Consider the following 254,735-nt stretch of genomic DNA (forward strand, 5'->3'; position numbering starts at 1 on the left):
CTGGAACTAACTGACCTCAGCTGAGAGCTCCCACCACACCTTTTAACCCTCTAACACACACACGCACACACACACACACACACACACACACACACACAAACAAAAATACAGATGATGCATGGTCAATTGAACACATAAAGAGAGATTGCCAAAGTAGATGCCAATCATCATGCACTTACAGTATTTGGCACATTTGTAGGTGACACATAGGTTGCAAAGAGCACACACACACACACACACACACACACACACACACACACACACACACACACACACACACACACATAAGGGCGTAGGTTGCATTTCAACATTACGAGGAACACATATGAAACAGAAGGTTTAAGGGTCATTTTCCAAAAAAAATTGATCATCAAACATATTTAATTTCCTTCTTTCTGGTGAATTTTCATGCTTTAATTTGTGCATCTTCTGCATCAATTAATGTGGTAATTGTAATTATATTTTCAAAATAAAATAACTCTGCTTCCCCTGCGTCCCCGTCGAAACCTACGTCTATGTACAAACATAACACAACAAAAGCACAACACTGTCATACAATTTAAAATGATTAAATATTTATTGTGATAGATTGATTATCTCAAGCTAATTTTACATTTCTAGATATTGATTTTTCTCCTGTGGTTTTTGCCAAAGTGCCCGGAAGGTATGAATATCAGCTTAAAAAAATAAATGCAACATTTAAATACGTGAGATTTGCAGAGAATGGGCTAAAAAAAAAATGCATGTTTTTATAAATGATAAAACAACAAATGATCTGATAACATGTTAAAACAGTGATAATTTATCAGATATATGATGAAATTTAGGTCAGCCCCCTTTTCTTCTCTTCCGTGACATAAGATGACCTGAACCTCCTCACTGAGCCCCAGACTGCGCTGTATGCCAGCCGCCTTGGCTCACACTTGGCCACCATGATCTGGCTTTTGAGTCCACGCCACATGTTCGTTCAACTCATTCATTCCCAGCCAACTGACCCCAGGCGACGTGGCTCAATCCCTTCAACCCCCGGTCGTCTGACTCACAAACAGAAAACGCTGCGGGGCAACAAAGGTTAAAGCTAGGATAGCGAGTGTGAAAAGACACACATACACACTGCAATAATTCAGATATTTATTATGTATTGAGATGAACAGAGTAAAACATAAAGACAGCTGACAAAATAAACATGTCCCCTATGTAGCTATAAGACGGTAGTCATTGTGCGGTGTAATATGGGAGTCAGTGTTTACCGCTGTGACCCTGGTCATCCTAGTTGCACATTATGTTACCTTGGTGACCGGGTTTAATCTCTCCGCAGAGAGCTGGATCCAAGGCTGACCCCTAACCCCGATGAAAGAAAGGTCACCGGGGTCACACACTCCTCTTGTCCATTTTCCACAAGACCATTTTTCCTCTGAAAGGGTGTTAAAAAAAAACAATTTTCATGGGTGACAGAAAACTGATGTGAATACGTTAAATTGTAACAACGCTGTCCTGATATGATTACTGCAAACCACACTAAAGGAAAACAACACTCTTGTTTGTACTGTTTGAATATTGACGTGGGTGTGACAGAGTGCACCTGCCGTCTCTTTAGACCTTTTTCATGAAGACCTATAAGCCAAGACAAACCAATATAGGCCAATATAACCAGTGAAGGACATTTATAGCACACAATCAAACCAGAAGCACATGTTGTACAGCGCTGCCACAGCTCACATCCAGTTGGTTTTTAAAACCACATCAATATTTACACCCTCTCTAAAAAATCGCCTCATTTTGAATCCAACCTCTGCTGAAAAAAATGTCTGTTGGACTAAAAAAAGGCAAAATTGTCAGATGCAAAAGTGTATTGAAAGCTTAAATGTTTTCTTTTTCCCATCGTTATTGTATAATTTCCTCGTCTGTGAATATGGGCCATACGTGCTCTCTGAGGAGTAACATAAATCTGGAAATAGTCGAGCGCTTTATTATCAGTTGCTCGGATAGTTAGTGGAAAATAGAACTGGAAACTCCATCGTACTAAATTTAAAACAACTTTGGTAAGATTTGATTGTAAATGTCAAGGTTCTTCCATTTCATTTTGCACTTCATTTTATACCTGTGATTTTTAGATTGAATTATATATTAATCTCTGTGAGAGGTCAGAATATAAAAAGATATTGCATTATATTCTCCTGAAAGGGTGCACACATTCCACTGTACAGATCTCACCAGAAATAAGATTTTTAAAGCAATTTTTTCAAATAAAAAAACCCATCCTTCCTGGGGTTGAATGCCGTTTCTTTCAATTTCCTTTTATATTTATTTTTACTGAATTTGTGATTTTAATCATCTGTTCAAAAGGCAAAGAGACAATAAAACAAGAGCTATAACAGGCGATGAATCCTTCAGGCTGACAACTGAGTGACCAGAAAAGTCTAGAAGTCGTCTTTCAGAGAATTAAAGGCAGCTGAAGTGCTACATCTGCACAAGATCAGAGATGCTGCACGGTACATCTTGGAGATTTATCTGTGGATCATTTTAAGAAAAAGAATACGGTTTAACAATTGTTTCCCTAAGAGTATTCAAATGCATTAAAAATAATTTTTTAACACAAAAGAGTGTTGAATTTTCATGTAAAACTGCTAATATCTGAGCATTTGCATTTTTTATGCAAGATGATTAAAACTAATGAAGCACTGAATTACATTTATGTCACAAAATGGCAAAAAACTAATTTAAAACGTCTTTTACTTTCATGCTTTTTTAGAATTTTGGGCAATTCCTGTACAATCTACAAAGAAATATGTATGAATGTATGTATTGATTCCTTTTGCACTCATATAAATCTTGAAACATGAACAGTAAAATGTGTTTCCTGAAACCAAATGAAATATAAAGTTAGAGCAGGTGCACATTAATAATTCATTTATTTTGATAACAAGATATTTATTTAAATAGTTATGCAGAATTTGTCCAAATTGTTGGGAATTAAGCAATAAAAAACATTATATCTTATTTTTATATACTTTCACATCCCATGTACAAGATGCAAGTATGATTATACTTGTATACTTATAAAATACAATATAAATACACATTCTTACCCAGCAGCTGCAATTTTGGGCAGCATTCATAGACTGAAACAATATGATTATTAACATAAATGGTTTCTGTAGAAGTCAAATAAGAGCAGCAGAACTTATTAAAGGCTTTATACTGAGATGGGATCAAAAAGTCGTCTCAGCGTGGGTAAATACATCATTATCAAAAATACTACTTTGTCTCAGTGTTTTAAAATAATACTACATTTTATCTCCGGCGGCATGTGTGTGCCGGTGGTAACAATGTGAAAGCAGCATGTGAGGTGACCTTCAACAAGTCTATTTTCTATCATTTTCAGTAATAAGGAAGGCATTCTTGAAAACATTACAACAGAATCAGTGAATGGGTGATTCAAGTGATTTAGCTTTGAGATTAAAATATAAATTTTCTAAATTATTTCTACAAGCCGCTCAAGCCTCTGCTCTCTGGTTAGTGTGGACACTGCTCCCTCTACTGGAAACAAGGCAGTGTTATTTTGGAGGGAACTGTTGCTCGCTGTCTCAACATTGAAACTACAGAGTTTAATGTGAGGAGAAGTGACTGTCGAAGGTAATTCATTTTAAATATTATTTATAACATATGGAATAATTTTTTGCCTCTCCAGAATGCTGATGTGCAATTTTCAGCTCGACAGAATATATTAGAGGGGAACTGGAAAATGTATATATCTGACAATAAATTCAGACAAATTTTGGCCATGAAATCAAATTCTTAAATTAAACATTTAATGAAATATGGATAAAAAGAATATTAAATGTCCATCTGATTAGCAAAACCTTGCTCTCTGAATATAAAAAAAAAATCCAGCACAGTACAGGTATGTTTTTAAGTCTTTTTTGGTATTCCTCCTCATAATCTGCAGAGGCGAGTTAGCTTTTCATGGGCTGACGAACCTGAGATTGAGCCTAAAATCACCATTCTCAGGTTGGACAGTCCTAGAAAGAACCACTCAGGAGTTAAAGCAGAACTGTTCAGGCTGCCCCATGAGCCATCGGCACACAGTCTCCAAACTGAGCACAACTCCTTTGACAAAAACAGAAACACTTGACAAAAAAAGTTAGTTAAAGTTAGAAAATGTCAATTTGAAGAGAATTCGCATCCAGATTTGTTTAAACAGCTATAAATGTACATCTGCTTGGTGACACTTTGGTGGGTGTTTCTGTTTTCTGCATAATAAAAAGTTTTCAGATGCACAAAACTCCACTTTGAATTTGAACTATTCATTCGCACCTTCTTTTCCTCACATCTAGATTATTCCAGTTCCCAAGTCTCATGCCTCAGTCAAGCTGCTCTTAATCCTTTACAGTTGGGTCAAAATGCAGCAGCTAGGCTTTAATCAGAACTAGTCATCGGTCACATATTACATCCGTTCTTGCGTCCTTCCACTGGCTTCCTGTAAAATTCAGAATAAACTACAAACTCTACAAACTCTCTTCGATGCTTATCCTACTTCTCGATCATTCAAATCCTAAAATCTCTGCCTATTATCCATCCCTTGCTCCAACTGCAAAACAAAAGTTGATTGTGTATTTGCTGTTTTAGTCCCAACACTCTGAAAGCATCCTCCCCAGTCTATCACATTTGCTGAATCTTTGGACAGTTTTAAGCAGCCTCTAAAAACCCGCCTTTATAAACAAGCCTTATTATAGATCTTCATCCCTGTATAATGTTATTTGTTTTGTCTTTCTATCATTGTACTGTTTTTTATATTGCAAAATATGTTTACTCAATTTATTCATTTATTAATATTTTTTATGTGTGTGAAGCACTTTGTAACTGTGTGTTTCAAAACGTGCTATAAAAATATAAAAATAAATCTTTACTTACTTTATGGAGGAGAACAAGTATAATAATAGAAGAGAAATAGTATGATGTGATAATACTAGTAAACACATGACACTGTAAAAATAAACAATTATTTTAACCTTAAAAAGTTAGTTTCCAGTTAGCCTTAAAATCTGAACTTGACTGAGTTTGAGAAGACAGGTTGAATCATCAGAAAATTACTTTAACTTCTCCTCTCAAAATCAGTCAACTTTGAATTTTAAGGCAGCCTGGACACTTACTTTTTAAAGTTAAGACAAATCATTTATTTTTACAGTGTACTATTCATTGAACACTGTAGGTTTTTATTCATTTTTTTTTACTGCCCTAAATGTTACAAAAGCATCTGCTCAAACAAGCTGTATTGTTTTTATGACCAAAAGGTACTATTTCGTTGTCGCTAATATGTTGCGGACTGGTAAATAGGATTGTGGCACCAAAAAAAAAAAAAAAGACATACAAAAATGAAATCATTAATCCAGTGAAAATTAAACAGAGAAAATATGTCGAAAAATAATTATTAAATAATTTTAGTGATTTTTGCTCATTTTAGTTTGATAATTTTACTTCTTCCTGTAAATATATATATATATATATATATATATATATATATATATATATATATATATATATATATATATATATATATATATATATATATATATATGTCTTAATGTTTATTGGAAGACACAAATGCTGTTCTCACTGCAAAACATGTCTAATTTCAGTGAGATGCATCTGCTACACATATCCATTTGTCACAATTAAAAGCATTTAAACAACAAATTTGGCTCATATGTGTGCAAATGTTCCCACTCAGTAAACTCAATGTTCAATATTAGAAATTTAACACCACAACTGGCTCTGTATTGTTAGCTAACCTGCACTGAAACCACTCAGAGAGCAATTAAACACTCCAGCAAAGCCTAATGCACAAACTGCATCTCATACTAAAAACATCTAAATCACCCCGGCCTGACTTATGAGGATAGTCCAGTCTCTTAGAAATGTTGCTCTCGTGATAAAGTATGCAGATGGATAACACAGAAAGGGAGTGAAAGGAGAAAGAGGGAGAGACAGTACTCTACCCTCTTCAATCCAAACCTTCAATTCAGAAATATTTCACCGTCTGAATTATTCATCCTCAACTATCTGCATTAAGCCATGGTGCTGTGCTGTGTTGGCCCTACTTGCACCATCACTTCAACATTTACAATCCAGACACACTCACTGCCAGATAGCGCATTAACCAAACAAATAACAGCCATAAATACATAGTCACTGTCCATGTTTCCTCCCTTTCATCTCACAACAATCATTACAATAATGGAGGATTGTGGCAAGTTTGTGAAGTCTCTCTAAGAGCTTTCAGAGTCTCCTCTGCATACTTCTTACCCACATGGCAGACCCTCTGACTCCTCAGGCACAGGCAGACAGGGAAACAATCTTCATCATCGCAGAGTCGAGACCAAAAGAAGGCACACAGGAAGAGAGCACAGCAACCTGGAGCCAAAGCTGGTGACATGAGGATGAGGAAGAAATACAGGTCGCTGAGTTAGAAAAGGCCACTCCTGCTGTCTTCACTACGCTGTGAAGTCATCGTGCTCTGTACTACCAATGGGGATGCAACTCACACACACACACACACACACTCACACAGACACACCACCTTCCTGTTTGTCAGTGCTGGTGGTAAACTTTCCACTGACATCTCCGTTCAAATGTGAACTTTTCATTTCATTTTGGTATTAAAAGTAAAAGACATCTGAATTTAATTAAAATACACTATTTAGGCATGTGGAGAAGAAATAATACAAAACATTTTGACCTTACAAATGCATATCAGGCAAAGGATCATGCACATTGACTCATTATAGCCTTTAAATGTTACTTTTTTAAATGTACAGCAGCAAACTAGAGCAGTGTAAGAATAAAAAAGCCACCGCTGAGCCTCCTGATATTCTTAGCTCGTGCACGTCTTTTCACTGTCCTTCTCACACCCCCTCCCACCAAGAAAAGATGCCTCTTGTGGGTCAATATCTGCCTAATAGGCTGCTGGTTTGTAATTGTCCATCAGCCTCATCAAATGTGTGTCAATCATACTTTACCATGGCTGGCGTCTTGACAGCTGTCAGAGCGATAATTATTATGGAAAGTGATGGAAGATATCAGTTCCTTTCCATGAGAAGAGGACAACCACAACATCCTTCCTGTACCACATTCAAAGTGCAGGTAATGTCTTTCTGCCGTGAAATGTTTGATAACGGAAAAATAAAAATTGCTGGTCATGGTGATTAAGTTTACGTTATGTGCATTTGACCTCAGTTTGAGCTGGATAACATCATTCAATTTGACATAAATAAAATAGCACACTGCAGGCCATTTGAAAGCAGTACTGCACTTTTATTAAACATATATAAAAAACATGCAGCAGCAGTGGTAAGCACAAAACAGCACGCAGTCAAACGCTGAGGCTGCAAACAAAATCGATGCATTTTCAGTACAGAGTGACTCACTAACAGTTGTATTCAGCAGTAAGCGAATACAGCACAGTAGCAGGGGACTAAATGGAAAGTAATACAATGGATAGTAACAGTACTTGTAGCTAATACAAGTTGCATTTTCAACATGTCTCATTTCATGTTTTTCCCCTTCATGTTGTACATTTCTATCATTCTGAAATGTAACATGCAGTTAAAATAAATAAAACCTTACAAATGTTCCATCAAAATCTTTGATGACAATTAATTGTGTCCTATTAATGAAGCTACATAATGATATCAAAATGAGCTTATTATGCAGCACTTCTCTGCTTTTGATTTCCGACTGCATCAAATGAACATATGGATGAATATTGTGGAGTGCGACCCAACGTCTGGCAAACTGTTAACTTTTCTCTAAAAAGAACAAGGCAAAGTGAAAAAGGCACCAACTTTACCAGACACATCTCATTCATTTCAATACCAAGTACACAGATCAGGCACTAGCAGGGCTTTGTGAACGCCGCACTTTCTGACATGATCTCAATTCATGTGTATGCCCGACTCAAGAGCCCTTTATTTTTAAGAATGTCATCTATTGCATGAGAAACAAAGGCATAAATCAGGAGTGTGAATGTGTGAGACTGAAATAAACATTTAATCTGTGTTTGTTAAATGCAGATGACCCATTTTCATAGCAGCAAAAAGATGTATGACTTGCCTGCTGACTGGTCAGGTCTATCCATAGAACTAAAAATGTAAATGAAGGACATGCTGCATAAATATACGCCACAAGTGCATACTTTTAGCTGTATAATGAAAAACGGTTTTCAACACCCGTTTCAACTGGTTAGGTCAGCATCCAGAGAAAGGAAAAAAGGTGAACCAGAGAGCTAAAAAAAAAAAAAAGACAGATACGCCCACACATTTTCCAATTGAATGGTCCTTCAGAGAGTGCTTGTGGCGATGGAGGTTGAGCAACATGAGTTCATATTCCGATTTTACTTTTGTGAAAGTTGTGAGAAAGGTATGTGGTAAAAAAAATTTTTTTGTTCGATTGTTTTATGGCATGTGCAAATTTCACATTCAGTTGTGTCGTCCACAGTACACGGCTTAAGGCGACAGATATCTTTTCAAATCAATATGCCTGCAAATTTCAGACTTTAAACACTAAAATAAAAATATTTAGATTTAAGAACATACTGTACATATAAAATTATTTTAACCTTCATAACACTTTCCACAACAGCATTTACACAAGATAAAATAATATACTTCAAAATTCCATAAGATGAATGTACATTTGCAAAGTTGTCGCTTTGTTCTTTGTTCCTTTTTTAGCTGATCTCGCAGGGTACCTTTGGCCCTTGAAGGACCCACGTTAAGGCCCAACAGAGTGTTTGTCCTCATATTGTCCTTCGAGGAGGCAGAGCCCTGATTCACCCAATAACTTAGGGCACTGCCAATAATTTCATTAGTAACTGGGTTCATCCATCTCTTCATCGCTCCAGTCAGGAGGTGCATCTGTTCCAAAGTATCGATCTCCAAAGTTTCCTACAAGGACAACGAACATTGTCAGTTAAATCTGAAAAAGGTCGACATGTGTAGATCAAGCACGTCATGTGGGAAAAAAGGTAAATATAGTAGGTAGAAGGTAGATTTATTGTTATTATTTTTTTTAAAAATTCTTTTCAACATTAGATTACATCTTTATTTTGAACATGCAAAACAAAATTAGAAAATGAAAATAACAATATATGTAAGAAAACAACATGTAAGAAAGGAGTGGGAGGAAGTGAATGCAATCCTACCCCGCCATTACTCACCTATGCCAGGTATGATGTGGAAAAGATCGTTGACCTTCTTGTCAACGGCTGTGGTGATAATTTTAACCTGTGGGAACGCATAGGCCACTGAATGGACTCCCATTTCAGCCATCAGCAAAGACACCAGCAGGATCTTGTCCTCCTGAACGTCATGGTCCTGATAGTGAAAGCACATGCATGAATCCAGGCTACATAAAAAATGTGATTCAACGCAGGTGACGTGGATTTGTTAACAATCACTCACCAGTAGGACTCGAACAGCCATCATGGCAGCAGCTCCGGTGGAAACAGTACAGTCCATAAGAATAACATGATCTTCACTGATGTCTTTGGGAAGACGCAGGTAATGAAGCTGAAAATGTTTAGAGACAGGATGTGGGTTAACACCAACCTGACATGACGAGTGCCATGATTAGCAACCTGAAAATGTAAGAGGAGGGGAGGGGCAGGGCAGTGCAGGAACTCTATACAGACTACAAGTTTTGGATTTCTATTCAGTTGAAGTTTAAGATGGCATTTTTGTGCTTTACTGATAGGACAGATAGTCAGACAGGAAAGGTGGGAGTGAGAGGGAGATGACATGCAGCAAAGGGCCATGGACTGGAATCGAACCGAGGTCTTCAGCCTAAATGGGGCGCACACTCTACCAGGTGAGCTAGAAGTTGCCCTGCTATTCAGTAAAATTTAAAAGAAAAAATGATGAAATAATTTTTTGATTTTGACCAATATACAAAGTTTAAAAAAATCTATCTATCTATCTATCTAAACACCACAAAAGTACAGCAATAGGCTTAAAAAGATTTCTCACCTAAATAAACAATGCCAACAGTAATGAGAAAAAACTGAAAAGAAAAAAAAAGTTAAAATAAAATGTTTTTTTATGAAACAGACATCAATCTATCTATCTATCTATCTATCTATCTATCAAAATGTATTTCAGGGCAAAGGGAAATCTGTTCTACACAATTTCTATAAACCATAAGCCACAATCTGAAATCTGTACCTCTGGTTCTCCTGTGTCCTGGTTGGTCTGGATGAGGATCTTGCCTATGCGTACGTCTTTGCAGACGGCCCTCAAAGCCGGCTCCATGGTCTCCCCAGCTCGCAGGATGGACACGCCTGTGATCTAAAGAAAAAACAAAAGAAGAAAAAAAATTAAACAGAGGTTAATTGCATCGGTTTAGGTGGAGACAAAACTCCTCTGAATGGTCTTTAAACAAAATATAAAATAAAGACGGCAGGAAGTAAATGGAGTTCACTCACCCTCTTCCCGTGGAAAGTCCTGCCTTCATAATCCTCTCCCTGGGGTGTCTGGACTACGTGGACCTGAGATAATATGAAAAATCATAACAGTGTGAGTACACTGCTGATCATAGTGCTACAGTGTATTATAGAAGTCAATAATTTCATTTTTCAGATTTCAGTCACGTAGTAGTTTGTGTAATGCAAACCTGTATCTTATGGTTAAGGTATGGAAACTTTCCATTGTGATGACTCGATAAGTTTCCGTACTCACGCTGCAGCTCGCCATGTGAATGTCTGTCTGATTCTCTTCTTCAACAAATACAAGCACTTATTCTTTTGTCATTCATCTTTATCTTTTTATAAACTTTTCCCATTTCAGGCCACATATTGCTCTGTATCTGACTCTGATACTGTCAGCTTCTGTCTATCCATTGATTATTTCATGCTTTCTTTCTCCTACATGTATCTCCACCTACACCTCGGTATCCAATGGTTCAGAGTCAATGTCCTATTTAATACAAAGGATTACAGAACCTCCATGCAGTGCTATGAATTAATTAACAGTGCATCTCAGTGTTTGGCACCTGCGAGGGGAGGAAGGAGAGTGCTCGCTCAATCAACAGTCGCATCAACCTCTTGGAGTAGAAGATGAACTCATCGCGGCTGGTTTCCTTGTTTCTAAATGTGGTGATTAGGAAAAGAAGACACAGGATGTATAATGATGCCAGCCGCTGTTCACTGCACCCTTTCTTTCTTCGTGGAAACAACTGTAGTTGTTAATCTGGGTCGTTTAGCTCGTACCTGATGATGGTGTGCATGCCCCTGACCTGGGGTGTGCTCTCCAGAACACTGAGGGTCTGGGGGAGGGGTTGGGCCTGGTGTGCAGAAGCCAGGGCTGCCCTGTAACCACGGCAACATATAGTAGAGTGGGGGTGGTGCGGGGTGAGAGGAACGGAAAGAGGGGAAGATGGACAGACACATGAATTCAAGTGCAATTAACACTTCTGTGTATGCATGTGAACAGTATGTGCAGGTTTACACACAAGCGTGCACACACTGTCTGCACACTGAGAAACAAACACACACGTGTAAGTACATGCAAAAGATATATGTTTCATAATTTTTCAGTAGTAGTTAGAGCAAAGTTGAAAATGGTAGTGTGCAACTGCTGTAATAGGATTGCTTGGGAAAAAACAGCAAAGCACGCAGTGCCAGTGTTGAGTTATTTCAGTGGAAAATTACAGCAGCGCAGAGACCATGATGACGGAAAATATGTTACAACTGATCAGATAAAAATTAACCTTATATAGAGAGATTTTAAATTTGACTGAAATATAAATACATGCATAATGGTAGGGCGGGGCAATATCAAATATCATATTTTTTACAAAATACATTATCAACATTGTCATGATTTGTAGGGTTGACTATTGTTTTTTTCACAAAGTATTTACAAAGTGAGATTTCTGATAAATAATAATCAATAATGTGAATATTAGTTGCAGCAATATACCGGTTTTAAGGTATACTGTGATATGAAAGTCGACAATTTTCATACATTTGCTTTTCTACGGAATTGAAAAGAAAGGCAACTAAATGGAAAATCTCACCTTTATTTGTGTTATTTTTAAAAGGGAGACATACTTCCATTAAAAAATGGGTCTAAAAAAGTCTCAATTATAGTGATAAAGCATTTGTTCAACCAAAACTAACCCTTCTGTTTTTATTTTTTTAAAAGGATCTTTGACTGATAATAATTATAAGTGTGTAAGACTATGATATTGTAAAACCGTAATAATTTCTCAGATGGTTATCATACCATGAAAATCTCATACCATTGCAGCCCCAGTGGATATTAGGGATAAATGAATAAACTAATATTTGTATCTATTCAACCAACCGTATTGGCTGTAACCATATCTGTACTAGTAGCAGGGTATAAACTGAATATTATGATATCCAAAAAAACTATATTAAGATATCCAAAATATAAGAAGATATCTAGACTCGAATCACAATATCAATATAATATTGATAAATTGCCCAGCACTACATGATGGATATTTTCCATGATAGGTCTCTGCTACTTGTAATCATTCTCTTGGACTCCATGTTTAAACATTAGGTTTGAATATCTAGGTGGCCTAGGTCTACCCTGAGCTCTAAAGGAACAGACACACTCTTAACAAATCCTCAGTGACGCAGTCATGTTGACACTACAGTATCCACGACGTCACTGAGCTAAACATTAGCCAGATGCAAAGAAAAGAAAAATCATAGCAAATCTGCTCACATATCCCAGCGAAGTTTCCTCTATAGGGAGAGTTTTTTTCGACGAAACACAACAATCACAACAGAGGGGACACAGAAAGACAAACAGATAAGAGGAGGGGAAAAAAATGAGACACAACATCAGGTGGATGAAGAGATGAAGGGATTATCACACACGGTGAAAAGTGTGACAGCGGAGATTCGTAAATGTCAAATGTCTCCGAAGTGTGCTTACCACCAAAGTAGTCTGCCATTTTACATTGAACAATATTTCCTAGTTATCAATAGTGTCATGATTAGAGGAAAAAATGATGTAACAGGTCTTGCTTTCGAAAGTCTTTGCAGAGACTAGGGTAAAAGAGTTTTCTGGATCAGATTTTTGATACCGATACATGTGCATCCATTGTGTGTATGCGTGGGAGGTGCACAAGCTATCGTGCGGCTGTCACTCTTTCACCGTGTAGAACAGTAGAGGTAGGTATTTCAGCTCACAGGCCCCAGCACATCCTGTGTCTAAAGACAGGCACCAAGCTCACTTCCTCTCTCTCTCTGTCTCAGTTACTGTGGCCGACATTCAATGGAAAAACTCAGCGCTTTGTAGTAGGGTATTGGAAACTTTCTCTGTGGCTGAGGTATGTGATAGTCAACAATAGCTGTAGCAAGAGCTTCCTCTCTCTCACTTTCTGCTAAAGTCACTCTCTCTGCCGCTGAAAGGAGGGGTCAGTGACTTGACTCATTGGTGTATTTTTAGACACAGAAGGCAGGAAGAGTGTAAGTTGTCATTTCTCTAAAAAGGTAGAGAGAAGGAAAACCAACATCTTTACATTAAATGCTGGCTGCACCACACCACATCCAAACTTTTGATCTTAGTTTGACTAAATGTTTTTGACAGCAGCTTTCATGCAGTTTTTAAATCTTTCCCATGTTGGTGTCTTCACAACATTTTGGCACAGTCTCATACAATTATGACTGATCACTAATTAGCCATATTTGCTCTACAGATACAACAGTGCCGCCTGGTGATGTGCCACGGCAGCCAGCAGATCAGTGGAAGGTAGAGGTTGGTTTTGCTGGCCTCTTTTCTTCTCTCTCCCAGTAAGAAGCTGGAGCAGTCGGGGAATTGGACAGATGGTGAGGAGAGAATGATATACAGGATAAAGGCCACTCTACCTGACGCTGAGCTCGCGCTGTGAGCCATGGAGGGATTTGGGGTGGGGGGATGTGGGGGGAGAGAGGGTGAGAAAGCAGTCCATCAGTGGCGCGTGTGTTAATGTGTGTGTATGGTGGGGAGGAAACAAAAGCAAACTGCACTGTAACACAAAGTGCTCCCCACGAGCAAAAAATGTGCCTTTGGTGAAAATTAGTGCATGTTGCACAACAAATCCAAAATTCAAAACAAGGCACTCTGGTTCAGCTTATTGTGGAGATGAAGCAGAATAAACTATGAAAATAGTCAAGTCAAGTCAGTTTTATTTATATAGCCCATTATCACAAAACATGGTTTGCCTCAGAGGGCTTTACAGTGTACGACATCCCTCTGCCCTTAGACCCTCACATCACCCAAGGAAAAACTCCCCAAAATAGGATTTCTATAAGGGCAGTGCAATTAATGACACTTCTTAATGTATCAGGACTTAATTATCCCACAGTAATAGATATTATGTGACATTGTCAATTTGATTTAAAACTTACACTTATAAATCTAAAGAATTGTTTTAAAGAAATGGTGTGATATGAGTGAATATCAACCAGGAATTAATACCTTTAAAACAATGCTTTCTATCAAAATAAGTGATCACACTAGAGCTTCAAATGTCTGGAGACTCTTAATTAATCTGAATAATTTCCCTGTTGATTTTTGCAAGTCCCTCATTACAGCAGGTTCACGTAACTCCATCCTGAATGCATATTAAAAGGGCTTAATTCACATTTATTCAGTTGGATCTGTGTGACAGAAATTCTAGAAAGACCAGATTTTACATGTAATAAATTACGAAAGTTAAAAAATCTTTCTTTGTGTTCGTCTTACTCTACTCTAACTTCAGATTCAGAATCTTATTGGATGACGACTATCAAGAATGTATCGTGTGCCTTATTACAGGACAGACAGAAAGTGTCAAAACTTAGAGGGAAACTTCGCCCATTTGAAAAATGTATACATGTCCTTTCTATGATCTAATACAGTCCGAAAATATTCGTAGACATGGACAACTCTCTCCCAAATCCAAAACCTATAGTACTAAAACTTTTCATTTTTGATGCTCTATAGTGCAAAGTCTGGAATTGCTCCACTGGCAATGAATTGAGAAAGATGTTATAGATGACACTGAAAGCCAAATCACACCGGTGCCAAACGGCGCGCTTCGAATCAGCTGTGCCTATTATTTTCTAAGTAAAACACCACACCAGCGGTGGCTAGATGCGCGCCGGTGCTCATGGACAAACCGCCACACAACACTTCAAGTCACTGTCCTATTCACGCCTTGCTGCTCTGAAACTCTTTGTATTTTCTCTACTTGCTCCCTGCTTGTACACACAGGCTCCCTTAGCAGCTCTCCTCTGCTCCTGTGGCAGCTGTACTCCTCACCATGAATGTATAAAGAGAACTCTGTTGCTGTCACTTGTGTGTGTTGAAGAATGGCTTAAAAGAGGCTAGCTGCTTAGGTTGAGAAATACCCCCAGCTTTATGACCTACATGCCATCGTTATAAAGACAATAACAAAAAGGATATACCCTGACGAGCCACAGCTCTCCAGGTGAGAAATCTGGTTTAATTAGTGGGTGTCAACATATTAAGCTAATTCAAAGATGGAAGAAGTAGAGATCTTTTGATAAAAATAGTATTAACTGTGTGTGGTCTTCTGTTGATGCGCTGCAGCACGACGCTTCCTTGTTGTAAGGGCAGCACTTGAAATACATCACTTGAACACCACAATACTAAGGTGCCAGTGTGTTTTCAACTTGAGAGCAGCCAAGCGAATATTTTGAGTATATGGGTACATTTTCTGTTTCAGAACTTAGAACAGTACAATACAATAAAGCTCATTTGGGTATAAAAGAGAAAGCAAACACTCTGTAGACCCACAAAATAACGCTCCAATTCAGACTATATACTCGTTGATATCAGAAGTTTAAGCTACTTATATGGCTAGCAGCTTTGAGAGAGAGTAGCTCATGTTCACAAATATTGTATGAACTTTCCTATGCCATGGAAATAACATACTGGAATTCTTAATGTAGGTGGTATTTCCCTTATTTGTTATTTTGCATCTAATAAGTAAAAAAGAAAAAAAAAAGCTGAAATTACATGTATTCTGGTCTAAATTGCAATGCTTTTTTCTTGAAACAAATATCTGCTCACACAGAACTTAAAATCATTAAAATGAATTATTAAAATAAAATAATATTTATTTCTATCCAAATTTTCTGTTCAAGAACACTTAACAAGCCCAAAACAATCATGCACATCCTCCCCAAAAATCTGTTCACGGAATTTTTCATCCACTAGAGGGAGTGATGGAGCTGGTGATTACTGACAGCAACTACACCCTCTCTGGGTGCAGATCGTCGTCAGGGTTTCTACTGCCTAGGACAGGCATGTCAAACCGGTCCACAGGGGGGCCGGTGTGGCTGCAGGTTTTGTTTCCAACCAAGTAGCAGCACACCAGACTTGACTCATTTAATCAACTGATCTCCGTCTTCAGACAGTTGATTGGTCAAACTGTGTGCTCTTGGTTGGTTGGCACAAAAACCTGCAGCCACACCGGCCCCCCTGTGGACCAGTTTGACATGCCTGGCCTAGGACAAGTGGGATTTAAGACTTAATACTTTTTAAATGCCACATGGAATGAAATTTAAGACTAATTTTTTAGTTGCCAATATTGAACAAAAAAAAAGGCATGATCTGTATTTAAGATCCGGATAATTTTATTTTATATTTAAAACAAAATACTGAAAAATAAAACATTTTTTGCTTATGTTCATGCAAGAGACATTTGTTTTTTTTAAAACAAGTTATTCATTATTTTGAGCTTTTGCAAGGCATTGTGAGAAAAAAAAATCCATAAAAATCTTACTTCTCATGCCCAAGCATTTTTAAGACTTCTGAAAGATTAATTTAAGGCATTTAGAAGCCAATTAAGGTGTTATATTTAACTGAATTTATTTAATGACTTTAAGAATTTCTTAAGGATCTGCAGGAATCCTGATCTAGGCAGTATACTTCTATAACCTGGCACTACACATTGTCTTGTTAATCAGTTTCTGTTCATAGTACACAGGTCTGTGAGTGTAACATTTCTTACCTCCTCCAGCTGACTGTGAACGTGCTGCACGATCAAGTCGATGGCCACCATATTTCCACCACCTAATTGGACAGGAAACAAAGCGGCATGCTAACTTTGTAGGAATTATAAGAAAACAGTGACTATCTCATTTAACAGCAGTAAAATGCGAGACAATTTGACTGAATTCCAAACATTATGTACTTGCTCTGTTCAGTGAGTTTATTCATTAATAGTAGCAGTGCTGTCATATCAAACTGGTCTATATATTCACATAAATATGCATGGATGGAGTACTATGTCACACCTCGTGGCACCACAATATCAGCCAAGCGCATGGTGGGTTCGATGTACTGCTCAAACGCTGGCTTTACGAATTTGTTGTACTGTTTGATGACACCCTCGATGTCTCGGCCTCGCTCTGTAATGTCCCTCCTCAACCGACGCACCAGACGGATGTCAGAGTCTGTGTCCACAAAAATCTTCATGTCCAACAACTGTCATGAAAACATGAAACGGAAAGTTTAGCTGAACATAAAGCTTTGTATCACACAAAGATGACATGTAAAATATTACATGCTAAATATACCTCCTTAATTCTATTTTTAGCTTCTTCATGACATTTAAGGTCAAACTCTGTGGGTGTACCTTTTCTAACAGCTGTGCAATGATACGTTAATTATTATCAGTTTGTTTTGATAGTTTAAGTGTCCTGTCTTTTTTGTGACAACCAGTGTGAAATGCTCAGAACAAAATGTCTCTTGGAATGAGTTTGATATGGATGAATGCAATAATTAACCCAGACAAGGGCAATTTAGCTGTTGAAACACTGTTTTCTTTTAAATAAATTATTACATTGGAGCTGCAAGTGTGCGGTGACTCTTAATTAATCTTTGTAATTTATTCTGTTTATTTTTGACAGCCACCACCCCATTACAACAGGTATGTATTTAACCTACTTCTGTCCTGTAAGTAAGATTAAGGGACTAACATGTTTTTAATTATATAAACTGCAGCTATATTCACATTCATAAGTACAGTATGTCATTTAACAGATGGACCTGTAGATGAAAGATCAGTTTTTTTCAGCTCATAATTATTAAAAATACTGTTTTTCTCCAATGCTTAAAATCACCTCTGATATCAATAAACCCTTGAAGCACCTGAAAAGATTAACATTGTTAAATTAGTATGTGTATTAAAAACCTGTCAGTCAATCGGGAAGTAATGGGTAAGGATGAATCTGTTAAATAAATGGCATTTTCCAGCTAAAAAATAAACTTGTCAGTGCTCTCTGGGGGACAAAGTACATCCCTTCAAACATATATTTGGCATTTTTGAGCAGCAATTTCTTTTCACTATCAGCCGACACATATATGCAGACACATATATATATAGATAAGGCTGCACAATATGAAAAAGTATTATTATTCTAATGAATATTTTCACTGACGTGCATTGCGATTTTAGTAGGACTAGTATTTTTTGCACTTTTTTTAATTTAAAAAAATACAAAATAACTGATATGAATTTTGCTGGGGTTTCTACTTAACAAACATGTTCTCTTACATGTGGAATATGATTTGTAGGCTGGGCATCTTTGTAGCACCGAAACGCTTCTTTTATTATGGTATGTCTGACACATTTTAACTTAATCAAAAAATTGTACCTCCTGCGATTTGGATATTGTACTCGGCCATATTGTATTTAAAAATATTTTGATTAATTGAGCACCCCTAGATACAGATATATGGCAATGGCAATTTTATTTATTTAGTACATTTCATTACATGTAAACTCAAATTGCTTTATCATGAAAGACGACATATAATATATACATATGTGTGTATATATATGTGTGTGTGTGTGTGTGTGTGTGTGTGTGTATATATATATATGAGAGGCATAAACATATATGGAAAATATATATATCTGTGATATCAGTGTTTTGTTTACATTTTAATCATGGTTTGCAAATTTAATTGATGAGCTTGTTTTTACATAGACAACACTACTTTGTGTAAGCAAGAAAATTAGCAAAAAGTTCCTTCCCTTATTATGTCCAAAAAAATATGTTAGACCACATGCACAGATAAAAATTAAATCTAACAAAATATGTTCCAGCAACCAGCTTGAAGAAGTTAGACGACAATAACCTTGCCTTACCTGCAAAAGCTTTTTATCTGCAAAGGCCATGATTCCCTCAAAAATGATAACACTGGCACCATATACGGTTTTCTGTGGTGGACACACATGCATGTATGATTAGAATACAATGAACATACACAGTACATGGAAAAATAGACAGTATATTGCAAAACTCATCATGATTGATCATAATTTGGCAGGTGCCCCTGGTGAGAGATGGCCAAACTGTAGTTAATAGACATGAAAGTACGAAAAGAAGGCATCAAAATAATGGCTTGTCAGTGACCATCTGGAGTAGCAGATTTGCAATGTGACTCTGAACCTCTGGCGAGGGAGATTAAAACCCTCTTAGGTAATCGAGAAACTAAGATTATATGCAGTAACTCTGGCATGCTTACTCACTGACTCACAAAGTGCATTGCAGCATTTGTGTATTCATCCTTACCCACTCCTTCTGTCTCCCATGGGTCGTAAAGTCATACACAGGAATTTTCACACTCTTGCCCTGTTTGAGTTTTCGCAGGGTGTGGGTCAGCAAATCGAAGTCAAAGGCATCAGGGTGGTCAAAGTTATAGTCGTTACTGGCAGCCAGAGTCTGCTCCTCTGGGGACAGGACCTGGGAATGCAACAATGCTGGAATTACTTCACAGCAAAACTTGACACATCAATGATGAAACAGGCTTCTTGAGCAAAATAATTCCTCTGTCTCTCAGTTTCTGGCTGTTGCTAAGACATACACACTTTTCTTTGCAATTCAAGAAAAAAACAAAAACAATTTTACACAAATTGATTCTAAAAAAACAAGAACACATGCTCAAATAATGGTTTCCCACATCATTTACATAAGCTTGTGCAAAAACATTTAGACACAGAATACTGTTCAAGAGCAGTTGAAGTTAGGGGACCTAAATTTAGGAGAACATCATGCGCCACTGTGACGTCTGTACCAGGTGGTGTGTGTGTGTGTGTGTGTGTGTGTGTGTGTGTGTGTGTGTGTGTGTGTGTGTGTGTGTGTGTGTGCGCGTGTGCGTGTGCGTGTGAGCGCCCTTAGGGTGGCAGAGCATTAAAACCCCAGACCTGCTATTTGGCAGTTTGAGAACAGCAACACCCTCTCTTCAAGTGAACTGATTACACACTTAATATGATAAACTGGTGTTACAGGCTCTCTGGGGGCTGCGAGCAAACATGATGAAGCCACAACAGAAGAAGAGGGGATAAATATGTGAGAAGACATATATTCAAGACAAAATGTTTTGGATGCCGAGAGTGAATTGCAGTGTGTGTGTGTGTGTGTGTGTGTGTGTGTGCAGACTTGCCCTTGCTGAGGGCTATGGTACCACTGGCCACTAGTAAATCCCTCCTACTCTGCACAGCCTGAACCGCTGCTGTCAGACTGTGACAGGATTACATAACGGGAGAGTGGGTGGAGGTATAGAGGGGCAAGAATGATGGCTCTTGCTTGATTGCCCTTCACCACTCTTTTCCTCTTCCCAATTTGCTCACCACTGTGCTTCACTTTTGACTCATCCACCTTCTAATATTTTATCCTTTCTGTCTCCTTTCTTTCCTCTTATCTTCATTTCCCCTCTGGGATCCAAAGGCAATCCTATTCTCTCTTTCTCTCTGCCTCCAGCACTCAGTCTCACTCCTTCCTTTCCTTTAGGCCACTAGGGGGTTTAGCAGCCATACAAAACAGAGACGGAGAAATTTTGGACTTATCTGACGTCTAGATATTAATCTCTTAAATCCGAAAGCATTTGGATTAATGAGAAGACATAAACAAACATAAAAACATTCAGGTGAGCTTAATTCTTCAGGTCAAGTGTGTAAGATTTAGGGGGATACATCATCAGAAATATAATATAATATAATAAGCATGTTTTCTTTGTCTACATAGAGAGCAAGACATCATCTACAGAGTCTGCCATGTTGCACCACCATATTTCTACAGTAGCCCAAAACAGACAAACCGAACACTGACTTTAGATAAGGCAATTTGCATTTCTGCGACATCTGCTGTAGTTTGCAGCCCTTCCTCGATGAGCAGTGTTGGAAAAACAGATTTTTTAAAACAGGAAACTGCTTTATTCAATGTATTAAAATGTTTTAATCACTGGGTCTGCTGTTTTGGAGATAATGCGTATAATTCAACCCCTAAACGTCTGGATCCTAAGTGTATTTGCCGGCTTTAATAACCTGGGCTGGTTGTTATGGAGAGGAAGAGGCCGCTGCGATAACCGCACTGATAATTCTGCTTGTGGTAAGAACTTCCTGAAAAATGAGCACTAAAGGAATTCTAACTGGGAGAAGTTTCAGATGGTTGCAATCTGTGTCCTTACCACTATAAGTCACTGCTCCTTTAAGTGAAAGGCATCCAGTATTTCAACCTCCTATTACAACAGCACTCATAAACAGGTGCCTGACTGCATGCAAATGGACACATGGAGACACACACACACACACACACACACACACACACACACACACACACACACACACACACACACACACACACACACACACACACACACACACACACACACACACAACCACACACACACACACAATCAATACATACCACACATACTGCACTCGCACATGCACACCTTGTAAAAAGAGTCCATTGAGAGCAGGACAACCCATGGAACATCCAGAGCTTCGATGATTTTCCTGGCTACTGTTGTCTTTCCTGAAGCGCTGCCGCCACACAATCCTGTGACAGAATAATGACATAGATATGTTAATGTTTGCAAACACGATCAACTGAAATAATGTAATTTTAAAATTCCTTTTCTTGGAGGGAACGCACTGTGCTTGCGCTGGCTTGACAGGCCACACTATTATGTGCATGCTGATGCTGCTTTAGGCTAGTGGCATACTGCCATGTAAAAAAGGCAGGCAGAAACAGATACCAGGGCATTCTTTAAGGCAAATATCCCCAACAACAGTTTTGAGGTAATTCCTACTCTCTTGCACAAAACACAGCCCTTTGTAGAATTCATCTCAACATCAAATCAGAGCCACCTTTAACTCACTCAAAATGTCAATAATGACACTGAATGAGCTTGCCAATACACATTAGAGGTAAACATGGTGATTGCTTATTTCTGCAAAAGACACTTATTTTCTGCTTTTACAGGGTATAAATTTTGTTTCCAACACAGAAACATTTCTGTGTCCAAAAGACCTAAAAGCTTAAAAATCAGGCCCAAAAAACGTTTGATGATTATCAGTTATTTTAAACATGCACCCCTTTGTTTACGTCCACCATCACACAGGTGCTGTAAAGGGAGAGCATGATTTGCGGCAGATATTCAGGTTCTATTTTAATGCTGCCACTCCTATAAGTAGAAATATTTTTTTCCATGTTCATCTTAAGCTGCTACACCACTACTATAATGCTATCATAAGGAGAATAGTGGCCGATTTTTACTTGTTGTGACTGGTAATGTTGAAGTTAAGATATGAGAATACTTTGACATGGAACTGTGATTGTATTACTCATTCATAGTACTCTGTACTTTAATTACAATGCAACACTAAGTTGATTTCAGAGCAATTTCTGAAGACATATTTTAGTTTGTTATTTTGTTGAAAGAACATATGCTACACCAAGTGGTGTTTGTTTACTTGTTATTTTTTATTAAAAATGCTTCCCGAAGTGATACGGTTATAAGAGCAATATAGAAATACTTTAAGTTTATTTACTTTGTTATTTTGTAAAGATAAAATGAAAAAAACCCTTAAGGAACTTTTGGGATGCAGACATTTTTTTCTTGTTTTGCATTGCAGTGCTACTAAACTGTCAAACATACACACTGGATTGATTTTAATAACGTTAAAGTACTTGAAGTGTGCACTGTGCAGTTGTATTATCCAGGTAAATACAAGTATCTGATTGAGACCCAGTATCGGCAAATACATAATACTTGGATCAAGGCGAAGAAAAACCTGATCAGAACAACCCTCGTTTTAATGTACTCTGATGTAAAAATTGCATAACAATTTATGGGAGAATGTACTCTAAATGAAACAAAGATATAAAAGGGAAGAAGACATCAGTGTTGTTATGATGTGGTGTGTCCTACCAATGACGAAGGCTTCTTTGGACTGTGTTCCATGTTCGTTGTACCAGGGTGGACGGCCAGCGGTGTAGATGGTTCGTTTGGAGGTGCGTAGGAGCGGAGGCTCAGACTTACATTGGCTGGTAGTCCTTTTCCTGGGTGAAAGGCCTGTGCTTACCGAGGGGAGAAGCCGGTCCAGCGATCCCTCGCCACTTCCACTGTAAAGCAACAAACACACAACAAAGCATGCCATTTTTTTTTTTTTTTTTGCATTTTGTTGGTAAAGATTTTATAGAACTGGAGCTAAGCTAATTCACCATAATTATATCAATTACATCTTATATTTATGCTATATAGTGCTATGTAATAAAATGGCTTTTATGGTGAATGGTGAAAGCTGGTGTTAAACAGGCAGTCATGGCCACAACAGGATAGCCTTCACAACACAAATGTAATCTACAGGATCATCTTTGGTTAAGAAAAGATCTTTCCTGTGTCTCTGCAGTGACCACAAATACACTAACAGACAGACAGTTTAGAGGCATAGCAATGCAGATGGACTTCAAATAGTGGGTGACCCAGTTAACTGACGATAAACAAGACAGTGCTAGTGCTGTGTTGCCTTATGTTTTGGTTTAATGTTTAATTTTTTGCATCTTCAAACGTTGAGCTTTGTCCAATCTTGCACAGTATAACTGCTGCAGATACCAAAGTACACTATATGTCAACTCAGTAGGAAAATGTTGACTCATGTCGACATGTCTACAGTCTTCCAAACTGTTGTGCGCTCAGCTGAATCATGTGTACATGCTTTGCAGTGAGGGTGTTGTCTATAATGATAAGATAAAAAGGTCCTCATAAATAAATGGCAAATGTTCATTCAAAACAGATACGAGATGCTTATGTGAGCCAGGTACAGGGGGAATTTGCATGGACTATTCAAACTGAACATGTTGCTCAAAAACTTCCTCTGTGCAACACAATACTACCGATGACCAAATTTCCACTGGAGAAATGTATGTAATATCTAATGTCTTGTATTGCAACGCCAAAATTGCATCTACAGTCTTTTGTAAGAGTATATGGCTTGCTATTGCTGCACTCAGAGAACAAGAGTTTACTTTTTCGACATAACGAGGAAAATGAATAAGAATGAGCATTAACATTCAGTTAATGGTTGTGACTGATTGAGATTCTGAGCAGAGACAAACTAAACAAAGAAGTGGTCTAACTCATTGCTGAGTAATCTGTCTAGAACTCAACTTCCCCTGGAAAACCTGCCTTACCTCTCCTGCAAGTTTTATTCTGACGAAGGCTGATGAATTTGTGGAGCATTATTTGTCAATCAATCTATCGATTAACCCTTTGAAACCTGAGCAAATTGGTTTGATTTCTTTCAAAAACATTGGGAAAAGGCAAGAAAAGGCAATGAGCAGCTAGGTTTTCAGGTAACTTTCTAGTCACCTTTTACTAATTTCTCACAATCTTTTGGACATTTCTTACCTGGTTGGTCTTTGCCTTTTTTCCCTGTGTTTTTTCAAAGAATTAAAGCATTTCACTGAGGTTTAAATAGGATGTGAAAGGTGTCTGAATGCAGCACAACATTTTGATCAAGGTTTCAAAGGATTAAGCAAATCACTTTAAATTCTCTGATGTCATAAAATACTAGATAGCACAAGAAATATCACCATGAAGCATTATCAACACAACTGCTGCCTTAGTCATTTTACAAACACTAGTTTCCAAGTGAAATAAGTCTAACAAGGTAAAAGTTGCTAGCAACACTTACTGCATTATTCGAGACATCCACACTTCCCCCAGTGAGGATTGTAAAAAGCCAGATGCCATAGCAGGTGTAAAAGAGCAGGCCTAGATGTACCTCTGTATTTCTCCGTTTGTCAGTCAATTCTCTGCTTTTACATCTCTATATAGAGCACACGCCTCCCCAGGTGGAGGGTCAGGAGGTCAGATGTGCAGCAAACAAGAGAGAGCAAAGATTTTTCGTGTCACAACAGGGTCATCTGAGCATGGAAGGAGCCAGAAAGTGGGGAATGACTAAGAGAACATTCGGCCAGGAGGCACTCCACCTGGGTTATCAGTTAAAGCCAAACCAGGGTGCCATAAAAGATTAGCCTAGTTGGATGTGCTGAATCATACCCTCATGCAGTGGCTACAGTCACAGTGCTCATAAAACATTGCGAAAACTCATCTCTGATGACTTTGTGAAAAGAATGGTTGCTAAGAGGTCTCAGTGTAAGGTACAAGAGACCAGGTTGTGATAAGAGCAGACATGGTAACCATCTAAGCCCCAACTTTCAGCAGTGGTCAATTCTCACATGACACATGATTTCTTTTGCCCAACCTTAAAAAAACACCCACGACTCTTTACAAAACCAACTAAAGGCAGCACAAATGCACAAAGGCATTAATTAACAAAACCAAACCCTGAACCTCTTGAGCAGGACTAAAACATCTGAGTTCATTTTGTGTTGAATCATACATTTCTGTAACAAAACTGCATAAAACTTATATGAGCGTATACCATCACAACATCCCACCAAAACTTGGAGTTACAGCACAAAAGCAACTACTACAGTCACTCACGCTAAATTTATGCTACTATGTGACAGATGCAAACTTTCTTAAAGCATGTCAACAAAAACCTGAGCTCTTTTTCAAAGAGAGCAAGTTGTCGATCTTGTCTATCCACTTCTTGAAGAGAGAAGCTCAAGAGACTTAAACCTCTCACAGGAGGGGGGTGTCAGCAAAAACACCCAATTGTACACCTGAGGATCCCATAATTAAGAGGAAAAGAAAAGTACATAAATACATAAAATGCACTTACCTGCCATCAGATCTTAGAGTCCAACAGCCAGATATTCTAGCTCCTGAGAAAGATGGTAGGGAGTTCATAACTGAAGAAAAATATAAGTGAAGCTCCCACTGTGCAATTGCACAAGTTTGTTTTAAACTTGTATTACTTCCAACAGGTATACTCAGTATATACACATACTATCATAAAGCACTAACAGCACTGTCCTCTGGTACAGTAGATCCAGAGAGAGGGGTAGAGGGTTGGCAATATACATAGGAATCAGATTAGACGGGAAACGAAACTTTAAACATCTGTTTAGCTTTCTGTTTCTTCCATTCAGTGGAGCAGTCGAGGAGAGAGAGAGAAGGCACTGCAGCTTGGTAGAGGGAGCACACTAAGTGTGAAACTACAGCACAGCTTTTCCCTCCTCTTTCACTCGCTCACCACTCCTCCCCTCAGTCGTCCAGCCAACAAATGTAAGAGGATAACCTACCCTACAGATTATGTTCATTAGGTGGTATTAATAGCATCAGGTTAGAGCCAGACCTTCCCACTCCTGGCATACGCACACACGTAACACACACACACACACATGCCAAGCTTGGGTCATCTGTTTTTGACAGTCAGTGGCTGGAGGTGACAGAGGAACCAGAAGAGAGCGACAGAGACACTGATAAACAAACTGGGTAAAAAAGAAAAACTGGAGAAAAATAACTCCTCCCCTTCCCTTCAGGCTGTTTTGGGGAGGTGAAGAGAGAGGAAACTGGAGACAGGAGAGAGAGAGAAGAGGAAAAAAAGAGGAGGCAATGTGTTTTTACCCCTGAAGGGACTTGCCATGTCTCTATGAGCCTTACACCAGAGTCTGGAGACATCAGCACGACAGCAAACACACACATATATATACACACACACACACACACACACACACACACACACACACATACACACAGCGATGTCCCCTCCCTAACTTCACTTCCAGTGAAGGGTGGGGAATAAACAGCATGATGAAACCCAACACTACCGCTACAGCTGACAGGGAACACACACATACAACACATAAACACACACATGCACGCACTCGCACTCCTCCCGGGCCACAAGCACAGACAAACAAATCATTATTCTCAGCAATCAGAGGAGACAGACTAATGTTTCCCAGTGCAGCAAAAAACAAACCCAAGAACTGAGCAGGCCACTGCCCAAGAACCACAGACACTACTAGAGTAGATTTAAACCAACATTTAAAGCGTTTTCAAATATTTGGAATATGAACTTGACAAGTCCTCAATTTGGTTTACTTCCTCGTTAAAACCACAAGGGAGAGACACGCGGGAATTCAGTGTTTTTCTTGAATCTTCACTGTAGTTTTGGGACTGTCGCTGTTGCTTTAAACTGCAGTCAGAAGACAGCTGCAAAGCAAGAAAGCACCATCGAAACAAGAAGCCTGAACTGGTTGCTATGCCAAACATTCAGCTGTCACTCCATGGCTATAGAGACACTCAGAAGGGTCAGAGGCCCAAGCTAAAGTGAAAATGACTGATATTGTAAGTACTGTACAGTATGATGAATGTTTGACTATTTATTAAAAGCAGCATATAATGCTGAACATTTAACAGCGGCTATAAAGGAACAAGATATTTTAAAATTATCCAAATTCCAAATGCTTATTCTCATCTATATAACAAACTAGGACAGAGTTATGTAAGTATATATATATATATATATATATATATATATATAATATATATACACACACACATAAATACACACAAAGGGTTCAAAATATTTGAAACACTTACCATAACCGTGCAGCTAAATAAAATCTATGCAAAGCTCTTACGGTTTAACTTCTGTTATGACTGCATAATGGAGGTGCTGATTCACCTGGTAATTATTTAAGGATGTAGTTTGTGGTGTTTTTGAGTGCTGGATTACATCATAGTCACCCACTTAAAGGCAGAGATGTTCCAATACTGCTTTTTTCTTCCCAGTGTTGATCCAGATACCTGAACTTGCATACTGGCCTATACCATGTACCAATCTGATACCAAAGAAGAAACAAAGAAAGAAGTGCTGTATGCTAACCCTGTACAAATGTAAACTGGCTGCACAGCACAACTTGGTGTGTAAGCTACTGTTTTAGAGTGCCTCTTGTCAGCACCCAGATCTCCTTTTTGTGTTATGCGGTAGATTTTCGCTGGCTGTATGACTGGTGTTCGAACTATAGTAGTATACTATAGTTTGGTTCACATGAGGACACAAAGAGTACAGAAGAGAGCTGCTCCTCCCTCTTCTGCAAGTTGTGCTCACAAATTTCAGCCAAATTCACACCATTAAAATATGCTTTTAAACTTGTGTGTTTACTCACAGCCCCACTGTAAATATCAACAAGTTTTTGCAATGTTAAATGATGCTGAAGTTGAACAATTCATTCAGATCCAATTCTGTGGCTGGTTCAGTTGAGTTTTATTTAATGGGTTGTGGAGACAACTCTGAAGACTGACTTTCAGAACAAGGTTTTTATACTTTTAAATCAAAGGCTAGACTAAAACAATGGGTTGTGGAGTGGGCTAATCAGGAGGTGTGAGTGGCAACAAAGGTGAAGGGTATTTAACAATACAAACTAATACAATTCAAGTCAGTCATGGTGCCCTAATCCCTGCAACACCTGAAAGGCTGTCCTCCTGAATGAGCAGCTAAAACAATAACACACATGGATCTAGCAATCAATGTTAAACAGTTCATAAATTAATCAGAAGAACAGGAAAGAAAAAAATAATAGGGTACCACATTTTCCTCTGAAATGCGAATATAACTTTGATGCCTGTGATTGAGACCGGTTTAGTGAGCCTGCCAAAACATGAAGAAACTCAGTGAACAGACCAATGCAGCAACACCCTCTTGTGGCTCAATAGGGTACCAGACTGAAGGCTGGTTTTACTGGAGGTGGTTCCAGAGAGCTGACTAACTGGGTCATTATCACAGTATGACATCATTGCTATTCAGTTAGTGTTAGTGAGAGTGTTAGTCACCAAAATCAAATGTTATTTTTTTCTGTGGCCTTGTATTTCCCATAAGAGGAGGGCGTTAGTTTGTCGGTAGTGAGCACTTTACTCATGCTGCCGTGCCAGCAGAAAAGACCATGCCATGCTTGTGCCCTCTGCCCAAATAAAGCTTTCACTGAATGTTTCATTGAGGTTATTAATTTCTCTCCGGCTACAACTGTTACACGTTAACATATTTAAGGTGAGTGTTTTTAAGTATCCCTTTGTTTTCCTGATTTAAGAGGGTAACAATGAAGTTATGTCAGGAGGACACCTCGTGTAAAATATGAAAACTGATATAACCAAGCGAAAGACTGGGACAAAGGGACGGTCTTCGGGTACTCTGGGTTAATATGACATCTGAAATAAACTAACAATTACGCTGTAACTTCCTGTCTGCCATTACAGCGACATGATACTTTTATATAAGCTAACGTTATAATAACTGTGACCATGGAGGCACACAGTGTGACAAGTCGTATTTCCGTAAAGATGCTAACCAGCTGTCAGTGAATTTTGTTTAAGAAAAGCAGGCCAAACAATAATTTCATTATGTCTATGGTTTCCGAAAAACACCCCGAATTTTAACTGTTTTACCTGTTCGACAAAGACGAAGTTTTCTCTTCGTTCTCCATCATTGAAAGCCTATCGTCCCTGCTAACGGAGGACATTGCTACTGTTGACAATCAGGTGTTGAGTGCAGCGTTGATCATAGTTAGCGCTGAGGCATCATGGGGCTTGTAGGCGTATGGTCGTTCGCCATCGCAGGGTAACGACAACATTGTCGCGCCGTATGGACTCCAAGCCCCAGAATGCGTCTGTTCTGTTTTCTCGATCTCCAGCCAGCAGCATGTACTGTGTAATCACACAGGGCCTTTCCCCAAAACTGGAAACGGCCAACGGCTGCCAACCATGGGTGAGGTTCAACAAGCCACGTGTGAGATCTTATATGTGAATACTGACTTGTACCATTTATGACATACACAGACTTGTGTATATTTAAGTGTTCGTGTGAGATGCAGTTGAAGGCTATAATATAATCTTAATTTTAAAAATATTTCTATGAATGTATGATGTAATGCATGTTACTCTTTAAAACCTGAGCAAATTGGTTTGATTTCTTTGAGAAGAAGGCACAAAACACATGGCCCAAAAATGTGCAAGAAATTTATAAGTACAAGAAAATCAAATTAAAACAGGCCAATAAATAAATAAATAAACAAGAAAAAAACAAGTACTGTAAAATAATTAATTTTAAAATGTATTTTATTATATTTTTCTGCAACATAATTTTAAAACATAAAAATCATAATTAGAAATATGTTGTTTTTTTTTAACATTTCTCCCTATTTTTGTAAAATTATTTTCCAATAATCCCCCCTCTTTTTAAAAAATAATTACTGGGTAAATTTCTTGCCACCTTTCATAATTTCTTGCAATTTGTGGGACATTTTTGCCAAGTTGGTCATTGCCTTTTCTCCCCATACTTTATTATAGGGTTAAATTATAGGGTTTCAAAGGGTCAAATAGCTTGTGAAATGCATCTGAATGCAGGACAAGAAATGTGATGTCAATCCAGGTTTCAAGGGGTTAAAGGTCCAGTGCGTTAGATTTAGGGGGAAATATTGGCAGAAATGAAACATAAGTATGGGTTGTTCTTTGTGTAAAATCACTTGAAAATAAGAATTGTAGTGTTTTTGTTTTCTGAAAATAAGCTGTTTTTATCTATGGATGGAACAGGTCCTCATCTACGGAGATGGCCATGTTGCACCACCATGTTTCTACAGTAGCCCAGAATGGACAAACCACACACAGGCTCTTAACAGGGCCATTTGCATTTTTGCGTCTGTCATCATGGTTAGCCCCTTGGTAACGAAAGTAACTAAAATACACAGATTTTTTGTGACGCTGTTTCATTCAGTGTTTTTACCAGTTTTACTCACCAGGTCTGTTTGTTTTGGAGAGAAACAGACCTCTGCGGCTAAATCGGCTTCCTGTGAAAACCTCCAAAAACAATAAACACTGAGGGAACCAGGAGATGTTTCTACTAGTTGTAATCTGCAATCCTCACTGCTATCTGCCACTAAATCCCCCTAAATCTTACGCAGTTGATCTTCAATCAAAAGTCAGTTTCAACTAAAATAGCACAATAATAGACACCAAATAGATACTGGTGTTAAATTGCAGTTGTAGTCTAAATTGTAACAAATCCTATACTGGGATGATAAAAAGCAACATGAAATTGTCAAATACCTCACACACTCTTAACACTGGAAAAAGGCAAAATTTTAATGAATATAATTTACATTTTAGCAAAAAGCCCTTTACACGTTTGACAACTGGATATGTTGTAGCAGGAACATCACAGGTGTTGTTTAATCAATGATGGCTTGTTTCCATTTAGGTGTGGGAGTGAGCCAGCATGCACTTAACAGGATCCTGAAAGTGGCACAGAGGAGTACTGCCTTTATGAGGCACACCTGTGTTTGATGAGTCAAACTGTTCACTGTGATGTCTATTGCATCCATTGACAGCTATCAGAAGTTCAGAGTTGACACAGGTGACACAATTTTAGTCAACAAACTTTTATTAATTATTTTAGGGATACTAATGCACAGGTAATACAACAAGTTTGGGAGAAAAATTGTAACAGTTCAGACTCAAAGGAGGTGTCGATGCCTCCTATGTTAGGTTCTATACAGCTTAATTTCAGATATGGAAATCTTTAATACATCATTAGTCTCTTTTCACCCGTTACCTCTGTATCATAACCAGTTATGAGCTACAACATCATCTCTTCAAACGATCTCGACGGTTTCATCACAATGGCCCCAACAACAGAGGCGGATCCCATTTTCCTGCTTTTGAAGTAGGTAGCATACAAAACGGACCACTGTTGTCCAAATAAAAGGGTAAAATTCTCAGGCTGTCTAGGGGGATTTCTAGGGATTAACCTTGGTTTTGGAAATAACATTGCTGACAAAGGGAAGACGCTTGAGCCTGCTGTTTCCCCAGGTACAAAAGTCACACCACACACAGTCAGGGTAACTAGAAAGCTCCAACAACACTCCTATTTCAAGCCTATTTCATGGTATAGTAAGTGCACTAAATACAGAAACAAACACACATACATATGCCTTGTTGTCCCATATTTTATAGATAATAATAAAGGACTCTCTCAATGTGTTTGTCATTGTGTACTGAAAAAAAAGATCAATTTATGTGCATCATCAAAATGGATAAAATAACAGTGTATGCCGACACATAGGCCTACAATGTTCTTTGTGGTCTACAAATTTTTTCAACCTTTTTTTTTTAAGATTTCATAATATGTAAAAAGCATTTTCAAAGCAAACAAATAAAAGTCGGGGAGTGAAAAAAACCATACAATTTCGAGAAGACACATCAATATCAAAATTATCAGCAAGCCAACAAAACCAGCTAAATATGGTGTATTGCTGTACTTTCTAAAGATGTTGCAGTTAGCTCACACTGCGGGATAGATATGTGTTCTCCACATCGTAGGAAGACAGATAGTAAAGGGTGTGATAAAATATAAAATACCCACTGTTAAAAGCAGTGCCTAACTATCATATTGCAACACCAAAGCTTGTCAGGTAAACACGGTCAATGTGACGTTATTAATGAAACGAGTAACAAGCAGCTGATGAACTGATTCTGTGCCACGGCATAACACTCAACGAAAAGTGTTACCATATCTGACATCCAGTCATTACAAAGGTGCTAACTGTTTTGTACACACATACACGCGCGCGCGCACACACACACACACACACACACACACACACACACACACACACACACACACAGGTCTGGACTGCTCATATCGAAAGGGTCCGAGGACCGATCAGTGCTTGTCTAACTTATCCACTCCGTCAGTTGGATAGAAGATAAAGGTCCATCCGGCTAACAGAGACAGACACATGCATAATCACCCCCACCTGAATAAACTCCATCAGTTGATTAATAATGGAGGAATTCAGCTCAAATCTTTGCTTTACAATATAAAAGGTCACAGCGTAGGGATGACACCACCTGGGACACACACATTTCAAATTCAACGCTTCTTGAAAATGTTCCACTGACATCAGTGCTTGATTTTAATGATGACATTTGTTGGTGCAAAAATTCAGACGACTTGCCAGTAAGGAGAAAATGGCAGGATGGATTAATGGACTCACTGAGTTGTATCAGGTCCTTAAGGTAGAGTGGCAAGTAAAAGCACCCTTATTATCTTACCAGAATATCCCCACATCACAACTTTATCCAAAGCTATCAGATTGCTATATGGGTAAATACACACAAGAGAATATAAAATAGATTTACGATCTTTTTTTTTTTTTAAGCAAGCAAGTCGTTATTTTTACGGTCATAGCTTCCAAATATAAATCAAACATTTATGGATTTTTCATTTGCTCAAATTGTTAATATAACTGTGGATTCAAGTATCTACTTTGTTAAAGTGAAAATATTCTCTGATTGCACACATTTTAGATTTTTATAATAATAATGGATTTTTTTTTAAATCTGAAGCTAAACTAACATTAAGAAGTGGAGGAGCAGCCTTAAAATTCAACAAGACCAGTTATGGCTTTGTGTCATAATTATGCGGTCATGTTGCATTACAGATACTATCTATAAAGAGTTAACCATGCTGCTCATTAAAGTGAAATTTTGCTTTTTTCTAGTTTAATTTTTCATCAGAGTGAAATATTCCCGCTCCTGTGCCCGACAGCCACTAGGTTAGGTTCAATACTCCTCGAGTGCAAAAATACAAGAGGGGAGCGAGAGGGGTTAAGGGTTAAAGTGCAAGGCAATAACTTTGAGCATCCAGGAATTAATTCATATACATAATTATAAGTGAATCTTCATTTGCAATTTTTCTGTTTAATAAAAGATTATTTCCCTCAACCTCTCTATAAAAGATATTCTCTCCACAGCTCTTTGATTCAAGCTAAAGCAGGAGCCAAAATATGGCCTCCTTTAAAATGGTGTCACATCATTTGATTGTGCTGCAACGGTGCAACAAGCTTCACACAAAATTCATCGCTCTGTCCAACATTTAGCTTTGCCAGTCCTATTTTAGACAGGATGCTTCAAGTTTTTTTGTGTTCAAAATCAATTCAACAATGCCTTATAAGGTATTAAATTATAGATGGAAATCTCAAACAATCGTTTTTGGGGGTATTCTGCTTATTAATAACTTCAGTGTAAAAGAATTGTGGAATCTTTTGACACTTACTTGTGGTCATCAAAGCAGAAACCTTTCACCGTCATGTGATGCAGATAAAATAAAAATAAATGTCACTGGAGTGGTAGCCATATAGGAAAAACTGAGTGGAATATGATTAACAACTGACCAACATTTTAGCTTATATGACATTTGCTTACTTGAAACATGAAAAAAAATGTAAAACCAGGAAAAAAAAAAGTTTAAAACAACATTGCACTACAGCACACACTGCAAAAATTCTGACTGCTTATGATCCAATTGGACGTGTCAGGCTTTAAAATGACAGATGGCATCATTGCTTTGAGTATATAGATATATAGATATAGATATTGTTTATGTACACAGTACAGTATATCTGTGGAAAAAAATGTGAAAACACTAGCTATCATTAAATGACTTCACCATGCTAATAGAATATCCTTTTTAAAACCTCTCAAACACAACATGAATATTGTAGAGAGAATCACTCTGTTTGGAATACTACCTCTGTTTAGAAAATGCTATCTGTGTGGAAGTCAGGATTTTATCTTTGATTTCTACTGACGCCCCTGCTGTGAGTACAGAAACTGAAATGTGTGCCTTAAAAAGGAGACAAAAGTGGAATGGAGAAATAAAACACTACTGTTACATGAGTATTGTTTGCAACAGTAGACACATTAACTCTGGGATTTCAAAAAGTCTGTACTAAAGGTTTAACTTCTTACTGGTTGTTTTAACTTTCTTCTCAGTGCCAAGTCCTTGCAGAGTTAGAAAGGTCTTTTAGCTTCCTGGCACAACATTTACAGTAAGCATCCTCTCTGGCTCCTGGGTCGGACAAAAGCAGAGCTACTCTGACAACGACAGCCTCTTGGGTTTGCTTCGTCTGGCGGCGGAGGGGATGGGCTGTCTGATTTGGCCTGAAGTAGCACTGTCCGTTGGGTCGGGGATTCGGGTGGGGGACTGTGAAGGGGTCACGGCAGGGGTTGAGTTTTGAGTAGTGGTTGGTGCTTCAGTTTTTGTAAGAATAGGTGTAACCACAAGGGGGCGCTCTTTGGGTTTGCGGCCCCTCTTCTTACCAGTGGTGGCACCGTTCCTCACCTCAGCTTTGATCCCATTGTTCTCCGGCGCTTTACTTTTGCTACTGGAGACCACTTGACTGGCTGCTGCACGAAACCAGTTCTACGGCGATAAAACACACTGTCAGGAACATATAACTGTAAAACTTTTCTACTGTAGTTAGTGAGACAAACCATCGTGTTTGAATACAGCAATATAGAGCCCCTTGAGTCCCATAAGACGGTAACTGTTTAAGGTTTTAAAGGGAGAGTTCTTTTTATCTGTAGTGCTATTTATCAATTTAGGCTGATTTGGTGTGAGTTGCTGAGTGTTGAAGATAATGCAATGTACACAAACATTTTGACCAAGTATGAATAATGTGATCAAATGGCTCTTACAAGATGCCTGCCTTCTCTCAAATATCGATGGCACTCTGCTTGTGGTGCTAAAATCACCAAAAATTACATTTTAAAAACTCAACAGCAATCAGAAAAACAGAAATCATGACCCAGTTATTCAAGATAATCCACAGACCTTGTTGTGAGCAGTTTCACCAAACTACGTCCACCAACCATAGAAGGAAGCGTGCATCATGGAGGAGAAACTCGTGCTTCTGACAGTGCAAAATGTAAACATTAATGACGTCTTCCTCGGCTGTAACATTAGCTAGCTCAGTGGTGCAAGGTGAGCTAGCAGTAGATGCACGCTTCCTTCTGCTTGGTAATGTGGTTGGTGGGTGCAACTTTGTGGCATTGAGCTTTTATATTGTGGGAAAAAGTTGTTATTTTGTAGGAACTAAATGTAGTTATCAACCTTAGAAATGACTGTGTTAAAGACACTGTATTTGAGGGAACAAGATAAGTATAATGTACCGACAAGATCTCTATAAACTTGTTCCCACAAGTTAAGCCCTTGTTTGCAAAACATAGGCACAACACCTTGTTATCACAAGATCTATATACCAACTTTTTTTTGCTGAATGTTAACGGAAATAAAAATACTGCATATGAGAATGTACTTAAGATAAATGCTTTCTTCTCCCTGACAGCAGGCGGACAAATTAATATAGCAGTTGCTTTACACTGAGATTAACTCACCTGTGAGTGTGTCTTGCTGATGTGGTACTTCACACCGCTCTCTGAGCTAAACTCCTTTTGACAGATAAGACAAGTGTACTTTCCCAGTTCTCCACCACCCTGCAACACACACACACACACACACACACACACACACACACACACACACAGTAGTACATGTGCATGTTATTCAGTTTAAAACAGTGGCTATAGCAAAACATGCATGTTAAATCCATGTTGGAGCCATTATTTGCAACAACCCCATCTCACCTGTTACATTCCAGTCTTTAGGTATTGATCAACACCAGAAGTTCTAAATTATTACATGCATTCCTGTAGTAAATATTTTTTTCATACTTTTTAGGTTGCATTGCAATTAAGTGTTTATGCAACAATACCACATTTTTCAACAGTTTTCTTTTTTTGCATTTGGAAAGTCTGTAAAAGTTCTTTAAAATTCCTCTAAATAAACACTATTTAGAAGATACAAATGATGCAGTTCTTGTATTTCCATTTTTTATAGGCTTTCATTCCCACCAGTTTCATCTGACTTACTTGTCTTTGAATTGTTCTTTTTTGCTGTTCATACTTATTGTAGTGCTGTGTTGTATTAAGCTGTTTTCTCTGAGACAAGCAGGTTGCAGAAGCAAAGCACTTCACAAACACATATAAAGGCTGATTAAACAAAAAATAGAAGTGATGATGACAGCATAAACAATCCTGACCTGGCTATGAACTCAAGTGTGAATGTGGGTTAAAACTCTGTGGGAATTGCATGTGTCTGTGTGTATTCTTGTTTTTACTACAGTATCTACAGAGACAAATGAGGTTGGCGGTACCTGGCTGCAGTTGGCAAGGTGGGCTTTCAGTCCTGATACACTGGAATAGACAGCTTCACAGTTCTGAGACAAAAGATAGACAAACACAAAGTGAACAAACTCACTCAGTCAATATTTCTGTGAAATTAAGAGCCTAATTATTACAAACCTAGTACTCATTATTAAAGGGATAGTGTGGATATGTTCCAGAGGGGTTTTATGAGACACTATCCGTAGTTAGTTTAATACATACAACTAAAAAAAAGACTTTCCTATATCATATCATATTAGGTGTACCCTGTATGTAAAAAAGTTTCACCACTTTACCTTGTCTTCAGACAGCAACTTGTAATGGGGAACTGAAGCTGTTAACTATGCTCTCTTCAAAGCCAGACTCCACTGGGAAATAAAGTAATTTACCATACCTGAAAACAGGGACTGCTGTTTAACTGCTGCCTCAATTAGTTATTTTGTTTGTGTTATTGTGTGAGTTTGGCGTTTAAAAGGGCTAGTTTGGATTCACCAAAGTCACAAAGTGACACAAACTAACTGATTAAGCCAGCAGTTGACTGGCAGCTCCTGTGTTCAGCGAGCTAAAATTACTGTTTTTGTCAATAAAGTCTGGTGACTTTGACGGAAACATTAATGGAAGCCTTGAATACCTTCACTGTCTAAAGGGGCTGTTGGTGTCAAGGTAAAGTAGTGAAAATATTGTCAGTATAGCATACATTTATACTATTTGACTGAATTTTTAGGTGGGATGTTTTAAAAAATTTGTTAAAACACATTTTACTGTTGCTTCCATCAACAGTTGTACATTGTTTAGCTTATGTGGTGGCACTCGTGCCTGCTTCTCCAATCTAGGGGGGAATAAATGGATAAGAACCCCCACTTCAAAGAATTTAATTTTGTTTATTTCAAATATGCAAAGTTATTTTCTGTATATATTGTCATATTAAACCACTCCCTGTTCTTACTTCATTGGTGCAGCAGATGAAGCCCTTCTCCTTGACTTGGCTCTTCCAGGTCTCTAGTAGCTCTGGGCTGAAGTTTGGGAGGCCAGGACGAGTGTAGTTTAACTACACACAGAAGAGGACATTTATATCAGTTTATCAAATCAGGTAGTGTTACAATTTTAATAAAAAAGAGAGACAAGGTAGTATATTTATCCAGTTTGTTTTTTTTTACCATTTACTGGTGTTTTTGTGAAGCATATTTATGGAAAGGTTTGGTCTGATGCGTGTGCAACCCTGTTTGTGCTTCTGCATGTGCCTGTGTGCTTATACTTGTGACGACTCCTTTCAGCACACAGTACCTATATCCAGACCAAAAGGTTTGCATATGTGTAAGGTGTATAATGTCACTGTCGGGGGCAAACCTCTTATCTCCGCATTTCATTATTTTAATTTTTTTTCAGAAATTACTTCTGTTGGTCCCCCTCTTCATCTATTAGTGGGTTTTACTATTTCTCAACCAATGAAATGTATTTACAAAAGTTTGTGACTAAACCTCCATCAGATTATTTTAAAAATACAGTGTTTTTTCTAATTCCTGAAAAATAGCGATTTTAGAGATAGGAGGTTTGCGCCTGACAGCAGCAATGTGCATGTATGTATATCTACTATGCAGATCATGTGTGCTTAAAGCATCCCCTCTCTGTCCTCACCCTCTTGCTGTCGGGCACCAGGTCATCCTTGATGCGGCGCTTTGTGCCCCAGTCTTTGGCCAGCTCATCCTCTGCTATCTCCTGCAGGTGGAACACTGCCACCTGGGCTGACCGGCGCCGCACTCTGCCACTGGGGGTCCGTTCAAAGTCATCACCCTGGCTCACATTCTGCGCTGCTTTTTCCTTTACTCGCTCCCTCTCTTCCATTTCCCAGTCCCTGTCTCTAGCGTCTCTCTCCTTCTCCTTCGGCTGGCCGGATGGTGCTTTCTCCTGCCAATCTTTCTTCTCCGACTGGCTTTGCTCCTTCTTGCCTACTGATGGAGACTCCTCAGAGACCACCTGGGGAAGCAGTGGGACACTTCTTTGAGTGGAAAATGTTTTCACTTGTTACAGTAAAATCTAGTAAAAATGCTGTCAAACAGTGAGAAACAAAAAAAAAAAAGCTTGTCAGCTAAAATAATCACTTACCCGCTCTTTGCCGGTGTTGTTGTTGGTGTCAGTGATAATGTCCCTGTTGTTGTTGGTGGTGGCTGTCATGGTGGTGGTGATAGTCGGGGAGTGTTCGGTCCGCGCATGGTAGTCTCTGCCAGCCTTGGAACGGTAGGTTTTTCCACATTGCTGGCACAGAAACACAGGCCTCTCATCGTCAGAGAACTCTCTCCCACAACGTTTCTGGTGGTACTGGTAGCCCATCAGGCTGGAAAAGTGGGCTGAACAGCCCTGTACATGTGTATGTGTGTTTGCACACATTATGTTTTTATGATCGTATGAAGCCAGTGACAGAAATGAGACAGAATGAAACACATATTAAGCAGGAAACTGGGTTAAGTGGAACGACATGTAGGTTTAATGGAACAGAATTACTGCAATTGGTCAGTATTTTGTGGTGGCTGTTAAAAAAGACGGAGAAAACAGGAGGAAACCGCTCATTTTTCAGTGTGAGGACATGTCACAGCAGAGAGTCTATTTTTTGCAGCTCTTTCTCTTCCTCTCTGTGCCTTTTGCACTCTAGTGTGAGTAATGGGAAGCAGAGTGTTGATGTGGTTTTGGGCAACATGTCAAGAACAAGGCATAAAGGAAAAAAGAGGGAGAGAGGTAAAAGGAGGCAGACACAAAAAGAAGAGCCTGAGGAAAAGGGAGAAACAAAATCAAAACTGGCAGATGAGGAGAGAGGAAAATGTGACATGAAAGACAGAAAAGTTGGACAAATGGAAATGAAGGACACAAGTAAAGCAAGAGTGGCAAAGACTGAGAGAAAGGAAAAGAGAAAGGGACACAGGAAAAAAGACGGAGTGCATACCTCACTAGGACACTTGATTCGTCCCATCTGTTTGAGCACTCGGCGCAGCCTTTCCCTCTCCTCGTGCTTGTCGCCCGTCTGGCCTTCGCTCCCCGAGGGCTGAGGGGGAACAAACACAACGACACATAAGTGTGTCCCATCACAACACCTCCCCCTCCCTCCTGACATTATAAAAAATACGGTGATGAAAATGTGTTTTCCATCTCGGGTGTTCACACTGTGCCAGGATCATTAAACGGTTTCATGGTGAGGCTGTTACTCAAGGCATGTTTATGACAACTGTCAAACCCATGTTTTCACTCGAGTGTTGGCTGGTGCCAAACCCCAGCCAAGACCAGAACAACAGATGGCAGGGCTGCCAGGGAGAAGAAAGCAGAGAAGTGCAGGGGACTGGATAGTGTGGACTTACTGAGGAATCCCAGTGGAGCAAACTTCATGTGTTTTCTCATGTGTTAACACACAAGAAAAAAAAAGAGAAGACTGAGACACAACCTCAGCTTTCTGGAAAGGTAAGGAGACAACATACTGCCAGAGCACTCACTACTTCAACTAAATTTAAGTCGAGCCCGCGGGTGAGAGAACAGACACCAGCTCAGCCATTGATTTACACTGGCAGGAAAAAAAAAACATGAAACTACATCAGCATGTATTCTTAATGCCTCTATCAGAGACAGAGAGGGAGCAAAAGAGCAAGCACGGGAGAAAGAGGAGTGAGTGAAGAGGCGGCAGTATCCCAGCAGCCAACATCAAGGTCAAACTCAGTAGGTGACCCCTGTCCTTCTGTCAGCCCTCTGTGTTTTCCCACACAGCACTGGGGCTGTGCAACGTGACCGCACTGACAACACACTGGACTCTGGGTTAGCGCAAACGCCAAATCACATCAAACTTCATAGCGTTGCTTATACAAGACTCAAGTGCAAACTGCTTCACATAGAAATAGAGAAATCCATAACAGATTTAGCACAAATAGTCATTCAACCAGCAACATTAAAAGTGATACAACTAATAACAAAAGTAGCATGAAAAAGAAGTAAAGTCAGTCTGTAAAATGTATTTTACAGTTCCTGGAATATAAACACACTTCTATACCAATTTAAAGTTACGGTACCAACAGAAAATACAATATGTCACCGTATTTACAGGAACAACACCTCTGTATATATAATATGTCCTCAGGTGACCAAACCAATCAGCACTTGCTGTGTACTGTAGCCACAAAGGAAACCTAGTATAAATCTGTACACCAAGAAAAACTCCTTTGTCCTTGTTTTGTTGAATACATCTGAATGGAATCATCAACATATCAGTGTATGGAAATATCAATTTATTGATACATATTGACCCTGAATAATTGAAATGGTTTCATTACTGATTTTCCGCAGTATCAATACAAGCTGTACTGCTTTGGAAACTACTTTCTAGCTCGGCCTTCCTTCCACCAGTGATATGACACACACACCAATGCAGTGCCCCCCCAGCTCCACCTCTTATATCACTCACTCACAGTGCTATCTTCTGCTCTCATTGCACAAGTTGCACATAGGCTTTTGTAGGAGAGCTTTGTTTTGTTTTTTAGTTGCACTTAATTGTATTTTGAATGTGTGAAAGTCTCAGGGGCCATTTACACTGCAACGGCTCTTGCATGAAACTTTAAACTTTTGTTATGGTTTGGCTTTTATTTCACACGACAGCAGCGTTTTGCGGGCCTGAAACCAGAACTTTTGAAACCGGTGTCCAGAGTGTAATCTTTTGAAAATGCTAAACCTTCTGTCGCTGCGCAAAGCAACAACGCTTGGATCCTGTGAGAACGGTGACATCACAGCCACGCTTTGTGCATGCACGTAGTGTTTTTCTGTGGTGTGTAACTACAAAATGACACCGCCAACTACTGGCCTGGCATGCATACTACAGTGTTTGTTGTTTTTGTGGATCTGTGTAAATGAGGATCACTCTCACAATGTTACCATAATAATGCAGCTTTTTGTTAAATGCAAAGAAAAGACTTTTCTCTTTTTTAGTATGGCCATACACAACTAAATATGGTCTGAGACTTTTGTCATGTGCAATACTGCAAGCAAAATATTGTTTTCTTTAGAGTTGGTAAGTTTTAGTTATTGTTCGTCTAGACTGCAGTCATGCTGCTGTTCTAGAAAAGACAAAACATCATTGTCATGTTATAGCCTTGTAAGATGTATCTTTTAATAAAACGTTAAAATGTAAACCATCAATCTCAGTTGTTCCCTGTGGTATTGTAAATGGTACCAAATATTGATATTTTAGGTATTAGGTAGGTATTGTAACAACTTAAAAAATTACAGTATTGTGTCAACACTACAAAATACAGAAGAATACATATAAAATGTCAAAAACATGAGCCAGAACGCACAGCAATAATTAAACAACAATTAATTGCATGTTTCATACTGTTAACTAGGTATAATTCTGTCTTCTGATTTTTGTTTTGTTTGACTTAAACGTGGTAGTATATGAGTTTCTCGTTACAATATGCTACTTAATAAAATGAATGCATGATAAGGTTAAGTGTCAGTGTGTTCAGCCTTTTTTTGTTGTTGATTTTCCATTTGTCTTTTTTTAATGCCTTGATGTAATTTATTCTTTACTATGTGCATTCCTCTTTGAAAATTGTTCACAAGGACTAAAATAAATTGCCATGAAACAAAACGAAACAAATCTAAACTAAACTAAACTAAACGTACAGACATCACACTAGAAAAGCAATGGGCCTTTTGTAAAACAAAGTAAAAATGTCTATCTTAATGCAAAGAGGGCCGAGGGTATGTCTTGAGATTCTGTGATTCTGATTCCATCTGCTGGTCTTTGATTTTTGAATTTACTGCTGATGAAAGTTGTCTTGTAGATAGAAAGAAAAAAAAGAGTATGACACAACTCAAACCTGCAAATGATGAAAGCCTTCTTTAATCAGCAGCTACTCAAGTCTAGAGTACAATCACAGACAGCACAGCCTGTCACAAAAGTTTTAATTATCTAATCTGAAAAATGTTGCAGGGAAGTTTAGTAGTTTGCAGAGGACGAGTATCTTACACACACACACACACACACACACACACACACACACACACACACAATGTTTCTCTTTTGCTCTGCTGGTCTGGAAAGCTGCCAATAAGGTCAAAGCACAACAGGTCCAGACTGAAGACAAATGGCGGTATCAAACAGTTTAACTTGGCTGCCGCAGATGGCACAGTCATCTATCATCACTATTAAACTGACAAAAATACACACCCACAGCCCTTTACACACACACACACACACATATACATGCATGTGCGCATATATCATATACGAACGGAAAATGTGCTCAAAGAAAAACATGCTACAAAGTTTGTTGCACATACGTTCATTAATCTTTCATGATACTTTTTGAAACAGGCAGTGTTGAATTATTCAGCAAACTTCATAGCGGTACCATTGCTCTAATGCAGGAGTGTCATGATAATATCTTAATGAAGCTCTCTGCTGTCAGAGTTAAGACAGCTGCAGAAAGAAATGTGAGCACTTCAAGGACAGGAATACCAATCACCATCACCAGTTCAAATGTATGATCATTTACAAACCCTGAGATCAGATTTTAAGAGAGTGATAGCAGTTGACAATAAATGTGCAACAGATAAAGTGTAATACAGCTAATTTGAAATGTTTTTTGACTGCAGATGTATCCATACATGTGTACATATGTACATGCAGGACACCCCTCACCAGCCACAGTGAAAGCTGACACTAGAAGCAGCGTACGGTGGATTTCCATACATAGAGTCCCAAATGCGTGTCACAACCAACCTGAATGGGTGTAGTGCTTTGGTGTGGTGTCTAATAACTAACTACCATGTTCAGTGGGTCAGTGTGACAGAGGTGAAACATTAGCTCTCCGAGTCCCCAAAGCATTCTCATTTGTACTACTGAGTGATGTACAAGGGCGCAAAGATCAGTTCAAAAGAGAGTCAGAGAAACATCTCAATGAGATTATCCCTGACTTTATTTGGTATGAGAAACCACCACGTATCTGTAAGTAATCTTTACAAAGACCCAATCACTGGGGGTATTTCTTAACACCATTTCCAGTTATACTTTTGGGCATGTAACTGAGAGCTTTGGCATAACGGCTTCAAACCTATACCAATGTTGGTCTGGATGCAGGTGGAGGGAGATTCCTGCCAACAAACATCCATCCCAGCCTTGTTGTACTCAGCTATGTCTATCATACCACACCACCCCCATAGTCCGTCAGTCTTTATGTATACAGGCTCAAGTGTGGAAACATTTTTGCTAGCAGACTGGTTTGCTCTGTGGCCTGACTGCAGCAAATCATCATCATTTCCCTACTCACTTTATAATGACTCCTTCTTTGTTTTGTGTCAGAAGGTCTCATTTAAGGTTCTGTACATAGCCACTGATTTTTGCTTCACATGATCAGCTGATATAATCGGGATAGATTTTTAGATATTCACAGATTTGGGATTAGGCCTGTAACCACAGGAGATACATTTCCATAAATCCCTAGGGTTTTCCAACACATTAATTTGTCTGTGGTGGCCCACCATGACAACATCTGCCACCACATTTGATTTTGTACTTTTGGAGCTGTATTGTTCATTAGGAGCACTGTTCCTATATATATATATATATATATATATATATATATATATATATATATATGTATGTATATATATATATATATACCATTCACTTATGCATTACACCTGAGAGTGAAACGTAATCCGTTCATTCTGCTGGGTCTAAAAGGTCTAAAAGCTCATCCAGCGATGTGATCTGATCAGCTCTGAGTGTATCGACAGATCAATTTTGCACCCCTAAACTCAAACACCACAAACTGCTGCTAAGGAAAAAAAAGAACTCATGACGAGTTCCACCTGCGCTGTGTTCTCAGTGCTGCAAAAACCTATGAATTTTAAGAGGGGACACAGAATGATCCCCACCCTTTTTCTGTCATAGACGAAAGAATTCACCTGTAACACTATAGCTCTTACATTCTTGTTTTGCCCGGGGTTTGTGAGTTACTGGTCCTCCATTTATGAAGCCCTATCCAAAATACTTGAAAAGACCACAGATCAAAATCCGCTGACAGTCATTTTGGGTATTCAGTGTATTGACAGTTTTGGACAACATAATTTAAAAGCAAGCTTTAGAAACTGCATTATCATACATGTGCATGTGTGAATATACCTTGGTACTGTGTTCAGCCATGGTGTGGTAGTTGAGGCCGGCCTTGGACCTGAACTGCTTGTGGCACTGCTGGCACTTCAGGGCATCCTGGAGCTACAAGGGTTAAAGGCCAAAGAGTGGATCAAATAACACTTCTGTGAACTGATACTAACAAGTTACCCACTATTGCTGGCTATAGTCTTTATTGGCTCTGTCAATACAGCAACATTTCATCTGTAACCTAATAGAGTTTGTTATTACTTCGCAGTTTTGGTCACAACAAAGGACAAAGGCCACATCAAGCAACTTTGGGAACCAGAAAAGCCAATTTAACACAAAGTGTTCCTTTTTGTAGATTACTCTCCTCGCCTTGGTATTGATTTGGAGACAGAGGTGTTTTGATGGTGAGTGACCCAGCGGTAATGTGGTGATTCTGTCATTGCTTTACGGCAGACTGTCACTTTAATAGAGTCACACGCACCACTGGGCCAAGGAGCCATTAAAATGGCTGTACGAAGACGTCTCTCTGAGGGCCTGGAGGCTCCTGCACCACTCACAGCTGGTTTGTCCTCAGGAAAGCTCAATATAATGTATCTAGATGAACTTCTTCCATGCTTCATTCTTACCTTGTTTATTACTGCTATTGACCACAATTGAGTGCAATGCAAACGAATTGCAGAAGTGCACAGTGCCCTCTCTGTTGATCCATTTTGACTGATATCAGAGCAGATGATTAAAGGATATTGCATGAAAAAACTGGTTGAGATTACTGTACTGAGATACTGCCTGATGTTATTTCTCCAGCCTTCCAATCAATATCATTACTGTAAAGGCTCCCTAGACTCTGCACAATAGGGTCCTCAGGGAGACGTATCTAATAACGTTGTAGTGAAAGTCATAATCCAATGTGGAAATTACAGCTCTGGGTTGAGAGAGCTTTATTTCATACTCAGGCAGAAAAAAAACATTTAATAATAATTGTGATACACAAGTTTTGTCAATATGGTTTTTGTTGATAAAATATATGTGTTCCACTGAGGCGTTGAGCAAATTGTCTGCTGGGGATGTCCATGCAGATTAAAACATTGTGTCTTTTGCATCGTGCAGAGTGCTGCATCGAGTTGGGTACCTGCAGGTAGCCTGTGGGTGACCTGCAAAAAAGGTGATTCATGGGTGGTATTTTGTATTATTTTAATTTCTGGGATCGGTTCTGAGTGAAAAAGAGAAGAAGCATGCTGGATCACAGATGATGGATGATTAATATATTAAAATAAAATTATAATAATCATAACTTAATGTTTTAATGTTAATGTAATGTTAATCCTCTGACGGCTGTGTCATCTCCATCTTCTGTGCCTTCTGTAAAATGAGAGCCACTTCAGCCAGGTGCATTACTAAAAGGTATGTTAACTGTGGAGATGTGCTGCTCAATATTATGAGAAAAGAAGAATACATAAATGAATCAGCTAGATTAAAACAAGCTAAAATATATGAATAAATTGTATTTACCTTTGTTAAAAAATGTAATATCTTCATGTAGAAAAATGTCCCAAAATGATCACTTTAAATGTGCTGCCTAATCACATTATACTAAGAGCGCATGGTTATTTTAGGATTTGCGGTTTCATGAGGGGCCACAGATCTTGTGTCAGTGGGTTGGGTCAGGGTGTGGAACGAAATGATCATATGCGTGGTTGGCGTGGTGTGTGCAGTATTGCACATCATGATTCTGATTCAGGAGCAGGTCTTGAAAATCAGAACCTGTGCAGGACTCTGACATAGTATCAAATGCTACACAGGATCCTGATTTAAACAACACCATAGACTTCTTCCCAACTGCACTGCTAACCCACAGCATTCAGCAGATATTACACGATAGTTTGATATTAATGTCATTAAGATCTCATTTAAATTTTCAGCAGCCAAGCTCCACCAGAAGCAGATGTGAAAGCAAGCCTGTACTGTGGAGTTATCTCAGAATAGTATTAACTTGTTTGATAAAAAAAAACCAAAAACAAACATTTTTTTCACTTGCACAGCTCTATCTGAGGTTGTGACAGCACACACACCCGCCCCACTCCTAGTCTGATGGACAGCTGTATTGCCAACTGACCTTCTGGCATATCTCCATGTGTTTCTTGAGACCATGGATTGTTTTCCTGGTGACGATGGAGCAGGTGGGACACATCACTTCACCTCGCTCATGGATTGCTCGCTGCCATTGGGTGTCAGCACCTAAGAAACACATGGAAACAGTATTACTCTCTATAGTCAGTTAGCTAATCAAATATTACTGACCCTGTGTCCTTATGGGTAACATTTCCATTTGTGTACTTAGCATTGCTGTTTCTTTGTCTTACTTGTTAGCATTTGATAATATGATGTGATAGAAAATAATCACTTACAGCTTGATTCCCAGACCTCAAACCTAAACAGAGGTTACTGATCATCTGGACGGGGTTATTTTGTAATTATTACCATGCCACGGTTTATTGTATCTGTTATTAGCAATTTCCTTAACACATGTATTAATAATTTGACAAAATAATAAATCAAACACTTTGTTAAAAGCTAAATTGTTTCAAGTTCTTTGTTTGCCATGAAGTTTCAGCCTTTGAATCAGAAACTCAGCCAGGGCATCCAGCAAATATCACGTCATCTTGATTTTTATGTTATTGTTCTTCACTTGTGAGACCTCAGAGTGTGCACATAGGCCAAGGTGGCTGGGCATCCAACCTCAATACTTCTGTTCACAGAACAAACCAAGCACCAAGTGTTGTCATGTTCAGGTACCAAAAGATGGTGCTACATGCTTAATCTAATTCACAGTCTTATTTGGTTATTAACTTAGACAAATATCAAAAGAGTGTGGTAACAATTAGTCAATTAAGACGACAGATGACAGTCTGCAAAAAAATAGACTTACAACAATTTTAATGACAAAAATTATAATTTATGTTATTTAAATGCCAAAAATTCATTTCCCAATTTTTAAATGTGAGTAGTAGCTGCTGTTCTCTGTTTCATATCATTGTAAAGACATCCTGCTGGGCTCTAGGGCATTGTGATGGGCTTTTTCCTATATTTTCTAACATTTTACACACAAAATGATTGATTGATTGAATAAACAAATAATTGAAAATGTCGGTATAAAATCACTAGCTGTAGCACTATATCACTACTTTGTAGGGTTGCACAATATGACAGGATAAACCACGCAATGGTAGAAATATGTCCACCAATGGAGATTTGGCAATACTGTTTCTACCGGTAGGGCTATTTAAGGAAGCCTGTTACTTCTAATGAACACAAGTTAACAAACTTTTAATTGATGCACCGCTAGGAATCTAAGACCGCCATAACAACAAGAACTCCCATTGTGCATGTGCTCACCTTTACACAGGGTTGTACCTTATACCGTAATAGACAGAGTAGAGGAGAAATAACACATTAACAAGGCTATGATTCTTGTGTGATCTCATGTGATCTTCTGATTCTCACGTGATCTTGCTGCCTTGCAAGGTAAATTGATTCAGGCAGAAATGGAGGAGAGTGAAGTTGTAAATACAGAAATTTGTAACACTAACTTATTGTTCTCAGGAACCTTGAAGTCGCTATGAGGTTTAGTTTTAGTGTTTTGAGTCTTTTGTTTTTTATTCAAGTGTTGCTTGTGAGGCAGTTTTGGTTGGCTTGGTTTGTTTTTTTTGTGTAGAAATTACAAATAAAAGAGTAAATTAATGAAATGTTATGATGTACGGTTGCTTTAAACCATTTCTTAATTTAGTTTACAGAACCATGACTGTATCATATATTGATAACATTAAATTAAATTGCATACACTGTGTATGAAGATTTTGGCCATATCATTCACCCCACAATTTTGTGATGTTTACTATGTATCTTTTTTAAGGCTTTAAAAAAATATCCAGTTATTCACCAGAACTAGTTGTAGCTGGATCTTTCTTAGAGGACTGACTTGAAGAAGGTCTTCTCTGAGGCTCCTCATTGAACCCACTCCCCTCCGATCTCTTCACACGGCCCGCCTTCAGCTTCTCCTCCACCTTAGTCATACCTACAACAAACACACAAACACACATAGAGAGACACACACAGTGGTGTTAGTAATTAATACTCCCATTGAACATATTCAAGGTAAAGTGAGTGATACAAGCAGACAGGAGGAGGAGGACAGCTGGAGGACAGTGCTGAACAAGAGAAATGCTAATAAGAGGAAAGTTGATACTAGATATAAAAAATAAAAAAGAGGTAGAAACTGAGAAAAGGAGGTTGTTGTGAGTTATACTGAATCAGTGACTGAAAGAGAGCAAGAGAGAGCAGTCCTGCAAACTGTGGATGGATTGTCTGATAAGTGATGATAAGTTGTTAACAGCCCTGTGTATGCTATATGAGTCACTGAACATTTTCAGAAAGAGAGAGATACTGGAAAAGCTGTGCGTATGTGATGTGTGTGAGGCAGTGATTCATTATTTCGAATATTAAAACACCTCTACGGTTACATTAGCACTGTTGAAAGACCAGCACCATTGATCAGCAGCAGCAGGGAGCATTCATAATAACTTGCGCAGCCAATCACACGCTGTTGTCAAGTTGTTTTGAACGAGCCACAACCCACAGTCTTCATACCGCTTTCCAAGCTGTGGTGCATACAGTGTGTCCTCCCATGGTTTTCATTACTAGGTGAATCATCATCATGTGGCCTGCTGTATTGTCAGTAATCAATGATGAATCAGCCTGCTCATCCTAACAATCTCTTCCGAACTTCCTTTATTCACTTATTAATATCACCCCACTGGAGATTGCCGCACAGTATTGTTTGATTGTTTTGTGCATGTATTCATCAGAAAACATCTTTTACCATCAACAACAGGGTGAAGTGAGGCTACATCCTCACTAAAACGTCTTCATTTCAAATGGCATTTTAAACTAACACGTTCTCTGTACACACAAGCCTTTTAGCACAGTTTCAGAAACCATCTCCACCCATACCAACATGCCCGAAAGAGCACCTGAATCACATGACCATTCATGTAAACAAGACATACACTTGCTAATGTAAACAGGAAGCAGATTGTCTACTCTGCAGTGGGTTGCTTGTTTACAAAAAATACTGCGGAGATGGTGAAATGTAAGACCAGAGATTTCTACGCTAGGACCAACAACCAGGTGGAACTGTTATTGAAAGTAACACAGAAGCATAACACCGTGTTTCCAAACAGCCCTGGGTATGTCTGCGAGTCAGCAGGAGGTGAATTTATTCCGATGTGATCTCCAACATGTTTGCAAACTCCACCTTTTGTGGCAGCTTTTGGATAGACAGTATGCACTGTGCCAAAGTAAGTTAGCATAAAAACAAATTAGCTGACAGATTGATTAATGTAATAGAGCTCAATTTATACATTGTGTGTGAAAAGAGAAATGCCGAAGGTGTTTTTAGCTTGCTAACATTGGTAGCATGCTAGCTATGTGCATGTGCATGTATATAGCATATGTCTTTCAACAAAATATTTCACAAATATTACACACCTGACAACCCAACTTCCTCAATTATTTGTTGCTATGTAGAATCAGTCCTGTTTGTGTCAGACAGACAGTGAAAAAACACTCAAAATGAACTTTTCTGTCATTTCTGCTGTAGCATTTCTATCCATATAGAGATGCATTTCTTTGCAATGAACTCTACGGGTGTACTCCATATACTAGAAATGCAGACACAAAGTAAAATTGTGTGGGAGCGAGGTGTAAGGGGGTCAAGGCAACAGAAAACAGAGCTGTTGCAAGGCAAATCTAGCAACACATTAGAGAGGTACTGGGAGCATTATCAGTTGCCGGAGGAAACAATGATACTGGGAAATGAGTAACATTACTCATTTGGAAAAATTGAAATCAACAAAACTACGTAGGCCTAGTTACAATGTTTTGACACACTGTGATGAAGAAGACACAATCGGGAAGTGAACTTTGGCGTCTGCTCCAGTGTTTCCAAAAGTCTGTTTCTGCCTGTCCGGCTACAACATGACTCCAGTTTTTTCAAATTAAACCAGAGTCAGCAGCATTTCAAAAGATCTCACTTCAAGGTGCTACTACAAGGGGCTACAGTGGCATGGATGATAGGTGTATATGTAGCAATAGTTGTTTGTTAAAAAAAAAACTATTAGTGTGGATTTGGCCTGAGAGAAATTTCTGTATTTACCTTTCAATCCGAATGTTCCAGATATAGAAGGCTGCTCTCCAGTGAACTTCTTGGGCGTTTTCTGCTTCCGTCCTGGCTCAAGAGAAAAACACAGGGCAAGGAATGGTCAAACAAATAAAAGCAGAAAAAGGAAATATGTTGTCTTTTACAAGATTTGCTGTAATCTTACTGTGCTTCATTCGCTCTGGGTCTTCATCAGGGAAAGAAGGTGGAAGGCTGCCTCCTTCACTTTCACTGCCCCCCGCGTCAGACGACGTGCTGTGGGACTGCTGGGACTGAGGCTGGACTGGCTGGGACTGGTGAATCAGCGGTGAAGGCTGGCTGTGACTGTGCTGTTTCCTCTCGCTCTTCTGGTAGGCCAGCTCCCCGTTCTGAGAGGGCGTGGACACCTCGTGGGTCTTTTTCACTTTGAAGAACATTGGAGAGGGGGGACTGTTCTCCATGGGCCTGAAGTCACAGACCGAGGAAGGACAGTTTTGGACAGTCAGCATTATGACGTTATTAACACCAGTATGTAGGTCAGTGTGGATGGGAATGTGAGCTCTTAAATCCAAGTCACCTTTTCTTGGTACTGGACTTGACAGGGGTCTTTTGAAGCTTCGTCTGCTCGTCCTTGGGCTCCATACTAACTCTGTCTGGGTGGTTCCACAGCTTGTGCTTCTGCAGGCGAACCTTTGTGGCAAACACTGCCTCACAGTAGGGACAGCCATGACTCAGCTTCTCGGTTACGGTGGCCTGGTACAAACACAGACATGAGGAGAGGGGATTTAGAGGGAGCTCCCTCCCTACGCAAAATGAAATGACAGTCGGGAGCTGTTATTGGAAACATTTGGATGACAAATCACAGGCTCTTGAAACAACCCAAAAGCTCATGTACAGACCAGACGGTATAACTGGGTGATGGGCAAAAGGCCACACCCATTTTTGGGGGATGGAAAACTGAAGTTATCTAAATGTCAATGCAATTTGACATGTTTGGATTATAATTTAGGCACATATGTTGTATACATCTACTTTTTGTTAAACAAACTAATATTTTATGGACATGTCTTGTAACTGTTTTGGGGCTTTGCCTGAACTCCAGTGTTGGCAATACCCAAGAGGCAGAGGCTGATTAATGAAGTCAATACAGAAGTGCCGAAAACTGCAGTTCACCAAGTGGTCACTTGAGGCTGGCTCCAAAACTGAGTAAATCCACACAGACATTCATATTATAATGCCCAAATGTGTGAACATGTTCATTTACAGCAGAAATTAACATGTTTACAGCCTAGTACAAAAAGTGTTTTTTAGCTTATGGCTTATTTCATCATTTATGACAACTGTATGGGGGGTGAACGCTTGCATAACTCACCCATTGAATTTTATTAGGGCCCAAAGTTACGCATATTTAAGGGAAGGCGACTTCAGTGACAAGCTGTTTGCAGTCGTCATTACAGTCCATGAATCAGATCCACCACTCATTTCCCCACAGCTCCAACCTCTTGTCCAAACATGGCAACTTCTAGCTCCAAACAACAGAAAATGCCGAACTCGAGGCTTCACAATGGCAGTCCACAAACCAGTGGGTGACGTCACGAAAGCTACATCCATTAGTTATACAGTCTTTACCCTTCAGTCTTCCTTGTTCAAGTGGATCAGTGACCCACACAATAGTTGGATATTGCTTATTTGGACATCTATACATATTTGATTAAATCACCAGGTATCATTAGGCTAAGTGTTGTCTGTAAATAACGAACCTGTTTATAGCCAACTGTTTTATCTAACACTATAGGCTGAGATTTAGTTGGAGACAACAGTCTGATGCCAGTATTCTCTGTGACTGTACTGCAACTGCCTCCTACTCAAGCTAACATTGGCTATACGTCATTTGGAACTGTCACCAACATTATTTGGCAATTTACCACACTGACATGAATATTTACAAATCTTATGCGCCTCAAATCTCAGTGTGAAGGTCTTGGTTAATGCTACACAGCTTTGGGGCATTTTCTTATTTCTCATAGCATAATTTCTTTCCCCCAAAAGGGGGTGCAGCCTTGGCAATGAGACAATACAAGTCTGGTCTATATACAAAAATCACTTAGTTTTTGAGGTGTGGGCATTATAAGCTATCTGGAAGTTTTAAACCCTGACTGTAATTTATCACAGCCTGCCATGATCCTTCTCTTAAAGCTTTTACTGTGATTCACTGTTAAGTCTGCTCTGAAGGTGTAAATAGCCGCATAGCAGGAAAGAACAGAGGTTAGTGACTCACCCCCTGGCAGCGTTGATAGTGGTACTTGACGCCATAGATGCTGGGAAACTCTAACCAGCAGCCTGAACACGGACACTTAACCCTGGAGCGGCGCTTAAACTCTTCCTTCCATTGTACTATCATATGGGCCTGCTCAGGGGTGAGGAAGAGAGAGTTCAATACATGCAAGGATTATCGCTATACTGTACTGTATATCGTGCATATTCATGGGGAGCTGCCTACTCTGTGCAGGAGAAAAATGGAGCCCACTTCAAACACCCACTCAGTTCAAAGAGGGATACTCACAGGGATGCTTCTCAGTTCCTGCACTTCTGCTTTAGGGCGACCTTTCCTCTTCCCCTCTGCTGGTTCATCACACACTGGACCTGGTAGAATGAGAGAGAAAACCATTTCTGAGCTAGCACAGAGGACTTCTTCATATTCATGGAAAGGAAACATTAATTAATTATATTTTTATATTACAACTTCTACATGATTTTGACATTTCACAGAGCTACACAAACTTCAGTAAAATACCCCTTTCAAGCATCCAAAATCCCTCAATGGGGGCTGCGGGGTGACGTCAGGTAATGTGGGAAATCAGGTAAAATGGGACAAATAAGGTTTTACATCTTGGGCTCTTTAAATATTAGCAGCCAGTCAACAAACATGTTCTTATGTTGTTTCAAAAAATTTGTGATTAACAATCAAAAAATTTATTTTTATTGGTTTGATATAACCAGTATGGGCCAGACAACGAGTGAAAAAAAACCTAGTCCAAGAACCTGCAAGGAAAGCCATGTGGCATGTTGATTTTTCTCATGTTGGTAATAAGAGTACTGCAGCAAAAACAGTAAGGGTATAACAACATAATGGTTGTTGGTTTCTGCTTTTTACTAAATATTTGACTTATAATCAAAATATTTTCACTAAACTCTTTAATTTTTTATGGGAAAGTTTGAGTGAGTATTTGATGCATTCAGGTAGTATGGGACAAAATAATTCTGCTAAAATGGGACATTTTTCTGAAGTAAAACTAGCATGTTTTTAGGTTACAAGGTGCCGTAAAATTACAACCCTTTCACATTCCAGACATTTTAATTATTTTTATCACTTTAAAATATTAAATATGATTCTGTGAGTCCATGTCCACCACAATACTCCAGAATTAGCCATATTTTTTACACACAAATGCAAGTCCATTGTAGAAAATATGCCACTAATGAAACAGACAACAAAAGAATGAGGACAGCATGACAGAAAAGTTTTTTTTAATAATTTAATAATTTGTTAATGAATTGCCACAAGTTATATTATGATTCAATGAATAAATCACTGGACAATTAAACAACAAACAAAAACGATTGTCCCATTTTACCTGAACATGCTATCGGATTGAGGTTGGGGTTCTCGACATGTTTGAAGGTCCAAAGTTTCTAAATCATTTTATTTAACAACATATTTTCTCCATAATAATAGAGCAGAGAACCATACAAAGTTGTAAAAGTAACACTCAAGGTAGTCTACAGAGTTTTAGGTGGCTTTCTTGGTAATATTTAAACAAAATGTGGGCACGAACACATTTGACCGAAAAAATATATACAGCTAAATGTTAGGTGTGACTGTCAGATAAACAAAGAAAGAGAGTGTGTGAATGTGTGTTTCGGAGAGAGGGCAGCGTGGGTAAAGGCCCTCTGTTGAGCCAAACAGATCAGCTATAAATCGCTAGCATCTGTGTGAACCTCTGACACAGCACACAGCAGACCGACTGCCTCAGCTCTCTCTCTGCTCCCTATTGCTTTCTCCCCCCATCTCTCATACAGCAGCTTCCCTCTTTCTCACCTCATGTCTGGCTTTCCCTTCCTCTCCCTCCACACACCCTTCCCAATCTTCCTCCGTGCAAAACTTCGGAGAGGAAAGGCGGTGCACTGGCTCATTACTGCACGCTTCTCAGCTACAATTAGACCTCTGCACTATCAGCCATGCACTCTATTTCCTCTATACAGTGCTGCTTGAGAGCAGGAGGAAAGATGGAGAGCTGAGGATGAGTGTATGCATGTGGAAGAAGAGGAGGGAGGGGGAGACAAAGGGAGGAGAGGGAAGCAGAGGATGCTGAGGGAGAGAGGAGAGAATTGCAGAGGCAGATGACTTCTTGCTCTGACCAAGCAGAATACTGAATGACAGTGCTGCAGGTAGGAGCTGAGGCTGTACTCTGCTCTTCAGAGTGATATATCTTTACATGTGCTCTCAACTCCCCCTGCATTGATCTGGTGAGACCGGAGAGCGGCAGCAGAAACAAGGCGAGCAGCAGACAGAGGTGCTGCAAGAGCCTATTCAGTCATATCAGATCTAGAAAATGTCAAAGGGAAGCTACTTGAAGTGAAGATGATAGTCCTTTGTTGTGAAGTGGAATGCAGCAGTGGTCTTGCATAGACTCCCTTTTGAATTTGTGTCACTTCCCCATGCTGAGGAACACGACATTGTGTCTGCCAACTGCTTTCTTCTCCTGCAAACTCATTGACAAGCAGCGGCAGGATGCACACATGCCTAGTACGGCTCATTTGTGGTGCATCCCAAACTGGATCAGAGCACTGTGTGTGCCTACCAGGATTATAGAAATGGTTGGAGGATTTTTCATCAAATAAATGAATTGACATCCTGCCATCGTTGCACATACAAAAACAGCTCGTGTCTGCTAAAGGATAGCCTCAGACCTAAAAAAAACATCTCTCTGTGTCAGTGTATACAAAATGTGCCTCACCTGCCATGATCTCCCTTTTTCTCGTTTCCCTCTGTTTTATTACACAGTGTCAACTTTCCCTTTTCCCCTCGTTTGTCTTCTTTTTGTTTCTCACTCAGGCAAAAACACAGGACGACGGATTATATGTAATTTTTTACTTCAGTCTCACAATAATAAGGTAGAAAGAAAATAAGGCAAGGCTGAATAAGATTGAATGAAAAGTAGCACAGCATTGCTGGCTGTGTTTGGGAATAGTTCATGACACAAGGTGCAAACACGCACAAAAAAGCGCACACAGGCACACACAAACAAGTACACAAAACCATTACCAGTGTGTGCAAGTGTGATGTGCGTGCATAGATATGAGTGTATTAATATTCTCCAGGCGACAGAGCATTTCTCTATTAGCTGTCTGGGTAGCAGCTGGGGAGGTGATGCAGTCGGCGGTGCAGCTCTTGTGTTGAGGAGGAAATTGAGCATGCATTCTAATTCCTGTCTTAGAAAATAAAGGTCTTGTAAAAGAAAGGCATAATTAATGAATTCTGCTCTTGGGAAAGATATGTTCTTGTTGCTATGGGAATAAGATCCACTTGTCTTAGTTACCACTATCAGAGGCCTCTTTCCAGCGAGCAGAACAATTAGGCCCACATACAGAGGGCTACAATGCAAATAGGCATGTACACACACAAGCCGAGGAGGTGCAGCTGCGGGTGCAAACTTAACTGTAAAAATGAAATATAAAACTTGTCTTTCCTGGGGTGGAATATGCAAAACACACAAAAAAATGTGTTCAGTATCTACTTTGCTTTGCTTGCTTTGACTACGGGTAGTGCACTATGGCGCTCAGCAATCACGACCATTGTCTTGGTATGAAACAAAGCAGGCCCATTGTGTCAAATCTAAAGCCCGGTTCTCAAGCACAGGCCACGGGGATAAAACAGCTGTTCAACTAATGTCAGAGAATGACTCGCTCCCAGCTGTCTGCAACTGTTGCTCCGAACTGGTTAACCCTGACAGAAGAGAGGAGGAGAGGATAGGAGAGGATAAGAGAGGATAGGAGAGGAGAGGAGAGGAAAGAAAGGAGAAGAGAAGAGAAGAGAAGAGAAGAGAAGAGAAGAGAAGAGAAGAGAAGAGAAGAGAAGAAAAGAGGAGTCAGGACCCAGGAGTGCTGGCAGCTGCCTAATGATCTCAAATAACCTCTGAGTTCTCCTAGCTACGCCTGCAACTGCTCCCCCTGATAGCAAGGGTGCACACATTACCCACAAACACACACACACATGGGCGCGTACACAACAGTCATTTGTTTTCCTCGACAAACACTCACACAGGAGCCTTTGTCTGTGTCTGCACAGTAGGGTTTAGACATACTGTAGTTTAGAGAAAGACAGCGCACACAAATACAAACAACACTCACCACTGACACAACACCATGGAGACACGGTATCACTACTTCCTCAATCTCAACAGACAATGGATGGAGAAACTGATACACCTGGACACAGCACAGGGTAAACACACTGACGAGAGAGTAACCGTCTCCTTAATGTGTAACCCATCCTGCTTTACAGTGAATGCAACCACAGGGCCTGACTGTCATCTTTGCTTTAAAGTTTACTTCTTCACAACTTTCCCCTCTCTCACATATCCTGTGTTTGCACTTTCACTTACACACAAACACATCTCCCACTACTTCCTATTTTCCTACATGTTATTTTTCATCCTGTACACTAATTTCCCCCCCTCCTCTCTCTCTCTCACACACACAGTACAAACACTCCCATCATATACGCACCTCTTTTTGAAGACGTCCCCATAATTCCCTCCCTGTCAGGCCCGATTCCAGACAGTGAGTAAGAAGAAGAGAGGTGGAGCAGAACCAGAACAGTCTTGCAACCCAGACACTGACTAACTGAAAGCAAACCCAGACTCTCTCAGTGAGGCTGGCTCTCACTCTCTTTGTTTTTTCCTCCCTCTCTCCCTCTCTCTTTCTCTCTCTCTCTCTCTCTCTCTGTATAACTGTGTATATATGCTAATTTCTTACATGGATACACTTGTTGACACGCATACAAACATAGTGAGACTAATTTGTTATCATATTTTGTTGTAACTTTTCTGAAAACATTGTAACACATATTTTTTTGTGCCATTACACCGGAATCAAGAGTAAATTGAAATCTTTCTGCAAATGTTTCAGAGCGCCCCCCAAATAAACACAGTTGTTTAAGGGGGTCATGAACAAAAACTATACTGTATATTTCATTGCTTTTTGAGTTACAAAATAAGACAATGGATTTCACTTGGGGCTAGACTTAACAGACAACAGATTTCCAAGGTATGACGATTCTATCCTTGATATATTTTGTAATTTAAAGTACAACTGAAATTACATTTAGTTCTGTGGTAAAAAAAAAATAAAAAATACTGTCAATGTTTGTTTTGAATATATTATTAAGAAGGAGCAACAGAGCAGAAGTCCCTCTTCCAGGACAGGCAGACATGCAATAGATGTCATGTGTACAGCATAGACTAATGTAGCAAAATTGCGCTAGTTGACGTTGTAAACAATGAAGGAATTTGGGAACACTAAATAGCTACGCTGCTGTGATCAGATGGTCTTACAGCACCACATCCATCAGCCATCATTGACTCTGAGGACAACATATGAAAATGGCCTGAAATCACATATAAGAACATTTTTAATTACTTTGTAGTGTCTCGTCATGTAGATTGTTCCCCTCTGAGGAACCAAAAGCAACATTTCTTGACTTGACTGCTAACGCAATACAATGGGCTAAACTGTCAATGGACTGACCAAACAACCGGAATTGCCGTTAATTTTTCGTTGTCGTGTATGAAATCCTGATTTTGCCATCATAGCAATAAAGGGTTTCTAAGACAAGTGTTATATGCTACTGTTACTGCTCCTAACTGTAGCTTCCCTGATAGCTTGTTGCCAAACAGCAACAACAAGCAGCTTAGCCCAGCTGGAGCCACCTCACTAACATTAGCTAAGCTTGCTTTTACACTATTGACTAGCTATGGAGCATCATCATCATCACCATCTATAGTACTGTTCAATATTTACATTTCTTGCCAACAGTGAGATTAATTACAAAAACACTGACATATGCTTTTGTAATGTTATGCTGACCGACTGGTCACACACGGCCAGCAACTTCAAAAATGTCCAAAAAGGCATTATTTGGATAAACTCATGATATGATGGCAATCTAAAATAGTTGCCTTCTTGCCTAAACAACTATTAAAACTTAATAACAGTTTCTTTAAGCTTAAAAACAGCTTTTTGTCAAGTAAAGGATGATAAAGCAAGGTAAATACACTTCACGTAATGTGGAAGCTCCCTGCTTTAGGCAAAGAATAATGTGAATTAGCCGTACTGAAGTTGTGAATTCAAAAATTCTACTTGTGGTGGCTTTGATAGATCACTTTATTCAGCCAATGATATATTCATAGTTCTGCTGATTTCAGCTTTTGTACAACTCTATGAGTTAGCTATAAACAGACTGTGCACTAACTACCAGTTATTTAGTAAGAAGATATCCCACTCCAAGCCTAAGAAGAATAAGTCTCCTATGCAAAAACATTTCTAACTGCCCTCAGCGGTCTGAACTACTGTAAAGGGAATCGCTTTGTGTAGAGTCCAGGAATCACCACACAGACCTGTGGAAGGCTCAGTTTGCTAGCACCACTAGACCACACTTACAGCGGCCAAATCAAAGAGAAGCTCAGGCTCGAAATTCCTGCTACATAATCCTGTGACTCACAGTACCTCAACAGCCTCTTCAGACCTGCATTGATTTTACAGCCTTCCACATCAGCTGCATGCTTCATATTATTGGAAATCTAATCTATCGCCTGATGCCTATTTGGCCCATGGCCAATAGCATGTTTAGTGACATCCAATCACAACAGCTTAGGATGACTGGCCACAAATGTGGCCAGTGAAGTCCTAGGGGGATGATGTCGACAGGTGAACTGACTGGACAAAACATTTGAAAAGCGTACATAGATCATGGTAGAATTTGCCATTTATGCTCCGAGGCATGTAGTGGTACACATGCAGTGCATATACAACCACCAATGAAAAAAGGCATGTTTATGCAACAGCGCATACAGTATATAAGAGCCAGACAGACAATGCCTGCTCCAGACTGTTTGCAGTGCCCTCCTTATGGACAGTGACTCACCGACTCAATCTCTCTCCTCTCCCATTTCCCTGTACTCCTTCTCATCTGCCATCCTCAAGCCTGCCAAATATAGGTGTGACAAAGATGACAAAGGACTCTCCTCAAAACGAGATGCAGCATCAGGCTGAGAAAAGCACCAGAATTCAATTTCATCCCAAAACAAACATTCTCCAATCTAAAGCTCTTTATCGATTTTATCTTTTGGTATTTCACCAATTTAGGAGATTGAAGTATCAGCAGGCAAGAGCTACAAAATATAAGAAATACGAGACGTGAGAAGAGAGAGGACAGGGAGTGGGGACAGCGGGTGGGAGTAGGGTAAGGAGGTGTTGCGGGGATGGAATGGAAGGTGGCATGGTGAGGCCGGCAACCCGAGGATTCACTGTTTCTGCTGATAAAACTGCCTAATGAGTGAGACACAAGGAAGATGAGGAGTTTGAGGGAGGATGAAAAGGAGAGGAGCGACAGTTACGTGTGGAGAATGGGACAACGAATGAGCGAGAGAAAGTGTGAGAAAGCAATAGATGAGAGGGAGAGTGAGAGATTGCTTCTGAGGCAAACATGCAGGGTCAGCAAATGGGGGTCTGAAATGAAGGTCCTGCAGTCAGAGTAGTGGACTGTCATTTGAGAACACTCATGGCTGTGCACATGCATGCATGTAAACACAAACAAAAACAGCACAAACTAGTACATTTCAAAGGACAGTCATTGTCCTCTTACCTGTTGTGCTATTCATTAATCTGGATTGTTTTGGTGTGACTTGTCGAGTAATGGAGATATCAGCCCTTGAGATGACTGCCTTCTCTCGAATATAATAGAAAACTAGATGGCACTCAGCTTGTGGTGCTCAAAGTGCCCAAAAAATACTTTTGAAAAAGTCAACAGTAAGGCCCAGTGTCCACGTAGCATTTTTCTTTGGCAGAAAACCAGTGGCAGAGCGCTAGAGAGCGCTTCATCCCAGCACTTCATAAAAAAGTGCTCCCAGTGCTTTTTAAAAATGACAAGCTGCAGCTGTCAATGACAACAATATCTTGACATTCATGTAATCCTGCTAGCTTACGCTATTACCACAGTAACAGAGGCTTGATTATACAGTTAACAACAAGCTTACAGCGGTACTATGATAATAGCATCACACTCATGAGCAACATTAAGTGTATGCCTGCCAATCTGCTCACAAATGAGTTTTTCTGTCTTTATTGTGACAATAGCCTAGCTAAAGGAGCGGTAGTGACATCATCAGCACCTTTCTGAAAAGTTCAGAAATTTTCAACAAGTAGTGCTTGGAGTGCCAGCACAAAATAGCCAGAGTGCTCTAAAAAAAGAGACTGGGTGCAGCACTTTTTCTCTAGGTGGACGCATGTGCTCTTTCCTTAATGGTAACAACTGACAAATAATACCGGTACAAGGAAAAAACAACAAAAACAACAACAAAAACACTATGTGGACACAGGACCCGGTCTATTTTCAGAAATTATGACCCAGTTACTCAAGAAAATCCACAGACCTTGTTGTGAGGAGTTTAATGTAGAAACTATTGCCAACTGTGTCACTGTGCAGAGGGAAGTCTGCATTAACTGCTAGCTCACCGAGCTCACCACTGAGCTAACTGTTGCATTTTGTGCTGTCACGAGCACAAGCCTCTCATCCATGAGTAGATGCACACCTCCTTCTGTGTGGTGATTCAGTTGATTCACAATAAGGTCTGGGAATTATCATCAGTAACTGGGTCATGATTTCTGGAAAGAGACACTGCTGTTGAATTTTATTAAAAAAAATGTTTTGGGCACTCTAAGCACCTCAAGCTGAGTGCCATCTAGTTCCATCATATTGAAGAGTAGGCAGACATCTATATGACTGATATCTCCCACACTCAGCAACTCACAACTCGCAAAACAATCTAGACTGATAAATAGCACTCCAGGTAAGAGGAAAAATATGTGTAATTTATTTTGGGGTAAACTGTTCCTTCAACATTCACACATACCCACAAGCATATAAACTTATGCAAACTTCCTCCATTCTAATAGTGACAACTCCTCCCAACTCTGGAGCTCCCACTTCCCCTTACACAGTGTGCCCAATGGAAAAAATTGTGTTCTGGGATCAGGTTGGGTACTGCACCACTCTCCGTCAAAGAAGGAAGATAGTCTCTCTCTCTCTCTCTCAAACACACACACACACACACACACACACACACACGTAGACTCCACTCATTTATACTAGCATTAATGTTTGCAGAATGGAGCCTAATTTCAGGGCTTGCCTAAAGCATTTGGCAGAGCAGCATTAGTTCTGTCCAAATACTTTCACTGTAGGTTGTTAAACAGCTTAAACCGCTGGTGGAGGAAAAAAATGACAAAACTAGCGCTCTAATAAGATGTTAATGTGAAAAAAAAATGTGAGAGCAAGAGAAGAAAAGAGGGAGACAAAAAGCGAGCAAGTCACCCTCAAGGACCACATCCTTTCCTGCAAGTTCTCTGGTGTGGCAAAGTGACAGCTCAACCGCACCACTCTGAGAAAGCACACAAACCCGATTTGCAGCCTTTGTTTCTGTGCATGAAATCATAGAGGGATTTCAGTAAAACCACTTGTACAAAAATACTCCAGCCAGACAGGATTTCTTCACTGTTACATCATGCAAAGTTTCCGACAAGGACATTTATCGATCAGCATGAGAAGTGATAATGCAACAAGGTAGAAGAGTCCAAACTTTCCATGGACATGGAATGAAAAATGAAACAAGGCCAGTGTGAAGAGGGCAGATAATGCCGTACCTGGTTATCTGAAGAGCACACTGTGTACACAATAGACATAGACTGAGCACTGAAAACCCCCACTGGGAGCCTTAGATATTGATGCCTTTGTTTCCCCAAACCGAGACTTAAAGTCCCCCTGGGATAGACAAGCTAGCGCCAGGCTCATTATGATTAGCACTGTAGCATTTCTCCTCATCATTAGCTACTGAAAGCTCAAGCCAGACACAGATGAGTAATAAGCAAGGAGGCCAGATTTGAGAAGATAGCTCATCTAGACGGAGCTGGTGTTTTGCTTGAGGAACTACAGAAAGTCCAATCAAAGTCAATGAATATCTTCTTTGCTTTAGTCTCAACAACATCTGAGTGAATCATTACACTCAGCAGCTATGGTGTGCATACAAATGCCACAGTAATCAAGTGCCTTTGTGAGATGAAAATGTAAAATTCCTCATGCATTTCTTATGCTCTGCTTTGTGTCGAAATCAATTCCTACTGTTACACTTGGTTCTTCCATGTAGCCTTGTGTTTCCCCTTAAGGTGGCTGAATGTTCTTAGAGAATCTTCAAACCTCATAATCACATAAAACTCGGGCCACTGGCAATGTTACCAACTAAGCCTCTCCAAAGGCAAGGGAAACCCCTGGTAATGTTCCAGATAAGAGCAAGTTTCCAGCCAAACAAGACGATTCTTCAGCTACAACATAGTGGAATGTAGATTTTTATCTTGTGCAATCAAATCGAGCTGGAAGCCGTCCTTAGCACAGACTTGCACTATCAAAAACACTGATATAATTACTGCACCGGTATTTTTTGAGAAGCTCCACTTTAATGAGAGTCAAAGCACATCAACCATGGAAAAAGAAAAGCGAGACAGACAAGCAGAGAGTCTTAAGTTACCAGAAAAAGTCCCATAAAAACCAGGACCATTACCTGTGAAAGCGTTATATGAACAAACACACACATGCACACGCACAATCATCGGCGGTACTCATTAGTGAACTTCAGCCAAGTGTGCTTCTCTCAGATCTAGCCATCAGTCTCAAAACGAACAGCGCACAGCCCACTACCAACTTCGCACTGATTGATTTATAAACACATCTTGTTTATTGAGTAATAAAGTGTAAAAAAATCTATAAAACATAACACTCTGAGAGGCTGCAGAGAAAAACCTGTCATTCAAATGCACTGTGTTCTGCTACAATAAATTCTTTAAGAGCAAAACCAGCACATCATCTGGCATCCTGAATACAAAAGGGAGATGGAGACTATACAGTGAGCCTGTGATATACTGCTAACTATCAAAAGATTAGGCAGATGAAGACGTAAAATTAAAGCTATTTAATAAATGGCTTCAGAAAAACAATCCGATGTTTCCTGTTTGCACAATAAGTTTTGTATTACTGTCCACAGCTAGCACACACACACATGCACGCACCCACACAGGCATGCAAATTCAGCCTACAGGGCTGAATATTAACATGGAAAGAAAACAAATTGAAGCACCTAGTCTAGTGTTCTGTGTGTCTGGGAATGAGGGGCTATTTTGTAGCAACCAAAACAACTGGGTCATATTAGAAGAGCCCCAGTTTTCCAAGTCTGCCTGACTCTATTAACAAAGTCATGATGATCTGCTGGTTATTGGATTGAAACATAATTCCCCCAGCCCAGCTTTCTCTTTCCAAAATCTTCCATCTCCATCCAGATGGCTTAGGGTTTCACTAATGTCAGTGCTTGGCAATGCTTGTTTGTTTGGTTTTCTCACTGTAAGGCAGCCTGAGGAAAAATGTTGTAGTTTCCAGGCCCTTCTGTGGTAAGAGGGGTAAAATTACATTGAGGCTGGGGAACCATTGATTCTTAGTAAAATATAACCCATTCAAAAAAGCAACAGAGACAGATATATGTGTGGTATGTTGATCAAATCCTTGAGAAACAATGCTGAAGCTCTGAACAGCTAGCCTATTATGAACTACAAAACGACTACAAAAGTCCACCCAGTTGAAAGCCGATGGAATAGAGAGACAAACTTGAAAAAACACAACCATCACATATGTGTTAGTATGTCATGTTGTATGCAAATGAGAGCTATTATTTATGCTGCTTCACAACATGGAATTCATCCTGGAGAAAACCTGGGTCACACAAACAAAAGCTTTCTCACATTTAAAACAATCTGTGAAGACCTGCTGCACAGATCTAAAGCTACACACTGTTTTGTTTAACGAAGTGTGGCGGCTCGTCACTCACTGTGTTTGTTGTTGTTTTCAGGGCCTGGCGTGGTTCTGACAGGCTCCTGGGGATGTCCATGCTTGGGAGTCCGGACCTTTGGCAGCCCTGATGAGGACAGCTTCCCAAGCCTGGGGCCACTTGGGCTCTCCATGCCTGCGATGGTGGTTGAAGGGATACAAAAACACACACAGGAGAGATTGGTAGCTAGAGGCGATGTTGGGATGCTTTCTGACTCTCATTAATCCCTTTCCATTGCTTGTCCAAACAATATTAGCAGTGTCCACTGCGATGATGCTGTCCCCGTGTTCTACAATGCACTTTCTATATGTCGGCCACCGCTGCTATTGCACTGAAGGTTATCTGAGTGGAGCCACACACATCATCTGCAGTGGTAATGAGGGGGTGACCTTCCATGTTTCATTTCAAAATCAATATTCTCACTTACACACTAACTCCATGTTCTGCCCATTAAACAAAAGGTGAGTCAACGGAGGAGAAGGAGGGTACAAAGCTAATTTCATGGCTTCTTTCTTTATTATAAAAAACAAGCAACAGATCTCTGGAACGGGTCACATGGTCAGCAGCAAAGTTATTTTGTCTAGTGCAAAGGACTCAGTGGCATCTAGCAGTGAGGCTGCGAAACTGAAACTTGAGAAGTGAGAATGCAAAAAACACTAAGAACTGAAGAACAACTATGGTTGAGTACCGAAATATGTTGCCAGTACAGTTTCCTATATGCTCTGCATGGACCTGACTGCATCACAACGTGCATTTCTGTGCCTCAATATGGTACTAGATTATGTGTATTGAGTTCCCCAGGGATGATGTTTTTCTGTAGGGCGATGCGGAAGTTAGTTTTGCCCTGGTTCCCTTGTCAAAAAGCCTATGGGGTTTTTCTATTAAGTTTTGGATAATTGCAGAAAATAATGTTTACCTGTGGTAAACAAATGTTTACATCTTTTGTTCAGCAAGATAATCTCCAAAAAGTAAAATCACTTTTAAGATTTTTGAAGCCTGAATGCAATCCCCAGAGCTAAAGTTATGCTATTAACGAAGTACACCACCGTCGCGTTGCCACCATTATGAGGCTGCACAGCTGTGTTTAGCGCGGTTCACCTTGATGATGTTCTGAGGTCTCATTTAGCCACTTGTTAGCAATCATTTTTTTAAGTCGCATAAATGCTTCAAAGTTTACAAGTGGGGTATTTGCTGACGTATTTTTTTGTTGTAGAACAAAACATGAAAGTCTCTAAAGTATGTGATAACCACAGATCTTATTTCAGGCATCTAACCAAAAACCCATTCAAAAAACCCAACGACTTCAAGACGAGGGAACCGGAGATGCTGTAATGCTAACTGATTTCCAGGCTTTAGTACTCATTCCTGGGGTTCTCTACAGCAAGCCTGAGCGTGTGTGAGATGGTGACGGTGAAGCTGCAGCAGCTGGAGCAAAGAGTGTGACGTTAAAATTAGCAGTGTAGTATGAGTACAGTTTCGGCTATTTGTCAGTGAATAAATGCTACAACTCCTCAAGGCCCAAACCATGTTCCCGTGTCTGCTGACTAAAGAAAAGAGGGTTAGCCTGGAAGTTATCTAGTGAATCATTGGTATCTGAACAGATTTACTGTAAGGATTATTTATACTCCCTTTCCATAAGAAAATAGACACGTCCATTTCAAATGTCATAAACATCACTGTCCTCGTACTTCCATTCATCCTTTATGTTGGCATAGATACAGCCAAAAGATAGCACTACAGGGCCGAGTCATAAGTTTCCCACAACAAACAAGGAGATGATGGAGGAAGTCATAATATTGTACCTTTAAACGGAAGCAGCGTTGTAGAGGGCGGAGGTCTTTGCGGCAATTATATACATGTGGACGGAGAATTATTTTCACTAATTTCATTATATATTACAATACATTATGATACATTATCAATGTGTTCCATTCGGCCATTATTTACATTTGAGGTAAGAGGTAATATATTGTTCAATTTCAAGGCCAAATATGCCTTTGCGATAAAAAAATACATTCTTCGATTCAATTTCATCTTTGACCAGTATTTTTGTGCTTCATTTTGAAAAAAAAATCATTGGTTCAAGCATCGCTAATGCACTGGAACCATTTTGAAAGGGTCTTTTTAGTCCTTGTATCACGAAAAAAAAAAAATCTCAACGATACTAAATCCAAACAACAACATGGGAACCACAAGGACCCACTCTGTATATAAACACCTCCTTCTAAGGTAACAAAAACAGAGATATTCTTAGTTTAAGGTAATTAGAAACTAATGAAAAGATATCTCTGAACATTGTATACTATTTCTGCCAATAGATGTCCCTAAAAACCACACTCTGGACCTCTAAGTGATAGCAAATCCTCATTTGTTGAATGCTTGACAGATAATAATCCATTACAAACGCCATGCCACCATCATCCATAGTAAGCCGTATATGTCAGTTTTGGGCTCCGTGTGCTGAACCCTCATTCCCTACCAGCATGGAACAGGCTAATGGATGAAGGCTGACAATCGCTAATTATGCTAAGTGGGACTGATTACGATCCAGCATGCTTTCTCTTAGCACACATTCATGTCACTCTCCTAATGAATTACAACAGCACACAAAGGGTCACTCAGTGGGGGCCACTCAGTGTCCGTTTACACGCCATGCTACTCACTGTACATTGAGAGATGATGGCTCATCTGTCACAGTGACAATATGCTCACAGTTTGTTGCAAGTTGATAACAAATTTGACTTTAAAAGGTGCTGCGAGCTCGCTGCAAAATGCAAGTTGCAGAAATATTGCACACTCCAACACTAGACACCTTCCTGTTTCTGTATGATGTGTCAGAGTGTGAAGACTTTACTTAAAATAGACAGATGGGATGGTGAGAGAGATACAAACATAGCAAGAATGACTGCTAAATTATAAATATGCTTGTAATATGTAATTGTGAGTTTCAAGAATGACTTTTTGTACACAATACATATTTGTTTCCTATGTTACAAATTAGGCATCCCTATAGGAAATAACACTTTCTGGCTGTGCTCTGGCATTTGTTCAACAGTGGGTTTTTTTTTTAAAATAACATTGCAGCTGGTGTTTTCATAAAAGACTATTTCTACAAGTAAACGACAGTCCTACATTACCATACATTTTAGCTAGACACAACAAAACCTGGTGACACCCACTCACATCTCCTCACACAATCTGCTGACAAACCAACCTGGAAATAAGTATTTTAGCACCGCACGTGGCACACTGCCATGCTGTGTCTGTGTGTCTGTGTGTGTGTGTGTCAACTACAACAAGGTTACAGAGTTGCCTATTTTTAAGAAAAAAAAAAGTGCCCCCACTTTCTGGTCGGCCACACCTACCTGAAGCGTTGGGCAGTCACCCAGCACTGGGGGCCGGGTGGCCCCGGGTCACCCACGTGAGGGAGGAGGGGGTCAGGAGACAGGCACCTAAAGTGGGCGTTTTTCCACCAATGTTTTGTTACATGGCAATCACACCTGCTGTGCGTCAAGGACCGGTCAGACTGGGGCTGGGGGGGCCTGAAAGGAAGTGGACAGTCGTCACCGTCGTCCTGTCCCCCCACTCTGCGGACGACGACGAGGTGGAAGAAAAAACAGAGCAGGGCAGGAGAAGAGAAATTACATTTTCGTCTGCACATGAAAAGAAATCCTGGATACTTTCACCTTATTCCCAGTTTCCAATTGCCTTGCCCCCCTCCTTTCCTGCATTAATATGTATAGCATACCACGAGGCACTTCTTCAACCTCTGTCTTCTCGTTAAACACTCCAGAAATATGAGAAATAGCCAGGAAAGATAGGTAGGTCCCCGACTCCTTGAGGAAAAATATTAGAATACGGGATGGTTTATATAGGCAGTGAAGCAAAATGGCGACTTTATTACGAAGGAGGAGTAAAAAAAAATCCTTGCGCTGGCTGGAGCTAAAGGGAGGCACAAAAATATATTTAGTGCAGTAATTTCGACGGCGGCGAAACACTTGGTTGGAGTAAAAGAAAACGAAGCGAAGGAAAACGAGCAGAAACGCCAAACGTCGGTCGCTTTTGGTACACTCCTCGGCTCCTTACCTCGAGATTATTTCGGTTTTTTATACGGATATTATCTCGGCGGCCGTGTACAGTATTACAGTAATGTGTGTTGGGTCATGCGCGTATCCACTCCACCTTTGACAGTTGCAACTACAGTCTTGAGACAACTTGCAAACTCTCGCGTTATTATTATCTATATCGAGCAGATTAATATTGGGGTTTTCTGTCTAATAAACTCGCTGCGATGCCGGCTCGTGCTGCTCTTCCGACGTAACGGCGCTCGTTCCTGACGAAAAAAGGGTCAGGGCTTAAATTCCTTAAATCAACCTCCGCCAAGTATTTTAATCTAGTTGCTGCTAAATGTTCCCCCCGTGTGTCCTCCAGCCTATAGCAGCTTTACCAAATCACACAGGGAAAATGATTTTAGTCCAGTCTGTGGTATGTAGGTTATTTATTGTTCCTACTGTAAGCCAGTCATTGCAAATATTCCTCAATAAAAACCACAGGAATAACAAATATGTGTGCTTAACCTACCGAGTTTAAATATGTGGGTTCATTAATTTGTCCAGCGTTATGCATATAGGCTAAGCCAGGCTTTATAATCCAAAAATTCAAGGTCAGTATTAATGCACAAAATATTAATCCTATTGGTGCTAATAGCATTTCAACACATAGGCCTACAGTCAATACAATATTGGATATTTAATTGTTCTAACTTGACTACAGGCTGTGTGCACACTCCTGGCGTTTCCCCATGTAAGTCAGCTAATAATAACTGTTAAACATACGGTGTGAAGCCACGTCTTTTTTGTGTCACAGCTCCCCTAAATGAATCATTCATGGCATCACTGCCACTTCACTAAGCTCCAGTAAAACAACAGAGAGTCTCTTTGATTGGTGACAGTCGTCATGACCTAATATTTCCTATTAGTGGAAATCATCTGAAACCATGATGATGTAATGGATGTTTAAAAAAAAAAAGAAAAAGGTTTTCATGATTGCCAGTGGAGGGCAGGAGAACCTCATTTTTGGTACCAGTTAACTGTGATGCATAAACCCACAGTATCACATGTGATTAAATAACTTACCGTTTTTGTTTTGATAAATGATTGTCATTTTTAAATCTAAGAGCTTTGTAACGTAATGACACTTAGAGACAGATAAGAGAATTAACAACTCCCTTTCTTATCTGAGTGAATATGCACTCAGATAAGGTCAGCAAGATGAGTGAACAAAGCATTAATTAATTAAATCAGGGATCTTCAATATTTTCAGGCCAAAGACCCCTCAGCTGGATGAAACATACTGTACATACTGTAAATACAATTGAGTTGCACATTGGACTGAGCCTTCAATAACATGAACATAGTCCATAAAGCCCACAGTGTCATGTATAAACATACTGTTGTGTGGTGCATACAATACTAAGATATTAAAACAATAATTATTGACAGCTTCATATTAATTTGACAAAGATTCATAACAGTTAGCCTATCCTCAGCATTGTGTACTGCAAATTATTATCTTTAGGTCTATTTTTTTTTTTTTTGCTAAAAAAAATTGTTGGATTCATGTAAGTACATTTTTAGACATATTTTGATTTTTGAAAGAAAAAAAATCACAACTTGAAGGCATCATAAGCCTCAAAGATAAGTTTCCTCAAGGTTAAATTCATGTTATTACTGACTGCTATGCAAAGGTATAGACTTTTAGGGGGAGTGTGGATGACACGTCTCCCTCGATATTTGAAACGTGCATGTGTGCCCCCCAAATAAACAAATAAAAGAAGCAGCGCACTTTGATTTTGACAAAATCAGAGGCATTTGCACCACAAATTGATACAGAACTGGCTGGCACAAATGGGTGCAGAAATATTCACCAGAATACAGGAAATCAAGTGTTTCATGCAAATATTTTTTTAAAAAAGGACTCAGAAAACCCTCCACTTTATACATGTCCAATGTGGAAACCTCTGCCCTCGCTGCTGCTATGTCTTAACAATGTCAAAGAAAAATACACCATTCCACTCCAAGTCTTACTTAACAGCAATATTAGACTTAATGCTAACAAGTAATTTGTATTGTTGCAAATGACAAAAGATTCTCAACACTTCCATTTTTTAAATTTTCCAGGAAAGTTTTGATTGCATGATTCTTCCACTAGGGGGCAGTGCTGTCATGTAATTTGTCAAGAGCAGCCATTAAGGAAACATGGAGCCCTGTAGCATTTTTGTCACTTTAAATGTGTGGGTGCTTTCCATGGCCTCATCATTAGTGTTACCTTGATCTCTTGTTGGTTGCTGGTTAATGACACCCTAAGCCCAATGGGTGGAGTGACAACTGCCATTTACCTGCACAGCATGTCCAAATGATAAAGTTAAATCTCCCTCTTGCTCTCTAATGGTCGCTGATGAATAGTTCACGCAAGGCCTTGTTTGACCCGTGATTAATCCTTTTATCGTGGCAGTGATTTATGTTCCCACTCCTCCTCTGCTGAGCGAGCAAAAGGCTACCTAATGGTTTTTAAAACTGGCCAGGTGGAGTGGTCTGTGCCCTAACAGCCTCTTGAAGAGTCCATCCACCACTCGATTGTGTTATTTATCATTTGACCTTTCCCGTGAAAGTTGAGTGAACACACACATGCACTCTTTCCCATGTACTGATTTGCTTTGTAGTGGTAGCCTGAATATTAACACTTGGGCGCTGGCCAAAAAAATTACAGTCTTCAGCTGTTTGCGCCACAGAGCGACTCCACTGTAGCAGCTGCTTGAGGGCTGCTCAAGAGTAGCTGATGAGAGAGGACAGAGTGTTTCTTATTCTATTTCAGCGCTGTCAGAGGACTGAGATCCAGCTGATCAAAGCCACGAGCAGATAATGATAAACAAGCTGGATGGAGAGCCTTAGTGCCCGGGTGTTTTAGAGAATCATGACTAAAGACAAGCTTTCAAAAAGAAAGGACACTTAATAGTAAACAGTAACCAATTAACTGCACCATCCAGCCATCTGCTCTGCGGATTTATTCTCTGTCAGGGTTGAGAAGGCCACTGTTCACTGAATCTGTTTATCATACATGTGCCTTGTTATCAACTGGTGAGATGCTTTATGCCTCTCAGTAATTGGATCCTAGTGTGTGTGTGCATGTGTGTGAGCTGGAGACAGACACTAGGTATGTGTGTCTCTTTAAGCAGTCAGCACTGTTTTGCATTTACTGAGTTGTGATTCGAGGACCCTGAATGACTGCTCAAAGCACTGTGCAAGTTTGAAACATACTCTGTGACAAATAATAAAATACAATGTTCAATCACTTTAATTAAGATTTTTATATTAATCTTCAGACGGTCTTGGAGGGTTTCTTTTGAAATGTAACAAGTTACAGGGTACTAATACACCTGTTAAAAATGTCAAAAATAATGTAACTATTTTAATTAATTCATTAAAGTCATGCTACTTATTACATTTGATTTTTTTTAAGAAATGTTGTTAACAAGTGGCAGCCACCAGGGCTAAAAAAAAATGAAGCCAATACGGAAGTGCCAAAAAATGCAGTTCCACACACAGCCACTTGAGGCCTGCTACAAAAGCGAGTCAAACCATGTAGACCTCAGTGTTAAAATGCTCAGATTAACAGCAGAAATAAACATGTTTACAGCCTGGTACAAAAACTGTTTTGGTCTCAATGGCTTATTTTTCCCTTCATGACAACTGTAATGGGATGAATTTTACAGTCACCATTTACATTTTATCAAGATTTAAAGTTACAGGCCGCTTAAAGAGTAAGGCTGTATGCGAGGTGTCACATATTTGGTCACCTTGAGCTCCAAAAAACCAAGACGGCAACAGCCAAAACGTTGAACTCAAGGCTTCAAAACAGGACTCTACAAACCACTTGATGATGCCACTGTAGCTTCGTCCATTATTTGTATATGCTCTTTGGCTTTAAACAGGGCAAAAAAGCTGAAGAATGTCAGAAAACTGGCTATGCTTAAAGAAAGTGTTCCTGCACGGTGAAAAATGCAAAGCAACAAAATGAACATGATTTCTACATAAACACTATTTCCCTCTTCTTCTTTTTTTTTTAAAGAATTATATTCAAATATAACCCTTTGTATCACCAACATTTTGACTAGAAACTATAATTTAATTACATTTTTTCTCACTAACTGATTACAGTTACATTTATTTTGTAATTTAATCATGTCACTAGTTACTCCCAAACATTGTCTTCAGATTAGCTGCACTTTCTTTTTGAAGTGCTTTTTTTCCTTTATTTCTTATTTCAGGACATTCAGCACCAGGAGCACGTCTTTATAGAGTAAGGAAATAATTGAATAAATCAATGAATTAATGGGTGAGGGAGAAATGAGGAAAGCAAGAATAGAAACAAACAGCAGGAGGAAGTTGGTAAAGAAGAAAAAACCAAAGGAAGAACAAGAAAAAGAGATATTAGAATCTACAAGAGGTGTGCAGCATGTAGGCTTTGGCCAGAAAAGGATATCTGGAGACACTTTGGGGATTTAAGGTGAGCCACTGAGGTGAATCACTTTTGTGCCACTTAAATAAAAGCAGTTGGATTTCTATGTGTGCGTGTCTCTGTGTGTGCATGTGTGTGTGTGTGTGTGTGTGTGTGTGTGTAGGTGTAAGAAAGAGACATAAAAAGTATACAGGGAAAGAATGAATTTGAGTGTGTCTGTAGGCTTAATATATTATAGTAAAATTTTATTCACAAGTGTGTCAGAAAAGTATGGAAAAAAGAAATAAATTATTGTGGTCAAGAGTGTAGGGGAGTTATACATAGGTTCTGTTATTCAAAGGGTTTTTTTGCACAAACTTCATCCCTAAGTGCCTCAGTGTTGTGACAGATACGAAACTAAGGAAGGAAGCCTGTTACATTTATTTTGGGATTGTCCAATGCTAGATTTATTTAGGTCTGACATTTTTGAATTTCCAAAGTAAACCAGCTATAATTCCCCACAGAGACTTGGCTATTTTTGAATGTTCAGAGGACACTCCATCACTTCCCTCTCATAAGGTGTACAATTAGCTTTGATGATGGGAACACTGCCAGACTAAAACGCTGATTCTCCAAGACTTGGAGGACAACACCATCTTGTTTCCAAAGATAACAGAACTTATCTCTGTCATACCTGGAGACACTTTGTGTAAACAACATGAAATGTCTGTCTATATGGGAAAGATCTAATTAACCTTTTCTCCTTACTGGCGTCCCAAGAACATTTTCACAGGGATAGCCCACAGGTGGATTATGAGGCAATGGGTCCCTGGGCACAGATACGCAAAAGGCCCCACCACCTCTCCAACATCAGTGGAAGACACACTGACAGACACTTTGTGTTGGTTTTGCTTTTCTGTTTTTTGTGTGTGTCTTTTATTAGTCATCTGGGGTCTATTAGGGGCAATTTTGTCTCTTTTTTAGTAGTTTTTTGGCCTGTTTTTGTGATCTTTTATTTTATTTGTATAGAATAAACCATTCACTGGGAACAAGCCTTCTTTAGGTTTAAAAACACCACAAAAAGGCCTTCAATTAAAATTATTTACCTCGTCTGTCTCATTTGTGAATGCGATATGTCAAGAGCAGCTAGAAGGAACTTCTTCAGATTTGGCACATAGACATAACAATGAACTGATCCAGTTTTACTGGTCATAGGTCAAAGGTCAAGGTCACTGTGAACTTTAATCCATCTAATTCTCAACAATGTGATATCTTAAGAACGCCTTGAGGGAATTTCTTCAATTGGTACAAACCTTCATTTGGACTCAATGAAGAGCTGATCAGATTTTGGTGGTCAAAGGTCAAGGTCACTGTGACCTTAAACCCGCCTCACTCTTGTGACGTGATATCTCAAGAACACCTTGACTCAACAATGAACTGTTCATCACAACTTACTCTGCTCAGTCAGATACTGAGTTGCTGACACTGATTTTGGCTGTCCATCTTGATCTTCCATGCTGCCGGGGGAAAGATGTGTGTGAAGCATCCATGTTTTCACAGACATGGATGTGAACTACAAGTTCAACTTGAGTGGTTCGCTGAGGCATACACCTGCAAGGTGGTAATTCTAGTTTATACCTTCCTTAAATTGAGCAGAGATTAATGTTAGTTTATTCTTCTTCCTGCTAGTTTCTTGCTGTAATGCCAAAAAATCAGTTTAACAAAAACTTAATGAATAATAAAAAAAAAACATTACAGTAACACAGTGTAAAAATAAAGACCAACACTTAATCTGAATTAGTTTATTCTAAAAAGACAGCTTTCATAGTGCTCCATACCACATGTCTTTATATCTGTAAAGCAGATAAATACGTTTCTGTTTTCCTTTTTCTGCATTTCAAACAGCTTATCAATCATCTGACAAAGTAAACCAAAAGTGTTCATATTTACAGTACATCAGGTAATCCAAAAATAATACAGTATGTTCTCGCCCTTTTAACAGTCAATTACCTACATTACCCAAAGACTCCTTGTCAAAGGACTGATGGAAGGATGCTGAAAGGGGAGGTTTTGTTCGTTGGAAGTTTATTTATTTATTTGTTGAATTTATTGATTTATGATACTTAAACATCTTCATCGTACGTAACTGTCTCCTGCTGTCTACGGTGACATCAAAGGTGCTCTCTCAAGTTGCGCTGGGAATCCTGCGCCTGGGTAGCTGTCATAGTATTTTGATTTCTGAGCATTTGAAATCACAGTGTCACACCAGGGACAGAGAGTGTAGAAGACAACAGAGTCTCATCCTTTTTCTGAGTGTTTGTGTGCAGGAGATGACATACAGTATACAGTAGCACACACAAAGGACAGAAGCTATGACGCTGTAACAGGCAAAATGTAGATTTCCCTCAACAGACACTCACACTCGCATCTCAAATCATTTATCCCAGACAGTGCTACTCATCTTCACCTTATATCATTTCAATTATTGCTTTATCAAGCATAGAAAGTCAGTGATTATCACATTAACTCTATGTCCACTGGATCCATTCCATTAATAAAAGACTACTGTTACAGTATACGCAGATTTACAGTGTATGTTATTCTACAACGCTCATATGTATTTCTAGTTTCTCGCTGACATACTGCAGATCTGTCGCAATACAGAACAACTGATTGTTGGAATGACATTCGGCTTAATGTGCTATTGTTGCTCCTCCAAACCTACAAAACCAAAGTCCTGAGAGGAAAATATGACCTGCGGGTGAGGAATCTGATTAGGATTGTATAAACCAAGACCAGCTCTAATTCCTTGTGGACAGGCTCGTTGTTATTCTAACAGAGTTGAAGATCAACTGGAGGTTTCCTTCATTTCAGATCCAGTGGCCAAATGGTGCATGTAAACACCACAATACAAACTATCATCCACATGGTTTCAGCATCAGTGGACTCAAGGGTATAAAACCATATCAAAGAGTTATTCATGTAATGACCTTGTTTACCAAGACAGAGGAAAAAACATGTTTCTGCGCATGTAAAGTCAAAAACAACAGTCCGATCTGAATGAGACAGGAAACCAAAAGGAGATTTGATGTGATCAAGCATATACCAGTGACAGGCCTACATCATCACTAAGGTTGTGAATCTTACATCTTATCACTATGTTACAGTGGGTACCCCTGCCTCGAGCAGGGCTTTGTTTCTGTCTCAGTGTCTGTAAACTAGATTGGCCGCGTTGAATGAGAATCCTCCAGACCGGTTGGCATGTTGTCTATAGGCTCGTCCCGTCCCCTTTCACTTGCCGATTCTCCGCTCACATATCTGAAGACAGCAGCTCTTCCACGGCTCCTAGAGATGTATTGTGACAGGGGACGAGGGAAGGGGCTGCCAAATGGATCCAGGGATGAGCTAAGAGAAGTTTCCAAAGGAGGCTGCAGAGAGAGGGGAGAGAAGAGGGGGCATAAATAATTAGGATTCACATAGATAGAGAAAGCGGAGGTCAAAGTGCAGACCACCCTGACACCATGCCCTTTTTGTAGCCTCAGTGCATGGTGTATATTTTGGGGGTGATGCAAGGGCCACGTCCCCCCCGATATGTAACACGTGCATTTGCCACCCAAATAAAAACATAACAGTAGCAGAGGAATTTTATTTTGACTAAAAACAAACATGTGTTCACCATACACTGATGAAGAAAAAGGCACAAATTGGAACAGAAAAATTCAACAGAATGCAGGAAATTAAATGTTTAATGCTTAAAATTTTCTGGCAGAGGAACCACCAACCCATCATTTCATGTGCTCCCCCCACAGATGTATTAAATGACCTGGTTACAGCATTCGCTGGGGGTCCCATTTATTTCTATTAAAGTTTCTTAGTGGCACATGAAGGCAAATGATGTGTTTCTGCAGTTTGAAATAACCTGGATGATCAGCATCATTAGGCCCACAGAGCAAGCACACCAGAAACATCCGGTTCTGCTAACTTGAATGGGAATAAAATCATTTAATCTTGCCGTTCTTTAGACTTTTGAAATGTTATTGGACCAAATTAATCAAATCCTGATAATGAAAAAAAGAGTCATTTCGTTGGGATTTTGATGCTCAAAAGAAGGCATCAACTGATTTACAGACATCTGTTTCCCAATGTTTTTCCCCAAAATGGTTTCTGTCCTGTAAGACTGCTCTTATCACCCTGATGTATGATGAAGTGTTAATTTTTCTTCTGTCTTGCTTTAAGTAGTGACTTGATGCTATAGAAAGACAATTTGACAACATGACTGAAAGCTGTGTGTGCCAATCAGTGTGCTCGTGTTCAATGGCCCTGCTTGCGATAGGTCACAGGGTGTATTGGCAGGAACTTGATACCACAGACAGATCACTGCCGGGCAGTTTCCAAATGTCACAAAAGCAAGATGGCAGCAGCTGTATCCGGGATATTTTAGTTTAGTTTTGTTCAGTGGGAGAATGTGGAGAAGCATCATCCATTGGTTTATGGTTACCCCCTAATGTTAAGACACATGTTGAAACAAAACCTACACCCTTGCCACAGGGCATGGTCAAAAATGAATTTCTCTTTGCTGGTCTGTCTCTGGTAATGCATCACAAAACTGTTGAAACTCACACTGCCTTGAAAACACATCAGTCACACTTAAGAGCCTTTTCAAAGCACAAGTATGGGGCTCATAACCTTCCTGAATCTGTATGTGACACCTTCCTCCCCCAGACTCTGTTCCTGAATAATCAAGTAACCAGTGTGGCTGGCTTCTATTCGTGTAACACACTGCACTCAATCACAGTGCAACAATCTCTATAACAAGCAATAATTTAGTATGAAACACTGGCTGACTGAACAAGTAAGAGAGAGTAATGGTAGCGCATGAAAATTGCTACAATGACGTTAGTGTAGAAAGACACTGAAACAATGACATATAAACTGTGAAAAGAAAAAATAAAGGTGTTTTATCATCAAATGCCATTACAGCACAGATGTACAGCTAAGTGTATAATACACACAAATCCTATTGTATATATTTCTACTACATCATTCTACTCTGATGTTTCCCTATAAACTGTAACACAGGCCTATAATAGCTTTATGACAAAGGGTAGAAATTCTGACATTAAGCTAATCAGTGTGTAATAAAAAGCCTTTTTTCCTCCATGTCATCATCTTTTTTTCTCTCTCTCGAAACAACAGATGCGACCAGGTGGTTTCCCTGACAACTAGCCAGTTCGTTCCATCCTGAAATGACACAGGGAGTCAGTGGGAAGGCAGACTTTCCTCTCCCAGACTGCTGGCATTTCGGCTCTAAGCCCCCCTCTCCTGATAGCCGAGGAGGACGCGCCACCTGTCTCTAGACACAGACAGATGTAACGCGGCACAGGAGTGAACCTGAACCAGGAAACGATAGAGAGAGACAGGAGGATGGAGAGGCATGGATATGACTAGAGGCTCGTGCAGACACACACAAAAAAAAAAACACTTCTCTGATGGAAGCCCTTTTAAATGAGCTCCCAATGGAGTCGTCACAGCCTAGGTGCAGCAGAGGAGGAGAGGCGGGTAGGAGAGTGGCAAGCGGGCAAAATTTGAGCTGAGGCGAAATGACATGTTCCTCCTTTTCCCCTGTCTGTCAAGCTCAGAGTTTCATTCATATTCTAATTCAGAGCTACAGTTCAGCTGGCAGGCGCCACACGGAGCTCTGAGTAAAGCTCTGCGAGGACAAGTAACATCACAGGAGCGTTTCAGAGCAACAAGGTTACTAAGACAATTTCCCACGGCAACCAAAGTGCTGCTGACAACATATCTTTTGACTTGGGTATAGGGGTGAGGGGCTGGTCATCCTGTTTCAGCTAATTAGCGCAGAGTCTGAAACACGACAGATGGTTACACACAAAGGCATCCGCCGACTTTGATGAAAATTTGATGTGTTGTGAAGGAAGGAGGGACTGACAGTTAATCATAAAGATATACCAACAACCAGAGGCTAAGCAGAATAAGGAGGGCAGATCCCTCACTGGGCTCTGATCTGAATTCTCCCTCCCAAAGCTTTCCAGATGTTACAACAACCCCTGCATGGTTCACACAACTCTGATAGATGCTATATCTCTGGGCTATGGAAGTCAGCGTCCTTACCTTTTACTGACTGACTGATACAACAGAGCCTCGTCTGCTGAAATACATGAAATACTGTAAGTGAAGTGCCTAACAAATACAAGATTCATGCACAAAGGTAGCGAGGGAACATATTTCACAACCATGAAAGAGTTATATACAAGAGGAGACATAAATATATTGTGAAATAATGCAAAGCAAACTGTAGCACTAAGGGTTGAGGCGGTGGATGGGCCTATGTACTGTATATCCACATTCAACTTTGACGCTCTTTTTAAAATTTTTAGACTTCATGTTGTTGTTTTGTTTACACTTTTGGCAACTTTCTTTCTTCAAACTTTGTGCAAGTTTGTTATTTGTTATTAAAAGTTTTATGACCTGAAACTTTGCCCTGAGTTTAAAGTGAACACAAAAATTTATATATATATATATATATATATATATATACATATATGTTTTTAGTTTCAAACACACCCCTTTTGGACTTGAAATGTGGCTGCAAAAAGTTTGTTTCTTGGAGTTACAGTTTCAATAGTGTGTTTGTTAAAATGCATCCCAGCATTGATAATATGAACATCAAAACTTTTCAAAGCTCTGCAGGTAGATATGACAGTTGCTAAGCTCATTTTTGGGTGGAAAAGAAGAGTACAGAACGAGTTTAACCTTTTTTTTTGCTGTGAATAGTGTGGGTTGGATACTTAGCACTCCATCTCAGCTATCTCGTGGTATTTTACAGCAGACACATTGTAAAATATAACTTCAAAAGTTTCTGTCAATATTGTTGTTATGCATGTATGATAAAATCTCATGAAGATTCACATCTAAATACATTACATATTTATCAAGAGCCCAAAAACTCTACTGGTGAAACTTTCTGTGCCTGCAGGGTTAAATCAAACTTGCTTTTTTATGACCTAAACTTAACTCTCTACCCACCATTTCATATGACAAACATGCACAAATGTCACATCCAACTTGTGAAAGAACTTAACTTCCTCCACTCAGAGTTTGAGCTCCTTTCAGAAAATGTTTGCTGTACTCTACTTATTCCTTCCTGTAAGTGAAACGCACAAAGCATCTCAACGTTTCAGATGCTGTGCTGTGTGCTGTTGTCCATGAAAACATGGTTCCATTCATGTGTTCAGTGGTAGTGGTGAAAGAGCAGCCATTCAGAAATACCCGTCAGACAGCACTCTCAGAAGTGTTTCCGTTAAGTGAGGAAGGAAAGAAAAGAGTTCATGTGCTCTTCTGAGCCTCAGGACACAGAGCTACTCTTAGAGAGAACAAAACAGCTAACCTTAGAAGACGTTGCAGTTAACCTTAAAGAGAAACTTGAGATTTAGTATTGCACTCCATAAAGTTCTGGGACTTGAGTGACAGATTAGAAAAAAGAATGGTCAAAGTTGGTGAAACGGAGGGCAAGAGATCCTCACTTTTAGTCTTAAAATGGGTCCAAATCCAAAAACACTGAATCCTGCAATTCCGATAATTCAACTCAATAGTATCTTTCCATCTCCACACCTGTGTTTTTTCAGGGCAGCCCATTTCCACAACTGTGATGAAGACAAAAAGATCTTGAGTCATTACAATGAGAAGCTTTCTCAAAATTATGACTTAGTACCTGAAAACAATGAGAACCTTTGTAAAATAAATAATTAATTATCTCAAAATAATGACTTACTTATCTTAAAATGATGACTTAGTATCTGAAAATAATGAGATTTTTTTTTCAAAATGATGAATTATCTTGAATACTGACTTATCTCGTATAATGACTTGAAATAATAATATAATACAAATGATGAGAAAGTTTCTAATGAAATGTTGACTTAATATTATTTCTCATTATTTTGAGATATATTATTATTTTAAGAAAGTGTCTCATTTCAATAACGTACAGATAATCTTTTTTTCCGTCACATTGGCACAATGGGCCTCCATAAGTTTGCAATACAGATGTCCTGTCAAATACTTTAAGTCTCAAGCCAAACTGTAGACGACCTTGAGGACATCATGTAAGCCACTGTGCAACTTTTTCGACAGGATGAGTGGTCCTCACCATGATGAGCAAGCTTGATTTCATGTCCTAAATTGGTGTGCCCCTTTAATACAAATTTTGTTGTTAAATCCTCATGAAATCGCTCCATGTATGCATCAAAACTTCAGTAAAACATGGAGATAATCTACAAATACACCTTTCCACATTTTCTATAGACTCCATCAGACAAAAAAATACAATCTCTCTCAGTCACAGACACTTGAAATATTTTAAATTCATACTGTCATGTTTTCCTTTGGTTATTGTGTGGAGAACAGCATTTTCAACAATAATTTGCAACAGAAGTAATGTGATTTCATGTTAAGTGTGAAATGATATTACAGTGCTTTGAGCAAGTGAGCCTGCTCCAGACAGATTAGCATGGAGCTGAGAGTACAGAGCCCCACAGCCAGGGAATCAAAGTGCTGTCAGAGCAAGCCTCCTTTCACTATCCGTGTTCCCTCATTAACCTCTTTACCCGTCTCGTTTCTGTATCTCTGTGATCTGTTGATCTCAGCTCCTGTATTTTCTCTATCTCTTAAACATCTCACCTCCAATCGCAGCTCTGTGTGCTCTTTCCCCCTTTTACAGCTCGCTGATCCTCCTTTCTTCCCCCTCTATATTGAAATCTTATCCCTAAGGTGTTTCTCTGCTCTTTTCCACCAATTGTCCTTTTAATTTTCGATCACATATTTTATTTTCAAAAAGAGTTGGAGCGACACTGAGAGAGCACTTATTCCTTGTAAAGGTTTAAGAAATGACTGAAGAGTGCATTTTACAAAGCTGCTGATGTCACTCTTGTAAAGGTTGTGGTAAATCGTGCTATCGTGGCTCAGATCAGACATGAATGTGTCTCACGTCACATTCAAGCTTATTTGTATTTTCATCCTCTTTTCAACAGTTATTGTGAGATCAATATTTAATCTTTGGTAAATCCATTGCAGATGAATCAGACTTGACAGGCGGTATGATACAAGGCTCCACTAAATCACACTAGAATTGGGAGAATCGTTCAGGAAAAATGGCTGGAAGTGTCATTTTGTGTGGAATAAAACAGCCCGCAGGTGCATCAGCTACTGTGCGACAAGTTCAGCTCTTTCTTTCTCACCTCTAGCCCTCATCCTTCCACCACCATCACGATTGCTTCTCAACACGACTGTCCTCCAAAATATGACCACATAGGTTGTCTGTACAAGCTGCTTATCTCGATATATTTACATTATTGTTATGTGGTAACCTCTAGTGGCTATTGTGATTATGAAAGGAACTAAAGAGGAAGTCAGCTGACATAGTATAAAGAGCGACAATGTCCACATATGGGGCGAGATTGGTGTGGATGGATGGGTGGGTAAAAAACAAACAGGACATTAAAACAGGAAAAAAAATAGAATAAAATTTGGTCATATGATGATTATTGCTGGCCTCCATGGCAACCCCCAGCCACGGAGAGCTTTCCCCTTTTTTAACCTCCTTAAGGACGGCTCTGGACGTGTCACATGACATAGGTCACATCACATTATTATAGAAACAAAATTATCTTTTTTTCTCAACATAATTAAGCAGTTTTATTGCCAAAACACAACAAAGTAGTTTTGATGCAATTGTGACCATTTCAGAACATTAACCATGTTTTTAAAACAGCAATGATCATAGTCAGGAGATTGCATAAATTAGTTGACTTCATCCTCTGGGGACCACGAACGATTTTTCTATTCAATCTATCCAAAAGTTGATATTTCAGAGATATTTCAGTCTGAACCAAACTAGTGGACTAGAGCCATGTTGCGTACAAGGTCATTACTGCATGAATAGTTCAGAGAAATGTGATGCCTTAATATTAGTTTTGGACAGACCTCACTCAGGTAATTTGAAAGTATAGGCTGAGATGCTGAAACATGGGTAAACTTGCTAGTTGTGTGACTTTGCTGAAGTGTCAGTTGTCACGCTGTAGATGACTTTGGGACAGGTCATTTTATGGTAAACTGTTTTTTTAATGTGCAGTCCACACTCAGACCTTTATCGCCTCTGCCCTCGTGTACCACCTCATCACCACCTCATCACACTCAGCACTAAAACAGCCCCCATTATCACCCCTCCAGCCGCTTCCCACTGCGTCCTACCATTATCACCTCTGAATACCCTCCAACCCTGTGAACCTCAGGTGTTTTATAAGACCACCAAATTAGCTTGCCCTTATAGCTTAGAGTCAGAGCCTGCTGAAGTGGCAAATTACATTTGCATTGCTCTATTAATAGAAGTGTCCAACAGCAATTTAATTATTTCTCCTTACCTGTGAATTGTGTTCTTCTCTCAATTTAATTCAGTTTTAATCGGTTCAACATGCTTGATTGACATGAATGTCATGAAAAACAATTATCACAAAGTTTCCAAGAGGAATGAGCTAAAACGATAAGACATTAAAAAATAAAACTGAGTGAGTTTGGGTGTCCTTCCACTGGTTAAAGGCACTTGCAACTGGTTTGAGTCTTTAGCCCCTTTAACAACGCCTGTTTAAGGTGGGAAAGTGTTATTCCACCTTGCCGCTCATTATAAAAGGTAAAATCATGGTACAGAAGGACAGGACGGAGTTGTCTCGCCTTTTAGCTCACAGTAACAGCACAGAATTAACATCTGTGATGAAAGGGACAGCGAGCAGGACAGAACGAGTGTGACGTTTTGACAACGTGATATGTGTGTGAGATTTAAAATGCAGCGAGCAGCAGTTAGCAGCTAACTCGAAGAAGAAGAACAGCAGCTGAAAATGTCTGCAAGTTGGGCAGACAATCAGGTTCGGGAGCTCCTTACCCTCTGAGCAGAAGACAAGATTAGCTGCCATGTAACAGGGACAGTAAATTTTTTTTTTGCTATGTTATGCCATTGTTATTGTTTAGAAAGTACTGCCAACACATAATATGTCACACTAGAGGCTGGCAAGACTCTTTTACATCTTGGATGCCGGCATGCTATCTTAATTCACACATTGGGATAACATGGTGCCGCATTTTTTGGTTCTGTGTAAAACTGCAAAAGCAACATAAAGAAAGGACTTTTCAGCAGCCTTACAGCTCAGTCTCTGTGTAAAAAAGTCTTTTGCCGCATATCATCCTTATTTCTCCCTCATTGTGTATCCTGTCACTCTCTAGTGAAACTTCAAAGCCAAGATGCTAAAAGATAATTAAAGCTGTGGAGATACTGTATGTAGTTTACTTATTGCTTAGCAGGGTTGATCTTCTGTTTCAGGTCAAATAAAGGTTGTTTGGTTTGTGGTGTCTATAACCCTCTTTGTTTTTATGGAGCTTAGTCCTGCACACTGGCTATAGCCTTCTTCTCTGACAGCTCCTTTTGTTTTTTAATTGCAGTTGGAGATCCAAGTGGTTCTGATCACTTTTCTTTGTTAATTCAAGGAACAATAACTTTTTTAAAATTTGTTTTTGCCCATCATTCAGACACATACGTTTTGCCATTTGATTTTAGTTTATAATTTTCCTGATTTCTTTTTTGAAAATGCTTTGTTCATTTTGTGTTGGGCTATTCAGACAAAAAGATTATGCTTTTAAATGTCAGCTTTCAGAGTTTGTTTATGTATCTGGCTTTTAATATATACATATATATACACACACACATATATATATATATATATATACGGTTGCACCACTATGCTCCTTATCTTTATGTCATCATCTCTTTCTGTCTCCCTCTCTCTCTCACACACACTTTTGATATTGCTGTGGGGATCTAGCGCTCTCACAAAATCTCTGGCTCAGCATGCAGTCGATGTTCAGTCTACAAAAACACTCTCAGGTCCCAAAGGTGGGTCATGGATAGATTAAAATGGGCATCAAACGCAGAGTTATTTATATCATTTCTGTCAAGCTCTTACCTCAAAGCAGACTGAAGTGGAAAAAAAACCCAATAACAGTATGAGCAGCATGAATGATCTGAAAGGGAGTCTAAGCTTGACAGATTGCAGAAACCACTTCATTTACTTGTTTGAATGTAACTGGTGATTGTGAGAGCCCTTACACCATTGGTTCATAATGATCAGTTGATGGCATAAACAGCCTCATTGCTCTGCCTGAACTAACAATACTCTATTTCAGTCAGACGCACTTATGTTGAGGGAGACTGGATCATTGAGAGGAAATGGCTGTGCAGTTATTTTTATTTCTTATATTTGCAGAAAATGTTCTGCTGACCATTGAGTTCCAGTTAAAATTTTCAGACATGTTTTTATCCTTGCTAGTACTGAGCCACTAGGAAATATTGGAAACAACTAAAGCAACAAGCATGTTGCATTTCCCCTTTAATGCTATATATTCTCTCTCATTCGAGACATGAGCTCAGCCACAATGCTGCTGCTGAATATAGGTCATGATCTTGAAGATTATGGTGCCCAAAGGAAAACCTGAGTGAAATAGCTGTAAGGTGCTCAGTGCATTTGGCTTTGAATACAAAATCACAAAACGAAATGAAAAACTATGGCACTTCTCATCAATTTAAACATTAAACATTGCTTTACTATGGTGTTATACCACTGAAGAGTTAAAAATATAAATTTGCACTTGGATTTAAAGTTAAAGTAAAAACAAGATAAGTGATTTCTTTCTTAACACATAAATGTAAAAAAAAATCTTGTTGAAAATGTGAAAAGTAACAGTAGACAGTTTTCTCCATTTCTGAGTCCATATTTTTTTGGCGGGCCTAAAAGTCTGCTCTATGATGCACTGGAGCCTTCCTTTACATAATCAATCACCACTGTATAAATACCAAAAACAATCAGTTGGGAAGTAGCAGATCCTACCTCATACCCTTTTTCCACCAAACTTAGTACGTGCACTCCGTTTGTTTAAACACAGGTTAATCCACTAAAAATAAGCTATAGACTGCTTTACCACCACCAGTAGAGCAGCCCTGAGTACACGGCTCTGCAGCGAACAATAGGCCTTTCTGAATGTTAGTGCATTGTTTTTTGTGTGTCATGTTTGACATCACGGACAGGTTCGCAAACAGGTAAACAGTAGGAAGCATACAGTCTATGGTTGAACGCAGCATGGATAGAGGTCTGTGTAAACTTTACAGTGATTACTTTTTTTATACCCCTTGCTTATTCAGTCTCTCTTTCAAACTTGGAGTAGACAAATTTGGATCGATTTTTTAGTGCTGCTTAGGTGGAGATGGATGGTAATTAGTGTCAGTGCATCATTGCATCTCGCCAGTTAAGGGGCTAAAAATGAACATATTCACTTGGGTGTTCCAAAGAATGAGCCACCGCACAGCGACAGACTCTTGATAGCAGCTTAACCGTGGTAAAGCATCCTGAACCGGAGAACAAGAGCCGAGCTCCACGGCGATAGACTCTCGCTCAGAAGCTAACATTAGCACAGAGTACACGCCCAAATCATTGAGCAGTAACTGACGCTAGGGCAGGTAGTTGATTCTGGCTTTAACGACTGAAAGCTCATTAGCAATGAATATCCTGCTTATGTTTATATGATTCTGACATTTTATAGAATTGTTTATTCACGCGTTTATTCAAGTGAACAAGTTAAGAGGGCTTGTAGAAGGTAGCAAACCACCGCTTACACACAGGGGATGAACAGACAGTAATATGTAATATTATGGTAGTTAGTCCTAGTAACCATAACATAAGTTCAGCTTCTTCAGTGGACATGCCCCAAGAATCTCAAAGCAGAGAATACTGCTCATTTTTTCCATAGTTTTGAAACATAATCTTGAAGACTTGGTGATTTATATCTGGCTGGGTGGTTAATAAATGATTTTTCTGTGGTTTGCCTCATTATATGTATTTATTTGTGCTTTACCCGGACTTAAACTGACTTCTCTTCTGTTCGATAGACACCTGTAGTATTCATCCAGGTGCCTACAGGGAGCAATGTTGAAGAACTGAAAGATTTAGGCAATCTCCAGGCAACGTTTCAAAACCATTTTTGGAGAAAGGAAATTGTATGGACATTTCACTTTGATGACTCGTAGCCACCACTGCACACAGAAAACAACCACCCACAACAAGCACAACAACAGCCAAAACAGACTTGCAAAAAGAGAGCGACGTCAACGGCTGGATCCAGGTCAGCATTGATTGACTGAGCCAGTTTATTGATGGCTGGATAATAAAAGTGTTTACCGAAGCCATCATTCAGAGGCAGGGCAGCAAATCAAGAACTCCCATCAATAAAACCTCACACAGCCACAAACAATTGCACTTCGATGTCCGACTCCACATCTGTCACAGCAGGCCTGCATGCTCTCAGACTGCCTCCTTTCAATTTAGCCAAACCCAACTGCTCTGCACTTATTTGCTGGTTTCTTTATCTTTTCCTCTCTCACAAAAAAGACCCACAATTACTCAGAGATACACAGAAACACAGTTTCTGACACACGCCATCTTGTTACTTACTTCTACTAAGGAGCTGCAGGTTGCGGACCTCTTCTCTGACCTGCAGCTGGAGGACTTGCTGGAGGACCTCCTGCCTCAGTGTCTCCTGGACAATTCCCATCCTCTCTAGCTTCTCCCCGTTCAAACGCAGCAATGCCCGTCCTGCCAGGAGAAGGGGTAGATGGATTTACTTTCTCAAATGATCTTTCCTCAAGTAATTTCATTAAGTCCATGTATATTTGTCATTTCAGTCAACCAGGTGGTGAGATCAATTCCAAAAGAGTTCATTTTTCCATGTACAATCCCTTGTGAATGTGTCAAAAGCACAAAGTTGCAGTGGGTAGACTTTTGATTGTTTCCACAAACAGGATACAGCACCACAGTTTCCTTTACAGGTGAAGATAGATTCAAGATACATTAAATGGACGGTTCAACCTCAAATGTTGGAGAGATATGAGCTATAGAGATGTCTGTCTTGTCTGGAATATAATGGAACTAAATGGCACTCGCCTTGAGGTGCTAAAAGCACCAAAAGATACATATGACAGGGACAACAGCAATGTCTCTTTCACTTTGAGCACCACAAGCCAAGTGCCAACTATTTCCTTTCCATTTGAAAGAAGGCAGACTATGGCTGGTATCGCCAACATTCAGCATCTCTTACCAAAACAATCTTGAATGATTAATAGCACTACAGGTAAGTGGAAAAATGTGTATTTTTTATTTGGGGTTGAACTGTCCCTTTAAACTCCTTGCTGTTCTAACAAAATAATTTCTAATCACCAGCCACCCCCTCTTTATCCTAATTCTGAATCTAAGGAAGAGATATGTGCAGCCCCCACTTAGTGCACTTTGACTGTATTAATATGAAAGCCTATTTATTGCATGTGCAATTATGTTGTAGATCCACCTCTAATTCGCATTGGTAAAATGTTTCCTTTTTAGTAGTACTCTTTAGTAAAGAGGCAGGCATGAGGAGGCTGGCTGGAGTTTTACTACAGAGTTGGAAGTTAACCCTGGGGACTCACACATTTAACATACCATTACCCACAGTAAACAACTTTTACAACCAAGCTGCACTCACACAAACACAAAGGCAATATGAAAAACTTAAGTATTCATGTGTGGTAATACAGGCGTGTGCGCACACACACACACACACACACACACACACACACACACACACACACACACACACACACACACACACACACACACACACAGAGGTTACTATGGGTTAGGGAGCTATGTCCTTCACCGGTGCAGACAGAGGAGGAATCCATCATACCTGCAGCAGCTCTGTACGATGCCCAAATCATAATTAGACTCATTACTCATGCAGCTCACTCTCCACATCTTTCCATTCATTCCTATTTCCTTCCCTTGGACTTCAGTGCATCCTCTGTGTCTCTGTTTTTCCCCTCTAATTCTGTACAGTATTTCTTTGCATATTTCATACACATAGTAAACTGTATTTTCTGAGTCTCTCACACACATATCTACACACAGACACAAAATGTAGATAACGGGACACAATCATTAAACCATGTTTGTTGTTTCTTTATTTATCTTGAGCAGCTAATACGCATGTCTGTAAGAGGAATGCAAGAGACATGAAGCAAGAAAAGAACAGAACAAAAGAGACAAAAACAAAGGAAAGGTAAATGAAAGGAGAAAAGAGTCGTACGCCCTTTGTCCCCTTGCAGAGCCCATTAAATATAAATATCTTTAACAGAGTCAGTAGTCATATTTCATAAAAACAGGCTGGAGGGTGGAGAACAGATTTATGTGTGTAATAGAGTGATGGACTGAGGTAGGTCTGTTGTGACCCTCAGTGGACTTAGGCCAGGGCTAAGTGCTTCTAAAACTAACTGTAAAAACTAATGTAATGTGCCCCAAGCCATACATACATAACATACCGGTGACATAGGTATGGTACTTCTTCAGTTCTTTGCCCATGTTGCCTAAAACTGATGCTAATACAACACTAAAATACACAAGAAATAAATATTTGGGATTGGTCCATTGTTTATGTGAGACAAGGGGCTGGGTCATGGTCTCAAGAACTAGTCTATACAGCGCATCGTCTGACCAAATCCGCAAATGATGACATTCATCATCTGAGCACATAACAATCATGCTCAAAAGTAGGGTAAAAAACAACCACCACCGAGAGAAGCAAGACCCAAAAAATCTTTATGTATGGGCTGAGAGTGCACATTCTACAGACTGTCTCTTCTTGCAAGGCATTCATATTGTTGTACTCGGAAAACTGACAGAAATAGTCAATAGAAAAGGATATAAGGGAGCTAAAGGAAGTTCAAACCCTGCTAACTTTATCACCACACACCTGGCTAATCACCACGTGAAGTTGATGTGAATAACAGATTGTTGGTTTCAGAGAGTTTCTGGCTGAGGAGGCCATTCTTAATGAAGGACATCTTGAATGGTCAGCCATCGCTTAATGTCAGACTGTTGGCGAGTGTCTGTCTCTCTAGTTCTTGCACTGTATCCCGCACCATAAGCCCTTGTTGGACATAGTCTGATTTTTTACACTCACATTGAATTGGTGACAGAAATGGCGAAGCCTCTCAGTGAACAAAATCAATGTGATTGGCAGTTCAGCTCAGGGCACAAGAAGAGAAATAGAAATGAGGCAAGTAAACAAAGTAAAGAGGGAGTGATGTTGAAACAAACTTGTAATATTAGGTGAGATTTATTTTAGCCATTGAGGTCTGTAACAGAAAGGGTTCGTGATTGTTTCCATTATTTGTTGCTAGCTCACTGTAAATTTTATTTGTACATTCAACATCAGTTTGTGTTGTCAGTGTGCTAATTGGCTAAACAGTGTGTTGAATCCAGACCCTAAAATGATGGCGTTTCCACTGAGTGATGTCATGTGACTTCTCTTGAGATGTTATGTGACATCTCTTCTCACAATAACATTCCAAGAAGCATGGCGATGGATTTTCAAAACATCAGCAGGTTTATGTCTATGTCTGCCACCACACTAGCCGTCATTATTTCCAATCGAAGGTGATGTAGGCATATTATGCGAGTGATATTGGAAAGGCAAGCCCCCTCTATGAGGGAGCGGCCATGTATGAGGGATTTCTAGGAGGTGATGGTCCACCATTTTTACAGAGGAATTGTAAAACTCAACTCAACTTTGGAAGAGTTATGCAACGCAATAACACCTCTTGTAGCGCCTGCTGCATCATGTCAGAGTCAGTTCAATTTTAAGTGTCATGTGATTCTTTGTTGCATATCGTGACCGATAAAAGTGTTTGCATTGCAGTTTTGTGAAAAACTCCTTTTTCGGATCGCCTGACATTCCAGATCATGCAAGCTTAAAAACTTTTTTGTGATAAATTGGAGTTTTATAGACATTGACATTTGTGCAATTTGAGGGTTAATGGAAACCCACCTAGTGTGATGTACCTTCACATTCTATATAGCTGATGGGACGTGAGATAATTGCTTATGTTTTACAAAGTAACACGAAACTCAGAGGGGCAGTGTGCCTCTTACAGCTTGTGTGCTACAGTCACATTCCTGTAGCATTCAGATGATTTGGCAGTGATGTTTCAAAATATTCAATAAATTGTAAACAGAGACTTTGACTATGTCCTTGTTTCTATGGTAACTTGTTTTAGATAGATATTATGTAGCTAGAGCATTCATTTTGAACTGTAGACAGACAGCTTCACTGGATCTACTTGGCAGGTGTTCTAAATCAGGAATTTATTTACACTCTGCACCCAATCTGAATCGAGTATTCACCTATACCACCGTATAACATTAAGTTATGGGGGGAAAGGATATTAAAAGCTGTTCCAACATCTGAAAGGCACTTCTGTTGATCTTTGCTGGCACCTTAACATTTGATATTCCACTGATGGATCTCATTTTTGCGTGTGGACTTGTAGAGAGCCTTCCCATGTTTTCATATGTATGACTCAGTTGACTCATCTGCTGACCGATGCACTCTCACAAGTCAAACTACAGCGCTGTCTATTCCAATCTTCATTTTCTTCTTTTATGTAACTAGCACTCCACAGTGCATATAACTGCATGTGCCCTCTGGAGGCGCAGTAAAATAGGATTTCAGCTCGAAAAATACATTTGATGAAAGTATTGAACGTTTAGAAAGTTCAGTATTGAATTCAAGCTCTCAAGAGTGGTACTGAAGTTGGAGTCAGATGTTGGTTATCAAGATGCACTTGTTTGTACTTGTCCAGTTTTCTCCATCTTCAGGGATTAAGGAAACTTTTTTAGTTAAGAAAGCTTTGTTAAAGTTAAGGGATTGGTACTTTGTAGGCAGCAGGCAGACTACTGAACATTATATCAGGAAGCAGCAGTAATTATGATTTTTTTTTCCTCCACATCCCAACTCTTTGAGATATGATATATAGCTCTCACTGAAGCTAGGCAAGCCAAATTAGGACAGAACTGTCAGGCAGTCCTCGCCTTACAACCAGATGGGCTGGAACAATACAGACAATAGCTACCTCCACTGTGTGCTAGTCTCCACTCCCCGGGAGACAAAACCATGACAAACCAGTTAGCTTTTGTAATGGTTTAATGGATATGTGTATGTGTGCGCATGTGTGTGTGTGTACATGTAGTTTAAAAGCAGATTATTTACTTTTCCTTCGAGTCCAGGTGTTCTCTGTTTCTTTCACAGAGTGGAACAACCCATTTTGTGTGAGCGAAACTATCCAGGGGATACAACAACAATAATTTTCTATTTATTTTGTGCACAGTTATTTTTTCCACACACTTCTATCTGCGCATACACACTCATCAACCTCTTCAACCCATCTCTCCAACAGCCCTCTGGTGTGTGCTTGCCGACAGCAGTACCAGTACGTCCTAGAAAAACCACTGCCCTTGGTGCGTGTGTGTGTGTGTGTGTGTGTGTGTGTGTGTGTGTGTGTGTGTGTGTGTGTGTGTGTGTGTGCGTGCGTGCATTTGTGTGTGTATACAAATGAGACAAAGCAGATGAATAGAGCTCAAATCAATTCCCCTCAGACAGACTTAATACAGCTCCTAATAATTGCCTGCAGATAGGGAGAGTAGTGCTGTCAAAGGGAGAAAAGAGACACAAAAACAAAAGCTGTTTCAATAGAGATCGCTTCTCTCAATTTGGCTACAAAATAAATTGCTTATTAACGACGTCTGTGGGCAAGTGGGAGGCAGTTCTGCCTTGCCTATAAGACAATAATGACACTTAAAACTGTCTGAAAAGCAATTCGAGAGGGAGGAAGGTAAAGACTTCCTTATAAAAGAACATCCTTTAGATTAAACCTTTGATAGCAGAGCAATTCAGTCCATGCTGTCCCTGAAGGCTTATACTGTAGCTTATATTTTTCAGCTTGTATATACAGGAGCAGCGAGGCAAGTGTGTAGCCCATAGCCAACTATTTTTCCACAATATTGTATGTTCTGTCTTCATCTTATCTGCCTCATCTGCAATTCACACATGATAAAAAATTGTGACCTGTGTCCATATATATTACCATGATAAGGAAAATAAAATATTACCGCAAGCTGTAAATTCATGCAGCAGCAGATGGAATGCAATCCGGTCTGCAAAACCACATCTGGAGGTGGTTTGTCTCGTTTTTTGATCAGATCTCAGTCTTTAATCTATACAATCTATTCAGCTTGCAGTCATGAGAAAGTATCTGTGCATGAGCTGAGGACAGCACGTGACAGTTCATTGACTGTCTGACACCCAAAGTCTACGAACCTGCTGACCGTCAGTATGTTTGCAATTTTGTTATCACGATGCTGGCAGAATGTTGACAAGAAAAAAATGCATTAAATAAAAACAGCTAGAGTGAACATAAGCCGCGATCAAGTGTTATTATTCTGATATCCCGTCTAGTTGCAGATCACATTATTGATACCGAGTAAAAACAGAGCCTCCGTCACTTAATCACACACACACACACACACACACACACACACACACACACACACACACACACACACACACACACACATACCATGCCACCGTTTTCACTGCCAGGCATTAAACTTTTACAATGTGTAGATATTGAGTGTAATGTGACGCATTACTTATGGTCTGCTGCAGCTGCTAGTACTGCTAAAACAAAGTCTGCAGGAGTGCTAGAAGTTCGATATTCAGATCCTTGATACTTAAATTTACACTTAAACTTATAAATGAAGAAATTCGACAGTCATTCTTTAACCAGCCTTTTTCATTCGTATCATGTTAACTTTTTTAAAGTGACAAAGTAAATGAGCTGACTTTGTCATCAGTGAGTGAAGAGGATGGTGGATGGCATGTTAGCTAGACACCTGCCAAGCTGCAGATCACTGTTCAAAAGTAACAAACAACAAAATTGGTTGTGATTTAGTGAGTCACTGATGTTTTTCCATCTGCTTTTTGGCTATCAAAATGGGTGCTTTGTAGCCAATTATCACTGAGATAGTGGCTCCCCAAGGGAATGTTTTTTTTTTTTTTTTTTACCAAGACACCATTGCTTGTCCTGCCAGGAAAGTTGCATGAAAAGCAGTTGTGGGTGTATTGCCAGCCCCGTCTCATTCTGCATTTTTTTTTTCTTTTTTACAGAGACAAAACCGCTTTTCTAGGGGGGGATTGTTGCCCCAAAACAGGGGGTTATTCTAAGCCAAAACATGGCCTTTTCCTAATCATTACCTGGTGTTTTTGTGCCTAAACCTATATCCACAAGTTAACCACAATGTTAACTAAACATTAAGTTTCGAAGTATCTGCTACATAATAATCCAACACTTTTTCGGGCGATTGGGTTACTTCAACAAAACATTCAGTCACAGGTGTGATATGAGGAACTTAATTTATCACGAGCTCCACATACATCACATCAACAGTATTAGAATTACATTGCACACACAGTCTGACAGCCTATTTCCTGCTTTTGATAACACCCAACGGAAATATCTGAATCTAATCTACCACTACCTACAATATCAGGAATAAAAACAGACAGAACAATAAAAACAGCTGTGACAAAATAAATACGGTGTGGAAAAAAATGAATCTTTACACACTTGTTTTAAATATAAAAGCAGGAAACACTGAAGGAGCTTTACAGTGATCTCCTCAGGCAGCTTGTTCCACTGTAATGGTGCCCTTACTGAGACACGGCGAGAGACACAATTACTTCTGGGTCACTGAACTAATATGATACAGACACAGAATCCATTACTTGGCTGTTGGTGAGATCCAACATCCTTCTGTGTATGAAATACTGCAGAGACTTTCTACGTAGAGCATTTATGGATGGGATTCTTTGATGCGACCATATGCATCGAAAACAAAAACACATATTCAACCAACATTTGCACAAGAAAACACAGTAGCTAATAACCCAGACTAAATGAAATCCAGCTGGACATCATCAAGTGAATACATAAGGATAATTGGATCCAAGCCTCTCTTTCTTCTTCTCTCGGTTTGAGAATACATAAATAAAAATGATCAGATCAGAGCTGCTGTAACTATGACGGTGGCAGCATTGTAAACCCTGAAGCTAGTGTGTGTGTGTTTCCGCCTGTGTGTGTGTGTGTGTGCATGCAAATGTAAGCGAGTGGTGGCTGACCCTACGGCGCAGAACAGCAATCTGTTCTCTGTGAGACGCTAAAAAAGAAACTGCTCTACCGTCTGGTCTGTCAATGTGCGCGAATAAATGTGCATTTGTGTGTTTTTGTATGCACCTGCTCATGTGTGTCTATTGGGTTTGTGTGTACTTGCATTTGCATGCATTTGTGTGGGCTTGCTAACAAATAAATGTGTGTGTGTGTGTGTGTGTGGGGAGGGGGTTGTTTGAACTCGAAAGATGATAACCCACCGTTTTTTTTCTGCAGCTTTCCCTTTCTTCTCCAAAAATAGGCTGCACTCCCTTCGTTACCTCACATGAATGCCTTTTAAATCTCCTTTCGAGAGATTTGGGTGTAAACCTGTTTCCAGTTGAAAAAGCAAAGCTGTGGAACCACGAACCTAAAAATAAAACTTGTGTGACATTTGGTAAGCCTTGTATGGCATTTGGTTTGCAATGTCTTAGTCCACAGGAGCATCACTGCTGTGCTTATTGAAAGGAGCAGAGGTTAATAGACAAGGTCTGAGGATACCACGCAAGCAAGCAACAACATCTATAAGATCACTCCAGTTCTGCTCTATTAATAGTTGATGAAAATGACAATGAGCTAATGAACTAAACTGGAAGGAGCCTATATCTGCCTGTATGTCTGCCCTTTGATTTTTTGCAAAACAGGCACATTCTCACTTCCTATTTGTCGAAAAACAATGATCAGTGGCCCTACATGTCAAAAAATGACGTGCTACATCAGAAACATTATCAATGACATCAATTTTGGATAACGTGTCATTATTTTTGTGTCTTTTCAAAATAAACTTAGTTTCTGACAAGAAATGTTCAGTAACTGCTCATTAAAGGCATATAGACTTTGTAAAAACAAATTTGCAACAGAGGTAAAAAATTTCCTTCATTTTAGGCAACAAAAGCACATGCATTGGTTGGATTGGCTTAAAATGAATACAGTTATTACAAATGTGATGTAATTTCACAAGGGATACATCTCTAGGGAAGCATTCTACAGGTTCCAGCAAACTACATTGTCATTAAAATAACTTGGCTAACCTTTGATTTTAGGCAGGATACAAACCAGTCAAAGTTTGGAATATGTTTGACCCATCTACCTCCCTTCCCCACAGTACTTGCTCGAAGCTTCAAAAACTGCCACCATCTGGTGCGTCTAATGCCGAGACTGAAAAAGCCTTTTTTGTGTCAGTGTTCAATGTTGATTGCCACTCACCAAGTGTTGGTACATGATGAGTTGGGAAAGAGGCCGCATTGCAAAAAACAAATCATCCCATTGACCTCACACTTGGTGGGTGTATTGCAAGCCCCGTCTCATTCTGAAATTGTCAAACATCTCTGCTCTATCAGTGCTTTCATGGTATGTCCACCTGGAACGAGGCTGGACGGTGTCAACTGAGAACATGGCTGGACAGAACTGGTGCTGTTGTTATTATGTGCCAGTGGACAGCCGGACAGCACCAGGCATGTCCACAAGTTACATGCACAAGTAGCATCTCTTGAGAACGCGGCCATATGGAACAGGTTGTGTGTACATGAAATGCTGAAGGACAGCATCAGGCTATAACATTGCCGGTGACGATAAGGAGCAGGAGTGCATTGTAGGGCTTTTAGGAAAGGAGGTGGATGAGTCTCCAGTGTTGGCTTCTTGTGTGGATGTGAGTTTTTTTTTTCTAAACCTACCATGTGCCTCTTTTGCCTAAACTTAACCATCCTCTACTTTGTTGCCTAATCCTTACCATCGTGATAGCTCGTGTTGTGCTCATGTTGTGTAAACAGTACGTAATGTAATGAAGGTCACTAACAAAGCAGCACCATGTGACGAGTTGGGATGAGAACATATAAGTTATTGCTAACAACTCAAAAAAGTGCACTGTGGAATGTTTGAAAATCAATGCTATTGCTCCCAGAAATAGCCTGGTTCCACATAGCTAACTGTGACCAAGCTAGAGGACGCAACTATGTCATGATGGGTGTGCTGCTCAGGACTCGAGGAGCTGCAGTACAGTGTGACATTTTTTGGTTGAGCGGTTTTCAAGAAAACTGCAAGCAGCAATACTGGAGGCAAAGCAATCAACCTGTTCAAAACAAGTCATTTTGTACATGCGCTGCGCTAATTAATACAAAAGAATCATAATCAGTCACTCATGATTTCAATAAGAAATGATGCATCTTCATGTGTTGTGTACAGTACCTGTGATAGCGTGATGGGAGAAGGCCTCAACATAGGTCAGGTAGTTGTGAGGACAGTGTTTCTTAAGCCACTTGCAGACGTCCTGCTGAGTCCACAGCACCACAGGTTTGGACAGACTGGACAGAGTAGGACTGGTGTGATACACAGTGAAGGCTTCGCCCGGACGCAACTGAAACACACAAGAAGCAAGAAACTTTATATCAACCCATGGGCTTTACTGTAGCATGTATGTGTGTGTGTGTGTGTGTGCACGCTTGTACAATATCAGCAAAACAGAGCCAGTGAGTGTGGGTGTATGTGTATGTTTGTGTTTTAATTTCCTGAGGTACAATAGGACCAAAGTTGGAACATTACTTTTTTATTGCCTTTTTTCAGATAATCACCTTGTAATTGCTCTAGCTTACTTAAATATGCAACATGCTGGATTTTCTCATTAACGTGAAATTAGCTGGGATGATGTGTTCTTATGCAGTTTGCAACAAAAGCCCTTCTGGTAGTGTAGTAAATCACACATAAAACGTGCAGAGTGCAAATGAAGTAATGGAAAGCAGCTTATTAGGGTTTATACAGTGTTATGTAGCCTGCAGTATCATCTCTCATTTATTGCAGATAAAAGCCAAAAATGTGCATGTTTACTTTAACCACTCAAAGGGATAGCACTGATCTTTTGAAGTGGGGTTGCATGAGGTACTTATTCATAGTCAGTGTATTACATACAGTGGATGGTAGTAAGCACACCCCCAGTTTGGATAAGTGAGCAGCAGTACTACCACAGAGGCTATGCAATCTGCTGCTGGGGATGCAGGCCGTTCTTACCAAAAAAATTGCCATTAAGATCAAGGCAACATGCAAGAAGCTTTCTATGACCCATACTTGCATTTATTGTCGGCGGGTCAAACAAGCACAGGACTTTCAACTAGTAAAGGAGATTTCATTTAATAACAACGTAGCACAGTGTGCTAGTATGTGTTGCATATTATGCAAGCGATGTATGTAAGGTGACATATGGCACATCTGTCACATGACATACTACATAAAGACAAACTATAATGTTTAAAAAAAAAGAAAACACCTAGTTTGGTGCCTAAACCTCACCACAAACCTTTATAGCATAATGGTGACCTTTTCGTAGAATTAAGGACATGTTTACTACTGCAACTGTTACAACGATAATATTTTGTTTGGGGGCATTTTTGTGTTATTGTAGGACTTTGTTATTGTGTGACTTTGGTGAATCCAAAGTTACTAATAGCAAAGACAAACTAACTGATAAAGACAGTGGTAGACCAGCAGCTCCTGTGTTCAGCGAGGTATCATTACTGTCTTTGTCAATGAAGTCTGTTGGCTTTGACGAGAGCAAAGTTGGAGAAACTAGAGTCGTTAAATGCTTTCCAATGGAAAAGGGCTGTCTGCTGAAAATATCCTCAACATAGTGTGCACTTTAAGGCGCACACAGTAGGATTTACTGGCATCTAGCATCTGACATAGCTGACAGGAAAATTTGAAAGGCCCCATCTAGAGCCAGTGTTTTTTTTCCTGTTCTGGGCTACTGTAGCATAACAGAGCAGTGTGACATGGTGGACCCCATGGATGAGGACCCACTCCCTGTGTAGATATAAATGGCTCATTCAAAAGTAACAAAAACACAACAATTCTCACTGTCAGGTGATACAAAAAAAAGAACACATACTTAATATATTATATTCAATTTCTGACAATATATCCCCTACAGTTGGCTATAGTTACCAGCTATTCCAAACTGGGATAGCCAACTGACATCTTGTGTAAGAAATACACTGACTTTGGATAAGTGCCTCATACAACCCCTCGTCAAAAGATCCAAACTATCCCCTGAATCTTTTGAATAGTGATAGTCTGCCCTTCACATTCCCCAATTCACATAATTAGCTCAAATATAACCCAAATTAACAGCAACATAAGGTTTAAAAGCTTGTAGGCATAGAAGGGCAATCAGGTGCAGTTCTTTTGATTAATACAAGCACTCAGTTTTACGCCTTTCAACCCTAATTTAAGGAGACAAATGTAAAGCTGCTATCACCATATTTTCTCACATATTACATTATTCTAATTCTGTACAATGTGGCCCCACAAAACTCTGCCAACAACATATCTTGATACCGTAATTACATTCCATATATTACTTCTACCAGGATGGGCTGTGTAGTGTTGTGGCTGCTGTGGTCTTATTCACAGATAATTTTTATGACAGCGGTACCATCATTATGCAGCCAATGCCGCATTAGTGTGATTCTGTCGTATATATCCGTCTTTATTCCACTCATACTCAATTTCTCTCTCTCTTCACACACCTTCCTCTGACCCCAAAACATGTCAGACTCTTCTGTGTTCAGGGAATTAATATGGACATTAATAAAGTCACAGCCAGTTCATATGGGCAGGAAACACAGCCACTCCTTGTCCCCTCAGCTCTGTCTCTCTTGTGTGACTTAGTCTCATATCTAATCCATTCATTCATGCTCTGACTGTGCCAGCTCTACAACAAAGGCTTTGGCTGATTTTCAACAGAAAAACACAGAACCGCTGCCAAACGTTCCACTCTATAACTGACTGCATTTAATGGGATTATGTATGCTGAAATGTCATACACACAAATGAAACTTGCACACACTCTTGTTGCTTAATATCCAATGTCCCTGCCACTTTCATGTTAATGACACAAAAAGCAGCTCCCAGAACACATTCATATCTCAATAAGTGATAGACACAGGTCCATAACTATTTGCATCTTTGCCTGCTGCCGTAATGAGATCTCTTCCTGTCAATTTAAGCACCAATCAGCCCTATCAAGTTCTGGCTGGTCCACCAGCTAAGACTGTTCTGCTTTGTAGGCCTTAATTGAAAACAACTCCATTTCTCCGCTCCAGTGTGTTTGCTCATTTCCTAATTACACACATACTTCTAACCCAACTCAATGGAGCGCTGAAGCCATTTTAATAACCCAAATTTACTGCTTGCCCCCCCATCATTAATTGAGATTGAGTTGAGAGAGGTGTGGAAACGCTCTCTCATGTGGATGATTGAGTGCGGACAAGAGGGGGTAAAAATTCTCCCTCATCTTTGGATTGGCCATAACGTCCGCTGCGGGCCTGCTGATTTAGTCCCTCATTTCTACAATCCTCATGTTGACATAGTTGAGTAAATATTGGAGTGAGCGGAGGCTGCGTATGCCTGGACAATCATTAAATATGATAAATTTAACAAGACAAATAGATTTTTGTTGAGATCAAGTCAAAGGCAACAAGACCTGCTGTTTGCGCTCTCAGACCAAACAGAAAGGTCGTAATCCAGTGACCTGGGGGGCTGAGAGTATTCACAGACGGATGGTGAGTAAATTTTGATGCATAGTACAGTATTTTCGAGGTGGACACAGCAAGTTCAAAATGCACAATTAAACTAAAGCCCATCTCACTTTAAAATACTGCCTTTAATATATTTTGCAAAGCTGGAGTGCGGGTCACACTCAAGTCCTTACCAAATGATTTCACACATGCTGATAAAAACCTACCTAATATTACTGTCAGGTATCTGTGGCAACTTTCCCATGTAGGAGGACAGGAAGTGGTGCATTTCATGTCAGCCAGATGGAGAGTAATTAATTATTTTTATTTTAGATTATATTTGTTTTGTTTCGTTGTCTTTTTCTGTTTGGCACTGCTTATTGTTGTGTTTTCTCAGTGCTTATTGTTTATGTAGTTTATCAAGAAATATGCAAAACATTATTAGCCATGTCTAAAGCGGGAAGCAAAAGTGTTTGACATGGAATTAAACATGATTGTGTTGCATAAGAAAAAAAAACATGCCATTGGAAATTCCTTTTTTCAACAGGAGATATATTCAGTGTGCATCATCCAGAGTTCACACAAGTCAGTATTTCACCTTAACTCACCAGACGACCGCAGTTTTACCCTAGTAACTACTACAGCAATCTCGAAACCTATCGGCTGTCGTCTGCAACAACAGGGCAAGGACTTCTCTTCCATGTGCTGCTCACTGATTATGGTTTGATTAGCAACTTCAGACAGGTACACAGACTGTATAAAGTATTGGATGTAGCTACTATGGCATCACCCTTTGGTCTGTGCACTTCTGTTTTGAAGCCTTGAGTTTGACATTTTGGTCATCGCAATCTTGGTTTTTCTGAGCCAGAAGTGACCAAATTTGGACAAAAGAGTCGAGCTGTGGAAGAGTGAGGGGTGGATCTGACTAACAGACTGTTGTGAGGCCTCGCAGACAGTCTGTTACTCAAAGCAGCCAACCTTTAATATGCGTAACTTTATGCCTTAATAAAATGTAAGTGGGTAAGTTATAATTAAAATTTTAAAAAAGAAATCACACTCAGTTATCTGCTAAAATGTGATTGGTCAATACCGCTCAGACTTCAAATGGAAACCAAAATGCTTGCGATACCAATATTTTGTACCACAGCCTACAGATTCTGAATAAGTATGCAGATATCTGTTTATAGAGATTATACTACTATATTTAATACTTCTGTTTTCTTTACAGTGCATTCTGTGTGTGCCTCGGGTGTCAAGCAAGTGCTGCCTACGTGATGCTGCCAATGTCGGTTGATCTTGAGAGCAGACTTCTCTGCTGGCTCCATAACCCATAACATTAAAGCATACAGTAAATCAACACTATTACATACAGTACCGATAACAATTCATCAGGCAGATTCATAATAATCCAGGGACCTATGAGAAAGTACTTTTTCATAAATAGTGTATATATGCTCCCAAAAAGATGACCCAACAATCTGTAATAACTTATCTTTACTACCGACTAGGCTACATGGCATTGCATCATCTCAGAGAAAATAAAATAAAGTACTTTAGATCCATGGAGGCATCATTTTGTACCCATAACAAATCAGGAAAGAAATACAAATCTGAGCGTATAAGTCGTAATGATTAATTGTTGAATATTTTATGACACATTTGTTGTCGTTTGTTTAACTGCACAGTGTATGTCATAAAAAAACTTTTAAAAACAAAAGACAGATGACAGACAGATAGGGAGGGTGAGCAAAGGCAGACAAAGAATGACAAAAAGAAAGAGCAGACAGTGCGCGGGGGAGTGGGGTACTCTTTGCGTGAGTAATGGCCTTCATCATCAAGAAGCCAGACAGAAGGGAAATGGAATGATAGCTCCCCATCATCCCTCCTTCCCTCTTCTTCCTCCCTCGCTTTTTTCTTCCGCCGCTCTTTGGCCATCCATCAGACTGTATCTCCTCTGGCCAGTTCTCTGTCGTCCCCGTTCACCCTTTACTACCTCCCCCACTCCTCCCGAGACCTACTTCTGTCCAGCGGGAGGAGCTCCCTCATTCATTACGTACAAGAGAGGAGGGGGAAGGATGGAGCTGGATGGAGGGGATGCAGAGGCAAAGTGGAGGCTGTATATGGAGTGGAAGTCTAATAAGAGGTGGAGGACAGAGAGGAAGGAGAGAGAGAGCAGGGAGGTAATAGATATTCGGTGAGATGTAGTCAGCACCAAAATGACTGGGACAGTGAGGCAAAGTCAAGAGTTTTTAGCTGTTTTAGTTTAAGTTTAAGTACCATCCAAGTTTGACGAAGTTTCAAAAGAATTACACTAAAAGAATAACTCAACATTTTTGGGGAATCTGCTTATTTACTTTTTTCTCATAGTTAGATGTGTAGATTGATACCACAATCATGACCTATCTCCACACCTCGCTTTAGTGGTGTGTGAACAACAACTTTCGAGCTTGCAACCTCAATCCCAAAAGATCTCTTAATGTTTCATGTTGTCTTTTATATTGATGGGATTTATCTATTTTATTGCCAGGGCTCACCACGAGCAAATGTTGCATCACAAGAAGTTTCTTCCGAACACCATTTTGCAGGGGCATGGTTGCTGCAACGTAGCAAGTCCCCAAAAACAGCATGGGCAAATTTAACATAGTGGCCAAAAGTGGAATTACACAGTCTTTGCCCGTCACGTGATACCATGAGGCCCAAAGGGACTTTTCCCATAGATTAACACTGTGAAAGAGACATCTATCAGTTAGTGGATACATACCGCAAAGTGACAGGATTTGATTAATTAGGGTTGATAACATTAACAGTTGCTCTAAAGGCTCCATAATGTGGCTCATCCCCATAATTTTTATACCTTGGAAATCAAGTTTTTATAACTTCAAGTTTTACTGAGAAACATTCATGGAAATGACAGGGTCCACCTCCAATGCAGAATGACGTTTTCTTTATACATCCACACATTCTGGGCTTAGCACTGCCCAAGACAACTGTGTTTTAAAGAATTCAAACATCCCAAAGTTTTTTTACCCAAGAGGGAAATTCTGATAAGTACATAAAATGACAACACCATTCATGGGAAGCAGTTCATACAAACTGTTGTATGAGGATACGCTGAAAACCACAACTTGTCATTTTTGCACTTTGGTACATATAACATGAGCTTTAAAGATGCTGGCTAGAGAAATGTTTCATTCCTTTTGGCCACAAACCTAAGCCATTTTCTGCTCTTTATGCTAAGCTACAAGCTAATTAGCTGCTGGCTGTAGCTTAACATTTAGTGTACAGTTACGAGAGTGGTATCAATCTTCTCATATAATTCTCTTATTGACCCGAAATGTTGACCTATTCCTTCAGTTTATACTGTGACTTCATCTTTATGGAAATTAATGCAAAGACGCCTAATAAATTGTAATACATTATAATGAGCTAATCTGCTATTTTTAGGTGTCTCAATATATTCAATGAAATGAGTTCTGTCTTTGTGTTATTCCCCGTCTTCCTGCTTCCTCAGATCCTTTTTCCCTTCCTAGTCCACAAACTCTGACTTTCTTCGCTGCACTTCTCTATTGATCATTCTTTTTGTATCCTCGAACAGCTTATTTGTCCTTCTCTGCTTACTTTGCTTTATCATGTCTCTTATCCCCCCTCTACTTGTTTCTCATAAATTTTATCCTCTGCCTGCCTGACACCCCCCCTTGTTTCCTCCCTCTCCCTTGTTCCCTCCCTTCGATCTTTCTTCTGCAAACTGAGCTACCTTTTGTCCATTTATGTGCCTGTATTTCTGTGTGTGTGTGTGTGTGTGTGTGTGTGTTTGTGAGTGCACGCCCTGCCTCTCAGTGTAACTGAATCAGGGATTAGCCAAAAGTCAGGGGAGCGTGGGGAATCCTTAAAATTCACTCTTTGTGACCGATAACGCCTCTCTTCCGATGACTGCCTCTGTCTCTGCACATCCACACCCTGCCTGACATTGATCAATGTTGCTACGCCAATTAGCAGTAAAAATCTGTGTGTGTGTGTGTGTGTGTGTGTGTGAGTGAATCTACGTTTTATAATCTGTACATCATGTTCTGTAGCTCACACCTGCCTCTCCCTCTCTACTCTGCCTCTTTTCTTGCTGTCACTTCATTTCTCCACAGGTTACTAAACACTCCTGCTCTATCTTCTCTGTATGCTCTGCTGTCTAACCTAACAACTCTCTCTTTCCATCTCCCCATCTACTGTGCCGATCTATCTCTTGCCCTGCTGTCGCTATAGAATCAGATCTTCCATTTGTCTCTCCAATCCCAAAGAAAGTGTCATTGATCCTGACACATGATTTTTCAAATCTCCTTCTCACCTTTCTCCCCCACTTCTCATTTCATCTCATCCTTCATTTCTCTCACTGAATCCTCCCCCTTGTCCCTGGCCGTTTCTGTTGCATCATTTAGCACCCCCGTGTCTCCCGCTGCTCAGTCTAGCCTTGTGCATATGTGTGTTTGAGTGTGACACTGTGATTCCAAAAATGTTTATGTGTGAGCTTTTCTACTCGTGCAAGAGAGTGTGTCCGAACTGTCAGCCTCCGTTAGCTTTGCACAGATCCGCCTTTGGTGGACACGCAGTTTGTAAATGTCTTCCACTCATGCGAATGTAAGCGGACTCTCAGTGGGAGGACAAAGGGCCAGACGGGATTTTCACAAAGCTCTCGATTTAGCATGAGTCAAACATGTGTCTTGGACAGAGCAACACATCACTGAGTGGCAGGACAAGGACAATACAGGCTAAAGCATTTCTGGCTCACTGATCAGCAGCTCTTGTATTTTTTTTGTATCTACTGTGTTTCTCAAAGCTCTGTTTTCCAAGGCATCATCACTACACCAACACTGCCACCAATGCTTACATAAAGTGCAAGCACTTTAGGATGACAACAAGCAAGGGTTTTATTATCTGCCACCTTTATGGTTTAAGTATGATTAAGTTTAGGCAAATGAACATACTTTTATGTTAGGATTTCAGACCGTCAGGGTTACATGAAACCAACAACAATCCAGTGCTATATGTTGCAAGGAGGCATGATTCAGACCAAGGCCAACAGGGTTGGGTATTGTTTGGGTTTTTATCAATGCCAGTGCTAAAACAATAGTTATGGTACGGTACCCGTGCCTACGTGGTGCCTGAACTGATTGTTAAAAATAAATAAAGCAAAAAAATGTTAATGACACAAAGTAATGGCTTTTTTATTGCAAAGGCAAATTTAAACCTGAAATTGTCACAGTATACCTCAGTATATAAATATGGATAAATACAAAACATTATTAACAAATTCACTTTATAAATAAACCGAACCCAAATACAATACTTTAAGACTGAATAATGTACAGGGCTAGCATCAGCAAAATAAATTTTGATTTGGGATCAGGAGAGACTCTACAATGAGAACAGCTGGTCCACCTTAACAGTTCACCTTACAGGAGCCTGGGAGGCTAACTTAGCTTGCTAACTTGGGTGCTAACCACCTTCACTTTAATCAGCAGGTGATAAGACATGGGAGCTTGACTCGGGTCTTGGAGTTGCAGCATTTTTTCACTGTCAAACAGCCTTAACTTTTCAAATACTGCACTGCTACAGTTAACCTCATACTCTCTGCTCCGACCGCTGCAGCCTCAGCACACACATGCTGGCTCGCTCGCTTTCACTTGTGCTTGCTCTCTGTCTCGTTACTCACACATCTGGCACCACAGTCTGAGTTATGATTCGGTCCGATAGGTATCTGTCGTATAGGTTTATAGTTTTAGTACCCAAACCTAAAGGCCACTGGTGTCAAAGTCAAACACTCTGAACATGAAACCACCCACATGACCTCCTTCTTCAGAGGTTTTGTGGCACAATGAAAAACATCACACCAGTTCTGCCTTTACTTCTGAGAGACGACAATCATTATTTGCATGACAAGAGATCACTTGTCAGAAAAACACAAGTTGTTGCAAGGTTTTTGAACAAACCACCCATGCTCTCGTTTCTCCAGTGAGTACAGTCTCAATGGTTCTATTGAAATCAGTGACAGCTGCTACATCAATCAAGAGAACTAAAAAAACAACACATTTCCCTCATGACTTGACTTAAAAAGACAATGTGACAAGTAATGTACTTGGGTGATGGTGATCAATTGAAAGGTCAAAAATATTCTAATAAGACTTATGATGTGAAGTTTGGGCTGGCTCTGTGAGGCTATACAGCAGTGCTTTGAGACAGTGTTAACATCAGCCTACTAACACGATCATAATCCCAATGCAAACATGCTAGTACATTTCCAAGCATTTTCAAGTGACATTATTGTTGTCGCTAAGACAACCGGATTGCTTTCCACTTTCCTCAAAGCCAAGCATCTACCAACAACAAAGGACACACTGCATTTTGTTTTCCACAGGTACTTTGGTTGTTCCACCATCCCCTGTTACCACTGCTAAGGACAGTAACTGCGAAAAAATAAATACATAAAATGACACTTTTTGGTAACTGGGGATAGCTACAGGGAAAACAAAGATTCTATCCTCTTCCTGTTTTAATTGTGTAACAACTGAAACACCTCCTTATCGATTAGGCATTTTCGGGGTGGGATGGTACTCTTTGGTGGATAGATTTACATAGTGAAAGTGAGGCTTAAAGGAAACCACTCTAAATGCCAATGGTGTCATTTCTATAGACATTACACTATGCAATCAACAATTAGCCTCATAATAAATAAGTGTGGTTTGGTGAGTGTCATTGGTATTGCAGTTTTTTTTTGTCATAAACCAATTATTGGACAGATTGAACTTTTCACCTGATGATGAAGCCACATGTAAAGTCAGGGAACCATCAAAGTTACAATTCATCCTGAGGGAAGCATGAATTTCTCAACCAAATTTAAGGCAATCCATCCAATAGCTGTTGAGACATTTCACGCAAAACCAAAAATATAAACCTGATGGTGATGCAACAGGAAAAGTCAGGGTAATATAAAAGTCAGTACAATGAATCCTCTGGGCACCATGAATGTCTGAGCAAAGAATTGTGCCAATTTATCAAATAGATGTTGAAATATTACACCGATTAAACTCTGACCGACTGGTGGCCTGAGAAAAAAAATGTCAGGGCAGAGTCAGAGTCAGAGTCAACTTCTGGTGACCAAGAGAGTCTGTAAAATGTTTCATGACCCATAGTTCTTAAGACATTTCAGAAATGACCACTAGAAGCAGACAGCAGCATTTGTGCACACATTGACAATATAAGCAATAGTCATAATAAGTATGCATGTATATGAATGAATATGATGCGAAGCACATGATGTGGAGCAACATTGAAACTAAGTTGATGCCATCTCTGTGGTCAGATAGTGGAGTTTGATATTAGTTTAATGGCATCGTTCAGCTAGAATTACCAAGACAAACAGTGTGGTGCTGATCCCTCAGATTTCAGCTCGTCAGTAAAACGTGTGAGAACCATTTCCCAACCACAAAATTAAAAATATATTTAGGCCTACATGTAGAAACAAATCTCATAACAGCCTTTACAATGGTAAGTGCCCCCTTAATAATAACAAACAAATGCCTCATCCATAATAAATAAATGTATTTATATATCGGGTAGGGGTTATATTGGGTCTCATTGAAATACACCAATAAATAAAATGACTATGTAAAACCTGCATGCATAGTTAGGAGATTGTTAGGCAAGCAAAACTCTTGCAGAAAAATGCTAAGACCTGCCCAGATGCCTAGTGTAGAGGGGGCCCTTTCATATTTCCAGCACTTAGGTTGCAGAATGCACAAAATCACCCTCAAACAGGACAGCAAAAGCATTTAAGTCTCAAACGGGCCTAAAGACCAGAGTTTCTGACAATATCTGTTATCAAGGGGAAGGATCTGAGTACTGAGTGTGCCTTTCTTCACCACTCTTAAGCCCTCAAATAAGGCATCATGGCACCCTAACTGGCCTCGAGAGGAAATGCATCAAGCTGTCTCAGCTCTTACTCCGGAGTCAGTCCTTATACTGTGCACAGCAGGTGATCTGAATAACCCTCCAATCAACTCCTGGACATTGTGACATCCAGCAAAAATGAACCGGAAAAAGGAAGATGACAGCAAGTAGCAAATTTTGAGTGCCTGGTATAATAGTAACTAATGGTGGATTTCATAAACTTGTTCAATTGGTGGCTAAAATAATGAACTCAAATGGAGACGACCACTTGTGGTGTATCTAACTTATATCCTTAAAAGGAGTTGTCAAAGTTTAAGAGGCATTATGTGCAATATTTGTGTGATTCCTCTCTGTCAGTTCACCTCTTTGTGTTGGTGTCAGCTGAGGTCAGTCACTGTGTTCTGTAATGAGGAAGGAAAAATAATCAGACTGGTCTCTGTCGTTTGCCCAGCCAGCATAGCAAATAAGTGAATAAGGGCCTCACTTCCTTTTACAGGCTTGGTTCTGATATAGGGAAAGAAGGGGCACAGCAGCTGCTCTTACTTTCTAAATTGTGTCTGTTATTCCACCTATTCCCCAGTCTCATCTAAAGGTTCACCCACAAGCTGTGTGTCAGACAGCAAAATGAGCCACTCACAAACTGCTCCCCTCACCCCATCTGGCTACCCAAACAACAGCCAATTCAAGGATGGCACAGACTGTGCGCAAAGTACACAAGAAGTCATTATTTGGAAAAATTATATTAGTGGACAGATCTGCAAACAGGTCTACCCGCAGCAATGAAACAACATGAACGACTAGGTAAATGACTGAAGTAAATGTTGATTGCACAATATAGAATAATGACATCATCAGCATTAAGACTGGTTCCCTATAAGCCTCACCATCACAATGCAATTCTGTCTGTCACTGGCTATGGTCTCCCTGGAAAATTAAGGCTCAATTTACAGCACAAAGAAAGTGTGTCAACCACTGCACAACCATAACAGCTGTTTTCCATAGTAGCTAATAAAGACGTGATTTTACATTACCTGTTTGCAAAGGTCGGCATTGCTACATTTGCACATATCCAAAATCACGTGGCTATCTAAGTCTATCATAATGGGGGGGTCTCTAAACCATCCTTGCAAACTGTTGGCAAGTTTGTTTTTGTACAACACACACACTGTAAACAGACAAGAGGCCATGTGTTAAGCCCAAATTGAGACACATATTATGAATGTGGCATCATGTCCAAAGAATGCTCCTAAGACCCACATAAAAGACACATCCCACACTTCTTAACTGGAGGGATAAGGCCTAACTATAATATGTCATTTACATGACATTTGGAATATTGTCATATTTGGAATAATAGTGGAATATTTGCGTGCATGTAAACGTAGCCAGTGTAACAGTTCTTCAGTTCTTTGCAGTAACTATTCTCAGAAATGGAAATTGCAGATGGTAAAACAACTCAAGTAACTGTGGAAGACAAAATGCAGTGTGTCCTGTGTTGTTGTTGTGACATTTTTTTGTTTACAGTACAAATTAACTTGTGTCAAGTGTTTTTACATGTAAAATGTACTAACATATAGGAAATAAACTGCATTATCCCATCTTGTTTTTTTTAACAATTATTTCAAGTAAAACAACCGATAAATTCTTAGTATTACGTTGTACATGTTTTTCATGTACTTTGAGAGTTGGTAAATCTCAACATCTACATTTATGAGTCCCTACTTGGTCAGTACTGCAAAAATGAGCTGGGAGCAATTTTGATAATGACATGCCACAAACATGGCCGATGACAGCCATGTTTGTGCATGCATGAACACCGATATATAGATTTCTGTCCTGCTGTTACTATTTCCCGACTGTCTGTTCTGCATAAACACGTGTGTGTGTGTGTGTGTGTGTGTGTGTGTGTGTGTGTGTGTGTGTGTGTGTGTGTGTTTGTAGTTTGCATAGGAGTGCATAATGTGTTATATTGGCTTTGTTAAACAGATAAGGAAGATTCCCCTGGTCCCACCTTATATACAGAAGTGTTTCACTTAACTGGTTCCCTCATTACAGCTAATGTGTGCACAACCAGTGTAATAGAGAATAATCTAATTATCATTCCTGAGAGAACTGGACGCACAGACGCCAATCCACACAACCTGCACTCACACATTCACATACACCTGCAGACCTATGAAGACAGATTCTTGAAGGTGAAGATGCATCAACGGACATTGCATGTTTTTGGTGAATGTGAGAGACACACAGAAGCATCAGAGAGAGCTGGACTGTTTTCCCAGTTGTTGAATAATGTATTAAGAGGCTTGTTGCCACAAGGAAATGATAAGCCTTACTTCTCATGGTATAGAGAAGGTTTAATTATCCAGTCGCTGTGTAATCACATGGAAACAGCTTCCCACTCGTCCTTTATTAAGCCTTTTATAGCTGTTATAGCTGAGGGGGCACTCTTTTATGAATTATTGAGCAATCTTGCAGTGCACATGTACATCTTACAGCCTCACTGTTGCAAACTTTTGTAAAGGCAGCAGGGAGACTAAACAAATGACCTCCACTGGGCTATCTGCTCTCTTTCATGTGAGGAGCCAGGAAGGAGGCCGTTGTCTCATATGCTGTTTTAGGTCAAACACAGGCAGAAAGCCTTAAAATAGATCTCTTCCCCCCGTCTTTGTTTTGCCTCTCTCTGGTGCTGCACAGATGGGATTCCATTTTGCACTAGAGCGATGTGTGGAAGTCAATGATGCCACTGTGCTTACATTATACTGCTGAGACACTGAGCCACCAAGCAGGCTTTTCTCTCCAGCCGTTCAGCACTGAAATGACTTTCGTATCCAGTGTTTATACCACACATTTCTGTTAAAGCTGTTGCTGAGCTTTTGGGGAAAAACATACATCTGTGGAATAAATTAGATTTTTCGACACATGGGACAGACAGTAAACGTGTCTATTTCTGAGTCCATTTGCTCCCTTGTACAAACGCTTTTACATCACAAGAAGTGAGGCTACTGCTCTCATACCACTCCTCCATTACATAACCAGTTTCTCTCTAGTGGTATCACCACAGGCTCAGGTGAGACCATCCGACATCAAGTACAAGATAAAACAATTAGACTTCCTAGTACCACTGAGATTTCACGGCCAGAGATGCAGCATTGATGCTGAAGCACTAATGCTTTCTCTTGTCTCTTTGATGCTAGCAGATGATCTTTGACAGTGTACGTATGGTGTTTTACCCACCCAAGTCAGGGCAGCTTCATTACATCACTCCTTCTCTCAAGACACTGCTTTGAAAATAAATAGCTTTGATGAGCAGCCAGTTAATTCACACAGGGCATTATTAAATTATTACAAAGCTCCCCTTAAGGGAAATAATGTTTTCTTAACTAAGCTACTTAAAAAGTTCAGGCTACTTTATTGAAATACTCATCTCTGTGATGTAATTCAATACAACATCATGCAAGTGAACTGTAATATTGAAGGTCCAATGTTAGTGCAATACATTGGCAGAAGTGAAATGTAATATATGTTTTCTTAAGTGAAAAATCACCTCAAAATAATGACTGTTATCTTTTCATTACCTTAGAGGACGAGACATCTGAGAATAACTCAACTCCTGATAAAAACCTCCCAAACATCTGGGCCAGAAAAAGTTGAGCAAACATTTGCAGGTGCTGGGCTACTATCTTGTCTGTGGCAAGCCGAACCGCATTGAAGAAACACTGATTTGAAAAAACCTCCTGAAAAATGAATACTAAAGTAATCCTAATTGGGTTCTCATACTTGGCACACGAGAGAAGTTTCATCTGAATGTAATCTGCAGTCCCCACCAGTGATGTTCAATCCTACACACTGCTCCTTTAGTTTTAACTTACAACTTAAAATGAGCCAGAGACAATCAGTGCATTTATAATGCCCACACAGCTACATGGCTTTGTTGTATTTTAATATGCAGAAAATATTATTTTCAATAAAAATTATTATGAATTCATTATTACATTTCACCTTTTTTGTGGAAGGTGTTTTTTTTTTTATCTTAATATATAACCTCTTATATCGTTATTACGTGTTGTTTTATACCAAAGGCCAAAGAAACTTGTTGCTGTAAAAAAATGATTAGAAATAAAAATAAAGAGGAAAAAACAGATGGTAAGATGTAAATATGAAAAAAGGAAATTTCCTTTCATTCAAACAAAATTGCAAATTGAGCTGGTATATGGGAAATTGGCTGAATTGAACCCTAGCTACCTTAAAATATGATTTGAATGAAAACTCTTCAAATCTTCCTTTTAAAATTCTAAATTGTGCCAAAAAGACACGTTTTATTTGCCTAAGCTGCTGTGACTGCCCAGTGGCTGGAAATGATTCCTTTTGAAAAATCCAAAATCAGTGACAGATTATGCGCAAAAATTTCACAGCAGAGTGCTTCACTAGTGAAACCAAGGGTGGCTCGAGCCTCACAGGCTTCCTCTCTCTTTCCAAGTTTGTTATGGTCCAACCTGCCCAATTCTGAGAGGTCCCTCATTGCTTTGACATATTCTAGCAATCTATAATATGTTTTCTTAAGAAAAAAACTCATTTGAAAATTATTCACATGCAGTGAAAACACTCTTCCACACTGCATCTGGTTCGTTTGCGTGGACATCTTCATACCTGGATGCCCTCTGTGCCGGGCTGCTGCAGGAGTTTGACTGTGCGTGTGTGTGCTGTCCTCTGGCCACGGCCGTCGTGCCAGGTCAGGTTGCTGCCTCCGGCGCGACGCGGCAGCTGGTAGCTCAGCTCCTCAGCAGACACCGTGTGCTCCAGGGAGGCACGGCAAAAACTGAAGCTGGACGCCGCTGAGAGAAGAAGAGGAGAGGAAAAACAGAAAGAGACAAGTAGAGGGAGAAGAATGAACACTGATGAGCTCTTGCTTTGTATTGTCTTTGTTCAAGGGGCTTGCATACACATGAACTGAGTGACAGGAACACCTAAAAAAACCAACAAAATAAATAATTGATAATCCTCTAAGAGCTTAACAGGCTGCATTCACTCCAGATTACATGCTTTGTGTACTGACTCTCATACAACTACAAACAGATGGCTGTTTTGGTGATGGTGGTGGGCAGCAGTGCTACTCCACTGTGATCTCCAATTTTGCTGAGTGCATATTCACAGAGGCAGCGCATGGTTTTTGGAATTGTGTCTCTCCTGCCAGATTAGTCCCGATTATTTAAATCCATCATCATGAATATTTTTTTATTCTTCCCTCTCTCTTTCTCTCTCTCTCACTGACTGTCCTTCACTGCTCTCCTCCCAGGAGTGAGTGTTAGCTGTGAGACAGCAAAGCAGACAACTTGTCAATGCAGGGTCAGAGTACAGCTCTGTGAGAGCCACAGGGCATCTTCTGCAGTTCACATCCACTTGAACAGGCTACTGTACTGTGGTCGGTCATCTGTGACAGTGGGTTCATTTTAAAGGAGACAAATACAGGCATTGCTCCCGATACCTCTAATTCATTAGTAATGTGAATGAAAGAGGATTTGACTGTGCATCAGTCAGACACAACAGAGAGAGGACAGTGAGGGGAAGCAGAAAAGGTCAAGAGACTTCATAACAGAAAGTCAAACACAGATAAAGACACTTAAGTACCCTAGTTACTGTCAGCTCTTTGCAGTAACCTTTTTAAACGTCATGTAAAGCCACCTTTTAGGGGTTAAAGGAATACTGGACCCACAAAATGACCATTTGTGTATCAGTTAAGTTGCGCGGTGTTAACTTGAATTTGAGAAGAAAACATTGTTTTACAAACTCTCACACAACTCGTGCACTATAATCCAAGTCTCATTTATCTAGTCATATGCTCTGTGGCTGTACTGCTTCCCCAGATTTCAGCGGGTCGGAAAGAAGCACGAGAACCAGTTCCCAACCACATAATGAAAAAATCTTAACTTGTAGAAAAAAATCTCAGAAGCAACTATACAAAGCAAAGAGCCTCCTTAATGATAATAAACAAATGCCTCTTTGACAAGGGTGTAGGTTTGCATATGGATGGTAGGGACATGTCCCTATATTTGAGTGGACTTGTTAACATTATCCTCTCTCTAACAGTTGTGTGCATTAAAATAAAGAAGAAATCGTATCTTCTATTGATTCAGTAAGGGGCAGTGTGTTTAATTTTTCAGTATGAGACGATCCCGTACTTTGCCTGATCAGAAATGTTTCCAGTTAGTTTCAGTATTCCACCTCTGATAAAGAGAAGCACACAATCATTTAACTTTGCCTCGTTCAGAGAGTCTCAAACAGGGTTCTGCTATCAAATGGATGCATGAGGATACTACCACTGCAGTGACAGAGGCTACAAACAGTGGAGCCTTTCCTCACAGCACAAAAATTACAGCACACAGCAACAGCTATAGTCAAAGTCCTGAATTCAGGAGGTTTTATGAGCACAATGGGCTTAAATTTAAGTCTGTTCTTTAATTGTTACATTTTGTACATCCAAATGTCTTTGTCAAGTAAATGTTACAGTCTTAGTGTTTTCCTCTTAAGTATACAGATGAGATGATATGTGGAATATGTTTTGAGTGTGCAGAGAGATTTAATTAATCTTACTTAAACACATGACCTATTCATATTATGGGGTTTATGACATAAAATGAATTATTAAATCATTGTTGTGATTAGGTGCCACTTGCAAACTTAAAGAGGTTATTCCAAAAACAACCAAAACCCATAAAGGAAAGCAATACAGAGTGCAGTACATCGATAGTATAGAGTACTTCGATATTAAACAAGTGTGTTTATACGTGGGAAAGGGGTTATTCTGAGTCTTGTGAAAAAACAAAACCACTCTATAAAGCTTGCATGTGTTAGGTGATAATTAGGCTAGCAAAACTCTTGCAGGAAAAAACTAAGGACTGTCTTGATGCGAGTGGCTGGGTGTTAAGGGGTTCTTTAATACCCCCCTTATTCCCTATTCCCCTTCCTGAGGGCTAAAGAGAGGTGAAGAAACGCACGCTCAGGGAATCTGGTCCTTTCTCAGTCCAACACAGACCTCATGTTAGCAGATACTGTCAGCCAGAAACTCTCATTTCAAGGCCCTGTTGAGACTTCTTTGCTGTCTTTTGCTTTTCTGTTTAAGGGTGATTTTGTGCATTCTGAAAGCTAAGTGGAGGGAATATTAAAGAACCCCTTAACCCCCGGTCACCTGCATCAAGACAGTTCTTAGTGTTTTCATGCAAGAGTTTTGCTTGCCTCATGATCACCAAACGCCTGCAGGCTTTTTATAGTGATTTTGTTTATTAGTTTATTTTGATGAGACCCAATAAAACCCCTACCCCATGTACAAACACATTTATTATTAAAAAATATATATGATTTTTCGTAAGGAAGCATTTGTTTATTATTGAAGACATGTTTGTTTATCATTGAAGAGGCCTTTGTTAATCACTGAAAAGGAGTTTATCATTGAAGACACATTTTTCATTTTCGAATAGACATTTGTTTATTATCAGAGAGGCAGTTGTTATTGAACAGGTATTTATTTTTTATTGAAGAGGCATTTTTTATTATTATCATTAAGGAGGAATTTTTCATTGTGAAGGCTCATGTGGGATTTTTTTCTACATCTTTTTATTTTTATTAATTATGTTATTGTGAACCTGTTCTCACACTTCTTTCCAACCAGCTGAAATCAGTACTACCACCACAGATTCTGAATTCGCCCCTACTTCCTCTGTCTATGATCCCTCTTGCCATCCCAGCCTATCTGACCTTGCCATTCACACCACTGATTCACTCATTTACACGCTCTGTAGTAAAACAGACCAGACAGGTGTTTCTTTTCCCATCTACATTTTTCGCCTTGACCCAGTCCGTACAAGTCACTTACCAGGTACATCAGTGCAAGATACACAGCAAACGCATTACCTCAGCACCCACTCTTTCTCACCGAAACAGGCCGCTCAATTCTGGTTTTAGACACATTTTCTCAAAATCCTTCACATTTCTCGTATAAATTCTAAATACTACTCTAGCCATTCCTTTCATGTCAGTGCAGCACCCAAATTGTTGTGGCGTGGTCCTTGCTAGTGAAATGAAGTTAATTTGTTAACTTAGGTTTGGGAGCAGGACCACGCCTAAACTACTCCTCTACCACACCTCTAATTGCCTGCCTGCATACTTATACCTGGTCAACCCATTCTGCTCTGTTTGTCTCGGATCTCTTGGCTCGTCCTCCCTTTCCTTTGTCTGTTTGTGCTCCTGCCTCGTCCATTCTCGTCTCCCCTCTCCTTGTCCCTACCTCGTGTCCTTCTCCCCTCGAACTCGTTGTTCATCCCAGTGCACGCCTCTCCTATGTCTTGTTCTAGGCATGTCTGGGGCTTGGAAATCAGATCGAGTGGACACACGCCTTGATGGTACCCCCACTCTGAGTCTCCCTCTCCCCGGCCATCAAGACATCCTCTCAGACCAGCCTGACAATAGACGTCCCTTTACCACCCTCACCCACCTTACCCACGCACATCCATTCATCGGCCCATACAGCCAAACCTTGGGATTACAATAAATCTTTGAACGAGATCTTGTTTTGGCGTGGTCCTTGCTAGTGAGTTGTACAGCGTATATCATTATTACACTTCAGTCAAACTAAACCTGAACCCATAAACAAGTTAAATTTGTAGCATTACAAAGCATTAACATACTTTGAATATGCCACTGTTGGTTCCAAAGTATGCCAGAGAGGAAGTCTTTATTATTACTAACAAGCTGTAAGTAAATGCAGCTTTGCAGTGTGTGTGAAGCCCTTTCCAATTTCCTACGTCAACTGGATTTCTCCCTAAAATCCCCTGAAGCGTGTGTGCGTGTAAACTCAGTCATTGAGACAGAGACGGAATTACTGATGAAAGGGCTAAAAGTGGAACAAGGCATAATAAATGTTGCATTCATTACTTTTAAATGTGCAAAAAAGTATCTTACAACAGAACAATGCCAGGGAATTCTTTGACAAAAGCCTCATTTCATCTCCTGAATAACTTCTTAATTTCTTTTCCTCCCTCCTCTTTGGGGAGCAGATTTAAAAGAAAGAGATTGGATTTATTTGAGCGCAGTATGTTGGATTATATAAGGTCTTTCTCCAATGTGTTCATCCATTTGTCCATTATGTTGCTTTCAGTTGGTGATTTTTGGCCCTATGGTAATACCCCATCTTCCAATACCTGGTGAAGATAACAGAGATATGCTGTCAAACAATGGAAGGGAAAACAAACAAAATAAGTAAAACCTGCTGTTCTTTTCATCAACAAGGGAAAACAAGCCTTCCAGGACTATCCACGTTTTAGAATTACACAGCGGACCGGTGAGAGCTGCTGCATGACAGCTGAGGCTTGTGGGAATCTTGGTTGCAGCTGGAGGGGGGGGCTTTTTCTCAACCCAGAAGTGTGTTCAAGTGAATACAGAGTTCACATAGCCATGATGGAGCAATGAAAAAGAGGGTGGAGATAAAAAAAAAACAAGACAGGCCTGTCAGGAATCACTGATGTGTAACCTTTTCTGCCTTCGTATACTGCTTTTTCTCTCTCCCGCATTCCCCTTTTCTATATGCTGCTACTTTTGTATCTTCTTAGGCAGCAGTATCTTTCTTGTTCCCCTTCTTTTCTATCTCACTCTCTCTCAGTGTTGTCTCTTTTTGGTTGTCAGGGCTTTGGGGTCGTCGGGACAAACCGAGCCCAGCCCTGATGTAATTACTGCCAGTCAGACTGAGGGGGAGGAGACAGGAGGAAGGAACGTGGGAAGCTAAGCGCCTTGGAACCCTAAAGACCTGCCAGTCTCGCAGAGAGAGACAAGAGAAAGCGCAAAAGCAAGAGCAAGGCAGACAAGAAAGAGAAAGACGGGAAAGCTGTACTGTAAATTAGCATCAGATCCATGCAAACTGACAGTAAACTGTGGCAAGGTAAAAGAGTTTAGAAAGGAGGCAGGGGGACATGTTAATAGACCACGAAACTACTTCATTTCACAAGCTGTTAAAGAAAGAGCTTTTCTATTATAAGGCAGAGACCACCCTACACTTTATGGACATCACTTTGTAGAGGAGGAAAATTACTTCCCAGTTGCACTGAAATCTCAGTCTCTGCCACATCGCCAGACCTTGCCACCTCCAGCAGTCATAAAACGAATACAGAGCGCTCGTTCTGCAAGCTTCAATGGACTCGGTCGACTTAACCTCCTGGCACAGGATACTGCTGAGAATTTAGAGTTACCCAAAAGTGATTAAATATCCATACCGTCTAATTCACGTCCCTTTTGAAATGACATTGCAACGTGTGCCAGCTGCTTTTGTGGCTGCAAAAAATGCAATAAGATACTAGATTATAGGATTCAGCTGGATCTAGTTGTATTTGAAGCTCAGTGTTTTTAAATGAATCTTTATGCTTATTATCATTCCCTTCAGCAGATGGGGTTATCTGTCACCTTTCTTTGTCTGTCTCAACATGCTTTTGATCAGCTTGGACAACCGCCAAATCTCCTCTGTCCTATTTGTCACTAACTGGTGTTGTATTATCTCACTGCCCTTGCTGTTGACTTTTATCACCTCCAGTTGTGAGAAGGGAGAAAAGACAAGGCATGATGAAGGGCGGGTGGAGGGGAGGCTGGGTGAAAAGCGAGAAAAAAGCATGATATGTGTCTTCTGAGTCAGTGGATAAAAAATAAGATATGATATAGTGTTGTTTCAGTCGCATCGCAGCACTGAGATTGCACTGGTTATAGTTATAGTCTAACAGTGATGTATCCTAAATTTTGGTATTGGTATTGATGGATGTCAGTGCTGCCGTTGATACAGTTGACCATAAAAAACTGCTCCACAGATTACACAGTTGGGTAGGACTTTCTGGCATTGTGCTAAATTGGTTTGAGTCATCTTTACAAGACAGGAACTATATTGTATCAATTGGTAATTATGAATCTGTACAAACAAAAATCATGTAGTTTCTCAAGGGTTCATTCTCAGGCCTCATCTACTCCTGCTCAGATTATGGAAATTAAAAAAATCCCCTCCTTTTGAATGCAATTTGCATTTTTCTTCAATTTTATTTTATGTATTTCAATACCCTTTTCTTTCTAGTAAAGCACTTTGAATTACCTTGTGTCTGAATGGTGCTATATACATAAACTTTCCTTGCCTTTAAAAGCTCAGGAATCTGTAACTTCAGCCTTGCATACCGAGAGAAAAAGGTGGAGGGAGAAAGAGAGAGGTGCTGGTGGTAGAGGCGCCAAAACCAAGGGCAAAGTGTCAGACAGGTGTTTATGTGTGCGTCAGTGTGTGTGCAGAGGGTAGGTAGGTCAATACGCCTCAGCCCAGTGAAGTGTAACCTCATATCACCTCCTCTTGACTGAGCAGCATATCTGCCGTGCAGAGTGGCTGCTAAATCTCAGAGGTATTCCCTTTTGAAAAGGTAATTAAGCTGTTAGGTACTGCATCCCGGAAGGTCGTTCCAAGCCAAATCCCACAGTAGATTAACATGGCATCACTGGACATTACTCATTGGACTCTAAAAGCGAGCATCTAAATTAGTCCATGTGGACTGTTTTGCTGTGTGGGCTTTTTTAGGTAGAAGTTTGATTTTTGCGTAACTTTGGCATCAACTTCATGTGCATCCTCTTGCATGGAGGATAAGGCAAGTGGTCTGGCTAATCCACCTTATTCCAGGCATCACAGAGAGGGTGCTGTGGTGTATTTCAGCAGCGTGATATTGGCATCAACTCCCTCCCTACTGAGCACCTCTTATTCAACTCAAAGATAAAATTTCTATTTGCAGTCCAAGTTTTATATGAAAGAGGAGAGAGGAAAAAAAATCCCCATCTTCCTCATTCCTCTGTAATCTGCAAGGGGGTGAAACTTCATCATGCAGTGATTTCATGCCTGTGTAACACATTAAACCTGAAGTCCTAAATATAGCATCGAACAGAGCAATGCTGCCAGCTCCCACTATGTCTCATACATCTCCCGGTGATCCAGATTTGTTGGTCCTATAGCATGTTGGGGGTAAAGCGAGAGGCTATTTACAACCCTTCCACTCCACCAGACCCGGTCTTAACCCCATGAATGAGCCATGAAATTACTCCATTTTTAAAAGTGCAGAGAAGAAGAATTCTGGTTGCAGCTTTTAAAAATAAATATATATAAAAAACAGCACTCCAGGGGCTTTTCCCATGATGCATTGCAGTCTATTACCAACTCTGACATGAGACACTGTCGCACAGGCTGGGGCTGAGGTTTACCTCTCACAAATCATCAGTGTCAGAAACATGCAGATAGGGAAATGGGAGTAAACAGCAGACGTCCACGACGCCAGCTGATTGAAGATAACGACACACCAACTTTCATCAGGTCACAAACGAGGGAAAAGCCAACCAAATCTGTGTGTATGATTGTGTGTCAGTGGATGCCGGCATGCTCATGCATACGTGAATGTGAATCATGATGCCAGCATGAGGATTCGCATATCCACACATCTGTATAATCCCTGTCTGCTTTGGTTTAGGCCAGCGGATTGGAATAAAGCTGCAGAGAGTTTGAATATGCAGCCATGTGGATGGAGGCTGAATTCTGGATTTAAACTGCGGGGCATTTATGGCTCACAATGCACAGCGTAGCCCAGAACACAGGTGGAGCTGGCATTTCTGTTATGATTCTGCTAGTCGCTGGAGAAGTCCATCTGCACCCTGAGAGCACAGACAACAACAAAGGCTGGTGTGAGAAATGCCAGGCCGACCTTGGCTTCCTCTTTTCAGGCAGCACTGCTAAGACAAAAACAAACTGGAGGGTCCAGCGCTGAGGACAGCATGACTTTTATTCTCTAACTCTCCTCTCTGGGCCCCCGCCGCACTTCCACCAAGACAGACAGAACTATTGATTATCCATCACTGTGTCAGAGAACATACAATTACAGATCACTTTAGATAAAACACACTCACACGCAGACAGGCACGCACGCAAACACAGTCCACCTAACTCCTCCACCCGAGGACACTGGCTGTCATATCCACTCCTGCTCAAAGGAACTGGCTACATGTTTCACACAAGAGGAGGAAAAGGAAGGATGACACAGAAGAGGAGATGGGATACAGGGGTCTGACGTGGTCGTGCCCTCTTAAAAGGATGAAGGAATGAAGCCGGGGGTGAATGTAGCCACAGAATAACGGAAAAATAGGCAGGGTGACACGTCACAGACGAGTTAATGGATAGAAAATAGGCTTCAGAGTGGAACATTAATATTAATTGCATCAGGAAATGAAGGAGGACAAAGAGGGAAGTGATGATTTCGATCATGCAATTGTCTGTTTTCTCCCCTTCACAGCCAAGCCCTCATATGATGACACGGGAGGACAGATTAGATCTCGCTGACAATCGATAATTCAGAGAGGAAGCAGGGAGGAGGTCGAGCAATAGGATGTGAGGTGTGATCAGGTTTAATCAAACTGGGTGACTTACAAGCTCACAGCCTGCCTTTACATGTGCACCAGTATCCTGGTTATCTTGTGTTTTCCTTTGTGGAGCAATGCAGTTACATGTTGTGGATCATGTTTTTGAGAAACCTGGAAAACAGAATGCTTTAAGCACCTTGTCCACATTGATACTAAAATTGAAAATCTGACTTTGTAGTGTGTAAACTTTAATTTTAATTAACCTATTTAATTAATCTAATTAACCTATTTTAGTTAGTCTTTTAATGTATTCTTTTATTTTGTCTTGAATGTGCTTAATTCTATTAGTATTATTTCTGTTTACTGCTCATATTCTTTTGAGTTGTATTTACTTTTATTGGTATAGGTTGTTGTTATTTTTGTCTTGTAATTGTAATTTTGTCTGGCCTTAGTTCGGCATTATTGTTTGGCTCTTATGGTTTTGTTGCCTCTGCAAGAAACCCTCTTTAGTACTGCTTTGCCTTGTTTGTCAAAGCACTTTGTAAACTCTGTTCTTAAAGGTGCTATATAAATAAAGTTATTATTATAAACTGAACATCGCCTTCCATTACAGACAGAAAAGCTCAATCCAGCAAACTGGTGAAAGCAGCAGAGTTCAGACAGCCGGAAACCACATTGTGTTCATGCTGAGCTGTTGAGGAAACTCAGTGGGAGCAGGAATGAATGGCAGACAAATCAAAGACACCTGAACTCAGATGATCAGAGACCTACTGTTATGATTGTATGTACAGGGATATGAATAACCAGATTTCTCATGTTCTATGTAAATGCATAAGATCAAAACTAGCACAAGACTCAAAACTTGAAAACAAATGTGCATGTAAATGTACACATTGTCGTTTCTTAGCAATGCATTTCAGCAAAAGAACTTAAAGAGCCCTTGCATTTTTGGCTATTTTGGCTCCATATTTGGCTTCTCTTGGCAGTGGCTCTCTGTGGTTTTGAAAAAAAATTAAATGGAAACGAATATGTTTCACTCTATCAACAATAATTTCCATTTATCATGGTTTCACACCTAAAATGATACAGTCCAAAATTGTTAACTGTAAAATTGTGACTGTTGCTTCACCTCATGTCACCTGCAAAGCAAACAATAATGCTAACAGTTACAGTTTCTGCTAAAGAGCTCAATGGCTGAAAAAAGAATCATACTTAACATCAAGCTAGTTTTAACCATCTTGACAATGTTTGTTTTCTTAAACTAATTTTCTTTTCTTGTACACTGAGCAGAACTGCCAGTCAGTGTGATTTCATTCACCAACAGGCTACGCCATCCCAGAAATTCAGCATGTTGAATCGGCCCCCAAAAATAACAAACAAACAAGAGCTGACTTAAGCCAAAGGACACAGTGTAACAACTGGGGTGACAGATGCTCACCTACACACCCATATTATCAGAAATGCCAAAAGAAAAAAAAAGCAGTGAAAAGGACCTAGTGACAACGGTGCCAGACATACCACAAAAACAAGGGCAGCAGACGCTCACCAACGACCAACTGACCTAAAAAGAGTCAGCTAGTCTTGAGTTTCCCTAGCTAGGTTAGCCATGGATTCCTCAACCAAAAAAGGAAAAGTCTCGTAGGAAAATTAAAAATTTAACAGTTCGACATTTGTTGGCTTTAAATGCCAACGCTGCAAAGTTAAATGACCAAATAATCATAAATAGCATCCTGGTGAGTAACCATCTTTTTGGTAAAACTTATTAATGAATGCTCAATACAACCTATAATGTTGATAGGCTTATTTATTCTTAATTGCCTGTGTATTTTAAAGGCTATCTTTTTTGGCCAAAACAGCTCTTCTGATAATAAATGTTGCAACCTCTGAGCTAAATGATATTATCTCTCTATCTCTGAAACCAAACCCCTTCTACATCTTCAGGAAATTTTGGTATTATAAACCACTGCATTTATATGCTGTAGCCTAATATAGCTCCATTTACTCTGACACTGTTCACATACAGAGGAGCAACACAACTCCAGTTAGCTGCATTTGCATAATGAATCCATAGTATAATCTTCATAGTGAATCTAGTAAGAAAAAAACAAGCTTAAATTGCCGAGCCCTTCAAGGGCAAACACTATCTCTGAGGATTTGCATGATGTTGTTTATGAGATATTGAATTATTATTCAACAAGCTGACCTAACTGGCGAGGTAATCAGATGATCAAACTAGTTCATACGCAGCCACTGCACTGTTATGAGTCACAGTTTATGAAGACCTTTGACAAATCCATCCAAATTAGCAAATTAGCCTGGTTAGGACTTCCAAATGAATCGTTGCATCATAGCACAAAATGGGGAAAATTACATTGAAAGGTCAAGCAGGCAGAGTACAACTTTATGCATGTTTTAACAGTTCACAAATTCACATGGCAGCAATATCCACAAGCAAAGGTTAAGCTCAATTTCGTCCCGTCTGATTGGTTGAATAATTTAATTTAATATTGCGAAAGGTCAAATTCAAGAAGTTAACTAATCGAACATCAACATGCCATAAGAAATTTTCCACCCTGACTTGCAGATTCAACAGATTACAGATGTTTCAATGCTGCAAAAGTGAGAGAATGCCAGCAGAATGTTCTTCATGTGTCACTTCAGCTGTCACATCAGAAAAACACATTATGCCTCGACACATGCTGTGATCTAAACTGTCATGAAGAACGACCTCCTCTGCATCCTCTTTGAAAGTATTCAAAATGATTGGGGATATTCAATGAACACAAGCACATAACTTCTCAGCTTAGACAAGATTGGCTTTTCAAATATTTAGCGTTTGTTTACAACTCTTCCCCTGAGTGGCAAAATGTTCTGTCTGAATGGATTAACAGATGTTTGGCTACAAAATATTAAAGCTCCGCAATACTTCAATTTCCATCTTAACAGCACCGTGGCCTCAATAAAGGCACGTGTTGAATTAAAAGCAGGAAATAAGTTATTTAGCAGGTTACTACGAAAAGCATGCATTTAATATCAACATGTAATCTTTTGATTTCAAACGCAATTTAAACTGATCAATTTGAACAAAGAACTATAAACCAGATGGTCTGCTAATGAACAAATGAATGATTCAAGCAATCAGACAAACAGGTTTTACCATTATCTTTAGCGTCTAAACTGGAATTAAAGGGATAGTTCAGATTTTTTGAGGTGGGGTTATATGGGGTACTTTTCCGTAGACAAGTATACTAAATACAGTAGATGTCAGTCAGCACACCCCGAGTTTAGGGAAACAGGCTGAATTCTGACATGGAAGCAAAGCAATGTACTGCTATGTAGGGGTCAGTAATCAGATGTGGTTAAGCCACCTAATACATTTTTACATTAGTTTAAATATATGCTTTATTAACAGTTTTTTCACTTAAGTCCACACAGTAATTTCCAGCTGGCACTCTTTAAAGCCAGACCTGATTGAGACAAACTCTGATTTAACATTCCTGAACAGAGGAATTGCTGCTCTGCTGCTGTTTGTTTTTGTCTGTTATTCGGTTACTTTGCAACAATTCTCATCTGAAGTTGTCACATATTGCCACTTTGGCAGTGGACTTCAGCATCATACTATGCTCAACATATCAACATATTATGCTCTAGGTATCCTTCTGCATCTGCTGCTGACATTCCAGGATGCTGCTACCAATGTCAGGATGTCAACAACAGAACGAGGTTATGTTTATGTTTAGGCAACTAAAGTACATGGCAACCAACGCCGGGATGTCAATGCACATGCTTAGGATTAGCAACAAAGGCATGGATAGATACCAAAAAGGGCACATTGTTAGAAGAAGAAAATGAACATCACATTGAAACAGGACGTGATAACGGACCTCCCAGGAGAAAGTCTGGAGTTTATTGAATCCATCTACCGCCCCTCCCGCCACCTTAGAGGGACCTTCATGACTCTTATATTACATAGTTACCAACAGTGTTTCAACCTGACAGCATCAAGCAGCATACTATATGGGCACGACAGGTTCTATCCAGGTTGCGTTCGCAACTGATGCTGCCCGTCTGTGCATCATATTGCTGTGGTAGGTGTCAGCTACCTGTCTGGCAATGTATCATAACACCACCAAGGGTTCTGTCTGGCTGCTTTCTTAGCTGATGCCATATCATACAGATGCAAAAGGTGGGTTTTGGCTTTATGATCTTATGCTAAAATCACTGCAAAAGCGGCAGTATTTGACAACTTCAAAATGAGAATGGACTGGACATTAGTGGTTAAAAGGTTCAGTTCAGATTCACCAAAGGCACACTAACACAAACTAACTGATGAAAGCAGCTATAGACCATCAGCTCTTGAGTTCAGTGAGCTAAAATAACTGTTTATGTCAATAGAGTCTGGTGGCTTTGATGAGAACAAAGATTGAGAACTGAATCCATTTAAGACTTCCCCATTGGAACAGGCTGTGATGGAAAGGTAACGCACTAATTATATTCTCAATATAGCATTTTTTTAAGGCTGCTAAAATATGTTTTGTTGATGGCCCCTCCAAAGCAGTACATTGCTTAGCTTTCGTGTCAGACCTCAGACTGCTTCTCAAAACTGGGGGTGTGACATCTACTAATATCAACTAATGCACTGGCTATGTACCTCATACACTTTAAAAAAATCAGAACTTCTCCTTTAAATGAATAATTCATGAAAGCACAACTCTGCATGCTAGTTCCATGAGTTCACAAATACCTTCAGTGATAGCCTGCAGGGCCGTCCGGCAGGGATCCACCACATTCTGTATGCTGAGCATAGAGAATTTGCTCCTTGTACTGTCACGTTATAACTCTTTTCATTAGATCGCTGCCATGTGCAGAGGTTAAACTTCCTAGGACTGAACTGTGTGGAGTCTGGAGCTCAAATGGACTACAGTTCATTGTGATTGTTACATGTGGTCTGTAAATCGATGTGGTGCACTCACACTGTGGCCTGATGAGGGGCTGGGATGTGGAAGGGGTTCAGCACTCAATACTTTATTGAATGTCCTTAAGCCATGACTATTGCACAAGTATCCTACTTTGTTTGCACATGTATATCAGCGCACATAGACCTCAGTGACATATTAGAGAAGAAACGCCTGAGCAATGTAGCGTGGCAAAAATAACAACCACTCGATGGCACAAAATGTACACACACAAACAACACAAAGGTTATTGAGCACCGAGGGGTTTTGAAAACAAAGAGGTGAATAAATGACCGTTGTGAGAGTTAGTTGATAATCTGCTCTACACTATCCCTGCATCCACACAAAGCGATCAGAATGAGGGGATAAAGGAAAATAAAGAGGAAAGAAAAAGAGGGGGAAATAGGCTTACAGAAGGGGTGGGGGGCTGGTGGTGAAAAAAAAGATAAAATGCTCCACAGAAGCTGAGAGGTAAACAGAGATGGAGAGAAAGGAGCACAGGGGATAGAGAAGGGAAATGTGCCAATGAATTTGAAGCTGAGATAGACAGGGAGAGAATGAAAATTGCAGACAGGGAGTTAGTTTGTAGATCCGTAAGCAGCATGAATGATTAGAAACAGCAACTCTGCAGCGGCAGCGGCGGTAGTGCTGCTGCTGGTGGTACTTCTTCTGTCAGCCAACTGAAACATAACTCAGAGCTTTGAAGTTTCTAAAAAGTTTGTTGTGCTCCCTTGTGATGCGATCCAGGAGGCTGCCTCTAATCTTTCCCGGAGGGGAGGGAAAATCAGAGTCAGAAAGAAAGAAGAAAAGGTGGGTAAGAGACACAAAGGTTGTGGCAGGGGGCCACACAGAAAGGCTTAGGCAATACGACTGAGACAGGTGAGTGGGAAATTGCAGCACCGCCACTGGCACAAAACTATCAAACAGAGACATAAAATATTTTGGCTCTTTTTCCTCCACGTCTTATTTCAACAAGCAACAGAAGTACTTCCTTTAAAAGGATGCACTTTTATCTCCTTTAAAATCAAAAGTTTGTTCTTTTATTGGCATTCTACCTGCTTTATGAGATCATCTCCTTTATTAGCATCTTAGCTGCTTATATATATATGATTATTTCTTTTACTCTGAATTTTATCTGCTTATATGAGCTTAATTCTCTTATTAACATTTTACTTATTATATGTGGAATTGTATTTTTGCACTCACGCCCCCATCTGTTCATGTTTGTGTGCAGTGCTGTGTAATATTTATGCTCCAATGATCTTAATTTTGGTATGTCATAAGGGCAGGGGGGCTACATGTTTTTTTTTTTCATAAATTTTTAAATCTAGATGCCACTTGGTCCTTAGGCTTGACAAGTGCTATATAAATGATTATTAATATTATTATTGTTATAAAAGTTCCCAGTTTTGGATTTTGAAAATGATGCAACAAAACCAAGTTTTTCTCAGCAGCAGGTTTTGTCAGTGGAAGACTCAGTGGTATGTGTGCACAATAGAATCAGATATGTTTGGCACTGGCCCTTCAGGACGTTCCTTGTTTTCAGTCTCTCAGTAAGACAAATTAGCTCACACCTGGGGGCACTCGCCCATCCTCCCTGCAGTCCCACCTGTCTCTGTGGGTCTCTGCGGCATGCTGTGCTGATTGGGGGTCTGTCTCTCTCCGCTTAATTGCCACGTTATCAGCTCCACTCCCGCACTGCCACTTCGCCCAGGCCTTTCAGTCAGATGGACATGCCAATTACCCCTCCTCCAAACACACACAAACACACACACACACACACACACTTTTTCTTCCTCACTCACACGGCTTCCTGAGGCTGCACTGTCAGGTAACGTAGCAGACGGCAGCTGGTACAAAGTGGGCAGTTTGGGATGAAACGGGGAAGAGAATCAAAGGTCTTTGTGTAGCCTTTATGCACACATGCAGGCAAATACACACATCAGTAAATAGAACGTCCCAGAAGGAGCTTCTTGTCCAGGCCGAAGGATCCCAGGGGAACCTTTCTGCTCCTTTTTCCCACTTAATCCTTTACTCTACACACACTCATACTGTCTTTTATCCATCTCTCCTCTATTTAATGTCCCCATCTCTACTTATTTCCTCGTGGTTTTATTACCTTTATTTTCCTTTAAAAGCACAGTTCAATGTTTTGGGAAACACAGTATGTTATCTTAAGACAGCAAGTGATAATTTCTGTTTCTTGTGTTAATTAGTGAGTTGCAGGGTTGTGGGCACTTTTTAATAAACCCTGGCTTGCTCTTTCCCCCGTTTCCAGACTTTGTGCAAAGTTAAGCTAAGATAACTGTCTCCTGGCTGAAGTTTCATACATCTTGTACAGACCTGAGGTATCAATCTTCTGATCTAAATCTCTGCAACAAAGCGAGCAGACCCTACTGTAGTTCTTGCAAAACGAAATGTATCTTCAACTGTCTCTGGCAGGTGTAAGATCAGTAGCAAAACAGTTGGATAAATATCTGTACACTGATTCACAGAAAATGAATTGACAGCTATTATGATATGCAATTATATTTTAAAGCAACTACAATGGACTTTAATTTTTTGTTGACATTGGTAGCCCCTGTGGACAAAAGCAGTAGTGTTTTCTGATATTTTCCAAGAGCAGTAAAGACCTTAATCTGGCTCATGTGTATGTGTTTTGGAAGTGAGTGAAAGAAAGATGCAACTTTTTTTAACACAGATGTTTGCATGATGCATAATGATGAATTAATGTATCTATTTGTAGCTATGTAAGATTAATTACTGTAATATGACCATGGTGAAACAAAGTAAACTTTGCTTACCATTTACACCCAGGTTAACGGATTTCGTTGCCTTTTAATAATAATTTTGATGAGAGAACTAAAGTAGCAGTAGGACAAAGACAGGTTAAAGACATAAACACCATACACCATACGTTAAATTCTCCTTGTAGCTGCTTAACTTTTAAATCAAAAAAGCCATCTATGATCTCATGAAAAACCAAATTGCTGAAGTAATAGTCAATATCATTAGGTGATTGAGAAACTACAACTTCCTTTACCCATTTGCTGTGGCAAATACATCACAGTGCACCATCAACGTCAGGTTTTCAAACACTATCAGCTTTCTATTGATAACATCCCTAATGTTGACTTGTAATGACGCCAGATGTTTCACAAGCGACACAGTGCAGTAGAGACTCCTCGGGCCTCCTCTTAGAGACCTACCAATTAATCAGCCTGAGTGTGTGTGCGTTCATGTCAATGCGTGTGTGCACTGGCTTGTTAACACTCGCTGACACTGCCACTTTTCATGGTGTGTGTCTGATTTCAGTGCTTCTGTTCCAACATAGCCGTGCCAAACCCGCTCTCGTTCCTGCTCTGTCTTCCACTCCGCTGAACCATTTCTTTATTATCACCCGGGCACTCAGACGTCAGACAATCGCGCACACGCACACACGCACACACGCGCGCACACACACACACACACACACACACACACGCACACACACACACACGCACACACGCACACGCACACACGCACACACACACACACACACACACTTAAACACACTTAAACACACTCCAATTATCCCTCAGACACATCATGTTAACAATGGGGCATTAATAGCACATGCGCGAACAACCCCGTTTACTCGCTTTATCTTTTTCTATGTCACCCACACACACACACACACACACACACACACACACACACACACACTCATGTCTATGTCATTACATCTCCTCATTAAGGAACTGCCTGATTGTGGTCCATTTTCACTTTAGATGAGAGAGGACAAGAGAGAAGAGCCTATTAGCTAGTCCTTACTTAGTTCACTTTCAGCCAAAGTCGGTCCAACTCATCCCAAAAATCTCTAAATACACTCTCCTCTGCTATCACCTATTACAGATCCCTCTAAACCAGTTTAAAAAGTTTAAAAATATGTCTCATCTCTTTTGAAAAGCTTGTCTTCCATCTTTTGATGACACAAAGATTCTTGCAAACTTAATACATGACTTGTGTCAGATTTTATTCCCAGCAGGAAGATCTGTCTCTGTGCCACAGTTGGTGGCCCCCAAGTGCAAATGTGAGCACTAGTGCATAACTGTATGCATGTTGTGTGTAGAAGTAGGTGTGTCGGCTTGTGTGTTTGCTCCTGCCAAGACCCGAAGCCTGCAGAGCACCAGTGACCTGATATGTAGGGCGAGACCGAAACGCTGGGATGACAGCTTAAAGCCCGCCCCCACTAACTCTGACTGACAGCGCTGTAACCCCGGCTGCCTCCTGCGACAACGCTTTGGTCTTGCTTCCACTTGAACGTCTGTCATTCCAAGCTCAATACAACTATTTCTGGGGCAAAGTTCTAAAAAAACACAGTAACAGGACTGGAGGAAAAGTCAAAATCAGGTGATGTGAAATGAGAAGAAAGATCTTGCTTTTAGGCGGATATATCGGGATGCAAACTGATGGCTTTTATTCCTTAAAGGGGCTGTCAAAAGCTGCAAAAGTCTTACGCTGCTGCGGGGTGCTCACAGAGTCAAAATACACATGCTACAGGATTTTTCTGTCTTTCAGTCCTACAGCCTTTGTGACCAACGAAGCACTTAGGCGATCACATCCCGCTGCCTCTATCTCCCACTTTTTACGGGACAAATCCCTCCTAATCTACGGATAAGGTACAACAGCCACATGTCTCAGTGGATTTCAACAAAATCAGGTCAAAAGGGTGCAGAGACTCTAAAGAGCATTATTGTACACACAGGGTGTACAGCCAGTTTTCCCACCACTTGATGTAAAGGAAGAAAAAGACCAAAGTAAAGGATTAAAACAACCACAAATCCAAAGAAAAAAATGAAAAACAATGACTTCAAGAATTCTAGCTTTAGCTGCAGGTCTGGGATTCCAAATAAAAAAATCTAATTTCTTTTGTAAAATATGATCTGTAGATGTTGTATAAGTGGCTCTGGGATCATAGCCCCAGTCTCTTTCTGAGAATGAATCATTTAATAGGAAGTCAGTCGGGGCCACATGAGGTAGTGGGTTACATTTAGGCAGAAAAGGATCTATTCTGCTCAGCCTCTAGGACATTTTCTGGGCTGTGACATTAAGAAATCACAGTCAGTTCTTATTTGTGGCTGAAAGGCAGCAAATCAGATTATTTGTACATGCAAACACAAACCTGCATGTCGGATCAGACCACTTAAATATCCTTGTAGCTTGAGCACATTATAAGTCTCCAATATACATTTGACATGGCGTGAGGCATTTCTCAAGAGTGCCATATGGCTTTTATATATCTCAGCCAGAGCCTCCTCTGGGCTCAGCCAGCTTGAGAGGGGAAAAAGGGAAACATTTTAATGAGCACGCAAAGGTTGGTGGGATTGACGTGATTGGAGAGGGGATTTTTTAAATGTTACTCCAGAGAGATACCATAGGGGAATGACAAGCGAGCACGAAGAGAAGAATACTGCAGAAAAATAAGATGATGAGATGGAGGTGAGAATGTTTTGGTCCTGTCCATATTTATGTAACAGATTTCTGGTGTCAAATATTTAACACACTTGGGAAAGTTTTTGGCATGAACCTTAACCTCTCACAGCCCTATTTGGAGTCCCACAACCTGCAGCACCGAACTTACCAATGATAAAACAGTATATTCAGGGCTTTTAAACTACTGGCTAGACCAACACGTTTTCATCCTAGTTCGTCACATGTTGCTGCTTTTTTAGTGGACTTCCGTGTCTTCATATTAATGAGTAAGGTATCATTCTGTATTCTGGGATGCCACTACCGTGATGTCAACAAATGCACATGGTTACACACAGAGGTGTGTACACATGCACATGCACATGGTTAAGAGTGGCCTGCGTGAAGTGACAGACCATCTGACAATAGCATCATTGGCTTCTCAATCAGATCCACCTCTCCCTCATCCAGAGTTCCAGCCTCTCGCCCTGATACAGTCGCTTTGGGTGCCAAAAAAAAACGGGTGGCTATGGCTGAAATGCCAAACGTGAGGCCTTTATAATGGGAGTCAACAAACCAATGTTTGATGTAATGCGAGCTGTGACTATTTATTTATTTTTTTACAGTCTATGGCCGAGATAGGGGTGGTTAAGATTAGGACAAGGGGTCATTGTCAGGGCTAGTACTAGCCAATCTGGGATGTTCTCTGCAATTAAAGTGGTAAATTTACAGGAAAAAAACTCATGAACTTACAGCTAGAAAGTCAGGTCAAGCAGTATAAAGAGAGACACAGTCCGCACAGATTGTAGGATGAGGTGTATAAGTGTGTTTAGCGCAAGACCTTCATAAAGGATCCCTGTCTGAGTCAACATTGGCTTATTATCTTTAGTTTTTAGGATGGATGAAGCTGCCGAATGTACATTGTGCACATGAACTTAAGCAGAGTAGCTGAATAGACTCGTTCATGATAACATCATTTTTGAACGCTGTTTGGATGCCCAGGAATATACAACTAGTTGTAAATAACCATAATGGTTATTAACACCCAGTTGCAAATAGCATTGTTGGCTAGGGACATTTGGGTGCAAACAGCATCTGCCTTACTTTATATTATTATTTATTTTTCTTTTCTTTCTTTTTCAGTAACCAGTGTGAAGGACTAGAAATATAGGTGGGAGGGGGTTAATGGATATGTGAAGGTCGGGTAGGAGTCAAAAGAAGTGGCTTGCTTTGTGTGTTTGTTCATGACTGTATACCTTGTATGTAGCTCATTCTGACATTTTAGACATACCATTGCTTATTGTCAATAATACTGGTGTAAAATCAATAAAAAGATTTGAGAAAGAAAGAAAGACAGATATGGAGGTGAGAACACTTGAGAAGAAACATGAAACGCAGCCAACAAATGCAGTGAAAATGTGAGGGGGGAAAAAATGTAATGAAGGGAGAATTTTGGTTCCAGAGGTTAAAGAGAGACACAGAGAGTTGAGCTGCATTTAAACAGCTCTTTCTCCCCACCGAGGCGGTGGAACTGACACGCTGACACTTGGCTGCCTATTGACATGGTAAATTGAGGGCCCATTGGAGCAGCACTGTGACAGCCAGAGAAGGCCATTGACCCCGTCAGAGTTGTATATATGTTCACAGGGCACTATTAACATCAGAGGACACAGCATGAGAGAGAAAGCAGAATATCCACAAAGAAGTATGCAACAGAAGGTGAACCGTATGGAGGTCAGACATTTTTTTTTTAAAACGTTTGAAATATAGTCTGGAGCAGCAAGAGGGGGAGCAGAGAGAAAGGGAACAGCAAAAAAGCCGATAAGAGAAGACAGAAAGCAAAATTGATTTCTATTTTTGGAAGAGGTATGACTGATGGATGGAATGAGTCTAAAACACACATACTTTTTGTATATGCATATAAACTATCTAACACACAGATCAAACCTGCTACAGATCACGCTACAAGATTGCAAGCACCGATGTAATTGCTTTTGCGGGCGGATGAACGTGAGTCGTGATCCGGAGTATGCAAGGATGTCTGCCTTGTTATGGTGTAGCTAGAGCCATTAGCCATTTGGTTTAATGGGCAATCTGCACCACAGGCTCCACTGACCCCCGGCGCTCGGTAGGAGGAGCAGGCCAACCTATTAACAAAGAGTGAAAAGCTCCGAGCTTACCCTATCGCACAAGGCCACACTTAATTAGACTGTTTGTTTAGCAGACTCTAATGGGAAGGAGAGCGAGTGGGGGGAAAGGTTGACCGCTCTCCTTGAAACGGCAGGCTGAAAGACATCTGGGCAAGGATGATGCGGAGGACACGAGGATATTAGTGGAACGTGGCCTCATCACGTTTGATGCTATCTCATTTTCTCAGGACAGATGGTAATGATGGAAAGAAACAATTGACAATATTCATAAATGCTAAATTGAGTCATTAGAAATCCATTAGCATAATTATAGCTTAAAATAAAAAGTACACAAATGCTTTATCTGAAAGGCCAAAACACATTGATTAAACTGATTAAGCAGGAAAAAAACGCAGCGAGAAGAAGACGGAGAAAGAGACAGTGATTGAGTTTGTGTGTATTGAGTCAGTAAGTAACAACAGTGTTGGACATGAGGGATACAACCCCTGTATGAAATTATACCTAATTAGTGCAATCCTTCAGAAAAATTACATTTCTCTTTTTCATCCATCCCCGTACCCTTTCAGCCCCTCTCCCTTGATCCCTCTCCCTGTGCAGAAGGCTAATTAAAGGAGAGAAATTGGATATGGGCTTGTGCGCACTCTAATTCAGGGAGAGGAAGGAAGGGAGGAGGAGGGGAGGTGAGGGTGAAGTCGGACCCGGAACAAGGGCACTGGATCGGAACGGTGAAGCCTTGTCATTTGTGGAAGTATTAAAAAGATGGTATGGTTAGGAATGAGGGCAGACTAGATGAGACAGTTGAAGTGTGACGCTTCAGAGCAGAATCCAAAAAAATTCACCACTCTGTTCCTGTTCATCCACTGCTGATTTATGCCGAAGCGGATGCTCCTCTTTTTACCACTTCATCAATCTCTGAGAGGCCTGTAGGACCAGAGTGTAAATGTTTATCTACTTAATCATCCTCTGCCCACCCCTGCACACTGGGTCAAAGGTCAAAACGGTTGGCGGATAGTCTGTGAGGACCACTTGACAAATCCATTAGATCAATAAGTCATTGGAAATGTTCTCCATCAACATCAACTCTAATAAATGTCTGAGTCTGAATGAAATTCAGTACTGAGTTTCTATTATAGCGAGCAGTCTTAAGTACCCTCATCCTGAGTTACAGTATCACACTTGGGTTCCTTTAAGGACAATTCTTTTATTTATTCATTGAAATTTTCAGTGTTATTTCCATAGTTTTGACCACAATAATAACCTCAAGTTATGTCACTTGAGTCAGAGTCGATTGGGGCGGAAGACTGCAAGTTTGAGAATGAAAGTGTGTGAGGAATGTGTTAACCAAAGAAGTGTTAACCAGAACTCTGTAATCTTGAGGCATCCTTAGCCGCAATAAGCATAATACGCCTGAATCTCTAACCTGTCAGTGGCCAGTTTGCGTTCTGGGTAATGTTGTCCCATTCCTTTGATAAGAAAATATGGAATAAAAATTCTGATATCTCTGGCTCTGCTAATTTTTGGGCAATTTAAGTTGAAACTGTCCATCACGAGCGCTACAATCGTATAGGAAAACAGACGACTTTTAAACATTTCCTCCTGGGTTTCCAAGTGGGATTATTGTTGACACCGCTGTTACAAAAACAACCGACTGCTTTCCATTTTCCTCAGAACCTCGCTACTACCACCAACACAGAATACACTATATTTTGTGTCCATAGTTACTTTAATAGTTTGACTGTTCGCCATTTCTGCTACTAAGGACAGCAATTGCTAAGAAAATACTATACTGATGCTCTTTGGTGACTGAGGATAGCTATTGTGGAAAACAAAACCACTATCCTCTTCCTGTTTTGGTTGCACAATTGTTAATGCCCTTCTGCTGTAAACTGAGCGTTAGTTTTCAGTGGCAGACAGAGTTGCACAGTGAAAGCGAGGCTAATAGGGAACTAATGCGAACGACTATTATTATTCTATAGCCATTACATTGTGCTGGCAACATTTATTTCATAATAAATGAAAGGAGAATATGTGTCTATTTCTACTTCAAGCTGTGACATAATTGTGCAGGTTTCAAAGAAAATGTCACAAAAACAAAAGTATAAAAGTATCATGGATCACAAACTGAAGACTGATTTCTCAACTTTGATCTACTGGACTTTTCTAACTTGCGCAGGCACACAATTTTTCATTGCAATGAGTGATTGCCCAGTTTTGTTTTACCTCCAGCTGAAGCACTTCTGATAATCTGGCTCCTTTGCTGGTTTTACTCCATTTTGTCTGCTCATCTAAGCATTTGTGGTTCTTATATCAGTGTTACTGTGTTCCTAGATCATAGCAATTACTATGTTAGGTAAAATGTTATAAGTACCAGTAAAAATCATGGCCAAAACTGCAAAACATGAGTTGCAATAAAAAAAAATCGCATATCCTTTAAAATGCCACTCAACTGAAGGAACAATATGAGTACTTTTCCAGTCAATCTCCATCACTCTTGTCAGGACTTTTATAGAATTTCAGACACTGAAGCAGTTTATACAAACACATCTCTCTCTGTCTCCACTTTCCCTCTGTCCACTTTGTCTTTATTCCTCTCTCTGTGGGTCTAAAATCCACAGGCTCAGGCCAGGTGCAGCTGCAGGGCTGTGGCGGATCAGAGAGTTGATGATGGATGACAGGAGGGTGTGTTTGTGTGGGTGTGTGTGTGTGTTCAAGAGGATTCTCCATGCATTATATTGAGTGACACACTCCCTGCTATGGGGAGGAAAGAGATGACGATGGACAGGGGAGAGAGGTTAACAGCTTGCATGATCTCTCACACGCACACCAAATTGCCGTATAACCCCAGTTTGCCGCTGTAACCGAGAGGGTTAACAGACTATTACCATATTACTTTACTACAGAGGCCAGAAACACATTTGGCTCCAACACCAATTGCGCCAAATGGACACTGTCTCCAGCAGGCAACGTAACGCATGCCAGGAAAACAACAAAGGGCGTATTTATCTGTGTAAAGCTAACAATCCACACCCCCGCCTCCCCCATCGTCCCACCCACTGAGGTGCTGGCTTCCCCTCGGCTTCTTCTTTGGTTCACACAAACAAACAAACACACACAGACCAAAACACACGCACATACCCACATGCACACATACAGATTGAAATCCTGTGGCATAGCTGGAGCGCCCTGCTGGAAAGGGGCGATTATTTCACAGTTGAGCAAGCACACGACTTTATGACCTGATCTGAAGAACGGGTGTTCGTGTGCTGTAGGGGCTGTGAGGAAAGTCTTAACAACAGTCTAGATGGTTGACAGTTCCTCACCTAAATACTACAAAAAATCAATGGTTGACTCTTAATATATTTTTTATACATAGGAAAACATAACAGATGTTTTTATCAATAGTAATTTTGATAAAGCAAATTACTATTTATCAATAGTAATTTGCTTTTTTGACTAGTTTGACTAGATATCAATAATTGCATCCTCATGAGTCAAAATGTTAATTCTTGGTATCAACAATTAATTACTTACTGATGGAAATGTTCACTGTAGATATAACTTATCAAAAGCAATTACAGTAATCTATACATGTATTTTTGATCATAATTTTAAGTCAACATGTAATCTAGACTAACTGCACTTCCACAACTCATGCCTCACTAGTGAAAAGCTCAGCTTTTACCATTGACATCTAATTAAAATCAATTGGAGATGAATTCATTTCAATAAGTTATAATTCCAAGCAACATATACATAATGTATTTTGCAATTCTTCAACTCATTTCTCACTCCTGGAAATGTTCATTGTAGATTTCAGTAACTTAACTACAGCTAGTGAACTTTTGCCAATAACTTCGAATCGAAATCAATTACAAACATCTATAAATTAATATTTAATTATAATTCCAAGTTGACATATCCACAATGTAATTTTGACTAGTTGTAATACTGCAGCTCATTTCTCGCTAGTGGAAATGTTAATTGTTGATATCAACATTTCAATTCTCACCAGTGGAAAAGATTAATGGTTGACATTGCATTGGTAATTAGTTCGAAGAAAACACAATACATATTTTTTAACAATATTTTTCTTTTAAAATGATGATTTATAAGACAAATAAAAAGCAAGAAATTCATTTTATTTTCTCCCCTAATGCCAGTTATGCTTTTTTTAGAAGAGACATCAGTGTTTTTCATTTTTGTGTCATTTCAGTGGCTTTTCAAAGAGGAAAATCCTATTAAATCTTCAGTATTTGGGAGACATCTTCTGTATACACATTTCTCCACATCTGTTAGCCCCCTTCCTACTCACATGTCCATTATGTAGACAGCAAACAGACACCATCGACCCTCCTACAGTGGTCTATCTACCCACATACCCAGAGAGACATGGGGGTTGAGATAAATAAATGGGCTGTTTTTGGATTCAGATCCAGCTGTGTGCTTGTCTCCATGTGAGCCTGTCAGGTTGAGCACATATGTCCAGCAGTGCATGGATGGATGGAGGCCACCCTGGCATTCTCTGCTCCGGCCCAAATTTTTGGATATCCTGCATGCTGGGCTTAGCCAGGCTTGCCTCTTGGAGTGGAAGCACACGCAAACACACACACACATACATACACTGGGTTGCCCCCATGCCTATTTTTGATGTGAATAGGGGATGGATCATGCTGCTCTCCGCCAGCTCAGAAAAAAAAACCCTGCTCCAGAGCAACGTGCACTGGACAATGCAGTGGCCCACTAGCGTCGTTTGTCTGGTTGCTTATCTCAGATATGACAATACAGCCAGATGTCCTGCACGATTCAAGCAAATGTCTGATGCATTTCATCCACTCTGAACAGCCAAAACATGCAGGGGACATAATTATATAGCGTGACTCGCTTTGCAGCAGGCAGCAAGACGAAAAATGTAATTCTCTCTGCAATTTACATGAAGATGAGACAAATAGTGTCTATTAATGCAGATCACCCTTTGTAACTGATAGAGTCACAGGCCAATAGCTGACAGCCCACCTAACAATGAAACAACAACCCTCTGACAAATGGAAATCAGTGTGAACATTAACAATCAACTCAGCTATTATGCTGTACATATACACAACCTCAGACATTCACAGTTTACAAATTGGGGTACAAAATGTCCCACAGTAAAATGTGGAGTTTGCTTTACTTGTGTCTATTTGGGGTTTTTTTGTTTTGTTTTCTTTGTTTTTTCTACAGATTTAAAGGACTGGTGAGTAGGTTTTAGGGGGATTTAGTGGCAGCTCGCAGGGAGCATTTCAGACTGCAACCAGCTGAAACTTCTCCCAGTAAAAATTCCTTCAGTGTTCATTGTTCAGGAGGTTTTCACAGGAAGCTGAATTAATTGCGGCGGTGAAAAAAACAAACAAACACATAAATAGAAAGTAGTTTCATATTAGAAATAGATGTTTCTCTGATGCTGTTTGGCATGTCAGAGATGAGCTGCCAGCACCACCTGTCCTTTGATAACTTAACATCTAGACATTAATTTTTACCATGAGCTGAATCATTGCAGAAGTCGCTTCCTCTCCAAAACAAATGGATCCCGTAGTGTAAACCAGTAAAAATGTTGATTAAAGCAGGTGAAGTTGAAAAAAAAATAAGTGTTTCTCCAAAGCACTTGTCATGAAGGGGCTGCTAACTACAGTGGCTGACATGACAACACAAATGGCTTTATCTAGAGCCAATTTTTCGGTTTCTCCATACTGGGCTACTGTAGAAACATGGTGGTACCATGGAAGTCACTGACAAAGAGGGCCCACTCCCATATGTAGACATAAACGGCTTGTTATAAGGTAACAAAAACACAATGATTCTTATTTGCAGATGTTTAAATTAAGGAAAACATACTTAATATATTATATTCCATTTCTGCCATTATAGCCCCTTAAATCCTTCACACTAGACCTTTAACTTTTATAATGATACAATCTTACCATTAGTTATTCAGTTTGTTATGAAATAGCATCACATTTTACTCAGACAAAATCCTCTCAAACAACAGTCTGTGCCCTGACATGCACAAGGACTATTAGTGAAACTGAGGGATCCCTGCTTCTGATTGTTGCCACTGGTTGCAAATCAAATGTCCTCAAACAATGCTACAGTCTTTCTGGACCAACAGTCTTTGTAGTTGAAGTAGCACAGCACACTGTCAGGGTGGCGTCAACGCCCAGGGCGCTGAGTAAATTAATGATGCTTAAGTAAACTTTGGATTAATTATAGATAGCCCAATGTGTCACCGGGCTTATATGCATATCTGACTGAGTGTCCTACCTGCAGCCATGCTAATGAAGAGCTAACCTGCCTCAGTAGACAGAGGACAGATGGAAAACACACTTGGCATTGGCACCACACTGATGCTCTCACACGCGTTATTGCCCTTGAGCAGAGAGAGCCTCTGATTAGGCTTCACTTAAGTTAGTTAGCCTGGAGCAAACACCAGCCAGCCAAGCACAGCAAAGATAAAGGGACAGGACAACAACAACAACAACAATGACACAAACAATCCTGAAATATTCAAGAGCTTTTTATGCGCAGCATATTAGTAGCTATTCAGCTTTGTCCCTGAAGATGGAGAAGTGGGTAAGATATCTCAGAGGCCTATAAACAGACATTTGTTTTAAGCTAAGGCAGCATGAATGTGACCTCAACTAGTAAAGATGTTTGATCATTTTCATGTTCTGTCAAATGGGATGTTTGACATCCAGATTGACAAGAGTACTTGATGAATCAGTTGAAAGAAGGCTGATCTGCAACTATTTTTTAATCATCTAAATTGTTTCAGTAATTTTTCTAGCAAAACTACCAAACATTTTATGTTTCCAGTTTCTCAAATGTGACAATTTTCTGCATTTCTCCCTGGAAATCTTTGAGTTTGGGACTGTCGGTCACACGAAACAAGCAATTTGAAGATGTCATCTTGGGTTTTAGACATATTGATTGCATTTTTCACCATTTTCTGACTTTTAATATACCAAACAATAAATCAATAAGTTTAAGTTGGGTAAAATGGATGATGGTTAGGATTGGAGTTTGGCTATGATTTTGTGTTACAACAACAAAAAAAATCTCTTTGGGGCTCAGGTCCTTTGTTTTCAAGCATATCAGAAGAGTGTACTTATTGTTGTACAAAAGAGCATATCTGTTTACAGCATTGTGTCTCCATTATTAGACAAACAAAAGAATGGAGAACAAAGCTGCCTCACTGTGATAATCCTGAGCTGTAATTTATCCAGGTGAGGCAGGTGCTGGCTCACAAATATAGACCATCAGGTACAAATAGACCATAATACACACTGAACTAGTTCTCTTTCCAGTACACAAAAGAATTTCTAGGCTACAGTAAATGTTAAAATACTCCAAAACATTGTATCAGTAAAAAGATAGATGCCTTTCAGCTCCAGTTTGTAAGTGTCATTCATGAGTTACAAAAAGGATTATGTCAAATTCAATTTAACTTGACTGATGGTGGAAATAGTGGAGTTACACTTTTGACAGCATCTCTTACTCTGTTAGATACAACTTGGATGATTTATTTTATTCATGATAATCGAGCAGCAGGTTATTTAAAAATCAAAGAAATTGCAGTTATGGGCTATTGTAGTCTTTAGGCTATATATCTGCAGTTACAATAACGGAGTTGATAAACCATAACTCTGTCCGTTTCAGTAAAACACCATTATTACCTTCAGAATAAGCACATGTGCCCGTGGAAAAATTCTAATGTGGTCTAATGTGTGATTTAAAAAAATCTTTAAGTATTGTAAGGTCACTGTGAACTCATTGTTGAGTCCCTGTAAGAATAGTGTGTGGCTTGCTTTGGTCAAATAAATAGTATGCGCTCTTACCGTCCACAGCCATAGTCGGTCTCAGCGTGTATCTCTCCGTGGTGTCAACAGGACTCTCCCATTCTTCTGCCAGATGGATGAAATGTTCTGAGTGTGAGGATAAAGAGCGCTTCTTGCCCTCTCTAACCTACTACGTGCACATGGAGATGCCTCTCTCTGTGGTTGTACGGAGAAAAGAAAAGAAACGTGGCTCACACTCTCCCTCTCTGTCGGTTCACGGCCATTTGTTCGTCCGGGACGCCGGGACCAGTCCGATATGAAGCGGCTCCTGAATCTGAATCTCCGCCCCCCTCTCCGTACCTGACCGCCGGGAGACAAAAGGTCATTACGCCCCGACACCACCAGCTGTTACTGGATACAGACTAGATACTGCTCTCTCTCCCTCTCTCTCTCTCTCTCTCTCTCACACACACACACACACAAACAGCCACACACTCACGCCCACATTTTATTATTATGGCAACCATAGGCTACAACAGAATATTACTCGGTCATTTTCTCAGTGGATATATTTTTAAAAAGTATAAATATTCTGATAGAATACGTTTTATAAAATGGCAAAAGCTACCAAACAATCAAAATATCACTTTAAAGTTGCTAGACCATACACTTTGCTCATGCAACAAAGAGTTAAATTTTGGTGTCAAGACTATTGGCAAAGCCCTGTCGCCAGAAAAAAAATGCTGGCATTGTGTGTTTCTGCAAATCACAGATATGTCACATTTGTATGTCTGTTATGTATCGTATCAACGTTCCTAAAGTGACTGGAGCTGACTTTGTCATCTGGAGATGAAGGTGATGGTGGATGGCATCACACCTACAGGCGAAACGCCATCCAGGTTGCAGACCACTGTTCGCTGTTTTTTTTTTTTCAGCAAGTCAACACTGCTTTTTCAGTGGCTTTTTAGCAACCAAACAAGGGAATTATTTAGAGACCTTTTACTGTGCTTTTCACCAGAAATAGTGACACAAAGGTGGTTGTTTTTTACTGAGATGCTGCATTTCCAGTGGGGATATCGCCACAAAAAGCAATTGTTTTTTGTCAAGACATTGTTGTGGTCAAGATATAAGGGAGCAATTATTGTTTTTGTTTGGGTTTTTTTTAATTACACTGCTACATGTCCAGTTGTAATAGAGTCACAAAAAGCTGTTGTTTTTTGTTGAGACATTGTTGCATTTCCAGTCGGGATACTGCCATGAAAAGCAGTTGATTTCTGTTGAGACATCACTGGGTTTTCAGTCTGGATAGTACAGCTTAGAGCAATTGTTTTTTGTGGTGACAACACTACATTTCCAGTTGGTATAGCGAAAACCAAAACTGAAAACCACCAAAACTGGGTACTTTAAGCCAAATTATATGACAAAATATAAACTTTACCATAACCAATTGGGTTTTTTTTGTTATTTAACCTTACCACAAGTAAACTACAGTGTTGTTGAAACATGAAATTTCACTGTACTTGCGACATTGTAACATACAAATGTAATGTGCCTGTGGTTTGCAGAAATGTACAATGCCCACATTTATTCTGCAAATTGGGTTGATTGGCAATAATTGCTGCAGCTATTGGGAGCTGAAACTATGGCCAAAAGGCAAAGTCAGTTTCACATGAGTATCAGTATAATTGTGTCTGCCTCTCCAGTCCACACTTGAAGTATTTGCAGTAGTGCTTAAAGTGGAATTATAGCATTTGTCAAACTAGGTGAAATCCTCATATTTTTGTCCTCTGTGACTACTGACCAATATAAAGTTTTACTCAACACCTCTGTTCTAGAGATTTGAGAAATACAGGCTGTAGTAAGAGCAAGGAACACAAGCCTCCTAGTTTTTCTGAAAAACTTCAATTTAGCAGAGATCTTATGAAATACTTCCCTTTATGTCTAAAAGTAAACACAGAAAGGAGTCACCTGGGATTCTCTCTATAAGGTCTCCATTTATTGCATAATGAAAGCAATGAAGACTGTATGGTGTGTACTACCTTGTCATTTTATTTGTGCAGGTTGCAAACTTGCAGACAAGAACCATTGCCTTGCATTCACCTGCTGCTTCTCTCTGCAAACAAACCAAATCAAAAGTAAGCCTTCGTCTCAGACTGACATAAACAAACCTGAACGCATTCATGAATACAGCAAGTAAGTCAGCCGACATGTTGACAATATGGATCAGCTATGCTATGCAGCTCTTTGTGTTTACTTTCACTCAGACTTTCAGACAGCATTTTTGTTGAAAGCTGTGAAACTTGCACTCTTTGACCCCAAAGTTTCCAGATTCTCTTATAAGGAGGCGGTGAGTAAAACGTCTTTAGGGCGTATAGTCAGAATGGACAAAGATGTGTAAATAAGATCCATATTGCCCAACAAATAACAAAAATGGGTGTTTTTCAGAGAGATGTCACAGCATTTCTAATGGCCACTGTGGCGCCAGAACTGTTATTTTTGTTTGTTTTTTTATTTGTTGTTGTTTTCTAGCAAGACGTCACAGCATTTCCAGCAGTGATTGTGGAACTGAAAGTTGGTATTTTTTCGCAAGACATCACTGCATTATCAGCAATGATTGTGTCACTAAAACCGTATTTTTTTAGTAAGACATCGATCTATTTCCAGTGGCGATTGTGACTCCAAATCTGGCTGTTTTTTAACAAAATGTTACAGCATTTCCAGTGGCAATTATGGCACCAAATCAGGGTGGGGTTTTTTGTAAGTGAGATGTCACAGCATTTCCAGCGGAAACTGTGGCACAAAACCTGGATGTTTTTAGCAACACATGAAACCATGCATTTGAAGCCAACACTTAATCTTTTCCAAAACATAACCAACTGTTTTCTGTGCCTAAACATACCCACACATTAACCACAGAGTTGCTGAAATGTCAAAAAAAAGAAAGTTCGACATATCTAGTATAATATGCAAATGTTAGGTATCTGTGGTTTCCAGAAGCACACAATGCCAATGTTATTCTGCTGATTGGGTTGGTTAAATTGAAGGAGCGCTGCTTTAAGGTTGTAAGCTTCACTGAAACAGTAGAAAAATCAAGAGCATGTGTGGGCTACCATCTATGCAAACATGTGATCTTTGCACAAACCTAGAGACAGACACAGGAAGGAGATCCACTGGATGCTTTCAGAAAAGCCTAAAAACCGCCTTCCCCCAGTACATACCGACGTCAGCCGCTATTTACACGTCAAACAGCCGAGCTTCACTTCAAAGCAGAGAATTTTTGGAGCAAGTTGTGAATGCGTCTTTGTCAATGTAATCTCACAACACACCCAGCTAATTGATTCTGCTGCCATTCAGATGCATGCAGAGTGCTCAGCGCTGGTGCTTTTTTTTGGTAGAACAGTGAAAAAATATGTCCCTGAAAGACTTCAAGACGGTTCAATCTGTGTTGGAAGATGAGGGCCCTCCCCAGAGTCCAGGCACCAAAGGCATCAAAGGGTGAACAACGAGGAACAAAGGACTAGCTGATCCATCATCAGAGCTTCACTATAGCACATGCTGACTGCGAGGAAAAGCACTACTCACTCGCCATTACATGCACAAAGGCACATACATACATATACATAAATATATGCCTAACATGGCACCTACTCTCTTTCTTAGATATACACCCATGTTCGTAGACACACACAAACACATGCAGACACACACACATTTGTACGTGCTCACTCATCCTCTCAAAGACAGAGCTTAATTTAGAAGTGTGCTACTGAGTGCCTGTAAGGACATTTTGTCCTGTAAAAACTGTGTTGTCAAAGCTTGTATCTTTAATTCATAGGATGGTCAGTGCAGGGACTAATATAATAGCAGACTGGGACCTGCAGAGATTGAGGAGTTAGACTTGCCGAGCACCGGTCCACTGGGTGACAGGTGGGAGGAAAACATAAGTTACTCTTGTGGAAAGACATGATTGTACAGTGTTGTGAGGCACCGCACAGATAAACATGAGGGAATAGGAGCTCAGGGGAATGGAAAATGGTATAGTGTTTATACTCATTCTTTACTCTGTAGTCTGGAGTTTCCGCTAAGACTTTGGTTGAAGCATCTTTTCAAGTGTCGTGTCTCCATACAACCTATACATTAAATCCAGTAACTAACAGACGATGCCATTAAACTTTTATTGTCAGTGTTATAACATCAACATATGGCCTGTTCTCCTTATGCCAAGGAGAGTTTTTCTTTTGCTGTGAAAGTGCCACACAATGCATACTGTGACACACACACACAAATACACACACCAATTAAACTAGCTTACATTTTGTAACAGTTGTAACACAAAAAACGAGCATATTTATACTGCAAACAGCCAGACTGTTGCTGATAACATGGTGAAAAAAGGAGTGTCTCAAGTCTGTGCTGGAGCTCTGTCTAGAGAGAGAGAAAGAAAGAACGCACTTCCTCAAGAGACATAGAGAAGCTATTGATGCTGGAGTGTGGCATCAGCCTTGCCAAAGCTGGTGTCATGGTGAATAGCTGTTCCTAAGTTGGCAGTTAGAAATAATGGTGCCAAATAGGACATTAAAAAATGGGAAGAAAAGAGCAGTCGAGGAGAGGCCGGACCAACCTTGGGTGCATCTAAATGCTCAGAAAGAGAAAAGATTCAAAGAGGTTGGATTTCAAGAGAACATAAGCATTCTCTTCTGTCTGCACTTAATCTGATCTGAAAGGGAAGGCTCTTTCAGGTGGAAGTGAAAGCAATCTAATGAATTCCCACAGGAAGCTATTTACTCCACTGAGATGAGTGCAGATGATAGAGAAGAATCTACTTTATAGTGTTAAGTTGTGGCCCTGAGCTGTTTTCCTAATCAGAGACCTGGGAGAGTTTTCCGTAATTCCGTGCGCATATTGTAGAGAGGTCTCCTTTGAAAAAGCCGTGTCCCCTCTCTGGATTTATTCAGCATGTGGAGCAAAAGATGACAGAACCTATTTGAGAGATATATTCCCTTTGCCACTCCCTGATCATCACCTCTTGTCTCCTGCTCTGCTCTGTGCGTGTGTGCCTTAATATATTTGTGCTTCTGTGTGTGTGTGTATGTGTGAATGTTTGGTGTGTGTGTGTGTGTGTCTGTGTGCACATATGTGCAGGGAGGGAGCGATGGGAAAGGAAGGTGATTCACATTCCACTCACTCTCTGACAGTGACCTCACTGTTATGCAAATGACCACAGTGTAACAGACAGCGTCTGAAGCTGAGCTTAGCTACAAACACAAACTCTCTCTCTGACACACACATACACAAACGTGCAATGCGTGTGGGTTCAGGGACATCTATCTGTTTATATTCCTTAAATACTGCCTGTTTCCGCTGCTGTAATGTCCTAACTGAATAAAGAAGGATGCCTCCTGATCCTTTGGCTTAATGTCATTGATTCCTTTGATACTGTGGCCACAAAACTAACTGCTCTTCATGCTATCATGAGCCCTTTTTACACAGAGATCGCACTATGTGTCAGCTATTAAGTCCCTTCTTTATGCCTTCTTTGCACATTTATACAGAACCAAACAACAGCAGTATGATGCTGTTCCGAACTGTGATTTTAGACAGCATGCCAGCATCACAGAAATTAAAGAGGCGCGATGGGCATGATATTTAACACAACAGCAACAGCCTCTAGTATGACATGGCATACATGTTGGCAGCACTTTATAAACAATGACAATGGCATAACATGGCAACAACAAGGATTTGTCTTTCCCTTTTGTATAGCGGCTGATCTGGTCCTCCACTTGAAGGGTAAGGAGCTCCCCCAACCCACTGTTTTCGCAATTTACCAACTTTTATGGCTGCTGTTCTTTCATCTCTAAGATAGCCACTAACAGCTACATGCATTGGGTCATATGCATAACATGTCATCAAAACGTCACACCCATACAGAACAGCAAAGTGGGTGATTTTGATGTTGGATCGATTGAGGGAAGGAAAGAAAAGATCTGTGTGACATGGTGATTGCACAAAGTTTAGTAGTGCTAAATCCAAAGCCACTTTTGTACAAATATATGTGAGTTGACCCGACAGAAATGGGGTCTTGTGGCCCTGTTCCTGCTGTGGGGGCTTTTTCCTTCCTTGGTTTGGGCCCTCTTATTTTTGAGGGAACAGTTGCTGCAAATCAATGCAAATTTATTCTGAGTAATTATCTTTATTCCATGATGAAATATTTCTATCTTGATGAGAGTGATCTCTGTCAGGATGATAATGCCCACATCAACAGGGCTCAGGGGGTCACCAAATGGTTTGATGAGAGTGGAAATGAGAAAAAGTGCTTTGCAGTCATCAAATCCAAATGCAATAGAGCTATGAGAGTTTTTAGACCATCACTCTCCATACCATCATCAGGAGGGAATATCTTTTGTAAAAATGCTGTTTTATTCCTCGATTAGAGTTCAAAAGACGTAAATCTATGTGACTGAAGATGCTATGGCAGCATGTCCTAACACCTTACTACGACGAATCATGTTGGTTTTACTGTAGCGTACTGGAATCAAGTTTTACTCTGCTTCTGTCAGTTTGGATGTAGTTGGAAGCTGAACTGGATGAACTCTAAAATCAAACAGATATAACTTCTTTCTGCACAGACTAAGGAAAGAGTTGTAGTCAGAGCAACCACTGGTCATACCTAACAATAAAGACACTGTAAAAACCACAGCTAATGAAAATAGCAGACCCTGCAAGTCAAAAAGAAAGGCAACAATTGCACCATCACTCATCATCCCTTCTCATCTCGAGTCTCATCTTTGAAAGTCTGTGCACCTCAGTCTGGAGGTCACTCTTTTCTCTCTCCAGAGATGGTTCCTTTTGAGCGTGATTACTTTACTATGAGTTGATTTATCTTTTTTTTTCCAGGAGTTTCACTCCATAAAGTGTCCGTGGATATTTTTTCAGCCACTTAAACTATACCTAGACCTGCTTTTTTCTTTTATAGCAATGATTTTTATTAACTGCTTTTGGTGATTATACAATAGATCACATCAACATAATAAAAACACATAATATGTAAAACTGTGTTACCCTTTTAAATGCATCATTTTGGTAGCAAAAATGTCCCAAAATACATAATTATAGGCACATCTTATGTGTACAACTTTAACCCTTTGGCCCTGAGTGAATTAGTTAGATTTCTTTCAAAAATGTGAAAAAGGGCATTTAACAACTTGGTAAGACATTTCCTGCAAATTGAAAGAAATTTTTAGATTTTTTTTTTCAATTTTTAAAAAAAAGTTAAGTTTAAGTTTTTAAGTGGAGAACTATATTTCTAATTATCAGAATTATGTATTTAAACAGGGGTCCATTTACTTTGTTTTTACCCTCCTGTGTTCCTGCCTTTCCCTCATTTACTCATCTACACACCTGCCCTGCATCAGCCTCGTTAGTCCCGCTGTGTGTTCTTCTGCCTCATCATCTTCTTCCCCTTACCTGAGCTTCTGCTCCATTTTTCTCCACCTGCACGTCATCCCTTCATCAGTCTAGTTTATACTTAATCCTGGTTTTCAGTTCAGTCTTTGTTGGATCCTTGATTTGATTGTGTGATCAGTCATAAAAGTGATCTTTCTTGTTCCTGTTGCCTGCTGTCTTCTGCATTTGGGTCAACCCGCTCTGCATCTCACGACACAGAGGACTTTTAATCTGTCAGAGACATTTAAAACATAAACTGATTCTGAGAGACACAAATTGGTGCACAAAAATCCCCCAGAATGCAGGAAATTGAGTGTTTCTTGTTTTCATGTGTGTCCTCCCTAAAGTAAACATACACCATTGAGCAACAGCACATTTAAATGATCAGCTCTCTTAGTCATTGCTCATTGTATTATCTGCCATGCAGTGTCTGTTTTTATCTTCACAAGGGAATGATTCTGTGAATGCAGAGGACGAAAAATGGGAATAAATATAAAAATGCACATTGCACCTTGGCTGAATTAAGACAATACAAAGACAGATTTTCTGGCATTAAATGGCAGACAAAGAGACAGTGCCATGTTCACTTTCATCTTTTTTATATACATAAAGGCCTTCTTGTGTTGAGTCTCCAGGGATGATTCTGATTGGGAAGAATCCAAGTTTATTCAAGCCTTAGACATCTGAGTAATGGCAGGATTGCTCTATTTTCTCTCTTTCTGTCTCTTTCACTCCACAAATCTGTGCTTTGCTGTCCATACATCTGTTTTAACATCTTAAGCAGTCTAAACAACTCAAGAGTCTCCCCTCCACTCAGAAAGGACAGGGTCAGAAAGAAACAGGGAATGCGTCTTGGTGTCTGAATAACCCAGTGAAATACCAGTCTCGCTTAAACAACAGGTCAGGAGAACAGCTTCAGTCAATAATCTCATTTATCTGCTCAGCCATCGAGGAAACAAATCAGCTCTACTTCAGATGATGTTAGCTGTCAGAATTTTAGTGTGGAAAATATGAAAACCTCTGACTAAACCAGTGTGAGTGTCATTCACTTGCCCTCCTTTCTTCCCCCACAATGAGTAAAACTGAGTGCTTACAGGGGGAACATGGCAGCAGTGGGATGCTGTGACATCAAGTGAAAAGTAAAGTACATGCTTCGGAGCTAGAGAACACATCAGGCATTTTTAATAATCACTGAATCACTGTGACTTTAAAGGGAAACTTCAGTATTTTTGAACCTGGACCATTTTTTCCCATGTTGTTGTGTCTACGTGACTAATGGAGACAACAATTTCTGAAATTGGTCCAGTACTGGGAGAGAGCTGCAGCCTCGGCAGCGAAACAGGGTGCAATGTAAGACCTATATGGGCAATTTTACACCATCAATTTACATCCATGAAAAGTGCTTGTTCTGCCACTGCCAGGCTCAGTCTATTTTAGGTGTCTGACAGTAATATGGAACAGACTGTTCTCATACTCTGTACAGAGGTTTTCCTATGAAAAGAAACACCAACATTCGTACATATCTAACGTAATCTTGAGCATAATCCACATATTTGGGAAAGGTTGTGATCACATGACCAATGCATCCTGTAAGGTGGCAGGTTGGGTTCGGTCACCAAACAGGACATTCATTAAAGAGACTAGTTTTCAAAACCTTGTGAATTTTGATGCATTTTAAGGTACGCCCCTAACCAGGATTTGTTTCCTAAACCTACCCACAGTAATTTTAGTTATCTAAATTGAACCTCGTAACTTTTCTTTGAGAACATAACTAATTCATAGGATATCATATGAACCGTTGTATGAGGACACATACAGAAAAGAAGCTTCAGAGAAATTGACATTTTTCCTTACCTTTTGCTAGTCCAACCTGTTGTTTGTGTATGAAACAAGTCTCACTCTGGAAGAAGTCTCCTTTTGAAATCTCACAGAATTTTCCACATTGTCAAAATCAGCTTAAATCTTTCAGATAACACTAAGCTATTCTTTTTTATACTCAAATACAAAAAAATATTCCCTGCACCCCCCCCCACTTACATTTCCACCTTTTTTCCTGCAACAAGTCACTTCTTGAGAGATTTTGAGACAAGACTTGGTCTTGAGCTAGACCTGGTCACAATAACAAACAAACCACTTAAAGGTAAGAAAAGTTTTCTTTTCTCTAAGGTCCTTTCTGTAATGGTGTCAGACACCTGTGTGGATAATCTGAGGCTGTCAGTGGCAAAACAAGCACTTTTAATGGATTTAAATTGACATAGGGATTACAGTGCATCCTTTTTAGTTGCTGTGGCTGCAGCGCTCTCCCTCAATGATGGACCAATTTCAAAAATTGTTGTCTCCATTAGTCACACAGACACAAAACATGGGAAAATATGGGCCAGCTTGAAAAATACCTATGTTTCCCTTCAATGCTCTATGTGCATCTGTAAGTATCTGTATCTGTATGTTATCCCTCAGACTCAAGGTGAATCTCTTACTGCTCAGGAAGAGGAGTGGAAGGGGTCCTTTATTTTGCACAGCAATTGGCTTAATGAATCATGTCCAGTACAATTGATCTACATTGCATTCACAACACTCATATGTCACGTTTGTCAATGCATTAGTATTCACCACACAAGATCAACCATCTTTTCCTCCTTTGTACAGTGTCTCAGATCTTGCCCTAGACTAATTACCGGACTGTCCTTATTCAAAGCTTTGTTGTCGCACTAAGCTCAGCGGATCAATGAAATTCCATTTGAGCATCTGTTGCCCAAAACGACTATGGTCGGCCATTCCTAAAGGAAGGCCCTAATGGCAATTTACTGTTGTCCTTTCTCAAGGACACTTCTCTTTGTTTCAGAATAATACACAGTCAGTAATAAGAGCTAAATAAACCATTAATCCCCAGGACTTTCTTCTATGTTCCAAATCAGGCTTTGTGCACGTAGACTGCTTTCAACGAAGAGACAGTAATTGAGTTTAGCATGTGTGTGTAATAGTGAAAAATGATGATGTCCATGTCCTATTTTGCAATTTTTTTCTACTTCGCCCACATTGTATTGTTGAATATAATGAGCTAAAATTAACGCACAATGTGGCTCAGGGAGTATGAATGATGTGTCTGTGTTTTTTTGTGTGAGTAGGTGTGTGTTTGTAGGTGATGCATGAAAGTATATCAATAAACCTGTCATCTCCACACATCTCCTCCTGTGCTTCTTTTCTTCTAAACTGCAGCTTTCTCTCAATCAATGGACCATAAATGGGGCACGGTGTTATATGCTGGGATGTTTCGTCTTTGATTTCTTTGTATCTTCCTAGAGACAGATTCTGCTGCATCCGTGCAGCTCCACCTACATTCTACAGCACATCTACATTTATAATCACGCTATGGACATGTGCTGTGACAGACAGGACAGATAGTCCAGTTGTCCTGCCCTCCATCTCATGTCATATGCACTGAATAAACAGATTAAATGGAGTCATGCATCCGTGCAAACTGGCCCACACATGAATGAATAAACATGCAGAAACAAGCAGATTATTCTATGCTTGCATGGAAATAGACACTATATTATACACCATACCCCAGCTATCATTTGCCTTGTTTGTAGCACATTTTAATTCACCAATTACTCATTTTCTCACACATCAGTTTATCACCATATCACAAATTAAAGTATTATTCACAAAATGAGGGATGCTATTTTGTGAATCTCTCTCATTCAAAATGCAATTTTGTCCAAATGAAGTGATTAGTCTTTGTTAAAAAAGAAATAAGCTTAGCCATTAAATAATTGTCTTTCAACTTTGTGCATACAGACAAACCACACTAATGACTTTCTCTTAGACAGTGAAATTATGTTTTTTCTTTTGCAGCAAAATAAGAATCTTCATATGGACTGTCAATCATGAGACCAATGTCTATTAAAGGTTCTGAATATGACATTCAGTCATTTATATAGCAGCAACAGCAATTTTCTATTTAAAGTTATAGTGCAGTCATAGTGTCCTGAGCAGAAACCAAGGTCATGCTCTCTCTGTGTGTGTTGTAATCTAAGCCTCTCTGTTCTTGGTTATGGTTGATGATCTCGTACGCTTGCATGTTAGTACATGTGAGTGGGAGTCTGTGTGTGTGTGTCCCACTTGCCAGCTATTTGCCATCGCTCTGCACTGTGCTGATACTAAAACAGTGGCTCCCAACAGGTCCAGCCACGCGGTCCAGACTCATTAGTTTAGGTTACACACATTTGATAGATTACCTTACTGAACACTTACAGAACACAAAAAACATATTGCAAGAAAACATAAATGGCACGTCAAAATAAAAGCTCTGCGCCAGAAAGTCACTGTTCTGTTTTTGACGAAAAAAAAACAACAAACTTGACGCATTCACGAATCACTTGCAGTCCATTCAGAATAAGCCCACAGTGGTGATTCTAGAGTCTGTTGGGGCCCAATTGGCAAAATTTCACAGGGGGGCCCTCCAACCAGCACTCATCACCATTATGTTATAAATAATCTGACAAAGCCCGGCCCCTGACTGCCGGCCTTGTGTACACCCACCTTCAGAGTACAATGCATATACACTATAATCAGTTAAAAGTGAAATACTGAACTTCCATTTACCATTATCAGCATTTGGAGGGGGCACTTTATCCTTCCTTTTTGCTGGTGTCAGAAACGTAAGTGATGATCCTGAGGAAAGATTTAAAAAAGTGATATAGTGTATGAAACTTATAATAGTAACATGTTAATAAAGTCAAATTGAAATACTTTCACATTATAAAGTTAGAATTCCTTAAACTGAGCCTTTGAATGTTCCCCTTGGGTGTAGCTTTCACTATTCATAATTTATTATTTATTTCGCTTGAGGGGGACAATGTAATTTAATATAGTTCCAGTACATGGGATTAAATGTATGTCCTGCAGCCTGTGCTATGGCTAGTTAGACTTTTCCATTAAACAGCATAGGCCTAATGAAAATATACAACTTTCAGTGTTGTAAAACCACCACAGATATGGAAAATAAAATAAAGTACACACACCCCATTGCACATAGCACAATAACATATACCAGTACACTTTAGTTAATAGGAGTAATGTTACACTTGTCCAAATTTCTTTGCATCTAAATTTTCATAGCATTCAGAGCTTCACAATTAGCTCAGTCAGACCCCACTTTCATCAGTTAGCTAACATTACAGAAAAAGATATTGTCTAAGATATTGTCTCTGTTTTCACCCTCAAAATCACTCCATTACCAGTGTCCTTTGAAACCACAGATAAAATGTTGCTCTAGAAATGAAAGAGACCACTTTTATTTCGGTAACATTGCCCTAGAAGACCAACTTGACTGGTTACCAATAACGCTAGCTTATTCACGTTCTTTCAGCCTGCTAGCTAGGCTAACAAGTCACCTCTCCGCCATAGTTGAGAGTAGACTCACAGCATTCAATTATTTACGTGTATATTTAATTGTCATTATCTGCTCCACTTACTGCGGTCTTGTTTCTCTTTTCCTCCTCCTCTTTTTTTTTCCTTTTTCTTCTTTCAGTCCCCGGCTAACTCCGATAGCGCAATGAGAATGAGTGGTGTTAGATGGGGCCCCCTCGGGGAGGATTTCTACTGTCATTGCAAACTTTGCTCGGTTTGAGCAACTGCTGTGTTTTGACGTTTGTCAGCCCTCGGAGAGCCCCCTACTGGTCTGAGGCTGCAAGCAGTTGCCTGCCTTGCCTGCTGTGAGCCCATGACCCACTTTTAGACTGCAACCCACCAGTTTGGAGAAACTACGGTGGCATAATTTGATTCACCGCAGTAGTCCCGTTTTTTCTACAGTAGAGGAGTGGGCCTCCTACCTTCTTTCAAGATAGGATGATATTCTTTGTAACATTGGTCAACATGTCACTGGATTCTCAGGAGTCTGTTTACTGATAGGCTGCAGGTGTTGGTTGAGTGTACCCAACTTTAGTTTGGCTACACTCCGCTGCAGAATCAAGCAGCCTCAGCTTGGACTGGCTCCTGCAGTATCCCCAAAGCATTGCACAGCCACTGATAGCACTGTTTGTGCTGTTAGCACTGTTAGTTGCTAGCATGGATGTATTATAAGCCACCAGCTCAGCCACCTCCATGTTGAGAGCTGTGTGCAGACAATGCCAACTCAGACCCTGAATTATAAATATGCTCTGGATGTTGTCTAACTTAACTTGCATTTATTTTGAAAATGTTGGGGTTTTTTTTAAAAAAAAAAACAAAGAAAAGAAATTTCAGTTCCAAACAGATCTAACAGACATTATAAATAAGAGTTTAGCAATGACAGCAGTACCTTTTAGTCCCGTGTCATGTTACCAAGTTGTCTATAATGCAGGTAAACTTACAAAAAAAAAGCAGCTTTCTTCTGCTGCCACTGCCACCACAATTGTGGATTTTGTGCATGTAGTGGAGTATGGTGGATTTCAACTAAATGTCTTCATACTCATTGAAACACAGTTTTTGTTACCAAAATACAAGTTGTCACACTTCTTTGTTATCTGCGGTGAAGTTGTCTTGTATCTGAGTATGTTTCTCTGATTGTGTGCAAACTTCGTCCCTCTGTAGAACTCCTATATTAGTCATTTGGGTGTGACATTGTTGTAAATGTTCATATATTAGTCACAAAGGAGATAAATGAACCCATTCTTGAGCACATTAAACAAAGGACTACATGAGTGCTTGGACCTAACTCTGAAAGATTTTGTCATTATTAATTAATTATTTATCATTAATGAGACTGACCTGGATCACTCATCCATGGGTCGGCTCGATAATCAGCACAAAGACAGTAAATCTGTGGGTTTAGTTTAGTCTTCCCTTCATTATACAAAACACATGATGTGAACTGAACTTGCACACTGTCCTGGTTTCTATGTGATTATAAAAATGATTCAACTAAAATGAAATGATCATTGAAATAATTACAGGAAAGTAAAAGACGCTGTGTGTTAGAGATGAAATCAAGGCATGAGTTGCGCTTCATGTTTAAATTGGTCCTCGGCTCTGTGAGCTATATGTCTTCTAATGTGTCTGACAGTCCATTTTCATCATAACGTTCTTCTCCCAGGAGGGAAATAATGTCTGCCCTCCAGGCAATGTAAATGAAGAAAAATGTAAAGGCCTGGGCCAAGGCTCAGACAGTGGATGGGTGACGTTAAACCTGATTTAAACTAATTGATATATGGCCTCACTTCATCTCAAGGGATGAAACCCAGAAATGTCATGTTAGGATGTAATTACCTTTATCGCAGTCTTCAGTCTGGTGTTTGAATATACGTAGACTCTCCAACATGGATATTTTTCACTTGTAATGCAAATTTATTGTAGCAATACACGCCTGTCAGAATTACTCTAAAATGTACTGTATGGCTGAATCAACTCTACAATCTAAAGATCTTCTCTAAGAAAATTGACAGGATTCAACTTCAGTATTTTATTAAGTGTTCTTTCTGAGTGTGCTTCGGTTGGGGTCCAGTAAAAAATGTTTTTACTCTGGAGTACATACTGATCCCTTGGAGCCTGGTGAAAGCCCTGACATTATGAAGAATGGGATGGTTCATTTGAATTGAGAAACATGTAACCTTCAAGGCCCAATTGTTTATTCAAACAATTGCCAGCTGTGTCATATGTGCCATGATTTGGGTCACAGTTTAGTTTATAAAACCCTGTCAAGGGAATAAATTAAATAGTTTCATAAAATGCACAGAGAGAATACTATGCTGCTTACTAAACTGAATGTAATTACTAGGCCGATTATATTTGCCTTTGAAGTTAATGTCTTAATACCCATAAGAAAAGCAATTATGAGAATATTACAGTAAAGAAAAGTGTACATATATCACTCTCAAAAAAGTAAATAAAATAAATTAAAATCTTTCCCAAATTTAGATAATTTTTCCTGGAATATATTATACAAAAATATCATGACGGGAGTTCAGGCACTACATTTCAGACACATGAAGAATCACATTAACCCTCTGAAAACTGCATCAGCATCACTTTTCTTGTGCTGCCTTTAGATGCCTTTTTTTTTTTTTTTTTTAACAAGTATTTAAACCTTTGGACTGAGCTAAAAAAAAAAGAGCAAAAAAGTCAAAGAGCATCTTGGCAAAAGATGTCCTGCAAATTGCAAATTGCAAAAAAATGGAATGGAAAAAATCCAGATAATTATTTACTATTTATTTATTTATTTACTATCATAATTATATATTTAAAATTAGACTTATATAATTATTATTAGAATGAATAGTTATTTTCGTGTACTTGTTACTAACTTCTCGTTCATCTCTGAGTCATATCTTCTAAGTTGCTCACTGAAATGCAATAGGTTTATTATTTTTCAGGGTGTGGCGCCCTCCTGTGGCTACTGCAAAAAAATTATATTAGGTTGAAACATGAAAAATATCTTAAAGAAGTAATTTCAGTAACACAGTTATGCAGGGGGACGTGGAAAATATGCAAGTTACACTATTCACATCAATTTTAAACTAAATAAATATCATAAGAGAAATAAAAACAAACTGAAACCCTCCTAGCCGGTGGGGGCGCTGTTACAAACACCGACGGAAGTTTCCAGAAGGCCCGGGTCGCTGTTTGCTGCTAACGGAAGTGCGACTGTTATTTATCCGGCAGTTAATTAGCCTCCTCTTACCTCCTCGTCGTTGGAGAAACGATGGCGAGCACTTCAGCTAAACAAGGACCTAAAATTGTCTCCAAATCCTCAGCAGGAGGCGGCGGGGCGGCGGGGGTCGGCGGTGGGCCCCCGATAATGCCTCTCGCCTCTCCGCTGATGGGGAAAAAGAAGAAGCCGTTTCTGGGGATGCCCGCTCCGCTGGGCTACGTCCCCGGTCTGGGCAGAGGGTAAGCTAACATGCCTGGCTAACTTGCTAACTGACCACAACAGTTTGGTAGCTTGCAGACTTGGTTTGGTGACTTGGTGCAGCCTGTTCGGTGAATGTTCAGCGATTATCTGGCGTTGATATGCGCATATTAGTTACTAGTAATAGAGCAAAGGTGAAAAACATCGTAACTACCCCTACTAATGCATAAATTATATCTAAGTACACAATAGTATCGTTACAGCACGAAAAGAAATGTGCACGAATTCCACCACAGGCTATATGTATTTTATTCATTCATAATCATAATTTTAAATTTTTTTGATGTACATATCAATAACATGGCTGTGCACTTACCCACTGTGCAATATTTTACCACTTGCTGCACAATAATATATAGGCTATATTTTACATATTATAACAGTAAATATACTGCACACGATATGCATATGCTAGTTATTCTATATAACTGTCAATCATGTACAGTGTCTGTATACGTGAAAGGTGTATATAGATTTTATATTATTTTAGTTTTATTTAATCTATTTTTTGTAATATATTTTCTGTCTTTTTAATGACTTTTTAAAAAACTTCTTTTCCCTTGCTTTTAACTTCTGAGCTGCTATAACGTGTGAATTTTCCCAGTGTGGGAATGAGAAGGTCTTGTCTTAGCTAGATATTATCTCGGTATTATCAAAGGTTGTATTGATTTGAAATCCTCCTCCTCTTAATGCCAGGCCAATTAAACTAATATTAATTTTCTGACCCTGCATAGCCTGCTGACAATTTACTGCAAATAGAGCTAAAATTAGGAATTCTGCTGATCATATTCAAGTGCCTGACAAAGAAGCATGATTTGACATGAATAAGTTAATGATCAGAATGCTTAAAAGCCTAGATAAGGCTGTCAAGTAACCATCATCAACTGGTTATGCAATAAAGGGGAACACTAAAAATTAATATTTCTTATATGTTATTTCCATGGCGTGGGAAAGTTCAATCAATTTTGTGAACATTAGCTTCTTTCACTCAAAGCCAGAAAACAGAGAAGTGTTAAACTCGTGATTTTTTAGAGTATAAAGTCAGGTGCTGCTTCTCAGAAAATTAACGGAGCCTGATATTGTGGATCCATTTATTATCTATGGAGCAGCTTTAGATTCTATACCCTATGCAGTTAAAGCACCCTGGTGTTTTATTTCCAAAAAGAGTTGTTCATGTTTACTAATATTTTTGGATTGTCTTAGACCACAAGAATAACATCTGTTAAAATTGAATAGAGGTGTAGTTCCCCTTTTAGTTGACCTCTGTTTATTTGTGTAACATTTGAATGAATTTCTACTCTGTAGTGCAACTGGTTTCACCACACGATCTGATATCGGTCCTGCTCGTGATGCCAATGATCCAGTGGATGACCGACATGCACCGCCAGGGAAGAGGACAGTTGGGGACCAAATGAAAAAGAACCAGGATGATGATGATGAAGATCTGAACGACACTAACTATGATGAGGTGCTTATGATTGGACTGTCTTCTGGGTGTTGTTTGATATTTATTTTTTGTGAAGCTGGTTCCATGGACTTGTTGCAATGATAACTATTGGGCTCCTTTTTTCTTACAGTTTAATGGATACGCGGGTAGCTTGTTTTCTAGTGGGCCCTATGAGAAGGATGACGAAGAAGCAGATGCTATATATGCAGCACTGGACAAAAGGATGGATGAAAGACGCAAAGAAAGAAGGTTACTAAAATTGAGTCTGTTTCCCACCTGAGTTTTAAGGAACAAGCATATCCTTCCCAAGTTTTACAGTCTATATTTGACATCCTGTGTGCTTCATACTGCATGTGAGCTCATGGAATGCTTTCTTGTTTATTTTTAGGGAACTGAGAGAAAAGGAAGAAATTGAGAAATACCGTATGGAGCGACCCAAAATCCAGCAACAATTTTCAGATTTAAAGGTAAAAAATTAAACATGATATGCCAAAACTTTGCCTTTCTCTTTCACCTGTGATCAAACTGAATTTTCCTCTACTGTCCTTTTCTTACTCCTGTCTCTTACCATTTTGTGGACTTACGATATTTTGTCACTGTTGGGTAAAAAACCATATACTCCCAAACTACAAAAAGTCACTGTAACTCTATTTTAGAGGTTGTCACAAAAAAAGTAACAAGTGTCCGTTTTTTTGTGTGGGGGGGTAGAATTCTGCAGATCAGTCTTATAGCACCTCTTGCTTTCATAGCACTCATAATTAGTGAGCTGTCTTATCATTAGCGAAAAATATCAACAAAAATACTTTTACTCTTTGTTGATTCACACCTTTCTTTCATTCCTTTTTATTCTCCATTTTCCACCGCTTCACAGAGGAAGTTGGCAGAGGTGTCAGAGGAGGAGTGGCTGAGCATCCCTGAGGTGGGAGATGCCAGGAATAAGCGCCAGAGAAATCCCCGCTATGAGAAACTCACCCCTGTTCCCGACAGCTTCTTTTCCAAACACCTGCAGACCGGAGAGAACCACACCACTGTTGACCCTCTGCAAGGGGTCAGTATCACACATGCAAACACACATACTCATAATAACATGCCTCACTTAAAATATGTGCTGTAGTATCAACTTGAACCAGCAGGAGTCAGGATATCTCATGGGAAAAATGCAAATTGCTTCAACTAAGTATTAAAGATGTTTTCACATTCTCCTGTTCTCATGTAAAATCAGTGGACATCCCTGCAAAGTTGGGTTGAATGGTATAAAAATATCATTGTAATGTTTTTTTTTTGTTTTGTTTTTTGTAAGTACTGTGATTACAAATAAATCTAAGTGCTTTTAAATGTTGTGAAGAAAGCAAAGACAAACTTTTTAATTGTAAACAGACATGAGTTACATATATTTTCACTCAAAATGATCACATGACAAATGGAAATATCTGTTGGTTGAAATGTGGTCAGTTTTTGCTATGTACCTGTACATATAGCGTTTTCAAATTTTACATTATCACAAATTCACTGGACTGTGTAGTTCAGCCCTGCAGCAAAGACAGTCTTGTTAAGACTTAGATTTTTAACAGGTATCATTTACAGTGCCGAGAAAAGGGTCATACGATCTAGCTGTATGTTTCATAAGCCTTGTCACCACTCCAGAACAAAATTCTCACAGAGGGTGTAATGCTCCTCTTCATTATCACGATTTCTTCTCTCCTCTAGCTGGGAGGTCTGAACACACCTTATCCAGGAAGCATGACCCCAGGGACAGGAGAGCTGGACATGAGGAAAATTGGTCAGGCCAGAAACACACTCATGGATATGAGGCTGAGCCAGGTAACCAATGATCATCCTTTACCCATTCTGTCATTCATACTGTCTGTGTGGATGCAGTCGATGCACAGAATTGATTGTTCTCTCTCACCTGTGTCGGCCTTTTATTAATCTTCAGGTGTCTGACTCAGTGAGCGGACAGACAGTGGTGGATCCTAAGGGCTACCTGACAGATCTCAACTCCATGATCCCCACACATGGAGGAGACATCAGGTAGAGACACAATGATGACACAAGAAGTTTGTATGGTGTATTTGTGTTAATAAATTCTGCAATGTCTAATGGTTTGTTTTTTGTTCTGCATGTCCAGTGACATCAAGAAGGCTCGTCTACTACTGAAATCGGTGAGAGAGACCAATCCTCATCATCCGCCTGCCTGGATTGCCTCTGCCAGGCTGGAGGAGGTGACTGGCAAACTGCAGGTGGCCAGGAACCTGATTATGAAAGGCACAGAGATGTGTCCCAAGGTAAAGGAAGGTCGACACAAGTACATGTGCAAATAGCTATGGCCATTAACTCATACAGGCTATAGATTGAGATTTTATACACTCATGTTTGTAGGAAAATGCAACCGTTCGTTATACTTTGCCAGCTGTTGGGTTTCATGACATAGTCCAGAGTTGCAGTGGAGAAAATGGTCCTTGCTCTCTTGTTGATGTAAGCATTTCTTTTTTGCCTACCAGAGTGAGGACGTGTGGCTGGAGGCAGCCAGGCTCCAGCCCGGCGACACAGCCAAAGCCGTTGTAGCCCAGGCTGTCCGCCACCTGCCACAGTCCGTCCGCATCTACATCAGAGCTGCAGAGCTGGAGACAGACATCAGGGCCAAGAAAAGAGTCCTCAGGAAGGGTAAGGCTCCCAGATAAATTCAATTGTAACAATATATTTAATAGTATTTACAGTTTTATATATGTTGTTAAATAGTGAGAAATTCAAAAGTTGATGTTTTGATTTCTGCTATGTTGCTATGATGAGTTTTGCCTGCCTTATCAGCCTCGCATACGCGAATGAATGCGTAAGACTTTCCTTGCCAAAAGGAAGACACTAATTTCTGCCGGCCAAAAAATCAAAACAAGTCTCAATCTATCCCCCACCGACAGTCATGCGTACATGTATGATTTAATAAGGACAGTTTCATAAGGGTTACATTTGGCAGCTGTAGTCTTGGCTTCTCGTCAAGGCCAGCCACCCCAACTGAAACATGGTGTCAGTGCCTTGACACGCACGCACGTAAACACATACACCATTACTTCCCAGCAGCATACCCTACTGACAGAGATGGATGTGGGGCTTCCTCTGTGGAAGAGCTCTCTTCGCCTCTACATGTTCAGTTACCTCTGCTCTACTTACTGCATTACATACACAACCCTCCCTTCCCACCCAGACACTATTGAGCTTTACTGCGGTTGCAGGAAATGCTTTTTGGTGTTTTTTTTGTTTTTTTTTTCTTGTGTGTTCACTGAAATTTTAAATGCCTCCATTCCCTTTTTTTGCCATTATATATGATGTAGTTCCGATGTGAATATACCTAATGTCAGTGTATTTTCAGTATTTAAAATCCTGCTGTTATTGTGCCAGAATCTGTAATTTGTTAAACAGAGAGCCTGTAACAGCAAAATCCAAGGATTAAAATTTATATTACCGCTCACATGCTGTAAATCACTCACAATTTAAGTGTCAATGAAATAACAGTAGTGTAATTGTAACCCACATAGCCTTGGAGAACGTGTCCAAGTCAGTTCGACTGTGGAAGACAGCTGTTGAGCTGGAGGAGCCAGAGGATGCCAGGATCATGCTAAGCAGAGCTGTGGAGTGTTGCCCTACTAGTGTGGAGGTACGTTTAACACATGCTTTCATTTAATAATTTTTTACAGCATGAAATATACCAACAAATAAAAATGCAAATATATTAGCATTTTATAAAGGACCAACACGATAAAACTGAACTCAAGGGTGAAAGTAGGATGGTTAAAAGATTCAATACTGGGAAGAAGGGACATCAGTTGTGTGCCTGATACAGTTCAGTAAAGTACAGTACAGTAAAGTTGTAAAGATATTCACGGATTGAACTTTCCAAATCAATAACTCATAAGCACAACGTTGTTAAATCACAAACAACACCTCTTTCCAGCTCTACAAGGTAGAGGAGTAGAGAAGGAGTTTCAGCCTTCTTTTCATCAACACGAGTCGTCCTCTGAGCTGGACAGTAGCATTGCTCGCTGAGTGCAGTTGGCCGGGAGACAAGTGTGCCTGAACTGTCCACAAAGTGCAACACTGTAAAGAAATAAAATATAATCAATAACTTCTCTCTTAAACAGTGTATTGTTGGCAAAATCACTTAACATTTCTAAATACCGCCTATTAATTATGCTACAATACTCATTTTGGAAGAAAAAAATGCTTCTGTACAATTTTTGGGGAGTTTTCATTGGAAAAAGGTTCAATAACTTCAAAAACAGTGACTTGTCTACTATTGTCAATAAATTTAGTTGTAGTTTTCTAATTTAAAACAAAACACACTTAATAAACTTCAAATGTTTTAGTAACATTTGAAATTATTCTGTGGCACTTAAACATTTATATAAACATTCTCTAAATATGATGTCTAGTGTTTGAGTGTATGGTTTCTCTGTACACTATACAGGCGTTAAAAAAAGTGTGTTTAGGGGTAAATAGAGCTGGGGAGAACAATTTGAAGCAATGAAGGTTCTGGTAGAGTTACTGGCGAAAAATAAAATTAGCGTTCATCCCTGCACTCACTGCAGTGCAACATGTAAACCTTTGCACCTTCCCCCTACATCTAATTATTTCTCTCAATCCTCTAGTTGTGGCTGGCACTGGCCCGGTTAGAGACGTATGAGAACGCCCGGCGTGTCCTGAACAAAGCTCGAGAGAACATCCCCACCGATCGCCACATCTGGATCACTGCTGCCAAGCTGGAGGAGGCCAATGGCAACACTCAGATGGTGGACAAAATCATCGACAGAGCCATCACTTCTCTACGCGCCAACGGTGTGGAGATCAACAGAGAGCAGTGGATACAGGTGTGTTCCTGCTGCTTTGTGGTTTCATAGAGAAAGAGAAAAGGCAGGGTTTCCTTCAGCTGTTGGTGGTGGACGGAGACTTCCTGCACTGAATTAATAATTGATTCCCTCATAAAAAATGAATATAGGTCAATAATTGGAAATCTTTAAGGTCTCTGAAAGAGGACAGAGGCATTACTTGAAACAACAAAGGTCTTATTTTTTTATTGTAGATTGCATTGTAAAGTGTTTCTAACATTGTGGTCCCCTCATTTATTATGTGTAAATGAAGGTAGAAGATTATACAAAAGTGATGATTGAAGCTTTTTAAAGGTACAGTGCTCAATTCAAATTGTCAACAATTGTGTTTTTTTATGCTGGAACTAACCATCCGTGACATTAGCATACACAGGGGTAAATCCAGCCTCTCGTTACTATGACCAGCACATGAAATAACCTTGATATTTCTTCATCTTGACCATAAATACTCTTGAGTATAATCTGCAAGTCATACAGTCAAAAATGAATGATTATGCCTTTAAACCTTGGTGTTGAGTGAGTAGAGTCAGCGTCATGTGTTTGTCAGCTTTGATAGCATGCCAGCATACTTTGGCAAAGCTGCTCTCAGCTTTTTCATCTGGGTGTAACAGAATAAAAGCCAGCAGTGTGACTGACATTTTGTTTAGTTCAGTTCACAGTTGTTTTGCAATCCTTTACTGCAATCCACTTTTACACATTGATTTTTTTTTATTGTCTTTTACTACCGAGCCTTTTCGAACCTCTGGCAAAGTATGTGGTTTTTGTGGTACATTTATCAAGACCATTTGCTAGTTCACTCCTTTCAGCACCGACAACAGATGTGCTTTAAGCACAGCAGGATTTAGCAGTTCTTACAAGAAGCCTTTTGTGTAAGGGACCCAGAGTTAGTCCGTCGTTCTGCACATAAGAATCATCTAGCATCAACTTCTCATAAAAGATTGATTGTGTATAAACTATCGGTTGTCCACGTGGATACGGGTTCATTTAGGGGGTTTTGATATCAGAAGATATTTTTCTCGGACATTTCAAGTGTGTATTTATCAACATCTAAATCACTTACTCTGATTAATTTGCTGTCTACTTTACTATTGGGGTCAGCAGTTCATGGCCTGAACTCTCTTGCATACTCCTTCTATGTACCACCCATGAATTCTTTCCTCCTAAATGATTCTTCTTGTCCTGCAGGATGCAGAGGAGTGTGACAAAGCAGGCAGTGTGGCTACATGCCAGGCCGTGATAAGGGCCGTAATAGGGATTGGCATTGAGGAAGAGGATCGCAAACACACCTGGATGGAGGATGCAGATAGTGTGAGTAGCTATTTTTACACAGACCATGCTCAAACTCTGACACCTTGACAGGCCATTCACATAATTGATAACTGAGGTGAACTTAACTGAGGTGCTTGTCTGTTACATTTCAGTGTGTGGCCCATGGAGCACTGGAGTGTGCTAGGGCCATCTATGCCCATGCTCTGCAGGTGTTCCCCAGTAAAAAAAGTGTCTGGCTTAGAGCTGCCTACTTTGAGAAGAATAATGGTACCAGGTGAACAAATTTGGTTTCTTAGCAGAGTAAACAGTAGGAGCCAAAAGCTGTCTTCATTACTTGGTGTCCTTATTTATTAATCAAGAATCTGTTTTTAACATTCTGTGTTTCTCTCCTTTACCTCTCGTGTGCTGAATCAACTGCCACTGTGCTCCTCCCCTCCATTACTCTTCTGTGCCTATTTGCATCTCTCAGAGAGTCTTTGGAGGCCCTGCTCCAAAGGGCTGTGGCTCACTGTCCAAAGGCAGAGGTCCTGTGGCTGATGGGGGCCAAGTCAAAGTGGCTGGCTGAGGATGTGCCCGCAGCCAGAAGTATTCTTGCTCTGGCCTTCCAGGTGATGAAGAGGTTCTGCAAACTTAAACTTGATAATGCAGTAACCACCCAAGCCTGTGTCTTAACTCTATTTTCCTCTGTAGGCTAACCCCAACAGTGAGGAGATCTGGCTGGCTGCTGTCAAACTGGAGTCTGAGAATAACGAGTATGAAAGAGCCCGTCGACTGCTGGCCAAGGCCCGCAGCAGTGCCCCAACAGCCAGGGTGAGTGCGAGTGTGTAAGTGAGAAAGTGTAAAAGAGAGCAATTTCCCTATGTAGAACTCTCATAATGATCCAGTTAAAAAAAGAGTAGAAACTGATAGAAATCCACTGATCTGCTGCATTAAATTTGAGAAATTGTCCTCCCATTCAGTCAGTCTTTGTGTCCTATCATCTTGTGTTTGTTGGATTGTAATGCAGACTCAAGAGAAATCCTAACCTAGAACAAAAAAGTACTTTACTCAGAAGATTGATGGAGCAACGCACAAAGACTTTCTTGGCTGTTAATCTGTACAGGGGAAAATGTCTTCTGTACAGGAACTGTCCTGTCCTTTTGTTCTTTTACTGCTGTTTTGTGACCCTCTGAACCGGTGAAGACAGTTTGTTTTTATTATGCAATACTGATATGAATAGAGCTCTCACCCATGTTTAGAGATGATGGCTAGATTATCAGGTTTTAATTCTTCTCCACTTTAACGCCAGTGTTTAATAGTAAGTTAATAGTGCATTGCACTGTAGCTATTTTCTTCAAACATGCTGTCTTCCTCAGGTTCAGACTTGCCAGGTTTCTACACCTCAAAACAGTCAGCACCGCTCAGGTTGACAGATGCTGTCAGCAATGCTTTTAAACTATCACTCTCTTTATCAGGTGACCTGGCTACACTTCCTTTACTTATCTGTATGTAAAGAAGCCTTGAAAGCTTGATAATACAGGTGGCGGGCTTCTCTTTGTGTGTGGCAAGCAAGAGAGCAAAAAGTTTTTTCAAGACAGTGATTTTTTGGTTGTTTTTTTTTTTTTAGGTTAATGCCAATGAATACGGATTAAAGAATCTTTCTTTAGATTAACCATGTTTTTAATTTTACAAATGATTACATTGATCTTTTTCCAATATTTTTTTACTTTTGGACTTCACAATGCTCTGGAGTTATTAGACATGTTTGCATCACACTATTTGGAAATATTGCTACGCAGCCACCACTGGAATCTAATTCTACATATAGTATATTACTAAAAATGATAGTTTAGCCTGTGTGTTAATATATCAAGTATATGACAATTTTATATGTTTGTTATCTCTACAGGTGTTCATGAAGTCAGTGAAGTTGGAGTGGGTGTTGGGGAACATAGAAGCTGCCCAGGAGTTATGCACAGAGGCCCTAAAACACTACGAGGACTTCCCCAAACTTTGGATGATGAGAGGCCAGATAGAAGAACAGTGTGAAAACATGGACAAAGCCAGAGAGGCCTACAACCAAGGGGTGAGGCTGGGGAAGTGTTTGGGGCAAGAGAACCAAGGAAGTTTGACTTTAAATAGCATTTTCAGTAACATAACATTTTTGATGAAAATTAGTGCTTGATATCTGGTCAGATCAAAATAAGTTTTAGGGGTGCCTGGTGGCTCAGTGGATAGAGCGGCCTCTGTCCTTTGTTGCATGTTGCCCCCTCTCGCTCTCTCCCTTCCACGCTCAAACTGTCCTGTCCATTAAAGGCAATAACCCCCCCCCCCCAAAAAAAACTAATTAAAAAGAAAAAATAAGTTTTAAATAAATTGTTTGTTTCCGCAGTTGAAAAAGTGTCCCCACTCTGTGGGCCTGTGGTTGCTGCTGGCCCGTCTTGAAGAGAGAGTGGGACAGCTGACCAGAGCCAGAGCAATCCTGGAGAAGGCTCGACTCAAGAACCCTCAGAGCCCCGAGCTATGGTGAGAAAAAAACACTACAAAGACACCGTGAGAGGCCACCTGGATGCAAAAGCAGGACGCTGCCTGCGGAGGAGCTTTCAATTAAAATGTGTCACCTGTGACAAATTTATCTCAAACGTCTGTTCTCTATGCCTTAAGGCAAATTTTATTTGCGTACCAAGTTATTACACCACATATATACAGCACAGAAACCCAAACTGGGATTGATGTCAAAAAGAAATTAGCCCTCGAAATTATGTGACAGATTTGTAAATCTGTGCTTCTAAAATTATGTGTATATTATTATGTTAAAGGTTGGAGTCGGTGAGGCTGGAGTTCAGGGCTGGACTGAAGAACATTGCCAACACTCTGATGGCCAAAGCCCTGCAGGAGTGCCCCAATTCAGGTAAGAAGAGTCCTGCTGTTGAGAGAAGACCTTTAGTAAAACCTTTTTTATTCCAGAAGCCAAGAAAAACAACCTGTTTTAATCTGACCTCAGAACAGGCATTGTAAGGGTCAAATAGGGCTCTAAATTTTGCAAAATAGTTTAATAAAGTCAATGTATCAGGTCTTGAAATACATCAAATTTAACTAAATGTATTGCAAAACGTATCTCTGTAAAAATATTCTATATTTAGATGAGAATGTCTGTATTGTCAGCGGTTTTCCAATTGTCCAGGCTGCAGATTATATTTCAATACACGAAAGTTGTGTATTTTTTGGTTTCTGTTGTGCCCCCACTCCTGTTTTCTTCCTACAAGGTATCCTGTGGGCTGAGGCAGTGTTTTTGGAGGCTAGGCCCCAGAGGAAGACTAAGAGTGTGGATGCTCTGAAGAAGTGTGAACATGATCCCCATGTTTTGCTTGCTGTAGCCAAGTATGACAGCATCTTTTCACTTTTTCCACTCTCTTTCTCAGTAATAAGTTATGCTCTTGATCCAAATCTTTATCATATAATATTTTATCAATTGCCATAGTTCTGGTTTTACACCATCTTTAGAAAACTTCTAGGCATAGTACTTGAATTTTTATTCATTTAAAATGCAATCTTGTTCACACGTTGTAGATTGTTCTGGAGTGAGCGAAAGATAACCAAAGCCAGAGAGTGGTTCCTGAGGACAGTAAAGATTGAGCCAGACCTGGGAGATGCTTGGGCTCTCTTCTACAAGTTTGAGCTGCAGCACGGCACAGAGGTAAGGATCTTATTATTCTGTCTTTTTTTTTATCTGGGTTTAACACTTGCACCACTTTGTGTATTTGTCAGTGGTCATGAAAGTCCTGTCAAGTCAAAATGAAGACAGGTGCAGGAGAATGACAGGTGCATTTTGCAATCAAATGCAAGTTCATTTGGTTTTGCTAAGGCTTTCAGTTAGGGCCGGGTCTCAGCACTGATTTCACACATTGATTTGATTGGTGGTGTGACCTCTAAACATTTAAACACTTAAAGTTTAGAAAAACTCTAAACACAAAAAGATGCCAACTGTTACATTGCTCATTTTCAAGTGATAATGCGCGCTTGTCTCTGCACAAAGCACACTGGGAAATTGTCTAAGTTACACTTACAGTATTTTGTGTTTATTTTAAATAAAAAAGTTCACACCCCAGCAATCGCCCTCTTCCTCTGCTAAATAAAATACCGTCTCACAACACCTGCACGGGAGCTATGCAATGTCCAGCTGTGGACGAATCGTAAAAAAACAGATTTTATCCACCTAAAAAAATTCCATACTTTTAGTTCAGCCGTACACTATCTTTGAATATTTGGTCGGTTGAGTAAAATGACTTTTTTCTCAATTTAGTCTGTTGTTTTTGATATGACGGCTTCAAATCTCTGTCGGTAAGGGCTGTCTTACTTGAAAATATTCTAAATACAGCATAAACTTAAACTGATATTGATTACTGTTAGGTGGCTTAAAACTAGTCAGTTAAGATTTTACTCAGGTTTGATTATATGTAGGTGATGCGGCAGTTTTCTACCCAGAAGCTATTGAAAATCATAAGCTGATTGCATAGACTGTATAAATAATATAGGTTTATTGCAACTAGCCGAAAGGGGGTTTATCTCCATCTGCCATGGAGGAGTCGGACAAACGTCCATCAGTCGATTGTCCTCCAATGCTAGTATACTGGGACTAGGACATGGCCATGTAAATGGCCCAATCAAGCTATAATAGTAGCTCCACTAAACTGTGCTTGTAAACGTGCAGAGTGTAATGAGTAGTAAATATCGCCATGGGCCATTGTGCTTTTACGATGTAAATCAGCATCTGCCGATGTCCATGAGAAAAGATGTACATTAAAAGACTAATCTCAGATTTTATGAATAGATATTGCATCACTCAAATGAAAATCTTCCTTTAAACTCAGCCCTGTTATCAAGGAGTAAGAGGCAGGACTGCACGGGATAGAATTGTTACATTACATTTCTACATAATTTATTGTGTTTTGTGTATCTAACTTACTGTTCTTCATCCATCAGGAACAGCAGGAAGAGGTGCGAAAGCGCTGCGAGAATGCGGAGCCCCGCCATGGAGAGTTGTGGTGTGCCGAGTCCAAACATGTCCTCAACTGGCAGAAGAAGACAGGAGAGATCTTAGCAGGGGTAGCCAGCAAGATCAAGAACACATTCTGAGCCTTGGTGAATTTGGACTGAAACACCTGGAGGACTCTGGCAGTCACCAGTCAAGCAGGAAACAGCTATGGACATGCTCAACTATTGTTGTCTACCAGAACTCGCGTGTCTGTGCCAGAAACAAAGTATTCATACCTATTCTCTTACCTTTGTCAGGGTTTATTGTTTTACAAAACTGAATCACAGTTTATCAACAGAAAATTATGATTAAATGTCAAAGTGAAAACAAGGTGCCAATAAAAAACTCAAAATCGCTTATCACCCTCTTCAAGTGAATAAGGAGTGACACTAGCAGGATTTGTGAATAGTCATAGTATAGTGAATCTATAGCTCTATAGTGAATAGTTTGAGTCTATAGACTCAACCACTCAAAAACATATTATTTTAAGCCATTCCTCCATTGATTTTGTTTTATGTTTGAGGTGCTGAGAAGTAACCTCTCTCCCAAGTGTGCTTACAGACTGTTGCAGTTTGTTCTCATTTTACCCAAACCCTGCAACAAAGAAGAATCCCCTCAGTGTGAGGTTGCCTCCATCACTTGATGGTTGAGATGGTGTGTTTCTGATAGTGTGGCTTGTTTTGCTTTACACAAAAATATAGCTCAGTATGATGGTTGAATGTAATGTTGGTCTCATTAGACCAAAGAACCTTTTTCCACTTTGTTTCAGCCTCCCACATGCATTCTGGCAAACACTAGCTCAGATGTTACATGAGTAGTTTGCTTCTCTTTGCAACACTAGCTGCACCTGGTGACTCAACCTGGCTACTGTTTAAATATTTCTGAGTGACTAAAGAGAAACACACCTCCTCTACTGAGGTACTGGCTTAATCCATGAATCTGTAAATCAACTTTAGCATAATTCCTGAAGACAAATGTTTTACAGATTCATGAATTAAAAGGTAACATCAGAGTTCTGAGTTCTGTTCTTTATCTTCTGATATATGTTCTAAACTCTGTAGCTTCATCAGAGTTATGCTGTGTGAAACTCAGCACATATTGACCACATCAGTAACTTTCATGCACAATATCAAAGATTCGTTTGGAATGTTTGCCTGTGTGAAGTAGTTTTGCCTTGAGATTGACTAGCTGATGGACTTTGTAGATGTGTATCTAACCTTAACTCACTGAATACACTCAATGCCACTCGTTAGGTAGTAACATGATTGGGGAAGTCGATTAAAGTGCAGAGGTACATGAGACCGCAGGTATTGGCATTGAATACATGTGAGCTAATGATGAAGCAGTAGTAGGTGGTGTAAATACTGTGGTAACACTTCTTGTTAAGTGAGTTGCACAATTAATGAATTATAAATATTCATATAAAGAAAGGCAACATTATGATTATTGACTATAATCACCATGTGTAAACAACTTATGCAACTATCTTGGCAGCTACGCTTTAATTTCATCTTCTGACAACTTTGACAAACTTCTGACAAACATTTATTCAGACGGTACTGTAACAAGCACCCATGTGAAATACTTGCTACTAGTCAGTATTGTTTGGCTGCACTGTTGGTCCACATTGTATTTTTTTAAAACAGCTGTACAATCTGTTGATTTAGGTTAGCATGCGCTGAATTAAAATACAGTGAAAAGCATCGCAAACCAGCACAAACCAGCACTGCGCTGTCCAGGTTTTGGAGCATATTCACTTGTCACTCCTCGATTACACTCAGGTGATCTCCATGCAACTAGATGTTGCACCTGAATGATGTAGGCAGGGTTGGAAATTAACTTTATTGTCGACCTGCCACCGTGGCTAGCAGATTCCAAAATCTACCGGCCACTCAATAGTTTACCATTGTTTTTGTACCTGGCAGATGAAGCAAATTTAGCAGCCACTTGCATATTTTACCACCACTGGTTTGGTCGGCTGGTGCTTATTTCCAACCCTGGATGTAGGTGTGTTACAGTAAAGAGGGTTAAAAGTAAGATGCAATCATTTTGTTGTATATTTGTACTAAATGAGGATGAATTTGCTTTCACTTTGACAAATAGTCTATTTTTCTGCTGATTAGTCGTCGTCGCTGTGAAAATCGTAAAACCTGAACTTTAAAGGTCCAGTGTGTTGAATTTATGGGGATATATAGGCAGAAATTTTATTCATAACTATGATTTCATTTGTGTGTAATTGCCTAAAACGTAAAATGTGTTTTTGTTACCTTAGAATGAATGGTTCATATTTACACACAGAGCGGGTCCTCTTTCATAGAGTCATGTTTCTACAGCAGCCACAAACCAAACGCTAGCTGGAGATATGTCCATTTGTGTTTGTAGTTCTTTGCTGGAGTTCTCCTACAAAACTGGCATCTGGGAGAAGTTTCAGTTGGTTGTAATCTACAACCTCATCACTAGATATCACCGAATGCTACACACTGGACCTTTAAACAGGCACTGTAAGTGAGGAAGGGAAAAAAAAAAACAACAAACCACAAGTGATCCGGTGTTATTGTCAAGAAATGTTTGTGAAAATTAATCAAAACATCTCCTTTTGGAGGAATTTTATTTTTATGTCCAGATTTGACTGTTTAGTCCTTGTATATAAACTCCTTGTCAGGGATTGTTACATGGTTTCCCATGTTGTAGTGATGATCTGTTTTTTTACATAGATGGCTTGAAATGTGTTGAAATACTTTGCAGGCATCCAATAAACAAAATAACACAGTTTATTGCACAATTTCTCCTTTCCCTAAACAAGTGTTGTTATAAAATGCTCCGTTGTGATTTGAATGTCAAATGTTATTGTGTGTGCACAGCTAGTGGCTTTGTAAGATGTGTTTTCCCAGACATTTCGGTCCACCCACACCAATCCTCCCATGCAGTTCCCATGCACCACCATTAAGCACCGTTTCATGCTTCCACTGGTTTTCCGTAGCTCATACTATAGGTCAGGGTCTACATCCCACTGTGAAAATGTATGCATTGGATAAAAACATGCACCAAAAAGTTACAGTCGGCTCTTCACACTACTCCTTCCCGGCATCACGTCTTCCAAACGAAACCGAAAGCATGAATCCAAATGATTGATTACTGAAGTTGCCCTCGACTTGATCGGACTGGAGTTTGATGAAATCCTAAGCCCAGCGTCACCAATCCATGACGGGGAAGGAAATTGGAGCAGCAGTGACTTTGGTGATGTTGGAAACCACTGAGCTCCACATTGGAAGTCTACCCGCCAGCGCGTTAATGTATCCACCAGAGGAAATTTAAAAATACAAGGGGAAAAGGGTGTGTGTGACAATGAGCGCAGCCGGATCTGGGCTAGTTCCTTGGATCTCCCAAATACTGACAGGGATGGCTTTGCTTGTCTGAGGATCCTGCAGTAGAACATGATAAATGGTATGTGTGGTTTTGATATCTGGTGCGTAATTACGCAACAGATGAGCTGATGTAGACAACTAGTAAAAGTGTCGCCGCTGATAATGAAGTCTCTGTGAAGAGCTGCTCTTTAAGTGGACTGTATTGTATCGGTCATCATAGCATGAAACCGACGGATGTTTTAACATAGGTCAAGCTTCGGCGCACTGTGCGTCCGACGAGGCGCACATTTAAAACTTAAACATGTATTTTTCTTTCACTGTTAATCTACAGTGGATTTTTCTTTACATATTATCTGTTTTAACGCCTCTTCTTTTTTTAGTGTCTGATCGGAACTCTACTCCGTGGTGTCCTGGTGGTTCTCCTGTTGGCTGAGGCTTGTGGTAAACGTAGATGTAACTACAGAGAAATCCTGGACTCCTACAGAGAGGTCATCTTTGTTGAGCTGCAGAATCTGGTATGAGGACATTGCTGTGGACGTGTTTTTGCAATTACGTGTTCCTCATTTGTGACTTTAATAGAAGCATATTTAATTCATGCTTTTTAACATTTAAAAAAACAACAACTATATTTTATTTTTTTGTGCAATACTATTTTTGTGTTGTTTTTGTATATTGTATGCTCTCGTTAATTTACTTTTCTCCTGTTAATGACTGTTTTGATTTGCTCTTTCCTGTGTTTTGTTTTATCTCCCTGTGAAGCACTTTGGTCAACTTCATTGTTTTTATATGTGTTCTATAAGAAAACCTGATTTCATTTGATTTAAATTTATTTTAAAGCTCCATTAAGAAAGTCGGACTGTCAGTTTATTATAGTGAGATGCAGCTGTTGTTAAACACCAGTGCTTAAATATCCTGTGACAGCTTCAAACGTCCACTGCTTGCAACTGTCTAAGCTGAACCAGTATGGGGCTTTTTTTCTTTTTTGAATAAAGCAATATTTGTTTTGTTGTTTTGCAGAATTTGACTGGCTCTCTTAACACCTCCAAAGCGAGAGACCCCTGTCCTTCAGGAAAGGTAAATGGCACTACAGTATATGCACTTTCAGCACCACGGACAGGGTAATCATGACTCATAGCAGGCTAAATTGTCCAGATACAGTGATATTGTGTAACTTTGTTGTGTACTACCATCAGTGAGCTACTTCAGTGCAATTTTATTTTATCCACTCACTGTGCTGCTGTGCTATGGCAGGCACGTCGTATCCTGGTTTCCATCTATGGTATGACACAGCAAGTGCGGTGTCAGAGAGGTGGCAATCAGCAGTCTGACCTGGAAAAGCCACTGGAGAGCATGGAGCGGCTCATCAGCCACAACTGCAGCCCTGATTATCTGGTGAGGAGAATAACTTTAGAAAACTGTAGAAAGTCTTCCATCTCTATTAAGTTGATGTACTAATATTCAATTTTCCTCACATGAAAAAGGACACACCAATGAGCAAAACAAAACTGTGCATCACAGAAATGTTTATCCTTACCACTTATGTCATACATACAATAAGTAACAAATAAAGTATGCTGATCTATACAAGGAGGCATAACCATCCTTAATGATGTGACCCTGAAATAACAGTATTAAGTTTTGAAGTAGATACATTGATAAAAGCCAACATTTTGCTGCTTAACAATTCCTCTTCTGGTTGTATGCTTTCAGGGGAAGACACCCTCTTGTTCAGCTGGACAGAAAATACGAGGAAAGAAGAGAAAAAGACTGAGGTTAATGAAAGTTATCAACGCACTGATCTTCTGTTGGCAGAAACTTCAGAGTGTCTCCATGTTCTCAAATTAGGAAATGTTGTGTCTTCCTTATTTTTTGTTCAGCTGTGCTACTTTCAAGTGGATTTCCATAAAGTTCACTGCATCAAACAGCAGATATTACATGGCCAATGACTGTATTTACCGGTTTTCAAATGCAGTGTCGTGGATGTTTATTTTTGTCAGGTTCTCAGTGTTACGTGTGTTAAAACTCTACCAGATTTTGCATGTCAGCATTGCTCCTTGTTTTATGTAACAGTTTTATACACAGATAAGCTAAAAATATTAACAATGCATTTCAGTACAATCAGAATATGCACATTTTCCAAAGTCTCCCTTGTTGTAACTACCAGTTTTGTCTTTGTAAGCCACATGTCCTCATAACTATGAAATGTTCCTCTGTCATTTATGTTTTGGAGAATATGCAGTTTAATAAAACACATTTTTTAATGGTCTGATTTATATTATTGTTGTTATCATTATTAATATTATTATTATTAGTGGTGGTGGTATACGTGTAGTGTCTTCATATTATTTACATTTTAAATTTTTTTTACCACATTATCTGACAGGTTACATGGGATTACATGGGATTAAAAATAAATAAATAAATAGATTAATTAATTAATTAATTAAGTAATACATAAAATAGATTTTTAGACTTTTGAGATAGTAAAACAAGACTTTATGTCTCTCAACCATATTTATTGGTGGCTGCTTTCAATTCTTGTTCTTGTTCTTCTTGTTGTTGTTGTTGTTCTTCTTCTTCTTATTATTATTATATTTATTTATTTTACAATAAATAAATAAATAAATACATAATACAAGTAAAAGACAAAGGGCTTTATGTCACTCATTACCAATTTTTAATTTTTTTTAATTTTTTTATTTTATTTTATTTTTTTTTACCATCTTAACAATGTATATGATATTGATCTAATATTATAAGATAATTCATTAAAATTTACCCTTTGGAGTAAAATGACAGTAGCACTCAAAGTAAACAACAATAACTTTGTGTCTAAAGTACACTTCCCTGGTAAAGGCCACACTACTCCAGAGGCGGAACCTTTCTTATACAGCACCGTTTTCGCCCGGAGCAGGAGATTTGATGCACGGCGTGGACTCAACGATTTTCTAACGACGTGAAACAACAACAACCAACTACACAAGGTATTGTTTGGAATATACGCATCAATAATATTAACAAAAGTACGTTTTAGACATTATTTAAATGTCTTATTTACGTTATATTTTACTCGCATGTGTTAATTAGAGACAGATTAACTGTATTCATTCAAAACATTTTGAAAAAGCAGCATCAGTCTACAAATTTTGAAGAAATCCTGCTGAACACGAATTTTAAACTTACCAGCTGAAAGCGGAGTTTGGTTCTTGTGTTGCCTGTTTTGTTTTAGTCAGTGACGTTACGTTCAAGTCAAGCAGCCCTGGACAGAGCAGACATGGCGAGCAGCAGCAGTGTGGACATGGATCCAGATGTTGCTCTGAGGCTGTTTGAGGAGGGGGCGACCCTGGTGCTGCTGGGTGTCCCTCAGGGCACAGAGCTTGGGATTGACTGCAAGAGTTGGCAGGTTGGTCCCCGCTTCAAGGGTGTGAAGATGATCCCTCCAGGTCTGCACTTCCTCCACTACTGCTCTGTGAACTCTCCAAGCTGTGGAGGAGAAATGGGCCCAAAGACGGGACTCTTCCTCACTCTCAAACCCAGGGACATCCTGCTGGCCAAATGGGATCCCAAAGAAGAAGATCTGGACTTCTCAGCCTCCAAAAACGAAGAGGAGGTGAGCCAGATCAGGGCGTCCTTGCGAGACCTGGATCCTTACCTGGGGCCCTATCCGTACGAGGTGATGAGGAAGTGGGTGTCCCTCACTGACCGTCTGAGCGACGAGGTGGCGAAGAACTTGCAGCCTCTTTCAGGACGTGTATGTGCCTTCAGTGACGTCATCCCTGAGCTGCAGCTGAGACACACCAAAGACAGGGCAGAGCAGCCGAGGAATGACACGGCCTGCCAGAGCATGAAAGAGGGGCTCGACAGGCTCCCCAGGATGAAGCAGAGGGAAGGGACGGAGCTGCGCTTCTCTGTCATCCCCAAGAAGACGTACCCTGCTGGGGCGACACCGGCCGAGATCACCCAGTGCAGCCTGGACCTGAGCTACGCCCTGGAGACCGTGCTGGAGAAGAACCATGAGCTGCAGCCTCTTAACCTGCTAGGTGTGTGTTAGATCAGTGGTTCCCAACTGGTCCAGAGACTGGGTCCAGATTTCTCCTTAGTCACTAGTTAAAGGTCTGCACATAAGAGAAATATCCACTTATACAATTTTATTTGACAAACTGTAAATAACAGGTGGGCTTAAAACAGAATTGGATAAAACATATTGCAAGAATAAAGTGCAGTTGGTTAAAACCAGGGAAAAAAAAACTATAAAAGTTAAAAAAAAAAACATGGCTTCCAAACCTGCCAGGCCCACAGCTTTGACAGACATGCTTTCTTTAAAAACTTTTTGCAATTTATTTTTTATTTTTTTGCGATTTTTGTTTTTCCTTAAAAAAAATGTTTGTGATTTAAAAAAAAAAAAAAAAAAAAAAACTTAATTTTTAAAAATTTTAAATTTAAAAAAAAAATTTTTTCTTTAAAACTTTTTGGCAATGTTTATTTTCTCTTAATATTTAGCGATGTTCTTTTTCTTTTGTATGTTTTAAAAAATGCAGTTATTTTAAAAGAAATATGCCTTTCAAATCGGACGAACCTGCAAAAAAAAAAAAAAAAATCACCAAAATTTACCAAAATCACAGCCAGAAACTGTAAAAAAAGAAATTATTGTCAAATTTCTGACGGTCCTTGAGACATCATGTGGGACACATTTTCTCTGAAAATCTCAGGGAGGCTCAAGGAAAAATATTGGTAGCTTTGGAGATAGTAAAAAAAATATATATGTGAGCCCCCTCTAATGATAAATAATTCAGTCTATTCGTATTTTTGAAAAAACAAAGGCCACATAATACCATGAACAGGGCGATGAAATAGTTACTCTTCTAAAAATAAAAAACTCTCAAACATCTCTCACTCTGCAACAAGAAACTGCACTTCAAAATAAAAGCCCTGTGCTTCAAATTCACTACACTTCAAAATACACTGTGTTTTTCACCCACTTTTGGACCGCAACCTATCAGTTGGGACCACTGTGTTAGATAATACAAAGTCTTACTTTTTAATAATAAGGCTAACCACATGTTGTCCCTCTCCTCTCAGGTGAAATGCAGTTTGCCTTTGTGTGTTTCCTGATTGGAAATGTGTACGAGGGTTTTGAGCACTGGAAGAGACTCCTCGCTCTGCTGTGTCGATCAGAGGAGGCGATGCGAAAGCGTAAGGAGCTGTATCTGGGGCTCATCGCTGTGCTGTACCACCAGCTCGGAGAAATCCCACCTGACTTCTTTGTCGACATTGTGTCTCAGAACAACTTCCTCACCTCCACGCTGCAGGTAAATGCACAACTTCAGGATCCCATAAACACTAAGATAAGCATGATCTCAAAGTTCAAACAAATGAAATAAACAACGTCATCGGAGGCTTTATCAGGATTGATACGCAACATTTATTCTGAGCTTCTCGTGGTTTAAATAAAAAAGATTACGTGGCACAGCAGTTTATCATGTCCTTCCAAATTTTTACTTTCACATTTCAACATGTGAAAAAAGGAAAAAAAGAAGATAATCACTGTACAATTTCTAATGTATTTCACCTCTGAAATTAGAGGCATATTACAAAAGCCAAAGTCTGGTATTTCAAAGATCAGAGCTCTTTTTTTTATCAATTTTCTCAGGAGTAGCAAGATGGTCCTACCTGTTCTGTATTCCTCACATCGATGCATACGTGGTCCTAGTGTTTGCCATGAACTTTGATTACACAGGGAAGTAGGGGATGGAGGGAAAAAAATCCATAGAACACACTATCATGATATTTTTGCATGGCAATATCGTATCAATAAACAGAAGCCCAGTATTGATTTATTTTTTAAAATAAATTATTAATATTACAAATACATATGCAACTTTTGGTAGCCTATGACAATATTAAAATCAGTTAATTTTTTAGTTCATTAGATACAGTTTGCTGCAATGAAAAAGACTGAAGTGAGATAGACAGCCTGAAGACTTTATCTCAATAGGTAGCACAAATAAGCGGTTGAAAAAGGGGAAATACATTTCATTATGTCATCACAATACTCAGTATATTGCAACACATTTAAAATCGCAATAATATTGCAGCATGACTTAAGTAACATGATGATATTGTAATATTGTGTGCTATTGTTATAAGTTATGCTCACATTTATAAATACAAATCATCAGTTCTTTGACTTATTTCCTCACAGGACTTTTTCCAGTTTGCCACTGGGCCCAGTATAGACGGCACGCTGCGGAAGAGAGCAGAGAAGTTCAAAGCTCACCTGACCAAGAAGTTTCGCTGGGACTTCGATGCAGACTTGGACGACTGCGCCCCCGTGGTTGTGGAGCTGCCTGAAGGTGTAACGGTGGACTGAGGTTTTAAAAATGGACTTTGTGTACATGCTGGACCTGAAAGCAGGGAACTGAAACAATCAGTGAAGGAGAGCAGTGAATCCTGGTTCTCAGAAGGCTTGAGGAAACAACCCAGAAGTCCTCTAAATGACCACGCACTCTGGAGTTTACACCAGAAGCTCTCTGTGCTGACGGCATCACATGTGGGCTCTGCAGCATCCCCTCATATACACAGTATGTAAACTATCCATGTACCTTGTTGTGAAGAAAGCAAACATGCTTTCTTAAGTTAAAAGCTAAAAGTCAGTGGTGCCCTCTTGTGGTTGTTTTCTCCAAGTTCACAAAGCAGGTTGCCTTCATAGTTTTAACCCCAGCTGCAACATGTTTGCTGAATTAAACCCCCTTACCCCTGAGTATTTTTTTTAACCTCACTGTACCTGAAGAGTTGAAGAGTTTATGGTTAATGGTTATGTTGAGACTTATAAATAATGTCATACACACAGCTGTCTTGCTTATCAGACCTGACACATAATAACTGCCAGGAGGAAGACACTCTGAGTGTAACCTAAATTACACCAAACCTCTGCAGTTAGATTTCAGTGGTGGCTGTGCTTGTTTTCAATTAGTGATCCAAACATTTCAAACTCAAGAACATTGTAAAGTCCGTCTTTTGAAAACATCATTTCTGAAATTCACAACTTTTTTTTTTTATCTAACAAAATACTCTGCTTCAGTACACTTTTTAATACAGTTTGCTGCTGTTTGACATTTCAAAAACAACATTTTCACTGCGGTCAAAAACAGTTTGCTCTCTGGCTTGTCACGCGCAATGAGAGTTACATGCCTGTATCAACAGCCCCACATTAATCTAACAGCACCTTTCATTTTTAATAAATGTGGTTATCCAATTGTGTTTTGGCTCTAACACTACTAATTCATTTAGAAAAAGAAACTGAATCTGTTTTACCATTTTATTTAAAATTAGGTTTCTTTGTTTGTTTGAGTGATGACATCTTTTGAAAAACTCAATAGAAACCAACCAACCATAGAAACCTCAAATGTAAAAAAAAAATTAAATAAAAATTCAGTACAGCCCTAATAGCACCACTCTTGTGGTTCTGTGCCTCTTATATTAAAAATTAATATTTTTTGTTGCCACAATATTTAGAAAATGACAAAATTGTGGTTTGTAACGCTAAATTGGTCAAACATAAAGACCACATGTTAGCATTTTCATGAAGTTTTCCTAATTCAAGTTGTCTACGATTAACAGATTCAAATTCCCTCAAATAAAAACAACACCTGACAGAAAATAGCCTTGATGCAGTGCTTTGTGTCAGTGCAAGCTAATGAATGTTGCATGTTTTAATACCTGCCAGGAGCCATCGCTCTCTCCTCCACTAGATGGCGATCATGGACTTTTTGAGAAGTTTTTCAACTTCTTTCTAAGGATCTTCATCATAACTATACAAATGTGCATTTTCACAGAATGAAAAGCCGTTGTTTTTAATGCTTGGAAGAAATAAGTTCTCTGTAGAATTGGCAGTGGGTTTTGCGCACAGCGTGACTCTCAGGGTGGAAATCATCTCTAAGCCCTCTCTGATCTCAGATTGAGATGATTTGTGAGAAATAACAGGTGGAGGAATAAGTGTGAAGTGCACAGACGACAACTGGATGACATAACTGAATGCAATTTATTAGCTCTGTGTGTGTGTGTGTGTGTGTGTGTGTGCGTGTGCGTGTGTGTGTGTGAATGTGTGAGTGTCCCTTCTTTGGCAGTGATGGATGGAACAGGCCTTGCATTACCCTGTAGGTCCATCAATCCATTCACTCGTTAATTTCTCCTCTGCCCTTCCCGAGCCTTTTTTCTCTCCAGCTGGACTCTGCTTTGACACGTCTCGGCCCCGTGAACTCATCTATAACCATAAAGCTGCTGTGAAAAGGACTAAAGCCGTCTAATGTAATTATGTGAATCAATAGAGTCTGGGCCTGTTGATGGAGATCCAAAATGCCGATACAAGAAATCCATTCTCTTCCCAGAAGACAGATGGTATTGTGAAATGGATGGTAACACTGGGCTTTATGATGAAAACTCCCTTTTGAAAATTTACTCGCAACTTAAAAGAAGATCAGTTCTGTCTTTGTGGTCCACTGTGAGACCACTGGGGCCCTGCGCTGGTTGTTATTTTCTTTTTGAATGCAATTAGATGGAGAAAATGGCTTGGAACACATGGTGGAAACATCACAGCACAACATGGAAGGAGACCTACGCCAATTATTTGTAGATTCATTTTCCTCCGTAGGGATTAAGTACTGTACATCGTCAGTGAAGACAGTCTCAGAAATTACACTGTTGGGACGTCCTTGGCGCTCTAGCCCCTCCATTAGTGCTGGAATTACAGCGTGCAGCAAGTCAGCGAACAACTCGTTAAGTGTCCGGCTTTTCTGTGCCGCACGTACCCCTTCACCCTCAGTGAACGCCCTCCTGCAGTGTTCCTGGTATGGCAACCATTTTCCTTTTTATCTCCCTTATTTGTTTCGTTTGGTGTGGCCGCCCTGGGGAGTGAAGCACGCTGGGAAACGGACTGAGTTGATTGTGGAGAACCTCAAAGGCAGGCAGGCTCTGTCAGTCATGGGGGAGCTTTCTCTCCATTAGATGTGAGCTGGTCATTTCCATGGGCCTTCACAAGCCGCTCACCCCGCCAGTGTAAACACAGGCCCCTCTGTTTCTTTCCCAGTCACTCAGACGCTCTCCTCCCCCCTCACGGCAGCAAATTTTTGTGAATTTTGGTGTGTGTATGTGTGTGTGTGTGCAACTTCTTGACCGAGCATTGACTCTAGTTTCAATATTAATAATTAAACAAATTAGATGTTCGATCATGTGTGTACAGAATTAATTATTAATTGGCGTAGTGGTTTCTGATGACTCAAGTGTCTGCAATAAATGGGTTAATTAGATCGATTTTCTCGTCCGCTACAGTGGAGATTAAGAACAGTGGTTGCCAAATGGTCTAGTCAGGGGGTCCAGATTTCCTCTTAATCATTATTTCAGGGTCCACACATTAGATAAATGACCATATATTATATATATTCAGTTTTATTTCAAAAATATAAACAACATGTTGGCTAAGGGCAAAAAGAAGTAAAACATTGCAAGAATAAAATGAAATGGCACTGTGCTGGAAGTTTACTTTACTTCAAAATAAATTGTATTTCTGACAAACTTTACAGCTTCACTTGCGGTCCATTTAGAACAGTATGGCGATCCACTTTTGGTCTGTGACTCACTAGTTGGGAACCATTGATTTAGCATATAGCAAGAGAGACAGATTCAGCACCATTTCACTGCTGTGTTATTTCATTTCTGCAAATACTTTATTTTGCTGAAGTTTTCGTTTCAGGTTGTCTCCTTTCCGTACCAATAATTTGTTGCCATTTCTCTGCCTGTTGTCTGTCTTTCACCCACTGAAGTAAAGTCTGTTTCTTTCTCATGGCAAGATGCATAATTCTAATGGATAGCTTGTCAAAAAGTGGCCTTTCTGGTAATTGCCCATGTCCTTAGATTACATACGGGAAAAGATGCTGGTACTCAAGTGGAAAGAGTTTTTACCCTCTGGCTTCTTTTTGCTGTTTTATAGAGATTCTGTTGGCAAAGGTGTAATTACAGACATTTGGGAGTGTGGTTTAGTTGTGTTTAAGTCAACAAGTCAAACCCTCACTTTTCAGGTGTAACAAGGAAAACAAAAACATAACAAGGGATGGCTGGGGGCCCTTTAAGTCATAAAAGGCTTTTATGCACAAAAATAACAATAAAAGGCCTTTAAAAGTATCACCTTGTCTTGAATTTAGATTGGATGGGTCTTACATGTTTATTGTCATGTTGCTGTGAGTGACAGGGGGTTGTAACTTTATGTTATAACTTATATATCTATTATAACTTTATGTTAATATTGTATTCATGGAATTACAACTGTCTATTTTCCAGTGTAAGTTTATGGCGAAAAGTCATTTTTGAGCCTAATTGCATCACTTGACAAGGTTGGGAGTTGTAATTCCACTATTTGGCCACTACAAAAATTGGCTTCAAAGTTCAGCACGCTTCCTGAGGTCCTGCATAGAGCCAGGCCTCCAGGAAGGGTGCTGGTCATTGATGCATTTGTAGTGGCCAAACAATGGTACTGCATTTTCTGGGGTTCGTCACGTGATGCCATTGGGCTCAGAAAGACTTTTTCCACATAAGTTTACATTGGGAAAGAGACATCTGTTTGTCATCATAAACATTTTTTTGAGCATCACAACCCTCACGGAACAACTCATTTCACTGTCAAGGTTTAGTCCATTTAGTTCGGTAATGTTTGGAAAGTCTAAATGAGCCGCAACATTTAATGATTTGTTCACCATTCGAGCTAGCGAAGTGCTTAACAGGAAATCAGCAGCTCTGCTAGAAGTTGGCTGCTCAGACGTGCTAGGCAGACGTTAGTCCCTAGTGCGCCTGTTCCAGGGGCCCAGTGATGTGGAAGCAGTGTGGAAGTAGCACTGATCATCCGGGTAATTTCTTAACTCAACTTCCATAAGAATCAAGGGGCCCCACTGCCGGTGCTGTATCCAGGTCTCCTAATACATCCTTGCATACAGAAGGCGTCGTTACAATAAGTTACGTAGTTAACGTAAAGGTACAGAGGCTAGGTTTAGGTGAGTAAAGTTAATGTGGTTAGGTTTAGGAAAAGAAACATAGTGAGAATGTACCGTAAAATGACTCAAAGTTTACACTGGTCTTAACACTGGTCTCTGGAGGAAAGTCATCCAAAACCCCAACCTAAGCAAATTTGTGTTTCCTATAGGATAACATATGAAGGACCCGCCTTGTTCTGCTTTACTCTGCCTCCTATTGTCTTACCCTGGAATTTTCACCCTAACCCTAACCCTAACCAATGTCACTCGTCTTGCCTAAACCTAACAAATCCAGCCAACAAAGACAACAAGTACTAGCCAGTCATAGGGAGAAGCGCAGTTTATTCTTTCACCATCCTAGGAAACACAAATTCACTAACTGGACCGATCTCTATTCATCAGTGCTCCTGACCACTTTATTCTTTACTCCTGTCCGCGTGAATTGTGCATGAATTACTGAATCATTGTGTGGTGTCATGAAATATGTATGATGTTTTTTTTTTTTTTTTACCTTAGTAGGAAAACGTAACAGGACGACCCCTAGGGTGTCATCTTTGTGCTGTTCACTCACCAGTCTGTGTGCTCTCTTGCAGGCAGGTGCTCGTTAGGGCAACTGGGAACACCTGAGTGTGTTTAGGGTATTAAGCTATGTCATGTGCTGCTGGTGGCTCAGTCTCTGATTGAACCTCTGCTCTGCTGCTGGATGTCACTGCCCTTCTTTGTTTTATGTTTCTTTAGTTCTTCATTTTGCTTTAATGCACCTTTAGTACCCTTGCACACATTTTTCATTTCATGTACCACGCACACTACTGACACACGCACACTACTGATCACACAAAGGGTCTGTGCCCACCAGTCTGCTAATTAGTTAATTTTTCCTGAGTTAATCACTCACTGGTCTACGCACAAAGACTATCAGTGTCATTTTACCTTACTGCCCATTCTGAACTGACATCAATGTGTTTACTTGGAACAAGTATATTTTCACTTTTGGTACGTATTTCCATCACAAATTTGGTCTTACATTTCATTCAAAGTTGAATTAAAATGTATGAAAGTCTCGAATTTATCTTGTTTATACCTGTAGACACCCTGTAACACCCTAAAACATGAGGACATGAAAGGTCTGTGGTGTGAATTCTGCTTTTTGTCTGCACACATCAGCTGCTGCTTCCTCTCACCCTTTTGTCTTGCACTTTTCTTTCACTGTCTGCCTCACAAGTGTTGATGACCAGACTGCGACTCCTCTTCATCCCCCTCTCTGCTGCTGCAGTACCAGCGGGGCTTCACATGTCTGACTCGCATGACCCAAATGCGAGGCAAGCACGTGTACATTTTCCCAGGACGTATATGAGAGTGCGGTGTGGGGCGCGTGTACATTTTGAGCTCTGGTGCCCAGACATATGGACGGGGGTGGGTGGTAGTGGGGTACTAAAAGCAGGGATGGACAAGGTTAAAAATCCCTCCTGGAAATTTCATACACACCAGGGAAGAGAGAGTGAGTGTGTGAACAATATGTTCTGTTATAGTGATCTGCTGAAGTGATTAAAGGCAGGAGCTAAAAACAAGGCGGTAGACCTTTTGAGGTCTGGTCAGCAGGCATGTGCGCCTGTCAGTGTCTGTGTGTCTGCCTTTCTGATGGCGTGCAGCACAAGGGCGCGACAGCTGGTCAATAAATGTCCCGTGCTAACTAACTAAAGTTGTAGAGGTGAAACAAGCACATGCTGTGATTAGCACAGATGCAGCAGAGATAACCTCCGCTGTCATGTCTTACTGTTGTCACAGAGCTCATAAAAGTGTCTGCGCCTGTGCTGTTCATCATCCTTGAGAGCTTAACTAAACATTGGATGAGTCATTTTGAATCAAACACAGTTTAAACAAACCACTTTAAAGATCCTTTCCTGGTCTCTTTTCCTCGTCCTCAGTACATCAGATATCTTTCACTCTCCCCCACCTGCCCATCAGATGACTGATCTTTGACTTCCATTTTTAGTTTGTGTGTGTGTGTGTTGTCTTTGGCTGTGGCACTTAGAGCATGAACTCTGGCAGACCTTGTCACAGCAGAAAGGATTTGAATACTGCTGCACCCCAAATACACACACACACAGACATACACAACCTATTGCCTGCTTTCTCTTCCTACCCATATTTTTCTTTCTTTCTTTTGGGTTTTGAGGTGAAAGCAGACCCCTTTGGTAGCCCCACACCCAGGGGAGAACCAGCTGAATGGTTACAGGGTGGAGAGGAAGGGCAGGAGCAGACCGGGCCTTTCAGATGGCGCTCTGAGGAGGATGAAAACATTCATCACTCACTGTTTTCTACTGGGTATTAAAGTCATTCCTGTTTTCTTCCGTCCTTTTTTCTGCTTTCGATTAATTTTCCTGTTTCTCTTCACCCACAGCCCACACTGACACCCTCCTCCTTGTGAATAATTCAGACATTTCTGATGTATTATTCAGACTTTTCACACACACACACACACACACACATACACACAGCTTTGCTTGTAATGTTAAAATAGAAAAAACTTCTACTTTGTCTATGCACTCTATGACATTCACCCTCTACCCGCCCCCAAGCAATCAGGTTTGATTTATGATGTCAGCAGCAGGTATTTACAACATGGAACAAAATATTCAAGCACGTAAAATGCATCAGTATTTTCCTAAAAGTAAAATTGATTCTTAATAGCTTTCCAAATTTGAATGCAAGTTATGCAGGGCATACTTGCAATTCAGTTACTTAAAGGAAAGCACAAAAATTCTTTATCTTGCATTAATTCTTTTTCACTAGTCCCCTTCCATCAAATTTGTCCTGCGATTGTAGGGGTCCAGACCGCCAGGTTGGGAACCACTGCTGGAAAATTTAATTGATAGTTACTTTGGTGTGTTATTTTCTTTTTTTCTCTCATGGAAAAATGAAAAAGAACAAGCGGTCAAGAAAATTATACCTTTTAAGAGCTTAGTGAGTGAAAGATATTTTATATTTCTCTTTAAATCATGCTTAAATCTGTTTTTCTGTTTAAAACATTTATGTATTGAGCATAAGGGATCATTCTTAACTTTGGAAGTATAGTTTGACTCTAAAATTCAAACACAACGTCCACCTAATGGCTTTTTCCAGAGCTTTCCACCACATCTCATCGTCTTCATCAGCAACTGGAGTTCGCTTAGTGTCATGCAGATTGTTGGTACGTTGATACCACATCTGACGGCCATGACACAACAAGCTGACAATCGTACAGTAGTCAACGTCCAGTGAGTGTCATGTGGTCTTTGCTGTTGTCCCCATGAATACAAACTATCACCACCTCCTCATATTGAGAGTTATTTCTGCACAAGCTATTTGGCTGTTGGCTGTAGTCTTTGCGGTATGTTCAGTGCATGGCTGAGACACAGGTGATGTGAAGCGATGCAAAAGTCGCCCTTCATTGCTACTAGTTCTTTATGCCATTGTCTGGTCCTTAACACAAAAAATGCAATATATAATATACAATATTGTCCAGAGTGACTGACATTATTCATACTCCAGCCATCAATACAGACTGTGTGATATAGTTGAAAGCTCTGGAAAAAACTACCAAGTGGACCTTGTGTTAACCTTATATGATCGAGCGTTACATACAACCACTGTATTGCAAAGTAACATGGATGTTTAAAAAAGCCTAAACATCTGTCTGATGGTTTTCCAGTTATGATTGAACTCTTCATTAACACTTTATTTGCTTTTTTCCTCCCCTGTTTTTCATGTCACGTCTAAACAGCCACCCCCCTCCTCCTCTCTCAGAGGCCAGCGCAGGTGTGTATTCTCCCTCATGCATCACTCTAAAAGTCATGGGATTTGTTTTGCGACACAGGGAGCTTTTAAAAAGCTGCAGAAAAATCCCCTCGTCCCCTGTTTTATTCCCGCATCTCTTTAATACAACTGTAAATCTTCGTCTTCCTGTCTCCTCTGTGTACTTTTTTACCATCCCACTCTTTCCTACCGTATCAACCCCCCCACCCCCACCCCATCCCTCTGCTTTATGCTGTCCAGGATGAAGTTGAGTTATGGGACAATCACCCAGAGAAGCAAAGCGCGGAGAGTTGGATCTGATTTGTTATCAGTATTTTCTAGTTTGTCGTCCTTTCTCTGTCTCTGAAATCCCAGCTCATAATCATTAGCAGACCCAAAAGAAAAATCAATTTTCATCAGGGTATGTTTATTAGGGGTATTAAGTAAATAACTCTTAATTACCATTTTCTTTTAAGTCTTTCCATCCTGCTCTCCAAATCTAACTCTCCCTCAGTGCTTCTGGCCAGAATCCCAGACACATCTCAGCTGATCGTCCCTAATCGGAGCCCTAGCTGTCTCCTGTCCTGTCCTGCTGCTGTCACCACTGCAATTAAGTCCGTCTAATTGGACAGGCTTCTGTCAGTGTGTGTGAGCGCATATGCGTCTGCATCCACGTTGTGGCCAGGCTCACTGGAGCCAGGTGGCCACGTGTTTGGCTCACAGGAGGCCATTTTTCTATCAATGCTAAACCACAGGCAATAAACACAGCCATGTGATGCACACAGCGCAAGGTCTGAAACAACGCCAGAGACTTGGCAAACACATGCATGGGAAGACATTAGATATTACTAGGAATGGGACATTTGGCCAGTAAGTCTAGAAATTTGGCCAAAGCTCGTATGCAGATATGACCAAAGTGGTTTGAGATCATTCCAAGATGTTAATGGAACTGTGAAGAAGCGATAATGGCTCTGAATCTGAGATATAACACAGATAAGCTCTAGCTGTGAATTCGCTGGGTCTCTGATGAGTAGGTTGGGCTTCGAAACTGACATGGGAGAGGTTCGAAGAAGAAGTCATGGAGCATGGTATTACAAACAAAACTCAGAGACAAGTGAAAGTATTAAATCATCAAGATTTAAAAAAAAAAGTTTTCTGGCTTCAGCAACACTCCGGCAACATGTTAGGTGTGGTATAATTGTGGTATGTCAGCTTACGGATAATTAAGGGGCTTAAGTCACTCAACCGAAATCACTAACTACTTGCAGAAGCTGCTCATCTGCCATGATGTCACCAAAAGCTGCAACAGAGCATTTCTCTACCATAAACACTTTGGCGGGCAGCTTTAAACCCAGCAGCATCACTCTGAGATTTCCACAAATCACTCCTTTTCTTTTCTCCCATGTCACCCTCTTTCTATTACACAGCTTTGACTGCCAGAGATGTTTACCTTCCTGACCCACTGTGTCTGGCCAGTAAACAGGCATTGGCTTGGGTCCTGGTCTGGACCAGGTCCATGTTTCTGCTCTCCCTCTCCATATCCGCATTACCACTGAACCACAGCTGGCTAATGAAAGTCAGGCCCTGACTGCCCACAAAACTGCTACATACTAACTACCAGAGTGCAGGGCAAACATTCAAGGCTAGATGGACTACAGAAGCATCCGGACATGACTTTGCTCAAAATATAAAAATATTTTTGAACAGTATATTAGTAAGTCCTCTTGCTAACATTCTGTATTTGCACAGAAAAAAACAAACAATAGTAATTCAATGATGCTTCACTCATTTCAACAGTGTAGATATTATATTGCCTGAACAACTTTGTGTGTATTGTGTGATTTTGTATGTATGTTCTTAGAACACACACTAAAACCATTTCCTCTGTTTTGCCAGGTGGGGTGTCAGAACCTGACAGGGGTATCCACTTCTCTGTTCAGAATTGGGGTGTCTTGTTCGTGTAGTTTTTTATGGGAAGACGTCCAGTCCAAAGTAAATATTTGATCTGAGAACTCACTCGGTCACATGCAGCTGGCGCTGCAGTAAAGACAGCTTTAGACATTTGTTGAGTTTTATATACAGGGATGCAGAGTGAAGATCTGCTTTATGGCTAATGATATTCTACTCTCACAGCTTCCAGTCTGCGTCCCTTCCTGTACCCCTAACATGACGGCTGCCCGGATTCGTGGGTAGACAAACAAAGACCTGCGCTGAGACGGAAACACGTGCGGTGATCTGGTTGCATTTAATGGTCAGACAGGGGAAAGGAAGGGGTGTTTTTACGTTGAAGATTGGTGGTGGCTGTCACTTCCCAATCTGTGGGGTGCACACCGACGTCCAGCCTGGACTTTACTGATACTAGTCTTATTTCAACATACCTACATGCCTGTTGTGGTCATGTTTTTATTACAGTCAAACTAACAAAAATAAATTTTAAAAGGAAAAATGACAAATTCTGCCTTCATCGAATGAAAACCTGAATTCACACGCAATAAAAAACACTATTTCTCATTTCAGTATACTCAGGGGATTTGGCAGCTATAGCCTTACTTGGTCTGGAATGACCAGTAGCTTATAGCAACTAATGTTACTTTTGGAAGATAATGCTGTCTTACTCACAATATTGAGTCAGTTCACTTACTAATTGTATAATAACAACATCACTGGTTCTGTCCAAGCACATTCTTACCTGACACCATCCAGCCATGTTCTAGTTTACAGAGCATTCGACGAGTTTGGAGCGAAAACTTGCTTAATTGACCTGTTTTGTTGTTTAGGTGTGAGAAAACGTTGGCAGTTTTCACCTGTGGCTGCTGCTTAGCAAAAGTAACACAGACTCATATCAAAAACTTGCCTCTGTAAAATGGTATAAAGACAAAAATCAAGTGGAACACTCATTATATAGTTCAAAAAAACATTTAGTTTGTTTAATAAAAGAAAAAAAAGTCCTAGTTTCGGTATGGTATTGAGCTTACTTTTGAAGTAGTGGATTATCCCCTGTTGAAATGTTCCCCCTCACATTCACTGACAGTAGCAAGTATGATGTGCAGGCTATTATCAAATGATGAGAGCTAACATGACAAAAAAAATAAGATTGGAGATTCATTTTTTTTTCTCATCTGATTGTGAATAAATGAAACAAAAGCAGTTTCACACAGTGCTCAGCATCTGTTACACTTGTGTGCATGTTAATCTTTTTTTTTTCATGTTTTCACTTTGTTTTATCTTTGTGCGCAATAATTTCTTGTGCTGTTTCCTTTAATTTGAAAGGCAGTGTCTCACTCCTTTTCTGTTGGCAGCGCCGTCAGTTCTATAAAAGCATGAAAAAATGATTGGCAAATTGGTGGCGATCCCACCCAACCAACTCCAGCTTTTTACACAATGATTTCACACGCCCCACAGAGACCTCAGTTTCCAGCAAGGACATGGGAGCGTATTGTAAATGTGTTTGTTTGGGGTTTAATGTTGAGAAGAAAATATCTCAACAGTTTATGAGTCAAGGGTTTTGTGACTGAGGCCATATATCAAACATGTACATACCATACAAAGCAATAAGACCCACTTTCCCTTTGGGATGCACTGCTGACGCCTGCATGCTTTAGGGGGACTGGGGGCTAATCTAACAGGATTCCTGGCTGGTCCAGTTGGGAATTATTCCAGTCGTCACCGTGCCTCAGTTTCAGCAGTAGTGCTGTGGTGCTAAGTGGATACAGTCTGCCTTAAGTTAGATATCTGGGGTCACCAACGCACAAATTCTTACCTTAATAACCAATAGCCTGAGAAAACACACAGCAGTCTGTAGATCGGCACATCAGGGTTTCTTAATCCAAACCACACAAATGTACTTACATGTGCATGCATGCACACACACTCACACACACACACACACTCACACACACACACACACACACACACACACACACACACACACACACACACACACACACACACACACACACGTGTTTGACTGGCACATGTTCTGTGATTGCTGTGGCAGATATCCTTCATATCCTGTCCTGTAAAGAGCGGAGATTTGTTAGTCTTTTAGATTCCTAGATGAGGGGCTAAATCCATACTGCTCTGGGAGGCTGATGATTTTTTTTCATTAAACCAAATCATCTCTGGGGCAAGCAACCCCTCTCAAAGTCACAAGGGACATGATCAACCCCACAAGCAAAACACTCTGTCTTTGTCAGATTGTCTCACACACGTGTGGTCAAGATGAACAATAGGAACAGAGGAAGATATATTCTTAATTTTAGAGTATGGATAAAATATTTATTTGCACAAATTATAAAAAAAAGCCTTACCCTTGGTACCTGCCAGACCTTGTATTTAAAACCTGCTGAGGAGGAGAAACAGTGAATTGGAATTAACTGAAAAGGAAGTTCATTAGCACTGCGTGCCTCCAGTGAAAAGCTTGAGAGCCCACGTAATAGGCATGAAGGTATTTTGTATGATTAATGGACTCAGTGGGGTGGGGGGTGGGGGGGACTTTGGGTCATGGGATCTGGGTTGGGGTCAAGGACAAGGTCATGGGGATCATGGAGTTACCACATTCACACTGCAAGACAGTTTGTTGATGTGTTGCTGTTTTGACAAATTGTTGGTGATGCAAAAGGCCACATTGTGCCGTTACAGCTAAGTTGTGAACAGACAAATAGTTCCTGCCTCTTTGGTGGTTTTCGTAACTTCCATTGCACTGATTTCTGTGTAAAGCAAAACCCTTTATCAGTATTTTATTAAAAGTACCATTAAAAACACAGATATGATCTACTGACTGTCTCTCGAACGACGACCAAAGATCCAGCTGGCCACCAACATTGATAATTGTTAAATTTAGGTCTTTATGTAGCATGTCAAAAATAACATGTCATAACAACTACTACGCCAACATCAATTTAACATAGAATACTGACGACAAATGACGTTTATATTTTGTTGGTTTTAAATTGTCATTGTCAATGTCAATTTAATTCATATAGCACTTTTAAAACAACCGTAGTTGACCAAAGTGCTGAACAGTTCTAAAACCAGGGGACAAAACAACTAGAAACTAGTTGTTAAATTGTGTTGTAAAGTAAACCAGTGACCAGTGCAGTAAAACCCAGTGTCTTTCAGTGTCTCCTGACAACATGTCTTCATATAAATTAAAACATTTAGTTGTAAGATATGGAGAATTAAACCCAACATCTAAAAAACATCATATTATTAACAAAACAAAAATTTGACGTCTGTCTGACATAAGAATCCAATGTCTTTCTGACATCATATTGATGTCTGGTGCCTGTTGGTGATGAAACGATGACAAAAAAATTATATATGTGACTAAATCTCATTCTTCATCATATTAACACCCTCCTTTCATTTCAGTTGTCAGACAAGTTGTGAGCTCAACATTGACATATTATCAATATTTATCAAGTTAATATGGCAAACTTATCAGCAAACAGCTGTTTATTTACAAATCCAGAAGTTACAAAACAATTAATGGGATCATTTTTCTGGTCACCTGGCAAATTTTAGCCTGAGATTCATTCTACTTTATGCTCTGTTTAGTGAAACCACTCTGTGATGTTGCTAAAGGTTGTAGCAGGCCTATAATGTAAAGAACAGGACCATATTTTCCCTATTTTGGCTTTATCCCCACTGAGTGTTTCTCCCTTTTATAGGTAATTGTTTGATGTCTCAACTTCCAACTTACTATCTGCACAATTATTTATGAAACTAAATCATACTTGTAAGGAAAATTGTTAATGTCCTGTGGCAAGTGAGTGTTGAAACATGCACACAGTTGGGCTTCCCTTTTCCTTTGGAGAAAATGAATGCACCTTTGATTGAGTGGTCTTAGTGTGACTTTGTGGACAGACAGTGGGGGCACAACATGAACCAGACAATTATGGCAATATATTAGCAATATGCATTCCCTCCAGCATCACACCCAATCTGGGCTTGGTCCTCTTTCAGAATTCCTGTCTTTATTAAAATGTGAGATTTGTTTGGATAGTACTGTGTCATATGAAGGATTACACTGCCAGACAAAAGAGTCTGTTTAAACCTCCCAGGGCCTATACTGCAGCTCTCCTTTAAACCAACATGCTCCAGCTCCCATGCTTAAACTGCATGCTTCATTATTGATTTATTGACACTGATCCACCTATCATAAGCATGATTACATTCCAAACTGTATTATGGCAACAGTGCGTTTACACCAGCCAAGTGTGAGACTTGGAGGCTCCCCTGAAAGCAATGTAAGTGCACACATGCATGCTCAGGATTTTTCAAGCGAAGTGCACGTGGTATGTAGAGTAGAGACTCTGACAGCAGCTGTTGCGTGTTTGGTATGTGTTCTACGTATTATAATGTCACAGAGAACCTTTCATGCGTCATTAAAACAGTCAGGTCCACGGTTCATATGAAAGCAGAAATAAGTAAACAATGATAAATAACCCACAGTTACAGTGTATCCAATTTGTGTAACACTTTTAGCTAATATGTGTTAGATTTGATTAGCTTGCCAAGTATGGCAGTTGCCCGCAGTGTGTGGTCCAGGCATTAGTGCCTCCAGCGGAGGAATTGATTAATAGCTCAGCGTCTCATTTCACCCATTGATATCATCACCACCACAGCACCAGATGTGTTGTTCATTGCCAGGCCATGTTTTGAATTTTATTACTTTTTGTTCACACAGCCTTCATAAGGTATAATAGAAAACCATCACAACAGTTGCATTCACATCCTATACTGTACATAGATGCTGGATTAATCATTATTAGGACACCAAAATACACACATTACTATCCAAAAGACAGATAAGAGCAAATGCACAGATGTGTTCATTAAAAGCTTGCAATGTCATCACACAAAAAACACTATATCGACATCCATATAGACACCCAAAATCACGGAACCATGTGTTTGGACATGTGTGTATGTGTGAGTGAATGCAAGTGTGTATCTGTCTATCTGCAGCTAATCTCGCACACTACCAGACTAATCAGCCTAATATTCTGTGTGCACTTTTATGATTGTATGCTTAAGGACTCCTTATGGTGAGAGAGATGAGAAACCTTTTTTACTGTTTTATATCATCTTTGACAGCAGATTCCTTACTCATCTTAAATTACCACTAGGGGCAGAAAGTCCTCACCAAAACTGCCCAGCAAAAACATTGAGCAAAAGGCATTTCCACATATCATCTTGGCTAAAAATAAGAAGCCTTTCGGACTTATGCAGGCCACATTTTAGTCTTTGTCATGGCTCAAAAACTGACATCCATGGAAATGTTTGGTCTTGGTTTTAAAGTCTTGCACGATACGAGATGTACAAAAAATTTGTTATACATTATCATCAGATACGGCTGCACCACATGCATTGTCTAGAGTGGCCACAATTGTCCAGCAGCTGCATCGTAGCTGGAACAGGCCTGCATGGAGGAGATTTGTACCTTACTGGTGCACTTTTCTAGTTAAGTGTTTTCATTAAAAAAAAACCACAGACACACACACACACACACACACACACACACACACACACAAAAACCCTACTATATATAAATCATAGATAATTTTAAGTAAATATGGGCATAATAACACAGACGTACTGCACAACATGCAGTGAGTGGGAATCATGACGGGCAGAAGGCCTACAGTGGAGAAAGTCTTTCTCCATGTGTTATTGTTCAGCAGAGAATTATCAAGCCTCGACATGCCTAATGCTGTCTTCACTGTCAAAAATCTCTGATCATATGGCTTGCTGTTGGTTATTTCCACTGCCAGTGTAGAGTTGCATATCAGCCAAGGTGAAGCTTTGTCCATACGCTCCACTCCTACCTGTTGAGTTTGAGTGAAAGGGTGCATACGTTTTACATTATTCCAAGTCCTGTAGTGAGCTTTACACTGCAGATGTGTAAAGCTTGCAGGTGTGTAGATACTGTGTGTTTGTGTATGTGTTAGAGGGACTGTGTGTGTGTATTGCAGGAATGTATTGGTGCACAGTTGCTACTACAATCTCTCTGATCTTTAAGTGCAACAGTTGACCCTAAGAGCCTCTCACTTGTCCAAACTGGCTGACTCAATGAATCTTCAAGTTTTTATGCCCTATGGTGAACAACACACAGACACGCACATACCAACCTTACTGCCAGACAAGAATGCTCATACGAGACAGCACTGCAAAATCCTAGATTACACACAATGACAACATTTGTTTTGTTTTTTTTGTACACTGAATGTTCGCGAATGACAACTATGGTATGGTGAATGTTTGGAAAAGACTTATTTTCCATGTTCCCATGTGAAGCATGCACTATTTCCTGCATAGACCACAACTTTCAGCCCATTCTCATTATGACACTTGTCAAATAGCCCCACTTTGTCAGTGCTTTGGGCGAAAGTGTGCAATGCCGAAAGGCACCTTTTGTGTGGTCATGGAATGCCGCTGGACGGTGTTAGCTGAGAACGTGGCCAGACAGAACCAATCGCAGTGTTATCGTACACCGGGAGACAGCAAGACAACACCTGCCTGATTGCCTGATACATGCATGGGCGGCATTACTTGAGAATGAAACATGTCAGGACGGCGTCAGGTTATAACGCTGCTGATAACACTGAATATAAGGAGCTTCCTATTTGAGTGTTTTTCTACACCTTACCATGTGCCTCCTTGCTCTAAACCTAACCATCCTTGCTGTTGTTGTATGTGCTGTTCATGCCTAAACACAACCACGTGCCATGTCATCTCACCATGGGCATTTGTTAACATCATGGTAGCAGCATCCTGTGCGTAAACAACAGATGCAGAAGGATACCTCACTTGTAATATGTAGACACTCAAGTCCACTGACAGAGCGGCAACATGTGACGAGGTGGGATGAGACTGTGTTGTAACTATGGCATTGGATGTAAATTGTGAAGTGCAGAATTACTAGCTGCACATACATGAATATACAGGTTTTGAATGCAACCCTAAATCTAAATCACAAGAAAACTTAAATATCCCAGTGCCTTTGGAGAAGAAAGGCAACTAAGACAGACACACACACACAGAAACACACACAGAAATACACAAACACAAACACCACCACGTGATCGGACCTCCAGCTTTCAAAACGCTCCATGCTTCTCCTCTGTTCTGACCCTGTGCCAGAGGCTGTGAAATGAGATTATTATGTGTGAAATGAGGAGCCCTCTCACTCCTTCTCATGATCCAGGCAGGACAAATCAGGGTTAAAGACAGACGACAGAGAGAGATAGCCGTAGGCTAACTCCACTCCATGGGGGGGTACAATACGGCACCAAATTCTTCCACATCATTACATGAGCTTTCTTTGAAACCTATTGCCTGAGGGAGAAAAACTTATCCAGTTGGAGATAGAAATGATGGAGGCAGAACCATCTCCTCTAGCTTGGGGTCCTTTCATAAACGCTCCCAGGTTGAACAAACATTCATCTGGGCGTGAAGTGCGGGCCTCACCTCCTAACCTGCGCCTCCTCTTGCTTGCAGCCCTCTGCAATGTCTGTCTGACTCTGCCGCGATGGCATTCCCTGCATACCTGTGGTCTCAAGTGACGGGGGCACATGCGCAGGTCATATGGCCACAGCAGGGAGCGGATGTACGCGTATTAACCCAAATCTCCAATGACAACCCCATTTTACCGTTATTGCGGATTAATCTTTCCCAGGCTGTGAGAGTATAAGGGAATATGGGTCAAGCTGTTGAGTGAACGGAGAGTGATGGGGTGAGGCAGGGTGGGGGTGAAGGTGGGTACTTGAGCGAGAAGTTTCAAACCTGGTCGAGTGTGACCTCTGACATCCTGATGTGAACCTGAGGCGAGCTCAGTAGAAGCCGACCTCCTCTGACGGAGTAATTAGCGTGAACAATAACGCACAATTGGTTACAGTTGGATTAGCTTGAACTCATCTAATAAGGCATGCAATGCACCAAGTGGCTCAGTGAAGCGCTCAGGTTGGGGAATGATACACACCCTTTGATGTTTTAATGAAAGGCATCTCTCTCTTCTCAGTTCACTGACTGTTTGATCGCCATATGGACCCTAGATTATGATAGAGGTATGAAGTTTCTGGAACAAAAGAACAAATCACCATTTCAATGGGCTACAAAAAGGACTTTTCACAATATGTTTTACATTAGCTAGTCGTACATTTCAGTTTGGATTTCCTTAAAGGAACACTTCAAACCCAAATGATCATTTATATATCAACTACTCACCCTGTGTCATGTTGAATTCACGGGGAAAACCTAAAATGGGTCAGCGTTTAACAACAACAAAACTATATCAAATCATCCATTTAAAAACTCAACTTGTCCAGGATAATCCCAGCTCACTTCTCCATTCGTAGACTCAGTGCTTTTTTAAAATCAATTCTTAAAATCCATCTTTATAGACTTGCTTTTATGCCTTCTTTTTATTTCTTACATTTCTTTTTTACATTGCTTTTTTATTGCTTTTATTATTTTCTAATTTTTACTTGTCTTTAATTTCTAATTTCTACTTTATTTGTGTCTTGCATTTTACATTTTTGTCCTCTTGTTTTAACTTTATGACTTTACCTTTGTTTTGTCTTCCTTTGCACGGCATGATAATTCAACATTAATATTTGTTTATTGTAAATTATATATGCTTGAATGAATATCACTAAGACCTAATTTTTTTATTGTTGATGTTTGTCTTACGGAATGTCTTTTATGTAAGTCTTCTATGCAGAAATATTTTTGTGAAAATGCATGTGTTTGGGCGTACTGAGCATACGACTGGATGAATTGGATTTGAATTTCATTGCAGGAATTGTGTGAGAGTTTGTAAACAGATGTTTTGCATTCTTCCTGAATTCAACCTCACACTGGGTGAGTAACTGATGTACAAATGACCATTCTGGGGGTGAAGTATTGGTTTCATTAATTTCAGTCCTTTTTCTCTCGTAGCAAAACCTTTAAAATGTCTCCCCTGCCTTCTATTGAGCAAGCACTGTGTTTACACAGGCTTCATCATCTGTAAGTCCTTTATTTGTCATTTCTTTGAAGTCAGTCCCTCCCTGCAGTACAATCAATAATGCCCATTGTTAGCCTTCTATGTATTTTATTGTAATACTGTAGTCTCGTACAAGTTTTTTGTCAACATTCCCCAAAGGAAAACACGTAATTCCACAGATTCTCATGGGATGACATTTATCCATGGGACCCCCAACTGAAAAAGGTTTTCTTATTTTATTTGAGTAGTTCAATGCTTATGTAAAATTCCCCATCGGTGTATTGTGACTACTGAGTATCAGTAGAAACAGGCGTATGGCTGTTGCCAATTTCCTCTGTCGGTAAAAAACTTGGAGGGTAGTTTGATTCTGGCAGTTATTGCTCTGATCAGTCAAATAAACAAAAACTAACCCTTGAAATGAAAAAAATGTTTCCATTAAAATGAGATTAACATGTAGTTTAAACACAAAAAATAACCACGTTTTCAGGTTTAGCCCTGATCCCCAACATTTTACGTCTGATATGTCTGTTGTCATCTTTGGGCTTGGGGAGGATAGGGTTAGGGCTAGGGTCATTCCAGGTCAAAAGGCTAAAATCCAAGTTAACTCATTAGTCATTAGTGTTAAGCCTAGTTCAGAGCAAAGATTTGCGAAACTGTTTAGGACATGAAAACAAAAAATTGTAGCAGTACGAGCTGGCCAAGCTCAGCCCATCTCAAGCCAGCTAGTAGTGTCACCAGTGTAAGGCACTTTACCTGTTTCAACAGCCAAGATTTGGATGGATGAGAATTAGCTTGTTTTGTAAAACAGTTGTGTATATAAGTATCCTGGGTATTTGGTTGAGGCACCAATGGATGGCTCCAAATTCTTGACCTTCTTGTTTTTTCACCATATCATCAACACTAGAAATGCAACTGTTGCAAGAATCACTTATTCATAATTTAACACACTAAAAATTATATCCAGCTACAAAGACAAGCCTGCAAAAGCTGGGAGTTAGAGCAGAACATAGAGTCATTGCAATGGAGCTCATACATCCTCTTGACAAGTCGCATTGGTGTATACTTGCGGATTTCATAAAGTTACACACCAGCACATTGCACGCCATTGCAAGTCTTGTTGCAAATCTTTGTCCTGACCTGGGCTTTAAAGTCATGTGAGCAGGTGTCATTTGGTTTTGTCAAGTTGAGCCAAAGGCCATCAGATTCATGACTTGAGTCTGATTTGAGTCATATGGCCTGACATGTCTGCCACATTGCTTAACCATGCCTTGTTATTACATTTATGATGTCAGTTAGAGCACGGTCAGACATGACCACAATTAAAATTGCCGAATGCATGGAGATCAACTCTGGGGAATTTCTACCGGCAAAGTCTCAGCCACAACCGATAGCAAAGAGGCGTGTATGGATGAGACAGTGATTGTTTCTTAACCAGCCCCAATTGTGTGTGATGCTGAACATAAAAAATACAAACTACTTCACATTAAAGAGGTACAGCCTGGCTGACAGTGAGTCATGAGACAGTCATGGATGGTAAGGAAATGGAAAATAGCATATTTCACAGTATTTTTTGGAAAGCTAGCTCTCAAATATAACTGTCACATCTTGTGGTGCCACAATCAGCACAAATATTGCCCTGGTAGGCAATAGTCACTTGCCTGCATTCGCTTATGTGTGACTGTATCTGAATCAAGCGAATCTGGTCCAAAGGTGAAAGACCAGTGGACCAATTCCAACTTTAAGTTTCTCCTACATTTATTTCCTCTTCTGATGCTGGCCATTCTGGCATTTGCTGTTTAGCAAGCCTGACAGATATTCAGAATTTAGATGCTGATGTCAAATTTGAGTTTGGGGTAAAAGGTCATGGCTAGAATTACATACTCTGTTGAAAAGCAGCAAATACTAAAGTGACATATTCCATTGCCGCCTAATAGTTTAATATCAGAATGGCAGATGTTTTGATTCTACTGCGTCTTTCAAATGCATAATCCCATTTTTTCCTCCTCATTATTGCTAACTCCCACTGTTGGCTTGGGCAGGGTGCGTCTCCCCCGATACACATGATGACGCCAACCATCTCTTTTCACCTGCTAGCAAGCAGCTTCAGCAGGAGGTCAAAGCACGCAAGGATGTTGATGCTATCCTCCCCGAGATCCCATCCCCACAGGCTCCCTGCTGGTGCAGTAAACAGTTGTGTTTGATTAGACCCTAAACAAAAGCAGTTCTGCCCTAAGCTGAAGCTGGGTCTCTGCAGTGGTGGTTAAATACTTGTTCTCCAACGTCCTTCCCAATAAATCTGCCATTTTACAGAGAAAAGCCCGCTGCCAGACTGCAAGTGAATGGAATATTATTTCCTCCAACTTTTTCAAAAGACTGCCTCAAATCCCTACAAATACCTCTGGATCCTCTCTTGGAAATACTTACAATAAACTGTACCATATTTTATTTTGCCACTGTCAAACAATGCTGTGTACTTTACTGTTCTCTGTAGTTCACCACCGTGCCACTTCATGGCACAGTATTTTATTGCGGCCGAGACACGACTGATGAGGCGATCAGGTTGACTGTACACTCACAATCACTCCCATAAGGCCTCCAGTGGCAGTTTGGTCTGTTTACTGCCGGAGGTGCTGATTGATTGCAGCTCTCTCAGTGTTTACTGTTGTGGAGCTGACTCCAGCATTATTAACAGAATCGAGTGGACTCCAGACCTCTGCAACCCAGCCTCTGGTGAGCACTCAGTTTGTTGGATGCTGGTCAGGAGCTGAAGACAGCTTCCTTCCCTCCTCTCTCTCTCTCCAGTCCCCCTCCGCAGGCAAAAAGAGTGCCTGAACGGAATGCATTTGATTCATTTCAAATGTTTTGTGTTTCCAGATTTCAGTCTCCAACTTTTCTTCACTGTATCGTATTTGCACGTAAAGAAGTAAATATTGTATCCCTCTTACCTCTATCAGATATCTTGAATCACTTTAATCTAATTAACAATCTCAGCCAAAGACTGCTGAGTAAAGGAAATAAGACATTCAAAAAGAAAGAAAACATCCCTGTTAAATGTGCAGAGATTTAATCCCTTGCACTGGGGGAATGTGAAAGGGGCAAAGCATGCCAACTTGGTCCACGCAGGCGGTTTCCTGGGGAAATGACTCTGACCAGCCCTTCTGGCTTTCCATCCGTGAGGATCAAGAGCATATCACCAGTAACACATGCGGTCCTCATTCTCTCATATTACCTCAGGTTCACAGTTTTGCTCACACATGTTCAAAAGACAGGATGAGAGCAGCAAATTACATTTATTTTTGCTATAACGTCATTTTTTTGTTCTTGTATTTCTTAAAATAGATCATTTCAGTTTTACTTAATTAGTATTGTACATCACTGCATTTCATTTCATTCACTTCATTTGCTTTTGTTGCCGAAACCTAATCACAGAATGTCAACAGCAGACAAAGACAGACACCTAGAATGAAATATAAACGCGGAGGTCCACTGACATAACAGCAATATGTGATGACTTGGGATGAGAACGCATTGGTAAAATGTGTATGGTCACTATTTGAGTGTCAGATAGTGTGGGGCCAGGGTACAGTCACACCCAGCTGGGGCTTGCAGTTATTGAACGGTACAAAAAAATGAACCAACGAAATACGGTTGCATCTGCCTTTATTAATCACTGATTTTATGTAACCCAGATCAAACACACCCATGATGTTATGTGAACAGGTGCATTTAGGGTGTGGCTTAAACATTACTGTTAAGTAAAAAGTTTTTGGAAATGTAAAAATAAAGCAGTGTTGACCTTTCCAAGAATGTGTTTAAGGAATTAAAGAGGGAGGCTGTGTTTGAGTCATTGCATAAGTCTTCCCCTGATGTAAAACTTCAGAAAAAAAAAAAAATCCTCTTTCAAAGCAAACAAGCAAAAAGGCGCAAACGGCTCCAGTCATTCCACTTCTCCACATATTGATATCATAATGTGTTAGGGCATGTTAATTGGAGTATGCCAAGTGGCATGTAAGCAGTAATATTAGTAGCAGATTAATTTTCGTGATCCATGTAAATAAATTAACAGGATTGTTGCCTTTTTTGACATTATAAGGAAAAAAAATCACATGGAGCATTTTGTGCATGGTAACAGTCAGTTATTTATTTAACATTTGTTGTGTGGAGTTTTTGGTTTTGTGTTTGCTACAGATAAAAGGCGTAGCAGTGCTGTTGTGCACTTAAGTTTACATTTATGTATATACTTACAAGGTTTCATGTATGTTGGTTAATTATTAAAAGATTTGTGTTTTCTGGATTTTTGGTTTTCTGTTTGCTATGAATAAAGGAGGTTCCAGGTTGTAGTCTTGCGTACCAAAGTAAATATTTATGTACATTCATAAATGGTTTATGGGTGTCAGTTTATTGATAAAATGATGATGATTTCTGGGTTGTTAGTTTTCTATTTGCTGTGTTTTTCTGTCCATATTTGCCCCGCATTTCTCTCCTTCGTCGTCACACCTGCTCTGTATCAGCCTTGTTAGTCCTCACATGCTCACTGAGTTTTCCCTGCGGCTCACTGCTTGCTCTCCTGCCTAATCACCTCATTCTCTGCACCTGAGCTTCTCTGCCCAACTCTCCACCTGCATCTAATCCCCTCATCAGGTGAGTTTCTATTTAAGACCTGATTTTCAGTTCAGACTTTGTTTGACCCTCTGCCTTGGCTCTGTTATGATCAGCTTTGCCCTGCCTGTATAAATCTTGAATGAAAAGTTATTGTTCCTCCTTTTGTTTGCAAAGGGCTGTAAAGTGCCATCTGAAGAAATAGAATTTATTGATGGTCTGAACATGCTGCTCCACTAGAGCCCTGGTTCTTAAACTTCCTCTGAAATGCTTGTTTTCAAAGCAAAAAAAAAAAAAAAAATTGAATCCATGTTGACTTTTAGTGAAATACAGGTCAGCATGATAACATTAGCAAACTGTTGTTTATTTTCCTGAAATAAATCATATCCATTCAAATGTGTTACACAAGAAATTTTCCCCTGGTCATCCAGGACCCACCTACAGTGGTTCTATATCCCTCAGGGCAGTTAACTTATGTACTTGTGTATCAGTAATTTCATGCAGTTTATTTTCCAGCATTTATCTAACAGTTATATCATGTAGCATCAACACTGATTATGTTTTAAAAAGATTAATGCTGAGTAACATTTACTCAGAGAACATTCACATCCAAGAGGAGTGAATGTGTGAATTATTTAATGGTTTATTAATTCACACAGAAATAGAACTCTTTGTTTCTTCCTTCAACCGGCCTCATTTTAGTGCACAACATCAAATTGGATTTTTGTTCGCACACCAAATGCCCAGTTTTCACCACACTTGCAGACTCACAGACTTTGCTGGCACATTCCCAAAAAGTCTGCGGGTGTCAGAGGGCTGTCCAAATTCACAGTTCAACCAGTCCACAAGGAATCAAGCAGACTTTCTGTAGAAAAAGAGAGCCCACTTGGGTTGCCATTGATTGAATTATCCACAATTCATGCAATATAACAGTGCCTCCACAATTTCAACAGCAAAAACAGACTGAAATTCTGTCTGTTAGTGGCTTTGATCCTGTCCTCGCAATCTTGATGTGATGACGGTGACCATTTCAAAGTACAAATGACCAAAGTCCGTCAGGGTTCAGTCCATAAATTGGATGCTTTGGTTCAGACTCAAGGGTCCCAACCTCTCACCCTGTGCACTGATATCTGCCAGGGGATACGCACCACTAACCAAAGATTCATGCCCAGAAACAGTAAAATATAATCATTTTCAATGAAAATATAGGCAGAGGTGTCTCTACAAATATGAACACTGCCACATACTCCTGGTGAATCATAAGTAATAATTAAATAGGTGTTTTTGTATGAGTCTCTACATTATTTAGGAAAATCCTAATCATTATACCTTTTGTGTAAATATTCTTTAACAGTATTTTCTCTTGAGTATATACTACTCTTTCCATCCCTGTTAAAAAGTTAATGAAAGTTGGACTGAGGAACTTCATTTGTAAATTTTACAGACATCAAAGTCATACAAATTATAACGTGAGACAGAGATCTTGCAGATATGCAGAAAGTAGCTACTTATCTTGATTACTTTTCCCCTGGTGGAAAACGCACATAATAATTTAATGTACAATTACAGCCCGCTCTGTACAATTACTGGGTCAGGTCATGCGGTACAATGGCATGTCAAAGTCAAAAAACTCACAGCAGAATTAACCAACCAAAAGGATTTATAATGTACACCGCCAGTACTATTTAATTAGAACAGGGGTGTCAGGGGAGGACTAGCCTCTATTACCTCTGATTGGTGAGGCTGAAATTATTTCCATTCCTCCATCAATTAAGTTCAGTGGTAGAGGACCCATCTGTTTGTGGTTACAGTGCCTGGCTCTGAAATATATTCTACCCTTCTCTATTCTTCTATTTTAATGCTGAATGGGCTTCGTTATGATCGCAGAACTTTGCAATCCATGCTTTGGGTTATAAAATACCATTCAGTACAGTAAGCATATCTGTGTGTGTTTCTGTATGTGTGTGTGTCTGTGTGCTCACAACTGGAAGTCGACTCCCATCCATTTGGCAGTTTGAGGGGAAACTTATCCAACAGCGCTGCATGAGATTTCATCAGTGATTATGTTGTTTACCATGCCTGACTATCACACAGTTCATTCCATAGTCTTCTGGTCAGAGGAATGTTATATGTACACTCAAACTATCTTGTAAATCAAGTTTGTGAAAAAAAGATTATATTAATGAGACAATCCCTGGCTGTGAACAGAAGTCATGGTTTTATTTGGGGAAGAAAAGTTGCAGTATTGTTGTTTTACTTTGAGCTTGCCTTGGTGATCAAAAAGAAAGTATGCAATCTGCAACTTTTTCCAACACTTTAAGTGACATTGTGCTGAACAGCCCTTATTTTTTGTTTTATCTGTAATCTTAGAAGCAAGAGACAAGGAAAAACAAGTCCACTAATGTTTATGTGGCCTTTACTAATCAACTATAGTGATTAAAATAATCTGCTTTTACTGTATTCAAAATTTGGGAGGATTTGCTGGCACAGAAAGTTAGTGTTTCACTCATATAGTTGAAGCTAGTTAGCCTAGCTACCCAATACTTGCACCCGTTCCTGCTAGATGTTTCTTTTTCTGCATGTTATTTTACCGACTGCCTATTGCAGTAATCCTGTACACTCATCGTATCGTACTTTTCTGGCATTATAGAAAGGGGTATGGTCTTGCTAATGTTAGCTGACTTTCTCTCTTTACCAAGTCCATATGTGGCGACTGGAAATGATCACATTGTCAAAACTCAAAGCAACGAGTAGGCCTGTGACCGCAGCACTTGGTAACTACTCATTAAATGGGTAATGTCTGGAGTCACAGAGTAACAAAAGAGGTGCTATAACAGTAGACACTTAGCTGGTTCATTCCTTGTTGGGCTTTTGTAGTTATGTAAGAACTGTTTTTAGTGCTGCGTCATACCCAAATTTGCGAATCCTGAGATAGCAAAGGAATGACCCATCCTATTTTTTTCAGTGAGTGGGGAGTGGGCATGTGGGATTGGGTAAGATTATCCAGGTAAACTGATCAGAGGCAGAGTAAGGCCATTCCTAGAATTAGCAAATCCATTGCCCATAAAGATCAACGGGTTATCTCTGGATCTGAAAAGTGAAGCCAATGTAGAAGTGCCTTAAATGTGTGTTCTTTCTAAAAGCCAGCAGCTGTATGTAGGTTTAAGTCATTGAGAAAATGGCCCTAATTTTCACTAAATGTATCATCTCAGTAAACATTTTCCTAATGTGATTATGGTCCCAATCACTAGTTTCAGGTCTTCTTCAATTCAGCATAATGTTCATTTTGGAAAATATGGTCCATATAGGGAAGAATAGACAATAAAGCAGAGTATGCTCTAAGGCGTGGCTACATGTCATAACTACAGCAGTTTCCTCATGTTCTAAGTCAGATCCAACCTTCGCTCCACGTTCCCATCAGAATATAATCACTTGGGGCTCCCAAAAAAACAATATGGCAAACTCGAGGCACACAGTGGTTACAATGGTAGTCAACAAACCAATAAAAGACATCACACTGGCTAAGTCCACCTCTTTTATACAGTCTATGATACAGATATTACACTGAGTGTTGCTAATGACATTAACAATGACTCCTTGATTCTTGTGTCCCGGTAATCCATATGAAGGAAGTTCTGAAGTTGCTCTCACAGTTTGAGAAGAAACAGGGTTGAATGAGTGCATGACAATAAGCCCCATGACTCACTGGATCAAACTTGTTTGGAATTTTTGGCTGCTCTCCAGAAGAGATGGCTTTCATTTTATGATCCATTCATATCAGTTCTTGTTGTGTGTCATCAGCTTCTCCCACAGGGGCGCACACTTTGGGAGAATTTGGGAGTAATTTGTTTTCATCCCAGAGCTCTCAATTATTGGGGGGAATTTCAAAAATGCAGCTTTTATGGTCTCACTAATGTTTGTGTCATGTTAATGATTTTTGTATTTATTCCATTGGCAAAGAAGTAAACAATAAAAGCTTTTTCAAGCCCATTTTAATAATCTCTAAAACTACTCAACACTTTATATGTGGCAGTTTGGTGCTCACATACACATTTATTCAGCAGATATCACACAGATTAATATGTTAACAATTTGCACGAGCACACATCCCCTCAGCTGTTGATTTGCGGTTTCTCCATATGGCAGTCATATTGAGTGAGAGCGAGAGCGGGATCATAGCAGTGCAGAGTTGTTATGATGTGCTTGGCCAGTAGCCTGTGTTAGGAGGAGTTGTGTGGTTCTGTAGAAGTGACCAGAGAGATTCTCGGTAAATTTTCAGTTCCAATTTGGCTTTTTCATGTGGCTCCAGAGCTTATGTAACAGTCTGGCCAGCGGCTGCTGTTACATCAGCAGCAACAGGACAATGATGTCCTTGGAGTTGTGAGCACAGCTGAAGTCACTCTGAGCAGCACATGTTGAGGCATTACAGCAGCTAAATGGCGCTTGACTGTGTTCTAGGACCATTTGGACCCATCATCGATAGGAGTTTGAATGGACTTCCATCACCATCAGATGTGCCCGGAGGTTCAGAACCATAAAACGATAGATCTGGTTTATGATGACCTGGAAGCAACACACTAGTGGAAAATTTAATTCCTGGAAAACTCTGGCATAGATCATGCTGAGGTTAATAAATAATAGGGATCTAATACGGGAAGCCAGGGTAGCATCTGGCTTTTGTTTGACCAGCAGGCCACAGAGTCAATCTGCATCTCAGACCTCGATTATCTCTGTTTATCTGCTCAGTTTACCTCTGTGTTGCCCTCATAAACAACCAGCTGTGTCAATATGTGTTAGTTTTTATGTTTGGCTATCACCGACAATGCGTCACTTAGACTTCCCAAAGTACTTGATTTCATTGTGAAATGCACTAAACCAAAGGTGAAACAAAACTACAAGGGTACAATAACCACAGAAATAGAATGAGTAGAACAGACATTCCAGTTCAAATCAGTGTAGCCAGATGGTCAGTACGGCAGACATTTTTATGTATATCGTTGTCAATGCAACCGTTGCAGTGGGTTGACCTCCAAACAAATGGACCTGCTGCAAATTACAAACTCACTGAGGTGAAGTTTTGCAATACCATCCAAATGAGCAGTGGAGTAGTATGTTTTCATAACACGTAATCTGCTTCTTTTAAGATATTACCATAACTGTTATTTTCCTGTTTCTTTTGTTGCCATTCATTGAAAGTTTGTTGTAACATGATTTAACGTAGCTGCCTCAGAAGAACAAGTGAGAGCCACTGCTCACTGAGAGCTGAGAGGATGACAGAGACTGTGGCGATAAACACCATGGAGATCAATATATTTTCTCATCAAACTCTGAATTAAGAGTTAGTTTTGAAAACCAGGGTTGGTGATTGTTGAAACAATGGACTAACTTACTGATTCACGAGACAAACTAAAATGGTTTTGGTGAGTTTTATTTTGAATCTGTTGAGTTTTAATAAAGTGTGTTATATGATGAATTAACAAGGCGCTTATGCTAATGTTAGTCTTGGTCATATGAAAGAGAGGAATTTGGAATGGTGTAAGGTTGTTTTTCTCTGTTTAATAACAAAAATAGCTATAAGAATCCAAAACAGAGTTCTCACAGCGTGTAAGTGTGACACAGTTTACAGCCCCACTGATGTGTGTTGTCACCATGACAACTAACAAGAATCACAATTTTCTTTTGTGCTAGTCAAATTAGGATGCAAAACAGTTAATGTCCTTTCTATTTATTTTAACAGTGTTTATAATATTGGCCAATTTGGTGACACTTTAGCTAAACAAGATGGTTGCAAGTGAAAATTAATATAATGTCCCAAATATTGTCTCTGAATCAATGCAATTTCCTAAAGAAATCTTGTATAACTACGTAAATGTTCTTCTGTTGGTCTTATTATCAATTCAGCACATTGAAAACCACATTTACTTGTCATTTTTGGTGAATGTGGATTTGCAATTAGAGCAGTCCACAATATTATGGCATGGATTCAGATGTAGCAGATTTGCCAGCTAAACATTTAATTCTTTGAACTCCAGCACAGTACATCAAAATAGTTTTAAGGATCAGTAACACAGTTTATGCCAAATTTCTACCCTACCTGTGTTATTAAACTTGGAAATAGGACATTTTTGTCTATTTTTAGGTGGCAGGAGTGGAAATTTGTCATCCATTAGATACAAAATATGATATAAACCCTATAGAATGATTTATTTCCTTTGCAATGACCTTTTAAAAAAGAATGATGTACAGGGCATTCTATCATCTCAATTAGCTTGAAAAATAATGCATATAGCTGTCTTAATGAGAAAAAAAATCTTCCAAGGGGAGCATGCTGTCGGATCCTCTTAAATTCCAGCTTAGCCCTGAGTGTTTTCATTGTTTGGCTCCGCCCCTGACATAAATGTAGCACTGAACATTTCCTCCGTCTTGGTTTTTTGAAAGCCCATAATCATTATGTAAATCAAAATCCCAAAAATAAACTGTTCATGTCTGATTTTCTGCATTACATATATGAAATGACATCTCTTGCTGTGTCCCCATAAACTTGGGTTTTTATCTTTTTTTAAATCTCTTTTAATTAAGTATATCAAAACAGTAGATTTATTTCTGCAACTCTGTTCTTTAAATCCAATCTAGCTAAGTCTATCTTTGTGCAACTAGCCTCTGTTGTCATCTGAGACAGTGCCTCATTGTGAAATGTAGGCAGCCGGAGGAAGGTTCTCACAATGAGTTACTCCGTGTCAGCATTGCCCTCACACCCTTTTAAGAGGACGGGGTCAGCCATTTCTGTCATATTAACCAGTGATGAACTGGGGCTCAAGCCAAGACTAAAGGCTTCAGTAACTATTATTTGTTGCCCATATATCTGAATCCATGTCACTGTTGCCCTGAAACACAGCACAACAAAAAAACACACCCTCACCTTATTACAGAGGCTAACCAGATGTATGTCCAGTATTTTTTGGTATTATCCTGCCAATGTGCTCTCAGCCTCCTTCGTGACACAAGATTTACTGTGTGTTTGCACTCTGTTAGACCTTCATTATGCTACTCCAGTGACTATGACTCTGCAGCCTCTCCATCTTCTCACATGTGCATACATCCCTCTCATACAAACATGCTGAAGCTGTTTCTAATTGCATTGAGATCTTGGGAATACCTGCTTGGATAATTAGGAATTCTACTTGGCTAGAGGCCACATAGAGGCAGGAATACCGGATCATTATTTTGTAATTTCTGCGACCCCCGCCTTGATGGGTCAGCTTAACATCAAAAAGAGGTGGCAGACAGCTGTGCTGACCAAGGCTGAGGATGGTTATTGATGATTATTTAAAAAACTACAATACCAGTACCCTTAAGGTGATACTGGTACCACCTCATTCGATTGTGGATGAAATTAATTTTTTGGTGGCATCTCAGCAAGCTGAACTTCTCTCGCCATCAAATACATTTTTCTTGATTTCACCACACCATAGTGTGTATTAGTTGTAGCTGCTGCTGCAGGAGTGTGAGCTCCGTGCCAAAGACAGTTGCAGGTCCTCCCAGACGCTAACTGTTAAATGACAGGGTTAACTGTTATTGAAGAGTAACTAAACCCCCAAACCACTTTTTTACTCAAAAAGCAATATACATGGGTATTTATTAGTGTTTCTGACTGATTCAGGACCAACTCTTGACAGTTGAGTGCAAAGTATTAAAATTCTACATATTGTGTTTTAAATATGCTTGGTTAGTGCCCTCTGGCCTTTCATCGCCTAACTGAGCTCCCATTCGCCCCCCTCTCACCAATCAACTACTTTGTGTGTGTGCGTAGGGCATGGAGATGCTGTGGATCGAGAGGAGGCACGATTCAAGGACTGGGCGTGTCTTAAACCCTCGCTGAGCCGTGACCTTTTTTTTGACTTTCTTCACATTTAAGGGAGGAGGCACTCAAGCCAAAAGTCACAGGGTTTAGTTTCTGTTTCACAGGTTAAATGACGCTTTGGTGTCAGTGTAAGTTTGTTGGGCAACAGATACCTAACCCCAACTCATACGATTACTGTGAGCAACAGTAGGAGCTGTGGAGAGCACAACAGAATACTGGCAACTGCCTTGTTGATAAGGTTAAAAAGCTATTATAAAGAAAGATGGGGAAAAAAGAGCAGAGTTGGAAAAAGGAAGTCTGTAAAGTGAAGGTCAGAAGAAGAAATACACAGGAAAAACATAATAGAGTGAAGCTGTGACACTGAAAGTGAAGACGAATGTTAAAAGATTCTTGGAGTGAGTCAGAGTAAGAAGGACATAATGCAGACAGATGCATAAACCCCAGGGACAAACAGAGAGAGAGAGAGAGAAAGAGAGAGAGCGCGCAGTGGCTAAACCAACAGTCAACAATTAGGTCAAAGGTCAAATTGGCGACAAGACCTTGGTGGTCCAAGACACAGATTGGGGTGCTCTGGTGTCTCAAGAGGTCAATTCTGTTTGTGGGGGAAGCCAACTTGTCAACTTGCATTAGTCAATAATTAGAAAAATGAACTTTGCGTATGTGTATGGCTGCATTGATGAAGACAGGGGTGTCTGGCAGGTGAAAAAAAATAGCTGCATGGGTCACGAGTTGTTTGTGAGTCAGTGAGCTGTATGACAGTGAGGCTAACAGCCCCTCTGCAGGACAGGTCTCCACCTGTGACTTTGATATTAGAGCAGCACTGAGCTGGATGATTTCAAAAAGACTCTTCTGACCTAAAAGACACACAGGGAAGGGTAAGTAGAAAAACACTAGAGTGGGGATATTTCCTGGAAGGAAAGGGAAACAATTTGGGATTCTGGGATTCCAGGTTTCCCACAGATGCTGCGGAGCTGCAACAATCAGATTGTCTTGAAGTGATAGAATGATGCAAAGTCGGCTTCCTGAGAGGATGTGCATCTATGTAAGGGAGGGGGAACATGATTTGTGCCTAATAAATCCAATGACTGAGCTGTTCTCTGCACAGTTTGTGTATAGAAATATAAACTATAAAGATGCTGCATCTATTACATATTTTCATATTTTTCGAAAAGAGGACAAAACCTTTTATGTATGTCAAAGCAGCTAATTTACAGATAAATGTAAATTTATGCCGATATCGATTTTTGGTTATCTTGGGGTGCTGTTTGATTTTAAATAAACCAAGTGTTTTCAGAGTATATACATCTTATTGCCAAAATCAGACAATATATAAAAGTTTGAAGCTTGTAAAGACATTATGACAAGCTGCAAAAATTTGTCAACTTCTCTCAAGTCTGTTCTCATCCCTGAAATTATGAATGAAATGCCCAATAATATCGTGCCAATTCTTTAATAAAGTATTGCCCTTCAGAATATTTGTGCATCAAAATATGAATGTTAAATGTTTAAACATTTGTCAATATGGATATTTTATAAATCATTAGCTCTGTAAGATTCTTTACAATTCATGTTTAATTTACCGAAACCATGAGCACCAAAGTATAATTAATTCAGATTTATCGGCATAGCAAACAAGAAAGACAAAAAAAGGTGCTCACTCCCTACCTATAAAACAGCCATAAAGTCCACATATGTGTCCACCCTTTCTATTCTGTAAGGATCCACTGATCAAAATAATCAAAACAGTTTTCAGGAAATTAATCAAAGTTGTGAATACTGTCATGTGAAGTCCACTGCTAACTGTATACTAACTTTGATTTTCAATTGTACCACAGCTCCTCCAACTTAAACTTTTTCTCTCCTTGTATTTTTGGGTTTGTTTTTTCCATAACCTCACTGGCTACAAAATAAAAGTGTCCAGACAGCTTTTTGTGAATTGTTTTTACCCAGGGTTACACCCCCTTAAGTATTGTATGCTCTCCGACTTTGAATGGCCAGTGGGCTTTATCACGTCTCTTTGCAGCCACTTCTACAAACTTTAAAGGCTTTTTTCTCAAGAAAAATAAGTTACTTTTATTAATGGCTGTCACCAGGCAATTTGTTTGATATTTGAAGAACAAAAACAATACTAATATCATTATAAAGCTTAGAATCTTCATTTTTCTAGATAAAACTCCAAATGTGTTTCAGGGTCAATATGACTGAAAATGAAAGAGCGGGTACATATCTGTACATTTGTGTATATATATCTGTACATATCCACCACTATGCTTCAAGTCATTGGTTGGTGTTTCCCATGGCAGTGGTTGACTCACATTTGAGGGTTGGCGTTGCTAGGAGATGCGCTGTCAACTTCCATGGTGTGCTATCAACTGGGGTATGTTTTAGCTCTGTAAAGGGAACAAACAATGACACAATGTTTTTCCCCTTTTTTAAAACAAGCCTCTCTACCTTGAGTGCCTGTCAACACTGGTATTTCACCAATCAAAGACAGGATGATGCTGTCAGTAGCAACCAGAAATTCACAACCTGCACTAATGTAATATGCGCTTCCACAAAAGAAAAATTCTTAAAAACTTAAAAATTTCCTCTTTGTGTATTTGTTTTGATTAATAAGGACTCAAGTCAAAAGAGACACCAAAAATATATGTCATCTCAGCTCCACTTTAAGCATTTGTTTTACATCCAAATTAAGTATTTGATCACTGTCTCTGTCACTAAGGCTCTCCCAGTGGTGCAGTGTTGGGTGGTCTTGTTATGACACTTACACACACAAAGGGCCCCTTTAACAAGACTACAAACACACAAAGGGCTTGGGTTGCCTCAGCTTTGTCATTGTCTCCAGTGATTAATAAACACTTCTAGTATGCTGTTTAACATTCAAAAAAAATGAGTCACTGTGTTGGACAGCATCTTGCCTGAATGATTTTTGATTATTTGGAAAGCAGGCTAAAACAAAAACTGCAATTTAAGGGATGACATAATAATAATAATAATTAATGTACTGTGACCAGGGGGAGAACTAGAGAACTGGAAGACGGGTTGGAGCGCAAAGTCTGGGAACTGCAGGGAGTTACAGAGCAGGATGGGGTCACCCAAAAAGAAACAAACACAACTGTTTCCTCCTTCTGGGAAAAGAAAGTGCTGGTGCTCTCAGTCACTACATGCTGCTAATCAGAAAACAACTATATTACCAGGCTTGAAGAAATTGTGTGTTACAGATTTGCTCTCGTAATGTTGTGATATACAGTAGGCTCTGAGGTGCAAACAGCACAGACTCTGCAGCTTGATTTTAGCCCATGTTACCAATAGCTCAGGGCATTTCTCGAGCATATGGAAGCAGTATGTGAATGACGGGCTTTTGGTTGGTTGGCCAGACATGAGAGAGAATACAATGGGGAGGGATGAAATCCGAAGCACTAATCTAGCTGTAAATTCATAGTGGATCGTTGGTTGTGAAAGGTCATGCAGTTGAGCTTGGACACCTTCTCCTAGAATTGTATTTCACACATGAATCTGGTGTCGGGCACTAGCGTGGATTTTTACAGCTGAGATTTGTGAGAATATATTACATTTCATACACATGAAAAATGTGTATCAAATGTCATGAAGCCTGGTTCAGCTCTGTGTGTTGTAGGAGGGGAGGGGTTGTCTGTGTACATGAGTCTGCGTACTTGAGAATCATTATGTTTTTGCTCCATTATCCCTGGGTGGGTCCTGATTTCTGGCAGCAGTGATGAATATTGTTCTCTTAAAAATACTGAAAGCCAACATTACAATCTCTGACTGCCCACAACTCAAACCTCTAAAGATGAGTACTGTCCACATGAACTCTCGCTCAATGTTATCCTTTTCACAGTGGGCCATCGTGGCTTGGAATTTCTTTCATGTGCCAGAGCAAAAATGATATTCTCTGCATGTCTAGAAAACACTAATCAAATTATGGCCACAGTCAGAATCATTTGAAATTGCTTTAATATTCATTGACATGTCTTACCAGTGACCCCATCCACTTTGACATTTGGTGTCAGTCTGATGTCTCAGACGCTGCAGGTGTCAGGTGCCTTGAGGCAGGTGTGTTTAGAGTTTCATAGCAAAACGCTGCTGGAGGGCAAAGATTTAAAAATGCTTGTCAGGTGATTTTTTGACACATTTTTTTTAATCATTTCACTTCCCATCTGAAAAGGCCAAGCATAAAGGGATTACAGGGTACAGACATGTCCAAATATCCCCATCACCACCGTAGGCTCCAGGTGTCAGGCTGCATTAGCATCAGGGCCCCCCAATAAACACATCTGTCCCCCTGCATTAAGCTCCAATTCTAACCCCGGGCTTCTCAGGCCCAGGACAGGCCACACCTGGTTTAACCTGTCCACAGACGTTGACTCTGTTTGGGTGAAGAAAGAAGGAAAAGCTGCTGAAAAGTGGGATTGGACTCATTCATTGGCCGGGTCCCAATGTTTGATTCCATAATCTAGTATCCTTGAGCTACTGTCTGAAGGAATTAGGGGAGTTCAGCTGCTGCTCTTTATACTGTAGTTCATACAAACAAATAACAACTTTCTGAGGAGCAAGCCTTCTACTAAATTGTCTTGTTAAAAACTGATCCAACATTTGAGTCATTAAGAAGACTAAATGTGAAGTTTGTCTGTATGTAATTTAACCAATACAGTATGTCCCACTATGAAAAAGCCAGAGACAAATGTATTACAGAACATTTTGATCTTGGTCAAACAGAGCATTGCACTTCAGACCCATCTGTTTTCCCAAGCTTTTTTTTTTGGTCATATTCAGCTTCATCTTATAGTAAGACAAATCACCTCTTCCTCTGTATTAGAGGTTTTCTTGTTATTACTTAAAAGCATTGACACAAGACAGAGTATACAGATTGCTGCCCTTTGAAAAAATGTCTTCACACCTGAGTATGTGACAGGAGTGTTGGAGGAGGTGTGATCTTGAAAGCAATGAAAAGAACCCTTAGAATATACAACTCGTTCACATTCCCAGGTTGTCAAATATCACCACTTTGTGCCACCCTGTGGCATCTGATAGCGATGCACAGGGCACCCTTTTACCATACCCAAGTGAAGCACAGTTGAAACACATTGTAACACGTGATTAAAGTTGTGAAGCAGTTGCTGTAAGCTTCAGGCATCAAAGCTGTGTGGTTAAGATAAGAAAAAGTCATGTTTTGGGTTAAAATAAGTAGTTTGTTATGTTATCTAAGTACCTCAGAAGAGTGACTTTTGTGTGCGACAACTGTAAATTATGTAACATTACGTCAAAACAGCATTGCCTTTTGGCAATGGTGTAGTGGTAGGTCATGAGATCCTGTAGGTGTACTACTAGTTAGATGGAAGTTACCATGGAGGAAGTGGGTACACTCCCTAATGGCTTTTTGGCTGATAGGTTGCTATACTGTAAACAGAATGAATGATGAAGATGAAAAAAGATGGGTATACCCTGTTAACCTGTGTTTTCCCTCAACTACACCGCTGACTTTTGATTTCACACGGGACACAAACTGCAGTCCCCTGGGTTAAAGTCGGTTTTGTTTGACTCATCCACCTCCCCTCTTTTCCTGCCTCATGCAAGCTTTTTTTACTCTTTAAACTACATCAGTTGCTGTCAGTGCCAAGTATTGCCATGTATGGGTTATCACTGGAGTAAGTAGAAAGCCCGGTTTGTCATATAAAGATCCTAAATAAATTAAAAAGTAAATAAATATTTCAGCAGTAAGCAAGTGAGAGAGTTCTCATTGCTTTCAAGATGGCAGTTGTATCAAATATAGGAAAATGTGGGAGGAAAAACAGTTGAATGGGTTTCGTTGGAAGTTGGCATTCTCTAATCATGTATTTTTTGTTTGGAATAATTTGTGATAAAAAAAAAATACAAACAATATACAAAACAGAACAAATACTTACCCCAACTTAAGATGCTTTACAACTACATAAAAAATTGGGAAAGACAGGAGAGTAATTTTAATAAATATAGTGTTTGACAAGGTCTTTTTTTAAAAAGGCTCCATAAAAGACAATATTACTAAAGCTCAAACTTGCATTATTCAAAGCAAATGCATAACTCATGTCTTGAACTCACACATAAAAAAATGCAATCCAGTGAAAGAAAAACACACAACTGAGCCAACAGTACATTGGTTGTGAACACAGAATTGTTTCTGCCGCTCCCTCCTACCTTGTCATCAGTCCTGTATGAGACAGAGGACGAGTTTAGAGCTCAGGACAGGTCAAATCCCAAACACACAGAACAGATCTGCTGATCTCCCGGGCTCTGATCGGTTCCAGCTGCCCCCCCTCTCTCCTCTCTCACGGGTCCAATGCATCCCAGATGTCTCACGCTGACTGGCTGGACAGACTCACAGCTGGCGAGGAGCACAAGCAGAGAGAAAGAGTGAGGGGAAAGAAAGAGAATCAAAGGTACCTGCCAAACCTGGAGAGCTCTGCTGGTCTGTCACACCGAAGACTTTATGGTTTATCTGTTTCAGCTCTGAACAAATGAAACACCAAACACAGTATTGCAGATAAGCAGCAGTCAGTGTTGTATACAATCCACTGCCAAACGTCTTTAACAAAGAATAAAGTGTGTCCGTTGTGTTTATTTAATTATGCTGTATTTTAAGATAATCTGTCATGGGTATTACAACACAGATAGACACACGTGCACACACGCTCAGGCAAAAAATACACAAACCAACTTTTTGTTTCTTCTCCTGTCCATCACAGATGTTTTTTTATGTCTTTGAATTGCTTTTGTGTTTCATATTGGCTTTGCCTATAGAGAAAATTAAGGTTATGGTGTGTTGCTTTCGGTGTCATTGGGAAAACATTTCATTTAGTTGTTGCTGCCACATTGTCTCCGGAAAGCAGAACAGAGACAGACCCAAGAGACAGTAGACTGCCTGCTTCCAGAGTCCCGTCACACCGACACGACACTCCCTCCTCAACACAGATCTGCCTCTCCTGTGTGTCGCATAAAACTCCTGCATATAACCTGCACACACACACACACACACACACACACACACACACACACACACACACACACACACAAAAGCAGGCTTTCAGTCTGCGTCTGTCCCATGTGCCTTTGTCTGGAACAACCTATTAAATAGTGGAGCACTCCTTTAAATCGGTCTTTTGGGGATGATACCCAAAGCACGTTTCATTAAATGTTTTGACGTGCTGTTGTTTTATTTATTACAGCTGTCACAAGAAAGTGTACATCTGACAACTTTTTCCATTAGAGGAGGCCGTTGCGCGCATGTGTGTGCATATGTGTGTGTCAGAACTAATAAATAAGGCCCTAAAAGCATGTGCGTCTGCCCATTTTCTGAAGACACAGTAAATAGCTGCTCAAAGATGCTCACTCTCATATTTTTACAGTCCTATCTCACAGGGGAGGAAGAACAACTTGCATTTGACTCCAACGTTCCAAAAATTTGCCTTTCAGACTCAGAAGGAAGCAATGAAAACAAAATACAAGATGTTCACTCCTTCCTGACGTTTTTCCAGTTTGTAATCTAAAAGCCGAAGTGTCTGATGGAACTGTGAAAGGATGAGTAGTGAGCTTGGGGGACTTGTTAAAACTTTGATCCATTGTCGGTGAAGCAAACCCAAGACAAAGAACACTCACTCGCAGCTTTTCACACTGCAGGCTTTAAGGTTCCTCTGTGGTTTTGTGATCACCACCGTTTTACAGCAATGCATACTTCACACATTGGCTCATGTGTTTAGGCTTCAACTGGATGGTGGTATTCACGTGAGTGTGACCGCGTCAGTCCTCCTTGAGATCTCTCGTGGTCTTTTAACGAAAGACATTTGATGTCAGAGGCCCTGTCAAACCAGATGGCCCTTTCATTGCTTTCCTCAGATCAGCTTCAGGACCAGAGATGGCAACACATGGGAGCTGCTAATGACATGTTGACATAAAAGTAACGAGGAGGAATGTATTTCTGCTGCCTATACTTTTTATCTAAAACAGATTTGTTTATGGCCACATTCTCAAAGATTTTTGGAACTCTTCAGTGGCTCTGAGACACAAGTTTATAGGGATCCCAGCAATTACAGCAATTCAACATTTCCATGCAGTTAAGTCTTATAATTTCAACATTAATAAAGGATAAAATCAAAATTAATGTCGGCCTATTTGTTGCATTAAGCCAAATTAGTAAATTCTTATCCCAATCAATTGGAGATTATTTTAAAAACACTGTGCAAAAAATACACTTAAAAGGCACTCCTTTGATTGAATGAAGCTTTCAATTTCCTTTTTGCCAAACCCCTCTCTTGAACAGTGATAATCCACATTGTGAAGCTGTGTGCATTGGGCTGAAAGAGTGAGTGTGTACAAGGACTCATGAGTGTTGTCTCTTTTTTTGTTGTTGTCTTTTTAGCCTTTCCAAAGGTAAGAAGTGTGTTGTGTGCTCAAACATAATGAACAGTAGGCCTATGCTTGATAGTAAGCAAGCTACAGTTGGCTCAGCATCCAAATAATGGAATGATTGTTATGGACTGGGCTGGATGACATGTTAATAAATGTAGACGTCTTGCCAGGGACATGCTTTAGCCTCTGTTTCCTAGTGTGATATCATATACTGCATGTAGCCAAGTAATAGCATATTTAAGACCTTCGTGAAAGGTTCTCATTTTAAAACAAATCAGCCAGAGAGACTTTTCAGTCAACTCACAGAGGAAATGTTGATTAGCTTGCTAGCTACAGCTGATAAAATGTTTGAGTGCTCAGTCAAATCCACCCCTTTTTCAGCTCTACCTTTTCAGCTCTTGGTTCTGGCTCTAGTAACAAGATGGCGAGGTCAAAAATGCCAACCTTGAGGCTTCTACATGGTATAAAACCACAAATCAGTGGGTGATGTTATGGTGGCTTCGTCCACATATTTTAAACTGTCAATCTATGATCTGAAGTCTTACTGAAAGTTTTAAAAAGTATTAAAAAATTGGAGTGGTAAATGTGTGGCTGTTATTGTTAAGTGCTTAAGTATTGTAGTGCCATATGAGAAAGAACGACAGATATATAGCAACAGAGGCAAAAAATACACAAACCAACTATGAGGAGTTGAGTTTAGCAAAGGCTCAATTGTCTGAAAAAATAAGTCATTAGGGTTAAAGTCAGTGTGGGCTGAGTGAATGGAAAGTTTTAAGAGAGAAATAAGTTACAAACTAGGGGTATGCATTTAATTTCTCAGGAATGGAGCAACAAAAGCTCCTACTGAGTTGCATAATGGGAAGAGAAGAATTAAATATTTTTGTAATATGACACATGGGGACCAAAAGTCAGGATAGCTCACCATCTGACACGTTGTGTTTGATCATTCTTTTTCAAATCTGTCTTGCAAGTGACCAAACATTTTGGGTGTACAACACTAAATTGCTCAATCCCTTTAAATACCTAATCCTGCAGTAAATCCCCCTGTCCACCCCTTTTATACTAGTCAGCACCCATCTTTCATGTAAGTCACACAATATTCAGAATTGACGTAACCTACAAAGTCATTTTGGAAGTAAGACACTTGGCATTGAGGAGAACAGACTTTCAATGTTTTTTATGTCATTAACTTAATATCCAAAAAACAATTATTACATTTAAAATATGACAGAAAAGCTATAGTTATTTTTCCATTTTGTTTTTTTTAATTTTCCCTATAAAAATAACACAAAGACATCCAACCCCATGGTGTATGACACCCAACTCCATGGTAGGGATGATTGTCGCAAGTGCACAAAATGTATTTGACAGACTATATCTTTTAATAGAATAAACTTGAGCAGAGTACGTTATCTCCCTTCCTACCTGAAACTTTAGGCTTCCATTACACACTTAAAGGGAATCTATTAAGGATGCAGTTTTGGAGGGGTTTGAATTAAAGTAAAAGGTGCGATTGTCAACACTGTTCTCCCCTAATTCCCAAATTCCTATGGAGTCATATTTTTGCAGATGAATTGGTAATGATTCAGCAGTAAAGCTTTAAGAATTCTCACAAAACTTGCCATCCTAAAAGCACCAGGAAAGAAAAACATGATTATCGACACTGATATATCGAGCCAGAAACACTTAGCCTCCTTATCAGCTGAGGCAAGAGAGGGAAACACAAACAGTAAGACGGACAGGAGGAAGGTGGAATGCAGAAGAATGTTTTGTGATGTACAGATTCCTGAGATCACATGTAGCTGTAAGCAGCGGCTGCATGTGTGAAAGAGCTCTTTGTCTGCTGCCCAGGTTCTTGGGTTCAGCTAATCAAATGGATTAGAAACGGCTTTGAAAGTCTGCCCATTGGAATTGGCCGTACGCACAAATACAAACACGCCGTAACGGCTGCAGCCATCCACTTTCACCTGGGTGCCTGTTTGTGTTTGTGCATATGTGGGTGCATGTGTGTCTGCATACCAGTGCAGTGGACTGGATGACTCTTTGTGTTCTGGTCTGTGTGAGAGAGCTATAAATGGGGGGGTCTGTTTATGTACATGTCCAATCTCAAGGCAGCAAATAAAGTAAACCTTCAAATGCTGATTGGAAGGGAAGGAGTAGACAGTGTGGGCTAATAACTACATTGTCCTATTCCTTTTTTGACCCGACACATCGGTGCTGCAGTCCAATGTGTTGTCTGTATCGGTTTCTGGCATTTTAATAAGACCCAGATCTCATTATTCTTCGTCCTGTCCGATGCTTTCAAGTTGCAGCATCTGTTTGTCGTGGCATGTCAAACCTAATCAGTGGGTATTATGCACAGCTAAATGATCTAGATTGAAATGTTTCAGGATGTTTGCAGAAAAGCTTCTGCTTCACCTTGATTAATTTATATTTGAGAAAAAACACTTGAGGCTTGTGTAATATCTCCAAACAAACCAGTTATTAAACAGATTCATACCAAGCACAGGCTTAATATCACAGTTATTGTTTTAGGCATCATTGCTGTTTTTTTAGGAGAGGCTTTTTGGGAAAAGCTGAAAAAAAAGATTCACAAAAATCTGGGAGGATGCTCTTGAACCAAGAGGTCAGAGCATGATGGGAGAAGAGCTCTGGCTTATCAGTGAGGATGCAGACTGTAACACTGCGCCTGATCCTACGGCTTGATTACTCAGCTCTCCCAAACTAGGAAACACCAAGACTTTCCACTCGATTTACTCCACGTGCACGTCTGTGTGTGTTTGTATTTTCTTTCCACTGTGTTGAGGAGTTTCCACTGAGTGTTTGCCTAAGAGAAGAAAAGGTCAAACTGTGCAGGACTCAACTTTCAGTGTGTCATGGAATCGCAGATTTCATTGTCTCTTTGCTGCTCGCATTAAACTCTGCTGTGTTTTTACATGCTGGACACCCACAAAAGTGCATGTAGACAAGCACGCAAACACACACAGACCCTTAGAAACACTCAGCTCAACGCCCTGAGCTCCCAGGTGGCCTGCTAACTGCCTGGAAGTGATAAAGTTGGGAGGCCCCTTGAGACACTGAGATGAGGAAAAATAAGCTTTTTTGTGGACTGACACAGCACCACGCCATCAAAGCCTCAGTGGAGCTCACACATGCGCACACACACACAAACACACACACACAAACACACAGATCACCCCAATAGGAGGTTACTCATAGGCCTCTATTTACTGACACAGCTCTCACATGGATACAAATTGGATGAGATAAAATCAAATGCATAACACTGAGCATGTGTTCGTCTGTGTGATTGAGATGTCCAGTTTTTAAGTTTTAGGAAGATTAAGAGGCATCTAACGGTGAGGATTGCAGATTGCAACAAACTGAATCTTCTCCTGGTTAGAATATCTGCAGTGTTTATTGTTCAGGAGGTTTTTACCAGGAGCCAAATTTTTTGCATATGCCTCTTCCTCTCAAAAACTAACGAACCAAGTGAAATAAAATGGTTAAAACACTTAATAAAGAAGTTTCATGTTCAGATCAATGTTTCACGTCACTGGACACAGGCAGCTAGCCCCTGCTAATGTTTGCTCACCTTGTTTTTCTCTGATAATTTAAGATCCAGATGTTCTGGGGGTTTTTACCAGGAGCTTAACTTACTACAGAGTTCTCCTATTTCCAAACAAAAAGATGCAGTGATTTAAACTTGTAAAAACACTGAATAAAGCCGTTTCTTGTTTAAAATATCAGTGGCCAACCCAAAAATATGAAAATGGGAATGGCCCTATCTAGAGCCAGTGTTTGGTTTGTCCATTTTGGGCTAATGTAGAAACATTGCAGTGCAACATGGCAATCTCTGCAGATGAGGACCTGCTGCCTATACATATCTAATTTTTAGGTTATAGAAACACAGCAATTCTTGTTAAAATGTGATCATACATGAAAGAAAACATACTCAGTACATTTTATTCCATTTCTGTTGATCTGTCTAAATCCTACACACCTTACCCTTTCTAGATAATAAGTGAAATACTTCTGTCATTAGCTGCAAATTCCTGTCTTTACTTGTCTTGTTTCATTAAGAAAAGTTACTGACTACTGTGTCTGCGTCCAATCAACCACAATCTTGATGCTCTGAGCTTTGCGCAATGGGATAATTTATACTTGATTGCAGTTAAGGTTTTTTTTGCCATGTTTATTTCCAGTATATGATGCAAGCTTGCTGTAATGAAAACCCGCAGGCAACGCAAGATGCCGTTTTCACATGTTCTCACTTTCACTTTCTGTCTGTCCCCCTATTATTGCATTAGGAAATGTAAACGTGTCGCCATGCCTTTCTGCCTGACATTTTTTTCTGTGTTTATTCGTACGCATCTCTGGTCTGCAGATGTGAGCATTTTGTCGGCGGGGATTCATCTACACGGCTCTCTGATGTCTGTCAACCTGACGGAATGCAGAAGCGGAGAGCAAAGGCAGGGCGAAGCAGATAACTGGGTCCAAAACTGTTGTGTTGGCTTAGTGTCCTCATTTGACCACAATGGCCTTTCTGGAGACCATGTAACCCCTCTGGATTAGTGCATTGTGATTATGTAATTTTTTTTCTTTTTTTTTTGAGAAGGATAGGAATTTAAATTTGATAAAAAAGGAGACAATGAGCAAAAATATCATCTAAGGTCCTCTAATTTGGAAAATGTGTCTCACTCCCTCCAGATGTCTGTAATGACTAACAAACTAAATTTGAAAATGAAGATATCCTCTCCCGTTTCCTGGAGCAGCTCTGTGCTCTTTGAGGCAGCATGATGTCTGATGACTTAAGCTCCTGTTCTTGACTTAAATGGACAATTCGCCATCAGCAGAGATAATTCTCCAATTACACTAATAGACACAATTGTGGAGGTACACGTGAGCACATTCAGAGTGCACAATCACACATGTTGCGAACTGAGAGGCAAGATGTGAAACAGCTAGACAGCACCATCAGATATGTGAAACACATGATAGTATGCATGAACACGACTCGCAAGCACTCATGCAAAAAACACACGCTCACTCTGCACACTCATATAAGCATGCACTCAATGACAGACAGTCAGTGGTGGGCTTTGGGGGCCTTTGGAGGCGCCAGATGGGACAGTCTGCTGTAATTGAGGTAATCTGTCGAGGCACCCAGAGATACTGATGCAGCGCTGTGGGTTAGAATCCAAATTGAGAGCAATGAAGTATTATAAAGACTGTCACTTTTGAGCCAATTCTGCCTGTATCCTCCATGGATTCCATTCAGCCTCATATCCTTTTCTCATTCATCTCACACTGCATCCGTTGTCTCCCTTTCTTTTTGTTCCACACATGAATACGAGGCCAAAATCTTCGGTTACTACTGGCTTTGTCTTCAGTCGATGCTATCAAAGATGTCACTAATCCCATGGATGTTCTGAACTATGCCTCTTCGGCTACCAATTCTACCAGTTAATCTGTTTCCCGGTCTCTCTGGCAAGTGTCCCTGTGGTCCCAGTGGCTCCCAGGGCCCCGCTGCGTCCAGCTGGCATGGCTCAGGCGACTGGGACAGCTGGGATCCTTGACCACCCGGATTAGAGCAACCCACTCATGATCACCAACAGCCCATCAAGACAAGGAGTTTTCCACTTCAAACCCTACGGAAATCTCTCCAAGTTCCCAGCCATCACTCCAATTGTTGTTTCATACTTGGACATAAAACAGAGCGCTTCTCAAATCCTTGACTTTCTATAACTACTTCCTCCATTCAGTGAGGGGTTTGGATATATCACTGATTTGACTGTTAAACCTCATACCTGGCCATTAAGAGTGTCCTCCTCAAGAATGTTTAGACTGAGAGCAGGTTTTGGCATCCAGACTGTGTATCCTCTGTGTATACGGTTCCCTCGGCATGCAGTGTGATCACAGTGTGGCTGAGGATCTGAGAGTCAAAAACAGGAAAAGGCTTTCAGCACTGAGACACCATTCCAAATCTGAGAGGCACGTTGCATGAACAGAAAAATGTCATTTATCGACACTGAGGGCCTCCAAAACCTGGAGCTGAGATGGAGCAATCCCCGGTTAACCGTCTGTGCATGAGTTGTGTTGGTATAAAGAAAGTGTTTGGAATTGAAAATGTGTACAGCCCTTTCCAAACACCGCTAGCTTCATTTATCTGTTCAAGTGATCGCTTTTGGGCTTTCAAACATTGGTTTTGTAAACGACAGTCATGACAGGGCTGTTACTGGTAGAGTTGCAGTGCTCACGCAATATCTGTCAACTCGTGTACAGGGAAAGGGAGAGTCCTCAGTTTTCTCACAGGCTGCAGCAGTGATAGAGTTTAAATTTTAATTTGCAGTTGCAGCCTAAGTCAAAGACCACAATGGGCCCAGTTTATCACTGACAAATCTGCTGATAAAGTTTCTAATTCATTATTTTTGTACTGGACATAGAATTCTAAACTATTTCCTACAAGCATAGTAAAAACTGAGATTAGGTTTGCGACTTGAATTGAAACCCTGTTTGTTCACATGCTGTATGTAAATATTTAGCCGGTTATTTAGACTGTAAACCCTGTAAATATTGTGACTAATCTTATTATGAATGTATTTTTCTCAACATTCTGTCCTCTTTTGTCTTGCACCTCAAGAGTGAAAAAAAATCAATTAAAATACATTTTTGGACTCAAAATCAACACGAAGGGTGCATTAAGCTACTAAATGGACCTCAAGGAGTGACTGTTCTGTCAACTACTGTTTCCATGGTGTCAATTACGAACTTTCACTCTCATCTTTTAAGCCATCATAGAATTCAGTGACATCTGGGCAAGCTCCATTTGCTGAGGAAGACTGTGTGATATGACTGAAAGCTCCAGAATCGCTGCATCGATTTCTCTTCTTTTATTTGAGCATGCAAAAAAAAAAAAATAATGGCGTGATAACAAGACATATTTCCCTCTCTGAATGAACCTTGGGTGTGCTGTCGCCTTTCCATACGCATTCAATTCAGACTTGAGCTGTATTATGAAAATACACATGTCCAACTTTGACAGACTTACACTGAAAAGTGACTCCGGGGGCTTATTCAAACATGATGAAAAATGAAGTGCATGTTTGAAAGGGGCTTATATTAAGTGGCTTCTCTGCACATATAAAGAGACAGCTCACTGACAGTGTCTAATACATCTTCCCTGTTTATCCATCAAATGAACACATCATCAGAACAACAGCAGTAAGCGAATGTTCCCATCATGTATGTTTATGTTGTTGCTGAATGCCCTGAATTATCTTGCCACCAACACACACACTCACACACACCATAATACCATAGAGTCATGAGGTTTGCATACTTGCCCTGGTTTGTCCTCGGTGGTCTGCAGGGGCTGGGGCATCGATGAGGTGACCCCGGGCCCCTGTTTGGCATGGTCAGGGGCCTCCCTGTGCAGACTAGCAGACTCCTGTCATTGTTGTGTGCTGCCCTGTGAGAAAGCCTAACAGCCAGGGTCTAAATGTTGACCCCACACACTAATGGTAAACACAAGCCAAATGCCAAACAAACAAAAGCAAAAAAACAAGCACAAAGCTCATATACGATCTCTGTAATGAGCCCTGTTCTCTCTGTCATCTTCCTTCACTCCATCTCCTCGTGTCCCCTGGAAAGCCTCTGTGGTTAGTGTGCTAATTTAACATTGGAACATGAAATGAGAGGCCAGCAACAGCAGCAACCCCAAGTTCATTCAGATGTCTGATGGAAATCCAACTTGGCTTTGTTTACATATTCATTCAGGATCATTTGGCTCCAAACCATTTGATTTTCTTGTCCATGTTGGGTTTCAATCACCCTTTCCCCTCCATTTACTATATTTCAGAGAGCTTTGGGAGTGATTTAGAACCTACGTCTCTACTTTTTGCCCATTTATACCCTCTCAGGACTCCTAAGAACACACTCACACACAAGTGTACAGAAACACAATTCAGTCACACGGTGATGAATGTGTGGTTCCGTAAGCACCAGCTCAGCTGCCGTGGAGTTTAATAGTCCATGCTCTCTCTTTCACTTTGTCTACACACACAGCTAATCCAGTGCCAGTGTAACCAAGCCAAATCCTGGTTATGAGGTAGTCTGTGGCAGCACTCCCTTAGTTTTGGCCCAAATGGGGGCCACTTTGTTCCGGCCTTGACTGGCAACACTGGTTCACTAACCTCTGGATCTATATGAGCAGACTAATACCTGTGGATTTGCACTGATCGACAAGAGTAACCACAGTCTCTCGACATTCCAGTGTTTGCCTGTAACCGACACTAATCCTGTAAGCCCTAATAGATATTATCACTTTACTCTGAAAACCACACAGTATTTAATTAAACCCGGCTGCTCTGATCCTGCAGCCAAGTGGGGTTGTATTCAAGAGCCACACTGCTATTCATGGTTAATTATTAGCAAAGACAAATCTACAGGTGTTAACCAAGAAATGCTTCATTATTAGTAAAAATAGAAAAACACTGTGTCTTGCTGCTTGTTGTTGTCCATTCAGAACTTTAAACTGGCTATTGTCTTTCCTCCTCCCTCATATGACTGCATAGGCCTGCTGTTTCAGAGCTCTGCTTTTCATTGGCTTTATGAGACCAACTGTAAATTCCTGCATGCGTTGTGTCTCACAGTGGACTCTATCCAGCTTTTTCTTCACTCCACTGAATTCTGCCTCCCTCAACTTAACTGCCTGGCAAGCACCTGGCCCTGGCACACCTTTTTACACTTTATGTTTGGCTCGTGAAAACCTGGACCACTAATTATGTGGTGATAATTATTGAGCACAGCTGATGAAGGGTGTGCTGGCTGTGGTGAAGGAAGCAGAGCTCCCATGTTGTCCATTTCCTGTAAAAGGTGTGTGGCTTAATGAGACTTGATGTGTTTAACAGACACAATGTAAAGAATACATTTTAAAGAATACTCCTGAATAGAATTTTTGTGTGTTGGCCAATAGACGCAAATGCACCACAAATTAAGAAAACACATGCAAATAAACAAAACACAAGCAATATAAGAAAACATCATCAATTTGAGGACAGAGCATTTGGAGAACAAGCTTCAAATATCACAATACATTAAGAAAACGGTGAAAATCCCACAACATAGCACAATACATCACAACACAAGAGAAGTGTTTCCAGATGACACTTTATGGGGATGCACACATCCGGTTTGCAACTTACGTTACTAGAGTTGACTATCCGTCATTGCAGTCAAGGCAGCCCCCACTCCAAAAAGACGATCTAATCAACCCCCATGCATGTAAGAGTTGACTTCAAAGTAAAAGCTCATTTTGGTAAATCATATTCTATTAACAAGTCAGTCAGCCCAGCACATATAAATAATTAAATAAATACATGAATAAATTAACATATCAATGAAGCAATACATAAATTAATAAATACACAAGTACAAATATACACACCAATGAAAATAAAAGACAAATGAATAAATATAATAAAATGGGTAATACTAATAATATAACACAATAACTGCTACCTGAAAACTGCAGTTCAGACAAAAAAAGGACACTGTGTTAATCATTGCTCTAACTAACAATAAAGACTGCAAATGATAAAGTCAGTATCATTTGCATCTGTCGGTCACTGTGTATTTTGCTACAAAAAGAAACATGTATTAGTACTCCCTGAAAAGAAAAATGTTTTGATGGAGTATAACAATAAACAAAAGTGACACAGTCATTCTATGAAGTGGTCTTGTGACAACTTCAGCATGTAATGTGGGATTAAAGATGCCGCAAGAGAGCATAGGCTGCTTCAGCAAACATGAACGAGGTATGTGTCTCTGGTGATCGTGGTTTTGTTGGAATGGTTCTCAGTGTGCACGCAGAGGTGAGCATGTGTGATACACTAAGCTTTCTCTTTGAGTATTTGCATGTGTTTGTGGCTGAGTGCATCAGCACGTGAGTAGCAGAGATGGAATTGAGGAAATGCAGAGGAACGCGGCCAGCCGTGGTGACTGAGAAAATGGAATAATACAGTGAGGTAGAGAGTGTGTGTTTGCGATACGCTGGCCTAAGGAGACGCCTCAGACATCTGTTAATGATTTTGCAGATGTGTGTTGGGGACAGAGAGGGGCGAGTTTCACTGTAACAACAGAAGCTGCATTGTGCTTTGTCTAATTTAGGTGCATTATGTTCTCTTTTGTGACCCGGAGCTCTGAGTGTTGGCTGACAGCTCTTACTGAATGGTTACCATCACTCTGACTGAAATGCCAGTACAATATCAGCATGCAATGTGTGGTGTGCATGAATATGCTTTTGTGCACAGGCACACACATAAACAAAAAGTAATCCTTCATATAGGGGTAATTCCAGTAATGCCTCAGGCATGTCCTGTAACCCTTTGAACTTGCTTCCACAGCTTCTGTCTAATAGAAAGGAGTCAAAGGTCAGTGCTCAAATCTCTTAACAAGAGGATATGACATTTGAACTGCAGACACGGGGCATATTTGACTTGTAAAAGGGGTCGACCTCTGCTGAAGGATCTCTAAATGAAGGCAAAGCTACAAATATTTTGGGGTTTAAGTAGAATGAGGACTTAGTCATAGTTTGCAAGTCATAAGAAAGTCTCAAGTCTTTGCGCTCATGTCACAAGTGAAGTCCCAAGTCCTAAATCTTTCAGTTAATTAGTTAGTAGGTCAGTTAGTTTCAAGTCCTGAACACGTAATACTGCACTCTTCACTAAATATACTGCTATTTTAACAGAGAAATGTATTTTAAAGAATCAGGAATGCCTTTTAAAATTTATATTTGTTTGTTGAAACCATACACTGTCTAAATAATGGATGTATCCACTGTGATGTCACCAAGTGGTTTGTGGACTGCTGTTTTCAGCATCAGCTGTCACCTTTTTGGTTTCTTGAAAAAGAAAGGGACCATTTTTGGGCGAGAGATTACAATTGTCATGTATGTTGAAAGTAGCTATAGAAGTCAAAACTGTTTTTTGTACCAGGCTGTAAACATGTTTATTTTTGCTGTTAAATTGGACATTTAACATGGGGGTCAATGGCGATTTACTCTGTTTTGGAGCCAGCCCCAAGTGGCCGCTCGGTGTTCTGCAGTTTGGACTGCAACTTGGATGCTGTTAGATTAGTTCAAACAAAGTGGATCTAACCAGGGGTGTGTCTAGGGAGTGGCCTGGGGTGGCCCCTAAAAATCTGACTGGCCATCCCACGTGTCACCCCATTATGACAGGCTATCTACCAGTCAGTTTGAACTGGTTGACGAGTAAATTGAATTTTTGTTTGTAGCTGCAATTCAGTCTTAAACCTGAGAGGCAATAATGTCCCACAGTAATGTCTAACATGACTAATTTTACAAATAAATTGATAAAACTGTTAAAACGTTTGTTCACAAAGGCTTGTTTTTATTTTGTTGACACTTTTGGAGGAACAAGTTCTAATGTAGTATGGAAGCTTTACTTTACATTTGTGTTGTGTCACTCTGTTGTGTTGTGACTGGTAGGTCTATTTATCTTTTTTTTGGTGGTGGTGGTGGTGAAGGGAAATGAATTGATTTGTGACACACTTTTAAATGACATAATTTTTAATCTTTGCGTTTGGGGGCAGGTATCAAGTATTTGCAAAGCAAAAGGCTCAAGTCCAAGTAAAGTCACGAGTCATTGGTGTTACAGTCCAAGTCAAGTAACAAGTCTTTTGATTTTGTGAAATCTAGTCTAAAGTGACTCCAGCCTGACTTGATTTCAAGTGATGTGATTAAAGTCCACACCTCTGGTGTATTAATATTTATGGCAGCATAGTCTATTGTGCAAACTCTATTTTTTCTTCTTGTCCCCATTCTTTCTCCTCAGTCTTAAACCTTGCACAAGGTTTAAGATTGAGGAAGATACTACACTATAAACTTAAGCTAGAGGAAAGGGCTTTGAATTGTGCTTCACTATCAATGACCTGAAATCTGCTTCTCTTTTTGCTGCATGATCCAGAGAGGAGAAAGGGAAAGCATGAATGAAAGAGGTATAGAAAGAGATGCAAAGAGAGGGGTGGAAGGTGAAAGAATGCCATAGACAGAGATGCTGGTGGGAGGGGATGAGAGGCTTTGGAGAGCGATGGCACTGAGCAGTTGAAGGGTTGACGGGTTTGGGTCTGATAACTCGACGTGCATCACTGATCTCAGTCCGCTCTCAGTCCATACACACTCATCCCCCTATTCTATCTCTGGCATTCAGAAGCACTTTCCCACTGGGGAAGTCAAAGCCCTATTAGGAGAGCATTTTGTTGCTACTTTGTGTTTGTTGTGGGGATAGTGAGTGGAAAGGGCGGCCTGCTAATAGAAGGAATTTGCTTCTGCAGCCCCAATTCACACTCCAATAGTTCCCACTTGGGTTGTCACTGCTCCCACACACTCAGGCTTTGAAATTTGTCTAGACAGCGGTGGTTTGTGCGTCCATATGGAAAGTCAGCCCCTCTGTTTTCAGTGTACAAGTTGCTTATCAGGCCAAAAACAGTTGAGGAAAATTGCAGTTCTCATGTTTAAAACAAACAACAAAACAGCAACTTTAGTCTATTATTTCCCCCCAAGTGAAGTTATGAAGTTTTTATCTGTGTGTGCATGCATATGTGCTGATGTTCTTCTTTTATGTTTATTGGCACAGGTGTGTGCTGCAGCATAGTCCACCACTTTGAAGATGCCAGATCAGGAAGTCGGGAGCTCTGATGAAAGAGAGGTGGAGGACCAGTGAAAGGTGGAGGTGGATGTTTTACTTAGACCAGATGGAATCTACAAGTGGTTTTAGTATCCATGTTTGAGCTTTATATAATACGTATTCGAACACTAAGAATTTAAACATTAGTATATGACTGCAGACATTTCTATTAAAATTTATGGAGAACAATTCCTCTATAGCTCTCAGTGCTGCAGGCCTGATTTGTGTCCTGTTCTGTCTACAGTCATTAGTGTGTCTGAGAGTGTTTCTGTTCGGACGGTAGCTCTGCTGTTTGACCCCCACGCTGTGAAACCTCCTAATTGCAGGGAAATTGTGACGGGAAACAGATGCAGCAATTGGACTCCTGTTGGGTTTACGTAGAGGAAGAGCTGGGGAATCCTTGGAGCCAGAGCAGGAATCTTTATCCTGAATGTGTAGCGAGTTTGCAGGGCTGTAATCAAAATCACATAACAGTCTTCAGTGTTTCCCGCAGATTTATAATCTATGTTTGGCAAACTCGTGTGTGCGTGTGTGTCCTCTTTTTATCATTCTCTTTCTCCTCTTTAAATTCAAATATTTTGTGGGTTTGTGAACGCAGCACAGGCGGAGCTCCTCATGAGTTCTTTTTTCATTAGCAGCCAGCCCGTTCTTATTCAGAAGTTGTCAAATAGCGATGCTTTGTCAGTGCTTTCAGCATAAGGCCCTAACTCCAAAAGCCACTTTTCACGTCTGCATGATACACTGCTGGATGGCATAAGCTGAGGACACAATAAGCCTCATTGTTATTATTCATTGGCGGACAGCCGGACTGCACCTTCCACAGCAGCCAGATACGCAGATGGGTGGCGTCATGTGAGAACACAGCCGGACGGAATCTGTCATGTCCCCATGACACACAGCAGGATAGCATCAGGTTAAAATGCTACCGGTAACAATGTCATGCAAGAAGCATGAGGGTGCCTATAGTGTGGGCGGGAGGGGCGCTAGATGGGTCCACCAGACCCCAGACTTCCATTTGGGAGTCTAGTGTTCACTTCTTGTCTGAATGTGATGTCCAATGCAACATGTGATGACTTGGAATGAGAACGTGTTGCAGCAGCAGTTTGTGTAGTTTGCGGCAGTGTTTGTTATTGATCTGTCAATCCATTCAGAGCCGATCAGATCAGAATAATTGATGAGAAGAACAGTTGCTGAAAAGGCGAGTGAATGCAAACTTTCAGACTCGGTGCATTTAACAATTAAATTTCATTTTCACTGCGCCTGTCGTTCTGCTGCTCCATCTGTGCCTAGAGTACACTCTGCACTCCAAGAGTGTTGCAATGCATAACCGGACTGCATATATATTCCAATAGCACTCCTAATGAACAGTCCAGCTCCAAAAATATAAAGTCAATACATGGTGGCAGATGTTTTAATCATGGCGAGCTGCAACAAATAAATGAATGTGTGGAAAACCCTGGTCTTTGACACTGCATTTTCATTCCAGTAATCAGCATTTATAGTTACCAGACTGTTATTCATAAATCTTGAAATGTAGCCCGAAACCTCTCATCTTGGATAGGTCTGTTGCAGCACAGTGACTGGCACCAGGAAGTGATTGGGCGTGACACAGGAAGCCCTATTTTAGTTCTTGGTTTGTGCTGAATAGTGCTGTTTGAATAAGAGGACAGAAATAAATCATCTCCAAGGACCAGAGTCAGGATATGCTGCACAATGATACCATTTATTAGCCATTTTATCCAATACTGCAAAGCATACTCAAGAAATGTCACCACAATTTGTCATGTTAATGTCAGCCTAAAAAGGTACATGGTGTTAGTGTGGCAGCGGTAGCATGCTCCCTCTGTGTGTCCATTTACTTGTGTATGTCTGCCTGTAATTACTCTGTACCTTTTTGTTTGTTTGAAATTTTAGATCTAAGATTAACATCCCCAGATTATGAGAGCTAAGGACTTTGATTGCAATCTATGCTCAGCCTGAAATGCTTGTTAGCCTGTGGTGGACATAAACAAGAATGCTGTAACTTAAGCCACATCATTCACTGGAAAACAATGATGTCATTTCCCAGACCCAATACTTTGGTTTCTTAGCCATTTTTCACTTTCTCTCGCACTCCGCCGGAGTATCTGGGTCGTGGTCTCTTGTGGTGAAGTTTAACATAGCAATGGCTGCTGGCACCAGCCAGCATGGCCTCTGCTGGGTTTCCTGGTTTTCTTTTATACCTAATTGCTCACCACATAAGTGACAAATGACGCCAGATGCCACAATGGAGAAAAAGCCAGCTCTCTAAGATTTATTGGCTCCAGAGAAACTGTTGGCCTTATTTATAGAGGCCTTTTTACTAGATCAGGCCCCAGGGAGTGGAGAGTGACTGGACCAAGTGCCAATGCACTCTGTGGCACGTGTGAACCATTAAGTTTGTTGGGATAATTCAGTCAGGTGTGTGGTTATACTGTGTGACTGTGAACAGAGATAAGGAACTAATCCATACATTTCAAAATCAGACTATGCTAAGTTAAAACGCCCAGTTGTTGTAAATAGAATGGACCTTGCATAAATACATTTTAAGAATTTGTAAATGCATCAGTATATTTTAAACAAAGTGCTTGCTAAATTAGCTCTTCTCAAGCATACCCCTGCCAAGTATTCATGAAATTAAACTATTATCACCATGAAAAGAAACTTTTCACAGCAAACATTTTGATTTGTCAATGCAGGAAAAGTACAAATGTAGCTAATAACATGAAGAAAGTCTGTATTCCAATGTCCTGAACACATTACATTTGGTGTTGGTGTATGCTCAATATGCAACTGATGCAACTGTAGGTGCAGACATGGGCAGAAAATTACATCGAACTCAGAAAGAGAGAGAGAGAGACGCCACCCTCTCGGTGTCTTTCAAACGCAGACCAAACTTGGATCAAACATTAAACCACGGCAGTTCTAATTGAATATAAATCAAGATTATGTAACTGTGTTGCCTATTTCTCACCTAAAATGACTTCAGAAACATATCTTAGTGTACTGTTTGGCTGTAATATGAGAGTTTGTGAACAGAAGACTGTCTCTACTATTGTGAAAATGGAGGCTGTAAATACTGAGTTTATTGATCCGGTGCAGTGCAGTGCATTCTGTTAGTTGTAGGTTTTGAGCAAAAGTCAGTGCTAAAAGATCATCTATTCAGCAGTGAAATACTAAAAGTGGTTGTGTAAATTACTATATACAGTATATATATATATATATATATATATATATATATATATATATATATATATAATTTAACTTTCCCCTAGTGGAATCTAGCCTTTCAAATAGTTTTCCTTTTCCTTCAATGACAAGTCAACATGTCAACCATCAACACAGACTGACAGGCCTTCAGCTTATAACAACAAAAGCTGAAGGGCTTAGCATAGGGTCAGTTTTCTTTCTGAAACTCAGTGCAGTAGTTGGAATGTCACAGCTAACAAGTGGACAGCTTTATTGCTCCGTGTGTCTGTTATCCTTCCATTTGTGCTCCTTAGTCCCCAATTTACTGTAAGTGTGACCTAAAGTTAAGCTCTTTAGTGTCCAGAGAAATAAGAGGGAAACACATGATCTCTGTTAGCCTATACAATATAAGATCACATCAGCATTCTACCTCAGAGGCTGGCAAAGAGCCTCAGCCTGGTGCAGTGTTTGAACTGCAGGGCGATATGTTTGAAGCTTCCCCCTCATCTCCTCCCTCCTGTCTCAGCTCCCCAAGGTATGCAGGCCATTGGTTCTTGGCATACATGGCTTGAGACTGCAGTCCAGATGAGCCCTACTTTACTACATGTCTGCCATGCTTCGCTCACAGGAAATTAGGGAAGAAAAAAGCAGGGCTTACATTCAGACACAATTTCTAATTTAGAGGTTTGTCGACTTAAGTTAAAAAACAGATAGGCGACCAAGTGTGGCAGTTATGCACTCATTTTTCACTTATTTGATGAGGAGTCTACTGAGATGTTGACTTGTGGTACACAAAATAAATACTCCCAGCATCCCCTTTTTTCTGTGAATGCCATTTATGACACTCATAAATGTCACAGACAGCAGGCTGCTGCATTTTCTATTAAACAATGGTTGCAAATGTTTGTATGTGTGTGTTCTGGGAGTGTTGCACCAGTGGTGAAGGTCAAAAAAGAGGAACAGATTGATGCCAATTCCACCAGAGTGATAAAAGCCTTCATCACACTCCTAGATCACAGCACGGTAAATCGTCCCTCTTGACCTGCAGCTCCTGCCAAACACTCTTCCTTTCTTCTTTCTTCTTCTCTGTCAGTGGTGTTTATAAATCATAAACTCACCACACAGGCCGAGAAGCAGGGCTGCTGCACTCTGTGGACACGTATCCACTGTGCTCCCTGTAAGCCTGCATGTGGAAGTAACAAATTCACTCTTGTGAAAGTTCCTGAAAGGAGCACAATGTCTTAAATTGAGTTTTTTTTTTTATGCCCAGAGTGAAATACCGTGCTGAAAATGTCTATTCCTTCAACCAGCAACCTGTTTTTAGTTCCTGACTCATACCATTGTGAGTCTAGTTTTAAATCTGATGTGGTTCTTATTTAACAAGGATCAAAGCCCATCCTAAACTTAATGATGATGGCATGTAGCAGCTAAAACTTAAACCAGCATTAAATTGCCTGAACTCATGTTTCATGCTAGCTGCTGATGTTGCTGGAGTTGGCAAGAGCGCAGCTGATTTCACCACTGTACGCCCGGTGGTCCTCAAAGGGGATCCTAGTCTTCATGTTTCCTCCTTTTTCTTCCTTAATCGGGCTGTCTACTGTGTTTTCCTTTGTTCTCATTGGGGCTCAAAGTTGAGGGGGGGTGTTAGTTTTATTTGTTTCATAATGTGGCTGTTGTGGAGCCCTTTGAGACTGCAACTTTGATTAAGGGCTGCACAAATAAACCTAGCTTGACACAGCTTAAATCATGGACACTGGTTTGAGAAGACTGCCAAAAACACACTCTCAGAATTCCTGTTGCAGCCAGTGATGGTCTGAATGACTTTTGGGTGGTATTTATTTCATAAGAAGTGTTTTTTTCTTTTTTGTTTGGTTGACTCATTTTAACTCACACTAGCGGCATGGATCCAGGGATGGTAATGGCAGTTGGCCTTAACTTCCAGTACTTTGGTTTATACTTGGAAAGCTAAGGGCATTCCCATTACTTTCAGCTGGACTTTGTGTTTAGTGCTAACCATTTAATATTGTCAACACTGTCATGCACATTTAGCTACATCAGCATGATGAATGTAGCCTCATAGTGAGGGTAGCATAACTGCAGACTCTATGGGCCCCTGATGCATGGTCAAGAGTGTATTGTCACTTTTGATAGTTAAACTACACATAACGTGGGTACAATGTAAGGTGCAAGGTTGCAAAGGGGTTGTATGAAGTCCCTTAATTAATCACAGGTGTGTTTTGGGCTTAACATGATTTCAACCAATAAGAGTGTCATTTCCTACGTCTATTTACATTGTAGATTCAGCAAATTAGAGAAGTGCATTACTGCATTAGTTCTGCAGACAGTAATGCAGTAAGAGCAGTAATGTCACTGCAGCAAACATCATGGGACATTTAAGCAGCAAAATTAAAAAGTCTAGTTATAAACTTGAATGAGAAAACAGAACTTCTGTTGTGCACTGTCCTAACTCAATAAACTGAATAAATCAATAAAAGTTGAGGAGATCATCTGGAAGTTTTGAATACACAATTCCTCTGTGAAACAGTGATATATCATCTCCCACAAATTCCTCATACATGGCCGCTGCCATGTATAAGGGGCTCGCCTTTCCATTATTGCTCGCATAACACGCCTATCTCACCTTCGATTGGAAATAAGGACAGCTATAGCGGTAGCTGCAATAGACATAAACCTGCGGATGTTTTGAACATCCATAACCATGCTTCTTGGAATGTTAGCGAGAGCAGAAATGCATAACATTGTGAGAAAAGTCGCATATTATCTCTCAATGGAAATGCAGTCATCATTGTATTCTATCGACATTTCAAAAATATTGTTTAATTTTTGTGCAAATCTGTTATGGAAACCTGTTTATTGTGGGTTCTAGCTGAAAAAATGACAACTGTGTCTGTCTGAAACTAGCACTGATTGCGCCACTTTGTGGGGGGTGTAAAGTAGGACCGAAAGTCTTAACTTAAGGTTGTCTATATAACTTCTGCAACCATGTGAGGCTCGTTGTCTTTTTACATGTTTGATTTAATCCCACTTTTATACTGACTGTAGAATATAACAAGCAGCATTCAGTTATGTCAATTTTTTGTGCACTGTGAATGCTCTCTCAATCCCATTTCACATGCCCAGATCCCCAACAGCAGCCACTGTCAGCAGGCTTGATGAGGCCACCTGTGCCTTGTTAGTCAGAGTGAGGACATCAATTAGGTGTCTAATCTCCACTTTTATCAATAAAATGTCTTGCAAAATAGTTTTTTTTATAAACCAGGTTTGTGTGTTTGTTTTTGCTGTTTGTTTCAATCTGGTTTATTGATGATAGTGATGATTTTGCCCTTTGTGGTTGTTGGCAGCCTGAGCTGAGGAGAGAGGGGGAGGGCTTAGCAGCCTGAGCTCCTCTGGCTGGGTGATCAGACACTGGTGACTGACAGATTGATGATTTGGGAGCATAATTCATCTTAGAGAGAGAGATATATATTGATTTTGTCTTACATGTAAATATGTAAACCAATTAAATGTTAATGTTTACTTGTTAAATTCATGTTTAAGAGTTGTTCCCCTTTTTTGTTTACCCTACCCCCATGCAGTGGATGAGTCCAATTAGGGTGGGGCCAGGAGGGGTTATAGAAAGCCACATGGGCATTGACTGTGGGAATGATTGTCAGTGGCAGCTTGCTGTGAGACTGTGATTTTTCTTTTCAGTTCTTTCTCACCATAGTTGCTTTTGTTCATTTTTCTGGGGTTTTTGTTCTTCTCCTCTGTTTTAATTGTGATTTTTGGTTGATAAATCACTGCTTTTTATCTGCACGAACTTCTGCCCCCTGAACAGGTCATCTTTGACACCAAACTCCTGCAAAAATACCACATTTATGTATAGTTACTGTTTGTAATCCAGGTTAATATTACTTTATTTGCACCTGTAGGTAGATTTGGTTTGCAGTATAAAGGGCAAGGCATCCATTTCACACTATTGTCAGACACCACAGACAACATACAGGATAAAACATGACAGGAAGATAAAACAATTCGAGTGCCTCGGTGCTAATGAAAATGTTAAATATGCAATACAAATTAAAACACAAAAATACAAAATAAAACCTTCAATAAAAACAATCTAAAAATTACAAGTGAAACATAATTACAGGCTCCAAAATGATCTTGTGCAATTCTGTGCAATCTTCCCACCCCTTGTTCACCAGTGTGATGGCAGCTGGAACAAAACAGTTTTTTATTGTGCTTAGTTTTACACCTTGGGACTAAAAACCTCTTTCCAAAGGGGAGACGCTGAAACTCAAAGTGGTAAGGGGTGCAGGTCATTGTTTACGATAGCATTGGGTATCTGCTGTAACTGTCTGGTATACAGGAATGCCAGGTTTAGCTGGGGCTCACTAATCAGTTAACATTTCAAAATCTGATTCAGAGAGTTCCTGTTCTTTACAGAGAGGCTTCCAAACCATGACACTAAGAAAAAAGATAAAACAGATTAAATTAAAGCATGATAAAATAAGGTCATCATGGTTTTATCTCCATGGAAGTAGAACAGTTTCCTCAGCCAGTCACAGCTGCACAATTTTCCTCAAAATTTAGTTTTGAATCAATGACGGTCTCAAGGTATTAGTAACATCAAATATTTAGTATTTATAGTTTTTATCTCATAATTAATTTCTCTCTCTCATTCTCTGAATTGAGAAACTATTTACTATTAACTATTTGTGCTTTTTCTCTTTTGGGAAACTGAGACTAAGTGGCTGGGTGTTAGGATATTTGTTGTTTTTGACTGACACTCCAAAGGGCTTTTCAGTCGAAGGCTTTTTACACAGACCTGCCAGGAGAGACCAGCTGGCACCAGCCATTGATGCTGTGGAAACGTGAAAACTTATTGTGATTCCTGATGCATGGTCTCATTGTAAAGGGTGGTTGTGACCGTGTCAGAGTGTTTCAGAGGGTGGTGACACTGGCACCAATCGCAGTTTACACACTACAGAATCAGCTTAGAAACTGAGCCAAGCTGCAACTGGGAGACTACGCCGGTCGGCCTCTTGAATTAAATTCCTCCATTATGATGGAGTGATGAAGGAGGGAGGGGCGGAGGGAGTCGGTAGGCATCTGAAGGATGGAACAGAGAGAAAGATTACGCTGTGAACCATGTGTATTTTGGAGGGTGGAGAACAGGAGATTGAGGAATGAGACCTGACAAGTTTTTCAGACAGATGAGTGATATCCACGGATATGGGTAAGGAAAGGCAATGATGGCTTTAGTATTGTGAGTTTATGACCCTTTAAAGTGTTCACCTCGCACGAACTATTAACAACCCCCCCCCGGGGTGTGTGGGAAAAACACACTACCACTCGCACAAATGAGGACACACACAAACACATATATTTTCACACACATAAACCAAAAAAGTTGTTAGAGTGATTGGTTCATTCATGTTGTTTTCACCACAAGCCACAGGAAGAGAGTAAACACAACAACACAAGGCTACTATTGTGTCCTCCAGCCCCTACCACAGATAAGAAAAGGATAACAGACGAAAATAACAAAAGCTTTGTTAAATTAATTCATTTCCTTTTTAGTGTGATAACCCAGTGTTCAGTAACATGAGAGTGTAGTAAGGAACAGCACTGCTGAGTCCTTGCATTGCTTCTCATACCATACAATGAAAATAAAGAGAGAAAAAAAAAGAGTATCGCCAAGACTTCTTCCACCCCATCACCCACTTAAGCCACAGCAAAAATCCCAAACCCGCTGACCCTGAGTGGGCCAAATACCGTGGAACCCTGTTTCAAGTCTCTCCAAATAACAATAATCCCTCTTCATCATGTGTGTCTATTTTGCTTTTGGAGAGGTTTCAGAGAGAGTGAAAAAAAGGTAAAGACCATGTCTTACGCACATGGAGAAAGTTATGCCCGTTCACACACCCTGCAGTGCTATCATAAGACACATCGCACTGGTGTGGTAGATTCTCTGGGGAAAAAAACACACAAACAAACCTTTACTGTACATACCAGTCTGAGCCAAGGATACTGGCTGGGTGAGGACCAAAAATATTTAGCTTCATAATATTCCCAAAGATTTGCTTTCATTGTAACCGTGAGTACTGTTTAACCTTTTCTTGTATAAGACTGGTGATAAAAAATAATCACCAGTGACTAATGACTTTTTTTCTTTTAATGAAATTTTACCCTTGATTCCATCCATCAGTGCATAAAAAGCAATTGTTGTAAACTTACAGCTAAAATTGCAATGCTTGAGGGAACACTACTGTCTTGTCTTTTTATTTTTTATTTTTTTAAGTTTGAATTATTGCTTTTTACATTATTTTTTTTTATCCCTGGTGTTCATTTTATTCTATTTTACTACAGTGACTTTAATTAATTGCCTTTTAAAATGTGTTTCATCATTGCATATTAAGTCTTGTAATTAAAAACAAAAACTATTATTTTTATGTTTTGCAGCTGTCTGCAGCTCAAAACCCAACCAACTATTACTACAAAACCCACAAGCAAAGGTAAACAGATGCATCTTTTTAGCTACCCCATTAGCTTATTAGATAGTCAAATGTTATTTAGCAAGCTAACATTTGACCAGATCATTAGAATTTCATGACTCGACCTGTGACTTGCTTGGCTTGAGTAATGCCTCGATTTGACTTTCTTAGCTCATAGCAAGGACTCAGCTTAACTTGCTTTACTATCTCCATAGTAACTGGGACTTGCTTAAGATTTGAAGGTTAAGACTTGAGACTTGCTTGTTACTCACACGTGTGTGACTTACTCCCACCTCAGGCTGAATAAATAAAGTTGAGTCCTATGTGAGAAAAAAGGAAACACAAGAACAGTTTTCATCTCACAGGGCAGAGCAAAATGAAAAAAAAAGAACAATGAGTTCATTCAAGAAAGATTGTAAAGGAAGTGGGGGAGAAGTTTGACTTGGTCCTTTTCTGCTTCCTTTTTTCTTTATCTATGAAAGCTTTAACAGGTGGAAGTTGACATCACTATTTTGAAGAACTCCACCCTTACATTTATATATTTTGCTGCATAAATAAAATGTTAACACAGGGGTCTGTGTTCACTAAATGTATGTTGAGTCAACACATTAATGAGTGTGACTTCACTGTAAAGTTTCTGTCACTCATCTAGATTTATCGTCATTGTGAGGTTAGTGAAGTAAGAGCAGCTTCATACAGGGCATGCCTTGTGCTGCAATAACGTCGAGTGTTTACCTTCTGGCAGCTCTGGCTAAGCTTAAATGATGTGTGCATGTACATGCATGAGTCCCCCCTTTGAGCGCACGTGCACATGTGCCTGTGTTTGTGCTCGCCGGAGTGTATATGCCCATCACTCAGCCCTCAGCTGGGCAAACCTGGTGGGTTGCGTCACAGCCAGAGAAAAGAGCAGTCCTGGCTAGTAAACTAGTCTTTAATTGCTTTGCAACTGAGAACACATTGCCGAGGAAACAAGGGGCTCATTGTGAATGTGTTCATCTCAAAACACACCTCATATTTTGTGCAGACTGCTGCTCCCACCAGCACCGCAGCATTTACAATAAAACACAAAGTCAGTAATTAAAGTACTACGTGTTTGCATGCACGATCACATGCAGACTCTCAACATGTGCGTCTTTGATATGCTGATGTATTCCAACAGCAGGTCGAGATGCTACAGAGTTTAAGCACTGCGGATTACTGTGAAGTCAACTTTCTTTGTGGAGGATAAAGAACAACATTGTGCTTCTGTGTTTCTCGCTGAAAGAGCAGTTCATGATGAGGTATTAAAAATGAGATTGAAATGTGCGTGTATGCGTGTGTGTCTCATGATAGATCTGGGTTGGTTGGTGGTGGTGGTCTGGTTGTGATGTAAACCAGATGTGGAATGGATGCAGACTTTCATACCCACTGGAGGGAGATTGAAGCCCATGCGTGTGTGTGTGTGTGTGTGTGTGTATGTTGGTGCATGCAGAGCGCCAGCATTGATTACAAATCCAATGCAATTTTGCATTGCACCAACCACATTTGGCAGAGTATGCTGGCATATATGAGCTCATGCTTCATATGACTGACCCATAAATCATACAGACTCTATACAGCCCATGCTGTGGCTGAGCTGAGCAGTTAGAGAATACTGGTACTATTAGTCATTTAAAGCTGTGTTAGATAAACTTTGTCAATAGATGGTGGCTCTGTTTAACCTGTAAACCTCCAGGCCAACTGTACTACATTTTAGTTAATGTAAAGATTAAAGGGATACTTTGCAATTTTCCACTAGCTTTGCATCAAAACAATGTGGGTAGTGTGTGTAGATAAACTGTGGTAATCTTCTCTCCATCTCCATCTAGTGCTTTGATATCCTGCATCCTTTGTAAAATACATCATCCGTCAGATTTTCGCTGGCTCTCAGGCTGTTGCTCAAACTACAGGCTGTACCTTGTTTGTTGCTATGATGATGGCAGCACATGTTGATGCAGCAGCCAGTAGCTCTTCAAATCCTTGCTACTTTTTTGCTATATTTTTTCTATTTTTTCAACACCATGACCCCTTCTGCTAAAGCACGACTTTTCTACGATAGAAAAACACTTATCAACATCAGTTTTGGACTGAGTGCAGCAGATCGCAAAGGGCATACGCCTAGTGGCCAGACCAGAGGGGAGAAACGAAACCAAAAGAGCCGGACGAAGAGAGGGAGGAGAGCCGGCATCAGGGTGAGGCTGGCCCAGCTTGCATCGGGAGCTGTTCCTCTGTCACGCCTTCTTCTGGCTAATGTCCGGTCACAGGGGAAAAAAGTAAAGCTGCCATTGTGACACATTGGCGAGCACACAAGATGTCACCTACCAGCAGAAGAATTCGATCTGGTGTACCACAGTGCATTATGGTAGTTGTAGCTTTTCTACCCTTTGAGCAGAAGCACATGCCAATGTAGTTTTTCTCTGGTCATGTAGCACCAATTTCAAAAGTATTCATGTCTTTCTACTGCATAGATGGCCTGGTTTTATGTGAGGACCTTCTTTATGTCAGAACAGACATAAAGAATTTTAAAACCGCTTATCCCCGGAAAGCCACTGGAGAAAAACATCTGAAATACTACATGTAATTTCATAATAAAACCAAATGTCTAAAATGGGCTGAAATTATTTGCAGGACTCCTAAATTAGCAAAATCTAATCAACCTATCTGCTTTAAGTAGCACAGATATGAATGTGCACAATGCTACATGTGTATGAGCACAAATCCAATAGCCAATGTCTTCCAATTTGTTTCAGAGAACACTTTTGGAAGAGAAAGAATGGACTCATTCAAGTGGTCAAATGATTTCAACTTGTGAAAAAAAGAACAAGGGTGGCATGAATGAACTGGAACAGTTGTATGAAAAAGGAGGGCTCAGTGAGCAAACTCACGTGGAACAGATTTATCTTTATATGAATGCAGCGTCTGTATGTGCAGCGTATATTTGGAGTCTATGCTCTGACCTCATCACTCTCCATCACGCTCCAATCTCCTCTGTGTGGGCCGAACACCAGCTGCTGTGTGGCCCATTCTTCTACTGGGCTTCTCCAGCTGAGAAAAATACATTGTGGAGAAAACTTAAACAGATAAATCTAAACTCAGCGATCCATTGATGTGCCAAAGAAGGCCGAAACACAGCAGCTATGCATATTGCAGCAGTCTCTTCATATGAAGTCTTAAGTAGCATTGATAATAAGCAGATGGCCATCAGTACAGGGATATGGGCTTTAGGTTAATGATGAGTGCAGCTGTATTGTAGCATCATCATCATCTGCAGAACGGGAACATTAGCAACTTAGATCTAATCATGACTTCAAGAGAAGGCTGTCACATGGATGTGCCTGAGTTAAAAATATTCATTTATAAATAGTTGAATAAAAAATGTGTGGAGAATCCTCTATTGAAAGATATGCAAAAAATCCCTACGAGATAATATCAGAATAGAACAAATTTGCTTCAGCTGCGACCATGTACGCACATGCATCCATGCATTGCCCCTTTTTGCCAGTTAATCAGTTGTCCTTTGGCTCATGACCAATGTTCCAAAAAATCTTGGACAAGTCTGTGAATCTATTTTCAAGTTTTGGCACCAACACACACACACACACACAGTTGGCCTTCAAGCCAAATTTCAGCCTCCTAAGGCAAAGACTTTGGCTACCAAAGGGTGGGAACATTTTTGTCCACCGACCGACCCACCATCAGAGCGAGCCATAGAGCTCCTGGTCGCAGTCAATTATTATATGAATGAGCTGTGTGTAAGACAATAGTCTTGTTTATGTTGCTAATTGCTAACATTCTCAATATGCAACATTAGCCTTTACTAGTCAAGTCCAAATAAACACTTTGGGTAAATATAACCATGATCAATTCAGACCACAAGTGTAAATATTAGCATTCATATTTCACTACTTCAGCTGCATGAAAGCATCACAATGCATCATAAGGCACCTGTCAAACAAAATCCAGGAGAAAAATGACCTCAGCTACTACCAGGGACAGACTAGGAATGAAAAATGGCTCGGTCCTCAGTATCAGCAGCAGCTCACTCAACTTTATTTTATTACTCTGATATTTTCTGGCCCTCTAGAGGGCAACGACTGCAAATTACAATTAGATACAATTAGACAATTAGATTATTTTACAATTAATGCCATTGATAATTAATGCATGTAAGAAGATCCAAACAGCCTGAAAGGAGCAGAAAGTTAGGGTGACAAGGAAATCTCCCTAAAATACGTGGCCATGTACTCAGCCAATTGCTGATAGCTGACATATACAGTATTTGTCCAATCATCTAACCCTGCAACAAAACCCCTTGAAGAAAAACTTTCTTTAAGTTTGTTAATGGACAGCTGACTGTATGTAACGGCTAATTATTGTTGTCTCATAATTCAAACAGTAGCATTGGATGTAGGAAATAATGTTTTCTTTGAGTGTAATTAAAGGTTTGTCCGAATAACCCAATATTTGTAGTCTGGTGTCATGGTTGATGCGAAACTTAGTAAAAGAATTGTAAGGAAACACCGTGAGCCCTTTAGTGCAGGACATCAGTATCTTATACTTGCTCCCTGCCCAGTATCAGAAACTAAATCAAGTGTTCAAACAAAGAGCCTCACATATTAGTAGACAACAACCAGCTTTCTCATCTCTCCCTGACGAAACCTCCAGGAAGTTTTCGGGTCATCTCCAGCTCACACTGGGACTCTGTCTCAGCAGCAACAGTTGTCACATTCTCACAGCCAAGATGCTGCTGCCACCACCGACTCAATGAGGTGCCTCTCTGTCTCAAACACACATGGCCTTCCCTCTCTCTCCCTCTTTAACCCATTCAGCCCCTCTCGCTCTTATTTGAACAGACCTGGACAGACGGTAAACACCAGCATACCTGACATGGAGTGACAACCACACCGAGAAGAACTTTGAGAGTTCTGTGGAAAAAGAAGAGGAAAAAGTGACTGTTATTGCGTGAATGTGTACACTCCGAAAGGCCATTCCATTCCCACACCTACATCTTTATGAGTTCATATCCTCCTGGTCCTATTGTGGAAAAAAAAGCTGTTTCCATCACAGGAAGGCCCCTTTGACCCCTGTGAAATTCCTGTGTTTGTCCCCCTTATTTGAGGGTCTAGACACCTCGCTCCACAATGGCTACTCTTTGGTGTACTGTTAAAAAAACATCAACTTTTTTCCAACTAAACTCCCAGTGCCTTTAAAGGAGCAGTACGTAAGATTTAGGGGGACTTAGTGTTATCTAGCATTGAAATCCTTTTGTGCATTGTTCAGGAGGTTTTTACCTGGAGCTGAATTATCAGCAGAGGTCTCCTCCTCTCACAAACAAACAGACCAGGTGATTAAAACCAGTAAAAACACAAAATAAAGCAGTTTGGCATGTCAGAGACGGGCCACTGGTCCAGCACCTGCTAATATTTGCTCACCTTTGTTCTCTGATAATTTAAGATCCAGACATTAAGGAAGTTTTTATCATGAGACGAATTATCCGAAAAGTCTCCTCACCAAGGACTTGGTGTTTGACACCAGTAAAAACATTGAATTAAGTAGTTTCATGCTACAAATCCGGGTTTCTTAGATGGTGCTTGGCATGTTGGAGATGGGCCCCTTACAGTATCTGCTAATGTGTGCTCATATTTTTCCTCTGATAAAGTAAGTTTCAAACATTTTTATTGGGGGTTAGATTATCCGCAGAGCTCTCTTCCGTTTCAAAAATTAATAAAAATGGACCCAGTGATTTAAACGAGTTAAAACATTGAATAAACACAAAAGCACAAATGGTCCTATCTAGAGCCAGTGTTTGGTTTGTCTATTTTGGGCTGCTGTACAAACATGGCAGTAGTGCCACATGGCAATCTATGTAGACAGGGACCCACTCCTTATGTAGATATAAATGGCTTGTTTCAAAAACACAATGATTTTTACTTTCCGTGCTTAAACACTTAAAGAAAACAACCTTATTATATAATATCTAATTTCTGCCAATATATAACCCTTAATCCTACACACTGAACATTTAAGTTAAAATCAAACTAACCATGTGCCTGCTATGTTCTTGTGATAGTGAGTGTTCTGTGCACTCCACGTGAAATGTTACCAGCCACAAACCACAACAGAATACTTCCTCTCTTTGGTTAAAAACCACCAGTGGGTCTTTAATGCCCGCAGAGTGGAGAAAGTGGGTAATTTATCACCATCCATCCTGAACTGTGGTAGTTTGAGGCCTACTTTTACTGCTGGTGTCACATGTTAACGAGCAAGTTTTATAGAAGTGATGGAGGGTCATACCACCTAGGAATTAACACACCAAGTGGCTTAATTGCACGTTAATTTCTTTTAGTTTTTTTTTTTTTTTTTTAGGTGGTTTTATATTAAAATGTGCCTGTAAAGTGTTGCTCTTTCACAGCTGAAACGCCTCACTCTCTTACTCTAGCATATGTTTGAATGACTTTTTTATACATGTGCACCAACTTTCTGTCTCAGCTCAGGGAATAGGAAAATAAATGACGGCTATTCTCTTTGTCTTCATTTCTTTATGAGGTTTGGAGCGCTTCCCAGGTCACTACTGTAAGAAAGGATCTAGTGTCCTTCTCATTGCTAAGTAGCTGATGTCACTAAATTGGAATCTGTCCATTTTCTCTACCTCTCCCTCACTACAGAACGTCTGTGCCCCCTGTGCTTAAAATCTGATAAAAGTGTGTCCTGTAAAGATCCTGGAGAGGAATGATAGCAAATGGTGGGGATGGGGATGGTTCACGAAGCGGTTAGGGCAATCAGACTAATTGAAGAGTGTCCTGTTTCGCTAAAGTGGATTCATTAACTTTGTCTCTCATCACTATAGAGACCTCTCATACTGATGGCTCCTATGAGGCACTGGAGGCTAAAGAGAAAAAGTGGACACAGCCTGTATGTCACTTGGAACAAGATACCATATAGTGAGCCCAAAAACATATAAAGATGAGGAAATTGCCCATTGTGCGGGATAATATTTTTGGTCACTGTCACTGTATTCAGCAGAAAGGCCAAAGTATTAGCCAGTCTTCAAGAGGCTATAGACTGTAAAATATTGCATGAATTTCATCTCAGGTTTCAGAGCATGGAACCAGTCAGAAGCAGATAAGGGTACTTATCTGAAACTACTCACAGATGGAGCACAAAAGACATATAAAGTCCAATATTGGCAGAATGACCATCTATTCTACATAAAACATACGGAAATGAAAAAAGGGAGAGGAGAACAAATGGAACAAACCCAGAATCAGAGCCAACACAAACTGTTTTGGTTCACTAATTAATTATTCAAACAGAAAATTCAACATTTGGCTTACAGCAAATATCCCATTATTAATAAATGATTATTTTAGTGTCAGTTCATTTCTTTGAAATGTTTTGTTTGGCTCCTTTGTTCTTTGATAAGACCCATGTGAGTCTATTTAATGCTAAAAATTATTATTAACTAACTGTGATAGATGAGTGAGAGATTCACAGATAACTCGTTTTTCCTTCACATCTGGACGGTGTGCTGGCCGGGGCAGACATCTGCTGAGGATTGTGCCAGTCATTTTTGTAAAAAATGGTATTGCAGTGCAGAGCTGTCTGCCAGAATAGACAAAGATTTAGAAATAGTTTCCTTTTCACTGTCTCCCTGCTTTTGCGAGGTGACAGTTTCTGGAGCGGCGGGATGAATCTTCAGCAGGAGGCTAAACACTTCAACAGCTTCATGCACTGTAGAGCACTGAATCTGTGCAGCAGAAATGGACCTCAACGATTCCATACTGTAGTGCATACCATAAGATAAAAGGATTGAGAGAACCATAACTAAAAAAATAAACTAAAGTGGAACACACATCTACCATCTCCATGGCTGTTTGAGCTCATGGGTCTGAAATTATTTGGAAACTCTTCCACTTATGTGATGTGTCTCTTTGCATACCGTGAAACTGTGTGTTTTTCTTTCACAGAGGCCTGTAAATGAAGAGTAAATAAAGCAGGATAAATGGTGCGTAGCCGGCGCACAGGTGTGAAGGACACTGCAAACCAATCGTGCAAACAAAGAGGCCATTTCAGACCTCTACATCCAAGTTTGCCTTCTTCGGGTTTCTTTTGAAATTAGCCACAGTCACTGATAAGTCATGCTTAGGCTGCCTATTTCCATAATCTTTAGTGATAACATAGGGACCAAAAAGTAAAAGTTGTGATCCAGGTTATTTTGATGTCAGAAGATTTCAGATAAGTTCAAAAGAAATGTTGTGTTTCTATTGAAGTTTTCAGACCCGTGAGTGTTTAAATGCCATGGAGATACTAGATCTGTCAACCAATGTGTGTTCTAGTCTAGTTTGATATTTTAGTTCTGTTTCTTTACACCATTACATCTATTTCTAAGAGGATGAAGTTGAACCACTATAGATGTGGTTCTCAACCAGGGGTCTATGGACACCCTAAGGGTCCTTGAGAAGTTCCACATGGTCTGACACTGGAACTGCAAACAGATTTTTGGAGTATGAAAAAAGGGAAGGAGGTTATTTCAACTTCAATGTGATTTTGTGATTTTAGTTTCTTTATAACTTGAAAGGTGAAAAAAAGCCATCAACAGCAATCTTGTCTCCCTTACAATAAAGGGTTCCAGACATTTTTGGAGACTCAACAAACATTAATTGAGACACTGACGCTCTCTTCTTATAGAAACTGAATTAATTTTAATAATTCCTAGGGCAAATCTTCTGCAAGACACAGGAGGCAGTTATGCATGAACTCAAGAAACTACATGGAAGTGCAAAAGGAAATAAGCAGGGGGTCGGGGTGTGGATCGCAACTGAAGCTGTGTCTGGGATTTTTAATGAGTGACCACAGTGAGGCAAGGAGGAGGTCCATTGTGTCCAGATCTGCAGCGTCTGAGCTGGCTGCAGCCGCGGCACTGCACATGGCTCTGCACACTGGGGCTGCACTTTGATGTACAGCTGCTCCTGGAGCAGATGGAGAAAGAAAAGGAGAGGGTAAAGAAATAAAATCATTAAGGGATTAAAGAGACAAGAACGGACATTGTTGGAGATTGGAAAGACCTGGTGACAGGATGGCAAACAGAGCCAAAGCAGAATTAAGTAACAGAGCTTTTTTTCTCCAACAACTGAGTTTAGCAACAATAAACAAGGATGCACACATACCAGTAAATGAATACTATATGTATGCTCAAATACACAGAAAGGCAAAAAAAGAAAACAAAAAATGGTCATATGAACAAAATCTCAGTATGATGACTGAAGATTTAACAAGTAAATAAATAGTACAAATAAATAAAAATAAATATAATAATAAGAAGAAGATAAGATAAGATGAAGAAATATAAAATTTAAGCAAATATACATTTTTAAAAAGGAAAGAAATGTGGGATGAAATTAAATCACTTTAAAAACAAAATTGTAGGTTGAGGTTCATGTTCAAGTGAAATATTTCAGTTTAAGTACATCTTATTTTAAGACAGATGGACAGTGCAGAGGATAATTATGATATATCCCCAGTGCTTCCATGATGTGGACTAAGTCTGTCCCCTCTAGATAACGCATGAAGGGAGCCCAGGTGTTGTTAAAGAGTGATTGGTTACCCCTAATAGCATGTTT

The 254,735-nt window shown here is 40.0% G+C and overlaps 6 protein-coding genes and 3 long non-coding RNA genes across 21 annotated transcripts; 4 read left to right on the forward strand and 5 right to left on the reverse strand.

Moving 5' to 3' along the window:
- Positions 1–553: 553 nt before the first annotated feature.
- Positions 554–6,414, reverse strand: LOC148188709 (uncharacterized). Its single transcript, XR_015777478.1, has 2 exons — positions 6,307–6,414; positions 554–1,414 (listed from the first exon to the last, which is right to left on the reverse strand). It is a non-coding gene; the product is annotated as an uncharacterized LOC148188709 (long non-coding RNA).
- Positions 6,415–7,293: 879 nt separating this feature from the next.
- uckl1b (uridine-cytidine kinase 1-like 1b) lies at positions 7,294–29,841 on the reverse strand. Of its 6 annotated transcripts, none has more exons than XM_042490980.2 (15): positions 29,685–29,841; positions 23,253–23,446; positions 21,771–21,877; positions 19,610–19,780; positions 19,183–19,254; positions 17,324–17,513; positions 17,038–17,099; positions 12,756–12,775; positions 11,264–11,362; positions 11,047–11,140; positions 10,481–10,543; positions 10,221–10,343; positions 9,462–9,569; positions 9,218–9,374; positions 7,294–8,945 (listed from the first exon to the last, which is right to left on the reverse strand). In XM_042490980.2, exons 1-15 carry the CDS (start codon positions 29,756–29,758, stop codon positions 8,866–8,868), a joined length of 1,614 nt encoding a protein of 537 aa, XP_042346914.2. In that variant the 5' UTR covers positions 29,759–29,841; the 3' UTR covers positions 7,294–8,865. The 6 variants fall into 6 exon arrangements, 5 of the variants coding, with proteins under 5 accessions (XP_042346914.2, XP_087938197.1, XP_087938198.1 ...); XM_088082071.1 differs by lacking the exon at positions 12,756–12,775 and adding an exon at positions 13,904–13,920; XM_088082072.1 differs by lacking the exon at positions 29,685–29,841 and adding an exon at positions 26,074–26,507.
- Positions 29,842–31,656: 1,815 nt separating this feature from the next.
- On the reverse strand, positions 31,657–70,214 carry znf512b (zinc finger protein 512B). Of its 6 annotated transcripts, none has more exons than XM_042491535.2 (18): positions 69,587–70,214; positions 69,204–69,425; positions 65,839–65,973; positions 54,195–54,274; positions 53,910–54,038; positions 52,209–52,384; positions 51,819–52,096; positions 51,650–51,721; positions 49,376–49,510; positions 47,552–47,673; positions 45,460–45,552; positions 40,237–40,335; positions 39,405–39,656; positions 38,937–39,275; positions 38,248–38,349; positions 37,292–37,354; positions 36,474–36,572; positions 31,657–35,499 (listed from the first exon to the last, which is right to left on the reverse strand). In XM_042491535.2, the coding sequence occupies exons 3-18, from the start codon at positions 65,969–65,971 to the stop codon at positions 35,167–35,169; spliced, it is 2,505 nt and encodes an 834-aa protein (XP_042347469.1). In that variant the 5' UTR covers positions 65,972–65,973; positions 69,204–69,425; positions 69,587–70,214; the 3' UTR covers positions 31,657–35,166. The 6 variants fall into 6 exon arrangements, with proteins under 6 accessions (XP_042347469.1, XP_087938202.1, XP_087938204.1 ...); XM_088082076.1 differs by having other exon boundaries at positions 39,405–39,554; positions 69,587–70,204; XM_088082078.1 differs by lacking the exon at positions 53,910–54,038.
- Positions 70,215–76,126: 5,912 nt separating this feature from the next.
- On the reverse strand, positions 76,127–144,143 carry samd10b (sterile alpha motif domain containing 10b). 2 transcript variants are annotated; one of them, XM_042492266.2, is made up of 5 exons: positions 143,791–144,143; positions 114,613–114,797; positions 98,708–98,876; positions 88,902–89,042; positions 76,127–77,762 (listed from the first exon to the last, which is right to left on the reverse strand). In XM_042492266.2, exons 1-5 carry the CDS (start codon positions 143,801–143,803, stop codon positions 77,740–77,742), a joined length of 531 nt encoding a protein of 176 aa, XP_042348200.1. In that variant the 5' UTR covers positions 143,804–144,143; the 3' UTR covers positions 76,127–77,739. The 2 variants fall into 2 exon arrangements, with proteins under 2 accessions (XP_042348200.1, XP_087938206.1); XM_088082080.1 differs by lacking the exon at positions 143,791–144,143 and adding an exon at positions 128,108–128,248.
- A 6,940-nt stretch (positions 144,144–151,083) lies between these two features.
- LOC148188710 (uncharacterized) lies at positions 151,084–156,884 on the reverse strand. Its single transcript, XR_015777481.1, has 3 exons — positions 156,657–156,884; positions 155,785–155,853; positions 151,084–151,407 (listed from the first exon to the last, which is right to left on the reverse strand). It is a non-coding gene; the product is annotated as an uncharacterized LOC148188710 (long non-coding RNA).
- A 2,917-nt stretch (positions 156,885–159,801) lies between these two features.
- On the forward strand, positions 159,802–175,445 carry prpf6 (PRP6 pre-mRNA processing factor 6 homolog (S. cerevisiae)). The gene is made up of 21 exons (XM_042491824.2): positions 159,802–160,047; positions 161,372–161,534; positions 161,644–161,762; positions 161,902–161,980; positions 162,385–162,561; positions 163,221–163,334; positions 163,450–163,544; positions 163,642–163,798; positions 164,015–164,177; positions 165,044–165,162; positions 166,154–166,372; positions 167,576–167,698; positions 167,812–167,933; positions 168,129–168,267; positions 168,350–168,469; positions 169,548–169,724; positions 170,031–170,164; positions 170,458–170,549; positions 170,905–171,019; positions 171,209–171,335; positions 172,622–175,445. Exons 1-21 carry the CDS (start codon positions 159,860–159,862, stop codon positions 172,772–172,774), a joined length of 2,895 nt encoding a protein of 964 aa, XP_042347758.1. The 5' UTR covers positions 159,802–159,859; the 3' UTR covers positions 172,775–175,445.
- Positions 175,446–175,536: 91 nt separating this feature from the next.
- Positions 175,537–178,304, forward strand: LOC148188711 (uncharacterized). Its single transcript, XM_088082083.1, has 5 exons — positions 175,537–176,117; positions 176,419–176,553; positions 177,056–177,112; positions 177,290–177,430; positions 177,749–178,304. The coding sequence occupies exons 1-5, from the start codon at positions 176,115–176,117 to the stop codon at positions 177,881–177,883; spliced, it is 471 nt and encodes a 156-aa protein (XP_087938209.1). The 5' UTR covers positions 175,537–176,114; the 3' UTR covers positions 177,884–178,304.
- A 608-nt stretch (positions 178,305–178,912) lies between these two features.
- aar2 (AAR2 splicing factor) lies at positions 178,913–183,700 on the forward strand. Of its 2 annotated transcripts, XM_088082082.1 has the most exons (4): positions 178,913–179,022; positions 179,268–180,078; positions 181,118–181,347; positions 182,241–183,700. In XM_088082082.1, the coding sequence occupies exons 2-4, from the start codon at positions 179,313–179,315 to the stop codon at positions 182,406–182,408; spliced, it is 1,164 nt and encodes a 387-aa protein (XP_087938208.1). In that variant the 5' UTR covers positions 178,913–179,022; positions 179,268–179,312; the 3' UTR covers positions 182,409–183,700. The 2 variants fall into 2 exon arrangements, with proteins under 2 accessions (XP_087938208.1, XP_042347755.1); XM_042491821.2 differs by lacking the exon at positions 178,913–179,022 and having other exon boundaries at positions 179,041–180,078.
- A 3,912-nt stretch (positions 183,701–187,612) lies between these two features.
- Positions 187,613–195,258, forward strand: LOC148188712 (uncharacterized). The gene is made up of 4 exons (XR_015777336.1): positions 187,613–188,049; positions 190,820–190,854; positions 192,727–192,822; positions 192,964–195,258. It is a non-coding gene; the product is annotated as an uncharacterized LOC148188712 (long non-coding RNA).
- Positions 195,259–254,735: the final 59,477 nt, after the last annotated feature.

This window comes from Plectropomus leopardus, chromosome 9, assembly GCF_026936395.1.
Source record: "Plectropomus leopardus strain MGB_pleo_1.0 chromosome 9, ASM2693639v1, whole genome shotgun sequence".
Taxonomy (NCBI): domain Eukaryota; kingdom Metazoa; phylum Chordata; class Actinopteri; order Perciformes; family Serranidae; genus Plectropomus; species Plectropomus leopardus.

Bases quoted from the DNA above. Each gene is read 5' to 3' on its own strand.
- uckl1b (XM_042490980.2), bottom strand. From the start codon at position 29,758: ATGTCCTCCGTTAGCAGGGACGATAGGCTTTCAATGATGGAGAACGAA. The intron at 17,100-17,323 runs GTGTGACATAGT...CTGTCCAATTAG, and splicing joins TGATATTGTGGTGCCACGAG to GTGGTGGAAATATGGTGGCC. The intron at 11,363-12,755 runs GTGAGCAGATTT...CCGTGGTTACAG, and splicing joins AGGAAACTTCGCTGGGATAT to GGCAGCCCTGGCTTCTGCAC.
- znf512b (XM_042491535.2), bottom strand. From the start codon at position 65,971: ATGGAGAGCCCAAGTGGCCCCAGGCTTGGGAAGCTGTCCTCATCAGGG. The intron at 36,573-37,291 runs GTACCGCCAACC...TGTGTGTTGCAG, and splicing joins ACCTTGCCAACTGCAGCCAG to GGTGGTGGAGAACTGGGAAA. The intron at 35,500-36,473 runs GTGAGTTAATCT...TTATCGCCGTAG, and splicing joins TCAGCAAGACACACTCACAG to AACTGGTTTCGTGCAGCAGC.
- samd10b (XM_088082080.1), bottom strand. From the start codon at position 128,168: ATGCTCAGCATACAGAATGTGGTGGATCCCTGCCGGACGGCCCTGCAG. The intron at 98,877-114,612 runs GTATGAAGATGT...TGTGTGTTTCAG, and splicing joins CCGGCACAGAGGGCATCCAG to TTGCGTCCGGGCGAAGCCTT. The intron at 89,043-98,707 runs GTACTGTACACA...TTCTCCTGGCAG, and splicing joins CTCCCATCACGCTATCACAG to GACGGGCATTGCTGCGTTTG.
- prpf6 (XM_042491824.2), top strand. From the start codon at position 159,860: ATGGCGAGCACTTCAGCTAAACAAGGACCTAAAATTGTCTCCAAATCC. The intron at 164,178-165,043 runs GTAAGGCTCCCA...TAACCCACATAG, and splicing joins GAAAAGAGTCCTCAGGAAGG to CCTTGGAGAACGTGTCCAAG. The intron at 168,470-169,547 runs GTGAGTGCGAGT...TTATCTCTACAG, and splicing joins GCAGTGCCCCAACAGCCAGG to GTGTTCATGAAGTCAGTGAA.
- LOC148188711 (XM_088082083.1), top strand. The intron at 176,554-177,055 runs GTATGAGGACAT...GTTGTTTTGCAG, and splicing joins TTGTTGAGCTGCAGAATCTG to AATTTGACTGGCTCTCTTAA. The intron at 177,113-177,289 runs GTAAATGGCACT...GTGCTATGGCAG, and splicing joins ACCCCTGTCCTTCAGGAAAG to GCACGTCGTATCCTGGTTTC.
- aar2 (XM_088082082.1), top strand. From the start codon at position 179,313: ATGGCGAGCAGCAGCAGTGTGGACATGGATCCAGATGTTGCTCTGAGG. The intron at 180,079-181,117 runs GTGTGTGTTAGA...CTCTCCTCTCAG, and splicing joins GCAGCCTCTTAACCTGCTAG to GTGAAATGCAGTTTGCCTTT. The intron at 181,348-182,240 runs GTAAATGCACAA...ATTTCCTCACAG, and splicing joins TCCTCACCTCCACGCTGCAG to GACTTTTTCCAGTTTGCCAC.